This window comes from Hyperoodon ampullatus (genome assembly GCF_949752795.1).
Source record: "Hyperoodon ampullatus genome assembly, chromosome: 12".
Classification (NCBI taxonomy): domain Eukaryota; kingdom Metazoa; phylum Chordata; class Mammalia; order Artiodactyla; family Ziphiidae; genus Hyperoodon; species Hyperoodon ampullatus.
Window position 1 is genome coordinate 41,661,011 of NC_136925.1, and position 288,358 is coordinate 41,949,368.

A 288,358-nucleotide genomic window follows, 5' to 3' on the forward strand; every position below is an offset into this window, starting at 1 on the left:
ACTACTGAGCCTGCGCTCTAGAGCCTGTGTGCCTAGAGCCCATGCTCCACAAGAGAAGCCACCGCAATGAGAAGCCCGCGCAACGCAACGAAGAGTAGCCCCTGCTTGCCACAACTAGAGAAAAGCCCACAGGCAGCAACGAAGACCCAACGCAGCCAAAAATGAATAAATAAATAAATTTATTTTTTAAAAAATGGCTATACCTTGTATCTCCCAGTTGCTACAGTAGTAATGATGATACTCTAACAGTGATGACAGCAATAATGAAAATGATAGCAGCAAAAAAACAAAGGAGAAGCCCCTTTCCTCCTACAATGTCCCTCCAGTGCCCTTTACTGAGAATTTCAGCACTGTGCCCACTGTAAAAGAGAAATGCTTAATGGTCCAATCCATTATTGCACAGCAGTTACTTAAGGGTGAATATGGTGCTAAGAGGCAATCAATCAATAACCAGCTGACAGGACGCTAAAAGCTACCAATAATTGCTCATTTGAACCTTTCTGACCAGCAGGAAAAAAACTTCCTTTTATGATTCAACATTGAGAAACTGAGATGGTCAGTGCATGTTGTGGGTCACCCTTGATCTGACAGCTACAGATGCAACACACTCTAAGAATTTGTGGACAAAGTCAGAAAATGTCACCCCAAAAATGGAAGGGGGAAATTCACATTTTGAAACTAATAAGAACCAACTTTAAATGGACAGAGGTAGCTATCTGTGGAAATCTTCTGAGAAAATAACATACTAAAGTAATGATTTAAAGATACTGCTGATAATAAAAGTAGGTGCTATCTAAATCTTAGCACAGGCTAGGTCATCTCCCTAAAAGGAAAGACAGAAATTTAGAAATCATAACAATGAGAGATAAACTGATGGGAAGACTGTAATTCAGAAGTCAAGGATATTTTTAAAAAGAGCATTAGATGGTAAGCATTTGTCAGTATATGCCCAGCACTTCTAGGGTTCTGATTTTGCTAATATAGCCCCCAAATTCACCTGACAGTGGGAAAGGACAGTTTATCTGATTCTACAATTTTAAGGACATACATAATTCCTTCTGCTTAATTTTTTGCTTTAATAGAGAACCTTCAAATATAGTGGTCATGAAACTTTTTCTGTAAAGGGCCAGGCGGTAAATACTTCAGACTTTGCGGTCCATGAGGTCTCTGTCACAACTACTCAACTGTCACTGTAGTGCAAAATTAGCCATAGATAATGTGTAAATGAATATGCATGGCTGTGTTCTAATAAAACTTTATTTACAAAAACAGAATGTATCCAGATATGGCCTGTGGGCTTTAGTTTGCTGATCCTTGTTTAATCTATCCTTTGACTTCCAGACTGGTCCTGCTCACAGGGGAGGAGTGCCTAGATCTAGGGAATACTAGATACAGAGCAGATCGCTCTGTCTATAAATTATCAGCTTGTGGTCTGCTCATATCAGTCAGTTTTCTGGGACCTGATCAGTTCTAGATGAACTAATAATTGAGTTCCTAACCTTGGAAAGTTGAGCTCTGAAGAGACTTGACCTTGTAGCCTGAGTAGCTGATCTATCTCACTTATTCATCATTCTCTCTTTTCACCTTCTCTAAATGGCAGCATCAATATAATTTTAACAGGTTAATAGATACTATTAAACAAACAGGGCTTTTTTAGGGTTAATAATCACAGTCTACATTTAAAATAGTTGTGTATAAGAGAAAATATGCAGTTTTAAAGATTAACTCAGCTATTATCATGAAGAGTTTAATGCATGCCTGCATTAAAAACACAAAACAATACTGTGAAGGATTCTATCCTAGCTCAGGCTGCCATAACAAAATGCCTTAGAATGGGTGGCTTAAACAACAGGAATTTGCTTTTCACAGTCCTGGAGGCTGGGAAGTAAGATCAGAGTTCTGATTGATTCAGTTCCCTGGTGAGGGGTCTCTTCCTGGCTTTCAGATGCTTGCCCTCCTCTCTCTGTGACCTCACATGGCAGAAAGAGAGCGAGTGTGCTCTGGTGTCTGTTCCTCTTCTTAAAAGAACACTAATCCCATCATGTGGGCTCTACCCTCGTGACCTCATCTAAAGCTAATTACCTCCTAAAGGGTCTACCTCCAAATATGATCACACTGGGGGTTAGGGTGTCAACATATGAACTTTGGGAGAAACACAATTTAGTCCACAGCAGATTACTTTTACTTCTTTATGAAATTATCATCAAAGAAGCCAGGAATCATTTGAAAACCTAATCAGGGAGATCCAATAAACCATTATTGAGTAATTCTTTTGATTATACAGTTAATGATCCCTAATTGTCAAGAAACATAGTAATATAATAAACTATTTGTGGTAACTGACATTACATAAACCAGATATAAGTTTGGCTTGATGAACATGCCATTTTGGCATGCTAGGTCCATGTCCTTGCCTTAACTCCTCATCCTTGTGGCTTCTCAACCCCTTTATTTTAGCTCATTATTTCAGCTCCTATTCTTCACCAGGCCCCTTTGCTTAATGACTCAGTCTGACCCATTCTCATGGATTTTGACTACTTCAGCTCCCCTTCACTGAACTCCCAATAGGTCTAGCCACCACTGAGACAAGAGATAAGAATCATTTCTGTCTCAAGCTAATGGACAACTGAGCTGACCCTTGCCCAGCCTCCTCATAAAGAGCTGGGTTGGGTGAACATTTTCCGCTGTACATAATTTCTCTCTTTGAAGTGGCCTGAAAGCTAGATCTAAGTTCTTTTGGCCATATTCTTCACATCGTTTGAGCCTTTACTCAGGTGTGGCTTGTGGTGGGATAGGGGAGTGGTTTGGCCTACTCAAAATCTCCATTAGTTCCTTATGCTCAGCCACTCTAAATAAAGCTACAATCGAAGTAAAAATGATTTATCTTGAATACAAGTCCCCTAATTCTCCCCACATTCCAACCAGCTTGCAATCTTATGCCCTCTTACATAGAAATTCTGGTACTGCCATGGAACATGTACATACAGAAGAAAACAGACAAAAAAGAAAGGTCATGGGAATTATTGCCTCCCTACCCACCCTTCCATTCTCACCAAACCACTCTGGCACAAAGACAATTATCTCTTTGCTGAACTACGTAATAAAACTACTAAAGTCATTTCCCATTCTCTAGTTTTTTCCCCGGCTCCAATTCAACTGGCCAATACTGTCTGCTAATGTTCTTAATCCTCTGCTTTCATCTTGATACTCTTTACTACTCAAAAACCTGTAATAGCTTCCTAAATTCAAAAGATAGAGTCCTCAGTTTGGTTTTCCAGATTTACCTACTTGGAAAGTGAGGCTGAGGAAAATTACATAATTATTTAAGAACATGTGTGTGATTCTATAAATCCAGTGTATTCTCTGCCGATTACAGTTGATCACACGCCTTCTTGAATTTTGTTTACTTGGCCTCTAAAACCACACATTCTTGATTTCCTTATTATTTTAGTCTCCTTTGCAGGATAGTCCTCATCTTTCCTACCTTTACATGTGGGATGCCCTCAGGGCTTACTCCCTGGCCCTCTTCTGTCTATACTCACAATTTAGGTGATCTCACCCAGTTACACAGTATTAAATACCATCTACACGCTGATAACACCCAGTTTATATCTACTGTTCTGATCCTTTCACTGAACTGAATATCCAGCTGCCCACTTGATGCCTTCATTTAATTATCTAATAAATATCATAATCTTAACACATTCAACCTGAATTGTTGATTTCCTTCCATTTCCCAGCAGCTCACATGCTCCTTCCACAATCTTTTCCACCTGAATAAATAGGAGCACTATTTACCAGTTGCTTAGACAACAGTCTCTCCTGAATCCTTTTCCCAACAAGGCCTCAACTGTGGACTACCATTTGCATCATCCAGTTTCAGCAAGAATCCTGCTAAAGTGGTTTAGCCAGAGCCCCCACCCTAGATAGCTGAGCACTCTGATATCTGATTGGGTTGCTCATCCCCACCATCCCCCTGGTGATGCCGAATCAGCCTGGCCTGCCTTCAGCAAGACTCCTGCTAGGCTGGTTTAGCCAGAACCCCCCTTACTCTGTTCCCTCTTAATACTTTTCTATCCACTGATCTTTCCCCCCCGCCCTCAACCAGGATCCTTGGCTATAAATCCCCACTTTTCCTTGCTGTATTCAGAATTGAGTCCAGGTCTATACTGAGGTCTCTTTTCCTTTATTATAATAGTTCCTGAGTAAAATCTGTTTTTATAGCCTTAACTACTATCCAGCTGAGTTTCTTTGACATAAGTCAAAATACTTGAAGTCATTTTTTTTTTTTTTAAATTTTTTGGCTGCACTGCGTGGCATGTGGGATCTTAGTTCCCCAACCAGGGATTGAACCCGTGCCCCCTGCAGTGGAAGTGGGGAGTCCTAACCACTGGACCGCCAGGGAAGTCCCTGAAGTCATTTTTTATATTCCTTCTCTCATACACCCAGTTCATTGGCAAATACTATTATTTTTATCTTTAATATAGTTCCCAAATCTGAACACTCTCACCACCTACACAAATCTGACCTAATCAAATAACCTCCTAATTAGATCTCTGTTCTCTCTATACTCTCCATCCTGCCCCCCTCTAGTGTATTCTTCTAACATATCTAGAAAGTCCTTAACACAAGGCCTACCCAGTCAGGAACACTGCTTGATCTCAGCCTTGCTTATTTCTCCAACACACCAAGCTCACTCCTGTTAATGGATCCTTGCACCTGTTGTTCTCTCTGGACTGCTCTTCCTGCACTTCAGTTCCCTCATTTCAGTTAGGGTTCTGTTCAAACGTCACTCACAGAGCCCTCCCCAACACTATCTTAACTTAAAATAACCCCCTCCTATCACTCTTATCCCCCTTTCCTGCTTTATTTTTCTTTAGAGTATTTATCACAATCTGACATAAATTACAAATGTATATGTTCATTGTCTACCTTGTCTACCTTGTCTACAAGGGCAGGCATTTTTGTCTGTTTTTTCACTGTTAGAACAATGCCTGGCACATGCTAGGTGCTTAATAGCTATTTAATGACTAAATAAATGAACAGGTGGGATTTTATATAGTTTGCTCGCAACTTAAAAAGAAATACTGTTACTGGTATTTGTTCCTAGTTCAGCAACACAACAGTCCTTGTCATTGTGGGGATATCTGCAAAAGTTTTGGACTTTTTCCAAGCAGGTAGTATCAAGTGTGGTATCAGATGGCAGTGATTAAACAGGAATGCTAAAAGCCATCTGTAATTTCCAGTTTTTCCTTTGTTCCAGGGCAGAGCAGTGTACAGCTCTGGATAAGTGGCCTCTTCTTTGTACAGATGGAGATCATATCCCTTACAAAGTACATAAAGCCCTAAAGTGGCTTTCTTTTTTGATGCAGATGACCCTAATTGCTTCTGAAGCCCTTAGTACCTTAAGAAATGTTATTCTGTTTTTCTGTGCAGAGTCTACAGTAGCCATGCTCTCACTTTTGGTTGGTTTTTATTCTCTTGATATATTGATTTTGGCTAATAATGGTACAGTACAGCAAAGATTTTATCTGACCAATACAGCCTAGGAGACCATTATGATGGTAGATTCAGAGTTCTGCAGCCCTAAATGTTACAATGAATCCAGTTAAAGGAAATTTTAAGTTTATATTTTTAAAAGGAAATTTCATGAAAAACCAGTAATTTTTTATTTTTAATAAGATAAAAAGTGAATTCCATCAACCAGACACCAATGTTAGATACTTTCAATATTATTTCTCACTTTTCAGAATACATAGCACAAACATGAGAGTTATCTTACTGAAATTAAATCTTTGTGAGAGTTGGTTTTAATAGACTGGGCTTTTAGTGATGAGGTTAAAGAATGATCGTTTAGTATACTGATAGAAATAGTTATGATGGCACCTAGTTTTTCATGATGCACTTTAAGCACTAATGAGACATTTATTGATAAGTAAAAAGGATGGTCCCTCCAGAGAATAAAGATTAAATAGGTCCTAACAGTGATATGCAGTCCCTAAACATAATCCATCTAACTTCTCATTCTTGTCCAAAGTAAAATTTTAAGTTGAAAGATGAAAAACCTGCCTCCCTGTTGCCATTTCACAAATATGCCAAGGTAGTACCATATTAGCCACTAAGACCCAGATATTTTCTTCAAAGATAAATTGTCATATATGTTGTAAAATATCCATTTTTTTTCAAGGGAAGCAATAAAACTACATTTATTTAAAGAATGGCCCATCAACATTTTTATTTCTCTTGAATTGTCTCACACAAAAAGATTTATTCTCAAAAATGGTCTAAAGAGAAAGCTGCATGAAGCAATGCCCTATTTTAATCACCCCTTTTTAAAAAAAGGTGGTGAGTGACCTCTGGAGGCAAGCGGAAAAAGTATCCTGCTGCTTTCAGGAGTGAAGTGGGGAGAATCAGAAAGTACATCTTTCCACCTAGAGAAAAAAATTTTTTTGATGTTTAATCAGGGTGAATTAAAACATTTAACTTTAAAATTAGTTAACTGAACCTCAATTCAATTATGTAATATTTTAAGTATATAATACAATGCCACAGGGGAGATAGAGACATGAGATCCATAGTTTCCATCTCATTGAGCTTACAATCTCCTAGGGAACTAAAGAGAAGTGTTGAAATAACTATAACACAAGCTAGAATGTGTGAGAACATTTAGGAGTAGCATAGCTACATAGGAATTCAGATTTTTGGTTAGGTTGTTCAGAAAAAGTCTACTACATTCAACAAACATTTACTGAAGACAAACTGTGTGCCAGGCACTATGCTTGAGGATAAATAAGACACAGTACCTTCCTTCAGGCACTCTTGGTATAAAAGGGAAGCTGACACATAAATAGGAAAATTCTATATGTAGTAGCTGGTGGCCTATTAGAATTATGCACAAAGGAGGGAAACTAAAACAGTCCCGAGACTGAGAGGAGGGTCAGAAGAGGTTTCCTAGAGGAAGTAACACCTCAGCTGACTCTTCAAAGATAGGTAGGGTATAGTTCTGGTTCGGTGTTGTCATCATAAGCCTACTCCAGCCCCTCTCCCACTGATGACGACTAACAACTCATGACGAAATACAAAGAGCAAGTACCTGAGGGCTCTGAAAAGTCAACAAAGGAGGAGAGTCAAAACTTAGAAAAAAACCCTTCAAGGCAATGAGCTGCCTGGCCTGAGTAGCTAAAACTCTGGTAGAAACCCCATCTTCCTTGTTGAAGGAACTGAGAAATGGAGACGCTCTGGGTTGGAAAGTGAGTGGGGAGGTGGGTAGGGGAGAGCTAGAGAAGGTGATCACGAAAATTTTGTGTATGAACCACACAAGCCCCTTGGGTTTGCCCCTGTGTGTGACAGACACCCGAAGCAGCATAGCAACGACTTTGACAACTGATTTGAGCGTTAAACCATTGCCCAAGTCTCAGATGAACGCCTGAGTGGTGCATGTTCAGGACTGGCCCAGAGCAGCATAGCACAGGCTTACTGAACTGAGGTTGGAACCATCATCCACAGAAAGCGATACGAAACTTGCAGCCTGAACTCAATCAGGTTGATTGCCTGCTTAAACAAACATTCTCCAGAGGAGGATTTTTTAACAGGACCCAGAGTCTGCATAATGTAACTGTCACAATGTCCAGGATACAATAGAAAATTACCTGTCATACAAAGAAACAGGAAAATGTGACCAAATCCCAAGGGAAATGACAAGCAACAAACACCCTGAGATAACACAGATGTTGGCATTTTCCTAGAATTTAAAGCAGCTATTACATGCTCCAGGAGGTAAAGATAAATGTAAAGAAAGGCATCTTCAGCAGAGAAAAAGAAACAATGAAAAAGAACCAGGTGGAAATTTTGAACTGAAAAGTTACAATAACCGAAATAAACAAATTCAGTGGATACAGCAGAATGGAGATGAGGAAAGAGGCAGTGCACCTGAAGATAGAGACATCAACAGAGATTATCTAAACTGAAGAGCAGAGAGGGGAAAAAAACAACTAGAAAAAAAAAGAGACCATATGAGCATCAAGGATCTCTGCAATAATATCAAAAGGTCTAACATACAAGTCATCAGAGTCCCAGAAGGAGAGGAGAAAGAGATGGAGGCAGAATTATTTGCCCTTAACAATTTCGACCTAACTTATTTCTCCCATATCATATTCTATTCTCTTTAACATATGCATATGCCTTTTGTTTCAATCACATTATACTTTTCTCAAAGAGACATTCCCTGACTCTGAAAAACTAAAACAGGTTCTCTTAAATCATAACACCTGTACTTTCTGGGGTAAACTGGGAAGTGACTAATGACCAAATGGATGGGGCTGGAGAGATGGGTTGCAAGCGAAATGATGATGAGACTCAAGTGTGTATAATCTGGGAGCCTAAGTGGGTGAGCTGGAGAGTAATCAGGTGGAAAAGAACATTTCAGATAAACAAGAAAAAAATATTTACACATTTTGAGGCTGTGGTCTGTTTGGTCAAAGAGCAAAAGGAAACAAAAAGCTAGAGTAGGGTACACAAAACAAGGCCTTTCCTTCATCCACTGGCATAACTTTAAAAAATTAATTTATTAATTTTTATTTTTGGCTGTTTTGGGTCTTTGTTGCTGCGTGCGGGATTTCTCTAGCTGCGGCGAGGAGCTAGCGCGGGCTTCTCATCGCGGTGGCTTCTCTTGTTGTGGAGCACGGGCTCTAGGCGCGCCGGCTGATTCGTCGAGTCCCAGGCTGCGGCTTCAGCTCGCTCCGCCGCGCGGCGCCCGCCCACAGGGCCTCTGTGGGCTCAGCTAAGTGTGAGGCTGAGGCCCGAGCGCGGCGTCCAGTGTCCTGGGCAACCCTATCAACTTCCGGTTTGAGGCAAGGCCGCGGTTGGCTAGAGGCCATATTTCCGCCACGTGACCCGGGCAGGCGCTTTGCGTGTGCGAGGGCGCGCGTCCGCTGCCGGCGACACCCGGCGCGTTCCGAAGTTCTACTCCTCGGCCCGGACTAGGGCCTCCCCCGGGGAGGTGGCGCCAGCCGAGACAGCCGGCTCTGGAGGCGCGGGGCCGGGGCAGGGCTCGGAGTTCTCGAGGCTCCGCTGAGAAGCCGGACGGCAGCAAGACCGCTGTTCGCGAGCCTCCAAGCTGGAGCTGGAACTGGAACCCTGTGGGGCCGGGGCCCAGGCTGCCGGGCAGCGGCTCTTCCCGGCCGAGGCCTCAGCGGAGAATGAGCCGGAGGCGGTGGCGGGCTCCCGGCGGAGCGGCCGGGCTGGGAGCATGCTGCGCTGGTTCATCACCGTCCTCCTGTGTGCCGCCTTCCTGGGGCTGGTGAGAGCCGGGGCTGGAACCCTCCCAGGCCGAGGCGTGAGCAGAAGTCCTGTAGAGAACGCGGCCTTCCGAGCTCCTGTCTCGTTTCCGCCGCTTGCAGACTGGGTGTCCTTGGGCTCCTTAATCTGCCGGAGCCTCAGTTTCATAATCTGAAAAATGGGCACAGTTATAATCTTAGAGGGTTATTGTCAAGTGTGAAACCGATTTTCGTAAAATATTTTCCAGCTCCAGCAAACCTTTCTACCTCTCCTCCGTGGGGTCGGGGGGATGCAAGAGGGGTTGCCAGGTCTATAGCGTCCCCCGAAGTCCCCCCCCCACCTCCTGCGTTCACCCAACCCCCAAATTATTGCACAAAGTTGCTCTACTGGTTTTTACTCTTCCTCGTCTGACCAAATTCACCCCTTATTTTTGCAGGTGGGGAAATAGACCCAGAGAGGGAAAGTGACTTTCGTACCACACAGCTGGTTAAGTGGTTGAGCCAGGAATAATGTCTCTTATTCTGCCTACAATCTTTTGTAAAACAAAATTTCAGGTCCTTCAATGTTTTTCTAAGAACAAACTGCAAGGCTAGTTTGGCCTTTGGCCAACCCCTTTGGCCACCCTGTGGTCACTTGTCTTAAATATTGGGATCCTGGGGAGTTGGGAGGTGTGAGTCCTCTGAGCAGAGTCACTTCTGACCACTTAGTGTCTCTTCCTTTGAGCCACGCTTGATTCTTAGAGTTTTTGTATTTGAAGAAAAGTCGTTGCAGATGATGTGCCAGGTCCTTTTAAGTGCTTTGCAGGCAGGAACTAATTTGGTTACAGCTGGGGCGCAGCCTTCCCTTCCTGTACTAGGCACTTACTCTGCGCCTGTGCCCAAGCCTGCCCGTAGCTGGGGACTGCTCAGGCCTGGAGAGGGGCTACACCCAAGCGTTTAGAGCAAATTCGTGCAATTAGAATCACTTATTCTTGAAATGTAGACAGATTGGAAACATTTTTTGTGTGTCCAACGAATTTCCTGTGAAAGCCAACTGCAGCCCCTAATTTTTGCTGAAGTTACATGTCTTTGAGTAAAATTTTATTTTTAAAGTCATTGCATACACGCATATGTAATATTCTCTAAGAAAGCCTTACAGACGGTACTCCTGAGGCTTTGGTTTTCTTTGAAGAAAAATGTAGATTTAGAAACATTCAAATTGTTTATCTCTTGCATGTTTTATATGTGTAATTCAGAGGAAGGACCCCATGTACATCCAGAAATATTGCTGTTTTAACAACATCAAAAAATGGGGATAATATCTTGATGGTTTGTTAAATTTTTAACATCAAAATTCTGGTGTTATTTGTGCGTGCAGTATATTTCAGACTATTCAAAACTATTTCACAAATTTTTTAATGTTACATTTTACTGTTAATACAAATACTGTAGTTTTTTTCTGGTATTGTTCAAAAAGGAAACAGAATTGCAGCAAAGAGCCAAAAGAATTAAAGGATTTTGTAAAAATCTAGAGTTGTCAAAACTAGAAAAACACTAGGACTTGGCACACCAGAAATAGGAGTCTATAGCTCTACTAGTACTAGTATTTTCATTATGAATTTGTCTTTCCTGTGGGGCTTAATCTCCTACGTTACATTGAAATCCCCTCCTCCCTTTTTAATACTGAAAAAAAGCTGCCACCTAGATAGACATTATTTTAATGATTGTAAATGAAAACTTCTGTCTTTTTAAATTTTAGGGAATGAGTGTTGCTATACTGGGACCCACGTTTCAAGATTTGGCAGCAAATGTGAACCGCAATATCAGCAGTCTTTCTCTGATTTTTGTGGGCCGTGCCTTTGGATATTTGGGTGGCTCTGTGATTGGTGGAATTCTTTTTGACAATATGAATCATTTTCTTCTTTTGGGTAAGTAAACAACAATTTTCGCTTCTTTGTGACTTTTGAGGAATTTACAGTTTGTTTATAAATATGAAACATACTAGCTTGCAGAGTGGTTGACATCTTAAGGGTAGTGTTTAGGTATCCTCAGTGGAAGTCAGGTTTCCCTGGTGCCTGCTTTCATCTTGGCAGTTACTGGGAATCCGGTCTAAACCCCTCTGGAAGTTTAGATTAGCCCTGGAGTGTGTTAGCGATCCTTAGCCTTCCCGACCTTCATTGTAGTTTAGGCACCACCACTGGGTAACATACAAGTTGTCCAAAGAGCTCTGATTGTCAGGGTTTAGGGCAGACCTCCTGGGGCCATAGATCAGAATAAACTCCTTGAAACTCCCCAGATTAGACCCTGGACTGAGAATGAGGTGGGAGGGGATGGTGGGTGAAATGATGAAGGCTCAGTTTTTGTCCCAGCTGCCCCATGTTAATGATTACCCCAGGCCTCTGTACCTCACTCTCAAAATAGATGGCAAAGCTTTTAACTTACCCTTTTTTTGGATAAATTGACATGTTTAAAGAAAATCTGGATTAATGTGATAAAACTGCTTTGGACGTAAGGAGATAATTTACCATTGTTGATGAATGAGTAAATAATCTCTCTGATTTCCATAGTGTGTCGAAAGAATATACTTCTTATATTTCCCTCCCTATTCCCCAAATTTGTTTAATACATTTCTACTATGAACTACTATAGTAATTGCATTTAATTTTTGTCTTTTTTATTTTTTATCTCATATCTAAACATCTCTTTAGGTTGTTAAATGTGAAACATTTAAATGAATAGTTTTTGAGCTCTGTTTTGCTATAAAACTTTGCCTTGTGGTATAATGTATGGTTTGATTATTAGCAGTACTAGAAATGTATTTATAGTAGAATAACATATATTTTATAGTCCATAAAGATGATAAAAGCTTTTAAATGAAATAACTGTTAGTGGAAGCTGAACCTCTCATCTACTTGTTATTACTCAATTTTAATTTGACCTGTTTTACATTTTTGGGAGTTTTTATGATGTTGACTTGATCCATAACCCTTTCCCATAAATAGTGTTTTTTATAGCTGACTTTTACTTTTCTTCTCAGGGGTGTCAATGTTCGCTACCACAGTTGGTCTTTATCTTGTTCCATTTTGTAAGGCCGTGACGTTACTGATTGTCATGATGTCCATCTTTGGTGTTTCAGTTGGCATTCTGGATACAGGTCAGTGAACCCTTCATTGTCAGCTCTGGGAGTAGGGACTTTCTACTAGAAAAAGTAGAGCATATGATATTAAATTGTCACTTGCAGTGTCCCCTAAAATGACACTGACCTACTGAGTTGGTCATGGGGTCTCCAGGTCAGAACCACCTTTCCGGCAACTACTCTTCTTGCCAAGTAGGGTGCCCATTTTTGAGCAGCCAACCACAGAGTGAATTCAGAGAATTTTGTTCTTTGAGAGATTGTTGATTTACAGTGTCCAAACAGGGAAGGGGCCCCCATGTGGGTAATTACAGTGCAGATGAGCAGGTTTTCATTTCGGGATAGAACTTTATCATTGTAATATAGCAGGAATTGATGGGTTAATATAACAGACCGAGTTTGGAACCATTATTTGGCTGAGGAAACATAGAAGCAGCTCTCCAATTTAAAATGCACTCTGCCTTTTGAACTAAGAGAAACCTGTGCTGTGTATTATTTCCCTTTTTTTCCTATTCTCTCAAAAGTTCCTGCCCTCCTGCAGGAGATCCTCTCCATGTATCTTCATATCTTTTAAAACCTACTAAATAACATATGTGACATTTGTTCACCCCTGAAACCAGCGTTCCCCCCTCTTCCTGTTATTTGATAGGTTGGGGAAATATTTTTTTAATTTGGGCTTAATTTGGTTGTGAAATTACAGGATGGAATTGTATGGAATTGTATGTTTATCTGCAAATATATTAAAAAGAAAGAGAGAAAACACAAGACTTGAGGCTTCTTGCCTTTCACCATGTAGATACATAGACAGTGTAACTGAGAGTGTTAGAAGGTGTCCGTGTTCCTTGATTTCCTGCAATGGGCACAGCAGAATCCTGTAATGTTCAGGTTCCTGAACATGTGTTTTGCATCTGCCATATACATAAATAATTTTCTTCAAGTGGCTACTGATTGCAGGTACAGAAAAATTTGGTAGTTTGGCCACTATCTGATGATAATATATATTTAAAATGTTTTAAAATAACTATATAAATATCCTTTCCTAACCCCACCCCTCCTATTCCTGGTATTAGAACTGTATTATAAAAAGCCTTGGGCTAATGTACTTGGCTCTAGGAAATAGTGGTTTATTAGCTTGTAGAATCCCATTTGTGAGTGTGTGATGTTCCAGTGCTTAGAGTTCGCTGGTGGTATTGGTGAGTTAGAGTTTCTTAATCATAGAATTGACTTAGTTGCAACAGTTGATAACTTAGAATATTATAATCCTTGTGCCATGTAAAATAGACTCATCTATTTTGAACTTTTTTTTTTTACTAAGTTACTATGATTAAATCATTCTCCCCATCTTTCATTGGTAGGTGGTAACGTCCTAATCTTGGCTATTTGGGGGGACAAAGGAGCCCCCCATATGCAGGCCTTACACTTCAGTTTTGCCTTGGGTGCCTTTTTGGCTCCCCTGCTGGCTAAATTGGCATTGGGCAGGATGGTGTCTGCTGAAAACCACACAGAGGCTGACTTTAACCATTCTGCCTTCAACCAGTCATCTGAAGCTGACTCAGAATCTCTACTTGGAATACCTGATGATATGAATTTACTGTGGGCTTATGCTGTTATCGGTGCTTATATTTTTGTAGTTTCTCTCTTTTTTTTCGCTCTGTTTGTAAAGAAAAGCTCGAGGCAGGAAAAAGCAAAAGCATGTACTCAGAGGTTTCGAAGAGCTAAATATCACAATGCCCTTCTTTGTCTCCTTTTTCTGTTCTTCTTTTTTTATGTTGGAGCCGAGGTAACATATGGCTCTTACGTTTTCTCCTTTGCAACCACCCATGCTGGCATGAAAGAAAGTGAAGCAGCTGGGTTGAACTCCATCTTCTGGGGGACCTTTGCAGCCTGCAGGGGTATGGCAATCTTTTTTGCTACATGTTTACAACCTGGAACCATGATTGTGTTGAGCAACATTGGCAGCCTGGCTTCATCTTTATTTCTGGTGCTTTTCAACAAGAGCCGAGTTTGTCTCTGGATAGCAACTTCGGTGTATGGCGCCTCAATGGCAACCACATTTCCCAGTGGTGTGTCTTGGATTGAGCAGTACACGACCATCCATGGGAAAGCTGCAGCATTTTTTGTAGTCGGTGCTGCCCTGGGAGAAATGGCTGTTCCTGCAGTAATTGGAATTCTTCAAGGAAAATACCCTGATTTGCCTGTAGTTTTGTACACCTGTTTGGGGTCATCAATAGCCACTGCTGTTTTATTTCCTGTGCTGTATAAATTAGCCACCTTGCCTATCAGTCGTCAGCAAAAAGAACACAGTAAAAGCGAGGACCAGAAAGCTTTGCTCTCTAGCTCTGGGCTAAATGACTATGAGGAAGAGAATGAAGAAGAAGATGCAGAAAAATGGAATGAAATGGACTTTGAAGTGATCGAAATGAATGATACAATGAGGAATTCTGTAATAGAGACATCTAGATATATTTTGATGGAGCCCACAGCTGACGTCTCCAACCAATCCCACTCAAATGCGTTAATGTTTGAGTCCTCTGCAGTTAACATGGGCAAGTCCCCTGTGAATCACCTTGCAAGAAACCAGGACAAAAGGGACTAAGGCCTAGAGAAGATGAATTATTTACTGACTTCCCTGAATAATCACCAGTTCTAAAGAGGCCAGTCAGAGCAAAGCATAACAGATTTTCAACAAGCTTTGGGGGTCAAAATTTCTAGGTCCAAGTATAGCAAATGCTAAAAGGTTTTGAAATGTTTTGTCATTCCCAGAGCCTTTCATAAAGAACCAGTGATCTTATACAGCTGGATCCTGTTGTGAGGCTAGCGTTTGGTGGCATGTGGCTGATTAGGCAATATTTTCTGGCCTCAGAGTGTGCAGAGAAGGCATTTGTTTTTGAGAAGTTGGGTGCCATTCAGATAGAATGAAACTGTTTAGTGGTTGAATTGGTTAGCTGAACAAATTATCCGTCATCAGTATTCTGCCAGGGAAGTTGAGGAGAATCATTTCATAAAAGAGCATCTTTGAAAATGGACAGAGATTTTTATTGTTTCACTCTGTAGTGTTGGACCAGAAAATGCTAATTACTCATGATTTCTGATTTCTATGAAGAGAACACAGAACAGGCACAGACCTGGCCTCAGGCCTCCACTGCTGCTTACTAGTCTTCTGGCCCTGTACTCAGTCATTTAACTTATATAGGTCTCGTTTATCTCATCCCTAACCTGTGATTCTTTAATGAAAATGCGATGACTTTCAAACTGGGAATCCATAATTTTTAAAGTTTGTGCAAGATATCTGCTAGAAATCAATATAAGTGTCACCCCATTCTCCATTTCAAATGAGAAGTGAAAAAAATTGATAGCTTTAAGAATGTGCTACTGACTATGAATAGTGTCAATTTAAGAGACTCAGTGTTTAATACTTTATTTGAATAATTGTCTGAAGAATACATTTTTAGTACCGTATTTCATCGATTCTGAGATACACCTTTTTTCACATTTTTAACCTCTCTGAAATCAGAATGTGTTGAAATCAATGATCATTTAACATTGTGGCAAAACTTAATTGACAGTGTTTTCCTATATACTTCTATAAAGTAGTGTTGCATTTTACAATCAGTGTCTTCATTTCAGTGACTATCGTAATTCATTCAATTATGGAGATTATACTATTTTTACAGACATTTTAAAAAGAGTTATTTTTATATGCTTATTTTCTCTAATTATGTTCAAACAGGATTTGGAGATGCCTTGTTCCGATTTTTAAAGCTGTTTCAGGGTTACTGTGTTAGTAGTAGGGCTGTGGACAGGGTCTCTTGAGGTCCTTTGCCTAGCTCAGTGACACAGTCTGGGTATGAGCCTTGCTGTTCCAGGAATTGCTCCTCATTGAGTCTGGTTGGTAATCATGTACGTGCTGTAAATTAGGTTGCTAGTTTAATTTACAGTGAGACCCAGTCTTTTCCAATGATTGGAATACTTGTATCCCCCTCCACTTGGATCCTCTGGATACAAGTGGATACAATACTCTGGATACAATACTTGAAGCCCTCTGGGCTTCCTCTTTGCTGAGTTTGAAATACCTGGGAAACCAAAGTAATGATTAGAAAGGGGCTTGGGAGCCTAAGAGTCAGGGATCATGAGTATGGCAAAGGGGCTATCCTTTGATAAATGACTGGCATTGATGACAGATTTTTATTCACTTCTTTTTAGCACATTTTATGCTGAATAATATCTAATTTCTACTTGGTTGCAGTATGTCTACTTTTTATCTAATTTCTATAAATTTGCCTTTGTTTTAAGTGGAAAACTACCTTTCTTGACCACTGTCCATTATTGGTTCATATTAACAATCTGACAGTTTTGGAGAGGGCTGGTGAAGAAATTATCAGTGAAAAGCCTATTCTTGCTCTTTTTATACTGTATTTTTCTCTTAGCTAGAACTTGGAGATTATCTCTGCTCCATTTACTGCTTTTTCTCAGGTTGTTGGAATTTAGGCAGTAGCAGCTGTTTGGTATCTGCGCGGCTTGCTAGAATAGGGATTCTGCCTGCAGCATCTACATTTAAAGGATAAAAAGGCAACTCAGGGAAAGAAGGTAATAAGAACATGGCAGAAAATTTGGAAATCCATGAAAAATGCATTAGAATTCCACAAACCAAAATGTGAATGGCCAGATGAGATTATAGGCATTGTTAAAGTTTAATAATGTATTTCCATATTGGAAGGATAAGACTTATTACAATTCAGGAATTAGCATTCATCCTAATAATAAGTTCTTAGTTAAGTAAGTGTCTGCTGATACACAGATAACCAATACCGAAATTTTCTATTGCTGAGTAACAAATTACCACAAATTTAACAGCTTAAAACAGCAGAGTTTTTGTTTCTTTAACCTCATAGTTTCCTTGAGTCAGGAGTTTGGGCACGGTGTCACTGGGTTCTCTGCTCACGGTTTCACAGGGCTGCAGTCAGGCTGTTGGAAGGGTTGTGCTTCTTTGTGGAGCTTGGGCTTCCCTTCCAGGGCCGTGTAGTTTTTGACAGTATTCAGTTCCTTGATGTGGTGGATTGAGATCTCCGTTTTTTGCTGGCTGTCAGCAGGCACCATTCTCGATTGTTAGAACCTCCCACAGACCCTTGCTGTGTGGCCCTCTCTTAGATCCTCTCAGAAGTACGGCAGCTTGTTTCTTCAAAGCCAGTGGGAGAATCTCTTACCAGAGCCGGCTAAGCTGGTATCTTTTATAATATAATGTAATCACAGGAGTGACATCCTGTCACCTTTGCCATATCCTGTTGGCTAGAAGGAAGTCGCAGATCTGCCCAAACTCAAGGGGAGAAGCTAGTATAGAGATGTATCTGATTATTGGGGGTCACCCTGGAGTGTGTCTGCTATACTCAGGTACCTGCAAAACTCAAGAGAGCTAGAAAGTTTGAGCTGGGGGGAAGAAAGACCTTCAGCAGTCATTGAAAGTGATTATAGATACAGCCCACTGAACATACTAGTGAGGGGATGGAAAGTGCTCCATAGACCAGGCCAATAAACCTAACTCGGAGTTAGGCTTTTTTTCTTGAGATTTTATTTTGCGTCCTTTACCACTGTGCTTTTTAAAACCCGTTCAAATGCAGCATAATATGAGGGAAATAGGTAAGTTTCAGTTTAATTGTATTTTCATAGTAAAGTCCAAGAACACTTTGAGAGCGTTTTTCAATTACAATTATTTTTTAAAGGAAACTCTTTTTTAAAAACCAGTTTTTATTATACAAGTAATGAAGGTATAAAGAAAGGTCATGATAGAAGATTAGGGAAGTACCTAAAAATATAAGGGACAAATATAAGTAATCACAATCCTAAACACCTAGAAAGTTCTTACATTTCTAATCAACTTAATTTCCTAAGTCAAGGGTAAAGGGGTAAAAACAAGTTTCTTTCTACCAAATAAGGTATCAGAAACAACTTGAATTTTGTGTCCAGATTATATTGATACTACATTTGGTGGACTGGTTTTTAGTTTGAAGAATTGTAGTTTATTAAAAACAAAAACAGTGTAGCAGCACATTCCTGAAAAATGTGTGAGACCCAGATTACATGTAAAATGATTTTGTTTCAGGTAGATTTACTGAATAGACAGGATAGCTTTCTCATAACCAGAACTTTTGTTTTACCATAGCAATGTACCATTTTCAATCCTGCTGCTTAAAAAGTTATTACTAAAATAGAGCTTAAAATTCTTAGTGGAAGTAGATATATTCTTCTGGGATGCCCTGTATTTGTGTTTAAGTGCCCTTGTTTTGTTCATAGTGTTGTAAATGTGTGTGTTTGTATATGTGAACCCACCGATATTGTGTGTGTTTGATGTTTTTTATACTATGGGGATGCTGTGGAGGTAGAGGTGATAGGGAAGGGATACAGAAAAGCTTCTCGTATGATTCAAAGTTTGTTAGAAATGTTCTTTTAAAAAAAAAAAATTATTTATTTATTTTGGCTGTGCCGGCTCTTAGTTGTGGCACGTGGAACCTTTGTTGCAGTGTGCAGGATCTTTAGTTGCGGCATGCATGTGGGATCTAGTTCCCTGACTAGGGATTGAACCTGGCCGCCTTCATTGGGAGGGCAGAGTCTTTCCCATTGGACCACCAGGGAAGTCCCAGAAATGTTTTTTTTTTTAACTGAAATTTTTATGAAGATTGCTGTAGATTTACATGCAGCTGTATATAGTGTTTTTTTCAAATTTGCTGAGAGAGGATTACTTGCTCAATGTGGAAGGGTAGAGAACTAGACTAGTGCTTCTCATACTTTAATGGGCATTAGAATTGCTTGTTAAAATACAGCTTCTAATTCAGTTGGACTGGGGTAGGACTGAGATTCTACATTTCTAACAAGCTTCTAGGTGCTGTTGGCCCTTGGATTGACCACACTTTGGGTAGCAAGGTCCACTTTTTGGGAGTGTCAAGTTCTTTGCTACTTTTGGGAATTTCATTTGTTTTGTTTTAGCTTTTCTTTTCTTTTTTTTTTAAATGGATGACCACAACAAAAGCAACAATTATTGCAATTGCCAAACACAAAACACACTCATCCTATGTCATAATATTGACATTCAGTCCAGTAATCCTCCACTGTAACAGCTCCTTTACTTTGCATTGAAAATTGATTTGTATATTTTTTGCCTCTGAGTCCTCGTGGGATTTTTTTTTTATTCAAACAGAAAGTCACAAAAATTATAATCATCCTCATCAGTTCACTCAGTCCCATGTAATCAATTTTTTTTCATCTTGATCTTTTGTTAGCACTTTTTTGAATTCATCAGCTTTCCATTAGAGTTCTGAAAATGCTTAATTCATTCAGTTCAGCAGTATAGTCAGTTACCAGAAACCTGTACTTGTCAGTCTATTCCATGAATTCCTTGAAGTTGAAACCCTTTTGTAGGAATATTTTTGCAGAAGCATCAGAGTACACCCAGAACTTACTGTAAATGACAAAAGACTTAAAAGTGACCACAGTTAAAGATCTGATGAAAGTTCATAATAATGCAATTGACAAGAAAATGTAGTTATTTCTGAGATATACATTTTAAACTAATAACAAGAATTATGACTTATAACATTATACCAGAACGTATAAGATTTTTAGAAATTTCATGTAATGTCTGAAACATTTATATTAATATATTTCCATACAAATAACCCAAAGAAAGTTTAGTTGTTTTTTTGTTTGTTTTTTTTATACTGCAAATTCTTATTAGTCATCCATTTTATACACATCAGTGTATACATGTCAATCCCAATCGCCCAATTCAGCACACCACCATCCCCACCCCACTGCGGTTTTCCCCCCTTGGTGTCCGTACGTTTGTTCTCTACATCTGTGTCTCAACTTCTGCCCTGCAAACCGGTTCATCTGTACTATTTTTCTAGGTTCCACATACATGCGTTAATATATGATATTTGTTTTTCTCTTTGTGAGTTACTTCACTCTGTCTGACAGTCTCTAGATCCATCCACATCTCAACAAATGACTCAATTTTGTTCCTTTTTATGGCTGAGTAATATTCCATTGTATATATGTACCACAACTTCTCTATCCATTTGTCTGTCGATGGGCATTTAGGTTGCTTCCATGACCTGGCTATTGTAAACAGTGCTGCAATGAACATTGGGGTGCATGTGTCTTTTTGAATTATGGTTTTCTCTGGGTATATGCCCAGTAGTGGGATTGCTGGGTCATATGGTAATTCTATCTTTAGTTTTTTAAGGAACCTCCATACTGTTCTCCATAGTGGCTGTATCAATATACATTCCCACCAACAGTGCAGGAGGGTTACCATTTCTCCACACCCTCTCCAGCATTTGTTGTTTCTAGATTTTCTGATGATGCCCATTCTGACTGGTGTGAGGTGATACCTCATTGTAGTTTTTTGGTTTTTTTTTTTTTTTTTTTTTTTGCGGTACGTGGGCCTCTCACTGTTGTGGCCTCTCCCGTTGCGGAACACAGGCTCTGGACGCGCAGGCTCAGTGGCCATGGCTCACAGGCCCAGCCGCTCCGCGGCATGTGGGATCTTCCCGGACCAGGGCACAAACCCGTGTCCCCTGCATCACCAGGCGGACTCTCAACCACTGTGCCACCAGGGAAGCCCACCTCATTGTAGTTTTGATTTGCATTTCTCTAATAATTAGTGATGTTGAGCAGCTTTTCATGTGCTTCTTGGCCATCTGTATGTCTTCTTTAAAGAAATGTCTATTTAGGTCTTCTGCCCATTTTTGGATTGGGTTGTTCGTTTCTTTAATATGGAGCTGCATGAGCTGTTTATATATTTTGGAGATTAATCCTTTGTCCGTTGATTTGTTTGCAAATATTTTCTCCCATTCTGAGTGTTGTCTTTCCATCTTGTTCATGGTTTCCTTTGCTGTGCAAAAGCTTTTAAGTTTCATTAGGTCCCATTTGTTTATTTTTGTTTTTATTTCCATTACTCTAGGAGGTGGATCAAAAAAGATCTTGCTGTGATTTATGTCAAAGAGTGTTCTTCCTAGGTTTTCCTCTAAGAGTTTTATAGTGTCCAGTCTTACATTTAGGTCTCGATTCCATTTTGAGCTTATTTTTGTGTATGGTGTTAGGTAGTGTTCTAATTTCATTCTTTTACATGTAGCTGTCCAGTTTTCTCAGCACCACTTATTGAAGAGACTGTCTTTTCTCCACTGTATATCTTTGCCTCCTTTGTCATAGATTAGTTGACCATAGGTGCATGGGTATATCTCTGGGCTTTCTATCTTGTTCCATTGATCTATGTTTCTGTTTTTGTGCCAGTACCATATTGTCTTGATTACTGTAGCTTTGTAGTATAGTCTGAAGTCAGGGAATCTGACTCCTCCAGCTCCGTTTATTTCCCTCAAGACTGCTTTGGCTATTCGGGGTCTTTTGTGTCTCCATACAAATTTTAAGATTTTTTGTTCTAATTCCATTGGTAATTTGATAGGGATTGCATTGAATCTATAGATTGCTTTGGGTAGTATAGTCATTTTCACAATATTGATTCTTCCAATCCAAGAACATGGTATGTCTCTCCATCTTTTGGTATCATCTTTAATTTCTTTCATCAGTGTCTTATAGTTTTCTGCATACAGGTCTTTTGTCTCCCTAGGTAGGTTTATTCCTAGGTATTTTATTCTTTTTGTTGCAGTGGTAAATGGGAGTGTTTTCTTAATTTCTCTTTCAGATTTTTCATCATTAGTGTATAGGAATGCAAGAGCTTTGTGTGCGTTAATTTTGTACCCTGCAACTTTACCAAATTCATTGATTAGCTCTAGTAGTTTTCTGGTGGCATCTTTAGGATTCCCTATATATAGTATCATGTCATCTGCAAACAGTGACAGTTTTACTTCTTCTTTTCCAATTTGTATTCCTTTTATTTTTTTTCTTCTCTGATTGCCGTGGTAATAATGGTGAGAGTGGACATCCTTGTCTTATTTCTGATCTTAGAGGAAATACTTTCAGTTTTTCACCATTGAGAATGATGTTTGCTGTGGGTTTGTCGTATACGGCCTTTATTATGTTGAGGTAGGATCCCTCTATGCCCACTTTCTGGAGTGTTTTTATCATAAATGGGTGTTGAATTTTGTCAAAAGGTTTTTCTGCCTCTATTGAGATGATCATATGGTTTTTATTCTTCAGTTTGTTAATATGGTGTATCACATTGATTGATTTGCGTATATTGAAGAATCCTTGCATCCCTGGGATAAATCCCACTTGATCATGGTGTATGATCCTTTTAATGTGTTGTTGGATTCTGTTTGCTAGTATTTTGTTGAGGATTTTTGCATCTATATGCATCAGTGATATTGGTCTGTAATTATCATTTTTTTACATCTTTATTGGAGTATAATTGCTTTACAATGGTGTGTTAGTTTCTGCTTTATAACAAAGTGAATCAGTTATACATATACATATATCCCCATATCTCCTCCCTCTTGCATCTCCCTCTCTCCCACCCTCCCTATCCCACCCATCCAGGTGGTCACAAAGCACCGAGCTGATCTCCCTGTGCTGTGCGGCTCCTTCCCACTAGCTATCTGTTTTATGTTTGGTAGTGTATATATGTCCATGCCACTCTCTCACTTTGTCACAACTTCCCCTTCCCCATATCCTCAAGTCCATTCTCTAGTAGGTCTGTGTCTTTATCCCTGTCTTACCCCTAGGTTCTTCATGACATTTTTTTCTTCTTAAATTCCATATATATGTGTTAGCATATGGTATTTGTCTTCCTCTTTCTGACTTACTTCGCTCTGTATGACAGGCTCTAGGTCCATCCACCTCACTACAAATAACTCGATTTCGTTTCTTTTTATGGCTGAGTAATATTCCATTGTATATATGTGCCATATCTTCTTTATCCATTCATCCGATGATGGACACTTAGGTTCTTTCCGTCTCCTGGCTATTGTAAATAGAGCTGCAATGAACATTTTGGTACACGACTCTTTTTGAATTATGGTTTTCTCAGGGTATATGCCCAGTAGTGGGATTGCTGGGTCATATGGTAGTTCTATTTGTAGTTTTTTTTTTGTGTGTGTGTGCGGTATGCTGGCCTCTCACTGCTGTGGCCTCTCCCACTGCGGAGCACAGGCCCCGGATGCACAGACTCAGTGGCCATGGCTCATGGGCCAAGCCGCTCTGCGGCATGCGGGATCCTCCCGGACCGGGGCACTAACGCGCGTCCCCCGCACTGGCAGGTGGACTCTCAGCCACTGCGCCACCAGGGAAGCCCAATTTGTAGTTTTTAAAGGAACCTCCATACTGTTCTCCATAGTGGCTGTACCAATTCACATTCCCACCAGCAGTGCAAGAGTGTTCCCTTTTCTCCACACCCTCTCCAGCATTTATTGTTTCTAGATTTTTTGATGATGGCCATTCTGACTGGTGTGAGATGATATCTCATTGTAGTTTTGATTTGCATTTCTCTAATGATTAATGATGTTGAGCATTCTTTCATGTGTTTGTTGGCAATCTGTATATCTTCTTTGGAGAAATGTCTATTTAGATCTTCTGCCCTGTTTTGGATTGGGTTGTTTGTTTTTTTGTTATTGAGCTGCATGAGCTGCTTATAAATTTTGGAGATTAATCCTTTGTCAGTTGCTTCATTTGCAAACATTTTCTCCCATTCTGAGGGTTGTCTTTTCGTCTTGTTTATGGTTTTCTTTGCTGTGCAAAAGCTTTGAAGTTTCATTAGGTCCCATTTGTTTATTTTTGTTTTTATTTTCATTTCTCTAGGATGTGGGTCAAAAGGATCTTGCTGTGGTTTATGTCATAGAGTGTTCTGTCTGTGTTTTCCTCTAAGAGTTTGATAGTTTCTGGCCTTACATTTAGGTCTTTAATCCATTTTGAGCTTATTTTTGTGTATGGTGTTAGGGAGTGTTCTTTTTTTAAAAAAAAAATTAAGAATACTATTATTGAAATCAGGCAGACAAATGCTAGAGAGAATATGCAGAAATAATTCATTACATTTCATCAGAATAGGGTTATACGAGTGGGTATTTGGTATTTTGTTTTGTTTTCAATATACCTACATGTCACAATATAAAGTCAGCAAATCTCTAGCCCATTCTGTGAACTAGTACTACTTTTTTTTCTTACCTATGTTCAAACTTTTTCAAGCATGGTATCTCTGACATTAATTTTAACTGAAAATAGTTATGGGCTTAAATAATTTTAACAGTAAGTAATTTAGATCACTTTTTTTTGGTATTATGATGGAGAATGCAGGTTTTACACAACTTTAAGATATAATAGAAAATTCTATTTGCTGTGGGCCAATTTAGTTTATTCTTCCAGACTCCTCCAAGCATTCACTCACTTTCTTCTGCCATTAGGGATATTTTCTTTTTTTTAAAATTATTTTTATTATTTTATTTTTTTATTAGTTTTTGCTTTATAACAAAGTGAATCAGTTATACATATACATCTGTTCCCATATCCCTTCCTTCTTGCGTCTCCCTCCCTCCCACCCTCCCTATCCCACCCCTCCAGGCGGTCACAAAGCACCGAGCTGATCTCCCTGTGCTATGCGGCTGCTTCACACTAGGTATCTACTTTATGTTTGGTAGTATATATATGTCCTTGCCTCTCTCTCGCTTTGTCACAGCTTACCCTTCCCCCTCTCCATATCCTCAAGTTCATTCTCAAGTAGGTCTGTGTCTTTATTCCTGTTTTACCCCTAGGTTCTTCATGACATTTTTTTCCCTTAAATTCCATATATATGTGTTAGCATATGGTATTTGTCTTTCTCTTTCTGACTTACTTCACTCTGTGTGACAGACTCTAGGTCTATCCACCTAATTACAAATAGCTCAATTTCATTTCTTTTTATGGCTGAGTAATATTCCATTGTATATATGTGCCACATCTTCTTTATCCATTCATCCGATGATGGACACTTAGGTTTTTTCCATCTCTGGGCTATTGTAAATAGAGCTGCAATGAACATTTTGGTACATGTCTCTTTTTGAATTATGGTTTTCTCAGGGTATATGCCCAGTAGTGGGATTGCTGGGTCATATGGTAGTTCTATTTGTAGTTTTTTAAGGAACCTCCATACTGTTCTCCATAGTGGCTGTACCAATTTCACATTCCCACCAGCAGTGCAAGAGTGTTCCCTTTTCTCCACACCCTCTCCAGCACTTATTGTTTCTAGACTTTTTGATGATGGCCATTCTGACTGGTGTGAGATGATATCTCATTGTAGTTTTGATTTTCATTTCTCTAATGATTAAAGATGTTGAGCATTCTTTCATGTGTTTGTTGGCAGTCTGTATATCTTCTTTGGAGAAATGTCTATTTAGGTCTTCTGCCCATTTTTGGATTGGGTTGTTTTTTGCTATTGAGCTGCATGAGCTGCTTATAAATTTTGGAGATTAATCCTTTGTCAGTTGTTTCATTTGCAAATATTTTCTCCCATTCTGAGGGTTGTCTTTTGGTCTTGTTTATGGTTTCCTTTGCTGTGCGAAAGCTTTGAAGTTTTATTAGGTCCCATTTGTTTATTTTGTTTTTATTTCCATTTCTCTAGGATGTGGGTCAAAAAGGATCTTGCTGCGATTTATGTCATAGAGTGTTCTGCCTGTGTTTTCCTCTAAGAGTTTCATAGTTTCTGGCCTTACATTTAAGTCTTTAATCCATTTTGAGCTTATTTTTGTGTATGGTGTTAGAGAGTGATCTAATCTCTTACTTTTACATGTACCTGTTCAGTTTTCCCAGCACCACTTACTGAAGAGGCTGTCCTTTCTCCACTGTACATTCCTCCCTCCTTTATCAAAGATAAGGTGACCATATGTATATGGGTTTATATCTGAGCTTTCTATCCTGTTCCATTGATCTATATTTCTCTTTTTGTGCCAGTACCATACTGTCGTGATTACTGTAGCTTTGTAGTATAGTCTGAAGTCAGGGAGCCTGATTCCGCCAGCTCTGTTTTTCATTCTCAAGATTGCTTTGGCTATTTGTGGTCTTTTGTGTTTCCATACAAATTGTGATATTTTTTGTTCTAGTTCTGTGAAAATGCCAGTGGTAGTTTGATAGGGATTGCATTGAATCTGTAGATTGCTTTGAGTAGTAGAGTCATTTTCACAATGTTGATTCTTCCAATCCAAGAACATGGTATATTTCTCCATCTATTTGTATCATCTTTAATTTCTTTCATCAGTGTCTTATAATTTTCTGCATACAAGTCTTTTGTCTTCTTAGGTAGGTTTATTCCTAGATATTTTATTCTTTTTGTTGCAATGGTAAATGGGAGTGTTTCCTTAATTTCTCTTTCAGATTTTTCATCATTAGTATATAGGAATGCAAGAGATTTGTGCGCATTAATTTTGTACCCTGCAACTTTATCAAATTCATTGATTAGCTCTAGTAGTTTTCCGGTGGCATCTTTAGGATTCTCTATATATAGTATCATGTTATCTGCAAACAGTGACAGTTTTACTTCTTCTTTTCCAGTTTGTATTCCTTTTATTTTTTTTCTTCTCTGATTGCTGTGGCTAGGACTTCCAAAACTATGTTGAATAATAGTGGTGAGAGTGGACATCCTTGTCTCGTTCCTGATCTTAGAGGAAATGCTTTCATTTTTACACCATTGAGGACGATGTTTGCTGTGGGTTTGTCGTATACGGCCTTTATTATGTTGAGGTAGGTTCCCTCTGTGCCCACTTTCTGGAGAATTTTTATCATAAATGGGTGTTGAATTTTTTCAAAAGGTTTTTCTGCCTCTATTGAGATGATCATATGGTTTTTATTCTTCAGTTTGTTAATATGGTGTATCAGGTTGATTGATTTGCGTATATTGAAGAATGCTTGCATCCCTGGGATAAATCCCACTCGATCATGGTGTATGATCCTTTTAATGTGTTGTTGGATTCTGTTTTCTGGTATTTTGTTGAGGATTTTTGCATCTATATTCATCAGTGATATTGGTCTGTAATTTTCTTTTTTTGTAGTATCTTTGTCTGGTTTTGGTATCAGGATGATGGTGGCCTCATAGAATGAGTTTGGGAGTCTTCCTTCCTCTGAAATTTTTTGGAAGAGTTTGAGAAGGATGGATATTAGCTCTTCTCTAGATGTTTGATAGAATTCACCTGTGAAGCCATCTGGTCCTGGACTTTTGTTTGTTGGAAGATTTTTAATCACAGTTTCAATTTCATTACTTGTGATTGGTCTGTTCCTATTTTCTGTTTCTTCCTGGTTCAGTGTTGGAAGGTTATAACTTTCTAAGAATTTGTCCATTCCTTCCAGGTTGTCCATTTTATTGGCACAGAGTTGCTGGTAGTAGTCTCTTAGGATGCTTTGTATTTCTGGGGTGTCTGTGTAACTTCTCCTTTTTCATTTCTAATTTTATTGATTTGAGTCCACTCCCTCGTTTTCTTGATGAGTCTGGCTAATGGTTTATCAATTTTGTTTATCTTCTCAAAGAACCAGCTTTTTGTTTTATTTATCTTTGCTATTGTTTTCTTTGTTTCTATTTCATTTATTTCTGCTCTGATCTTTAGATTTCTCTCCTTCTTCTAGCTTTGGGTTTTGTTTTTTCTTCTTTCTCTAGTTCCTTTAGGTGTAAGGTTAGATTGTTCACTTCAGATGTTTCTTGTTTCTTCATGTAGGCTTGTATAGCTATAAACTTCCCTCTTAGAACTGCTTTTGCTGCATCCCATATGTTTTGGATCGTCATATTTTCATTGTCATTTGTCTGTAGGTATTTTTTGATTTCCTCTTTGACTTCTTTAGTGATATCTTGGTTACTTAGTAACGTATTGTTTAGCCTCCATGTGTTTGTGTTTTTTACGTTTTTTCCCCTGTAATTCATTTCTAATCTCATAGCGTTGTGGTCAGAAAAGATGCTTGAAAAAAAAAAAAAAGATGCTTGATATGATTTCAGTTTTCTTAAATTTACTGAGGCTTGATTTATGACCCAAGATGTGATCTATCCTGGAGAATGTTCCGTGCGCACTTGAGAAGAAAGTGTAATCTGCTGTTTTTGGACGGAATGTCTGATAAATATCAGTTAAATCTATCTGGTCTGTTGTGTCATTTAAAGCTTCTGTTTCCTTATTTATTTTCATTTTGGATGATCTGTCCATTGGTGTAAGTGAGGTGTTAAAGTCCCCCACTGTTATTGTGTTACTGTCGATTTCCTCTTTTATAGCTGTTAGCAGTTGCCTTATGTATTGAGGTGCTCCTATGTTGGTTGCCTATATATTTATAATTGTTATATCTTCTTCTTCGATTGATCCCTTGATCATTATGTAGTGTCCTTCCTTGTCTCTTGTAACATTCTTTATTTTAAAGTCTATTTTATCTGATATGAGTATTGCTACTCCAGCTTTCTTTTGATTTCCATTTGCATGGAATATCTTTTTCCATCTCCTCACTTTCAGTCTGTATGTCCTCTAGGTCTGAAGTGGGTCACTTGTAGACAGCATATATATGGGTCTTGTTTTTGTATCCATTCAGCAAGCCTGTGTCTTTTTGTTGGAGCATTTAATCCATTCACGTTTAAGGTAATTATCGATATGTATGTTCCTATGACCATTTTCTTAATTGTTTTGCATTTGTTTTTGTAGGTCCTTTTCTTCTCTTGTGTTTCCCACTTAGAGAAGTTCCTTTAGCATTTGTTGTAGAGCTGGTTTGGTGGTGCTGAATTCTCTTAGCTTTTGCTTGTCTGTAAAGCTTCTGATTTCTCCATCGAATCTGAATGACATCCTTGCTGGCTAGAGTAATCTTGGTTGTTGGTTTTTCCCTTTCATCTCTTTAAGTATATCATGCCACTCCCTTCTGGCTTGTAGAGTTTCTGCTGAGAAATCAGCTGTTGACCTTCTGGGAGTTCCCTTGTATGTTATTTGTCATTTTTCCCTTGCTGCTTTCAGTAATTTTTCTTTGTCTTTAATTTTTGCCAATTTGATTACTATGTGTCTCGGCATGTTTCTCCTTGGGTTTATCCTGTATGGAACTCGCTGCACTTCCTGGACTTGGGTGGCTATTTCTTTTCCCATGTGAGGGAAGTTTTCAGCTATAATCTCTTCAAATATTTTCTCTGGTCCTTTCTCTCTCTCTTCTCCTTCTGGGACCCCTATAATGCGAATGTTGTTGTGTTTAATGTTGTTCCAGAGGTCTCTTAGGCTATCTTCATTTGTTTTCATTCTTTTTTCTTTAGTCTGTTCCACAGCAATGAATTCCACCATTCTGTCTTCCAGGTCACTTATCCATTCTTCTGCCTTGGTTTTTCTGGTATTGATTCCTTCTAGTGTAGTTTTCATTTCAGTTATTGTATTGTTCATCTCTGTTTGTTTGTTCTTTAATTCTTCTAGGTCTTTGTTAAACATTTCTTGCATCTTCTCAATCTTTGCCTCCATTGTTTTTCTGAGGTTCTGGATCATCTTCACTATCATTATTCTGAATTCTTTTTCTGGAAGGTTGCCTATCTCCACTTCATTTAGTTGTTTTCCTGGGGTTTTATCTTGTTCCTTCATCTGGTATATAGCCCTCTGCCTTTTCATCTTGTCTATATTTCTGTGAATGTGGTTTTTGTTCCACAGGCTGCAGGATTGTAGTTCTTCTTGCTTCTGCTCTCTGCCCTCTGGTGGATGAGGCTATCTAAGAGGCTTGATGGGAGGGACTGGTGGTGGGTAGAGCTGACTGTTGTTCTGGTGGGCAGAGCTCAGTAAAACTTTAATCCACTTGACTGTTGATGGGTGGGGCTGGGTTCCCTCCTTGTTGGTTGTTTGGCCTGAGGCAACCCAACACTGGAGACTACCTGGGCTCTTTGGTGGGGCTAATGACAGACTCTGGGAGGGCTCATGCCAAGGAGTACTTCCCAGAGCTTCTGCTGCCAGTGTCCTTGTCCCCATGGTGAAACAGAGCCACCTCCCGCCTCTGCAGGAGACCCTCCAAGACTAGCAGGTAGGTCTGGTTCAGTCTCGCCCAGGGTCACTGCCCCTTACCCTGGGTCCCGATGCACACACTACTTTGTGTGTGCCCTCCAAGAGTGGAGTCTCTGTTTCCCCCAGTCCTGTTGAAGTCTTGCAGTCAAATGCCACTAGGCTTCAAAGTCTGATTCTCTAAGAATTCCTCCTCCCGTTGCCAGATCCCCAGGGTGGGAAGCCTGACGTGGGGCTCAGAACCTTCACTTCAGTGGGTGAACTTCTGTGGTATAAGTATTTGCCAGTCTGTGAGTCACTCACCCACCAGTTATGGGATTTGATTTTATTGTGATTGCGCCTCTCCTACCATCTCATTGTGGCTTCTCCTTTGTCTTTGGATGTGGGGTATCTTTTTTTGGTGAGTTCCAGTGTCTTCCTGTCGATGATCGTCCAGCAGCTAGTTGTGATTCTGGTGTTCTCACAAGAGGGAGTGAGAGCACATCCTTCTACTCCGCCATCTTGGTTCCTCCTCCTGTTTTAGCTTTTCTAAATCTGACCCGAAATCTCTGGGAGTCTCCAGTCCCCATGAACCCCCTCCTCTTACACACACAATTCTGAGTTCTCTTCAGTCCTCTCCATTTACCACATTAGCTGTTGAATATTTACTTCACATGTTTATTGAATGCCTCCTATTTGGCAGTTTCTGTGGGAGGTGCTAAGTGTGCACTGGTGAAAAGGTCAGAAGTTTCCTGCCTTCAGGGAACTTACCTCTAATGCAGTACTGTCCAGTATCTACTTGGGTTGGTGGCTGCCATATTGGATAGCACAGGTCCAGTTGGAGAAGCAAGGTATCAAACAAGTAATCACACAGATATTTCCAGGAAGTCTTTATTTCCTGTTGTACTAGAGATTAATTAACAACTATCTGGGGTCACAAAGTTTGTGATAGATACCTTGTCAAATGGCGTAGTATAAATTGTGGCATTTAAGAAAGACCTGGTGATCTAAAAGAGAAGGTTTTGGTTTTCATTGTTTATAAAAGAAGCAAACCAAGGCTGGTGACCTTGGTTATCAGAAGGAGTATTTAAGCTCTTTCCTTTAATGCACTTTGGCCAGTTGGTATTTGAGCTAGGTTGAACTTGAGTTGGATTTTTATTTAGGTTTAAATAGTTTCATATTTAATCATTTAAAATTGTATAGCACTGAATTTTTACAGTCAAAGAGAATTATTTTCAAACATTTTTCTGTGGTTATCATAATTTTGTCTTTTCTTGTCCTCTATTTCTGCCCTATTTATTTCTTTGAATTCTTTTAGAGAGGATCCCTTAGGTTCTTGCACTGTGGCTATTAATTCTTGCATATTGTTTCATGTCTTCCTTTTGACTTATATATATATACGTTTTAATTTATCTATTTTTCGCTGCGTTGGGTCTTCGTTGCTGCACATGGGCTTTCTCTAGTTGCAGTGAGTGGGGGCTGCTCTTCATTGCAGTGTGTGGACTTCTTATTGCAGTGGCTTCTCTTGTTGCAGAGCATGGGCTCTAGGTGCATGGGCTTCAGTAATTGTGGCTCACGGGCTCAGTAGTTGTGGCTCACAGGCTCTAAAGCGCAGGCTCAGTAGTTGTGGTGCACGGGCTTAGCTGCTCTGCGGCATGTGGGATCTTCCTGGACCAGGGATCGAACCCGTGTCCCCTGCATTGGCAGGTGCATTCTTAACCCCTGCACCACCAGGGAAGTCCCTTGACTTATATTTTTAATTGCAGAATGCCTTAGTTTCTGGCCTCTAAATTATTGCAGCTCACCTTTGATGCATTTGGTTATGTTAGTTAATGGATGGCCTGGAGAAATGTTTTTTTTTTTTATAAATTTATTTATTTTATTTACTTATCCTTGGCTGCGTTGGGTCTCCATTGCTGCGTGCGGGCTTTCTCTAGTTGTGGCGAGCGGGGGCTATTCTTCGTTGTGGTGCGTGGGCTTCTCATTGCGGTGGCTTCTCTTGTTGCGGAGCACAGGTTCCAGGCAAGCAGGCTTCAGTAGTTGTGGCACATGGGCTCAGTAGTTATGGCTCGTGGGCTCTAGAGCACAGGCTCAGTAGTTCTGGTGCATGGGCTTAGTTGCTCCGTGGCATGTGGGACCTTCCCGGACCAGGGCTCGAACCTGTGTCCCCTGCACTGGCAGGCAGACTCCCAACCACTGCGCCACCAGGGAAGTCCCTGGAGAAATGTTTTGAAGTTGTAAAATGACATGAGGCGCTTAAGAGGTTGGGCTTTCTAGCTTCTGAACCATTTGTTGAGATTAATAAGGTCCTTTCTTTTTTTAAAAAGAATTCTTTTTAGTCGTGATAAAATATACATAATAAAATTTATCATTTTAACCATTTGTAAGTTCAGTGGCATTAAGTACATTCTCATTATTGTGCTGCAGTCACTGCCATCATCTGCAGAACATTTGTCATCTTGCAAAACTGAAACTCTCAATCCATTGAACAATAACTCCCCATTCCGCCCTCCTTTCAGCCCCTGACAACCATCATTCTATTTTTGGTCTCTGTAAATTTGACTGCTCTTAAGTACCTCATATAAGTGGATTCAAACAGTATTTGTCCTTTCATGACCAGCTTATTTTACTTAGCATAACGTCTTCAGGGTTCATTTGTGTTGTAGCATGTGTCAGAATTAACTTTGTAAGAATAAATAATATTCCATTGTATGCATATGTTGTTTATCCATTTATCTGTTGATGGATATTTGCTTTGCTTCCACTTTTTGGCAGTTGTGATTAATGCTGCTATGAACGTTGATGTACAAATATCTTTTCGAATGTCTACTTTTCTAAAAAGTTTTTTTTTAATTGAAGTATAGTTGATTTAAAATGTGTTTCAGGTGCATGGCACAGTTATTCATATATATATGTGTATATATATATATGTTCTTTTTTAGATTCTTTTTCCTTATAGGTTATTACAAAATTTTGAGTACAGTTCCCTGTGCTATCCAGTAGGTCCTCGAGTCTCTGCTTTTAATTCTTTTAGGTATATCCCCACAAGTGAAATTGTTGAATCGTATGATGATTCTATTTTTTATTTTGGGGGGTGCTTTATTTTTATTTCTCTGCTTAGATATTATCCTAATGCACTTCTTCCAGAAGAGACCAGTTATAGGAAGAGGAGAAATACTTTCATTAGTATTGCTTCAAACTCTAGGCAGACTTTTGGCCCATTATAATCAGCTTAGTATCACCCACATACTGAATAAATGAACTCATATGTCAGGTATCTACCTCAAAGTTTTGTTATCTCTGCTTCCAATCTTTGTTCAGTCACTGAGCAAATGATTGAGAGCTTACTTTATGCTGGGCACTGTAGACTTAAGTATTAATGAACTTCCTCTCCTGTCCTTGGAGTACTAAGTATCGTTATCATGTGTTTTGGAGTTTTGATCCCAGTTTTCTCCTAAATGGCTGGTCTTGTGTCATGTTCTCCTTTGTTTATAAACACAGAGACCCCTCTGGCCACCTTGGAACCAGATGGTGGTGTGGTCAGGGAACCATGGGCTGGGGTGGGTCCAGGGCTGTGGCCAGGCTGCTTGCTCTCTGCTTGTTTCTCAAAGCAGCTCCGCCTCTCTGTGGAACCTCTCCCTGTTCCTCCTCCCTTTGGCCCATCCTCTGTATATCTCTAGTCCAGAAGGAACCTGTCTGAATGACTTGAGTAGCTGCCATTGCCCTTACTGGGCAGAGCCTGGCCTCAGGAGTTGCTGATCAGCCTGTTAATGGGCCCCCCTTGGATCAGTGCCTGTCGCCCCCATCCAGAGAATGGCCATCTCCACCTTCCTCCCCCTGCTGCTCTGAGTCAGGAGCTGTGACAACCAAAAAGGAAGTTCCCCTGTTTGCTCTGTACCTGGGGTGGTGCTGGGCTTAATGGATATTTGCTAGCAGATGCTTGAATGGAATTCAAATTGTTAGGCCCTGGGTATGATGGTCTTGTTCATGTTTTGAATCAAAAGTTGGAAAAACAAAGTCACACCGAATGGCAGATCTTTTTTGAAGAGCTTATTAGGCAAGGTTAGTAGTGAACTGTTTGATATCAATCAGGGAAAAAAGCTCTCTTTTTTTTTGCGGTACGCGGGCCTCTCACTGTTGCGGCCTCTCCCGTTGCGGAGCACAGGCTCCGGACGCGCAGGCTCAGCAGCCATGGCTCACGGGCCCAGCCGCTCTGCGGCATGTGGGATCCTCCCGGACCGGGGCACGAACCCGTGTCCCCTGCATCGGCAGGCGGACTCTCAACCACTGCGCCACCAGGGAAGCCCAAAAGCTCTCTCTTAATAAGGTAGCATTTGTACTTGAGTGAGATACAAGAGGATTTCCAGTTGTCACGAGATATTATTAAAGCTCTAATCTCTGTGAACCAGAAAGATTTCCAAGTCTAAACATTTCAGTCATTTAACAGATAATCTACTGAGCATTTACCATGCTCAGTGTCAGCCCCGGGAATATGGCAGAGGACAAGCCAGATGAGAGTCTTGCCTTCATCAAGCTTATACTTCACTATTTCAACTAAGATTTGACATGACAGTCTTTCTGTTAGCTGAAGAGTCAGTAAAGCCTATTGAAATAGGTTTTACCCAGTTCCAGAAAAGTCAGTAAAGTAACCAAGCTCTTGTTTCCTTGGTGCATGTTTGTGTCTGTTCATTTCCAGTATTTTTACATGTAATCTTTGGAGTGATTCTTGATTTAGTTTTATTAAAATTCTTTAGCACAGTGTAGTTGAGGTTAAATATAGTGAAAACCTGCTGAAGAAGGCTGCAGCAGAGGAGTCTGACACCAGCCCTGGCATTTGTTCAGAGCAGCCAAAGGAGGTATTTATGGTTGAATTGGATCTTGGGTCACACTTTGGCACACCTGTGGGTTAACTGAGCAGGTTCTCATTCCTCAGCTCTTTCACTTAATTGCAGAGAACTTTTTGCCCTTAAGAGGAGATACCCAGTTCTGGGTCCACATACTCTTTGGGCCTTTACCCTTGTTGAATAAACTCAGAGACAGAAGCATTTAGGAAAGGAAAAGATTACCTGCAAGAGAGCAAGAGAAGGACTGGCTTGCTAAACAGAAGCACAAGTATTTAAAGGAAAAAAGCAATACCTATCAAGGTTTCCAAGTTTGCGTTAGTCTGTTCATAATGGAAAAGCAGTAACTCTCCCACATGATTATCTTATTCACAAAGGTCATGACAAGTCTTCAGATATCAGCGCAGCAAAAACCAGGGATAGAATTGCTTTGTTAGGGAGTCAGGCTTATGGGGAGATGTTGAAGATGCTTGAAATTTATTGTTTTTGAGATCAGAACCAGTTAGATGACCCTGTTACCTTGGGTTTATCTCAGCGGCCGGAGGTGGGGGGCGGGGGGCGGGGGGGTGTCTCCTGACTGTGATATGAGAAGAGCTTAGTCATGGAGAAGCAGGGCCAAGTGACATTTTGCTGCTACACCCTCCAGAACCCATCAGCTCTAGGAGGAAAAACGGCCTGAGGGAAAAACGTGAATGCGGCATGTATTCTTGTCCCCTGGTCTAGTGATGAGTCTTTGCTCCAGTGGTTTTTAAACGTAACTGCTGTTAGAATCACCTAGGAGTGTTCAAAAACTACTGATGCCAGCATTTTCACTTAAATAAGAATTTAATTGCTTTGAAGTGGAGCCTGAGTATTGATGTTTTTGGAAGTACCCCCGGTAATGTAATGTGCAGTAGAGATTGAGAACCACTGCTTTTATCAATGCAAAGAACTGGAACTTCTGCTAGTTAACAGTGGTTTTTAAAGGCTAATTTGCAGCTTGGTTACGTCATGCTTCTTTTACGGATGCTTGAAATTCTGTGTGCTTTCTCTGAAGGAAAAACGGAGAAGAAGAACTCTCCTATTTCCTGTTACCTCTGCTGCTGCTTGGTCAGTTAAAGGGAGTAACCAATATTGTTTGAAATTCTGCCCAAAACAAAATCAAACCCGGACCTTTTGGAGGTTGCCCTTCTCGAGAGGTTTTTGCTAGTCAGTTTTGATGTGGGGGGCTTAATGGAGTAGGGGTGGTGATCTTGTAGATTTACTACTACATTACTGTTCACTGTTTACGTGGCTTTGTACAATGTAAAAGCTTGTATGAGTAAAATATTGATATAAGTAAATACTAATACTGCTTTAAGATAAGATTTGTGTCTCATTGCATTTCCTGGATGTTTAAAAGTGAGTTTGGCATCTCTCCAGAAATTAGTCAAGATTATTTCTAGATTTTGGCTTGTGAGTGCTCCAAAATGTATGTGATAGTGTATTGGTCCCTAAAATGTGAATAGTATTTTATTTTCACTTCACATAGATATTTTAGAAATGACGTCTAATATCTTTGATGACATCTAGCACTTTTGGTCCTTCAGTTCCTCTTAAGAAGTTTATGACCTAATTGTTAAACTTAAAAGTCTACCAAAGAAGCTATTACTAGCTGCATATTTTAGTTAATATTTTATTGGAATGATACTTCCCTAATTAAGAGGATTACAGATATATCTGTTTCAGAATGGAAAGGAGATTTTTAAAATTGCACATCAGGCAGAAACTGGGATGCCTCTCCTTGCTTCTCTTCTGTACAGCACCCAGCAGCTGAAAGACTGCCTATTTTTAAACTTGTTTACAACAACTATGGTGATAATTTGGTTAAATACTTCTAACTTGGATCATGATCCAGGTATACAGCAACTTCCCCACCCCCTTCATACTTCACTGGAGTCTTGGGAAAGGATATTTTTTAAGGTGGGATGTTTAAGCTGAGAGAAACTAAATGATCACATTCTCCCTTGTCTTTATGGGAGCAGTTATAAGTGACGTTCCTGGTGTCCTTATTTGACTACTACGATCTCTGCTTTCAGTGACCTAGTTTACAGCTGTGCACTTCACTCTGTGCAGGGATCCTCTTGTACCTTTGCCTCATGCCAGGGACTGTGGGCAAAGCTTGGCCTTTTCTGGCTCCTCATAAATAAAAACCTCTAGAAGCCTTGGCATTGGGCGAGATATGATAGGATTTCAGGCATAACTGACCGCAATGTCCAAGGGTCCCCAACGCTTTCCATGAAGAAGCAGGGGCTTGGTTTATTGTTAACGTGCCCATTTCATCTTCCATGAACTTGATTAGGCCCGAGAGTGGCATTATTTCATTCTTTTTTATGGCTGAGCAATAGTCCATCGTATATAAGTACCACATCTTCTTCATCCATTCCTCTGTTGATGGACATTTAGGTTGCTTCCATGTCTTGGCTATTGTAAATAGTGCTGCTATGAACATTGGGGTGCATGTATCTTTTCGAATTAGAATTTTCTCTGGATATATGCCCAGGAGTGGGATTGCTCAGTCATACGGTAGTTCTGTTTTTAGTTTTTAGGGAACCTCCATACTGTTCTTCACAGTGGTTTTACCAATTTACATTCCCACCAGCAGTATAGGAGGGTTCCCTTTTCTCCACACCCTCTCCAGCATTTATTGTTTGTAGATTTTTTGATGTTGGCCGTCCTGACTGGTGTGAGGTGATACCTCAGTGTAGTTCTAATTTGCATTTCTCTGATAACTGGTGATGTTGAGCATCTTTTCATGTGCTTTTTGGCCATCTGTATGTTGTCTTTGGAGAAATGTCTTTTTAGATCTTCTGCCCATTTTTTGATTGGGTTGTTTTCTTTTGACATAGAGCTGCCTGAGCTGTTTGTATATTTTGGAGATTAATCCTTTGTTGGTCCCTTTGTTTGCAAATATTTTCTCCCATTCTGTGAGTTGTCTTTTCCTTTTGTTTATGGTTTCCTTTGTTGTGCTCAGTACACTACTGTTAACTACAGTCCCCATGCTGTAGTTTATATCCCCAGGACTTATTTACTTTATAACTGGAAGTTTTTACCCTTCGACCCCCTTCACCCAGTTTGCCTACTCCTCATCCCCCACCTCTGGCAACCACCAATCTGTACTATGTATCTATGAGTTCAGCTTTTTTTTTTTTGTAGATTCCACATAAAAGTGATGTTATACAGTATTTGTCTTTCTCTGAGTTAGTTCACTTAGCATAATACTGTAAGGTCCATTCACGTAGTTGCAAATGGCAGGATTTTCTTTTTTATGATTGATATTCCACCATACACACACACACACACACACACACACACACACACATACACATACACATACATACATATCACATTTTCTTTATCCATTCATCTGTTGATAGACACTTAGGTTGTTTCCATGTCTTGGTTGTTGTATGTAATGCTGCAGTGAACATAGACATGCATATATCTTTTCAAGAAAGTGATTTAATTTTCTTTGAAAAATACCCAGAAGTGAAATTGATGGATCATATGATAGTTGTATTTTATTTGAAGACACTCCATACTGTTCACCATAGTGGCTGCACCAATTTACAATTCCATCAACAGTGCACAAGTGTTCCGTTTTCTCTACATCTTTGCTTATACTTGTTATTTCATACCTTTTTGATAATAGCCATTGTAACAGACGTGAGGTGATCTCTCTTTGATTTTGATTTGCATTTCCCTGATGAATAATGATGCTGAGCACCTTTTCAAATAACTATAGGCCATCTGTATGTCTTCTCTGGAAAAATGTCGATTCCGATCCCCTGCCTGTTTTTAGGTCAGATTGCCTTATTTTCCTATTTATTTATGTGAGTTCTGTATATATTTTGGATATTAAATATTTTCTCCCATTTGGTAGGTTGCCATTTTGTTTTGTTGATGGTTTCCTGTGCTGTGCAGAAACTTTTTAATATTGTCCCATTTGTTTATTTTTGCTTTTGTTGCCTTTGCTTTTGGTGTCAAATCCAGAAAACCAAGCCAAGACAGATGTCAGGATGCTTACTGCCTGTTTTCTTCTAGGATTTTTATGGTTTAACATTTTACATTCAAGTCTTTAATCCATATTGAGTTAATTTTTGTGTATGGTGTAAAACAGTGGTCCAGTTTCATTCTTTTGCAGGTAGCTATCCAGTTTTCCCAGCACCATTTATTGAAGAGACTATCCTTTCCCCATTGTATCCTCTTGACTCCTCTGTTGTAAATTAATTGATCATATATGTGTGGGTTTGTTTCTGGGCTCTCTATAGGTTTCATTGATCTATGTATCTCCCCCCCCCACACACACCATACTGTTTTGATTACTGTAGCTCTATAATATAGTTTGAAACCAGGGTGCATGATGCCTCCAGCTTTGTTCTTCTTTCTCAAAATGGCTTTGGCTACCTGGGGTTTTTGTGCTTCCATACAAATTTTTAAACTGTTTATTCTATTTCTGTGAAAAATACCATTGGAATTTTGATCAGGACTGCATTGAATCTGTAGATTTCTTTGAGTAGTATGGACATTCTAACAATGCTTTCAATCCATGAGCATGGAATATCTTTCCATTTATTTGTGTTTTCAATTTCTTTTATCAGTGTGTGTCTTACAGTTTTCACTGTATAGGGCTTTTACCTCCTTGGTTAAATTTATTATTTATTTATTTATTCTTTTTGATGCAATTGTAAATTATAAAAAGGACTGTTGTCTTAATTTCACTTTCTGCTTGTTTTTAGTGTCTAGAAACAGCAGTTTTTCTGTATATTGATTTTTGTATCCTGAAACTTTACTGAATTTATTGATGAGCTCTGGTAGTTTTCTGGTAGCATCTTTAGGATTTTCTATGTATAGTATCATGTCATCTACACACAGTGCAGTTTTTCCTTTCTGATTTAGATGTCTTTTATTTCTTTTTCTTCTCTGATTGCTGTGGTCAGGACTTCCAAAACTATGTTAAATAAAAGTGGCAACAGTGGATATCCTTGTCTTGTTCCTGACCTTAGAAGAAATGCTTTCAGCTTTTCCCCACGGCGTATGATGCTGGCTGTAGGTTTATCATATCTGGCCTTTATTATGTTGAGGTAGGTTCCCTCTATGCCCACTTTCTGGACAATTTTTATCATAAATGGGTGTTGAATTTTGTCAGCAGCTTTTTTTGCATCTGTTGAGATGGTCATATATTTTTTTAACTTTTTATTTTATGTTGGAGTATAGTTGATTAACAATATTGTGTTAGTTTCAGGTATACAGCAAAGTGATTCAGTTATATATATACATGTATCTATTCTTTGCAAATTCTTTTCTCATTTAGGTTGTTACATAATATCGAGCAGAGTTCCCTGTGCTATACAGTAGGTCCTTGTTGGTTATCCATTTTATTTTATTTTATTTTATTTTTTAACATCTTTATTGGAGTATAATTGCTTTACAATGGTGTGTTAGTTTCTGCTTTATAGCAAAGTGAATCAGTTATACATATACATATGTTCCCATATCTCTTCCCTCTTGCATCTCCCTCCCTCCCACCCTCCCTATCCCACCCCTCTAGGTGGTCACAAAGCACTGAGCTGATCTCCCTGTGCTATGCGGCTGCTTCCCACTAGCTATCTATTTTACGTTTGGTAGTGTATATATGTCCATGCCATTCACTCACTTTGTCACAGTTTACCCTTCCCCCTCCCTATATTCTCAAGTCCATTCTCTAGTAGGTCTGTGTCTTTATTCCTGTCTTGCCCCTAGGTTCTTCATGACATTTTTTTTTCTTAGATTCCATATATATGTGTAAGCATACAGTATTTGTTTTTCTCTTTCTGACTTACTTCACTCTGTATGACAGACTCTAGGTCCATCCACCTCACTACAAATAACTCAGTTTCGTTTCTTTTTATGGCTGAGTAATATTCCATTGTGTATATGTGCCACATCTTCTTTATCCATTCATCTGTTGATGGACACTTAGGTTGTTTCCATGTCCTGGCTATTGTAAATAGAGTTGCAATGAACATGACTCTTTTTGAATTATGGTTTTCTCAGGGTATATGCCCAGTAGTGGGATTGCTGGGTCGTATGGTAGTTCTATTTTTAGTTTTTTAAGGAACCTCCATACTGTTCTCCATAGTGGCTGTATCAATTTACATTCCCACCAACAGTGCAAGCGGGTTCCCTTTTCTCCACACCCTCTCCAGCATTTATTGTTTCTAGATTTTTGATGATGGCCATTCTGACCGGTGTGAGATGATATCTCATTGTAGTTTTGATTTGCATTTCTCTAATGATTAATGATGTTGAGCATTCTTTCATGTGTTTGTTGGCAATCTGTATATCTTCTTTGGAGAAATGTCTATTTAGGTCTTCTGCCCATTTCTGGATTGGGTTGTTTGTCTTTTTGATATTGAGCTGCATGAGCTGCTTGTAAATTTTGGAGATTAATCCTTTGTCAGTTGCTTAATTTGCAAATATTTTCTCCTGTTCTGAGGGTTGTCTTTTGGTCTTGTTTACGGTTTTCTTTGCTGTGCAAAAGCTTTGAAGTTTCATTAGATCCCACTTGTTTATTTTTGTTTTTATTTCCATTTCTCTAGGATGTGGGTCAAAAAGGATCTTGCTGTGATTTATGTCACAGAGTGTTCTGCCTGTGTTTTCCTCTAAGAGTTTGATAGGGTCTGGCCTTACATTTAGGTCTTTAATCCATTTTAACTTTATTTTTGTGTATGGTGTTAGGGAGTGTTCTAATTTCATACTTTTACATGTACCTGTCCAGTTTTCCCAGCACCACTTATTGAAGAGGCTGTCTTTTCTCCACTGTATATTCTTGCCTCCTTTATGGTTATCCATTTTAAATATAACAGTGTGTACATGTCAATCCCAAGCTCCCTAACTATCCCACGCCCCCACCCTTCCTCCCTGGTAACCAGAAGTTCATTCTTTAAGTCTGTGAGTCTGTTTCTGTTTTGTAAATAAGTTCATTTGTATCATTGTTTTTTAGATTCCTCATATAAGCGATATCACATGATATTTGTCTTCCTCTGTCTGACTTACTTCACTCAGTATGACAATCTCTAGGCCCATCCATGTTGCTGCAAATGGCATTATTTCATTCTTTTTAATGGCTGAGTAATATTCCATTGTATATATGTACCACATCATCTTTATCCATTCCTCTGTCGATGGACGTTTAGGTTGTTTCCTTGTCTTGGCTATTGTAAACAGTGCTGCAGTGAACACTGGGTTGCATGTATCCTTTCAGACCATGTTTTTCTCTGGATATATGCCTAGGAGTGGGATTGCAGAATCATATGGTAGCTCTATTTTTAGTTTTTCAAGGAACCTCCATACTGTTCTTCATAGTGGCTGTACCAATTTACATTCCCACCAACAGTATAGGAGAGTTCTCTTTTCTCCAGACCCTTTCCAGCATTTTTTGTTTGTAGATTTTTTGATGATGGCCATTCTGACCAGTGTGAGGTGATATCTCATTATAGTTTTGATTTGCATTTTTCTTATAATTAGTGATGTTGAACATCTTTTCATGTGCCTGTTGGTCATCTGTATGTCTTCTTTGGAGAAATGTCTATATAGGTCTTCTGCCCATTTTTTGATTGGATTGTTTGTTTTTATGATATTAAGCCACATGAGCTCTTTGTAAATTTTGGAGATTAATCCCTTGTTGGTTGCATTGCTTGCAAATATTTTCTCCCATTCTGTGTGTTGTCTTTTGATTTTGTTTATGGTTTCTTTTGCTGTGCAAAAGCTTTTGAGTTTAATTAGGTCCCATTTGTTTTTATTTCCATTACTCTGGGAGACAGATCAAAAAAGATATTGCTGCGATTTATGTCAGAGAGTGTTCTGCCTATGTTTTCCTCTAAGAGTTTTATAGTATCCGGTCTTACATTTAGGTTTTTAATCCGTTTTGAGTTTATTTTTGTGTACGGTGTTAAAGAGTGTTCTAATATCATTTTTTTAAATGTAGCTGTCCAGTTTTCCCAGCACCATTCATTGAAGAGTCTGTCTTTCCTCCATTGTATAGTCTTGCCTACTTTGTCATAGATTAATTGACCATAGGTGCATGGGTTTATTTCTGGGCTTTCTGCCCTGTTCTGTTGATCGATTTCTGTGTTTGTGCCAGTACCATACTGTTTTGATGACTATAGCTTTGTAGTAGAGTCTGAAGTCAGGGAGCCTGATGTCGCCAGCTCTGTTTTTCTTTTCAGGATTGCTTTGGCTATTTGGGGCCTTTTGTGTCTCCATACAAATAAAAATTTTTTTTTGTTCTAGTTCTTTGAAAAATGCCATTGGTAATTTGATAGGGATTGCATTGAATTAGATTGCCTTTGGAAGTATAGTCATTTTGACACTATTGATTCTTCCAATCCAAGAACATGATATATCTTTCCATCTGTTCGTGTCATCTTCAATTTCTTTTATCAGCATCTTACAGTTTTTGGAGTACAGGTCTTTTGCCTCCTTAGGTTTATTCCTAGGTGTCTTATTCTTTTTGCTGTGATGGTAAATGGGGTTGTTTCTTGAATTTCTGTTTCTGATCTTTCATTGTTAGTGTATATAAATGCAACAGATTTCTGTGTATTAGTTTTGTATCCTGCAACTTTACCAGATTCATTGATGAGCTCTAGTAGTTTTCTGGTAGTGTCTTTAGGATTTTCTATGTATAGTATTGTGTTATCTGCACACAGTGACAGTTTTACTTCTTCTTTTCCAATTTGGATTCCTTTTATTTCTTTCTCTTCTCTGCTGTGGTTAGGACTTCCAAAACTATGTTGAAAAAAGTGTCAAGACTGGACATCCTTGTCCTGTTTCTGATCTTAGAGGAAATGCTTTCAACTTTTTCCCATTGAATATGATGCTGGCTGTAGATTTGTCATATCTGACCTTTATTATGTTGAGGTATGTTCCCTCTATGCCCTCTTTCTGGAGGGTTTTTTTTTAAAATCATAAATGGGTGTTGAATTTTGTCAAAAGCTTTTTCTGCATCTGTTGAGGTGATCATATGGTTTTTTGGGTTTAAAAATTTTTTTTTGTTTTTGATGTGGACATTTTTAAAGTCTTTATTGAATTTGTTACAGTATTGCTTCTACAATGTTGGGGTTTTTTTTATGTTTTGGTTTTTTGGCCATGAGGCATGTGGGATCTTAGCTACCCAACCAGGGATCGAACCCACACCCCCTGCATTGGAAGGCGAAGTTTTTACCACTGGACTGCCAGGGAAGTCCCGATCATATGGTTTTTATCCTTCAATTTGTTGATATGGTTTATCACACTGATTGATTTGCAGATATTGAAAAATCCTTGCATCCCTGGGATAAATCCCACTTGTCATGGTGTATAATCATTTCAATGTATTGTTGAATTCAGTTTGCTCAGATTTTGTTGAGGATTTTTGCATTTTTAAATCAGTGACATTAGCCTGTAATTTTCTTTTTGTGTGATATCTTTGCCTGGTTTTGGTATCAGGGTGATGCTGGCCTCATAGAATGAGTTCGAAAGCACCCCTTCCTCTGAAATTTTTTGAAATAGTATGAGAAGGGTAGGTATTAACTCTTCTCTACATGTTTGGTAGAATTCACCAGTGAAGCCATCTGGTCCTGAACTTTTGTTTGTAGGGTTTTTCTTTTTTTTGTTAAATTACTGATTCAGTTTTTTTTGTGTGTGTGTGTGGTACGCGGGCCTCTCACTGTTGTGGCCTCTCCCGTTGCGGAGCACAGGCTCCGGATGCGCAGGCTCGGCAGCCATGGCTCACGGGCCCAGCCGCTCCGCGGCATATGGGATCCTCCCAGACCGGGGCACGAACCCGTATCCCCTGCATCGGCAGGCGGACTCTCAACCACTGCGCCACCAGGGAGGCCCCTGATTCAGTTTTGTTAGTGGTAATTTGTTCAATATTTTCTGTTTCTTCCTGGTGGTTCACTGTTGGCAGATTGTATGTTTCTAGGAATTTGTCCATTTATTGTAGGTTGCCCATTTTTTTGGCATATAGTTGTTTGTAGTAGTCTCTTAACGATCCTTTGTCCTTTTGTGGTGTCCATTGTAACTTCTCCTTTTTCATTTCTGATTTTATTGATTTGGGCCCTGTCTCTTTTTTTTCTTGATGAGTGTGGCTACAGGTTTATTAATTTTGTTTGCCTTTTCAAAGAACCAACTCTTAGTTTCATTGATTTTTTTTTGATTTTTTTTTTAGTCTCTATTTCATTTCTTTCTTTTTAAAAATTTTTTATTTTATGTTGGAGTATAGTTGATAACAATGCTGTGTTAGTTTCAGGTGTACAGCAAAGTGTTTCAGTTATACATATTCATGTATCCATTCTTTTTCAAGTTCTTTTCCCATTTGGGTTATTACAGAATATTGAGCAGAGTTCCCTATGCTATACAGTAGGTCCTTAGTTTCAGCTTTTAGTTTCATTAATTTTTTTCTATTGTTTTTTAGTCTCTATTTCATTTATTTCTGCTCTGATCTTTATGCTTTCTTTTCTTCTATCAATTTTGGGTATTTATTCTTCTTTTTCTAGTTCCTTTAGGTGTAAGTTTAGGTTGTTTATTTGAGATTTTTCTTGTTTCCTGAGGTAAGCTTGTATTGCTGTAAACTTCTCTTTTTGAACTGCTTTTGCTGTGTCCCATAGATTTTGGATCATTTTGTTTTTGTTTTCATTTGTCTCCAGGTATTTTTCTGTTTCCTGTTTGATTTCTTCAGTGGTTCATTTTTAGTAGCATATTGTTTAGCTTCTGCCTATTTGTGTGTTTTTTGTAGTTTTTTTCTTGTAGTTGTTTTTTTAGTCTCATAGTGTTGTGGTCACAAAAAATCCTTGATATGATTTCAGTTTTCTCAAATTTAGTAAGGTTTGTTCTGTGGCCTAGCATGTGATCTATCCTGGAGAATGTTCCATGTGCATTTGAAAAGAATGTGTAGTCTGCTGCTTTTGGATGGAATCTTCTATCTGTATCTGCTAAGCGTGCCTGATATAATGCGTCATTTGAGGCCAATGTTTCTTTAGTGATTTTTTGCCTGGATGATCTGTTCATTGATGTAAGTGGGGTATTAAAGTCCCCTACTACTATTGTGTTACTGTCAGTTTCTCCCCTTATGTCCATTAATATTTGCTTTATGTATTTAAGTGCTCCTATGTTGGGTGTGTGTATATATATATATATATATATGTGTATATATATATATATTTAAAAATAAATATATTTATTTTTTGGCTGTGTTGGGTCTTTGTTGCTCTGTGCGGGCTTTTCTCTAGTTGCAGCGAGTGGGGGCTACTCTTCGTTGTGGTGCATGGGCTTCTCATTGTGGTGGCTTCTCTGTTGCAGTGCATGGGCTCTAGGCACACGGGCTTCAGTAGTTGCAATGCGTGGGCTCAGTAGTAGTGGCACACAGGCTGTAGGGCATGCAGCCTTCACTAGTTGTGGCTCACAGGCTCTAGAGCGCAGGCTTAGTAGTTGTGGCCCATGGGCTTAGTTGCTCCGCAGCATGTGGGATCTTCCTGGACCAGGGCTCGAACCCGTGTTGCCTGCATTGGCAGGCGGATTCTTAACTACTGTGCCACCAGGGAAGTCGTGGGTGTATATATATTTACAATTGTTATATCTTCTTGAATTGATCCCTTAAAGTCCTTAATTGATCCCTTAAAGTCCTTGTCTCTTGTAGAAGTCTTTGTTTTAAAGTCTATTTTTTCTGATATAGATGTTGCTATTCAGGCTTTTTTTGGTTTCCATTTGCATAGAACACCTTTTTCTATCCCCTCACTTACAGTCTTTGTGTGTCTTTAAGATATGAAGTGAATCTTTTGTAGGCAGCATATACAGGTCTTGTTTTTGTTTAGCCACTCCGTGCCTTTTTATTTTTTTTATTATTTTTTATTTTTTTAATTTTATTTATTTATTTTTTTTGTGGTATGCGGGCCTCTCACTGTTGTGGCCTCTCCCGTTGTGGAGCACAGGCTCCGGATGTGCAAGCTCAGCGGCCATGGCTCACGGGCCCAGCCGCTCTGCGGCATGTGGGATCTTCCCGGACCGGGACACGAACCCGTGTCCCCTGCATCGGCAGGCGTACTCTCAACCATTGCGCCACCAGGGAAGCCCCGACTCTGTGTCTTTTGATTGGGGCATTTAGTCAATTTACATTTATGATGATTATTGGTTACGTTCTTGTTGCTATTTTGTTCATTGTTTTGGGGTTGTTTTGTAGGTCTTTATTTTTCTTTCTTCTTTTGTTCTTTCGTGATTTGATGACTATCTTTAGTGTTAGGTTTTGTTTCCTTTCTCTGTTTTGTGTATCTTTTATAGATTTTTTTGGTTTGTGGTTACCATGAGGTAAGTGTGTGTGTGTGTGTGTGTGTGTGTGTGTGAGAGAGAGAGAGAGAGAGAGTGAGTATGTATATGTGCATGATTGTGTTAAGTTGCTTATCTCTTAATTTGAAATGCGTTTTAACAACCATGCATTTGTACTCTCACAGTTACTGTTTTTGATGTCATTATTTTACATCTAATTATTTTGTGCATCCCTTAACTGCTCATTGTGGATATAGATGATTTTACTTTTGTGATTTAACCTTCCTAATAGCTTTGTATGTCGATGATTTACTACCTTTACTGTATATTTGGGTTTACTGATGAGCCTTTTCCTTTCATGAGTTCCAAGTTTTTAGTTGTGGTCATTTCTTTTTGCTTAGAGAAGTTCCTTTAATATTTCTTGTAGTGCTGGTGTGGTGGTGCTGAACTCTTTTAGCTTTTGCTTGTCTACAAAACTTGTGATTTATCTATCAAATCTGAACAAGAGCCTTGCTGGGTATTCTTGGTTGTAGGCTTTTCCCTTTCATCACTTTAAATATATCATGCCACTCCCTTCTGGCCTGCAGAGTTTTTGCTGAAAAGTCAGCTGATAGAGTTATGGGAGTTCCCAGTATTAACTTCTTGCTTTTCCCTTTCTGCTTTTAATATTCTCTCTTTATCTTTAATTTTTGCCATTTTTAATTACAGTGTGTCTTGGTGTGGTCCTCTTTGGGTTAATCCTGTTTGGGACTCTCTGTGCTTCCCGGACTTGAATGTCTTTTTCCTTTCCCAGGTTAGGCAAGTTTTCAGCTGTTGTGTCTTCAGATTTTTTCTCAGCTTCTTTCTCTCTCTGTTCTCCCTCTGGATTCTCCCTATAATGTGAATATTAGTGCCATGTAATGTTGTCTCAGAGGTCTCTTAAACTGTTCTCATTTCTTTTAATTATTTTTTCTTTTTTTCTGTTCAGCATCAGTGATTTCCACTACTCTGTCAGCTAGCTGATTCATTCCTCTGTGTCATTTAATCTACTGTTGATTCCTACTAGTGTTTTTCATTTTAGTTATTGTATTCTTCATCTCTGGTAGGTAGTTCTTTATATTTTCTAACTCTTTGTTGTAAACTTCTAACTTCTTGTTCTGTGCACCCATTCTTCTCCCAAGTTCTTTGATCATCTTTATGATTATTACCCTGAATTCTTTCTTGGATAGACTGCCTATATCCACTTCACTTAGTTCTTCTTCTGGAGTTTATCTTGTTCCTTCATTTGAAATATGTTCCTGTATCACCTCATTTTCCCTAACTTAAATTTCTATGTATCTGGTAGGTTGGTTACATTTCCTGACCTTGGAGAAGTGGCCTTTTGCAGGAGATGTCCTATGTATCCCAGCAGTGCACTCCCCTCATCACCAGATCTGTATGCTCTGGGGATGCCTCCTCTGTTGGCTGCGTGGCTCCTTCTGTTGTGGCAGGCTGACTGGTGTGGGCAGTCTAGTAGGCTTGGTTGGCCCCTGGTCCAGTTGGTTGCCAGGCCCTGCCTTATGCAGAGGCCTGTTAGTTGCCAGGGTTGGGTCATGAGGTGGCTGGCTGTGGAACCCCAGGGGGCCCCGGGGCTAGTGCTGTCTCAGGGGTCAGCGGAGTCAGGGTCCAGGAGACCCCAGGCAGGGCTGGTGCCTGCCCACTAGTGGGTGAAGCGTGGTCCTGGGGCTAGTGCTGGCCTACTAGACTAACCGCTCGCTTTAAATATTCAGTTCCCACCTGGGGTCTTACATTGCTAAGCCTTCCTGGAGTTCTCTAACAGTGATCAATTCTGGCATTCTCTTTTTTAGTTTTGGGTTTATCTGATGGAGGAGGAAGAGGCAAAAAATCTGTATCATCTTGAAACCAATGTCAATTATCTGTCTTTACTAATAGACTGTGATATACATGAGGACAGGGGATTTACCTTGGTTTCTCTGGATGAGCAAAATGTGGGGCATATCTTAAATGCTCATTAAATATTTATTGAATGACTAATACTTTACATTTGTGTAACTATTTTGCATTTGCCACATTCCCATTCATAAAGCCTCTATTAGGGCAGGTGGCATTATCCTCAGATTTCAAAAAATATGACTATTTTTAAACTTCTTAGTATCTGTGACCAAATGAGTTGCTTTTCCAAAGGGCTGCATTACCATGAACAATCATATGAAACCCCAGGGCACAGGGTTTCCTCACTCTTAACCTATTATTTACCCCCAGCCTCCCTGTCCTTCCCTCCAACAAGCAGTAAGTCAGTAAGAGACTCCCAGGCACTAAGATGGTATTTTGATTTGTCTCCCTGGTCACATTTTCTCCCCACATGTATATGGAAGCCTGATTTTACAAATCTGAAAGTTCCTCTACAAGATATTTTTCTTTGTAAGCCACTCTTGGAGCTGGCCAAAGTGACAAAACAGAGTTATGAGGGTGAGGAAATGAGACAGATGCTGTGGGTTTAGTGCTGTATCTTATGACTTCCTCCTCAGATCCCAAATGCTAGAAACAATCCATGACTATTTTCTTATATAAAACTACTTATTAAGCAGAACTCCGGAGCATTAATGGTATCAGAATTCATTCACTTGTATAAAACCAAAAATGTTTAAAGGTAACATGTCTCCTCACATCAGGGGAGAGATGGGTATTTAGGGGGGGTGACACTGAGTAGAGTGCAACTGGCAGACTGTCCTCCCAAGAGGTGCAGGTCTCATTGAGAGAGGTCAGGACACATCCAGCCTGAAAATAGCTGCTTGTGCACTGCTGCCTTCCCTTCTCTTCCCCCTTTTCTTGGCAGAGTGCTAGTAATGTCATTTATAGCCAGGTTTATTTTTACTTTATAAAATCAAATGTGTGTTTTAAGAAATACCATTCTGAAGCTGAGAAATCGATTTAAATCTTATTTGATAGGTGTTTAAGGAATATCCATGTGCTCAGCTATTTTTTTTGAATAAATTTATTTTTATTATTTTTGGCTGCGTTGGGTCTTCGTTGCTGCGCGTGGGCTTTTCTCTAGTTGCAGCGAGCAGGGGCTACTCTTCGTTGCGGTGCGCGGGCTTCTCATTGTGGTGGCTTCTCTCGTTGCAGAGCACGGGCTCTAGGTGCACGGGCTTCAGAAGCTGTGGCTCGCGGGCTCTACAGCACAGGCTCAGTAGTGGCGCATGGGCTTAGTTGCTCCATGGCATGTGGGATCTTCCTGGACCAGGGCTCGAACCCGTGTCCCCTGCATTGGCAGGCAGATTCTTAACCACCGCACCACCAGGGAAGCCCCTTGTGCTTCAGCTATTATGAAAACAATGGAGAGTAGATGGAAAGGTGAAGATGATTCAGCAGCAGGATTCTACTAGTATAAAATACAGCTCTGGAAGGGCAGCATTCTTGATGGTAGGGAACGTGCTTCTTCTGAGACTAGTGAGGGCACGTCCTGTGACAGTTGGCAGGGCTGAATACAGTCTACAAACTCTCCAGCCCTCTCAGGACTACCTCCTCTAAGCATTCTTTAACTGCTCTTCTGTTCACAGTTTCATGTTTTCCCCCAATGTTTTGGCCTTCTTCACAGACACTATTAGAAAACTGAAGTTCTTGTAGAATTAGTGTTACATGGCTCAGCATTTGCCTCTTTCCCACTGTTGACCGGGACCTCTGTGGGAGTCTTGAAGAGGGGAGCTAGGGTTGTAAGTAGTTTTTGTTAACACTTCACACCTAGGGAAACACGTTGGTGGGAAGTGGTCAGAATGAGAGAAAATGATGTTTTAACCTTAAGGGAATGTTTAATGAGATTATTTCTTTAGCATTACTCAGAAAATGAACTTTTTTTTTTTTTTCTGGTCTGGGTGAAACACAAAACTTTATTAATAGCTGTTCTAAAAGGGAGGGGAAATAATTATGAAAGTATACTGGAAGCTTCTTATAAAATATTTTTTGGTAAAATAGGTCCATGTTTCAGCACGCTCACTGGTGACAGTTACTGAAACAGCAGATGCATCTCATTAAAAGGCAGCTAGGCTACAGACTCTGAGGACAGAGTTAGAAGGGAGGCATTTCCCTGCACAAAAGGGAACCAGAGATATGCTACGTGCTTAAAACTAGTTTTGAGCTTGTTTTGGGCACTAGTATTGAATAACCATTTGCTAGTTTGGCTATGTCCAATTATAAAGAGGTTAAGAATGATTATTCTGTTGAGAATATTTTGTCTAGCTATATTGATGAGAAAGATGATATAAGTGAAAGTCCTGATAACACAGAACTTAGAAAAGGGAAAGTAATAGATAAGTTCATCAATGGCCACCCATACGAGGGTAAGAAAATCCTAATTCTAAGGACTAGCTCTAGACTCCCAAACAAAAAAAGATCCACAGAAGTGGCGATTTATGATGTCTCCACTGGGCTTAGGAGAAATATGTGCAGATATGAATTATATCTCTTTGATTACATATTTACCATATAATTTTCAGAAAACAAATCCCAATATTTGCAAGTACTGAATTTGGCAGTACCTAGACCTACTTCTGGTGCATAACCAGATGAGCTTTCTATCTTAATTTTTTTCTATTGAAAATACTGGCATTAAGTTTTTTCAAAATATAAATATTTATTTTTGGCTGCGTTGGGTCTTCGTTGCTGTGTGCAGGCTTTCTGTAGTTGCTGTGTGCGGGCTTCTCATTGTGGTGGCTTCTCTTGTTGCGGAGCACAGGCTCTAGGTGCGTGGGCTTCAGTAGTTGTGGGATGCAGGTTTAGTTGCTCCATAGCATGTGGGATCTTCCTGGACCAGGGCTCGAACCTGTGTCTCCTGCTTTGGCAGGCAGATTCTTAACCACTGTGCCACCAGGGAAGTCCTGGCATTAAGTACTAAGAAAATTTTTGCTTTCCTGTTGCAAAGTCTTGGCTTCAAAATTGATTATTATCTAAATGAATATGAACATGGATGAGAGCTAAACGTTTCCTAGACTACTTGCTCCCGTTTAAAAAAAAATCTTAAAGTTTTGGTTAGGGAATTGTAACATCAATTAGTATATAGCGAGTTAAATTTACCTCATTAAAATTCAGAGAGGGTAGGGAGGATGTAACTAATGTAGGCTTATAAAACAGATGAAGATCATTCTATTTATAGCAAGATAAAACCACACTGCTGTATTTCGTAGTTTATTCAATTTTAATATGGTTTCCATTATTAACTTTTAAAACAATGATTTCCAGTTTAGAAAACAATGCACTGACCACATAATTCCTTTTTTTATTTTATACAGTTATACAAATATTCTAAATACACATTTTGTGTTCAAGATGATGGCAAATAAGATTAACTGTACAGTACATAAGGAAAGAAAATATTTTAAGCATATTTAGAAGCAATAGAAATGTCTATACAAAACAAGCAAAAATGGAATAAAATTTTTTATTTTTAAAGTATTGCAACAGGCCCACAGGTTTGTAACAAAAAAGTCTTTCTTTGCACAGTTCCTCACAATGCCCCATTAATAGCTAAAGCAAGACAGCGGTTTTAGAAAATAATGTTTCAAAATGCTACACATGGTACTACTGTCTGCACAGTTTGATCAAAATAACAACTCTATTCTGAGTCAAGCAAAACCTAGAGGAAATATACCAAACAACTTGAAAATCATTTGTATAAAATTCATTGCACATTATTTTACTTAGTTTGAAAAGTAAAAAAGTGTATTTACAAAATATTTCGCAGTCAAAATTATAAAGTGAATGGATATAACACGTCTTGATACAGACAGTTCAAGGAAAACACGAATGTTTTTTTAAAGAGGTTTTCAGTGCTCCTTCCACAGGGAAGTAAACATGATCTACTCAAATGGATTTACAAGATGTTACGCATACCGTAGCAAATTCGACACCTGCATTATAAAACAATGTTGAAAAGGCGAAAGGATGAGGAGTTTATACACTGTAAGAAGTGAGCTATTCAGAGATCAACAAGTACAATTTTTAACTCAGCATAAAAGTCTTCATAGTCTTCAGATAATAGACAGACATGAACATACTTGACTCGATGAAAGTTGAAAAAGCACCATGCACAACAGTTTAGTGGTAAACACTGAAAAAAATAGCACCTGGAATTCTGTGATATTGACAATTTAAAACTGGTCTAGTAATTGCCGGAGATATGGTGCCTTGGATAATTCTCTGTTTACTCGGGAGAGTTTGTAAAGTACTGGGCAGTTCAGAGAAACACATGGGATATGTCGATCAAGGCAACCTGTACAGTTCTTGCATATCTGAAAGTACAAGAAGAGTACATCAAATGATAGGAAAGTTTCTATCTAGATGTATAAACAACAAACTTTTATAATCCCTCCTTTGTGACCCACCACAGATTACAGGCAGACATATGGCACATATTACAGAAAGTTGCATTAATTTTCATCTCTTCGAAGCATAGCCAACCCTAAGTTAACACATTTCTAAAGGATATTATTTCACAAACCACAGAGCACAAAATTCCCTAAGGATTCATTTCATCCCAAAGATAAACTTTCACTTATGGTAGAATCCTATTATATTAACATCTACATAATAGGCTACCCAATTACCATTCAAAGACTGTCTCTTAAATGCACTATGTACACTATTTTTTCAAGTTACTCATATTAAACATTTTGTATGCCAATCATAAAAAAGTTACCCACTTTCTTATTTCAGAAGAGAAAATGCTAGTATGGAAAAAAAAAAATCAAAGCATGTGAATTTGAAAGTAGTAGTGTAGACCAGTAGTTTCAACCCTGGCTATATACATGAGCCTAAAAATAGACTAATGCCTCACCCCCATCCCAGACCAATGAATCAGGATCTCTGGGCATAAGAGCCTAAGAATCTGTATATTTTAGGGCCCTCAGGTGATTCTGATGTATAATGAGATCTGATCTAAAGGAAAATAATAAATCATAAGGCAATTTTTAAAGAGAAGCATTATAATATCTTACCCAGTGATCAGATTTTAATATGTAAAGTCTCAAGTTATACATACAGTTTAAAAAATTGATAAAACATGAAAAACATTAAAGGCTACTAGTGAGGGCCCCAAGGGTCAAGAAATCTATGCTGATTTTTTATGTGAATAGTGTATCCAAGTGATTAAACAAAGGGATAGCAAACAGCAGCTACCGTACTAGTTATCTCGGAAGAGAGAAACCAGCTCTGCTCTACCGAATTCTCTGACCTGTGTCTAACAGCCTCTGTTTTAGAGGTCTCTCAGGGCAAAAAAAGTTTTGCTCTTTGTGCCAGTATCTTCCAGTCAATTGAAAGGCCCATGTTTCTGAGCACGCTGGTTACTGTATCCAGTATTATGGTACTGCCACAAGCAAACTACTGAGAGCCCTGTGCTTCAGCGTGCTCTCTTGAAGAGTAAGTGTGCCGCTGTTCTACTCTGATTAGACCTCTGCCAAGAGACTCAAACCTACTCCCAAATACAGAATGTCTGCACTGCAGCTCTATGTACTGCAGCTACGTTCAGGTGCCAGGACAAACTGATAAATATTTATGCACTTGCTGTGCTTGCCTGATAAATAAACCAGGATGGAATTACTTGCCTCACTAAATTTAACTCAATGTTTAGTTTCAAGTTCCTTTACTGGTGATTTAAACCCTGAGCAGCTTACGTTTAAAACTTTAAACACCACAACCTGGAAACTTACATTTTAGCAAACGTACAACAAAAACTGCTTTAGTATTTATTGATTCTTTCTTTTTGCTATCCTTTGGCTTACTTTCTTGTTTTTTAAAAAATTTTCAGTCAGATGCTTAAATTCATTTTTTAATGTTTATTATTAGAAGTGTTTAAGTTGATGAATTTTTCTTTGAGATCTGCTATGGTTGTCTAGAACTTATATGTGTTTGTTTAACAGGGAGTGTTAAAATTTCCAAGTAGAAGGATCATTTTGTTTTCTGAGTTTATAATTAACTTACTAGCTTTATAGAATTGTATTGATAAAATGTTTGTAATATTTCAACTTTCTGAAGTTTATTAAGGTTTTCTTTATAGAGTAAAATATGTTCAATTTTTTAACATTCCATAAACACTTGAAAAGAAGGTGTAGTCTCTAATGTTGGATTACAGAGTTTGATATATAATTAAAAGGTCTGTCTTATAATGTTTAGATCTTTAATAATTGTACTGATTTCTGATCACTTGACTGGTCTTGGGCTGAGAGGTGTATCAAATCTATTACTAATGTTTCTGACAACTTCTCATTTTATCTCCTGTAATTTCTGCTTTATGAAAATTCCTACAGATTATTTAGTGCATAGGAGACACACATTTTAATTCTCTTAGGAAAACAACAGTCCTTAAGTTAAAATATCTCTTTAAAGATGATGAACCATCCTTATTTTAAACAGTGTTACTTTTAAAACTGCATTTTTGTAAGAAGTAAGACCTAATATTGAAGGAAGGTTCTGGTTAAATTGATGGCACCAACTAGCGTAGTGCATGTTGCTGGGGGCAGAAGATAGTAAGGTTCAGGGAAGAGGCCACTCACAGCCTCTGACGTCAGTGGAGCTCTGGAGGTCCTGCCCATGTTTGCACCTTGTACTAGACGCCAACTAGGGAATTTTCTATGAGGGCTGGTTGCTGCCATTGGGGTAGTAACCTAAAAAAACAGAAGCTGGGGTCACCCAGTGACTAGTGGTTGTACTAACCAGAACCACTAGTACAAAGTGGTACAAAAACTGGGACAGAGTGGCTGAAAATTGGTTGGCAATCACTCCAGTGACTTACTGCTGCTTTAACTGTGCATTCAGCAAGAAGCTGTTTCTTCATTTAATACATATGTACGAATGGGCTGGACTCCATGCTAGGCACAGCCAACTCAGCAAGGGCAGGGCCTCTGCCCTCACTGGGCTCACTTTCTCTTCGGTGGGGAAGCTCGAGCTAGTGTTGAGAATGGACAGGATGGCAGGGGATCAGGGTAGGAGGCTGGGGAGAGATAATGGTGGTTGGACTAGGATGGTAACAGAAGGGAAGGAGAAAAGTGAGCGTGCTTAACAACTATTTAGGAGAGGGAAAAGTCACTTTATCATTTCAGTAAGCTAGGCTTCTGTGGTTGCATCAAAATAATCATACTTTGAGATCTTACTGTCCTGAATGAAATCTGTTTAATGCATTCTGGATGACTGGCTATACACTATACAACTTAAGAGTTTTCTGCCAGTGCAGAATAGCAGCTAGAATGGTGCAGAGGAAACAGTGTATACTTTACCAGTCCTTTATCATCCCTCTATTCTAAGAGCCTAGTCTCCCAAGAGATTATTTCTCTCCCTTTTCAACTGTGTGGCAGCTAGGTTGTCCTCCTAGGAGGTTGTGGATACTCTGACTTGGTTCAAAAGCCTTTTTACCCTGAGGGGCATGGTGTAGAACCTGGCCTTTACATAGGTGGTTGGATTACATTAGGCATGTGAGCAGACCCGAGCTGCCAGGAGTGATCGTTTAGGAGAATTCACAATGACAGAGCTAGATAGGACCTAGGAAAGAGCATCAACCCACATTCTGAGAAAACTGGGGCCAGAGGACATGGCCAGTACTATGAAGTCCAGACTGGAATCCTGATGTTCTTACTATCAGCTTAATTCATTTTCCACTGTATCACACTGCCTTTCAATTATTTGGTTGGTTTTAAAACACTCCAATAACCTTATATATTGCTCTTCTAAAGACAAAACAAACAAACTCCACCTCAAAATTGTTATTCTCTCACCTGAAAGCTAAAATTGTAACTTGAAACATGATGCTATAAGATATAATCAGTCCTTTAAGAAATATACTACTTAAAAAAATGTGCTATAATATTTTTTCTTTACATTTAATTTTCTAACTTATTTCAAGAGATTCCTATTGTTTATTTCTGCTGGAATTCCACATTTGAAAAACTGTCTCTGCATTTTATGTCTGTATCCCATCTCGGCTGCTTATTACCAGTGGAACATGGCACAAATTACTTAATCCCTCTGTGTCAGTTTACTCATCTGTAAGAGGGCCTAGAACAGCCAGCCTCTGGCAGATAGGAAGATTAAATCATGTTAACTGTTAATTCTCTATCTTGACTCTCAGAATTGCAAACCTTGCAAGTTTACTAGCAGTTCTTTAGGAAAACCAGATTTTTATGAGAATGGTAAGTAGATATGGTAGACAAAGCAATTAGTACTTTTCTTTCTTTTTTAGAAATACTATTATAAAAGAAATTGGGTGGCTGGACATTGTAGTTCTATGGTTCCAATAAACGTAATACACTATTCTATAAAGACAAAAACTAAATTATAAAACAAATTTAGCCGTTTTTAATAGTTTAGTTCAATTATGATATTTTTAGGATTTTAGGAAGTTTATTAACTTAGAATCCTTATTCCACTTTCACACCAGAGCTTCACACCTTACACTACACCTCCCTCAAGAGTTGACTACATTTCCCTGAAGAATCAGATTGCTTGGGATTCTGGGTCTTTTGAACAAGGTTGTACCTTTACAAGTTGCTCCTGCTGACGTTCCAACTCTCGAATTTCTTGGTTGAGGATGACTGCAACATGCTGAGGTTGGCTGCGACAGTTACTACAGATGCCGTGCTGAGTCAGGTCATCACACACAGGACAGTGTAAGGTAGTAAAATATTGTGAGATAGTGCCTTTCCGCCCTTCAGGTTCACTTCGAGAGGAGCTGGTGGCTTTCTGGATCTATAGAAACAACAGTTCAGAAAAATATCAATTCAGAAATAAGTCTGAGCCAGCTGCATAGCAGAGTGGCTATTCTCATGCTAATTACAGGTTCACTAAGGCATTATTTCATTTGTTCAACAAATACTGAATAGCTACTATATGTCAGGCACTGTTCTAGACAATGGGGCTATAGAAAAGAACAAAGTCCTTCCTTTACACCTTAATATCATCAGATAATATTGTTTTGTTTTCGTAATTTTTGGGAAAAAAATAGTCTCAAGAGGCACAAACTTCCAGTTATAAAATAAGTAAGTCATTGGGATATAATATACAGAATAGGAAATATAGTCAATAATATTATAATAAATTTAAATGGTAACAGATGATAACTAGACTTTATCATGGTGATCATCTCATAATGTATATAAATGTCAAACCACTATGTCATACACTTGAAACTAATACCAGATTGTATGTCAATTATACTTCAATAAAAAAGAAAAAGTCTCCTGTCACTCAGTTTTTTTTTTTTTTTTGGCTGCGTTGGGTCTTTGTTGCTGCGCACGGGCTTTCTCTAGTTGCGGCAAGCGGGGGCTACTCTTCGTTGCAGTGCGTGGGCTTCTTACTGCAGTGGCTTCTCTTGTTGTGGAGCACGGGCTCTAGGTGCTCAGGCTTCAGTAGTTGTGGCGCACAGGCTTAGTTGCTCCGCGGCGTGTGGGATCTTCCTGGACCAGGGATCGAACCCGTGTCCCGTGCATTGGCAGGCAGATTCTCAACCACTGCGCCACCAGAGAAATCCCTGTCACTCAGTTTTTTGGTTGAGATATGTAGATGTATGAGATCATATGGGGCAGTGGAGATCACAGAGGACAAAGGAAGAAATCCAGGTTGAGAGTAGATACTATTTAAGGCTGCACAATTTGGGCCATGGCAGCAAGGTAAGTGGAAGGTTAAAAATAACTTGTTAGGCAGTAAGGTGCAAAATTCAAGCAAAAGTAAACCTGGAACATTTCAAATGAAATTAGATACATGTTACCTAATCATTCCTCATTTGAAGTAATACTGGTTTCAGAGATGTCTTCTGATACTCTTTTTCACACTGAAATAACATTATCATCTTACAATCATACCCTTGGTGTACTCCCTTGCTGTCTTATAAGTCACTCTGCATAAAAGTTATTAGGTCAGCCTTTTATAAATGCCATTGTTTTAACATTCTTGCTGGTGATGAAATGAAAAATAGTAATAGCTTTGTGGCGTAGAGCCAGAACACAGCATTACAGATGTTGGCCAGCACAGATTCTCTGAAGCACAGCTTCAACCTCAGTTTCCCAGCTTATTCTTTTCCTTGAGGCCCTAAGTGCTCACTGAGAAAGTAAAAATAATTTAAGTATCAACTTTTATCAGTTTTCCTGCATACCCTCAGCCTTTCGTAGTCTGAGCAAATGAAAGCAGATCTAATTCTAAACATCAGATAACAACTGCTACTCTCCTAGAGTAAATGTATCCCAGATTATTACAGAACCACAAATCGTTCCTTCAGGCTTCTAATGGGTAAACTAAGAAAAAAAGAGTTCAAGCAAAACTCCCTTTGGTCAGATTCCACATTGCATGTTTTACTTTAGTAAACTGCTATTTTAACATTATTTCCTTAGTCTGGTTTCTGCAGGACTATGTCTAGCTACTACATCCTATACATTTCTTAAACACCCATTTTGAAGGGATTTTCTGCTCTCCTTTGTTTAATTTTTATTAGCTGCTTTGAGTTATTTTATAGTTAAGTGTTTACCATTGAAGTAGTTGTGGATTTGATCTTCTATAATTTGGCCAATCTGACAGAAGCTGGGAAGGTGTTTGTAGAAAACTAAACCAGAAAAATGTAGCACCTTTGTTGGTATAGGATAATAAAGCATTTGCTTTGCTCTGATAGCATATAAATAAAATCTTTAGTTCTACTGAAAATTGTAAGTGAATTCTCTCTCTAGAGTCATAGCACAAGTACTATTTAGTAGGCTTACCCTTGGTAATTCATGATACCAGTTGAAGACATCAATACCAATAAGTGAGAAGATTCTTGCCAGGGGTGGAAGGATTTGCTTGGTGATATAGTAAGTGGCATTCAGTCTCAGAGTCGGGTCCTGCAGGACTTCCACTGGGCGCCTTACCAGCTGGATAAGTGGTACTCCGGGGGTCCCATAAATGATGACATATGGCACTCGTTCCCCAACTCGAGGCTCAGAGCGCCGATCATAAGTAAGCATTTTCCTATTTAAATCCAAATAAAATAGTCACTCAAAGATGTCATGGAAGGCATCTTTCCAGAAAATTAAATGAGAATTAAACAATAATGAAACCATGAGAAATCGACAAGGGGAACCTTCAAGTAACTTTTTTGATAACCGTATACACTTCACTTAGTTGGCACCAAGTGGATATGCTGTAAGAGTTTAATAAAACTTACTTTGTAAATTACTGTTACATGGAGAACAATATGAGTTAGCAGATATCAACTACCTTAAATTGTTTTCTATCCCCTAAGAGTAAGAATTAACTATTGTAAATCTAATAATGGAAGATAAAATTTAGCTGATTAGATGATCTGATTTTAGAATGATACCATCTCTGTGCTTTGGTAGATCAAAATTAAGGACTAGTGATTCTGATATGGGAAAAACAATCAATTCCAGCTCTGTAACAGATTACAATTTCACTGAATTTAGTTTCTGCAGGGAAGGCCGGAATAGGAGCTCTTTCTTCTTCTTTAGAACTTGCAAGGTATGGGGGTCACCCACTCACTTTAGGAAGGCTTCACGTGGGCAGGGGACTAGACAATTGTGTATCTGTGCCTGCAGACTGGTTGTCTTTTCATCTACTCCAAACCATTCCAAATCCCAGGACTACACTTACTAGGTATTGGGGGTTGTGCTGTTGTGCACATCATTACCTTGTAAGTTCCAGGGCTGGCACACACGCGCCAGGTTTGTAAGAGGCACTTCCTCTGTATTCCTTTGCAAAGATAAAATCTTGTATGCTGGCCTTTCCTTCCAGAAGCTTCATACATTGTCGTTGAACATACTGTTTAATTAAACTTATATCTCGTGTTTCAAATAGCAGCTTCAGAGAACGCTCAAGTATCTTTAAAAAAAAACGGATATGTTCATAAGGATAAAATATCCCCCAATATATTTCATCATTGCTGTTATACTTTCAATTACGTTAATTACTGAAACTTGCTGATCTGTCTGAACAATCTGCTATTTACAATGACTAGATAATAAAAATTACTGAAACTGGAAAATATTTTGGAGACTTTATTTAACTTGCTATTCCTAAAAATAGAATATTATGTAGTTTGAGGAAAATCATATCGGGATGATATGCAGATGAAACATTTGCTGTGTGCGATGAGCGACATGGAACATTTAAGTTGTCTTAAATAGCCAAGAGCACTCCAGGCACAAAAAGCCAGACATCATTTCATGTATTATTTTTTATTTACCCTATTATAGAAAGGGCTGGATTCAGGTGGACAGAGAGAAGTTTAAACATCACCAAGCAGTGAAATACAGTCAGTCTTTTTGCCTTTTTATAGTGTCAATAAATATATACTAACTGTGATAGAATTTTCTGTGCTGGAGTATTTCTACTAGAAAATGACTGACATGCAGTAGATATATGCAGTGGAATGAATTTAAATTAGTTCCAGGTGAAAGCTCTGTATCTTATTCTGAGTACTGGAATCCATACATATTTACACAAGAAGTTGCTAACTTAGCCAAGGCACCATTCTTCCCTCAGAGGAAGAATGCACTGGATATCTTTTCCAGAAACTAGTATTAAAAAATATCTCAAATTTACATAATATTATATGTGACATAATAGGTTGCTATCAGTCAATCTATTACGCTTTTAATGCTCTCGTAAAACTCAGTGTATAGAGTGCTATTCCATTTATACCATTTATTTTTGATTTGTTATAGAAGGAATCTGGGCCTGAATAAAGAAAGAATAAATATAATATACTATGGTTGAGAAATTTAGGTAACTTATATTACCATTGTTAAGAAATCTCCCTAACTTGTATTTGGTAACCCAAGTAAACAGAATTTCAGTTAATCTAGGATGGATTATATTACTTATGAAATTTCTCTGTTCAGTTTCCCTTCTTTATCCTGCTCCATAGATTTTGGGTGTTGCCATATATCATCTCTAGGTGATTAGGCAGGAAATTTTTTATCAAGTTCAAGTGTTGTTTTTTAGCAACTGTGATAAAAGGTAAGGTGTGGGAGAAGTCAGAAACTAAGGACTTAAATAAGTTGTTTTCATTAGAAATGAAGTTCTCAAAAAATCATACAGTTTCTCTTATAGTTATACATAGTCATATAGGCTATATAGTTCCTCCACCTAGATACGTGCTTAAGGATTTGTACCAGATTCTTTAGCCACTTATTTCTTTTTTAAAATTATTATTATTATTATTTGGCTGCATTGGGTCTTCCTTGCTGCACGTGGGCTTTTCTCTAGTTGCGGCGAACAGGGGCTACTCTTCGTTGTGTGCGAGCTTCTCATTGCAGTGGCTTCTCTTGTTGCGGAGCATGGGCGGGCTTCAGCAGCTGCAGCACGCAGGCTTGGGAGTTGCGGCACACGGGGTCCTAGAGCATGCAGGCTCAGTAGTTGTGGCGCATGGGCTCTACGGAGCATGGGCTTCAGTAGTTGTGGCATGTGGACTCAGTAGTTGTGGCTCTCAGGCTCTAGAACGCAGGCTCAGTAGTTGTGGCGCACGGGCTTAGTTGCTCCGCAGCATGTGGGATCTTCCCAGACCAGGGATCGAATCGTGTCCCCTGCATTGGCAGGCAGATTCTTAACCACTGCGCCAGCAGGGAAGTCCTAGCCACTTATTTCTTAAAGATGACAACAAGATAGATAAAACTTACCTTAGAAACAGCAGGGCAGGAATCTCTTCTGACTGTTTCTATTCCTTTTGCATCAAATACTGGGTCCTTTTGATCCAGTGTTTCATACATGTAACCCACATACCTCTTTTTTGTTTGTAAGACACAGGGCAAATATACCTGTGACGAAATTAATAAAATATCTATCAATAACCATTTTTTCCCAACCATGAATATCTTATTTTTATATGCCTTTTTCTCTCTTTAACCAGATGTCAATTATAAAAAATTCTAAATGTGGCTTAGGGCCCAACGAATTCATGATACAAAATGAGACAACACTTGCAGGTAAAAGCACTCAAAGTGAGTTGTTCTACTTCCTCACCACACACTCACTCCTTTACTTGCACTATCAATTTTGCTCCTTCCTCAGCTGATACTGCTCTCTCAAAGTCTTCAATCATATCTTTTTAAACAATTTAAAAAATGACTTTAAGTAACACCTACTATATGGTACAAATTGAAAAGTTATAAGAGAATATACAATGAAAAGTCTACCTTTCCCTCCACAGAGGCATCCTGTTATTGATTTCCTGTATATTCTTCCAGAAATATTCTATCTAGGTACATGTACTTATATACATAAGGGTAGCTTACCTTCCACATCACTCTGCACTTTGCTTATTTCATTTAATAACTTATCTTGGAGAGCATTCCATCCTGTACAAGAAAGCTCATTTTGTTTTGTAGCTACATAGCAGTCCACTTTATGAGGGTATAATAATTTTTGTAACTAGCTACCTACTATGGGTTATTTAGGATGTTTCCAATCTTTTGGAGTTACAAATAGTGTTCCAGTGAACAACTGTGCATGGATAAATCCACAGGATAAATACCTTGAATTGGAATTCCTGGATGAATGGGTGTGTGTCCCCACACCTTTTTATGTTACCAGATTGGTCCTTTCCTCTGCCCCAAAGCTGTATCAGTAATCACACTAAACATAAGTGGTGTAAAAGTGGTGTAAAAAATGTAACTTGTAAAAGGCAGAAATGATCAGATTAGATCCCATCAAAAAGATACAACAATATGCTTTCTACTAGAAATCCACTTTAAATATAAGGACATAGAAAGGTTAGAAAAAAGATACACTTGTTACTAATCAAAACAACACTGTTGTGGCTATATTAATATCAGAAAAAGTAGATTTCCAGATAAGGAATATTATCAAAGATAAAAGTATCAATTTGTCAAGAAGATACATAACCATAAATGTATATGCACCTAATAAGAAAACTTCAAAATGCATGAAATAGAAGCTGGCAGAACTAAAAGGAGGAAACAGGCAAATCTATGATTATACTTGGAGACTTTAGCACCTCTCTTCTAGAAATTGACAGAGAATCAGTAAGATTGTTGTTGGCTTCAACAACACTATCAGTTAACCTAAGTGACATTATAGAACATTCCACCCAATAACCAGAATACACAGGGATTTTCAAGGTCATATGGGAACATTTACTAAGAGACCATATGCTAGACCAAACAACAAACTTTAACAAGCTTAAAAGCATTGAAATTATATAGACTATGTTCTTTGACCACAATGGAATAACAAAAAGATGTATGGAATATCCTTAAAAATTTGGAACTTAACACACGTCTAAATAACCTACAGGTCACTATCACTGAAGTAAATCAATAATAATAAAAGCACAAGATATCAAAATTTGAAACTAGTGTTTTGAGAGAAATTTGTTATTATTAAACGCTTATATTAAAAATTTTTGTTTAAAATCAATGATTCAAGTTTCTAAATTAAGACAGGAAAAGAGAAGCAAACTAAACCCAAAGTTAAGTGTAAGGAAGGAGATAATAAAGAGTGGAAATTAATGATACAGTTCTTCAGAAAGTTCTATAAATGGATAAACCACTAGCTAGAATTATCAAGGGGGAAAAAATGGAAAAACAAATTATCAAAAGTGAAAGGAGGGATGTTACTAAAGATTTTACAGATATCAGAATCACAATAAGGAAGTATAAACAGTTCATGCCAATAAATTTGACAACTTAGGAGAAATGGACAAACTCCTTGACAATCAAAAGTTTTAAAACTGACATGAGAAGAAAACCTGAATAATATATATTAAAGATATTTAATTTGTAATTGAAAATCCCTTCCCCCCCATAAAATTTCAGGACTAGACTGCTTCACTGATGAATTTTATCAATCATTTAAGAAAAAACTGTACCAATTTTACACACTTTTTCTCTCAGAAAGTAGAACAGGAAACACTTCCAACTTATTTTATGAGGTCAGATTTTTTTTCCTGTCCCCAAACCAGACAAAGACAATACAAGAAAAAAAACAAAAAAACTACAGACTGATATTCATGAACATATGCATCATGATTCTTAACAAATGTCTGTTTTCTTTGAGAAGTTTTGCAGTTTTTGCTTTTATGTTTAGGCCTGTGATCTATCTCAGGTAAAATTTCACATCTGGTGTTATTTTCTAAGGACACCATGCTCTTCACTTTGCCAGACAGGTTGAGTGTCCACAGCATCACACACATACTTCTAGAATAGCACTCATCATCGCTCTGTTTTCTAATTTTTCTTCCCTCTCTCCCTGCAATTAGAATGCTCACTCTTCAGGGCAGATACTGTATCCAAGTCCTCTCTGAATCTCTTCTAGCACAATTCTTGCTTCAGAGTAGGTGCATGATAAACATTTGGGAGTCATGTTTGATTCTCTTCTCCCTCTTTTGTCTTTTCCACACCTGCTCTCCTAAATCAAACACTTTTAACTCCTGCCCATCCTTCTTTCCATTTTCTCTTGAATTGTTTATTTTCGCTAGTTTATCTCACTACTTCAGGATATACAGGTTGCAAGAGGCATCCTGTCTTGAGATTCTCCTCTTTCCAATCCATCTCCACACCACTGTGAGGCCAGTCCTCCCCAAAAAGCTCTGTCATGCTTTTGTTTGAAAAACTTTCCTGAATAAAGTTTAAACACTTTAGCTTGGCATTCAAGACACTCTATAATCTGGTCTTAACTTTATTTTTCCAGTCTTCTCTCCCACTACTCTGTATTCCCATGTTGTGCATTTCCAACTTCCATATCCTTCTATATACCATTTTCTTCTGTGCAGAATGACTGCAGCACCGTGGCTGCCTATTGAAATTCTAACCATTTTCTGAGACAGAATGCAATGTATACCTCCTACATGGAGTCTCCCCATCCAGCCTAGGAGGACACAGTACCTTTTCTTTGCACTCTTACAGTGCTTAGGGAGACTGCTTCCTAAGTTTACAATGAAAGATCATTTACATACATTTCTATCTTTCCTTTTAGATTATTGGCTCTTAGAGGGCAGGACTGTGTCTCATGCTTCTTTGCATTCCACACCTCTCCTAGCTCCGTATCTTTTATATAGAAAGAACTAAATGCATATTTCATATCCAAAGTAAAGTGAAAATAGTCGAGGGTCCTGTGGCAGACTGCATTCTCCAAAGAAATAATATCTTCCATCCCACATAGCCTTCTCACAATGTGACTCTGACATTCTTCCCATTAAGAGATGGGGACCTATGTTCCCTCTCAAATCTAGACAGGCTATGATGCTATATGATTTTGAGACTAGGTCATAAAAAGCAAAATAGCTTTCATCTGGTTCACTTTGGGATGTTCATTCCTAGAACTCGGCTATCATGCTGTGAGGAAGAACAGGTAGCCCCAGGGAAAGGCCAAGTGTAGGTGTTCCAGCTCACAGCCCCATCTGGTGTCCCAAATGGCAGGCAGCATCAACCCCCGACATGAGAGTGAGCAAGCTTCAGGTGATTTCAGTCCTTAGCTGTCAGCTAAGGACCTAGACATTGTGGAGCAGAGACATGCCATCACAGCTGCACCCTTCATGAATTCCTGACCCATAAAAATCTGTAAGCTCAATAAAATGGTGCTTGTTTTATACCATTAAGTTTGGGGTTACACAGCGATAGTTAACTGGAATAGTCTTTTCAGTTCTTTATATAAGACATTACAGGGGCTTCCCTGGTGGCGCAGTGGTTGAGAGTCCGCCTGCCGATGCAGGGGACACGGGTTCGTGCCCCGGTCTGGGAGGATCCCACATGCCGCGGAGCGGCTGGGCCCGTGAGCCATGGCCGCTGAGCCTGTGCGTCCGGAGCCTGCGCTCTGCAGCGGGAGGGGCCACAGCAGTGAGAGGCCCGTGTACAGCAAAAAAAAAAAAAAAAAAAAGACATTACAAAAAAATTGAGAAAATTATACAAAAATAAGGGAAAAATACTTTAAATTTAACACTTTCACAGACCCATATACCATTACAAAATCTGAAAGTGTATTGAAAAAGTCAGAAATCTACAGAAGGTATGTGAATTTTATATGTGGTTAGTAGTATTACATTTCTCTTACCTTTTCAAACTTCAGTTTCACTGGTTTAGGATTGGTAGCAGTTACAGCTTCAGCAATTTCCTGACCAATCTTAAAAGACTGCTCCTTAGTGGCTCCTTTCAGTAGCACAAACATACTAAGAGGTTTAAAAATAAAGTAGGGTAATGAGGAAGGCATTGTAACAAAAAAAAATCTCATCAATAGTAACTTTCCTGGATAATACTCTAAAACCAAGGAGAACCTTTTTTTCCCCCTTACTCTTCCTTATTAAGTTGCTCCCTACCTGAATTTTCTTGTTTTGTCACACTTTTCCTGTGTGCTCACAGTATATCTTGTTACAGATCTTTAAGACATCTAATGTTTCTAGTTTAGCTACACACAGAACAGCTATCACAGCTGCCAAGAAGGTCCTGGGTCATTCCTATACATTTACAGCTTTCCATGACACACAATTATGTCAGTCACAAAATAAAAGATGATGACTATAAAGAAATGGAAAATTTACTTGTGATATGGGAGGGAATTTCCTTCCAGAACCACCCAACTTAGAAAAGAACACATGTATATTTTGTAAAATATGTTCATTGAAGAACAGTTAGAAAACACAAAAAGGCACAAAGAAAACAGCCATTTATAATCTCACCATTCAGAAAAAAGACACTACAAGCCTTTTGTGTACATCTGTAAATCTTTTCTCATTTGGGATCACAGATCATAGTTTGATAACTTTTTCCTTTCACTTAATGGTATATTGTGAACATTTTCCCGTGTCACTTAGTTCTTTTACATTATTTTAACAGTTGTACTGTATTTCAATGTATGGATATAGTATAATTTAACCAAACCCCTACCACTGGAAATCTTAAGTCATTAAATTTTTTTCCTAATATTTAATATATAATAATAACTTGGCAAGCTATGTCTTTAGAATAAATTCCTAGAAGAGGAATTTCTAGATAAGTGGTATATATTAAAAATAGTTTTTGAAAGATAATGTGAAACTGAAGTCCAGAAAGATATTTCTGACATACAATCCCACCATCAGTATATGCAGGTCAAGAGGGAAGGATTTCTAATACGGATAAAAAAAATTCTAATATGAAAAATACTAAAAAATAACTGATAAAAGTATTGGGCATTTTGTCCTAATATAATCCAGCTAACTCTGTAATAGCACTTTACACCTCAGTATATACCACAATCTGAGACCAAAAGAAGTAATGGCGAATAAATATACTTAAGAAATAGAGATTATAAAGCTGATCTTCATTTATAACTTTAGTGGAAAGACATTAAATAGTAGAAATGAATACTATCTTGAAACATGGACTTTAAGATTCTTGGAGCCACATAAACCAATCTTATTATTTCTTAAATGCTTTTATATTGGACTTTCAGTCTCATTTGGATGGTTTTTTTTGAAAAGCTCTTTGTCTGCCAATATTGCAGATAGTACTTGTGTTACAGTTTGATCTGAAAAGCTTAAGGAGTATTTATTTAATATTACTTAAGGCCTTGAAAATAAAAATTTATCAATCAATTAATTTTAACATAAGGCACAACAAATAGGCCTTAGATAGCTAATTATACTTTTAAGCTAGGCTATATTCTGAACCACCTAAAGCTGTTTATAATATTTTCTTTCTAAGCCCATCTGATGCTCATTATACGAGTATAGCCTTTAAAAAAATAGATTATTACAAAATTTCCTTTTGAAAGATTATTTAAAAAATCAACTTGAGATATAATTTGCATATAATAAAATGAATACATTCTAAGTGTACAGTTCCATGAATGTTGACAAACGTATAGGCTTGCTATGGGCTGAACTGTGCCCCTTAAATTCATACGCTGAAATCTTAACCCCCATTGTGAATGTGACTGTATTTGGAGATAGGGCCTTTAAAGAAATGATTAAGTTAAAATGACGCTCTAATTTAGGTGGTTAGGGTGAGCCTAATCTGGTATCTTTATAAGAGGAAATTACACAAAGAAACACCAAGAATGCACATGAACAGAGGAAAGATCATGTGAGGACAAAGTGAGGAGGTGGCTACCTGCAAGCCAAGGAGAGAGGCTTCAGGAGAAACCACAGCTACTGGCTAACGCCTTGATCTTGGACTTCAAACCTCCAGAACTGTGAGAAAATAAATTTCTGTGCTTAAGCCACCAAATCTGTGACAGCCCTAGAAAATTAATATATTTGTGTAACTACCACCAGAATCAAGATATAGGGACATTTTCATGACCCCATAAAGTTCCCTTGTACTCCTTTGCAGTAATTCTCCACTCCACTCCCAGCAACACATGACCAGCTTTCAATTACTATAGATTAGTTTTGTCTTTCAAGAATTTTATATAATATACAGTACATACTTATGTCTGGCTTCTTTCACTCAGCATATTTTTGAGATTCACCCATGTTGCTAAAGTAGCAGTAACTGGTTCCTTTTTATTGCTGAATAGTACTCCATTGTATGGATATGCTACATTTGTTCATCCATTCATCTGTTGATGAACATTTGGACTGTTTGCAGTTTTGGACTATCAAGAATAAAACTGCAGTGAAGAGGTGCATCAAGTCTTTGTGTGGACCTAAGTTTTCATTTCTCTTAGGTAAATGCCAAGGAGTAGGATTGTTGAGTCACGCTAAGGGGGTATGTTTAACTTTAGATGTAAATGCCAAACTTAAAAAAAAAAGATTATTATGCTTAAAATGTTCAGATGCAATAATGAATTGAAGTGTTTCTACACACATTGCTATAAAGCTCTAGAACAGAGAAACTAAGCTATGGTAATAGAAATCAGGTAAGTGGCTGCCTGGGGGTAGGGGATGAAAGTGAGGGACTGACTGCAAAGGAGCATGGCAGAACTCTCTACAGTGATAGAAATATTCTATATCTTGACTCGGGTGGCAGCTGATTACATGGGTCTATACATTTTGTATATTGAACTATGCACTTTTTTGTTCAAAATTATACCTTGATAAAGTTGATAAAAAATTAAAGGTACACATACTTTACATCTTAAAAGTTATTACAGGGTATATATTTGAGATTTTACCTAGTAGTGTTAGGGGTTTTACTTGAGTTCATCTGTGCTGTTTTGGCTAGTTTTAGTTGGAGCTAAGCTTCAAGAGAGCTGACCAGGATTAATGGAAGTTTTGGGTCACTTAACAGAATGTAGGTGACCAGCCTACAAAGAGAAAGACTGTTTTAAAATAAGTTTCTAGGGAATTCCCTCGTGGTCCAGTTGGTTAGGACTCCATGCTTTCACTGCCAAGGGAGTGGGTTCAGTCCCTGGTCGGGGAATTAAGATCCTGCAAGTTGTGTGGCACAGCCAAAAAAAAAAAAATTTCTATTTGTCTGTTACTGGTGCTTTTAATGTAGTTAAATAATGTTTATCTTTGGTTGATAGATCACATTTAAAGCAGTGATTTTCATTTCACATGGGGTGGGGAGTTAAACGGGGATATCACACCTAGGAGGCTTTTCTCAATCATACTCAGATGAATTTCCCAAGAGATTTTTGTTCTAGTTCCCCAGCACCCTTCTGCTGCCCCGGCAGTATGTGTGTTGTCAAATGTCCTTCCCTACCCTGCCTGAGAATCACTACTACAGAGAGCTTCAATAACTGATGGGAGTAGGTCTATCCCACTAGGGTGGGATAAATATTATTGATAACCACTATTATATAGAATAATTGTTTGAACCACTACAATATAAAGAAATTCAGGGTGTTTACATTTATACCGTCTAAATGGACAATAATGCATAACTGCTCTAGAGAGAGAAACACCCTTCTAACAGAGTAATTTTGATGCTTTGTTAACCAATCTCCCTTAGCTAGACTCCAAGATTCATAAAGTCAGCAGTCCTGAAACTGGAGGGAGGCTAAGTGACTTTTTGATGGCCATGCAATCAGCTAGGAGCACAGCTAGAAAGAGAATCCAGATCTCTCTCTTGGTTAAGAACTCTTTCCCTCCACCAAGCATACATTTATTATCCCTAGAGCAGTGCTTCTCAGTATGTTATCATTATTGTCCTCCCCCCCAAAAAAGTTAAAAGTAAATTTAACAAGAGAAAGTAATTACTAAGGATTAAAATGTTGTTGGGTAGGGTTGAGCTCTGTGGGGCCAAAAGCCACTGTACTTCTTTGCTCCTCGAGGACCAACTTGTACGCTGCTGGGCAGTATTATTACCATTGAGAATGCATGCCCTAGAGTGAACTGCCCTCATACAGTGTATTTCAGTAAACATTTGTTGAATGAATCAGATGGTGAATGGTAGTCAAAAGCTCTAATGATACTGCAGGGAATTCCCTGGCTGTCCAGTGGTTAGGACTCAGCACTCTCACCGCCCAGGGCCCAGGTTTGATCCCTGGCTGGGGAACTAAAATCCCACAAGTCGGGCAGTGTGGCCAAAAAAAAAAAAAAAAGATACTGCAAATACAATTTCTTTCTTTCTTTTCCTTCTTTTCTCTCTCTCCCTCCCTCCCTCCCTCCCTCCCTCCCTATCTATCTATCTATCTATCTGTCTATCTATCCTGTGCTGTGTGGCACATGGGATCTTAGCTCCCCAACCAGGGATCGAACCTGTGCCCCCTGCATTGGGAGTGCAGAGTCTTAACCACTGGACTGCCAGGGAAGTCCCTACACTTTTTTGATTAGAATAATAAAAACCGGGCCTCCCTGGTGGCGCAGTGGTTGAGAGTCCGCCTGCCGATGCAGGGGATACGGGTTCGTGCCCCGGTCTGGGAGGATCCCATATGCCGCGGAGCGGCTGGGCCCGTGAGCCATGGCCGCTGAGCCTGCGCATCCGGAGCCTGTGCTCCGCAACGGGAGAAACCACGGCAGTGAGAGGCCCGCGTACCGCAAAAAAAAAAAAAAAAAAAAAAAAAAAAAGAATAATAAAAACCTGTGATGTCTTATGTAGAGAGATACCAATTTATGGTTCCACTGTTAACTAGTTGGGCAATCTTAGACAAATTTCTTATTCCAGGGGAATCTGCTCTTAAGTAGCATCTGAGAATGTGCCCCCTAGGGTTTTCTCCCGACCCTTTTAGGTCATGAAAACTCCTGACCTAAAAGTCCTCTTCCAGCTCTGACATTCTAAGTCAGGGTTTTTTGGTTTGAATTCCTAAAAATCTTACAGTCAGAATCATGCCAACTTCTGCTTCTGGGTGCGTGTTGTCAACTACTGATGTGTTTGAACCCTGAATTAAACTCAACAATTTAAAGTTTAACTTTCTCCTCTTCCCTAAATATTTTGTGAGGAGCTCTGCTAACAAGGTGAAAAACTATGTTCCAGTAATTTTTATTTTGCTAGACTATTCAGCAGAAGTGGTTTTACAGGGCAGTGAAATACTCACAGTCAAAGTGAGGAGTGGCTTTTGACGGGGAACAGTAGAGACTATGGATAACTGGGGCCTGGATAACTTGAAACTATCCCCACCTGCTGATAATGAAACAGCTGCTATAGGAGGAAAGGTCTCATTCAGCATTAATATGATTATGCTGATTGTATGTGCATTAAAAAGCCGGAGAAGATTAAATGCTGTTTAAAGATTACCTAGAAGCTATTTTTAGTGATTAGAAGCATTATCTCTGCTTGCTCCACTGCACTGTAAAGTGATCAGAGCTCCTGAGGCAAGTGCTCTTAGAATGATCACACTGTAACTCTAAGCCTTCAATATGAAAAAAATTTCACTCTAAGAAATTTGCATAATACCTATATTCTAGAAAAACTTTTAAGTCATATAAATAAGATGTTACATAAATAACTGGGCCCTGAAAAATATCAAAGCAAGCAAGCAGGCTGAGGTTATTCAGGATTCAAAGGCAATTCTATCTTTTGGATAGAATGGGCTTCAGGATGATGGGCTTCAGGAAGTCTGTGAACCTCTGGAATCAAATGGAAAATGTGTCTGGAATCTGCACTGTTTATAGAAGAAGGTCAACAGATTTTGGGGCCCAGTGAAAAGTTAACCACTCACATCTTTGGCAACTGTGTTTCAAAAACAGTTTGATTATTTTAAGATATATATTTAAATTCAGAGAGCTGCAGCTATATCTGAGGGATTCTTCACATTAAAAGCTGTTTCTTTAAACAGATTAGACTCCTTCCTGTGTATACAGTTTTTACAGATCCCTATCTACTTGGCTACCTGGAGGGATGCCTTGGGAATTTTCGCACTCTGTGGCTCAGGTCATATACATTTTCTGTCTCTTAAGATCGTATCTGGTAAATCAGGACCTGTGTTAACTCCAATCACAAGATCATAAGGACTGAAAAGAACTTAGGTAGAACTCTATTTTTAGGAAGGATTACCCTTAAGCCATTTCAAACACTGAAATGAGTATCCAAGGAGATGCAAAAAGACAACTACAAAACAGAGAGTTCATTACCTGTCAGTATCACCATATACAACCCTAGCACCCCATTTCTTGGTATCATTCACCAGTTTAATAGCTTGTTCCAAGGTTTCTCTGGCTTTGTGAACAATACTATCACCAACCTGTTGGTACAAACACATTGAAAATAATTTCTTAATGTAGTTTAGTAATAAGACAACAGACTTTAATATATAATACTTAACTTTAATTATTAAATATTTCTAAAAATGAAACAAGGAGAAAAGAACATTAAAAAAAAAGTCACCAGTGCCATCATTCTTTCTACAAGTACTCAAGAAGAAAATGAGATGAATGAATAATTTAAAAGAAACCAATCAATATACAGACTTGCCTGTGAGTGTGTCAGTGAGTAAAATGGACTGCACTATATACATAGCTACATTTGATCCTAGAAGAGTAAGCCTTATTTATTCAAGGACTTTCTAAAATGCCTTTATAACCAACTAGGCAGGAAATTACATTATGTATGTGCATGTGTGTCTTTCAAAATTTTTCTGTTGGAGTGTTGGAGTGTTATGATAATTTCTTTCAGTATCAGTAAAGCTTATGCTGAACCTATATCTCAGTGATTGCTTATACATATTTTTTAGATGACGCTAAATATCGATACAAGGAAAAATGCATAATTATATGATAGAAAATATATTACAAGGGTTCAATTTAAATCAAGTAGGCAGATATATGTCTAAGTTCTTTCATTGGTGATTGAGTTTTAACAATGATCATGGCATAAGTTGACAAAACAAGATGATGGTGGATCTTGACAAATATGAGAAGCAGGCTAATTATATTTCATAGTTAAAGAACTTAAGGAGACTAGTATAGCACTGCTGCTTCATTTATCAAACTCATTAAAGCTAAGGGTTGGGGAAACTGCCATTCAGCATAAATGGAACATTACTTTTTAAAGTTTTAAAATAAGAATTATGCACTTTTTCTTTTGTGTTAAGATGCAAACAGTATTTATAATGATCTTTCCCCTTTTACTGTAAAGTTTGAATTATCTGAACTAAATGCAGGATTGAATAATACTTATTTTAAAAGGCTGTTTAAAGTTGTTTACACAGGAAATATTAAGTGTATGTATGAACAAAGGAATAAATAAAACACTGATAGCAGAAACTTAATTTGGGTTTTAAATTAAGATCATGAATCCTGTTGAGGCCTTTAGTGCATTAGAAAACCTTGAGAATATGAACTATAGCCTAATACATTAAAAAAAAATCATGTCACCTAATTGAAATTCAAGTTTGAATAAAATATTCAATCTGTCATCTTTTGCCACTTTCACACATGATAAAAATATGTGACAGCAAATAGCTAAATGGGTGAGCCATAGAGTGTTAGAGTCCAATATGCTTTTGGGATATACACATACAAATACACACATATACTGGTCCTAAATGTCTGCCTCCTGCTGTCTAGTCTGACCCATTTAAGCTATATCTGGAAGAGTCAGAACTCTTTCGCAGCTGGCCCTGAAGTCCATGCAGTGTGAAGGACATAGAGGCATGAGAGGGAGGGGCACGGCGGGGGGTGGGGCAGTGGGAGAGAAGAAAGGAGTGGCAATTACATTAAAACTGATTCTGCTATTTTGTGTCATAGTTCCTAATTTGAAAAACATTACAGGGCCAAGAGACTGGATTTAAAAAGAGGAAATTAATTGATTTCACAATTTAGGCAATGGTTGGGATCCTGAAAAGTCATAATAAGAAAAAGATTTAAAGTAAAAGTTCTCTGAAAAGAATGTTGGTGAGGATGTGGAGAGAAGGGAACCACTCCTGCACTGTTGGTGGTAATGTAAATTGGTGCAGCCACTATGGAGAACAGTATGGAGGTTCCTCAAAAAATTAAAAGTAGAACAACATATGATCCAGCAATTCCACTTCTGGGTATTTATCTGAAGGAAACAAAAACACTAACTGGAAAAGATATTTGTATCCCCATGTTCACTGCAGCATTATTTATAATAGCCAAGACATGGAAACAAGCTAAGTGTCCACTGATGGATGAATGGATAAAGAAAATGGAGTTTATATACAATGAAATATTATTTAGCCATACAAAAGAAGGTAGTAATCTTGCCATTTGCAACAACATGGATGGACGCTGAGAGTATTATGCTTAGTGAAATAAGACAGAGAAAGACAGATACTTTATGATCTCACTTATATGTGGAATCTAAAACAAAAAAAACCCCCACACCCCACTGAACTCATAGATACACAGAACAGACTGGTGGTTGCCAGAAGCAGGAGGTGGTGGTGGGGGGGCGGAAATGGGTGAAGGTGGTCAAAGGTACCAACTTCCAGTTATACAATAATAAGTCTTAGAGATGTAAGGTACAGCATGGTGACTATAGTTAATAATAATATTGTATATTTTAAAGTTGCTAAGAGAGTAGATCTTAAAAGCTCTCATCACAAGAAAAAAATTATAACTATATGTGGTGAGGGATGTTAACTAGACTTATTGTGGTCTAAATGATATTGATCATTTTGCAATATTACAAATATTGAATCATTATGTTGTATACTTGAAACTAATATAATGTGTTATATCAATTATATCTCACAAAAAAAGAAAGAAAAAGAGATAATGAACAGCCAGTTGAAAAAGTTGTCAGATATACATGTATGTGTATATACAGCTTTATCACGAACAGTAAACAGTTTAGGAGAAAAATGTGAAGACATAAAAATTTTAACTTATGAAATAAACAAACACATCAGTGACAGTGTTGAGCTGAGACAGAGACATTAACCTACAACTATTAGCTACATTACTCATTCTCTGCATTCTTATAGGAATTCTTGCTTACAAAGTCTTGTCTTTCTCTTTGATAGTCTAGATCTAGCATATTTTATGTGACCTTGGTGGTACTGTCAAATATTTTTGATTGTGTGTTCATTGAAGGAAAGCACACCGCCATAGTCAGTAGTCTATTTGCCTTTAAAGACAATAGCTTCCATTTTGACTCCACTGGAGCTAACTTTTGACATGTTCACAAGAGACCCTTTCTGTGATGTTGGCAGCTTTTTCCACTAATGACTTCATAAATAAGTTAACATTATTATCTAGATTTTTTTCATGTTATTCTAGGAGTTTTATAGTTTTGCATTATATATTTAGGTCTGCGATACAATTTGAGTTAATTTTTGTGAAAGGTGTAAGGTTAGTATCTAGATTCATTTTTTTTTGCATGTGGATGTCCAGTTATTCCAGCGCCATTTGCTGAAAACACTGTCTTTGCTCTACTGTATTGCCTTTGCTCCTCTGATAAAGATCAGTTGACTATATTTATGTGGGTCTCTTTTGGGAATCTCTATTCTGTTCCATTGATCTACTTGTCTATTCTTTTGCCAATACTACACTGCCTTGCCTACTGTGGCTTTACAGTAAGTCAGTCCTCTGACTTTATTCTTCTGTAATACTATGTTGGCTATTCTGAGTCTTTTACCTCTTCATGTAAACTTTTTTTTTTTTTCTTTTGGCCGAGTAGCTTGTGGGATCTCAGTTCCCCAACCAGGGATTGAACCCAGGCTACAGCAGTGAAAGCCCCAAATCCTAACCACTAGGCTACCAGGGAATTCCCCTTCATGTAAACTTTAGACTCAGTCTGTCAATATCAACAAAATAACTTGCTGGGATTTTGACTGTGATTGCATTGGATCTATATGTCAATTTGGGATGAACTAACATCTTGACAATACTGAGTCTTCTTAACCATGAATGTGGAATATCTTCCCATTTATTTAGTTCTTTGATTTCTTTCATTAGAGTTTTGGGATTTTCCTCATATAGATCTGGTACATATTTTGTTAGGTTTATACCAAAGTATTTCATTTTGGGGGGGTGCTAATATAAATGGTATTGTGTTTTTAATTTCGAATTCCACTTGTTCATTGCTGGTATACACTGTGTATTAACCTTGTATCCTGCAGCCCTGCTACATGATCGCTTATTAGTTCCAGGAGGTTTTTTTTGTGCATCATTTTTGGGGGATTTTCTACATAGAGGATTATGTCATCTGGAAACAAAGACAGTTTTACCTTCCTTTCCAATCTGCATACCTTTTTTTTTTTAAAGGTTTATTTTTTATCGTATTGGCCGCATGGCACGGCATGTGGGATCATAGTGCCCCAACCAAGGATCGAACCTGCACCCCCTACTTTGGAAGTGTGGAGTCTTAACCACTGGACTGCCAGGAAAGTCTCCCAATCTGCATACCTTTTATTTCCTCTTGCCTGTTTTATTGCATTAGCTAGGACTTCTAGTATGATAGTGAAAAACAGTGATGAGTTGGGACATCCTTATCTTGTTCTTGACCTTAGTGAGAAAGCTTCAAGTTTCTCATGGTTAAGTATAATATGAGCCATAGGTTTTTTGGTGGATATTCTCCATCAAACTGACAAAGTTCTCCTCTATTCCTAGTCGCCTGTGCGTTTGTATCATGAATGGGTATTGGGTTTTGTTAAGTGCCTTTTCTGTATGTTAACATGATCATGTGATTTTTCTTACTTAACCTGAATGTGATGTGATGGCTCTCAGCTGATTTTTCAATGTTGAACCAACCTTGCATAGTTGGAATAAATCTCACTTGATTGTGGTGTACAACTGTTTTTATACATTTTTGGATCTGATTTGCTAATATTCATTGAGGATTTTTACATCTGCATTCATGAGAGATATTGATCCGTTCATGAGAGATACTGATCTGTAGTTTTCTTAAAATGTCTTTGTCTGGTTTTGGTATTAAGGTAATTAGAATGACTTAGAAAGTACTCCTACTGCTTGCGTCTTCTGAAAGAGACTGTAGAGAAATGGTATAATTCTTCCATAAATGTTTGGTAGAATTTAGCAGTGAACCCATCTGGGTCTGGTGCTTTCTGTTTTAGAAGGTTATTAATTAATGATTCAATTTCTTTAATAGATATAGGCCTACACAGATTGCCTATTTCTTCTTGTACAAGTTTTGGCAGATTATGTCTTTCAAGTAATTGGTTCACTCCATCTAGGTTATCAAATGTGTGTGCATAATATTCTTTTATTATCCTTTTAATGCCCATGGAAACTGAAGTGATGTCCCCTCTTTTGTTTCTGATATTTGCAATTTGTGTACTCTTTTCTTTTCTTTTTTTTTTTTCTTAGTTAGGCTGGCTAGAGATTTATTGATTTTATTGATCTTTTCAAAAGACTAGCTTTGGGGTTCTTTGAAAACACAGAATCAATTGAGAAAATCAATTTCACTGATTTCTGCTGTAATTTTTATTACTTCTTTTCTTCTGCTTGCTTTGGATTTAATTTGTTCTTTTTCTGGTTTCCTAAGGTAAAAGCTTACTTGATGATTGCTTTTAGGTCTTTTTCCCACTAATATATGCATTCAATCTATAAATTTCCTAAGTACTGTTTTTGTTGACTTCCACATATTGTGATAAGCTATGTTTTCATTTTCATTTAGTTCAAAATATTTTAAAATTTCTCTTGAGATTTTTTTTTCTTTGACCCATGTGTTATTTAGAAATATGCTGCTTAATCTCTAAGTATTTGGGGGATTTTCCAGCGATCTTTCTTTTCTGTTACTGATTTCTAGTTTAATTCCATTGTGATCTGAAAGCAGACATTGTATGATTTATTCTTTTAAAGTTGTTAAAGTGCTTTATGGCCCAGAATGTGGTCTATCTTGGTGCATGTTCCATGTGAGCTTGAGAAGAATATGTATTCAGCTGTTGTTGGATGAAGTAATCTATAAATGTCCATTATATCCGGTTGATTATGTTGTTCAACTATGTCCTTCCTGATTTTATTTTCTATGTGTTGCCTTTGTTTTTGTTCCTATTTTTTATTTTCCACTCTTTTACTGCCTTTTGTGGTTTTGACTGTTTTATATGATTCCGCTTTCTCTCCTTCTTACACATTAGTTGTATTTTTTTTTTAACTTTCTATAGTGGTTGCCCCAAATTTTGCAATATTTATATTTACTTAAAATATACCACTTTCAAAACCACTATACCACTTCATAGGTAGTGTGGGTACTTTATAATAAAATAATCCTAATCCCTTCCTCCCATTCCTTGTACCATTTATTTGTTATTCATTTTACTTATATATACATGTATATAAACATACATAATCAAATACATTGTTGCTATTATTACTTTGAACAAATTGTTAGGTCAATTAAGAATAAGAAAAATAAAAGTGTTTATTTTACCTTTTCTTATTCCTTCTCTGATGCTCTTCCATTCTTTTGTATTGATCTAGGTTTCTGGCCTGTTATCATTTTCCTTCTCACTGAAGAGTTTCTTTTAGCATTTCTTTCAAGGCAGGTCTACTGCCAACAGATTCCCTCAATTTTTATTTGTCTGAGAAAAGTCTTAATTTCTCCTTCACTTTTGAATGATAATTTTGTAGGGTACAGATTTCTAGTTGAAGGGTTTTATCTCTTAACACTTTAAATAGTTTACTCCATTTTCTTCTTGCTTGCATGGTTTCTAAGGAAAAGTTGGATATAATTCTTATCTTTGCTTCTCTATAAGCAAGGTGTTCTTTCCCTCTGGCTTCTTTCAGGATTTTTAATTTAGTGTTGATTTTCTGCAGTATGAAAATGATGTCCCTAGGTTTAGTTTTTTGGGCATTTATTCTGTTTGGTGTTCTCTGAACTTCCTGGATCTGTGGTTTGGTGCCTGACATTAATTTGGGGAAATTCTCAGTCATTATTGTTTTAGTATTTCTTCTGTTCCTTTCTCTATTCTCCTACTGGAATTCCTATTACATGTATGTTACACCTTCTGTAGCTGACCCACAGTTTTAGGATATCTCTTTTCTTCAGTCTTTTTTTCTCTTTGTTTTTCAGTTTTAGCAGTTTCTACTAAGATTTCCTCAAGCTCCAAGATTCTTTTCTCAGCCATGTTCAGTGTAGTAGTCAGAGGCATTCTTCATTTCTGTTACAGGATTTTTGATTTCCAGCACTTCTTTTTGGTTCTTTCTTAGAATTTCCACCTCTCTGCTTACATTACCCATCTGTTCTTGCATGCTGTCTACTTTAGCTATTATTGGAGGGAGCTCTTAGCATCCTAATCATAGTTTTAGATTTGCAGTCTGATAATTCCAACATCCCTGCCTTATCTGAGTCTGGCTCTGATGCTTCCTCTGTCTCTTCAAACTGTGTTTTTTGGCTTTTAGTAAGTCTTGCAAATTTTTTTTGATAGCCAGACATGATGTATTGGGTAAAAGGAACTGCTATAAATAGGCCTTTAGTAATGTGGTGGTAAGGTGTCGGGGGAGGGGAAGGGCTCCTTAGTCCTACGAGTAGGTCTCAGTCTTTCAGTGAACTTGTGCCTCTGGACTGTAGACTTCACATGTGATTTTCAGTTTTTCACCCCACTTTGGTGGGACAGGATGACTAGAGTGGGCTGCAGTATTTTTCTTCCATGTAGAAGGCTAGAGCAGTTGGAGCTGGGTATTTCCCTTTCTCCAGGTCAGTTAGGCTCTGATAAAACTCCAGCAGGTTAAGCTCTGGTTAAATAGTTTCTCCTGAGGGCAGACTTTGTTAAAAACAGAATGCTCTGGTGTATTCAAAATGGTTCTTTTCCTCTCTCTGTGCCAGAAGCACAAGGGAATTTTTCTCTGATGTTCACTGTTAGAACCTGGTTGAGCTCCTAGAGGTAAAATTCATAAAAGTGTGGGGACCCTGACGACTGGGTCCTTTGGAGTTTTTATCGCTCAGATTTGTCCACCCTGAGCCTCCAGCGATTCATCAGTTATAGTTCAGTTTTCCCTACCATGGCACTGGTTCTCACAGAGATTTGTGCTCTTGATTTCTGCTCTGGTAAGTTGTGACTCTGTATACACTTGTTGGTCTCTTCAATTTTGGGGGCAGCAGGTTACCCTGTGACTTCACCTCTCTGACAGATCTAAGAAGAGCTGTTGATTTTTCTGTCTGTTCGGCTTACTTGGTGTGAGGACAGAGTAGAGACTTTCAGTTTCTTACATGTTGGACATGAAACCGGAAGTCCCTTGCACAGGTTTTTGGAGTTTACTTTGCCTACTGTGAGCTCTGTGGGAACTTGATTCTTCCACTGCTTTTCCCTTATTGAACTACTGCAAATATGGTATACCACAATGTTCTAGCCTTCATTTGGCATGAAAAGATCATCAAGCAAACAAGCCTACTCTGTTCCTTTCTCAACCATTAGTAAATTATTATATTACTCTGTCATACTATACTGTATTCATGTCAAATTAACACCCTAATTTAGTAAATAACAAGAAATCAGTCTTGTTTAATGCAAAGTGTCTTTTAATTGCTACTACCACTGCAAAAGAAAGGTTCTGCTTTATATCTACTGGTACACTAGTAAATATGGAATGATTGTTTTTATTCTGACATTTGGAGAAGACAACTGAACTATCATCAGACCTCTATCAATACATTAAAAGGAATTATTTAGTACCAGTGTTACTGTAAACAATGCTGTAAAGGCGGCACTGAAATCTCATGTCAGTAATTGGTTACAATAGGGTCATCCAGATTATGCAGAAATATGTGTATGTTAATTTCTAAAATTATCATTGAACAAAACACAGAGTTCTCATAGAGAAAATGCACAAATTCCTAAGAATATGTATATATCAATATATAAGTCCTGGTTTGAGAAAAACTGATCCTATGTTAATGGAAATGAAACCCTTTTGTCTAAAGTTTCAAAACAAAATGGTTTAATGAATAGGCATTCATTTAATGCTGCTTTAGTCTCTTTTTAAAAAAACTATAGACTTATATCACTTACCTCAATGCATGGCATTCTCCCAGAAAAATTAGCAGCTGTGTAGCCAAATGTGACATTTGCTATCAGCTTAAGTCCTAGCTGACGTGCATCGAGCATTCGTGAAAGGGCTCTGTCTTGCTTGTAAGCCTTCATCGACTGCTTCACCATCAGTCTAGTCTTCAGAATCTCTTCGAGCATTCTTGGTAGCACACCCTTTCTTACTGAAGGCTATCATAAAGGAAAAAAAGAATGTTTAAATCCCTTAAACATTATAGAGTTAGACAATTAAGAAGGAAGCACAAAGTATAACAATGGCCAACTGTCATGAATTGAAACATACGAACAATAGTGTGGCCACAGGACGAGTGGCCATCAATATAAAATCATCACATTTTCTTTCTTTTGAAGAGGACTTTTCTCCTAAAACGTTCCTGTAATGTTTATAAATCTAATGTAGCACTACTATGTGAGTTCAGAGACCTCCAGGGAGGAGGATGCCAACTAGTACATAAGAGACCATATAATGAGTTCAGAGGGAAATTTTGTCAAAACTCTGATCCAAACCCCCACTCTTTCAGAAAGACACACGGGATTTGTATCACTCATAACAAACCTCAGTTTTTAAAGATCTCATCCTAATGACCCCACACAGTAATCTGCATGGAACTCCATTTATCTACCTTGGAAGAATGAAGAGCTGGGTTGACTCTGCTGACATTCAAACCTGCAGTTCCAGGGACTCTAGGTATTTCAAATCTGATGCTTAGACCACTAAGCCATCCCCTCCGGCCTATATTTATTAGCAATCTGGAAGAGGGGATGAATAGTGAGGTGATAAAATTTGTTGATGCCAAAAAAATAAAATCATTTGTATTAATCAAGACTAGGGAGAATTTATGAGAACTCCACTAGGAATGAAAACCACAAAACAGTATTAACTCTGAAGATGATTCACAGACACGTGCAAGGTAATATGCATGTTGGACTGAACAATTAAAACCTCAGGAATAGGATAATCACACTCCTGAATATTAAAAAATCTAGTTTTCATTAAGCTTTACACATTGGGTCAAAATGTAGATGCAAGTTCTTAAAATGCTGTTAAAGGGAGATAAAATAATAAGCTGCTAGATATGTGACAATGAAAACATATTGTAACCTCTAATTCATTCTGTGTACCTTCTGAAGCATCCATAATGTTTATATTAAGACATAATATATGTTATTATGTTAAAATGTAATATTCTCCAAAATGGAATATATCATGAACTCACTTGGTAAAAATTTTCCTCGTATCTAAATGGCTAATTTTATAGTACTCTTTAAACACAGCATCCTCTTACTGGTAGAGAACGATGATACTTTTGCTAAGTACACCAGAATGAATTTGAGGGCTAGTGGGGTCCATGCTACCACCACCAACCACCCTACCATCCCACAATTCTAGTACAGACTCACTGCTAAGGAAATAGAAAAGAAAGGAATGAAGTTGGCATATGAGAGGCAATATAATCTTCTCCTAGATCTCTTCCTATTTGTCTTTATTCATTTATGAGGCTTTTTTAGTTTCTTTTGAGGGGAGACAAGGGAGAGAAAAAACGGACTCTGTTATTAGTTTGGGTATCTTCTTAAAGAATACAATCAATAAATACATTAGAAGATCATTATTTCTAAGACAGTCTTAATTTAAAATATATAAAACAATTAGTAAAGTATACACATTAAGGCAATTTTAATCTTTATAAGTTAACATTGTTGTGATCATCAAATAGCTAGTTAACATTGTTGTGATCATCAAATAGCTATTTAAGCCTGCCAGATTCTAATAGAGGGCAGAAGGTATATAGGCACATTTATTTCTTGCAATAGTTCATTAAAAACTAAAATCTAATAATTAAAAGATTTTAAACCTAAATTCATGCAAAACAAGATTACTATTTTTTTTAATGATTTAAAAATGTTCTTAGAAGATTCCCTATATCTTTGACTTTCTGAGATAAGACACTGAAGCAAACTTTTTTTTTTTTTTTTGGTATTATATGCCAACAACATCTAAACGATCAGCTCTCCAAAGGTTAAGCCACAGTTGATACCTTTCATTTATAAAAGAGTATTACCTTGACAAAAGCTATTCCATTGGGGGACACTGTGATATCATGCCTAATTTGGTAAAGTAAATCTGGAGGTACTCTTAGAGAGGTACAGCCAAATTTGAATTCATCATACCTGTTAAGAAAAAAAAAAATTAAGCAAATACTTTCTCAAATCACAGAACAGAGACTCTAGGCAATTTTAGGAATCTTTCTAATTCTATTGGAAACTCATTTTTAAACATCTAAACATGAATTAATATACTTAGTAATATGTTTATTTGTTTAGTTACCAAAAAGCAGTTCTTCAAATATTAGAAACATTTCTTAAATAGCACTATCCTAAAGTACATGGGAAAAATCTATACTAAAATACCAAATTTCAGCTCAACATATGACTATCTTACACTAAGTTCCCTAAAGAAAAATTTAAGCCTTAAGTAAAAAGACTGCAACTAACTTTTCCAAATTCCTGTTCTTACTAAAAAGACAGAATTACCAATACAATTGCCATAAAAGCTTTCTATAAGGCGTGAATATACTTCAGACTAAAACTATAACACTTGGTTTTAAATACACAGAAATCATTATAAAGGAAGACTGTGTATTTCTTATGAGAAAAAATTTGGTTGACATGAAAAAATAAAATCTAACATTTGGCAATTTAACTTTTTTTTTTTTAGAAAAACTATTTCTAAGAAAAGTCAAGAGGAGGTCATAGCTGAAGTTATAAGATCATAATCCTCAAACTGTTCCACTGAAAAGTGATTTATACCAACAAATTAAATATAACTCTTATTTAAAAGGAGACCATAGGGCTTCCCTGGTGGCACAGTGGTTGAGAGTCCACCTGCTGATGCAGGGGACATGGGTTTGTGCCCTGGTCTGGGAAGATCCCACATGCCGCAGAGCGGCTGGGCCCGTGAGCCATGGCCACTGGGCCTGCGCGTCCGGAGCCTGTGCTCCGCAGCGGGAGAGGCCACAACAGTAAGAGGCCCGCGAATCGCAAAAAATAAATAAAATAAAATAAAAAATAAAAAGAGACCATAGATATACACAAAAGATGGAACAGATAAACTGGTTGATCATATTCACAATCTTCTTCATATGAGTTATTCATCCATGATGCTCAGTCAGTCATACGGTGATCCATGTTAATTAATTAGTAAGGTAACTACTAAGAGCGGACTAGATGTGCTACAGCCCATTCATCTTGCTCCTAACGGCAGTCTCATGTGCAAAGAGGCACTCAAAAAGTCTAATTTTAGTAAGAAATACAAAGTACAACAAAGTAATTGTAAATATGAAAAAAAACTTACTTCCCCAAGTTTTCCACATGGCCAAGGCAGGTGGAGAAACAGTAGTTGTATGCAATCACAATAGAAGGATACAGTGACTGGAAATCCAAAACGAGAACAGAGTTGCTATAGAAACGAGATTCAGGCTCCATAATTAGAGGAACACACTGTGGAGCTCTCATCTGGGATCTCTGCTGTACACTAGGTGTCACAGGAATATAGTTCATTGGTTTAGCAATACGCAACATCATTGATTCCACACGGTACTGCAGGCAGAGAGGTAGAAGTAGAGAGAGAAGAAGAAACTTAAATACAAATATACTGGTCTTTTGAATATGTGAAAATCATTTGGGGGACGTTTTGCTCTTCAAAATATGGCTGTTAAGACTTTTCTTACAACACAATTACATAACGTTGGTTATTTAATCGGCTTTCAGGTATCAGAAGGGAACCCTTCGTAAGTCCTTTTTCTATTCCCATAACTTTTATAAAAACTGCAAAATATGTCAGATAACTTACACATTAAGTTATTTTTGAAAAGACAGACACAATTTCTTTTAATATTTAAAGATAGCAATATCATAATAAACAGATATAGAAGAGACAGTTGTACAATTTGACAATTTCATTAAAAAAGTTGGCCAATAATCTTTGACAAATTTATTTGGGAAAATTAGAGAATGGGGGTCCTGACACTTGAGATGGATAAATGTTATCTCAATTTCCCAAGAAGGAACACAGGATTCCAAAACTGAAAGGTAGTCAGGTTAATACTGGTTCCTCACAAAAATTAATCAAGCAATTACTGATTGTTTATAATAACTGCTATAAAGCAGAAGGTTTATAGTTTAGAAAAAGAAAGCACTCACAAGAACCAGCATGGGTTCACTGAAGTATTCTCATGTGGTTTTAAAGTATCTTTGCCTTTTATTATAAGCCAGATCAAATAGTTTTTAAAACTTGTGGGAGTATAAATAAGTAAAATAAATAGCTTTATAAGCTATTTAATAATAGCAATAAAATTGAATACAGCAACAGGTAATGCCAAAGTAGTTAGCACTCTAGTTTTGCTATATTTACTGAATTGGTAGATTGGGGGAATGTTATAGACATAATTAAAATAATTAAAAGATTTTATGAGGTCAAGGAAACTAAGCGATTTAATGTAGTATCCTGGATGGCTAGCACAGTGTTTATTTAACACACTAAAAGCATTCAAATAAACATTTGTGGAATAAAAGCATGAAACCATTTTCAGCAAGGCATTTAAACAAAAATCTTTCATTATATCCTTGGGAAACTAGTTAGAAAGAGATGAGTTAAATGGCTTCCAAGCTCCCATTTTTCTTTAACATTAAAAAAAAGTGATACAGCCCACTTATGTTGATTCCCAAATCCTCCTCCTTCTTTTTTTTTATATCTGCTGGGAGTTGGAACAGCCAAAAGTAGGAATGTAAAACAAAAGAGAGGTAGACTTTCTTTGCCGCATCCCCAGTTCTAAGCGGCCTTTCAAGTCATCCCTAATCACACTGACGGTATTCAGGAACATAATACCATCCTCAAGGGCATAGCCATTTATTTTCTTATTATCATGCAAAACTCAGCAGTGGCCAAAAAGTTGGTGTGGAGAAAAACTAAAAAGCGGAGCTGTAACAACAACAACAAAAAGTGGAGCTGTTAAGTGAATTAAAGCTTTTCCAGAAAATGAAATGACAAGATTTGATTAACTAGCTACATGTATATATTAGTTGGTACCAGACAAAGTTTAAAAAAAAAAAAATCAAATCACCTCAAACATCCCAAAAGTACGTATATCATTCACACAGAACTTTCAAGTGTGCAAGAAAATTGATTTCCTACCTGTGAACCCCTTGTCAGTACATGTAAAAACTGAATGCCAAAAAGTCTAGCCATTTCACTGGTTTTCCCAATCAGGTCCAGCTGTTCTAACATTTGGAGATTTCCACGGACACGGCTAATGTAATGATCAACCATTTTCCATCTGTTAAAAGAGAATCCATGCTATGAACGTTTGGGAAAAATTTGTATACTTGAAACTAGTATTGTTTTCATTATGTCAAAAACTACCTATTAAAAGTGAGGTTATTTACGGAGGGAGTCATGATCGAGCCTTTAGCAAAGTACATTAATGAGTTAAACATTAGAAAATTTCAGATATTTCAAGGGCATAAAACCTAGTGAAAACATGTAAAGTTTAAAATAATGCTTGTGATAAGGTGGTAAAACTAAGGATAATTATTTTCAACATTTTGCTTGATTTTACTCTATTTTTATTATAAAAAATTAACATTGTCTCTTAGATGCCACTGCTAATGATGCAATAATTATACAATTATAATTATGCTATCTATAGGCTTTTAAAAAACATGTAGGCTTTGGGTTATCACTGTTAATACCAGTCTAAAAAAAAGTATGCACTGGTGTCTTATGGAAAGAAACAGAGTAATTTGGTGAAGATTTAGAAAAATCAGGAAAATAATTTTAATGAGACCATACGTGGGGTAAATATATATGTCAAATCAGTATTTCCTGTGAAAATACAAATATTCTGTTGATTTAAACCTTGAAAACCTCTTTACCCTACTTTTTTTGTCAAGAAAATAAGCAAACAACAACAAAAACCTTCACCAAAGCTATGAAAGGAAGTTTTAATTTAATATTTGGTTATTAAAAGGTAAAAATTATCCAAAGGTATATGATAAAAATTTATTCATTTAAGGAATATCAAGATTCAAATATATTGCATCCTTTAACTATGTGGGTTTTAAAACAATATAGTCACATAATATGGTTCAATAAAAAGTTTAAAAACCTGTTCCTATGACACATGACTAATCCATACAGAAAAACTAGAAAATGAACATGAAAAGAAAAAAAAAATCACCCTATAATTAAAAACACTCCTTACAAGTGTTAGTGAGGATGCAGAGAAATTATATAACCCTTATACACTGCTGGTAGGAATGTAAAATAGTGCAGTTGCATTGGAAACAGTCTGACAATCCCTCAAATTGTTAAAAATAGAGTTACGATATAATTGACCAGTTCCACTCCTAAGTATATATCCGAGAGGTATAAAAATATTCATCTACACCAAAACTTGTATACAAATGTTCCTAACAGCATTTTTCAGGGTAGCCAAAATGTGGAAGTAACCCAAGTGTCCATCAACTCATGAGTAAATAAATAAAATGTGGTATATACCCACACAATGGAATATTATTTGGCAATGAAAGGAAATGAAGTATTGACACATGCTACAACATGAATGATTCTGGACAGTATATGCTAAAAGAGGCCAGTCACAAAATCATACAGTATGATTCCACTTATATGCAGTGTACACAACAGGCAAATCTATGGAGACATAAAGTAGATTAGTGGTTGCCTAAGGTGTGAACTGGGTCGGGGTGGGTGGTGGTGAAGAAGGGAGGATTGGAGGGTAATGGCTAAGAGATGCAGGGTTTCTTTTTGGGATAATGGAAATACTCTAAAATATACTGATAATGGTCACACAATTCTGTGAATACAATAAAAACCACTGAATTGTACACTTTATTTTCTTTTTTTTTGCGGTACGCGGGCCTCTCACTGTTGTGGCCTCTCCCGTTGCGGAGCACAGGCTCCAGACGCGCAGGCTCAGCGGCCATGGCTCACGGGCCTAGCTGCTCTGTGGCATGTGGGATCTTCCCAGACCGGGGCACGAACCCGTGTCCCCTGCATCGGCAGGCGGACTCTCAACCACTGCACCACCAGGGAAGCCCTACACTTTATTTTTTAAAAAAATAATTCCTTTACTGTCATCTTTTATGGATTTTTAAATATTTATTTTCTTTATTTTTTTGGCCGTGTCGGGTCTTCTTTGTGGTGCGCGGGCTCTGTAGTTTGCGGCACGTGGGCTGTCTCATTGAGGCACATGAGCTCAGTAGTTGTAGTGCACAGGCTTAGTTGCTCTGTGGCTTGTGGGAGCTTAGTTCCCCAACCAGGGATCAAACCCACGTCCCCTGCAGTGGACGCGTGGAGTCCTAACCACTGGACTGCCAGGGAATTCCTGTGATGAACATCTTTATAGCTAAGTCTATGTACAGATCCTTAAATATTTCCTTAAGATAAATTCCTAGATTTGGTCTTTTTAAAATGAAATGATACATTGCTTTTCAGATAATTTTAATAATTTATATTCATACTAGTAATGATAAAGTGTTTCCTTGCATCTTTGTCAACACTAGGGATTGCAATTTTAAAAGTTAGCTTGAGAGGCAAAAAATTGTATCATTTTAATATGTATTTTTTTTAGATCATGCATGTGATCCTTCAATAATACATATAGCCAAATGTAAAGCTAAGATAACGCATTATGTGTGGATTCAATCAGTTCCTTTAAATATGTTAAGTCCAATTCTCGATTTCACTTGGCAAAAACATACATATCCTAGATAATACCTAATTAGAGGTAGCAAAATATACATTTAGAGCATTCTAGGGTATATAAACAAACCACCAAATGTAGTTTTCAATGTTAAGTTTAATATCAAGTTTCATTTTATTTATTGGTATATAACTTCTCCTAAGCTTCTGTTTCTGTAAGGCTTTGATCATAAGCTCAGTGCTTTCTGTGATTTCACTTCACTTCCTTGAGATTCCTTAAAAGAGACTGGAGAATAAGTTGACATGCTCAGAAAGCAGTTTCCCCAAATATATCAAATTGTTTTTAAGGCTGCACCTTCCTATTCTCACCATCATATGGCCTTACAATTCAATAAGCAGAGCTTCATTCATTTCAAACATCAGATACATTAATTTTAGGACTATGTTCTTTATACAGCTATTTTCTAAGCTTATTACTATCCATTTTACTTTTAACCTAAGGAACAGTAGAGGTGGGAACTTTCAGTTCTGATTACAGTAGAGTAACTGGTACTAGACTAGCCCTCCTGGATAAAAGAGTCAAGGTAATTGTTTTTGGGCAATGAACAATAGGTAATGTAGGGCCATGCTCCTTGAGAGAAGGGAAACTCATGAGGTGAGCCCCAGTCTGCATGGAGATAATTTTCTAAACACGGTGCAATGCGCTAGTCTGAGCAGAGCTGGCTATACTGCTAAGCTGAGGAGGCAGCGATCAGAGTTCAGGCAGCTGCCGCTGGGGTCTGTGGGACAGGGCACTTGTGCAAGGGGCAGGGCTTAGCATTTAGAAGTAAGGTGGGGCCTCCCTGTGAGTAACTGGCCCAGGGCTATGCTGAAAATGAGCAGGAGGAAACCACATGAGGCTTACTAGAGAGTAGCTGCTGTGGGCTTGAGTTTGGAACAGAACTTGTTAGATAGTGTTGCAGTTGGGAGGTCTAGCCATGCCAGAGTGGAGAGACTTCATTACCCCCTTATTAACAACCTGGGCATCCGGCTGAGAGCTCAGAAAAACCACGCCTTAGGAAGGCAGAGTAAAGCCAACTGTAGACAAACCTAAAACCAAGCACTAACAATATGCACATGGGATAGAATCTGGAGACTGAGTCTTGTCAAGTTGGAGGGGCTTAGGAAACACTTTGGGCTTTTCAGAAATCCACCTTAACAAAGCACAAAAACCAGGTCTGCACAAGTTCAAGGTGATCAGCCAATAACTGAATTGCCTACTAGGCAAAAATAAACATGCTTCAGAGGAAGATAAAATCCAGAATCTGTACAACAGAACATGAGCAATATCCATTACATAATCATGCAAAGAAATAAAAAAATATGACCCACAGTTAAGAAAAAAAGCAGTCAATAGAAACTAATACAGAGATGGCCAGGTGTTGGATTTAGTAACAGATAACATATAGATATGTTCAAAAATCTAAAGAAAAGATATTCAAGAAGTTAAAAGAAAAATGTAATCTTAATGAGTTAACCAACAGGGAAATCCACCAAATATGGAAACTATCAAAAGAAAGAACCAAATGAGAATTCTGGGACTAAAAATAACTGAAATACAAAATTTATTGGTTATTCTTTTTTTTTTTGGCCTCACTGTGGGGCATGCGGGATCTTAGTTCCCTGACCAGGGATCAGACCTGTGCCCCCTGCAGAGGAAGTGCAGAGTCTTAACCAATGGACAGTCATGGAAGTCCCTATTGATTGTTCTTAACAGCAGGTTGTTGATGACAGAAGAAAGTTAGTAAACTTAAAGATAGGTCGTTAGAAAAAAGACTGAAGAAAAATGTACAGAGCCTCAAGGGTCTATGGGACACTGTCAAATAGAATAATATACATAGTGATTATTGAGGCCATCAGTAAGTTGAGGTTATAAAAAAATCAGGTGAACTAAATTTCATAGGTAACAAACCCTTAGAAGAACAGATAGGACATATAACCTAGTTCATCTTTGGCAGAGAACAGGAGGGAGATGCAACGGCCATAAAAGCAGGTAAGAATGAAATTGTTAACGTGTTAATAAATTCTTAAAGGTCATGTATGGGCTAGCATGACACTTTAGAATCACTGGAAGCCCTAGACACCAGGGAAATCTTTTCCCATGAGCCTCCACCAAGTGCTCACGAGAAAGACTGGGGGCAGGGCAGTGCACACAGGAATAAAACCCTGCAACTTCCTCCAACCCTTCTCTTATATGAAGCAAAGCCTTGAGCTGCTGTGGGACCAGCAGGAATTCTCCAGTCCTTAGGGTTTATGCAAAGATCCATTATCTCTGGGAAGAGAAGAGATGCAAAAGATGTTTATGGCTGGAAGGGGGTAGTAGTAAAAGCTGTACCCGAGGGAAGGCAGGAAACCTCCCCTGTTCCAACCACGGGCCTTGTACCAAGTAACAAACAGTAGCTGTCTACCACTGGGAAAGGGGCAGGAAACGTTCCCATCATAGATTCCAGGCAAAGAAACACCACTGCTGGGGAAGGAGTAGAAGCATAAGCCATGTTCCTCTGTGGAAGAGTCAGGAAACCTGCTCGGGCCAGGACCTGGCAGTGATACAAAGCAGAGGTCTATCACCACTGTGGGGAGAGCAGGAATGCTGAGAAAGCCTCATCTTCGAGGCCTGGGAGAGCAGGAACTCTCAAAGACTAACTCTGGACCAGGAAAAGTGAGTTAATTCCCCTGCCTCCACTATAAGCCTTACACAGAAAAACAACAGGAGCAGCCATCCAATCATTAAGCCTGACTTTGCCAAAAAAAAAAAAATATATATATATATATATATATATATATATTGCATACACTGGAAAAAGGAGAACGAATGTTGATTTCTCATCAGAAATAATGAAGGCCAGAAGAAAAGGGAATTTAAAGCAGTGAAAAAAATAATTCCCAACCCCAGAATTAGTGAAAATATCATTCAAAAATAAGGGTGAGATAAAGAAAGACATTTTCAGATAAATAAAGGCTGAGAGAATTTCTTGCCAGCAGTCTTCCCCTAGAAGAACTGCAAAGAAAACAATTTAGCACTTTCTTCAATGAAAATGTATGTTCACACAAAGCCCTGCATACAGTTTAATTCATAATAGCTTCAAACCAGAAACAACCCAACTGTCCATCAACAGGTGACTGGATAAATTGTAGTATACTCATACAATTGAATATTATTTAGTAATAAAAATAGGAACAAACTCTGGTTCATGCAACAACATGGTTGCATCTCAAAAAACATGCTGACTTTCTTGAAAGAAGATAGACACAAAGCAGCAGACTGTAAATAATTCTAATAATACAAAGTTCTAAAACTGACAAAACTAATCTATAGTAATAGAAATTCAATTCATACTTACCTGGGTGGTTAAGGAATAGGTAGATTAACTACAAAGCTATAGACGGGAATTTTCTGGGTGTTAGAAATGTTCTTTATCTTGATTGGGGTAGTGATTACAGGGTGTATACATTTTTCAAAGTCATTGCACAATATACTTTATACGTGTGCATTTTATTGTATATAAATTATACTCCAACAATACTGATTTTTAAAAAGAGATATTATCCTCTTCAAAGTTATAAAACATTACCTGTATAGATCTGTCTTGTTATCAAACCAATCTGATAAGACTCGAAAAGTAAAGAGGGGAAAACGCTGATGAAGAACATGAAAGCTCACATTTTCAAAGGTGTAGTTAGTTAGAGCCACCTAAGGAAAGAAAAGGAAAACTCCATTATAATAGTGCTCATACTTACATGCAAATTGGGTTCTAAAAATCCTAAATATTATTTCTAACTTTTCAGAGTAGATATGAAAGCTATTGTAAAAATGATTCGTGTTACAACTGAATCATAATTAATTTAAAACTATGTATATATAGCCTACTGGACAGAAATGTTTGTAATAAATTAATATTTAATTAGAAAAATAATCAGACCTGAAGAGATTCAACTTGGTCATATAATACTTACTTTAGAGATCCCAGTTCTTATCACTTCTGTTTATACTCTATGCCAATACAAATACTGACAAACAGAAGCATTGTCAAGCAAGTTAATTTTTTGTTCTTTCCGTACTTACTTTTTGATCCTGATGACATGCTGATTAACAGGCTCCCACAGATTCGAGGATGAGTTATCTAGTTAAAGGCAGGCATTCATCCTGCTCTCAAGAATTACATCAGTACTAAGACCCAATATATGGACATTATAGAGTCAATTTCATTTCGAAAGCAAAAGATTAAAAAGAAATGACAGAAATGTTTCCCATCTTCAAAATATGTAGGTGAAAGCTGTGTTACTGGGAGAAGAATACTGAAAAAGTGTCCAAATTCATAAAACATACCTCTAGCTAGATGATCTCTCAGAAATACCTACAAGACACAAGCAATCTAAACAATGGCAGGTATTTCAGTATAAAATGGAAATTAAGGAACCAGCAGTCACCATTCTTAGTTCAGCTCGAGGTTCTAAGGAATAGTTCAAACAGCACTTCACATTTCTATATTACAATTTTAAAATATATTCTTTTTCACTTCTACAATCCAGCGAGTACAAAACAGGGACTGAATGTTAAGCTCATCTCAGTGCAGTGACCCCAAAAAAACTGGTCTTCTTTACCTATAATTTCTATCAATCTCCAGAATGACAGCATCAGAATGTGGCATACTTCGGAGTATGTGTATATACTTACATTGAGAGACACACACACACAGACTTTTAAACTTTGGAATGAACCTATCTATTCTAAAGTCACCAGTATAAAGCAGGTACTAACCCATTATGGGGGTAAATGGAAGTAAATTACCATTTCTTTTACAAAAATCAGTATTGCCCTGGAGTACTTCTCTCAAAAATAAATAACTCATTTTATTATAAAATTCCCATATTTGAATGACTCTTCTACATGCTAGTGAATATTTTAATTTAGTTTAAATTTTTTTTCTATTTAGTTTCATAGAAAATGGAACAAAATATCTGATCTCAGGTAGTTACATGATTACCTAATAAAGAGTATAGCACTTTAGACCAAACCTAAACTTCTGCTAGAGTATATATCGTCATTAAAACAATCAAAAAAATCTCTACAGAAAAGATCACCATGTTGTCCTGCATCTCTCTCATTATGGGAAAACTTGAAGTTTGCCATGTAAGTTGACCTATAAGGATTAACTAGGGGATTCTGTGATCTCAAACTAAACTTAAATTTTAGAAATTGGTCCCCAGTATCTCAGGCAGATGGCAGACCTATGTTCTGAGTTGATTTTATTTCAAATAGAACTATGTCATAAATTGGATTAAGACTAAAATATTATAACCTTATAGCACCCACTCTACTTTGGGTCTTCTTAGTGTCACAGAAGCGTAAAAATGGTCACCTATAATCCCAGCTGTGAGTAAAATTAAAGGAAGGAAACATGAAGTCTAAAATTAAGATGATCCACCTTTAGAATGTTCCAGTCTTTAGAGTGATTTACTCCATAAGTTGTCAATGAATCTAAAACTATGAATTAGGAGTTTGTTACTTGTTTTAGAAGGCAATCTGAGTAAGTTAAACATTGAAAAAATGTACTATGTAGATCAAAGTCAGAATTGATAGAGGAAGAAAGTATTGTAGTCCTTGACCATTTATTTTACTGATAAAGGAATCAGTGGATAGAGGTATGGTTACACTTTTCCATTCACAGAGTCAATGTGCAGTACCCAGTGGTTAGTAACTTCAGAAACAAATTATTCAGAATGGGGAGGGGCAATCAGAGAATTAGTGCAAGGAAACTGAGAAAATAAAGAGGAAAGTGGAAGGAGACCATAAGGAAGCACCTGTGCCCTATTATCCTCTATCACCTTATTCCTGCAGTTGTTCCTCATTTCCCCAGAGTCTTCAGTTAAAACTTTTGGTTGACATAAACTTTTTACAGAAACATACACAAATGTAAAGTGAACAACTTATGACTTTTTGTGTATACATCCATGTAACCACCATGCATATGAAGAAAGTTTTAGGACACTGGAAGGCTCCCTTGTGCCCTTTCCCACTCAATACTCACTCAAGTTATAGTCTTGCCTATTTTTAAACTTCATATAAATGGAAACATTTAATATGTACTATTATTTATCTGGTTTCTTTTGGTCAACATTATGTTTGACATTCAGCTATTGTTCAACGTGGCAGGACTTCATTCTTTTTCATTGCCGTGTGGTATTTTTTGTTTCAGCTGCTTACTCTGCACCCTAATGCACACCAATTATTGGTGACAAGTCTATCTCCTTTTCTAAAGTGTTCTTTGACAGCAAGAACATCTCTGTACTTCCTTCCCACTCCCTCCTCACTCTGCACCGACTCAACAGTCTTTCCTCTAAATGTATATATCATTTATGTCTCATCTGGCTCTTACATGCCTATGGGGTCAGTGATAGATGCCCTATCAAAGCCATATAATATATATGGGATATGTGTGTATATACATACACAGACACATACTCATTTTAAACAAGCTCTCTGTTCTCAGAGAGCTTATTTTATATATTTTATTTTACACGTTTTTCTTATATATACTTAAAATAAAATATACAAAATAAGACAGAGAGCATGCCCACAATCCTGATTCTTAACCCCATACTAGCTATGACGCTTTTTAGGCAAGTCACTTCTGTGAATGTCAGTTTTCTCATCTTGAATAATACCTCACTACTTTCTTGTCTTACTTATCCTGCAAGTTTGTGAGTATCAGAAGTCAAAAATGACAAGTCTATAAAAGTGCCTTATAAATAAGACAATATATGAATACAAGGGAGCATATTATTTTACCTAACAGATGCTTATTGACAGACTGATGCTGTAATAGGGAATATTAGAACCAGATTCCAATGTTCCAAACTGAGATGCAGGCCTACATGCTTGTGTGGAAGCATCTGACCTTCCTAGTGACTCTGTTGGGAGTGTTCTTCACTATCTTATCTGACAACTCCTTCGTAGCATCTGATTCCTCTGTCTGCTCCTCAAAATGTTTTCATTCACAAAATTGTGCTTGGCTCAATCCTGATCGCTCTCTCCATTCGCTTCTTGGTGAGCTCACCCACACTCTCATGTGACTTCCAAGGCTGTACCTCTAATCCAGACTCTACCCCATATTTGAGACTTTCCTATTGAAATGTCTGTTGAGTATCTTTCACCTGGATATCTGACTGATACCTCATGCTCTATATCCTTAATCTTCATTTTCCCACCTAAACATGATCTTAAATCATCTATGCCAGAACCCTGATAATCATTCTTTTTTTGTTGTTTGTTTGTTTGTTTGTTTGTTTTTTGCGGTACGCGGGCCTCTCACTGTTGTGGCCTCTCCCGTTGCGGAGCACAGGCTCCGGATGTGCAGGCTCAGTGGCCATGGCTCACGGGCCCAGCCGCTCCGCGGCATGTGGGATCCTCCCAGACCGGGGCACAAACCCGTGTCCCCTGCATCGGCAGGCGGACTCTCAACCACTGCGCCACCAGGGGAGCCCTGATAATCATTCTTGACACCTCTTCCTCTTCATCTTTTTGTACATCCAATTCTTGTGGATTTACTCTCTAAATTGTTTTGTGAATCGCTATATCACTGTCAACTTTCATTTGAGCTACTACAATAATGTTCTCACTGGTTTCCTACCTCTGGTCTTGCCCCCTTCCACACTGCTACCAGAAGACAAGTCTCAGAGGTAATTCACATCAGTGCCTCCATATCACCTTAGGTACTCCAACGATCATACTCCAAGACCTGTGATTACCTGTAATTGTACCCTCTCCATAATCTCATGTAACCCATCCTCCGACTGCTGTCTCCTTCCGGGTTACTCCCCCTGGTGCCCTGACCTCTTTGCTCCTAACCTAGCTCAAATTCCACAGTCAGTCATTATAATCCCAAACTTGCATTAACATTCAGTTCTCTGACCCCTCTTGCTTCCTTTTAATTAATTAAATTTTAGTAAAGCCATAACCCTTTGCTTGTGAGCTGTGCTCAAATCAACCCTCTGTTACTCTGCACTTATAGCTGTGAATTTGAACACAGCTGGCACGTATCTCTTTAATTTGCTGATGCAAATCTCAAATGGGCTGTCAATGCCTAGCTTCTATATTTTCTTAATTAATCACTCTCAAATTCTCCTAAATAACTCTTCTCTCCTCAAACCCAAAAAGCCCCTCCCCAGCTGAGAACAGTGGTTCCTATTTCACTGAGGAAACTGAAGCAACCAAAAGAGAACTTCTCATCCTCACGTCTACCTACCTAACAACATCTGCACCCAGATAATCTGCCTGCTAAAATGGAGGAACCAGCTATACCCTTAATCTTAATTTGATCTAAACCGAGGCCCAAATCTGTGCATTAGAGATGGCATTCCGTAATATTTGTTGAATTGAATCAGATCTATTTCCAACCTAGTTTGCAAATTCTTGTAAGGCCTGGATTAAGTTTGATATCCAGAAGGCCTCTAAATATAATCCTCTGGGGAAGAGTCATTTATTCTTTCATTCAAGCAGTCAAGTATATCATGAGCACTATTTCAGAGGCACTTTGTTTGTTACTGAGGATTCAAAGTCTGGAGGGAACAGCAGTAATTCTATGTTAAGCAGGAGAGTGAAAACTAGTATATTAAAAAACAAATTTAAAAAATTTAAAAATCCAAAGTAGCATTAAAAAAAAAGGTATCCGGGCTTCCCTGGTGGCGCAGTGGTTGAGAGTCTGCCTGCCGATGCAGGGGACGCGGGTTCGTGCCCCGGTCTGGGAGGATCCCACATGCCGCGTAGCGGCTGGGCCCGTGAGCCATGGCCGCTGAGCCTGCGCGTCCGGAGCCTGTGCTCCGCAACGGGAGAGGCCACAGCAGTGAGAGGCCCGCGTACCGCAAAAAAAAAAAAAAAAAAAAAAGTATCCATTCAACTGTAAATTGTATCTGGGGGGGTGCAACTGTTGTGGAGATGTTGGATTTCACTTTCATTTTACATACTCTTCTGCATTTTTTTATAGTGAATATAAATTATTTTAAATAAGGAACATTAAAAACAAACTATAAATATTTAAGAAAACAAAGAGCTAGAAACAGCTAAGTGTCATGAGGGAGATTCAGATAAAAGAAATAAAGATAAAAAAGGAGTTTCTGGAACTGTTTAAATTCAGAAAAAATAGTTTGAGGGCCTCTAATATGAAGAAACTCTTAGGGCCAAAGTCATAACCCTTAAAATCCTATAACAACTAGAGATACAAGACAGTACTTCCCACAAGTTCATTCAGGATTTCACGGTAATTTCCAAATTGCCAGGAGTACTTAGGGTTAGGAAAAAAGTGATAATCTAATTTGGTACATCTAGGAAGTGGGGGGGGGTGTAAATTACCCGACTCATAACTTTTTCACAGTTGTTCCGCACAGATACAAATAAAGAGCAGAGATGGTATACAGGTAGCCTGGAATTAGAGAGAGCCTTTGACCCTGAATTTTCAGTAAGGACTAAAGAAAGTCCTAAACTCTGAAAAAATATTTACTCTCTAATTTGTGATTTTTAAGCTAACAGTTGATAATTGCTACAGTTGCCCTTTGGATCTTCAGGAATGAAAAGACCCCTAAAACTAAGTAAGACTCAATAATTTAATTTTGTGTTTATATACTTAATTTATGTGTTCATTCAGGCAATATCGGAGACTGAAGTTTGAAATACATAATGGAATATACAAACCAAATACATCACAATCTCTGTACCTTCCATATCCTATGCCATGTCACTAGGAATTACAGTGGACGCTTGAACAACAAAGGGGTTAGGGCACCAACCCCCATGCAGTTGAAAATCTGTGTATAACTTTACAGTTAGCTCTTTGTATCTGCAAATCTGCATTGCAGATTCAACCAACCCGTGGATCATGTAGTACTGTAGTATGTAGTTATCGGAGGAAAAAAAATCCACCAATAAGTGGATCTGTGTAGTTCAAACCCATGTTGTTTGAGGGTCAACTGTATTTTTGAAGTCACTGGAAGATTCTTGTGCTGACAATATTTTAAGAAGAAACAACACGATAAAAATTATCCTCAAGCAGATACATGTATGGTACATTTTCAAATTAGATAAAATGTGAGCATAACTTTAAGCTCATGGTGCAGAGAGAAAATAAAAATGAGAATACCTAAATTTTATAAAGAGCATATTTTCTTATCTGGAAGAATTACTCCATGATTGGTCCCAAAAGAATTGCAGAGGGCATGCTTGGAAACTCAAATTTTTATATAAATCTAGAAGAGCCAGAAAAGATCACAGCGGATAATGAGTGTATAATAGAAAGAGGAAGTATTTTCAAAGGGAAGTAGTTGAAGAATAGAGTTCTCTCTTAAAGTTAAACATTTTATCTGATATTACAAGTCCAAAATCTGAGAATAGAGCAATTTATTGTAGGTATCTTTTTTCTTACATTTTTGGTGACAGAATTATTTCTCTTGAGTGATTGCATATTAATAAGATAATTTCATACTACCAAAAATCCTTACCTGGGCCCCCAAAGACTCAACTGGATGCTGCTATTAACTATTTCCAAGTAATGTGTTTCCAATTGACCCAGGTTTTAAATATCCTTAGTTCAAAAAGTTCTTTCCTATATCTAGACTAAATCTTTCTTACTGTAATAAATCAAAAAGGTCAAGCTGAGTTTATCTGGCCTTGAGTGTAAAAATGATTTAAGAGCAAACAATGATGAAATTATACAACATTCCATACATACAAGATAACATTTTATGATAGCTGTAGACTTTTATAGCCACTGCTATTTGTGCTTAGACACAAACAGGGGAAAAAAAATCATCAATAACAAAGTTAAATACTTCTATAGCTTTGCATTTTAGAAAGTATTTATTTTTGAAACTCTACTTAAGTATAATAAAAATAATTCACAAATAAGCGTAAGCTATATAGGAAGCTATACTAATATTCTATAATGATTAAAATCACTATATATTGATCTAATCTCTTATTTCCAAACCAAATTTCAGATAAAGTACCTTACCTCATTTCTCATGATTCTCCAAAGATTTAGTGTAATTCGGCCAACAATATTTATCTCACTCATTGTATCCAACCCATAGTCATCTCTTTCGGCTGCAAATCTATTCTCAACTTTGTCATCTATAGAAATAAATATAGGTTGCATCAGGACTCACAGAAACCAAATTTCCAAGCAAACCATGCAAAAGAAAATGAGAATAATAAAAATTCAAGATGAAGATTAAAGATTAAATGTAATTCACAGTTTATTTTGTATTAGACTTAAGAGAATAATCATTATTTTGACTAATAAAAGTTTTTCTTTCCTCTTTAAGTTATAAAAGAATTTTGTGAAATAAATGTATCCAAAAACTGTGTATGTTTTTAACAATAAAAACACATATATACACACTTTTTAAAAAAATAAATGCTTTTCTATTTAAATATGATAATTACTGGTGCTATTTGTTTTTTAAATAAATTTATTTATTTTATTTATTTTTGGCTGCATTGGGTCTTCATTGCTGCACACAGTCTTTCTCTAGTTGTGGTGAGTGGGGGCTACTCTTTGTTGTGGTACGCGGGCTTCTCATTGTGGTGGCTTCTCGTGCTGTGGAGCATGGGCTCTAGGCACGTGGGCTCAGTAGTTGTGGCTCGTGGGGTCTAGAGCGCAGGCTCAGTAGTTGTGGCACACGGGTTTAGTTGCTCCACGGCATGTGGGATCTTCCCGGACCAGGGCTCGAACCCGTGTCCCCTGCATTGGCAGGAGGATTCTTAACCACTGTGCCACCAGGGAAGCCCTGGTGCTATTTTTATGAATACCTAACACCACATCATTTCTTTGGTGTTTGGATGAAAAATATTTATTATTAAACTGGTCATTTCTTGGGGAAAAAAATGGTAGAATTTTTAACCTAAACAATTCTCTGAAAATTTGACATTAATTAATGATTTTCATATTCAGGGTGAAATTCTATTAACTACATATGGAGAATAGATGAAGAGTTCCTCTTACAGTGAACAGAGTTCTGAGTCTAGTTTCTAAGTGATGATTTTATCTAGAATTAGAAATTAAAATTTGTTTTTCCTGTGTAACACTGGGTATACATGAATGTTGTTGATAGAGGCTCTAGAATAATAAATATATTTACCATATTTGAATGTCTGTTATGTTCTAAGAACTTTACTAACATTATTTATTTTAATACAGCCACTTTATTATGTTAGTATAATTTTTATTTTGCACTATAGTACATTCTACTCAGAAATGTTTTATCTTGTCCCAGGCCATATAGTAACAAAACCAGTATTCTAAACCTGGGTTACCTGATTCCAAAGACCATGTACACAAACCTACTGCTCTTCTTTATTTTAAAAACATAATGTTTACAAGATTTTTTTCAAGTGTACACCATAGTGATTCAGTATTTTTGCAGATTATATTCCATTATAGGTTATTACAAGATAATGGATATAATTCCCTGTGCTATACTGTATGAAACTAACACAATATTGTAAATCAATTAAAAAAAAGTTTTAAAAAGTGTTGTTTTTTTCCTTTCATTTTTTCATTTAACAAACACATAATGTTTACTATGTTCTCAGGCACTGTTCTAAGTATTTTATTATAGTCCTATGAGATAAGTTCTATTACGTCCCTGTTTTACAGATGAACAAATTGAGGTATCGATAAGTTAAGAAACCTATCCTGTTGGATGTCTGAATCCTGCTGGCCAGGATTTGAACCCAGGTGGGGTCTTTCTCCAGAATGTGTGCTCTTTACCACTGGTGCTCTTTACTATGCCTCCCTAAGCATGCCCTTTCTACTGCACCATGTTGCCTCATAAAAGTGGTTTCAGCACTGTTCTAAAAGGACAGGAGCTTTCATTCATTATTCTGAAGTCAAATACCTTACTCATTACAATTAACTAATTAATAAGTGCACTGAACACCCATGCTATCTATCCTGAATGTTCAGAAACCTATCCCCAATGAAATGTTGAAAAAATTGAGATGTATCACTATTCCTATCACTCAAGGGACAGAGAAGCTAAAAACAATTAATGCAATGAAAAACTAAAAGCAGCTCTGCCTTTTTTTCTAAACTTTTGCAAAGCTCAAAATATTTACTGTCCTTGAATCTTCTAGCTTCAACTTTTCCCTTTCCATTTACCAACACTTTAGATATTTTACTGACTTCATAACCCCTTTCAGGAGGTATCTTGATTGGTTTTACTAACTTTGTATTTGATCTTTATGCCTCCCAAAGTATATGCTACTTTGTCCTAGTCCGACTTGGGGTGGGGGGACTTTAAAACAAAGTTATTAAAAATTCAGTAACTATAAACAAAACATAATTTTAAAAATGCTTTAAAAACTAATTTTGATATGAATATTATTACTTCCCCTCTCTTCAATTAGAATCACACTATTGGGGAACAGCCTTCAAAATTCATGTAATTTTTTAGCCTGACACCCAAATAAAAAAACATTAGTGTTCCTCCACCATCTCCTCCTTCCTCACCAAATGGATAAAACATAGAACCAGACAAATAAAATAAAATTATGGTATATCAAGTCAAAGAAATGTTATGTGCTTCATAATGATTATAAAGACTGTGTCATAATGCAGAAAAATATTTATGTTAAAATGCTGGATAAAAATGGGATATATGTATGATTAAAGTTTATAATGGAGTTATGATATATCTAGAACTTACACAATTTAGTATTAAAACTCAGGCTAAAACAATAATCTTGTCTTTATTTGTAATTTGCCCTGTAGTTAACAATAAAACATTCATGGTGCTTCCTACCTGGCACCCGAGAGATCATCTGGCATAAGTCAACACTCAGTGCAGCAGCCCTCTGTAAGAGGTAACCCCAGGAATGCATCTGAATCTCATACCCTAGCAGAATATCAGGATCATACCTAAAGAAGGAATGAAAAAATTAAACAAGGACCACACATTTGAACCTTTAACCAGAAGAACTACTTCTTTATGATATAAATCACAAAATTAAAAGTCTATATTTTATAATGTTTCTCAGGTGGAAAAGGGTGATATAGTGGTGTCTATAGAATTTCTATAGAGCAAGGGGTGGGGTGGTTAGAGTTCTTAGTTCAAAGCTACTTTTGTGAAAGCAAAAGTAGTTTTTACTTAGATTATGTATTTACTTGATATGCCTTGGCAAAGAGGCTGCTAAAAATTGGGGTGGGAGGCAGGCATTACCAGTAAAGTGTATGAGTGAGGGTATAATTAAGATATAATGTGGGTAGGGGCAGGGTGAAGTATGAGGGCACGTGTGGATACTGTATTTTGAAAATGATCCCCCAGGTCATTATGTTGTCACTTCTCTACCCCTCTACCCTCTACTGTCCTTAAACAGTTGTAATGCTGAGAAAGAAAATGAAAATTTCTTCCTTTTCCCTCTTAGTAAAGAGGGAAAGATAGTTTGATAAGTTTGTCCGTAATGATAAGTTTGTCCTCTAAACTTAAGAGGAAGGTGACTCAGTTTAATGGAAGAATTAAATATTAATAGGGGTGAGATTAATGTGGGGAAGCTAAACATCAGAAACTAGGTGAAAAATATGCTCACTGTGGTCACACAGTTGCACTGGTAGAACTGAACTGACAATCTGCATCCACCTTAGAAGGAGCTGCTTTGTGCTTCTTCTGAGGACTTCCACAGTGACCACCATAAAAAAATGTCTGATTATAGTACAAAGGAAAATAAGCATAAGGATTTACTTCAATGGGAAAATTGTGTGGGTAAGAGAAGAACTGATTACAGTCTTAGGTGGAGAACAAAAACTTTTGAGAGTGAAAACTACTGTAATGCTATCAAATTAGAAGTTCCAAATTACTCTGATTATTGTACCATTATTCATAAAAGCCAAAAAAGCAGAGTGAAAGATCACAAAAATTTATAAAGTTGGGTTTTACATACCTGCTTATAAAGTCACTCTGAATTATGGGATGTGCAGCCTGTCCATATTACATCACTTAACACTTTTAAGTTTCACCAATGTCTACAGTTATAGATTACCCCAGTTTACTAATGTAAGCAATATATGGCTACTCTGCAAGTCTCTGGTAACAATGGATCGTGGGCAGACCAGATCTATTTTTAGAACTGGTTTGCTAATATTTTATCATACTTTCATAGCTAATTTCTTTAAATGGGTATTGAATGACATTAGTTTTTACTTAGATAACAAAAATAAGAATGTCACAAAACTGTCTCCTTACTTAAGTGGCTAATGTCAAAAGAACTAGGCTCAAACTTCTGCAATAATATTCTTTTCATTTTTCCTATTCCTTAAAGGCCCTATAAAATACATTCCCTAACGTAAATTTCAATATCTGGTGATCTGCTTGTGATCCATTGTTATACTACAGACTTACAAAGTAGCCTTCAAACTTGTCAGGAGAAAAACATAACATATATACATGTGCTTTCCTCTATATAAAAAGGACTGAAATTTCTGAGAAAACCACTTAATTTAATAAAAATGATTAATAAAACAGCCAAATGGATCTTTTCACCGACCTATAAAAGTGTTTTCTTGGTACAAAGTGCCACGTGGCTGGTAATTCTGGAACAAAGAGCAGGATTATAACACAAGAGAGCGGGGTGGGGGCGGGGGAGCAAAAGAAAGCAAGGCAATATGCAACAATGAGGCAAAGGCTCAGTCTCAGAGATCAGAGGTTAAAAGGGTAGATTAATTCTTAAAAAGGGAAGTCCAGAAAAGTCCTAGGCCTTCAAGAAAAGAGAAGTCTCCCAACACCCTTCCTGCTCATTAGTCTTCTAAAATAACATCCAATATCTCAACACACCTTTGTTGATGGCAACTTCATCAACTCTTCCATTAAAGTTAAACTCTTCTCAGAGCAGTCAAAGATGATCTGCATGACAAGTGCATCTCCCTATAAAACTAACTATGTAATGTCTAAATTTGCGAAACTGGGGCAGAAGTGTTAAGTGACTCTAAGGACCGTCAGGGAAAGGAGACGTGAAGGATTCCCATACACACGTGAAAGAACCCATGCAGCTGACTGCATTAATACTAAGAATATTTAGAACAGGCATTACAATTTGGTCACAGTTAACCTTGATCTTAAGACTTTGGAAGATTCCTGGAGTACCTATCACATACATTTCTAAACATGGGTACAACATGAAGAAGATGCCAAATGATTACAGAGCCCTTCTGTTATAACTCTTACATAGTTCTTCCACCTTCTTCATCTGAATTTTTTTGATTCATGAAACATCTACTTATTATAACAATTATTATTCCAATCAGCTGCTTGCTCTGTTGTGGTAACTGACTAATAGAGTGATTAAGTACACTTATTTTCTGATAATGTTTTGAAAGTATTTTTTTCTCAATTAACAAGTACCTATTTTATAAACTACTACTGCTCAGAGATGACCACTGAAAAAACAAAAAGCTACCCTTAATACTTCTCTTAATGGATTTATTAAATAGATTTTGTTCTTTTAGAAAAACTGTCATTTCAGTATTTTTCAGATCTATTATGTATATTTATTTTTTGACCTAGAGGCTGTTTAGTTTTACAAGACTCTCAAAGCTGATAAAACATCTTTTTCAAGTTCAAAGTCCCAAGGATTCCATATTTCTTCTATGAAAACATTCAGTGACAATAACAAAATCTTGGTGACTTGTTCTGCAATTTTTGTAAATTTTATTCACTCTACCAGGTTTCTAAAAGTTATAGAAAGAACAAGGTTGGGTAGATAGGATTAGTAGTGAAGAACAAAACTGTGCTTCTGATGAAGCATCAAAAAAGCAGTAAATATGAAAATATTTGCTTACACAGAAAAAAGCTGCTTTACAATTAATATTTTAGATAACCCAATAACGTGTACAGATGAGAGGTGAGGGGGCTCTAACTAGGGGAGTGGCAATGGGCATGGGGAGGGGGAGGGGAGAAGGAATGATCTTGAAAGATAATTCTGAGGTTAAATGGACAGGATGTAATGCATGGATTAGAGAAGAAAAAAAGGTGGGACTCAAAACTTAAATTATTTAAGTTAGGGAGTCTGGGGAAATGTGAAATTAATAGTTCAAGGAGATACAGAAAGAGAAAAATGTTTGTGACAAGAAGATAATGGATTTGGTTTTACTTGTGTAATATCGCTTTGCACTATTTTATGTGTTTGCCACCTGAGCAGGTAAATATTAAGAACAGAAAAATAAAGACAATAAAACTCTTTGAAAATATGCATCTATATCTTATTCAGTCTTATATTCAGCACTTAAGAACTGTACCTTACACATAGAGTTAACATTTAAGTACTGACCAGGTTAAGAGTTTTATATGCTTTATCTCACTTAATTCTCGTATCTATTACCCCTTTTACAAATGAGGAAACCAAAGTTTAGAGAGATAAGTAACTTGCTCAAGACAAAAAGACAGAGCTGGCTGACTCCCAAGCCTACGCTCTTAGCAAAACCTGTGTAGAGTAGGTACTCAACAAATGAGGTGTAAGAAGGAAATAATCTTTTAGGGAGTTGTTTGGACTAATATATAAAGGACATTACAGAATTGAAATGTTGATATTTAAGCATTTTTCTTCTTTTTCTAATAGCCACATGATCTTTTGAGTAAGAACCATAAGTTAGTTTTATTTTGTTTACTGCATTTTTCTTAACAACCAGTATAATTCATGTTATGGACATTTAAGAAAGTTACTACACTTGCAAATGATTGACAAGATTCTCAATGTTCGCAGGTAATCCTATTGCTGGGAATAAACCTAACAAGGAGAAGACAAGCCTACAAAGCCCAGGGACATTACTGGATATGTGCTGGCCCATAAAATGGTATCTGCCTAAAACTCTTACATGTTCCTTTTGCTAAGCTGCTTGCAGTGGGGGCACTGAAAGTACCTGACATGTTGATATCTCTATGAGAAGATAAAAGATAGGACTGACAATGGCAAGACTCAAATGGATGGGAATCCATCCAGTCACCAGTGTCATAAATAGTAAAAATACATTCCTCTTTTTTCCTCCCTGGAGTGGTGGGTAGCAGCATATCATTTTTTTTTAATGCTTTGACATTTAATCTAATTTTGTTTCACTGAAAACGTTTTCTGGTTTTCTAATTTTCAAAATGGTTTATATTAACCCATCTGGAATGCAATCAGATGTTGAATCAGTAAAACATCACCTTGATCTTTTTTTTTTTTTTTTTTTTTTTTTTTGCATCACCTTGATCTTTTTTTTTTTTTTTTTTTTTTTTTTGCAGTACATGGGCCTCTCACTGTTGTGGCCTCTCCCGTTGTGGAGCACAGGCTCCGGACATGCAGGCTCAGTGGCCATGGCTCACGGGCCCAGCCGCTCCGTGGCATGTGGGATCCTCCCAGACCGGGGCACGAACCGGTATCCCCTGCATCGGCAGGCGGACTGTCAACCACTGCGCCACCAGGGAAGCCCCACCTTGATCTTTAATGCAGGATATCGTCTCAGTTTTATAGGAAAAAGTTCAACTACAAAAGCAGAACAGAAAGGCTTGAGTGTAACAACACGCTCAAGGACAGCTTTCATCCATACATCAGGATCCAAAGAGTATTTTCCAGCCTGCTTTAGGCATTTAAAAACCTAAATCTAGCAATGGGCAATGGCTACTAGGAGTTATACTCTTGAGAAAATGGAAAAGAGATCCACTTAATTGTTTAATTTTTAAATTAAAATTTTTTTGGTTAAAAACTCTTTTTCATAAATTTTGACAAGATTCTACTATCAAGCATCAAAGCCAACTATTAAATGGTCAAAAGAGATTTTCAAGAAACTATGTGCACAAGAGTATGTACCAGATAGTCCTAAATTTATGAACAAATTACATTCCAAAGCTTTTTGGAAATACTGATTTGTTTAAAACTCAGAAAACCTTTTCTCAAAAAAAAAAAGAAAAAGAAAAAGAAAAAAGGTACTGAAATGGTGGCTGGCTCCCAAGGTAGAAGACTATTTAATGAATAATACAATTTAACTTTAGTACAGTTCCCCATTATTTCATCACCATAGAAAAATGCTAAAATCCAACTGGGAAAGCTAGAGGCTAAGCTAATACTTCTCTTTCACTGGCCCCAAATCCTGAGAATAGAATACTCTTTTTCTTATCCCTAATCTGCTGGAAATGGTGATGGTGGTTGGAGGTGAGGGCAAAATCCTTTCCGGGCTAACTTTTCTTTCAAGGGCCATAGGAAGGGATTCGCTTCCTATTTTTAAAATTTTTTAACAAAATTTTTTTCTTTTTTATTTATTTATTTGTGGCTAAGTTGGGTCTTTGTTGCTGCACGTGGGCTTCCTCTAGTTGCGGCGAGTGGAGGCTACTCTTCGTCGCAGTGCGTGGGCTTCTCCTTGCGGTGGCTTCTCGTTGCGGAGCACAGGATCTAGGTGTGTGGGCTTCAGTAGTTGTGGCACACGGGCTTTAGTAGTTGTGGCTCGCAGGTTCTAGAGCGCAGGCTCAGTAGTTGTGGCGCACGGGCTTAGTTGCTCCACAGCATCATGTGGGATCTTCCCAGACCAGGGCTTGAACCCGTGTCCCCTGCACTGGCAGGTGGATTCCTAACCACCACACCACCAGGGAAGCCCATCACTTCCTATTTTTAACTTTCACCTATATTAATCAACAGTAGCACAAAAGGACTCTGAACAAAAACTGGAAAAAAAAAATCAGAAAATACAAAACAATACCTCTTTATTATATGTGCAATTTCTTGAAAAAGTGCCTTCTCATCAGCAGCATAGGTAACTTCTAGTCCTGTAATTCCAGATCTAATAAGTAATGGGGTCTGATATCTGATATCTAAAAATAAACAAAATATTTATTATATATAATTGTTTAAGTAATATTATCCCTTACTTTTGAGTAAGACTATGCAACTAAAATACTTTAAAATGAGACAGGATTCCCCAAAATAAATATATAATTAGCTCAGTTTCTTGAAAATTTTCTTAAAGGTTTTCTAGTACATCATGTAACTGAAAATTCAAATTTCATATTTTCAATTATTTTCCTGAAAAGTCTACATTCACAGAATTCCCCAGATAACGTGTCACCCAAAAAGAAATATTACTACTTTGTTTCTTCCTACAGGAAGAGGCTTGCTTAGTGGAGAATATTTTACTCAGTGGTATGCTGGAGAATGCTTATGAGCACCTCTCCAGGAAAAAAAAAAAAAAAAAGCCCTGATTTGTACTGCTTGCCTATATCCAAGATGTGAAAACTTCCCACCATGGCTAATTTGAAACTACCAATGTGACATCAACTAGTTCAAAAAATTCATGAAAATTTAGCAATTGGCTTGTGAACTGGTACAAGCCAGCTCAAGCACATCACTGATTAAACTGCAAATTCCTGTACAGTTTTGTTATATGTTAAGACTTCCTCCTCAATTGACTGAATTCACATATTACTATTTAAAATTGCAGAGGAACACCTGTTATTTTATAAACTGCCTTACGTGGTATCCTATATGAAGAACCTCTGAACCAAAAGTGTATGTATTTAGGAAGAGATATCAACAAAATTAGAATATATCTTAAGTCTTTTATAAACCATTAACTTACAGTAGTAACTTAACTTCTTAAAGAGAAACTCTGTATTAGCAGCAAAATACTTCAGCATGCATATATAAGGAAGGCTGTCCACCCAACCTAGAGATACACAATCATTTGACTTCAGTATTAACAATTAGTATTTTATATAATAATATTTAGATCAAATTAGATATGCTAATTGGAAATTTTATTAAGCTCGTTATATTGTATTGTTTCTGACTTCTAACAATAATTCAAAAATAATGAATTTAGGACAAAGCTATAGACAACACTTCCTACTCCCACCTCAGCAAACATTTGAGAGAGGAGTTCCTTATGCTTGCTTGGTTTAGATCATGAGCACAGAAACTGTGCCATTAAAAGGTTCATCCTAGTGTAGGTAGGTATAAAATTAATAAAAATGAACAATACCTTGACTAGAGACTGTCTTGTCTTTATCAATCACTATTACACCTGTGAGTTCTGTTTTGTCTGTATCCAGTAGTGGAGTGTCAGATGAGATGCAGTAGAACAGAGCACAGATTGGGTCAAATTCAGGATCTGGTTCTAAGTCTCGTCTAGTTCGAGCATGTAATTCCACACTGATTAGAGTAAGATTTTGTATCTATAAAAGGAAATAAAAATCATGCTTTTAAACATTTTTCTTGAGACATGCCGAAAGAAGTATGTTTCACTAAGACTCTAAGGAAATACACGTGTAAATTACAGAAAAAAATGGTTATAAAGGACACATTCACAATTTAACACTCCACAAATTAAAACTAGATTTTTACTTCTAAGATTAGGTTAAATCAGTTCACGTTTTTCTTTCAGAAAATCTGCTTACGCTGTAATTTCTTAATGACAACACACACTTAAAACTATCTGTCTAGAGTACATGCAGTGCCTCTCAATTTTCGCAATTTCTATTTGAGAAAGAGAATGACTAGTCCAGGTGGTCGTACATTCAAACCAAAGTCTGTTGATTTTACTTTTTACTTTCTACCCAGTTAATTAAATTATAGCTTTACCTATATTTTAAACTGAAAACACAGATATTTTTTAGTTTGAAACTCCTACCTGTTAATCCTCTGAGGGCTACTTAAATTTAGACTTTTGTATATAATAAGCAGATTTTTAATTACAGTTTTTCCTGAAAAAAAAAATCATAAGAATTGTATGGTGTCAACTACACAATAGCCAGATTTTTGCCCATGCACATTTTCTCTTTGACATATAATGCAAAAAATGTAATATTTTGCTTTTTACACTTATTTTCCTATGCTAATAAAAACTCTTCTTAACTGTAATCCTTTGTTCTCTTTCTAAGAGTAAGAATAAACTCTGGGTAAGAAAAACAAGATATATGTTGGATGATTAATGATTACAGCTAGAATTATAGCCATCATTGTACCAGTAATATACATATACCTGGCAATGAAAAATTAGTAGACTACTGGTAATTACTCAGATTATATAAATTTAATAAAGGATTTATATTTTGTATTTATCTTGCATGCCATCTGTTGAAGAAATGTAAATGCAAGGCTCTCCTTAGTGATGGGAGTAGAATTTGGTAGATATCTTTGGAGGACAACTTAGAAATATCTACCAAAATTTTAAAAGGACAGAACAAATTAGGGGTTACCAGTGGGAAGAGAGAAGGGGAGAAGGTCAAGATAGGGGCAGGGGATTAAGAGATAAAAAACACTATGTATAAAATAAATAAGCAGCAAGGATATTTTATACAGTACAGGGAAATACAGCCATTATTTTATAATAACTTGTTTTTTTGTTGTGTTTTTTTTGTGGTACGCAGGCCTCTCACTGTTGTGGCCTCTCCCGTTGCGGAGACAGGCTCCGGACGCGCAGGCTCAGCGGCCATGGCTCACGGGCCTACCTGCTCCGTGGCATGTGGGATCTTCCTGGACCGGGGCACGAACCCGTGTCCCCTGCATCGCCAGGTGGACTCTCAACCACTGCACCACCAGGGAAGCCCTATAATAACTTTAAATGGAGTATCATCTATAAAAATATTGAATCACTATGTTGTACACCTGAAACTAATATAACGTTGTAAATCAACTATACTTCAATTAAAAAAAAAAGACATATCCTTTGATCTAGCATTTCTCCTCTTGAGAATAGCCTGTAGATATATTCATATATGTAGCCAAAATTTCTGCACAAAGATGTTCACTAAAGATGATAATATTTTCAGTTTTTTATAAGTTAAAAAGACTAAAAACATAAATGTCTATCAGTTGGGAACTGGTTACATAAATTATGTGGCTTCCATAAAAACTACAGAATGGAAAACTCTGTAGCCTTTAAAATTTTCAAAAGAATGAGCCAGATCTACATGTCCTAAAATGGAAAGACCACCATAATACACTGATAAATGGAACGAGTGTAGTATGCTCCCATGTATGTTAAAAATGTTAAGTACATGCATAGAAAATGTCTGCAAAGAGACAAAACACATAAACTGTTTATTGCTTTTGGGGAAGTGGATTACTTAGGTGGGAGAGAAGCTTACTTATCAATGGAAATCTTTTTGTCTTTTTTTTTTTTTAACATCTTTATTGGAGTATAATTGCTTTACAATGGTGTGTTAGTTTCTGCTTTATAACAAAGTGAATCAGCTATACATATACATATAACCCCATATCTCCTCCCTCTTGCGTCTCCCTCCCATCCTCCCTTTCCCACCCCTCTAGGTGGTCACAAAGCACCGAGCTGATCTCCCTGTGCTATGCAGCTGCTTCCCACTAGCTATCTATCTATTTTACATTTGGTAGTGTATATATGTCCATGCCACCCTCTCACTTCGGCCCAGCTTACCCTTCCCCCTCCCCATGTCCTCAAGTCCATTCTCTATGTCTGCGTCTTTATGCCTGTCCTGCCCTAGGTTCTTCAGAACAATTTTTTCCTGTTTTTTTTTTTTTTAGATTCCTTATATATGTTAGCATACAGTATTTGTTTTTCTCTTTCTGACTTACTTCACTCTGTATGACAGACTCTAGGTCCATCCACCTCACTACAAATAACTCAATTTCATTTCTTTTTATGGCTGAGTAATATTCCATTGTATATATGTGCCACATCTTCTTTATCCATTCATCTGTTGATAGACACTTAGGTTGCTTCCATGTCCTGGCTATTGTAAACAGAGCTGCAATGAACATTGTGGTAATCTTTTTGTCATGATGTGAAATTTTTTTACCATGTACATGTATGTTATAGTGCAAGCATTCATTAGTAACTTTGTTATTAAGTACTTTTTAAAATATAAGAACATTAATTATGCATGTATAAGGAATATGGAATAATAAAACAAATTTCCAAAAATCCACCACTTTCCTTAAGAAATAAATATTGCTGTTTCTATTTTTTAAAAAAACAAGTAATATTAAAAAAAATCAAACCAAGTAAAATGGGGAGCTAATGAAAAGGACTTTTACCTTTAAATATATACTCTTCAGGATTTATTCTTTTAAACAATAAGCATGTAGAAAAATGTGAAATGGAAAACCTCTCTCCAAACCCAAACAAAACAAAACAAAAAAACCCACTTTAATTAGAAAACAGTGAACACGTGGAAAGACTATGGAGAAGACTGAAGACAATTTCAGGTCAAAAAGAGTCTGGAGGTTGACTTATTTATATACCAGGCCAAATTGTACACTCAAATTTTGCCTTTTTATTCCTTGACATAAAATGCATTAGTGTTCGTAACGGCATTTTTTTCTAAGCCAACATATGGAATGAAGAGATGGAGAGAGAGATTTACTGAGTGTTATCAGTAAAGAGGTGGGTAAGCAAGGGACAAGGGGGGCAGAGTCAAGATGGCATAATAGGAGAACGTGGATTCACATCTCCTCAAAACTAGGGCACCTACCAGACACCAGTGGGGGACCATAGACACCCAGGGGATGGGAGGAACCCCCAGCGACTGGGTAGGACATGGGGCATGGGGGGAGTGAAGGGGGAGGAGAAATGGAGGTGGCCCAGGACTGCCGGCCCTGAGGGGCAGCTGGGGAGGGGAAAGGATCCCACGACCGAAGGGGGAAATTGGGGGATCACTGGAAGGGCAGAGGATCAAAAGGGAGTATGGCCAGGCTTCCCCTGCCCACGTGGACCCACAGGAACCTGATGAGATCCCAGGCCTGATCCTCTGCCCACCTAGGTGCCCTCCAACCGTGCGGGTCCTGAAGGAATGGGAGGGAGGAAAGGGGGAGCAAAAGTAAAGGCTGGACCTCTGGGACCGGCTGAGGGGTGGCTGGGGGAGGGGAGGAGTTTCTATACCCAGTGGGACCCACCCATGGTTAGGGGTCCAGCAGTGATGGGGGAGACCCTGGGGGAGACAGTGGGGGAGTGGTGTTGGGCTGTTGGGCTCCCGGGCCTAATCCTGTGCCCTCTGAGCCTCCCTCCTGCAGAGTAGAGCCCAAGCCCCACCCCTACACCCCCACCCAGGGCCCCACCTCTACACTCAGAGACCCACCCCAAGCGCTGGGCCTAAACCCCACCCACACACCCTCACTCAGGGCCCTACCTCCAAACTCTGGAACTCCACCTCCAGAGGCCCTCCTTTCCACGTGCTGCCTCTCCCCGCTAAGGAGAGGCCCCACCCCACACTTGAACACCCCTGCCCCACCAACCACCTAGGTCCTGCCCCACCCTAAACCCTGCCTCTGCCTAAGTTACACCCCCCATCTAAACTCCACCCACAAAGCCAAGGCTTTTTTTTTTCTTTGCTTTTTTCCTCTTTTAGATTGGGGTTCTGTTTTCCTTTGTTGATTCAATGTTGATTCTTTAATATTTTTATTTTTCCTAATAAATATTTTATTTTTCTAATTTTATTTTATTCTTTATACTTTGTTATTGTTCTCTCCTTTTGGCTTGTTCTCCCCTCCTTTCTTTTTTCTGTTGTGGTTTTATTTTACCTTGTTGCAGTACTTTCAATTATAGTTTTATTTTTCATATTATATTTTCTATCTTTCTAATTTTATTTTTTTATTCTTTGATATTGTACTGCTCCTTTCTCTCTCTCTCTTTTTTTTAACCGTCCCAGGAAGCTTGCGAGATCTTGGTTCCCAGGCCAGAGGTCGGGCCCGAGTTACTGTGGTGGGAACTACAAGTCCAAACTGCTGGACTAACAGAGAACCTCAGACCCCAGGGAATATCAATCAGAGTGAGGCCTCCCGGAGGTCCTCATCTCAGCACCAAAACCCAACTCTATCTAACTGTCTGCAAACTCCAGTGCTGGACGTCTCAGGTCAAACAACCAGTGAGACAGAAATACAGCACCACCCATCAAAAAACAACTACAAAAAAATACGTTACAGACGAAGGAGCAAGGTAAAACCCACAAGACCAAATACATGAAGACAAAATAGGCAAACTACCTGAAAAAGAATGCAGAGTAATGATAGTAAAGATGATCCAAAATCTCGAAAACAGAATGCAGAAAATACAAGAAACATTTCACAAGGATCTAGAAGAACTAAAGAGCAAACAGAGTGATGAGCAACACAATTACTGAAATTAAAAATACTGTAGAAGGAATCAACAGCAGAATAACTGAGGCAGAAGAATGGATAAGTGTCCTGAAAGATAAAATAGTGGAAATAACTACTGCAGAACAGAATACAGAAAAAACGATGAAAAGAATTGAGGACAATCTCAGAGACCTCTGGGACAACATTAAATGCACCAACATTCGAATTATAGGGGTCCCAGAAGAAGAAGAGAAAAAGAAAGAGACAGAAAATATTCGAAGAGATTATAGTCGAAAACTTCCCTAACATGGGAAAGGAAATAGTCAAGTCCAGGAAGCACAGAGAGTACCATATAGGATAAATCCAAAGAGAAACATGCCAAGACACATATTAATCAAACTATCAAAAATTAAATACAAAGAAAAATTATTAAAAGCAGAAAGGGAAAAGTAACAAATAACATACAAGGGACTCCCCATAAGGTTAATAGCTGATTTTTCAGCAGAAACACTGCAAGCCAGAAGGGAGTAGCAGGACATATTTAAAGTGATGAAAGGGAAAAACCTACAACCAAGATTACTCTACCCAGCAAGGATCTCATTCAGATTCAATGGAGAAATTAAAACCTTTAAAGATAAAGCAAAAGTTAAGAGAATTCACCACCAAACCAGCTTTACAACAAATGCTAAAGGAACTTCTCTGGGCACGAAACACAAGAGAAGGAAAAGACCTATAAAAACAAACCCAAAACAATTAAGAAAATGGTAATAGGAACATACATATCAATAATCACCTTAAATGTAAATGAATTAAATGCTACAACCAAAAGACACAGACTGGCTGACTGGATACAGAAACAAGACCTGTACATATGCTGTCTACAAGAGACCACTTCAGACCTAGGGACACATATAGACTGAAAGTGAGGGGATGGAAAAAGATATTCCATGCAAATAGAAATCAAAAGAAAGCTGGAGTAGCAATTCTCATATCAGACAAAATAGACTTTAAAATAAAGACTACTACAAGAGACAAAGAAGGACACTACATAATGATCAAGGGATCAGTCCAAGAAGAAGATATAACAATTGTAAATTCTTATGCACCCAACATAGGAGCACCTCAGTACACATGGCAAGTGCTAACAGCCATAAAAGGGGAAATCAACAGTAACACCGTAATAGTAGGGGACTTTTAACACTCCACTTTCACCAACTGACAGATCATCCAAAATGAAAATGAATAAGGAAACACAAGCTTTAAATGACACATTAAGATGGACTTAACTGATATTTGCAGGACATTCCATCCAAAAACAACAGAATACACTTTCTTATCAAGTGCTCATGGAACATTCTCCAGGATAGACCATATCTTGGGTCACAAATCAAGCCTAGGTAAATTTAAGAAAACTGAAACTGTATCAAGTATCTTTTCTGACCACAGTGCTATGAGACTAGATATCAATTACAGGAAAAAAACTGTAAAAAAATACAAACACATGGAGGCTAAACAATACACTACTAAATAACCAAGAGATCACTGAAGAAATCAAAGAGGAAATCAAAAAATACCTAGAAACAAATGACAATGAAAGCACAATGACCCAAAACCTATGGGATGAAGCAAAAGCAGTTCTAAGAGGGAAGTTTATAGCATACAATGCTACCTCAAGAAACAAGAAAAATCTCAAACAATCTAAACTTACACCTAGAGTAATTAGAGAAAGAAGAACAAAAAACCCCCAAAGTTAGCAGAAGGAAAGAAATCACAAAGATCAGATCAGAAATAAGAAATAAATGAAAAAGAAATGAAGGAAACAACAGCAAAGAGCAATAAAACTAACAGCTGGTTCTTTGAGAAGATAAACAAAGTTGATAAATCATTAGCCACACTCATCCAGAAAAAAAAGGAGAAGACTCAGATCAGTAGAATTAGAAATGAAAAAGGAGGGCTTCCCTGGTGGCGCAGTGGTTGAGAGTCCGCCTGCCGATGCAGGGGACACGGGTTCGTGCCCCAGTCTGGGAGGATCCCACGTGCCGCGGAGCAGCTGGGCCCGTGAGCCATGGCCGCTGAGCCTGCACGTCCGGAGCCTGTGCTCCGCAACGGGAGAGGCCACAACAGTGAGAGGCCCGCATACAGCAAAAAAAAAAAAAAAAAAAAAAAAAAGAAATGAAAAAGGAGAGGTAACAAATTACACTGCAGAAATACAAAGGATCATGAGAGACTTCTACAAGCAACTATATGCCAATAAAATGGACAAACTGGAAGAAATGGAAAAATTCGTAGAAAAGCACAACCTTCCGAGACTGAACTGGGAAGAAATAGAAAATATAAACAAATGACAAGCACTGAAATTGAAACTGTATGATTAAAAATCTTCCAACAAACAAAAGCCCAGGACCAGATGGCTTCACAGGTGAATTCTATCAAACATTTAGAGAAGAGCTAACACCCATCCTTCTCAAACTCTTCCAAAATATAGCAGAGGGAGGAACATTCCCAGGCCCATTCTACGAGGCCACCTTCACCCTGATACCAAAACCAGACAAAGATGTCACAGAAAAAGAAAACTATAGGCCAATATCTCTGATGAACATAGATGCAAAAATCCTCAACAAAATACTAGCAAACAGAATCCAACAGCACATTAAAAGGATCATACACCAGGACCAATGGGGTTTATCCCAGGAATGAAGGATTCTTCAATATATGCAAATCAATCAATGTGATACACCATATTAACAAATTGAAGGAGAAAAACCATATGACCATCTCAATCGATGCAGAAAAAGCTTCTGACAAAATTCAACACCCATTTATGATAAAAACTCTCCAGAAAGTAGGCATAGAGGGAAACTACCGCAACATAATAAAGGCCATACATGACAAACCCGCAGCCAACATCGTTCTCAATGGTGAAAAACTGAAACCATTTCCTCTAAGATCAGGAACAAGGCAAGGTTGCTCACTCTCATGACTATTATTCAACATAGTTTTGGAAGTTTTAGCCGCAGCAATCAGAGAAGAAAAAGAAATAAAAGGAATACAAGTTGGAAAAGAAGTAAAGCTGTCACTGTTTGCAGATGACATGATACTACACACAGAGAATCCTAAAGATGCTACCAGAAAACTACTAAAGCTAACCAATGAATTTGGTAGAATAGCGGGATACAAAATTAATGCACAGAAATCTCTTGCATTCCTATACACTAATGATGAAAAATATGAAAGAGAAATTAAGGAAATACTCCCATTTACCACTGCAACAAAAAGAATAAAATACCTAGGAATAAACCTACCTAAGGAGACAAAAGACCTGTATGCAGAAAATTATAAGACACTGATGAGAGAAATTAAAGATGATACAAACAGATGGAGAGATATACTGTGTTCCTGGATTGGAAGAATCAACATTGTGAAAATGACTATATTACCCAAAGCAATCTACAGATTCAGTGCAATCTCTATCAAACTACCACTGGCATTTTTCACAGAACTAGAACAAAAAATTTCACAATTTGTATGGAAACACAAAAGACCCCAAATAGCCAAAGCAATCTTGAGAAAGAAAAATGGAGCTGGAGGAATCAGGCTCCAGGACTTCAGACTATACTACAAAGCTACAGTAATCAAGACAGTATGGTACTGGCACAAAAACAGAAAGATAGATCAATGGAACAGGATAGCAAGCCCAGAGATAAACCCACGCACATATGATCATCTGATCTTTGATAAAGAAGGCAAGAGTATACAATGGAGAAAAGACAGCCTCTTCAATAAGTGCTTCTGGGAAAACTGGACAGCTACGTGTAAAAGAATGAAATTAGAACACTTCCTAACACCATACACGAAAATAAACTCAAAATGGATTAAAGACCTAAATGTAAGGCCAGACACTATAAAACTCTTAGAGGAAAACACAGGCAGAACACTCTATCACATAAATCACAGCAAGATCCTTTTTGACCCAGCTCCTAGAGAAATGGAAATAAAAATAAACAAATGGGACCTAATGAAACTAAAAGCTTTTGCATAGCAAAGGAAACGATAAAAAAGACGAAAAGACAACCCTCACAATGGGAGAAAATATTTGCAAATGAAGCAACTGACAAAGGATTAATCTCCAAAGCATACAAGCAGCTTATGCAGCTCAATATCAAAGAAACAAACAACCCAATCCAAAAATGGGCAGAAGGCCTAAATAGACATTTCTCCAAAGAAGATATACAGATTGCCAACAAACACATGAAAGAACGCTCAACATCACTAACCATTAGAGAAATGCAAATCAGAACTACAGTGAGGTATCACCACACAAGGTCAGAATGGCCATCATCAAAAATTCTACAAACAGGGCTTCCCTGGTGGCGCAGTCGTTGGGAGTCCGCCTGCCGATGCAGGGGGCGTGGGTTTGTGCCCCGGTCCGGGAGGATCCCACGTGCCGCGGAGTGGCTGGGCCCGTGAGCCATGGCCGCTGGGCCTGCGCGTCTGGAGCCGTGCTCCGCGGTGGGAGGGGCCACAGTGGTGAGAGGCCCATGTACCGCAAAAAAAAAAAAAAAAAAAAAATTCTACAAACAATACATGCTGGAGAGGGTGTGGAGAAAAGGGAACCCTCTTGCACTGTTGGTGGGAACATAAACTGATACAGCCACTATGGAGAACGGTATGGAGGTTCCTTAAAAAACTAAAAACAGGGCTTCCCTGGTGGCGCAGTGGTTGAGAGTCCGTCTTCCGATGCAGGGGACACGGGTTCATGCCCCAGTCCAGGAAGATCCCACATGCCGTGGAGCGGCTGGGCCCATGAGCCATGGCCGCTGAGCCTGTGCGTCCGGAGCCTGTGCTCCACAATGGGAGAGGCCACAACAGTGAGAGGCCTGTGTACCACAAAAAACAAAAAACAAAAAACTAAAAAAACTAAAAATAGAACTACCATATGACCCAGCAATCCCACTATTGGGCATATACCTTGAGAAAACCATAATTCAAAAAGAGTCACGTACCACAATGTTCACTGCAGCACTATTTACAACAGCCAGGACATGGAAGCAACCTAAGTGTCCCTCGACAGATGAATGGATAAAGAAGATGTGGCACATATATACAATGGAATATTACTCAGCCATAAAAAGAAACAAAACTGAGTCATTTGTAATGAGGTGGATGGACCTAAAGTCTGTCACACAGAGTGAAGTCAGAAAGAGAAAAATAAATACTGTATGTTTACACATATATATGGAATAAAAAAAAAATGGTTCTGAAGAACCAAGGAGCAGGACAGGAATAAAGACACAGACGTAGAGAATGGACTTCAGAACACAAGGAGGGGGAAGGGTAAGCTGGGGCGAAGTGAGAGAGTAACAAAGACATCTATAAACTACCAAATGTAAAATAGATAACTAGTGGGAAGCAGATGCATAGCACAGGGAGATCAGCTCGTGCTTTGCGACCACCTAGAGGGGTGGGATAAGGAGAGTGGGAGGGTAACACAAGAAGGAGGGGATATGGGGATATACGTATGCATATAGCTGATTCACTTTGTTATACAGCAGAAACTAACACAACATTGTAAAGCAATTATACTCCAATAAAGACGTTAAAAAAAAAAAAAGGGCAACGATTGCAAATTTTCTCTTCTGAATTGAGTATTTATATGCAGAAGAGAGAGAGAGATTAGCCCAGGGTAACGGGAAACAGGAAAAAATGCTGTGAGCGCAACTTTGTAGAAAACAGAATAGAGTATAGTAGATATTTTTTTGGTTCATTCCCTATTTGACCACCAGGTGGCTATTTGGAGTGTGCCTTGAGATGAAGGAAGCATGTGATGGGAAGCTACGAGCAACCTGCTGGACCCCCAAAGTGATTTTAACTTCAAGAAGGCCCAGGATTCTGAAACAGGGTTACACAGAATAAAATAACAGTACTGGAAGAAAAATACGTTTTTCAAATAGTAACAGAAAAATCAAATGTAACAAGTCTTTTTGTTAAGGTCTATCAAATTTGCTTTAATAAATATTTTTTAACAAAGTATTTTAAATTTCGAATTTTGGGTGTGTACTTGATAAGATAAATATTCCTGAGTTTGTTACTTAATTTATCTGGGCTTCAGGGGAGAGTACAAGGCCAGGTATAAAACAGGAACTAAAAACAAAAAACAAACAAAAAAGGAACTAAATGAATGCTGTTGAATGAAAAAATGTACAAATAAACAATTAGAGAGTTAGACTATGTTCCAATCTAATTCTCAAAAGTACAATTCTTAGTTCAAATTTAGGGTAAAAATGAGGACAATATTTAAATTTTCCTCTTAGTCTACTCATCCAATTCTTAGAAGACAGAACTGACTTGAGACCAAAAAACCAACAAAAGAATCAGATTCTCTGCTATAAGGGCAAAAACATAAAACGACTGTATAAACCAGCACTGACCAAAAGAAATATCATGAAAGTCACATACATAATTTTAAATTTTCTAGTTGTCACATTAAAAAAAGGTAAAAATAGGTTAAATTAATTTTAAAATATTTTCATTTAATCCAATACATCAAAAACTACCCTTTCAACATGTAATCAATATAAAAAATTACTGATAAGGTACTTTATATTCTATTTTTCTATTAAGTCTTTGAAAGCAGAATGCATTTTACATTTATAGCACATCTCAATGAGGTTGCAAAATTTTTAATGGAAACAAATTAGTTAAAATTAAACGAAATTTAAAATTCCATTCCTAGATGTATAAGCCCAATTTAAAATTCTCAATAGCCATGTAGCTAGTGGCTACCATACTGACAGGACAGGTATAAACAATTAAAATATATTCTAATTTTCACCTCATTGCCAGTCACGTATGTTACTGTTGTGTTTTCTTTAATACACATAAATTTACAGTGAACCATTCATACATATTCTCCAGTGAGAATGTACATTTTTACAAGATAGCTTCCTAGTCTTTTGCATAGAGTCTGTGCTGTGAAGCTAACTGGGTTATAAAGATTATGTGAACAAGTGAACTGTAGCAAGCACTAATCCACTGAGCCAACCAAATAGAAAACACAAGTAGACATCACATTTGGGATGGGATATAATATAATCCCAGAGTAACATACAGAGTTTCCAATAGCTAAAAAACCTTTTCTAATTTTAGCTTCTTTTTAAATTTCAGGTATAAGCTTTGTGAAAATTGTGAGACCATAAAGCAGTCTCAATAACTGATGACTAGTTTTAAAGTTTCTCTGTTTTATATAAATATATAAAATAGAAAGGATAATAAGAACAAAATAAAGATTAACAGGTATAGAATTCAATGTATTCCTCTGTCAGTAAAAAATTTCTGTACTTGTACCATAGAATAAAATGTAAGAGTTAAAGTGCATGTGTCCTTACTGTTACCGTTTTACCTCATGTAAAGCTTTTGCCTCCTGTAAGTTTTGTATGCTGACTTTGAAACCATAAGTATTGTTTAAAGATGGTCCATCAATCTGGAAAGTGTCTTTCTTTGGAGTATTTACTGCTGCACATTGATTCTATTAAAAAAAACACAGAGCCAGAAAAAGATAAATGAGCAATTATTTCCTTTCTTTTGATTACTTATTTCTGCTTAGACAACATACTTTATGTACTTAGTAATACATGATAAACTAGCATCATCTCTTTAGATCCAAGAAGAAACTTAAGTATTTTATTAGCATTGTTTTTCAGGCTAGTAATTCAAGCTACCAGAACTGTATATATGAAGAAATATCTGATATAATCTGTAAGCCAACCATAAATTGATTTTTGAATTTACAAACCCAAAATATTGAAAATAATAGTCTTGTAGAGAGTTGACATTTTACCACATGGACATTTATCTTGAACTTTCTTGGAAGTATGACAAGCAAGCAAGCAAGCAATGTATTTGTGACTAGTTTGGCTAAAGTTTAAAGAAGATTTGAAATTGTGGGTTTTTATTTTACCCTAATACAACATGTATCTGAAAGATAAACTAAAGCATAAATAATTTTCAAGGGGTTAGATAGAATAGAATCTATTTTTTTTTAATATTTTTTTCTGATTTCCACATCCATTAACGAGTTTCCCCAAAGTGTTGATTTATGTTCACAATACACTCGTACTTATTTTTAATATATGACTTGTAATTCAATAATACTGATTTAAAAATGAAAGTTTTAAAAAGCATTTGTAATCTCAAAATAAAAATACTAAAATATATTTTATGTAGTTAATGATATTTATGAGAGGTGACCAATACAGAAGTGATCACTATCATATATTTCTAAGGATACATGTCTAAGGTATATTTTTTTCACATAACCATATATTTCTAGGTTAAGTATTACCACAATTTTTAGTATTTGAATAAAGACATTTATGATTTTTCAGAGTTTCAGTAGTAAATAATGTTGCTTTCCTTTGCTACTTAGTAAAATGAACTGAAAAATCAATAATGTTATATTTGAGAAAAAAGTAATAAACCAAGAAAAAGGATATATTTTTGGTGGGATCAAAAATCACTTACTTGAGCTCTGCTGTCATTGGATTGTTCTGATTTTGCCAGTAATCAGTTAATGTATTTGTATCCTCATAATCCACATTTTGGCTATCATATTCACTTTCTCTGTAATATTTGTATTTACATATAAGAATCTTTTAGATCCCAACAACAAAAAAAACTTTAAAAAAATTAGGCAATTTCTTGTTGTCTCAAAGATATGTAAATAAAATGATGCAAAAATATAATAAAATTATTTAAAAAATTGAGACACAAAGTTATCAATTATCTAACTGAAATCTAAGAATAAGAATGGATCTTATCCACTGATCTTTAAATATGTTTAGCATAGTTACCTTTGCTTGTGTTAAGAGTACTCTTCTAAAAGCGTCAGTGTTACTTCCTTTCTTATGACTCAATTTCTGGGTTTTTGGTTCTGTAGAAAGAAATTTTATATTTAACATGCACATCAAAATTGCCTGCTTCTGTGGGGTTTGTTTTCTTGTTGTTGTTGTTGTTTTTCCAAACTCTTAGGTACCATTCATGAGTATTGTCCTATAAATTCCTCCCAAAGACCTCATAATTTAAAAATGAAACTAATTCAAACCTGGGTTCCCCATACTAACTCTTAAAATTTGTATTATTAAATAATAACATTTAGATTTTAATTACTGATTTTTATACCTAAGTTATTATCCTGGGGAATCACTTAATCCATTTATTCACTGATTTATCAAGTATTTATGATGATGAGGAAAAGACTATCTACCCTTGTGGGGTCTAGAGAGAAAATCAGACATTCATCAAATATCAATACACACAGAAAAATAAAATTATAACTGGGGTAAGTACAACAAAGGGGAATATAATTGGGAATTTTTAGCCAGGGAGATTAGGAAGGTTTTTTTGAGCTAAAATCATAAGAAAGAGTAGGAATTAACTAGGAACAGAGTGTGGATTTTCCCTGATTACTGAGCAAAAAAACCTGGAGATTGGTAAGGGTGAATAGAAAGCTAGGGTAGAAGCCCAGGTGAGAGATGAGGGCTTGGTAGGGGCAGAGACAGAGGTAGAGAGATCTGGGTAATTTAGGAAACAAAGAAGTGTGGAAACCACAGGATGGGCAGTGGGGCAATCAGGTATTATAAATAAGTCCCTTGTTTCTGACCTGGGTAACTCAGTGACAGAGAAATGGTGGTACTATTCATTGAAATAAGGAAAAATGAAAGAGGACCAATGGTTTTCAATGTGCGGGCATGTATGTGTGTGCATAAAGTGTGCTATGTGGTTGGTGGTGAATGAATGCAGTGAGATCACAAATTAAGTTTAAAAAATACTGACCTTGTGGTGGCTTTGAGCATTCAAGTAGAAATGCCAAAGGCAGCTGGATATAGTGTTCTGGAGCTTAAAAGAGGGTTCTGAACTGGAAATTTAAATTTGTGTTATCTATAGTAATCCTGTGGGCAGGAATTAGGTCATTGAGGGAGAGAACATAGAGAGAGAAAGCTTAAGGCTAAGCCTTAATAAACTCCAACATTCAGATAATAACTGAGAATGTGAGATCAGCTTCAAAGGAAAGCAAGTAGGAAGAAACAGAGGAGCAGGGGAAAAGCTAAGGGGAGAAGCAGCTCAAAGAAGGCAGGTGTGGTCAGCAGGACAATGGCTGCTTAGAGGGCATGTGATAGGAAGACTGAAAAACATCCATTAGCTTTAGCTACCTGGAGGTTATAAAGAATCTTTACAAGAGCCATACTGGTGGGATGATGGGGGCACAGTCCAGTTTGGAGTGGGTTAAGAAATGAGTAGAAGGTAAAGAAATAGAGTTGTCAAATTGGAGAAATCTTTTAAGAAATTTGGCTTTAAAGGAGAGAAGCAGAGAAAAAAGAGCAGAAGCCGGCAGATGTAAGGTCAAGGCAGGTGTTTGGCTTTTTTCTATTTCAAAGGGTGGGAGAGATTTGGGTATATATCAAAGCCAATGGGAAAAATCAAGTTGAGAAGAAGGTAAGGTTTCTGAGAGGGCTCCTATATTTTACTGAGAAGGCAAGAAGTAGGACGGAAGTAGATGTAAGTATATTTCACAGGAGAAAGATTAAAAAGTTTCCAGGTGATGATGTCTTTCCAAGACATGATAAAATAACAATAATCTCTCATTAGCTGAGCTAAATTTTCCTTTAAAAAGCTCTGATTTTCATTACATAGTCTAATGCTGCTTTCATTTCTAAAATTTGAAAAGCTTTATGGAGGCTTTCTGTTACTTGTAAAACTTACCTGTTGACAAAGGGCTAAGGCCAGTTGCCTCAGGAAGCCTTTCCACAAGTTTTCTCTGTATGATTGGTGTACTATGAAGGCAAAGTGATTCACATATCCCAGTTCTTGTCCTAACATTAATTGGGGATATCACTAGAGGTTCCTGAGGCTCACTGCAGGGGCTTTTCTGTATACCATCTTTTACAGGCTTTAAGAAGTTCTCAATAGTCAGAGAATGTAGGTCCTCTACTAGTGATAAGGGTCTGTCACCTCCATTTAATGTTTTGGAATCTGGTGATATTGCTTCTTGCCAAGGGGGAATCACTGGAGAATCAGGGGAGCTATAACCAACACAATAGTCATCATCATCATCCTCTTCTTTCTCAGCATGATCTGCAGAAGCAACTGGTGGCAGCATCTGACTTTCACTTGCAGTTCGACTGCATTCTGTGGTTGGTGCTTGTAAAGCAATCTGAGAATTATCAACATCTTCCTTGGTATGTGCTGTAGTGGGGAGTATGTGTGCAGTTGTATCCATTTTTGGAGGCACTACAGGTTTGTCATCTGCATTAACTGAGGAGCTGAAGTTGTCATCAGATTTTACAACTCCCGTTGGCTCCTTTTTAGACAGTTTCTTGGAACGTTCATATTCTTCTTTGGCTTGAAGCCATGCTTGAACCAGTTGTCGACTTGGGGCACATTTGCAAGGCATAATCACAATTTTTTTATCTTCAACCATTTTATGGCTATTACTTGACCCTTTATTGACAATTGGTTGGCCATTGTGAGGGGGTGACCCAGGTCTTGGATTTTGAGTCATTGCTGAGAATGCTGTTTTCCATAGACGAAGTCCTTCCAAGGAAAAGTCTCCCTCAAACTCAGCCAGATCATTTGGAAGTCGTGTTTCTACCATGAGAAGCCGTCCACCGATCTCCCTATAAACAACATATTTTAGAACAACTGTTTTGCCTCAAAGAGCAATTACCAAAATATTTAGCTCCTTAACCTAGAAATTTTTAAAAGTTCCTTTTGGAGTCTTAAAAATGCCCACCTCTTTCTTCCCTTTCCACACCCTACCCACCCCCTCCAACACACACATTTTATGCAGGTACACTCTATCTTTAGTCTCAATATGCTTTTCCTCACAGGTATATGACTACTAAATTAATTTCCTTTGGAAGGTATCATCAATACCGGGGAAAGAAGGTATTTTTTTTGTCTGAAGTGTCCAATGAAGCCTTCTTTTCTTCAAGGAGATGGTACAAACTCATCAGATTCCTTTCCTCTACTGATCTTAAATAATTTTCCACTGTCACCACATAAGGATAAAAACAATGGAAGAGTTTATCATCTGAGACTATATCCCTGGATTTTATCTATAGCCTCTTTCTACATTCTCTACTCTCTGTACATAGTAGTTCAGCAAAGCCAGTCAGTTCAAACAAATCTTTGTACCCTATCAAATTCCCTTAAATATTACAAAAAATTATATACAGTTGAGGTAAACTACCATAATTCTTTCTTCCCTTTACATGACAAGGTTTAATACTAACATAAGAACTTAGGAGTTGGCAGAGCCCACATAATTTAAGTGCTACTAATGTATGTGTATGTGAGGAATCACTAATTAAAAGGTAACCTGGTTTAGTTTCCAACAGTTATCATAAATATTAAGCTAAACCTCTCTCCTTCTCTAACATATCCATTGGTTCTATTTCTGCCTTCTGCAGCGACATAAAATAACTCTACTTTTTCTTCTTCATGGTATCTCTTTCATAGATATGAAGATAGTTCTTAGTTTCTTCAGTTACTCCTCATAGGGCATGATTTCCCAAATGACCTGGTCATTCTCTAGATAAAACTCAATGAACTGAATTCTTGTTTTCTGACTGAAGCTGAAGGAGCAGCACCAGAGTTACCACATTTCCTTTTCCCCTTTACATGGAAAGATTTTGGCCCCTACTATTTAACTCCATAATCAGGATCTAACACCTTGCCAATACCCACCTTGAAGCTTTATGAAAAATTAGAAGCAGGATTATTGCTATTGAAGGAAATGAGTACACATGTCATGTGACTATACCCAACTCTAATATTAATAATACAGAGATCATAATGAAGTAAAAAACAGCAAAAATTGCTGAGGTGTGGTAAGTTCAGCTTTCTTGAATACTGTCAGCAGCACGCTAATTGGTACAGCTCATGTTGTAATTAATATATATGAAGAGCCTTAAATTTTTCAGTAATCCTACTTCAAGAGCTGTAAGTAAAAATACCAAAATAGAAGAAATGCTTTATGAAGAAGATACTAATCACATAATTATGTATAGTAGCAAAACAGAGAACAACCTTTCTGTCCAGTAATAATCACATGATAGAATATTATGCAGCCATTAAAATGATGCTTCAACAGACTCAAATTTAGAAAATGTTTACATTATAATGGTAAGTGAATCAATTTCAATGCAATACTGTGACTACAGTAAGAACATTTCATAAAACAAAATAAAAGCTATACTTTAAAAAAGAAAACACATTAAAATATTAATAGTGGTTGTTACTAGATAGAGAAATGGTGTAATTTTTATTTCTTTTTTTATACTTCCTAAATTTTCTACAGTGAATACACAGTTTTTAATTTAAAAAAAAAGATTGTATTTCAAATATCATGACTATCATCCTTTTATTTCAGCTGCAGAACAAGTGTCAAAGTTGGACAACAACTAATAGCAACACAGAGTAAATGACTAGCACATGATAAATTAACTGGGAATTAAAAAGATGTGTAAAGCTGAGGAAGAAAATATAGATCAATGAAAAAATATACCATAATCACTACTGGTAAAGTCAAAGCCTCCAAAATAATGGAAACTAATGTCTAAGGATTATATATTCATATTTTCCGGCAGTGAAATAAAGAGTTCCATTCATGTTAAAAGGCCACATGTGGGTACTGGGCAAAACAGAACAGCAAAACTATGTTTTAGGAAGCACGGGGGTAAGGTAGGGGGAGGTATTTTCTGCCCTTCACTTCAAGTCCTCAGAGGAGGGAACTTCTTCTACTCTGTATTTCTGATGACTTTTTCTCACCCCTTTCTTAAATGGACTCCTGCAGAAATTACTGCCAATCTTCGGGTAAAAAGCCCAGCACTCACTGTCTCTTTCACTAGGGTCAGGAGCATGGTGGTGCTCAAGGTCAGTGCACCTTGCCTTAGTTGGCACTTGCCTTAGTTGGTGGCCTCTTGCCTTAGTTGGCACTTCATATCTCTTTCCATCATTTAGACTAAGCAGGGTCTGCCTCAGCAGTCCTAGCCATTCTTCTCTGATTCTGACTGGATGTCTGAAATGAACTGCCTCTCTCTGCAACTGATTAGGAAAAGGGATCAAAGACACGGGGGCAGGACCAAAAGCCATCACTTAAACTTCCTGGATTAAGCTATGTTCCCCAACGTAGCTCTTATCAGATATGTTCTATCTTGATGAAGCAGGCAGGACAGGATACCTACTTAACTACTGGTTTACAAATAGGCCAGTGCTGTGATTCCTTCAGATTTTACTATTGGCCGTGTGTGTGTGTGTGTGTGTGTGTGTGTGCATCTGTCTCTCTGTTTACCACTTCTCTGAAAAGATTCTTGAAAGAAGAGATAAGGGGAACCAAAATCCATATTGCACCCCTAATAACTATACAAACTAACAATAGTAACAATATGATTGAAGATATTGGCAACATGAAAAGAGAGTGGTATGTAATAGAAACAACTTAAAATAATCTTCATTTAGAGATATATTGTAAGAGTATTTAAAACATATGTATGCTTATTTTCAAACACTTAAAAAATGAAGTTTTTAAAATTATGAAAGTTTACCATTTTAGAAATAAATACCATCTTTAAAATGATAATTATAATACTTTTTTAAGCATTATGTATTAAGTATTATGACATCCTTCTTAATTTGGCATTATGTCATAGTGAGCCTCTAATCCTTAATGTTGACGCAGTGCAAAATAATAGTAGATCCAAGACCAACACTGATCAACTTAAATAAATTTCTCTAGGTGCAACCATCCAGCTAGTTAGTGAATTTTCTTAATATGTCCATAATTATAAATTGTTTTCACAATGATATACTTACAAACACAGTATCACAGCCAAAAAAGTAGTAGTCAGGTACCAAATGTTGTTACATACATTATAATTATTCAGAGTGACCCAAGGGGAAAAAATAATTCTGATTACCTGGGCTTTTCTGGTACATCAGAAGGATTACTGCAAAATGGTTCCTGGTAAATAGTTTCTGAAAGGTCATGATCCAACAAAGTTGCCATAATTTCTTCCCTACTTGGTGGGGACATAAGTGGTTTCAGAATGTGAGCAGTTCGAGGGGTGAAACTGCCATTTTTAGATTGTGAGGGAGAGCTGGTAGACCTTGGTGAACTATCAGGAGTTGGTGTCAACATATCATTGTTTCTTGAAACATACAATTCCAAATCTTCAGAGCCTGCATCTACAAGTTCACCATCAGGGGAGGATAGTACTGTAGTAAAAGAGGTATTGACTGCATCAAGAGACTGTCCCATTTCTTTTCTGGTATGACTTTGAATCCAGTCTGAATTGCCTGGCTGTGAGAGGCTAAGAAACACTTCTTTGCTTACTGAACTCCTATTCAATCTAGATTTTTCATTTAGACAGTCCTCTGACTGCTGGACACAGAAAGACTCCATTATTGAATTAGGCCGAGTTGTTAGAGGATGAAAGGTATTTTTCCATTGATTGTGGCGATGATTCTCATTGCTATCTATGGATGATTTCTCAAATAATTCAGGACTTAGAGTACCAGATCTAATCCATGAGGTTGAGTCTGAGGCATGATGTTTGTCTTCATCACACTTCTGGTTATCATGACTTAAAAATTCAGTTTTTTCTACAGTTTGTCCTGGGAAAAGATCCTGAACTGCATCACTTAGGAACTTTTGAGGTAAATTCTGATCAGCTGGGACAAACTGACTTCCAGAATAAAAGCTACAAAATCCAGTTTGACCTATTGTATTAATATCAAAATTATAATTATGTTCAGGAGACAAGCTATCTTCAAGTGAATAACAACTTTCAAATCCTGGATCTGAAAAAAAGATGGGACTATCATCCGATACAGAGTTATCCAACTGGCCAGAGGTTGGTAAATTTAGAGAGTCTACTTTAAGAAGTTTGGGAATTTTTTCTTTAGGTTTTGTACTTCTGGGAGTTCGAGGTTTTCTTGGAGATGTTACTGATCGTGTTCGTTTAATTGATTTGTTATGCTCAAGGGAACGAGAGATATTTTTGTTTGGTTGCTGTTTATTAGATAATGGGTCTTGCATACTATTTGCATTCTGTGCTTTCTGCTGTCTTTTCTGTAACAATTCTTTTAGAACTGCCAGTCCAGACTGTCCTTCACCAAACGTTGAAGGTGTTGACACATTTCGATTTCTACACTGCGAAAGTGCTTTGGTTTGTGAAATTGCTTCTGACAATGACCTTTGCTTTACCCTTTCAGGTTTAAAATTTGACATATCTAAAATAAAGCCCCTTTGTTTTTGCTCCCATGTTATTTGCTTGATTGGGCTTCTCAAGGAAGTTACAAAGCAATTATTAGGCATCTGACTTTCCTCTGAAGCTGCATTTCCTGGAGAACAAATTTCACTGTGCTTTGACTGTTCTGCCATGCACACAATCTGCTGCTGACTGTCTTTGCAATGCAAAAAATTAGGGGCATACGTCTGGTCTGGCTTTGATTCTATGGAATTACGATATTCATTTAACTTTCCAAGAGACGACAAATAGTTTTTTTGTACATTTGCATTCTCTTCTACCTTTGGAGACATGATACCAGAAGACATCTGTGTATTCTGTGCTACCTGAGACAAATGGTTTGAAAGGTCAAATATATTTTTTTGAATCAAGGTTGATTCTTTTAGAGTAAACATAGCATTTTGATTATGAGACCGTTGAACATTAATTTTTGAGATTCCAGGTCCCAAAGAACTACAAACAACTGATGAATGCAAATCATCTTGTGGACTGGGGAATGCTTGCAAATCTACAGGCTTCTTGCTTTCTAGGAAAGAAGAAAAGCAGCCAGATAAATTCTGTTGTGCATGAATTCCAGTGGGGAGAGGAGCAGAAAGGGGATGATCTATAGCAGAGCCCATTAGTGACACATCTTTCTGTTTAAAAAGTAGTTGAGAGCCTCCAGAACTATTTGAGGTCTCAGACACATTCTGATGTTTCAGCACAAACTTAACTTCAGCACCAGCTTGAGATTTTAGTTTTTCATCTTTTAGTGTTATGTGCTTTCTTGGTGTAGGTTTCTCATTTACTTTTTGTTTCTGTTTTGCTCTTGGTTTCTTTTTTCCATCATCTACTAGTTTATTTGTCTGATTTCGTTTGTTCCTTTTCTTAGTAGCTACAGAAGGATTAACAAGCTTTGTTTTTGATTTCTTAACCTGCGTTCTTGCTCGACTATTTTTTCCTATACAGGAATTAACAGTCTTGCTATTATATGCATTAGGACCCTTAAAAAGCATTGCTTCTTTATTGGCAGCAGCCATAATTTCTTCAGCTCTTGGATCTGTGGGAGACCAGCAGCGAGGTGGAGAAGAGTTTATGGGACTTGTGCTTCTCTCAGAAAGAAAACCTAGTTTAGACATAACATCACTATAATTTAAGTCACAGTCTTCGGTTTCAGCATTATAAGATGGTGAGGGAGGAGAAAGAATAGCATGTGACCGTTTTTTCCTGAAAGACAAAGTTCTTTTAATATTTTCACTATTTGTCCTTTGTTGCTTACCAGTTTTTTTCTTAGCAGACTTATGTTTTGATTTTCTTCTGTGACTTTTCTTTGGTGTTAGTGGATAAATAGGATATTTGGTTGCAGGGGAGTCAGGAACTTTTGGCCAAAAATCCTTCAAAGGTGCAAGCTTTTTATACAGTTCCATTTTTTCTTCTGTTAATATTACTTGTTTTTCTTTAGAGTCTATTTTTCCTAGCTTTACAAGCATATTTTTCCTCCCTCTAAATCTATTAATGATAATATACTTTATGATGACAGGGGGCAGCTTTTTAGACATTTTTCTGCGTTTTCGAGATTTGAGAGTTCCATCTAAACTTTCACCAATTTCCATGGGATGAGGTAGGCTAATTTTTGAGTTGTGTGTTATAAAACTTGACTCACTATCTTCATTCTCATAATTTACCTTGCGTTTGGCTCTAAGTGTGTATTTATTTCCATACAATCCAAAGGACTGCTCAGTTTCTAAGGCTCCTTCTCCAAAGTGAGAGTCTACGAAACTGTCTGTAGATGTTTTATTTTCAAAAGCTCCACGGCTGGCCTTAATTAAATCACTGGCCAATAAGTTATCCTTCTCAGAATTACTATTACAAGGATTATTTTGTATACAATTATCTTTTGAGGATCCAGTCTCAGTAGTTCCAGCAGAATTCTCTCGATGACCTACAAGCTTCTTTTTATTCATTTTTAACCGGGACTGTTTATTGCTAGGATGTAGTTTATATGTGACAGGAGAGAGTTTTTGTGGCCTACTGAGACAATTAGAAAGAACAACACTGGGAAAAAACATATAATGTGCTGCTTGCTGGCTGAAGCTTGGTTTTTCTGGTTTATGTTCTTGAAATTCTTCATATCTAATTTTAAGTTTATTTAGTCCACTTTCATCAGCAATGCTATCAAGAGAATGTACCATAGTTCTATTCTCCCCTGAGCATGATAGCAATTCACAATTTTCAGTTAATGATGAAGGGAATAAACTATTCAGAGCTGTGCTGTTTCCTTTTTCATTTCCTTCAGAGGATAATTTACTTTTTGAATGACTTAAGTCAGAAAAGTTGAAAGAATTTTTGCCCAATGTATTTTCGTTAGTGTGACGGTTCACATGTATAAACGGGGCATCCTTATCAATTTTTCTAATGTTTGTATACTTTCTACTTGGTACTTGTCTTGTAACAGATGGAATATCTTCTTCATAATCAAAAATACTACTTTCACAGGAAGATACTGGGAGGACATCTTTCTTACTACTCTCTTTATGAGAGTTTTCTGAATGGACAGTACTGCTTAAAGACCCAGGGTATTTCACAGAGTAAGTGCTTTCATTTGTAAAAGAAGCAACTGAATGATCTAGACTTTTCTCTAGGTTGTTTGGCTGTGAAAGGTCTTCAATTAAATCTTCCTTGTTCAAAACATGGGAAGAAAGGGCACTTGTGTGTTTACACTGAAAGGTAATCTTAGCGGAAGATGGGGGTTCTAATGTAGCAGCATCTTTGTGAAAGATGGAAGGTTTTACTGATAGCTTGCTTGTTGCAATCACAGAAGAGTGGGTTCTAGAATTTTCATTGTTCAGTGGATTGTCTGAAATGAGGGAAAAAAGAATTTACTTCACTTCCACCCTTTTAATTTTTAAAATATTTTCCCATACCATGATACTATCACCATGAAAGAAATTATATGAAATTAAATTTGTATGTTTAAAACAGTTATCTCAACAAAAAGGTCATTCCTATCATTAGGATAATACCATAATCTAAAAAATCAAGAGTCAGTTACATTTGATTAGTAGTCATTATTTTAAACACATATTTCTTTGATCAGAAATAGATGATATCAATAGTCATGCCTTTTGGGAGAATAAGGGGAAAAATACTGTCATCTTCAAAATTTTCCATAAAATAACATGTCTTTGCATTATCACTTCAAATAAGCTGAGCATATTTCTTATAGTTTCCTATGCTACTTAAATGTTATGATGATAAACTGATTAAAGTTTATAAAGCTCTAAATCAGTGATTAATAAACATTATACTCTTAGAAATGAGAAAAAATCATATATCTACATTCTCTCAAAAGAAATCATCCTGCAGAAGGACAAAATCTAACAGTATTGTCATAGCCTCACTTAGCCAACTATGTAGAGAGTGTGATTATATTTTTCAAAATCAAATATATTTTCTGCCCCTAAATAATGAAATAACAGTAGACTACTTTACTTACCACTATTTTCATCCGCAGTTCCATCTAACTGAGGTATAGAAAGATTGGCTAGAAGCAAACTGTTATTACTCCATTCCATTTCTTCTTCTGAAGATGAATCATCTTCTTCTGTTGAGCTTCTATGGGTATTTCTGCACAGTGATCTAGAGAATATTAAGATTCACCAGTGAGTATGAGCATTAGAAAAAAGCACGTCAGACTCAATTTGCCTAATTTGATCCTATAATAGTAAAACTGAATAAACAGGATCTGAAAATTATAACTTAAAAAAGAAAAGCAGATTTACTTTGCTTTGGTATCATGCCCTACCAAAAGTTATTGTAAATAGACTCTATAATCCATTTCATGTGAGCTAGAAGACACCATCATTCCTGTATTCATAGGTCCACAATATCCTGGATTATCATATCTAATTATGTTCTTTCTTATATTTTCCCCCTCAGCTTATCATTAGATATACACATAACAGCTTGGGTGAGAACCCAGTAATTTCTAAAAAGGTGGCATCTTAGCATATTTTAAGAAGTCTATAAATACACAATAACTACATTAATTGGAAAAATTAAACAAAAATATAGGCAAAGGGGTATTCAGGTCAGGGCTGAAAGAGAAAATAAAAGGGATCAGAGACAGGATAGGAAGCAGTACAGGTGTTGAGTCAATCCCAGCAGTGGCTATAAAGTAGGGTTGCTGAGGAATGCAGATGGACTGTGAAACCCAGATGGATACTCTCCTTAAGTTTCATCTCATATTGATTTAAATTTTTCACTAGATCCTAGCTTGATACTTTCCCTTCTATCTGGATGGGCAAACTTACTTTCTATCCATACCTATTTTTTTCTTTCACTTGTCTTGAAAATTTGAAAATATTGCTTTATTATACATGGAACAGTTTTTCCATTAAGCCTTCCCCAAATCACAATTTGTCCTAAAATCACTCTTAAGAGATGAAAGAGTTATTAGAGGTCATCTAGTCTAGCTTTCTACCCAATGCGAAAATCTTATTTTTAACAGACCCTACAATCTCCACTTTTATATTCTCAGTATAAAGGGCTTGCTGTCTCACAGGGTAATCTTTTCTGTTATTAATGGCTCTAATTGTTAGTAATTTTCTTCCTATATTACACAAAAATCTTTCATTCCTGCCTTTGTCCTATGTAGCCATATGTAGCAGGTCTATGCCATGTTCCCCATGATAACCTTTAAAATATTTGAAGGCATTATCATTTGTCCCATAATTCCTCTTTAATTAGACCAAACATTATCTATTCTTTCTACTGTTCTTTAAAAGTGACAGTGTTAACAAATCCTTCTAGTTTTCTTCCTCTTCTTTCCCTTTCCTTTCCTTTTTCAGTATTCTTAAAATATGGTACTCAGGCAGAATATAATATTCAATATACAAGTATCAATAGAATTAAATGACTCCTCTTCTAGACAATATCCTTCTATTATTCAATCTCTCTTTAATATACATTTATAAAATGTTCAGGATTGTTTTTCCAAGGTTAACCCGGGGGTGGTTTTCACAGAATTGGTCCAGTCAATGAACACACAAGCATTAATTAATCATGGGATAAACCAGGCCTATTATTTTAAACATGCTGGCACCACTGGAAACAAGGAGATGGTGATTTTATAAGAATATTACATATTTGAATGTGTATCTACTTAAAATGGGCATGAAAGTATAAATAGCTAAACCAGGTATAATCTAAGAAACTGTAAAGAAATGCTAACAATAGGTTGAAGGTAAAAATCAAATGGACAATATCAAAACAAAACAATGAAAGAACAAGAAAAAGAAAAACAAATGGAAGTAAGAAAAATGCATCATAAAATGCCACATGATCAAATAAAAATATCAGTCAACAAATTTAGCTAAAATATAAAAGAAGCAATCCTATTTATTACAACAAGATTTAAATACATCAATAAATACTATAATTATTTTACTAATAAAATCCAGAATCTGTCAGAATAATAAATGTTAACCCAGGTACAGCTGGTAGACAATAATTAAATTCATTATTTTGGCAACCATACAACACTACAGATTTATTGTGTTCTTAATAAAGTAAAATTTATGACCTTCCCACAGAAACTGTTAAGCCCAGAATGAATCATAGGTCTATCTAGTCTATATTTGTGAAGCTGACTGATTGAACATAAAACCTATGACTTTACACTTTATTAGGCATCATCTTTTTAGTTTCAAGATATTTTCGAATCTATATTTTGTCATTCAATGAATTACCAATCTCCAATGTTTCTGACAATCTGAATTCAATCTAGCATGAAACTTGGCACAGAGCAGCATTTAAGTGGTTTTTGAATGCAAAATCATGCAAGTTCTCTGTGAACCCACCTAATCAGTCACTATTACCATGTATACTCCTTATCCACAAGGATGCTATGTAAGACGTTGTTAAATATCTGGCTGAAATTAAGACTCAATATGATTATTACATTTCTCTAAGTAACCATATTTAAAATGGATATAAAGGCAGTAGAGCACGACTTGAACCCATGAAGGGTCTTGATATTCTCTGCTTCTCTAAGTGCCCACAAAGTGTTTATTTAATAATCATAAGTATCACCCCTATTATAGGGGAGCAGAACTAGAAGCAAGCAGACCAGTTAAAAAGTGATTTCATAGTAGTCCAGATAAATAATAATGAAGGCTTAAACTAGATAGGCTTAACAACAAATAGAGGTGTAAAGGAGAGCAAATTAAATAAGACACTGAAGTTATAAACTTGCAGAAGTTGAAGGCAACGTGGTGTTATTACAGAAATAAGAACCAGACACAAGAACAAAAGCCATTTTATACCACTGTCTATTATCATTTAGGATTGCTTATGCTCCAGAAGATGTTGATGTGGTTGAGGCATTTCTGAACAGGATATTTCATAAAAAGATTTATAAAGTTTATACAGAAAAAAACTGACAAAAAAATTTATAGAATAGCTACAAGAAACTGTATGTCTTTCACCCCCCCCTTTGTTTTAACAGATTAGGAAATATCAGCAAAAGGAATTTTTATGACACTGTTGAGGGTCAAATCTATCAGGAAATAGAACATTGATTCTGTCTGGCTCATGTAAAATTAGGTCTTCAAAGGTCAAGGAGCTGAGTCTTTGACCGATTTAACACTGTGACAGCAAAGGGAACCCAGTATGTGAAACTAGGAAGGAAGTATGAAATAATATTTCACAGGTTTGGAATTTCCTACTCACAGAATAAAACTGGAATTCTTTGTAGGAGCATACTGTGAAAATATAGAAGAGAGGGTTCTGATATAAACTCAGATAACAGGAGATGGTATGAGAAAATTTATATCAGGTTATGTTGAGAAACTAGAGCTACATCACTTATATACTTATAATACTATATATGTATATATGTAATACATATGTGTGTAAATATGATATATAGGTTAATCTCATTCATCTTTCAAAAACAGACTTTAGAAGTTTTAGTACTGCCTACAGAAGTTTGAAGTAGAGGCACACTCAGTGTTTTAAGCTCAGAGGCCCAATTTTTTTCCACACACAGAGCATACAGCTCAGGGGCAGACTCAAACCAATCAAGCTCACAAGAAACTGATTTAGAAAAACACACTGCCAAGGACAGTGGCCAAGATGGCAGAGTAGAAGAATACTAAGCTCACCTCCTCTCACGAGCATATCAAAATCACAACTAACTGCAGAACAATCATTGATGAAAAAGATAGGAACCCACCAGAAAAGATCTTCTACAACTAAAGACATAAAGAAGGAACCACAGTGAGTTGCATATGAGGGGCAGACTTGCAGTATAATCAAATCCCACACCCCTTGGGTGGGGGACCCACAAACTGGAGAATAATTATATTAGAGAGGTTTGAGCCCCATGTCAGCTCCCCCAGCCTAGAGGTCTGGCTTGGATTGGTTTTGAAGGCCAGCAGGGCTTGATTGCAGAAACTCCGCAGGATTGGGGGAAACAGAGACTTCAGCCTTAAACAATGCACACAAAATCTCACACACACTGGGACCAAGAGCAAAAATAGTAATTTGATAGGAGCCTGGGCCAGACCTACCTGCTGGTCTGGGAGGGTCTCCTGGGGAAGCAGGGGGTAGCTGTGGCTCACCCTGGGACACAGGCACTGGTGGCAGACATATCGGGGAGCATTCATCTGTGTGAACTCTTCTGGAGGTTGACATCTTGGCACCAAGACCTAGGCCCACCCAATAGCCTTTCGGTTCCAGTGCTGGGACGCCTCAGGCTGAACAACAAACTGGGTGGGGACATAGCCCCATCCATCAGCAGACAGCATAAGGACTTCCTGAGCCCACAGCCACCTCTAGATAAGCCATTAAACACAGCCCTGCCCACCAGAGGGTCAAGATCCAGCTCCAACCACCAGTGGGCAGGCACTGGCCCCTCCCAACAGGAAGCCTGTACAAGCCTCCAGACCAGCCTCACACACCAGGAGGCAGACACCAGAAGCAAGAAAACTTCAAGCAAGATCAAGTCCGCAAATGCAGACTAGACACTACCCTGGGACCACCTGGACCTGGGCCCTTGAGTGATGAGAGGGGAGTGCACTGCTGGGATGCATACAACATCTCCTAAATGGGCCACTTCTCCAAAGTCGAGAAACGTAACTAACCTACCACATACATCAAAATACAAATGGCAATTTAGACAAAAGGAGAAGACAGAGGAATATGTTTCACATGAAGGAAAAAGATAAAACCCCAGAAGAAGAACTAAGTGACATGGAGATAGGCAATCCACCTGAGGAAGAGTTCAGAGTAATGATCATAAAGATGACCAAAGAACTCAGGAGAAGAATGGATGCAGATAATGAGAAATTAGAAGGTTTTAAAAAAGAATTAGAAAATATAAAGAGCAATCAAACAATTGAAGAATATAATAACTGAAAAGAAAAATACACAAGAAGGAATCAACAGTGGACTAAATGAGGAAGAAAAATGGATCACTGAACTGGAAGACAAAGTACTGGAAATCACTGCTGCTGAACAGAAAAAAAAAAGACATGAGGACAGTTTAAGAGACCTCTAGGACAACATCAAGAGCGCTAATTTTTGCATTATAGGGGTCCAGAAGGAGAAGACAGACAGCAAGAGCATGAGAGAATTTTGAAGAGAACAGGATTAACCCAAGGAGGAACACACTGAGACACACAGTAATCAAACTGACAAAAATTAAAGATAAAGAGAGAATATTAAAAACAACAAGGGAAAAGCAACAAATAACATACAAGGGTACTCCCATAAGGCTATCAGCTGATTTTTCAGCAGGAACTCTGCAGGCCAGAAGGAAGTGGCACAATATACTTAAAAGCGATGAAAGAGAAAAACCTACACCCAAGAATACTCTACCCAGCAAAGTTCCTTGATTTGATGGAGAAATCAAAAGCTGTATAGACAAGCAAAAGCCAGAAGAATTCAGCACCACCAAACCAACTTTACAACAAATGCTAAAGGAACTTCTCTAGGCAGAGAAGGCCACAACTGGAAAAAAGAAAATGACAAAATGGAAAAGCTCACTGGTAAAGGTAAACATACAATAAAGGTAGGAAATCATCCACACTCAAAGCTAGTAGGGAGGTTAAAAGACAAAAGTAGTAAAATCATCTGTAACCACAATAAGCAGTTAAGGTATACATGAAACAATTATATGTAAAATATAATATCAAAAATAGTAATCATGACAGGAGGAGAGTACAAATACAGAGTGTATCTAAAATGCATTTGAAATTAAGAGATCAGCAACTCAAAATAAGCATGTATGTATACAGACTGCTATACAAAAACCTCATGGTAACTACAAAACAAAAAAACTATAATATACACACAAAAAAGAAAAAGGAATCCAAACGTAACACTAAAGAGAGTCATCAAATCACAAGAGAACAAAAGAAAGGGGAAAAAAAGGCCTACAAAAACAAATCCAAAACAATTAACAAAATGGCAATCAGAACATATATATCAATGAATAACTTAAATGAAAGCGGACTAAATGCTCTAACCAAAGACACAGACTGGCTGAATGGATACAAAAACAGGACCTGTATATATGATGCCTACAAGAGACTTACTTCAGATCCAGAGACACATACAGACTGAAAGTGAGGGTATGGAAAAAGGTATTCCACACAAACGGAAATCAAAGGAAAGCCAGAGTCACAATACTTGTATCAGACAAAATAGACTTTAAAATAAAGATGTTATAAGAGACAAAGAAGGACACTACATAATGATCAAAGGATCAATCCAAGAAGATACAACAATTACCAATATATATGCACCCAACATAGGAGCACCTCAAAATATAAAGCAAATGTTAACAGGCATAAAAGGAGAAATTGACAGGAACAGAAATAATAGTGGGGGACTTTAACACCCCACTTTCATCAATGGACAGATCATCCAGACAGAAAACCAGTAAGGAAACACAGGCCTTAAATGACATATTAGACCAGATGGACTTAATTGATATATATAGGGCACTCCATCCAAAAGCAACAGAATACACATTCTTCTCAAGTGCACATAGAACATTTTCAAGGATATATCACATAATGGACCACAAAGCAAGCCTCGGTAAATCTGAGAAAACTGAAATCATATCCAGCATCTTTCCCAACCACAACACTATGAGGCTAGAAATCAACTACAAGAAAAAAACTGCAAAAACCACAAACATACAGAGGCAAAAAAATATGCTACTAAACAACTAATGAATCACTGAATAAGTCAAAGAGGAAATCAAAAAATATCTAGAGTCAAATGCAAATACTACGATCCAAAACTTATGGGATGCAGCAAAAGCAGTTCTAAGATAGAAGTTTATAACGATAACGATACAAGCTTACCCCAGGAAACAAGAAAAATCTCAAATAAACAACCAAATCTTCCACCTAAATTAACTAGAGAAAGAAGAACAAACAAAACCCAAAGTTAGTAGAGGGAAAGAAATCATAAGGATCAGAGCAGAAATAAAGGAAATAGAAACTAAAAAAACAAGAGAAAAGATCAATGAAACTAAGAAGCTGGTTCTTTGAGAAGATAAACAAAATCGATAAACCTTCAGCCAGACTCATCAAGAGAAAACGGGAGAGGGCCCAAGTCAATAAACTCACAAGTGAAAAAGGAGAAGGTACAACTGACACCACAGAAATACAAAGGATCAGAAGAGACTACAAGAAACCACACGCCAATAAAATGGACAACTGAAAAGAAATGGAAAGACTTCCCTGGTGGTCCAGTGGCTGGGACTCCACACTCCCAACGCAGGGAGCCCAGGTTCAATCCCTGGTCATGGAACTAGATCCCGCATGCAGCAACTAAGACTTGACACAGCTAAATAAATAAATAAATAATTTTAAAAAAAGAAATGGAAACAGAAAATATGAGCAGACCAATTACCAGTATTGAAATTGAGTCAGTAATTTAAAAACTCCCAAGAAACAGAAGTCCAGGACCAGATGGCTTCACTGGTGAATTCTACCTAATATTTAGAGAAGAGTTAACACCCACCCTTCTGAAACTACTCCAAAAAACTGCAGAGGAAGGAATGCTTTCACACTTGTTCTATGAGGCCACCATCCCCGATACAAAAACCAGACTAAGATATCACATAAAAAGAAAACTACAGGGCTTCCCTGGTGGCACAGTGATTGAGAGTCCGCCTGCCGATGCAGGGGACACGGGTTCATGCCCCGGTCTGGGAAGATCCTACATGCCAGAGCGGCTAGGCCCGTGAGCCATGGCCGCTGGGCCTGCGTGTCTGGAGCCTGTGCTCCACAACGGGAGGCCCGTGTACCGCAAAAAGAAAAAAAAAAAGAAAGAAAGAAAATTACGGGCCAATATTACTGATGAACATAGGTGCAAAAATCCTCAATAAAATACTTGCAAGCTGACTCCAACAATACATTAAATACCATACACCATGATCAAGTGGGATTTACCCCAGGGATGCAAGGATTTTTCAATATACGCAAATCAATCAATGTAATACACCACATTAACCAACTGCAGAATAAAAATCATATGATCATCTCAATAGATGCAGAAAAAGCTTTTGATAAAATTCAACATCCATTTATGATAAAAACTCTCCAGAAAGTTGGCATAGAGGGAACACACCTCAACAAAATAAAGGCCATATATAACAAACCCACACCTAACATCATACTAAATGGTTAAAAGCTGAAAGCACTTCCTCTAAGATCAGGAAGAAGACAAGGATACTCACTCTTGCCACTTTCATTCAACATAGTTTTGGAAGTCCCAGCACAGCAATCAGAGAAGAAAAAGAAAAAAAGGGATTCAAATTGGAAAAGAAGTAAAACTGTCACTGTTTGCAGATGACATGATGCTATACATAGAAAATCCAAAAGATGCCACCAAAAAACTACTAGAGCTCAACTATGAATTTGGTAAAGTTGCAGGATACAAAATACCAGAAATCTGTTGCATTTCTATATGCTTACAATGAAAGATCAGAAAGAGAGGAATTCCCTGGTGGTGCAGTGGTTAAGAATCTGCCTGCCAATGCAAGGGACACGGGTTTGATCCCTGGTCTGGGAAGATCCACATGCTGCAGAGCAACTAAGCTCATGCACCACAACTACTAAGCCTGTGCTCTGGAGCCTGTGAGCCACAACTACTGAAGCCCACATGCCTAGAGTCTGTGCTGCACAACAAGAGAAGCCACCGCAATGAGAAGCCTGCGCACTGCAACAAAGAGTAGACCCTGCTTGCCACAACTAGAGAAAGCCCACTCACAGCAACGAAGACCCAAAAATAAATAAATAAATTTATATATTAAAAAAAAAAGATCAGAAAAAGAAATTAAAGAAACAACCCCATTTACCAGCACAGCAAAAAGAATAAAATACCTAGGAATAAACCTACCTAAGGAGGCAAAAGACCTGTACTCCAAAAAATATGATGCTGATGAAAGAAATTGAAGATGACACAAACAGCTGGAAAAATACACTGTGTTCTTGGATTGACAGAACCAATGTTGTTAAAAATGACCATACTACCCAAAGCAATCTACAGATTTAATACAATCCCTACCAAATTACCAATAACATTTTTCACAGAACTGGAACAAAAAATTTTTAAATTTGTATGGAAACACAAAGGACCCCAAATAGCCAAACAATCTTGAGAAGGAAGAACAGAGCTGGAGGAATCAGGCTCCCTGACTTCAGAGTATACTACAAAACTACAGTAATCAAGACAGTATGGTACTGGAACAAAAACACACACACAGATCAAGAGAACTGGACAGAAAGTCCAGAAATAAACTCATGCACTTAAGGTCAATTAATCTACAACATAGGAGGCAAGAATATACAACAGAGGGCTTCCCTGGTGGCGCAGTGGTTCAGAGTCCGCCTGCCGATGCAGGGGACACGGGTTCGTGCCCCAGTCCGGGAAGATCCCACATGCTGTGGAGCAGCTGGGCCCATGAGCCATGGCCGCTGAGCCTGCGCGTCCAGAGACTGCTCCGCTATGGGAGAGGCCACAACAGTGAGAGGCCCGCGTACCGCAAAAAAAAAAAAAAAAAAAAAAAAGAATATACAACAGAGAAAAAGACAGTCTCTTCAACAAGTGGTGCTGGGAAAACTGGACAGCTACATGCAAAAGAATGAAATTAGAACATTCTCTACACCATTTACAAAAATAAACTCAAAATGGATCAAAGACCTGAATGTGAGACTGGATACTATAAAACTCCTAGAGGAAAACACAGACAGCACAGTCTTTGACATAAATTGCAGCAAAATTTTTTTGGATCCATCTCCTAGAGTAATGGAAATAAAAACAAAAATAAACAAATGGGACCTAACTAAACTTAAAAGCTTTTGCACAGCAAAGGAAACCACAAACAAAATGAAAAGACCACCTACGGAATGGGAGAAAATATCTGCAAATGATGTGACCAAAAAGGGCTAATTTCCAAAATATACAAACAGCTCACGCAGCTTAATATATTAAAAAAAAAACAAAACAGGGCTTCCCTGGTGGTGCGGGGGGTTAAGAGTCTGCCGGCCAATGCAGGGGACACAGGTTCGAGCCCTGGTTCAAGAACATCCCACATGCCATGGAGCAACTAAGCCCACACCACAACTACTGAGCCTGCATTCTAGAGCCCGTGAGCTACAACTACTGAAGACTGCGCGTCTAGAGCCCGTGCTCTGCAACAAGAAAAGCCACCACAATGAGAAGCCTACGCACCAAAACAAACAGTAGCCCTCACTCACCGCAACTAGAGAAAGCCCACGTGCAGCAACGAGGACCCAACACAGCCATAAATAAATAAATTTAAAATAAAATAAAAGGAATAAACATTTTAAAAGAAATTTAAAAAACCAAACAATCCAATCAAACAATCGGCAGAAGACCTAAACAGACATTTCTCCAAAGAAGACATACAGATGGCCAACAGGCACATGAAAAGATGCTCAATATCACTAATTGCTAGAGAAATCCAAATCGAAACTACAATGAGGTATCACTTCACAGCAGTCAGAACTTCCATCATTAAAAAGTCTGCAGGGTTTCCCTGGTGGCGCAGTGGTTGAGGGTCCACCTGCCGAAGCAGGGGACACGGGTTCGTGCCCTGGTCCGGGAGGATCCCACATGCTGCGGAGCGGCTGCGCCCGTGAGCCATGGCCGCTGAGCCTGCGCGTCCGGAGCCTGTGCTCTGTAACAGGAGAGGCCGCAACACTGAGAGGCCCACGTACCGCAAAAGAAAAAAAAAAAGTCTGTGAATAACAAATGCTGAAGAGGGTGTGGAGAAAAAGGAACCCTCCTACACTGTTGGTAGGAATGTAGATTGGTGCAGTCACTATGGAGAACAGTATGGAGGTGGTTTAAAATACTAAAAATAGAGCTACAATATGATTCTGCAATCCCACTCCTGGACATATATCTGGAGAAAACTCTACTTCAAAAAGATACATGCACCCCAATGTTCACAGCAGCACTATTCAGAATAGCCAAGACACTGAAGCCACCTAAGTGTCAATCGACAGATGAATGGAGAAAGAAGATGTGGGATATATATATATATACACACACACGTGTATACATATATATGAATATTACTCAGCCATAAAAAAGAATGAAATAATGCCATCTGCAGCAGCATGGATGGACTAAGTCAGACAGAGAAAGACAAATATCATATAATATCACTTATATGTGGAATCTAAAATATGATACAAATGGGGACTTCCCTGGTGGTCCAGTGGGTAAGACGCCACACTCCAAATGCAGGGGGCCCAGGTTTGATCCCTGGTCAGGGAGCTAGATCCTGCATGCCATAACTAAGAACTCTGCATGCCACAACTAAGACCCCGCATGCTGCAACTAAAGATCCTGCATGCCACAACGAAGATCCTGCGTGCTGCAACTAACACCCAGCACAGCCAAAATAAATAAATAAGTATTTTTAAAAATATGATACGAATGAATTTATTTACAAAACAGAAAGACTCACAGACATAGAAAACAAACTTATGGTTACCGAAGGGGACAGTGGGGGGGAGGGAAGATAAATTAGGAATTTCGGATTAACATATATGCACTACTTTATGTAAAATAGATAAACAATAAGGGCCTACTGTATAGCACAGGGAACTATATTCAATATCTTATAATAATCTATAATGGAAAACAATCTGAAAAGAATACATATATAAAAAACTGAATCACTCTGCTATACACCTGAAACTAACACATTGTAAATTAACTATACTTTAAAAAAAAAGTTAAAATATAAAAAGAAGGAAAGAAAAAAAAGAACAAAAAGAAAACCACACTGCCATCTTACTCATTTTCTTTGAGAAATGGAACAGAGTATCAATTACTGCTTCTGACATTCATTCATTCATTAATATTTAACTCCTTGGGGCTTCCCCGGTGGCACAGTGGTTGACATTCATTCATTCATTAATATTTAATTCCTTGGGGCTTCCCCAGTGGCGCAGTGGTTGAGAGTCCGCCTGCCAATGCAGGGGACACAGGTTCGTGCCCTGGTCCGGGAAGATCCCACATGCCGCAGAGTGGCTAGGCCCGTTAGCCATGGCCGCTGAGGCTGCGCGTCTGGAGCCTGTGCTCCGCAACGGGAGAGGCCACAGCAGGGAGAGGCCCGCATACCGCAAAAAATAAAAAAAAAAATTTAACTCCTTCTATCTAATCAGACCTAGAAGCGATTCCTTGTCTTCAAGCTGACTCTATATTTGTTGCTCTGACCCATAAGAGTTTAAGTCTCAAAAGGCATTCCTTTTTCCTCAAGTTCTGAGATAAGGAGGCATTTCTATTTTGCCCCATTTATGACCCACATATTACTACTGTATATATAGACAGATGATTTCTAAGTTAGGTTTATGAGGAGAGCACAAATTGGAGCAAGGTAATGAAAAGACACAAACTTTGTTATAAGACAAATAAGTACTAGGGATATAATGTACAACACGGTGACTACAGTTACCACTGCTGTATGATACCTATGTACGTATGTATATATATGCTGTATGTATGATATATATGAAAGTTCTCATTACAAGGAGACAAAAATTTTCCCCATTTCTTTTTATCGTAATTATATGAGATGATGGATGTTAACTAAACCTGTTGTAGTAATTATTTCATAATATATGCAAATCAAACTATTATGCTGTACATTAAAAATTCATACTGTTGTGTATATCAATTATATCTTGTTAATAATAGAAAAAAATAAAGTTAGGTTTAATCTTTTTAAATGTACTGAAATTTTATTTTGCTTGGAATATAAAGTTTACACACTATTTAAAATAGATTTCAAAGAAGTCAATTTAGTTTATTAGGTATTTTTTATTATGAGTAATAGTAAGAAATAATTTCTGATTAAAGAGCAATGATAATGACCAAAGGAAGTTATTAAAGCAACTGAAATAACTAAAAAGTTACCTCTTTTTGGCACAATGTTCTTCAATATTGCTGTCCCATCTCTGAGACATTACTAAACTAAGTTCCATTTCTTCTTTTTCAATCTGTGGTTCATTTTCTTCATCATCACTATTTTGAGGATTTTTACTGTTTCCAAAGGAACGACATGATGATGGCATCCTATTTCTTCCCCCCTGATATCCGTCATTTTCCAAACCAGCAAGAAGATGTACCAGAGCCTCATCAGGACTACTGTCCACTATAAAACAAGTGAAGCATCACCAACAAACAACTTAAATTTTCTAAATAATTCAATAATTCAGATCAATTATATATAAAACAAGAACCACAGATGCTGGCACATGCTGAAAGGATACAGCTGGTACAAAGATTTATGTATTGATGTAGTTCTTCCATTAAAGTGTAATCTTTGGACCACCTGCATTACAAATGATTTTGTGTCCTTAAAAAGAAAATTCCCAGACACCATCTCACACCTACTGAATTAGAATTTCTGAGGTAGGGCCCAGGAATTTGCATGTTAACAAGCTGCTCAATCTTTTACTGCACAAGCAAGGTTGAGGAGCACTAAACCAAATATAATCACAAGTGATCAAACTAAATATAAAATATATAATAAATATATGAATTAATGCTAAGGAAGTGCCTTAAAAATGATAATGTGAACACCTTATCCCTCTCTTAAGCTGTATTTAGCTCACAGGACAGTCAAACAAAACCTGTAGTTGCAAAACACAAGAGAGCTTTAAAAGTGATTAATAACATTACTTAAAAACCTTGAAGACCACCACTGAAATATCACCATCATATGCACTAGGGTTGCTAAAATCAAAGACAGATAATAACAAGTGTTGACAAGGATGTGAAGAAATTGGAGCCCTCATACACTGCTGGTCGAATTGTACAATGGTGCAGTTGCTTTGGGGAAAAAAAGTTTGGCAGTTCCTCAAAATGTTAAACACAGAGTTACCAGAGGACCCAGTAATTCCATTCCTAGGTATGTATCCAAGAGAAGTGAAAACATATGTCCACATGAAAACCTATACATGAATAATCACAGCTGCATTACCCCAATGGCCAAAAAAGTGGAAACAACCCAAATATCCATCAACTGAAAGACAGAAAAATGAAATATGGTATATATCCATATGGTGCAACATTATTCAATAGTAAAAAGGAATGCAATACTGATATATACCTCAACATGAATGAATCTTGAAAACATTATGCTAAGTGAAAGAATACAGAAACAAAAGGTTATATAATTCTGTTTATATGAAATGATGAAAATAGGTAAATCAGCAAAAGAGAAAATAGATTAGAGGTTGCCAGAGGCTGAGAGGAAGGAAAAATGGGAAGTGACTACAAACGGGTATTGGGTTTCTTTTTAGGGTGATAAAAATGTTCTGGAAAAAAAAAAAAAAGTCCTGGAATTAGATAGTGGAAATGGTTGCAAAAATACTTGAAATGCTAAAAACCACTGAACTGTACATGTTAGAAGGTGAGTTTTACAATATGTGAATTATATCCCAATGAAAGCTATTATTTTAAAAAAAAAAGATCATGAAGATGGAGGTTTGTTCTAATCTAGTACACAACCTTTTTCTCTGTAAAATGAGATAATATATTCCCCATTTACTAAACTACTAAGTTTCAGGTTTTCTTTGTTGACATTAAACAAACTGGTTCAATCATGCTACCAACTGTAAGGCTACCAACTGTAAGGCAAAATTGAAGATATTTGCTTATAAGAGCCATTTTGGCAAAAATCCATTTCTTAAACCTAGAATTGTAGTTAATTTTTCCTGCCTCATACTTTAAAAATGGTTAATATTGGCAAATGATTTATAGATATTTGACTCTCAGATCTCTAACACTGAGACTGCATTTTTTGTAACCTTATGCAAGGTGGAATTATATCAGCTGGTGATACATTATATTTGCCTAATATAACGAAATAAGGATATGTCTCTCCTTCTCTTTTTCAATTTCTTTCTTTGTTTTTTTATAACTAAAATATAATTTAGGTATATACATATTTATTTACTTAGAGAAATAAAACATTTTAGATTATAAACTTCAAATTAATTTTTAAATGTGGTCTTTGGATCACTTCTTTCTACATATGTCATGTCATTCATTTAAAAAAGAAAAAAGCTACCTACCTCCATAGAAAATGTTCTTGAAATATGACTGTGTACAATAATTTTGGTACTGTCCCTAGTCATTCAATTAATCTTCCACTCAAATGAAAATGTAAATAACAGAGAGAGGACACTGTAGAGAGGTAGGATAACATTTGATGCTATACCTCATTTGATACAGTAAGAATGGAAAAACAGAAAGTGAGCAAGAAACATAAAATCACTATACCAAGCAAAGCAAGAGGCATGAAGTTCAATGATATCTCACTTTTTGCAATGAAAATCTAAATAAATTCCTGAAAAATGTCAGCAATTTAGACTAAATTATTGAAATGAAATCTAGCAAATGATTTACCATATTAATGAAAATGTATTTATGGAGATGCAAAGATACTCAGAAATAACTGTCATGTTCTACATGCTAGTCAAAAATTAACAGCTCGAAAGGAATTGTCCAGGGAAATTCCTAATACTTACCAAGAAAGAATCAATTATGGCATTTTATTAATGTTCTTAACTTTGGGGAATTTTAATTCAAAATAAGCATATTTCCCCTTAAAGCAATATGGTTCTCTTCCAAACAAAGTCAAGTTAAAAAAAAAAAAAGAATTATTTTCTTTCACAACTATTTTTCAGAAAAAGCTGTGTAGAAAACAAAAAAGAAGCTACTACATCTCGCAATGCAAGATTTCATTTTTATACTGAGTAAGAATTTATCAAACATGCAATATTAACCTCTTCAAATCAAAGAAAAACATACCGCCTGACATACGCACTTTTGTTGATATAAGACACTGAAAATTTATGGCACACTTTTACTTACAGAAAGCTGGTGACTCACTCAGTCTTTGGGTCAAAGGCTGAAAAGTCTGACTGTTTTCCATGAGGTTCAAAATTGCTTCTTCATTAATAAGAGCTTCCTCCACTTTGCGTCTAATATGACCTTAAGAGGACAAAGAATACAAAAACATTAAAGTAAATGACCTAAATCTGAAATTTACTGTTTAGAATTTGTGTAAATTAGGAAACATTACAATGTAAACCTATTTAAAATTTTGAAGTGTTGCTGACATATGCTAAATAAAACCATAATAAAACTTAATGAAAGCCACAGGAATATCTAACCAGCCACACAGAGTAATTAAAAAAAAAAAAAAAAAAAACCCTGAAACTGTGAATCACTAAATATTTACAATCTCTTTAGCCTCTAAATCCTACCTAGTATGTACAGACAGTTATATTACTCTGATAAAAATCAATGTACATTAAAATTTGTAAAACGAGTTCTTAGAGGGAAGTTCATAGTGATACAGGCCTTCTTTAAGAAAAAAGAAAAACTCAAATAAACAATCTAACACATCACCTAGAAGAATTAGAAAAAGAAGAACAAACAAAACCTAAAGTCAGCAGAAGGAAGGAGATAATAAAGATCAGAGAGGAAATAAATAAAACAGAGATTTAAAAAAATAGAAAAAAATAAATAAAACCAATAGTTGATTCTTTGAAAGCATAAACAAAACTGACAAACCTCTGGCCAGGCTTAGCAAGAAAAAAGAGAGAAGACCCAAATAAACAAAATAAGAAATCAAAGAGGAGAAATCACAACTGATACTGCAGAAATACAAAAAACCATAAGACAACACTATGAACAATTACACAACCTAGAAGAAATGGACAACCTTCTAGAAACATACAGCCCTGCAAAACTGAAACAAGAAGAAATAGATAAATTGAACAGATCATCTGATCACTAGAAGTGAAACAGAATCTGTAATAAAAAAAACTCTCTGCAAACAAAAGTCCAGAACCAGATGTTTCACAGGTGAATTCTACCAAACACACAAAGAAGAACTTATACCAATCGTTCTCAAACTCTTCCAAAAGATTTAAGAGGAAGGAATACTCCCAAAGACATTCTATGAAGCCACCATCACCCTGATACCAGAGGTATCAAAGACAGACAAAGACAGTACCCAATAAAGAAAATTACAGGCCAATATCTTTGATGAATATGGATGCAAAAATTCTCAATAAAATATTAGCAAACTGCATCCAACAACACGTAAAAAAGATCATACACCATGACCAAGTTGGATTCATCCCAAGGTCAAAAGGATGGTTCGACATATGCAAATCAATCAATGTGATATACCACATCAACAAAAGAAAAGACAAAACAACATAATCATCTCAATAGATGCAGAAAAAGTATCTGATAAAATTCAACATCCATTCATGATAAAAACCCTTACAAAAGTGGGTATAGAGGGAACATACCTCAACACAACAAAAGCTATTTATGACAAACCTACAGCCAATATAACACTCAATGATGAAAATCTGAAAGCCTTCCTGCTAAAATCTGGAACAAGACAAGGATGCCCACTCTCAACATTTCTATTCAACATAGTATTGGAAGCCCTAGCAACAGCAATCATAAAAGAAAAAGAAATAAAAGGTATTCAAATTGGTAGGGAAGAGGTAAAATTGTCATTATATGCAGATGACATGATAGTATATATAAAAAACCCTAAAGACTCCACACAAAAACTACTAGAACTGATAAATGAATACAAGGTAGCAGGATACAAGATTAACATACAGAAATTGGTTGCATTTCTTTACACTAACAATGAAATACCGGAAAGGGAATGTAAACAAACAATCCCTTTTAAAATCACATCAAAAAAAATTAAAATACTTAGGAATAAGCCTCACCAAGGAGGTGAAAGACTTATATGCTGAGAACTATTGATACAAAACATTAATAGAGGAAACTGAAGATGACTCAAAGAAATGGAAAGATATCCCATGCTCCTGGATTGGAAAAATTAATATTGTTAAAATGGCTATACTACCCAAAGCAATATACAGATTTAAGGCAATACCCATCAAAATACCCATGACAATAAATATTCTTAAAATTTATATGTAATCATAAGAGACCCAGAATTGCCAAAACAATCCTGAGGAAAAAGAACAAAGCAGGAGGCATAACCCTTCCAGACTTCTGACAATACTACAAAACTACAGTAATCAAAACAGCATAGTATTGGCACAAAAACAGACACATAGATCAATGGAACAGAATAGAGAGCCCAGAAATAAACCCACACATGTACTGACAATTAATCTTCAACAAAGGAGGCAAGAATATACAATGGGGAAAAGACAGTCTCTTCAGCAAGTGGTGTTGGGAAAGTTGGATAGCTGCATGTAAATCAATGAAACTAGAACACACCCTCATACCATGCACAAAAATAAACTCAAAATGGCTTAAAGACTTAAATATAAGACATCATAAAACTCCTAGAAGAGAACATAGGTAAAACATTCTGACATAAACTGTACCAATGTTTTAGTAGGACAGCCTCCCAAGGCAACAGAAATAAAAACAAAAATAAACAAATGAGTCCTAATCAAATGTATAAGCTTTTGCACAGCAAAGGAAACTGTAAACAAACCCACAGAATGGGAGAAAATATTTGCAAATCATGCGACCAACAAGGGCTTAATTTCCAAAATATATAAACAGCTCCTACAATTCAATAACAAAAAAACAAAAATCCCAATTGAAAAATGGGCAGAAGACCTAAACAGACATTTCTCCAAAGAATACATATAGATGGCCATTAGGCACATGAAAGATGCTCATCATTGCTAATTATTAGAGAAATGCAAATCAAAACTACAATGAGGTATAACCTCACACCAGTGAGAATGGCCGTCATTAAAGAGACTACAAATAACAAATGCTGGAGAGGGTGCATAGAAAAGGGAACCCTCCTACACTGTTGGTGGGAATGTAAGTTGGTACAGCCACTATAGAGAACAGTGTGAAGGTCCTCAAAAAACTAAAAACAGAGTTGCCCTATGATCCAGCAATGCCATTCTTGGGCATACACCCAGACAAAACTATAATTCAAAAAGATACATGCACCCCTATGTTCATAGAAGCACTATTCACAACAGACAAGACATGGAAACAACCTAAATATCCACTGATAGATGAATGGATAAAGAAGATGTGGTACATTTATACAATGGAATATTACTCAGCCATTAAAAAGAATGAAATAAGGCCATTTTCAGCAACATGGATGGACATAGAGATTACCATACTGAGCAAAGTCAGAAAGAGAAAGACAAATACCATATGTTATCACTTATATGTGGAATCTAAAATATGACACACATGAACTTCTCTACGAAACAGAAACAGACTCACAGAGACTTGTGGTTGCCAAAGGGGAGGGGAGTGGAGAGGGGAAGAACTGAGAGTTTGGGATTAGCAGATGCAAACTATTATATATAGGACAGATAAACAACAAGGTCCAACTATATGGCACAGGGAACTATATTCAATATCCTGTAATAAAACAAAATGGAAAAGAATATGAAAAAAAAATATATATATATATATATATGTATAATGGAGTCATTTTGCTGTACAGCAGAAATTGAACACAACAGTGAATCACGATACTTCAAAAAAAATTTTTTTCAATATAAAAATTTTACCACTTACAAAAAATAAAATAAAATTTATAAAACGAACAGAAAAGACAAGTCCGATTTGAATAATAAAATTCTCTATAGTTTAAAATTTTCAAATAATTCATTTTACATTAACTTTATATTTCTCCATATCTTTTAATTCATGATTTTAAAATGTAAGTCTTTTGCCATGTGATTTTTATAGAAGGTCTAATGTACAGAGGGATTAAATAAGTTTTAGAAGATAAAATGAATCTCATAATCTAACCAAAGGGAGAGGGAGAATAAAAAGCACAAAATAGTAGGGGAAGAGAAGACTACATAGGACTTCCCTGGTGGCGCAGTGGTGAAGAATCCGCCTGCCAATGCAGAGGACATGGGTTTGAGCCCTGGTCTGGGAAGATCCCACATGCCGCGGAACAACTAAGCCCATGTGCCACAACTACTGAGCTGTGCTCTAGAACCCACAAGCCACAACTACTGAGCCCACGTGCCACAACTACTGAAGCCCGCGCGCCTAGAGCCCGTGCCCCACAATAAGAGAAGCCACCGCAATAAGAAGCCCGTGCACTGCAACAAAGAGTAGCCCCCACTTGACACAACTAGAGAAAGCCCGCGTGCAGCAACAAAGACCCAATGCAGCTAAAAATTAATTAATTTAAAAAACCCAATAATCTTAAAAAAAAAGACTATATAGCAAAATATGGCAAGCAGTTATAAGAAAGCTAATTGGAAACAGTTCTATTTTTCTGCTTCTGATATTCAGACTTAAAACTAAGTGTTTTTCAAGTTTTTAAAAGAGAGTTAGAAGCTTCAGGAAGAAATATTTTTAACACATCCTAGAAATATTTTAACACACACAGCTAGCCTAATAGTGTTTAGTCAAAATGAAAGAACAAAAAAAGCACAGAAAATAGGTCATCCCAAAACAACAAAAAAAATGAGATGAGTGAAAACAAAAGCTGGTTCTCAAACTAATAACAAAATAGATAAGATTGGCAAGAATGATCACAACAAAATAGAGAGAAGGCATAAACAATGTCAGAAATACAAGCGGAAGTGCCAAAGGTAAAAGAGGCACGTTCAAGTAATACTATGAACAACTTTATACCACAAATATGGAAAAATCAGATTAAATGAATAATTTCTTAGGAAAAATATGATATAAACTCTGATTCAAACAGAATCAGAAAACGTGAGTAGACCTGTAACAATTAAGGAAGTTGAATTAATAGCTTAAAATCCACTCCCTTTACTTCCCCCCCCCCACCCCTGCCACATAAAATCAACCCACAAAAATCTATATAAGTCTGGATGGTTTTACAGATGAGATCTATCAAACCTCTAAGATATAGATTATATCTAATAAAAATTCTTGAAAGGAGAGTTGCAAAATATGAAAAGCTCCACAATGCATTTAATGGGGGCAAAGTATGGATCTTTCTCAATTACTGAAAAAAAAAAAAAAGTTAAAATTCTAAACAAAATATTACCAAAGTAGATATAGCAACATTTAAAAAAACACACTACATTATGACAATGAAGGATTTATTTCAGGAGTGCAGGGATAGTTTAACATTAGATACATTAACATTATTAACGTAACTACCATATTAACAGAGTAAAAGAGAAAAACTGATTATGTCAATATTTTCAAAAAAAAACAATTGGTAAAATTTAATATCCATTCATAATTTCAAAAAACCCAAACTTCGGGCTTCCCTGGTGGCACAGTGGTTGAGAGTCCGCCTGCCGATGCAGGGGACACAGGTTCATGTCCCGGTCCGGGAAGATACCACATGCCGCGGAGCAGCTAGGCCCGTGAGCCGTGGCCGCTAAGCCTGCACGTCCGGAGCCTGTGCTCCGCAACGGGAGAGGCCACAACAGTGAGAGGCCCGCGTACCGCAAAAAAAAAAAAAAAAGATCAAGAGTAAATACGACAATTTTGTAGATGGCTAGTGGGAAGCTGCTGCATAGCACAGGGAGATCATCTTGGTGATTTGTGATGACCTAAAGGGGTGGGATAGGGAAGGTGGGAGGGAGGCTTAAGAGGGAGGGGTTATGGGGATGTATGTATACATATAACTGATTCACTTTGTTGTACAGCAGAAACTAACATAACATGGTAAAGCAATTATACTCCAATAAAGATGTATTTTAAAAAAAGAGTAAATAAGATAATTTTGAAGCTAAATAGGGAAGATCTGCTCCTGATATATATCATTACTTACAAAGCCAACAGTAATTACAACAGTATGATATTAACATGGGAGAACACAACCGAGGTTGGGGAATTCAGTGGAAAAAAATAACTTTTCAATAAATATGTTGGAACCACTAGCTCTTTATATCTAGAAAAATAAATAACAATAAGATCCTTACTATATACACAAGTAAAATGTCATATAAACTGAAGACCTATATGTGAAAAACCAATCTGTAAGCACACATAAACCTTAAGGATGAAAACTTTCATTACATCCGGATAGGGAAGGAAAAAGCTAAAAAAAATTTTATGGAGACTTTGAAGTGTAATTCTAGATGAGGAGAAAATATCTCTACAATAAATATAACTGACAAAGCCTTGATATCCAGAAAATATGAGGAATTCCTACAAATTACTAAGAAAAAGAGTACAGATCCAATAGAAAATGAGCAAAGAACATGAATAAGCAATTCTCAGATAAAGAGATCCAAATGCTCAAACTTATTAGTAATCAGGAAATGAAGATTAAACTAAGGAGATTTAGATTTCAAAGAATGAGAATGGCAAAAAATTTTTACATCTTACACTATCAAATATTGTTGAGGATGTAGGGAAGTATAAGCTCTAACACATCCTGGGAATATAAACTTAGGTACATTTTATAGAGCAACTTTGAAATACTGGCTTTACTACCAAATGTGATAGTTTTATTGTTAACATACCTCAAAATCTGAAAACTTAAGCACTAAAATTGATCTTATAAGGAAAATAAAAGGCTAAGACAAAACTTATGCAACTCTGTAATGAGAACACTAACAAAATCAATAATTGGTACCCGAGGAAATAAACTGCTCAGTCAGGCAGGCAGCTCAGTGTGGCTGGAGGCTGTCATAGGAGATATTTAAAATGCACAGAAAATAATAGTATGGAAATTCTGGGTACATTTTGATTAGGATGGGGCTGGCAGATGCTAAGACAAAGCAAATGGAAGTAGAGCTCTGAGCCAGAAGGCTGCCATTAAAGTACTGAGGAGAGGGTGAATCCTGCCATGAGTCACAGAGGGCACAATGCTAGGATGCAACTCTAGGGAAGGAGGAAGCCCTGGGTGGGTGTAGGTGCTCATTTCTAGCTGTTGTTTAATACAGTCAAAAGAGCCCCTGCTGCCAATGCAGCAGTGAAAAGAGGGCTTTTCCTTTCCTACTGAAGGCTGCAATTCTACTCCTCCTGTTCTGGCTCCTCTGGCTTAGAAAAATTTTATGCGAAACAACATGACTTCTAAGTAAAACTTTCATTATTCTCTTATTTACCAATCACGTATAAGGTAACTGTATTACAAAAACCCTGTTAGAATAGATGCTATCTAGGTAGAGTATAATACATACACCCTAAGACCTGGCAAATTACACTTCTCTATGTCTTCTGTAGAGAAACTCTTGCACATGGCCACAAGGTGACAGACCTAACACTGTTAACAACAGTGCAAAAGTGAAAACCATCTAATAGCTGTAGAGAACAGAAACACTTGTTTAGTCTTACAAAAGAATGCTAATCAGCAGCTAAAATGAATGACCTAGAAACATGTAAGAACAAGGATAGATTTCAAAGTTATTATTGCTGACACAAAAGATACTGAACATCATTATTAATGAGGGATATGATGATTAAACCATAATGAGATGCCGTTTCACACATACTAGGATGGCTATATAAAAAAGCACAGATAATAACAAGTGTTAGTGAGAACGTGGGGTTTCTGAAACCCTCATATACTGCTGGTGGGAATGTAAAACAGTGCAGTCACTTTGGAGAACAGTTTGGCAATTTATTAAAAATTAAACACAAATTTATCAAACGATCCAGCAATTCTCTTCCTTGGTATCTACTCAAGAAAAATGAAAATATATACCCATACAAAGACATAAATGTTCAGAGCAGCCTTATTCTTAAGGGCCAAAAAGTGAAAACAACTCAAATTTTCATCAACTGATGAATTAGTCAATAAAATATATCAGTAGAATGCAATACTACTAGGCAATAAAATGGAATGAAATACTGATAGAGATACTCCAATATGGATGAGCCTGAAAACATTATGCTAAGTGAAAGAAGCAAGGCACAAAAGATCACATTTTGCATGATTTCATTTACATGACATATCCAGAAAAGGCACATCTTCAGAGACAAGGAAGTAGATGAGTGGTTACTTGGGGTTGGAGGTGTGACTGCAAATGGACACAAAGAATCTTTTGAGAAGGAGCTATTCTAAAATTGAATTATGGAGATATTAGTACAACTCTGTAAACTTACTATAAATCACTGAATTACACACTTAAAATGAGTGAATTTTATGTTACATAAATTATACCCCAATTAAGTTGTTAAAAAACATAATGTTGAATGAAAAAGCAAGTTGCTTAATCTACGCAAAGTAGGAACACCATTTATGTAAAATCTAAAACCTAAAATAATAGTATATGGGCTTCCCTGGTGGCGCAGTGGTTGAGAGTCCGCCTGCTGACGCAGGGGACACAGGTTCGTGCCCCAGTCTGGGAAGATCCCACATGCCGCGGGCTGGCTGGGCCCGTGAGCCATGGCCACTGAGCCTGCGCGTCCGGAGCCTGTGCTCCGCAACGGGAGAGGCCACAACAGTGAGAGGCCCACGTACCGCAAAAAAAAAAAAAAAAAAAAATAGTATATGCTTTGGACAAACATATATAAGAAAACACAAAATCATATATTGTAACAGTTTGTACCAACTTCAGAATAGTGCTTACCTCTAGAGATGAAGAAAAGGTAAAAGAATGGGAGAGAGGTCTTTGCTACATCAATGATGTTTACTTCTTAGGAAAATAAAAAATTAGCTAACTCAACCAAATACTAATATCTCAGTGCTAGATACACAGGATGTCTGTTATGGTATTTTCTGTACACTTGAAAGAAAACCTCACCTTTGCTCAACTCTGTGTCTTTGTGGACTTCTACCATATTAGCCGGTGTACAGTGAGGAATTTCAGGAGACAGAACCTCAGAGTGCAATGTTAATTCAGCAGGGAACTCCTGGGATCCATCGCTGTAGTCCACAGATCCTGATAATGTTCTGCTTAATTAAAACATATCCTTTATAACAAACTATATATCAAAGCAATAAAATTAGTTCTGAGATCTATAATAAATAACCACTTACACAGAGAAATCATTCTGTTTGAGAATTTCCTGAAGTCTCTTCTGAAATTTTTTTTCACTTTCTGTTGCTGGCACAAACCTGCGATCTTTGAATTTTAAAAGTGCATTAAAAAATGTAGATAGCAAATGAATGAAATATTTTCCTTTTTCCTAGAAGAGCTTTTAAAATGATAGCTATTTCCTATCCCTGACACATATACCACCACCTAAAAGTAGTCCTATTATAAATCAAACAAAAGAGAAATGGTTGTTACTGAAGCTATGAAATTAAGCACTTAAAGTCAGTCTAAGATTAAGTTCTATAACTTAAATCTAAAAGAGAAAAACATTATTTTCTACCTATAAATGTATCATACACCCTGAACCCAGAAATTTTCCCTTTATAAAATATTTCTATTTTAAAAGGCATTAAAGGCATTCAAAACTTATCAAAGGATTTTTAGTGTCCAAGAGATTATAATACAAATTTTAACTGGACTTCAGTATAGGCTTACTACTGTATTTCAAATACATTTGCCTTTTGAATTATGTCTTCTATTTTTTTACCTTTATTTAAAAATTTTTGTTGTATCCATGGCATTACTTAAGCCCCTTCAAATTCTTTTTGAATATAGCAGGGTTTAGTAAAAAATAAAATGAGTATTTTCTTCAGAGATGTACAAGGTAATCAAAGTCAGAATTTATATGACATACCCAGAAAATAACAAGGGGGCAGAATTTCATGGGTGACATTTTCAAAGTGTAATGAATTAAACGAAGTGTTTCTAAGTCGGGATTCATGCTCTTCTGTAAGTATTCTATAGCTCATTTGGAAATACAAGAGGTTAAAACATACCACAGAATGAAAAAGGAGAAAAAGGTACTACCAGTGAAAACCAAGGCCAATGAAGATGTCAGTTTCTCATGCGAAGAGAAACAATGAGTGACACTTTGGAGGTACAGAATTATGGTTCAGAGCAATGAGAATAGGGAAAATATATATAGAAAATTTAAAGGTAGTTTGAAAAGCAAAATCTAATGTCAAGGTAAAAACTCAATGGCTTAAACTTTTCCATTAAAATATCCAGTTAAAAGAAAATCATTTATACCTTGTGATTCGGGTTGACTAATTTGAGAAGTTTCATTTTTGTTTCTTCGCCGTTGCTTTTCATCTTCCCATATGGCCTGTAGACCAGGGTTTCCACCAATTTGAGCTGTAATCATAATAATACTTCAATATTACAAGGGTCAAAGTGAAAAATACTTGCTTAAAAAAAAGAAATCCATACTTAAAAAAAATAGTCTTTTAAGAAAAACAATTACCTACTTTGTGTAATAAAACAGACAAATTATCCCAACCTATATTTACTATATTACTCCTTTTTTAGTTTTCCTACTAGTTCCCAAAAACACAGCAAGTGAGTAAGATTCAAACATTTGATGATAGCCAGCAGACCTAAAAGTCTCCTCCCTGCTATATAACCTGGAAATAAAAAAATTAAAAGGCAGAGCGTAGTAAATTCTTTTATAATGGCTAATTTATTTAGTGTCACACTTACTTTAGGTTCATGTCTATGCAAACAAACTCATATGAATGAAAGCATAAATGAAAAAATAATGACTATCTCATCAGAGGTACAGAAAAAAATCTTCATAACATTTTACATCCTCCTTCTTTAAATAATTTCACTTCCCTAGTAATGTTTTCTTCCCTCCTTTTTCCATCCTTTGGTCATGGATTTTTAAAAATAAAAACATAATATTAAGAATAACTGTGCATATACCTTCAATGTCCAACCGATTTAAGATATCAGCAGCTACAGCATCCACTTCTAATTCACAAGTACTCTGTGGTTCAACACCTTCCAGTATTAAAGAGCTATATTAAAGAAGTATCAAAAGACACAATAATTATATAAGAGAAAATTTTCTTAAGATTTTTATTACTTAACAATTTTTCATGTTTACGTGGTAACCAGAAAAGCCAGTGATATTGTATTAATCCACAATTATTCATGACATAATTGATACTCTGTGTGTATATACAAAGAAATGAAAAACAGGAAGAGAAACACAAAATTGACAACTCCACTGAGAAACTTTTGGAGTCTATTTTACATATTTTGGTTCATTATATTTTATAGAAAAGGAATGTACAATGTTTCAGCATGTGGGTCACATCCAGGGCAGGATGGGATAAGATAACAGAGGGACAACAGAGGGGATGCATCAAAAACCATACACACATGCAATTATTTGCCCAGAGGCATCTATCTCAGTAATCATAGATGGTTTTTACAAATGAGGAGGGAATATATATATAAAACAAGAGATGAGGGGAGGTGAACATACTGAAAAGTGGGCAAATGATACTGTTCTCCCTGCCCTCAACTACTGCTGAGCTGGGGAATGTTTAAAAATTTTCCATAACTATAGAATTGAGAAACCACATGAGTCCAATAGTGGGATCATAGCTAGGAAAAGAGGTGACACCATGAGGTCATTACTTTTTATGAGAACTACAGAGAACTATTCCCCACTAATGCTCTTTGACTCAAAAGCATTTTTGTTTTTCATCAGAGCCACATGAAAGATTTCAGATGACACCATATAAATGTCCCTGCTTGACAGAATAAACAAAAGACAACTAGTATGGATCCCAGTTTATCCATTCCAAAATTCAGATCTCCTACCAATAGGGACACCAAATGAAAAGGAGAGAACTTTTACTAGAAAGTGGGTGATAGAAGATTTCATTAATATTTGAAACATTTAAAAATGTTTTATGAGAAACATTAACAAAACCTCATTTTCCATTGTCTATACCTAAGGAATGGGTGTTTGAATAGAAATTTTGATGGAATATTAGAGATTAATTTGTTAAACCACAGAACTTTTACTATTTATATATATGTATAGACACAACACACACATATATCTTTTCACCATTGACAGAGAAGGGACATATTAGTCAACCTATCACAATATATCCATCCCTTTAACTTTCAGAAAAAGTAATTCTCAATATAGCTTGTCTTCTTTACCCATATAATTTACCAACATCAGTTATGCCATGAATTAAAGTACCAGGTAAAATAGTTTTTGGCCAAGTTTTCTCCTTTATACTAAAAAGTCTCACACTTTTGGAAGCGTTGTATTATACATTTCAAGGGTAAATTTTCCAGGAGTAGAACATTTGTGACAAAGGAGGGAAACAATAACATTAAAAAATGCAAAAAAAAAAAAAAACAATCTCTTGGGCTTCCCTGGTGGCGCAGTGGTTGGGAGTCTGCCTGCCGACGCAGGGGACGCAGGTTCATGCCCTGGTCCGGGAAGATCCCGCATGCCACGGAGCGGCTGGGCCTGTGAGCCATGGCTGCTGGGCCTGCACGTCCAGAGCCTGTGCTCCGCAATGGGAGAGACCACGGCAGTGAGAGACCCGTGTACCGCAAAAAAAAAAAAAAAAGCAATCTCATAGTAGAAATTTACAACTATTTCTTGCCTACTTCAGACATTCAGTATCGGAGGAGTTCCTAGGGAAAGGAAGTAGTTTTCAGAATTAAAAATTTGTTTCCAGTAAACAGAAGAAGTGTGAGTAAAAAAACTGAGGCAGCAAATACATGTAGACCATTCATTTTAGTCATGAAAGGTAGATAAGCAATACAATGGTATTTAGAAAGCCATGCCTCTCTGAACATTTCTGTTCATAGCTTAACACAACAGACAATTACAGTCAGTAATTACAATCACTGAGGGCGGAGCTCAGACGTCTACAGTTTTTTTGTTTTTTTGTGTGTGCTACGCGGGCCTCTCACTGTTGTGGCCTCTCCCATTGCGGAGCACAGGCTCCGGACGCGCGGGCCCAGAGGCCATGGCTCACGGGCCCAGCCACTCCGCGGCATGTGGGATCTTCCCGGACCGGAGCACGAACGCGTGTCCCCTGCATCGGCAGGCGGACTCTCAATCACTGCGCTACCAGGGAAGCCCTCCCCACAAATATTCAATATTTGGAAATATTTAGGGGTTATTTTTATTAAAAATATTCACCATTTAGGTTTTTTTTTTGGCTGTGTTGGGGTCTTTTTTGCTATGCGCGGGCTTTCTCTAGTTGCAGCGAGTGGAGGCTACTCTTCACTGTGGTGTGTGGGCTTCTCACTGCGGTGGCTTCTCTTCTTGCAGAGCACAGGCTCTAGGCATGCGGGCTCAGAAGTCGTGGCTCATGGGCTCTAGAGCACAGGCTCAGTAGTTGTGGCACATGGGCTTAGCTGCTACACGGCATGTGGGATCTTCCCGGACCAGGGATCGAACCCGTGTCCCCTACACTGGCAGATGGATTCTTAACCACTGCGCCACCAGGGAAGTCCCTCCATTTAGGTTTTAAATTATTATTTTATTATGCGATTTTTACTTGACAAGTTATAGGATGTCAATTTAGAATGTACATAGAAGATGGATGTTGGAGAGAAGTATAAACACATCCAGATTTCTTTTATTAATTAGGTAATAACTAGGTATATTTTCATGGTCTGTTCTTGAAATCTATGATCCATGTAATACACTAATGTTGAGATTTGCTTTTTTGATAAACTTATAAATAAAAAACAATTACAATAAAGGTTAAAATTAAATTATGCTAACCACTGATTTCTGAATAGAGTAGGATATATGTAAATAACCTTTCCTTTCCTTTACAACATAAACTAACCTTGGTATTTCGTCTTCTTCCCACCGAAATAAAGTACCAGTAAGAGAATTTCTTCCTGGTAGCTGATTCTTGCAAGATCCACTTGCACGTAATGGATCACCTAGAAATAAAAAGGTAAAAGGGGTAAGTTCCACTTTTAACTTACATATAATTACCCTTTAAGTATATTAGTAAACAACCCTTATGACCAGTTCCTAAAATTGTATCCTAAAAATTCATAAACATACCGGAATGCATATGCACAGTGGAGAGTAATGATTCCAAACCGACATGGGGAAAAGTATTTGCAATATATGGATATGAAAGAGAAATGGTCACAATACTTTCATACTACAAGTATGATACATTTAAATGCGCTACTGTGATAGGTATGCTTCAAATCTCATTTTAAAAATAACTAAGAATTTTTGTAGACTTTAAATTCTTAGGGTATTCTATATGAGCCTCAACTAAAATTCTAGTGGAAATCAGATTCCAGATAAAATTCAAAACATACTTTAATGCTAATCCCTGAATAAAAAGAAAATACACAATGCATTTCAAAAGTAATGGCAGTAACAATGAGTGGAAACCTGGGGCAAATGCAAATACAATTTGACGAGCAGTTGGAGGGAACTATGCATTTGCTTAGTTGTCCCAGCTGCAGAAACTGAGTCCTGGGGCCATGCTTTGGAAGTAGTCTCTAAATTTTAGCAATTTTTTTGTGATCTCTTATGGGAATTTAAATTTTCAGATAAAGAAAGCTTGAGTGAGTGGCATAGAAGGAATCCTAACATTAAGAAAGATATTAAATTTGCAATCCTCTCCAACTAAATTTGATACTTTTTCTTATTTGGTTAGCTTGATCACAAAATTATGTAATTAATTAGACTTACCATCTTTGCTATTTTAACAAAACACATAACAAACCATGTAACTGATTATATATACCTTCAGAAGCTTTTGAAGGCTTTGCTGTTATGTGGCTAGGGCATTTATATGAAATTACTTTGCAAGTTGTAAATTAAAACACAAATATTATTTTCTAAGAAATTTATATGAGTGAAAAATCTATACAAGTTTACTAATTCAAAGTTATCTATCACAGTATAAAAATTGACACTTTACCTCCACTTTATGTATTACTTTATTTTATAAATACATATATAATTCTTTTCACCTCTGGATGTTAAAAATGTAATATAAAGCCACTATGGAGAACTGTAAAAAAATCCCTCTGTGATGCTAAAAATATTTACTCTAAGTACTTCTATATACTTCACCTTAACAACAGTAATTAGCAACATCTCCATTTCATTTGGCAACTGAGTATATAACTGAATAATAAGACAAAATGGTATATGCATATGTAGTATTAAAATTTCTAAATATTTTTCACTTCTGAATTTACTTTCAAAAGACTACATTATGTACTAAATTAACTTGTCTTACAAGATTAAAATGTTAAGTTGTGCATATATATGCAACATATTTACAATAAGAAGTTTACTGTCCATTTAATTATGCATCTGATATTACATGACAAAATATAATACAAAAAAATTCACCTATTCTTTTCATGATTTCATTATAATCTTTTATCTATTTTTTTAAACAAAACAAAAACCTAAAATAAACATTTCACCATACTTGAAATTTCCCTGCTTTTAACTTACCCCAATGAAATTTCATATATTTCTGCCTTCAAATTGTAAAAATTTTCCGTATTTTGAAAAAAAATCCCTTCCAATATTCATCTAACTTTTATAACTAAAATAAATGGCTTACATATATTTGCTAATTCAAACTTTCCTCATGCTTTTTCACCTACTGGAAACAAACTTTTGTAAAACTGAGCTCCTTTTCCTATAAATACCTCCCGTACACTCTCTAGAACCTTTTCCATTCATCAGTTCTTCTTGAACTCCCAGCTATGTTTGACACTAATAACCAAACTGTTATTCTTTTTTCCCCCAATAACCTTTATATTTTGGAATAATTTTAGATACAGGAAAGTTACAAGGATAGTACATTTTCTGAATCTGCTTACCACACCCCTCCCATTGTTACCATTTTACATTATCAAAGCACATCTGTCAAAACAAAAAAACTGACACAGATACCTTCCTATTAACTACACTATACACTTTATTTGAATTTCAGCAGTTTATCCACTACTGTCCATTTTCTGTTTCAGGATCCAATGTAGGGTACCACATTGTAGTTAGTTATCATGTCTCCCTAGTCTCCTCTGGTCTATTTCTCAGTCTTTCCTTGTTTTTCATGACCTTGACAGTCATGAGTACTGGTCAGTTCACCTATAGGACGTCCTCCAATCTGGGTCTGTTGATGTTTTCCTCATGATTAGATTGTTATTATGGGTTTCCATGAAGAATACCACAGAGGTGAAGCATCCTCATCATATCATATGAGAGGGGACACGATATCCATATGCCATCACTGGAGACGTTAACCATCAATACTTGGTTAAGGTACAATTTCATGGGTTTCAAGAATGCATAGAATCATACCACCATGCCAGTAACATACAGAATAATTCCTTCATCTTAAAAGTTCCCCTATATATTGGCTTTGTAGTCAACATTCTCCTCTTCTCCAACTCCTGGCAACCACTAATATGTTTTACATTTCTATAGTTTTGCCTTTACCAGAATGTTGTATGAATAAAATCAAACAGCTTGTAGCCTTTTGGGTCTGGCTTCTTTCACTTAGTAAAATGTATTAAAGATTCATTGATGTTGTATGAATCAAGAGCTTGATGTGTTTTACTGATAAATAACATTCCACTGTATTGGTATATAACAGTTTATCCATTGCCCCATTGAGTGGACATCTTGGTTACTTTAGATTTTTAGCAATTATGAAATAAAGTTGCTATATACATTTGCATACAGGTTTTTAGGTGGACATGAGTTTTAAATCACTTGGTAAACATACAGGAGTGTAACTGCTGGGTCATATGGTAAGTCTATATTTAACATTACAAGAAACTGCCAAACTGTCTTCCAAAGTGACTACACCATTTTGCCTTCCCACAAGCAATAAATGAGAGTTGATGTTGTTCCCATCCTTACCAGCATTTGTTTATTGCTAGTTTTTTTTGGATTTTAACCATTCTAATAGGTGTGTAATGGTTGCTCTTTCTGGTTTTAAAATGCATTTCCCTAATGATATATACTGTTGAGAATCATCTATTCCTGTTTGCCATCCTTATATCTTCTTCTTTGTTCAAGTGTCTGTTCAGGTCTTTTGACCATTTTTAATGGGGTTGTTTGCTTTCCTGTTATTGAGTTTTAGGAAATTCTTTATATATTCAAGATATAAGTACTTTATCAGATATGTAGTTTGAAAATATTCTCTCCCAGTCTGTGACTTATCTTTTTATTCTCTTAATATTATTTTTTACAGAGAAAAAGTTTTTAACTTTGACAAAATCAACTTGTCAGGAGATTTTCTCATTGTTTTCTTCTAGAAGTCTGATAGATTTACATTTTACATTTAAGTCTATGATCCATTTTGAGTTAATTTTTATACCAGGTATGAAGTATCTGTCTGGTCTCTTTTATTTTTATTTTCTGGCATATGGATATCCAATGATTCCACCACCTAAGACGAAGTTCTAGATTTGGGAATCTCTTTTAGTCCCAGGAGATTCAAACTGAAATGTCTCAAAGTTGTTCCACTTCCTAGTTTGGGTATATCTCTTTGAAACCCTACCTTATTCTGGAGGGTTCCATCCTGTCCAGCAGGCCCTGAGTTGTTTCTGGCTCCCTCACCTAGTAAGGCTGTCTCAATGGAGGCAGCCAGGATTAGCAAACCCCTCAGGGCAAAGGCTGTTTTCAGCATTCTATTTCCTCTTTTGGCCAGTACTTCTTTATTGTTTATAATCTCTGTGATAGATTAAAATTTAAAAAAAAATCTTACCTAGTTATTAAATTGGTTTTAGTAGGAGGGTGGATCCCAATAACCTAACCCACCATTCAGAGGGAATAAGTCCTCCCTGGTTACTTTTCAGAGCACAGTTTGGGTATGGTAGGAGAAACCCAAGGAGTTAAAACAGAAAAGAATAGCTGGTAAACAACAAGAGAAAAAAAAGCTAACTTTTGCTTTTAAAAGTTTGTCAGTGAAAAAGAAGAAAATAATTATAACTTAAAGGACAGCAGGGTTGGAGGGAAAATGTTGGTTTCACTTTGTTTTAAGTAGAGGAGAAGGAATCCAACAATAAAATGCAAAAGATGTTACAGCATTTTAACCAGAAATTCTATTCCTAGGTATATGCCCAAGAGAAATGAAAACATATGGCTACACGAATACTTGCACATGAATGTTCACAGCAGACCTGTTCATAATAGCCAAAAGGAGGAAACCCAAACATCCGTCAATTGATGACTCAATAAATGATGTAGCATATTCATAGCAGAATATTACCTGGCCATAAAAAGGAATGAAATACTGATATATGCTACAACATGGATGAACCATGAAAACATTAGGCTAAGTGAAAACAAATAAACATGATTCCATTTATATGAGATGTGCAGAATGGGCAAACAGAGAGACAAAAAGAAGATTCATGGTTGCTAAGGGAGGACTGGGGGTGATTGATAAAGATTTCCTTTAGAGGTGTTGAAAATGTTCTAAATTTGATTGTGGTGATGGATGCACAGCTCTGTGAATATATTAAAAACCACAGAGGTGTCCATTTAAATGAATGAATTGTAAGGCGTGTGAATTGTATCTCAATAAAGCTATTACCAAAAACTTTAATTCTGAGATTCTTTTCTTGATAAACTCTAAGACATTTTTGCATATTTCTTTTTATTCCTTATCCACTCAGCATTTATTTTCTAAATATATATTATTTTATAAATCATAAATTACATAATACTTGTTTCAAAGCTTTAATTTGAACTTGCAAAATTAACCTTACTTTTCCTCCTTGCTTTTCGGAACTTGACAGCAGCCAGATTTATTAAATTCATTCCATACAGATTGTAGTCAATGAAGAGCTGTAGGAGGTAGGGAATATGCGCTTCATGAGGCTGATAAAATTTATTCATTATGGCTCCACTTTGCAAAAGTTCACATATCCTAAATTAGAAAAAAAAAGTTATATAAAATTATGTTTCCTAAAATGTTAAGTCAAACGGTGATTATACAAATATAGAGAATAAAACACATTATACTAACACACAAAATTTTGATTTCAATTACACTGCAAATTTGTATTTTGTTGGAAATTGAAAGTTTATAATCAAGTTTTAAAGTAAGCTGCATGCTCTGAAAGAAAATGACAAAAAATGCCTTGAATGAAGAATATTTTGACTTCTAAAACTAATTTAATGCTAACTATACTGAAAAACCTAAAATGTCAAAAGGATTTTTAAAATATTAGCTTTTTTAAAAAGTTCAGAAAAAAAATTGAAAAGATTATACAAAAATTCTAAAAAGGACATATGACTCAATCAACCACACAGAGATGTTACCACTTTTGATATTTTTATTCTCTGAGTTATTTTTCCTTCATGATGGGGAATACAAACAATAGGCAATTATAAATAGTGCAAGTGCTATGCAGGGGAAGTATATGAAACATCTAGAAGGGATATTAACCAGACTGTAGCTTCTGCAAAGCCTTCTTGAAGAGAAGTCTCTAAAGCAGGAGACTAAACAATGAGCTGGAAATACTTTTCTCAGAGAGAAGAGTATTTCATGCGAATAAAATTGCACATGTAAAGGGTCACAAGAAAATGTGGTTTATTCAAGGACTGAAACCACTGAGTGAGGCTTAGAGACAGAGGCTATGGTGGTGGTGGGGGGGAGGGTAGAGAGGTAATGAGAAGTCAGATCATGCAGAGCCTATTAAAGACATCTGAAAAGGTGGTGGAATTTGCCTGTGAAGTGAAGAGCAGGAAAATGAAATGACCAGGTTAGCTAGAGAATGCAGAACACTAGAGACAGAGAGTGAGAGATTACTGTGGAAAAACTAAGATGATGGTGGCTTTAACAAGGATCATGGAAATGTGTTGACTCAGGAGACATATAAGGAATAAAATGGTCAGGACTTGATGACTAACTAGATATGGAGGGTGAGACAATATGAGTTGAGGATAATGCCTAGATATTGGTTAAGCAGCTAGTTGGTGGTGCTACATTACTGGAAGAAAACAGGTTTGTTTGGGGATTTTATTTGGAGAGGAACTGAAGACAAACTCAGTTTTAGACATACTGGAGTTTAGGTATACTGGAGTATTCAGGGAGATTTCTATAAAAATATTAGAAATAAATGATAATAAAGATGAGGATAAGGATAATTTTATTAACAGAGTAGAGGAAGCAAACATATTTTGGGGCACTATGTACTGGACACTGTGTTAGGTGCTCTAAATGCTTAATCTCAAGTAATTCTTACTACAAACCTATGGTACTACTATCTCCATTTTATAAAGAGAGAAACTGGGTCTTAGATCAAAATGTTGTCCAAAATCACACAAATAAAAAGTGGAAGAGCTAAAATTCAACCCAAATTTTCTCTGACTTGACCCCTCACTCTTAACTATAGTGCTATTCTATTTATCCAGTAGATAGATGGTTTGATATACTGGTCAGGAGCTCTGGAGGAAAATTCAAGCTACTGATATATATTTGGAAGCCAAATGCATAAAGATTTTTAAAAATGGGAAAATATAAGACTGTAAAGTGAAGGGAACACATAGAGAGAAAAAAAATCAATGCCTAAGACAAAAGTCCAAGAAACAGCCACAATGTTAAAAGAGGAATCACAAAATGTTGTAAATATGAATGACTAGAAAGGTATGAGGAAAACCAGAAAAGGTTTACATCAAAGCAGCCTTATTTTAAGGTACCTAAGCACTGACAAGTGGTCAAAAGGTAAGGACAAAGAGGTGTTAATTGGGTTTAACAACACTGAGGTCACTAATGAAGGCAATTTGAGTGAAATGGTTGAAGTAGAGCCTATATTGGAGTAAGTTAAAGAGTGAATGGGAGGTAAGACACTGAACACACAAAGTATAGATAAATTCTTCTGGGAGGGGACTTCCCTGGTGGCGCAGTGGTTGAGAATCCACCTGCCAATGCAGGGGACACGGGTTTGATCCCTGCTTGGGGAAGATCCCACATGTTGTGGAGCAACTAAGCCCATGTGACACAACTACTGAGCCTGCGCTCTAGAGCCTGCGAGCCACAACTACTCAGCCTGCGCGCCACAACTACTGAAGCCTGCATGCCTAGAGCTCATGCTCTGCAACAAGAGAAGCCACCGCAATGAGAAGCCCATGCACTGCAAGTAAGAGTAGCCCCCACTCGCTACAACTAGAGAAAAGCCCACACGCAGCAACAAAGACCCAACACAGGCCAAAAAAAAAAAAAAAAAAACTTCTGGGAGAATAGCTGTAAGTATGAATGTCTTTGAGTATGAATGTGTGTATGTGTAAAATTAACAGAGTCTTATTAATATTTAAATGGTGTGGAAAGGCAGATGGGGATAACTGCAGATGGAAGCAAAGGTCAAAGAGGGTAGAACATGAGCTTTAGAGGTAAGGGGGTAAATCTCTTCCACTGTAATAGGCAGTGAGAAGGACAGAATGGCTGTAAACAGATTTTAAGAATCTTTGGTAGAAAATTAAGAGAGCTTTATTTTGATGGTTCTCAAACTTTTGGCCCCAGGACCCCTTTTCATTCTTAAAAATTACTGACAGCGTCAAAGAGCTTTTGTTTGTGTGGCTTATATCCACTGACACTTACCAAATCAGGTTAAAACAGAAAATTTTAACAAACTTATTTACTAATTTTAAAATAACAACAATAAACCCATTATATGTTAACATAAATAAGTGTTTTATATATTAAAAAATCCTGTATTTTCCAAAACAAAAACAATTTAGTGGGAAAAGAGGAATTGTTTTACATCTTTGCAAACCTCTGTTTTAATAGAAGACAGTTGGATTCTCACATCTGCTTCAGCTCAGTCTGTTCTGATATATTGTTTGGTTGAAGCATATAAAGAAAATCCAGACTTACACAGATAAATAATTGGAAAAAGGAAGAGTAACTGAATAGCCTTTTCAGGTAAACGTTGATCTTTGTTTCTACTACATGGAAATGCAATGGAGTGGTAGTTTCTTAAAGGTCAGCAATAATGTGGAATTTGAAACCATACCAATGAACTTTTTGCACTCTGTTATATTAAAATCTATTGGTCTACCTAACACTTGGAGTATTTTTACCCATGCATAATTTTCTAACATCATGCACTGGTCATTTGGAAAATATAGATCCACTAAGTTATATAAATCTTCTAAATGGTGATACATTTCATTAAACAATATGGAAAAAATGTTAATAACATCACCTATCTCATCAGAAAAATCTTTTAAGTACTGAAAAGTGGTTAAGTTCCCAGTAGAAAGCTCTCCCACTCTGGCCTCACTCTCACATATTTCTCCTTGCTTTGAAACTGAAGAACGAATTTCTCTTGGTATTGAACATTTGGTCTGGCTAGCAGGGCACTAGGATTATTATACAAGGCAGCCAATCATCTCTCTTTATATACTTCTACAAACTCTCTAAATCTAAGACAGAAAAGAAGCAGTTGGGTGTAAAACAAGGTCCCTTCCCCTTAAAATATCCTTCCTAGAGTCCAAGCTATGACTCTCTCTCTTTACACATATATGTACGTATTATGGTCTCTTTCTTTAATAATGCTACAAACTATACAGGCCTTTCTTCTAGATTTTTCTTTTTATTATTAAAATACTTAAGTGATAGTTATTCATTTTTTATTTCATTTAGCTTTGTACCTTTTCACCATTGCAGGGTTGTAAAGATAGATCTTCATAAAGTGTCTTTCCTTCTCATGATAACCATAAAAAGGCCTGAAATAAAAGAAAAAGACATTTCAATTTATTTTCATCAGAGATGAAATGCAACTTATTGCCCTAAATGGACTCAGCTGGCCTAATTCAGTCTTACTTACATTGAATATTACCAACTGCCCCCCACAAAACAAAAGAACCTCCACGACTTTTCAATTAAACCTACCACAAGGTTAACATATGACATTATAAAATCTTGTTACTTCTTTTAAAAAAGTTTAAAAATACCACTTAAAAAAAAAACTAGGGACAAAAAGGAGCAGCAAACTATTTATATCTTAATTTCAATCATCATGGCTCTATTAAAAAGTGGTTCTTTACTCAGACCATGTATGAGAAGAACAGAGACCTTTCTGATACCTTTTCCCATTTCCCATTTTTTCTGTCAAAAACTAAAGCTGTTCATCAACAAAGTCCTTTAATTGACAGAATTTGTATCACTTTCCTTACTTGTCTCTGTTATTAATTTTACAAGTTCACTAAGCAGAGACAATTTACCTGTTATACATATGTACATATGTGTATGTGTGTGTAAAACACACACTCAAATCAAAGGAAACCTGTGAAAACTGTGTAGACAGGAACTTAAGAGATTGAAAAGACGACGGCTTTACTAAGGACGCTATTTATGTTGAGGCTCGGTTCTTCTCAGGGTATCAGCTAGAGGGGGGAAAGGGAGAAGCAAAAATCTATGTAATAGGGAGAGAAACAAGTCCTCAATGCAAGAAGGAATAAGTTGGGCTATCATGTTATATCATTTCAGGAGGATCTGAAACTCTGATATACAGACTACCATTTTCAAAGATGATGTAATTAGAAACAATATATAAATAGGTCTGAATTTATAGACAAAATAAAAAGTATTTGCCTAGAGTTTGTCTGTAAATAGTGGTTGGTTGAATCTTTAGGTGGATAAACTCAATTTCTTTTCATTAAAAAAAATATTTTCCCCTTATGATGGGCACTAGATACAACTTACCCTCATTAGGACACCATTTCTCTCTATCATGTCTGACAGTGTAGTAGACCTCAAATACGGGAGTAAGTTGGCAACAGAGTCATTATTTGAGGTATATTTAAACAACTTTTTTTTATATAAGCTATTTCAAGCCTTTAGGTCAGAACCATCTGTATGATAGCTGTAAAGCAATTTCTATTTTTTTTTTTAAAAAAAGGTCTAAAATGTTCTTTGTCTCATCCTTATCACTCACTCCAATCTTATCTCACACCCACTCTTCCTTTTTCCTCCAGCCATTCTAAACATTTCAGCCCCTTCTAACTTGATCCACTCTCAAGTAATTTACCATTCCCTCTGCCTGGAAAGTTCTGCCCTGAACCTTTGTATGGCTTACTTTCAATCTTCATTCAGGTCTCTGCTTAAACTCACCTCCTCAGAAAGACCTACTCTGACATCACTCCCTATCCCCTACCCTTTACCTTTTTTTTTTTAAAATAACACTTACCCTTTCCTGTCTAGTTTGATGCTGCTCACCCCATTTTTGTTGCCATGAAGGAAGGGGTGAAACACACATTATATGAATGATCTCATTCTCTCTCACCAGCAAAATTCAATTCTTTATTCCTCCTGCTTTGGTATCTTTTTCATATACATAAATATAGCTCTCTGTCTAAAGATAGGAGTTATACCTTTAGCCAGATAAATGGGAAAAAAAGAGAATTAAATCTGCACTGGTGTGGTCCACATTATCTTTGCTTTGTTTTTGCTAAAAATCTTTAGGTTTTTACAATTAGAATCTTATAAATTTCAAAAACTGAATACAAGACTATCAAATCCCTACAATTCTTTGTAAATCTAGGATTCTGCTTTTGTATCTATTGCCCCAAAATATAGCCTGGAAGTTCTATAAATTCAGTTTTCTGCTTCTTCTGGCCAAGGAAGTCTCTGTATAATTTAACCTGCAATCCTTACTTTCTGCTGTTGACTTTAGTTGATTTTGCCAAAAGAATTTCTCCACAGGGAGACTCTCTGGGAGAAAGAAAGTAGAATGGAACAGAGTTCGAGAGTAGATATGTTTATATTTAAAAAATTATATCTGATAATTGGAGTTAGTTTTTTAATATAACAATGAGAAGAAAAATGAGCACAGATAGTGAAAAAAAACCCTCAGTTAATTAATTTAGATGGATTAAGAATCTTTTCATAGAATATTTTCTAGAATCATGATAGCTAAGTGACAAGGAACCCCTGAAATGAGCCTAAGATCATGGTCCTCTCTCTTAGCCCAGCTTCAGTATAGTACACAGTCTAGGAGGACTGGAATTAAATTTGTTCAAGTTTTAATTTGATAGCTAGATGCAACTTGCCTACTTAAAGAAGTAGGTAATACTGAAGGAGTAAAGGAATCATAGAAGCTACAATGCATGGTAAGGGAAAAGGGGACCTATATAAGAAAAAAAACAGAAAACATTAGAATGGGAGAAAAAAGAGAATGGCAGCCATAAATTAGACTGAACAGCTCATCTTTTGCTTCCAGGTCTCTAGATTTGTAACTCAACTAACTCTTAAAAATATGGCTATGCTTTTAACAAATGCCCACCAAACATATAGAAAGACTGGTGACTCATTATTCATTCCACTAGGCTGTTTGGAGATTCAACTTTGAAATGAGAATATGTATAGGAAAGTTCTGAGGAATCATTAAACATAAAAAAAATCAGAATATAAAGCTGATGATTATCTTTAACCTAACTGTTGCTATCATGGGATGGGTGTGAACTTTTACCTCATTCATTTATTCAAACAAATAGTTATTGAGCCTTGTCTACTAAGTGCCCAACACCATACAAGGTGCAAGGGATATAATGATGGACAGACAAACATGGTCCTTTTTCTCATGGAACTTACAGGCTGGTGGGAGAAACACATAAGAGCTAATAAACAAAAAATTAAAATAATTGCAAACTATAGTAAAGTACTAAAGGAAACAAAGAATGGGCTAAGAGACAGAGTAATCACAACCTATTTTAAGGAGGGAAGTCAGAGAAAACGTCTCTGGAGAGGTGAAGGACTTGAAGGACCGGAGAGCGGTGGAGCACTCAAGGGAAGGAAACTGCATGTACAAAGGTGGGAAAGAGCTCAGCACAGCCGAGGGACTGAAGGAAGACCAGTGTTTGTGGATGGAACACAGTGAGCAACGTTACAGAGGCAGGCAGGGGTCAGAAACTTAAAGTTTAATCTATAAACAACAGGAAGCCACTCAAGGATTTTAAATGATTTTAAAAGGATCCAATTTACAGTACAAGACAGGTACTTCTGCAGCTCTGGAGTGAGATAAGAACAGAAGAAGGAAATTCAATTAAAAGGATACTGTGGTGGTCCAGAAGAAAACCTGGATTAAGGTGGAAGAAGTAGACAGATTTAAGATGGATTTCATACAGATGTATTCAACTCATATGTTCCAGTACGAGCTCTAAATCTTTCCTGCCAGCCTGCTCTATCTGCACAGACTCAAAATTTTGTAGTCATCCCTGACTCCTCTCACAAACCTCATCCAATCAGACAGCAAATCTTGGGGACTCAACCCTCAGAATAGATCTAGAAGCTGACCACTTCTCACTACTCCCCTGCTACTACCCTAGTTCAAGCCACCATATTTTCTCACCCAGATTAATGAAACAAGAGTCCTAATGTTCTCCCTGTTTCAACTCTTATGCCTCTATGATCTGTTCTTCCCACAGTTGCTAAAGGAACCCTTTCAAGTTTAAGTTAGATCCTGGCTGCTCAAAATCATGCAATAGCTCGGAGTAAAAGCCAAAGTCCTTAGAATAGCCTACTGCGGTGGTTTCTCAAACTTCAGTATGCATCAGGATCAGCAGAAAGGCTCACAAATTTCTGGGTCCCACCACCACAGTATCTGATTCATTAGATGTGGGGTGAGACCAAAGAATGTATTTTGACTAAGTTCTCAAGTGTGTTAGTCTGAGTCCTCCAAGAAGTAGATGTCAAAATGTGCAAGAAATTTGTTAGTGGGAACACCTGTGAGAGAATATGAGGATGAACTCTGGAGAGGGTGGGACAGCCACAAGACTTAGATACAGGTCTGATCTAAGTGAAGGCGAGAGGGACAGAGGGAAGATGAGTGGAAGTGTCTTTTATTGCAGTGTGATTCTAGTGAAAGTTCAGAAAGGCTGTCCCAGAGTTCCCAAGTGTCTCCCAGAAACAGGCCTGCCTTAGTAGCCTTGCTCTGCTTAGCCACTGGCTGGGAGTAGCCTACGGAAAGCAGCTTCAGTTTACACAGAATGACAGATGGATTTTAGTGCAGTAGCTGGGACCACTGTTCAATTATGCTCTTTGTATTTGGAGATCTGAGAGGTGCATTCTCATGGCTGTCAAACCAGGTAAAAGTGAGTTTGGCGATCCGCTGGCCAACATGATCTCCTTCTCTCATATCTCTCTAACCTCATTTTGTCCACTCTCCTTTCCCTCCACTCCAGACACCTGGCCTCCATTTTGTTCCCACCCCCTCACCTTCAAGTCTTTGCTCAAATATCATTTACCGTGTCAATGACACCTTCCCTGATTACCCTATATAAAACTGCCACCAGTCTACTTCCCCACCCCATACTACTGATCCTTCTTACCTGTTCTATGTATTTTGTTCTATAGCATTAATTATCATGTAATAAATAAATAAGTTTATTTCATGTTCTATCTGTTGGTTATTTTCTGTTTTCCATTACTAGAATGTAACCTCCATGGGGGCAGGGACCTTTGTTTTGTTCACCAATATAAAAGGTGCTCAATAAATACTTGATGAATAAATTACATGAATTTCTACAGTTCTAGGAAGCAGAGAAATGGAAAAAGTTAAAACAAAAATTACTGTTAACCATCTATCTTTCATTGCAATAAAAATGGACTTAAAAAAGTTACAGTAAGAAATTCACCCTGGTTCCATTAGATTAGAAATAAAAGAAAAATGAATAGAGTATATTTGAATTGGATATGTTTTCTTTTAACTAGAACAGTAATATAAATACAGATAAATAGAAATTTAAAAAAATGTTATCATATACTTACATTCCTGATACTAATGACACTTTGAACACGTGCTGAGCAGTGGAAGATGGATTGCCTAAAGCCACATTAAGTGCTCTGTCGATACTGAATGCCATCTGAGAAAGATAGCTTTCTGGCTGCTGTCCATAACCATCATATGGCACATAGAGGTAAGGAAAGATGCCATGTAGATGAAGACATGTCTTCTGACCTAAAATGTAACACATTGTAAAGTTTAGACTTGAGATGCATTTTAAAACCTTAACATTACAAAGCTCAGAATACAAGTCATTTAAATGGTCTAATGACAACTCAGCTTATCTGAGGGAAGGGTTGAAGAAACTAACCCATAGTTAAAGCCACCTGTATTGACTACATTTTACAACAGAACATTTAGAAGCATTTTATAAATATAAGCATTATAGTTTGATTTAAATAGTAGTTTTGGTGAAAATACGTTTGAATATTTCACCCTCACAATCTAACTACTTTTATGTACTTCACTGAACTGCCCTATAACAGCGGTCCCCAATCTTTTTGGCACCAGGGACCGGTTTCATGGAAGACAACTTTTCCACGGAATTGGCGGGGGGTGGGGGGGAATGGTTCAGGCAGTAATTCGAGCGATGGGGAGCAGCAGATTAAGCTTTGCTTGCTCACCTGCCACTCACCTCCAGCTATGCAGCCCGGTTCCTAACAGGCCACTGATCGGTAACCGGCCCACAGTCCAGGGGTTGGGGACCCTTGCCCTATAATACCACTTAACTCAGTGTTATGAAGCTTACAAAAGTTCACTGAAAGTTTACTAAATAAATGAACGAATGTGTCTGTCTTGGCATCCAGTGTGTGGAGTTTTGCTATGGGGGGGCGGGGTGGGGGCGTGGGTTGGGAACGGTAAAAATGAAGTTTTGCTATTAGGGAAGAAAAATTGAAACAGACAAAAACAAATCAAAAGAAAACCCCTACAAATCAATTGTCTGTAATGGACTTCTGGATACTTAAATTGCACATTTGATGGAGTGGGATAGGGGAGACACAAAGAGGGAAAAAAACAGCATGCACACTTTCCAGGAAGCCATTACATCAGGCAAGGTGCAGAAGGGGTAAATGGTGCTGATTTGCCAACAGACAATCCCGTATAGCCATGATAGAGAAAGTAATATCAGTAAGACCCCACAAAATAAGTGCTACAGAAACAGTAATGTATCCATGACAAGGTTAAGTAACAGCAGCAACAAAAAGCAGATGCATCATTATTCTCATGAATCTGGCAGAGCTGTATAAAGTGGTTCCTTTCCTCTGAACATTGTCCCTCATTCCCCTTGGGCACATGTCATTTGTCTAATTCAAACAGAGAGGAGAACAGCAGTGATGGAAGAACACATGCATTTTTCTCATGCTGTCACTTACTACTGCCCTGCCAACACAATCCTAGGGCTTCTCTCCCACCTCTTATCCCACTCTGTTCCACTGGCTTTTTCTTTTGGTAGAAAAGTATTTGTTTGATCACTATCCTATTTATAATTTAGGGTGATTTATGTAAAATACATAGAAAATAGTTCTATGTTCTGTTGATACTTGTATTTACACTTTTTACAGTGAATAACATCAGCTTGTCTTATTTTTAAGGTACAGCTATAACAGAATTAACAAATAAATCTGGAATAGTTATTACATAAAGTACAGCAAAACTGGAAAGGTCACATAATGGAATAAGATCTATGCCCTCCCAAGTACAGTATTCTCATTTGAGCTACCAACTCTGACGTTTTTGAAGAATTACAAATTGTGTTGCTGTTAGACCAATTTTAGTTTCTAATTTTATGTTACTTAATTTCAAAGGAATGAAAAAAATATTTTCAGTTAAAAGCAAATTCTTTAACCATTCAGTTTTATTTCTAAATACGGCATGATACTACTTCCTGAATATTGCAGCTTTCAATTCTTCAAATAGAAAAAATTCAAATTGTAATGATGAGTGAGTCTTAAGAAAATATATTGCTATTTTATCAATTTACTGATGATCTATTTGAATGCTTTTTAAACATCTCATGAAAAAAGGTTATAACCATCACACTTCTGGATATAAACCACAATTTGGTTAAAAGTAACTGGCATGCTAAACTACAGGGTGAGGGAGGTGGGGAGACAGAAAAGTATCCCCTTTTTAAGTTGACAAATAAAATATAAGATCAGTGATTACAAAATTACTAGCATATTTCACAAGAAATATTGTAAGTTCTTAAGATATGAGTTTTACAGTCCATATCTTAAAAATGGAAATCTGGGTAAGCTTTATAAGAAATAATTATAAAGTTTGATTTCTAATAGTTTCTTTATAGGCAGGATGTTCACAAAGTTCATAAAAAATTTTACCCTATCCTCTTTTCACATCTCCTATGAAGTAGGGGCCAGAGAAATGATCTTTCTATTTATAGGCTTTGGAACAATAATTTGCGGTGTATGATTTAGAAAAAAAAAGCAGAAATTATTTATTCAGCAGGCACTGGACTAAGTGCTTTATATATATTTATTTCTAAAACTTAGAACAACTTTGCAAGTATCACAAAGGTTAACTTTCCCAAAGTCACATACCTATTAAGTAATTGAATCAGGATTTAAAAGCAGATCAACAAAATCTAAAACCAATGCTCTTTCCATTTAACCATTCTGGTTAAATGTTTTTAAGAAAGTAAATATTGGCTTCCTTTATCCTTAATTCCTCAGTTCTTATTTTGTACTATAAACCCTGTTTTCTTACCGGGCTCTCCCATTTGACTGCAAATTCTTGGGAGCTGGTGCTGTGTTTGAATGATAGTAATATCCCCAGGATCCAGCACAAAACACATTAATATGTGTTTAACAGATATTTATTGAACCACCAGCAAAACAGAATAGTTGCTTAAGGAGAAGGAATGGTGTGAAAGCCTAGAATATCTGAAAAAACAAATCTATGAAAACAGAGGGACTCTGATACAACTAAGGCACCACCATCAGGGTTACAGAAGGACATAAAGGATCTCCAGCTTATTGCACTTTCCTACCCTGAATGACCCGACATCCCATGCAAAGCTGTAGTCACTAAATCAAGACAGATGCACCTCCATCTAGTTCTCCAGCAGATGGGATAGCTCAGTGCTTTACTCACCACCCTCACTGAAGAACAATCTCCTGAAGAACAACCACAGCCTAAGGAATTCTTGGCAGAACCATAACAGCTCTAATACAGAATAAGTGTCACAGAAATTATGAGAAACAAGATAAAAAAAGGAAACTCAAAAGTTAAAGAAAGAGAAATGTGTAAAAATGAACGAGAGTCAATTTCTTGTCTTTTGTCATTATAAAATTTGTGGTTCTGTCAGAGCGTTGCTTTATCTTGACAAGATACAGACCACTTTTATTTTTTCCCCTCCAACAACTCTATCCCACACAAATATGTGGAGCCATATAGACGCAAAGTCCCTCAGAGATAAACTAGTCTACCCTGACACCCCTCACTCAGGATTATTTTCGGCTGTGAGAAAACACCCTAAAATCAGTGCTTGTAAGCATTAAATTAGTAGCTTCTCTCTCATAAAAGAAGTCCAGGTAGCTGGTTACGGATTCAGGTTTTTTCAACATCTATTTAGCGGCCTAGTGAAGAGGAACGCTTGACTTCAGCCTAGAGGCTTTTCTACTATACTCCAAAGAGTTCCACACACAGGATTCTTTTAAGAAACTTCTTATAAAATTAATAATAGCTATGCTGTTTCGAAACCTTACTAAATGATTTGGGATCCTGGATATTACCTATTTCCAGGTAACGTGGATCCAAAGAAAGAAAATATCCCTACTTTCTGAATGTCCCCTATTATTGCCATGTGAAACTGAATTAAGGTAACAAATCCAGTAGGGATAAAGACTGTCATTGGGGGAATAAGCCTATGTACACAGGTTTCAAAAAATTTTTAAGAGTGTGAATTTTCCAATTTGACTGATGTCCTCTCATTCAGAAACTGCAACAAGGTTGTTTCACGAAAAATGCCACAGAACTTGTCACAGTATAACTGCTCGCTTTTAAAGACACTATAGCAAAACTGTGGAATTGGCTATTTTCCAACTGTGTGTGAGAAGGGCTTTTGTAACTAAGGTAGGTGCCTCTGTAACAGCCAGTACTTGGGTGCTCTAAATCTAATCTTTCACATAACTTAGAATTACACTACATATTAAGTCCTCTGTATTCCAACATTTCTTATATTGTTTTCTCACGTGTTCTTCTACATTTTAAGTGCCCAGATTTGGGCTCTGAATTAATTGTGCTTCTAAAACCTTGTTAGTTTATCTGTAGCAAAATTACTTTTGCTTTTGTGGATCCATTTTCAATGAACAGACTAACATGTGCCATTCCTCTAATTCCGGGGTCTGCAAATTTTCTTCTGTAAAGTGGCAGATAATACTTTAGGCTTTCTGGACTATACTGTCTCTGACAACTACTTAACTCTGTTGTTGTAGTCTAAAAGCAGTCATAGACAGTACTTAAGTGAATAGGCATGGCTGTGTTCCAATAAAACTTCACTTTCAAAAACAGGCAACAGGAGGGATTTTGTCCATGGATAGTAATTTGCCAAACCCTGATCTAACTGATTAGACTTCCTTGTCAACCAGAACAGGAAAATTTAACGGCGTCTTCTTTTTTCTTTCTTTTTTTTAAAAAAACAAGCTGATTTGTAATCATAATCAAAATCATGCTGACCTAAGAGTATCTTAGGAGACTGAATAAGAAACGCTCATTTTGTAATTTGCAAACCCCATCTCCCAAATCTCAATCTACACAAGATTTTAAACAAAACTCTACAGAGCTATCAAACAAACAAACAAACAAACAAACAAAAAAACTTGGTTATGTGAACAGGAATATCTGTACTTATGAAATTTTTCATATTTTCTTCTTCATGGAACATCTTTTTAAGTTTTATATTACTATCGTTAACTCAATGTTTCCCTCCAGTTTTTCTTTTTCCATCCCCACAAAACCCACAAAATGAATCAAGCAAAACTCCTCATAGTCACAGTTTGAAAGCAAGTGTTATGTCACCTATTCTCGTTTAAAAAAGTCTTAAAGATGTACTCTTAGCCCTAGAAATTACATTTTTTCAGAATTTACGCTAAGGAAAAAATTAAGAATGTACATACAGGTTTAGATATTAAGATGCTAAGAGAGTATAACTAATAATAGTAAAAAATTAAAGATAATAAACTTCCCCAAGATTAAGTAATTATGGCATATCTGTATCTCAGAACAAATCTATGGCTCTCATACCAAATCCTGCTAGCCACTTGTTTTTGTAAGTCAAGTTTTATTGGAATACACCCATTTGGAATGGTCTATGGCTGCTTTTGCTACAGGAAGAGTTGAATAGCTGTGACAGAGACCTTCTAGCACCTCAAAGCTTCAAAAATGTACTATGTGGCCCTATAGAGAAAAAGTCTGCTAACCTCAGCAATAGGTGGTATTGACGTATATTTCCTAGCATAAGATGTTTATGACATATCTATTTCTGGTGATGTTCAGATTTAATTCAGTTATGAAACTATATATAATACATTAAATCAGATAATGGGTGATTTCATTTTGTTGTTGTTGCTTATATATATTTTCTAAATATTATACAATTTGTGTAAAAGAAAGGCAGGAGGGAAGAAGTCACCTACTTCTCAATGACCCAGAAATTAAAAACAAAATAAAACAAAAACTAAGTATAAACACTAACTTTATAAAGGGCACATGTATATAACTTCCTGTTGAATAGTTTCTCTTCATTTTCTCCTTTCATTCATAAATAATGTTTTGGGGTCTCACATACATTCATGCCATTTTATTTCTTCAACTAAGGTATACAGAACTTTATTTAGAATCATTGGCTTTAAGTTACTAATCCTACATTACTAACAGCTATATCCCTCAAACACCAGATGTTTCAAAGGCCTATTTTATTTATACGTCTGCCTAATATATCTTTGTATTCTCAGTGCTGAACATGGTTGGTTCTGTCGTTCATACACGTAGGCATAAATTCTCTATTCATCAAATAATTTGTGGAAGCCCAATGTTCGGTGCTAGGCCACAGGCTGCTCATAATCACAGCCCTGGATCTCATGGACTTGACATTCTACTTGGCGATAAAGATGAGTAAATAGGCCATTACGGTATGGTAATTCTATATCCAGAAGTATCTAACTCAGTTTGTGAGAATATAAGGCTTCCCTGAGGAAGCAATAAAAGAGCAAAGTGAGAAAGAATACTGCAGTATGTACAGATATCTGAAAGCAAACAAGAACATGACATGGTCTGGAAATAGGAAAAAGGCAATTAGGACAGAGCAAGGAATGCAATGGAGAGAAGGGCAAAGTGTGTGTGTGTGTGTCTGTGTGTCTGTGTGGACTCTGTGACCTATCTGGATTTGCATTTTATAAAGTTCCCTTTTGGACACATTGTGGAGAAGCTGGGGACAGAACTATAATGGGAAGATCTGTTTTGGAGGCTGTTGGAATAATTCAGGCAGGAGATGTCAGTAGAGATACAGAAAACCTAAACCGAAAGATTTAGGGCACAGAACTGAAAGGTAACTTACTGTAATTTGAAGATAGGGTAAAGGAGAAAAAATTAAAAATGACCCACATTTTTGGTTTAGGCAACTAGATAAATGGGAATGTCATTCAAAGAAAACTGAGAAAGAAGAATATGTTGATTTCTGTTTTGAACTTGAGGAATTTTACATGTCTGTAGAAATTCCAAATGAAGATTTATGTTAAGCAAAATTAGATACAGATGAGGAGCTTAAGACAGAGATCTGGACTACAGAAGAAGACAGATTTGAGAGTATGAGCAACAACTGGGTAAGAATGTTCAGGGAAAACAGACAAGAGAAGGAGTGTAAGCCAGAAACTTGAGGAATACTAATATTTAAGGGAGGAATAGAGGATTTTGATTTATGTGGGATGTGAGAGAATCAGCCCCTGAAAGGGCTGCCTGGCAAAAAAGGGAGGTAATAGTCAGTGAATAGTTGAGAATGTAACTATGTTAGCCGTGGAACCAGAGTTCCAAAGGTCCAGTACAAATGTATAAGAGAAAGGCAAGCAATGAGAGGCTGGGTCAGAGACTGGAAGCAGAATGCTGATAAAAATATACAAGAATGGGAAGAGGCACTTCCAGAATGGCAGAGGAAGGACCTTGGAAAACCAGCTCGTCCATAAAAGCAACAAGAATACTGGCAAATACTGTCAAAGGAAAAGACAACCTACTCAATGGGAGAAAATATTTGCAAATGATATGACAGATAAGGGGTTAATGTCCAAAATATATAAATAGCTCATACAACTCAACATCAAAAACACAAACAACCCAATTTAAAAATGGGCAGAAGACCTGAACAGACATTTTTCCAAAGAGGAAGTGCAGATGGCCAACAGGAACATGAAAAGATGCTCAACACTGCATCTTTTAGCTCAACACTGCTAATCATTCACACCTGTCAGAATGGCTATCATAAAAAGAACACAAATAACAAATGTTGGTGAGGATGTGGAGAAAAGGAAACCCTCATACACTGTTGGTGGAAATGTAAATTGGTACAGCCACTGAGGAAAACAGTATGGAAGTTTCTCAAAAAAACTGAAAACAGAACTACCATATGACCCAGCAATTCCACTCCTGGGTATATATCCAAAGAAAATGAAAACACTGATTCAAAAAGATATATGCACCCCAATGTTCAGAGCAGCATTATTTATAACTGCCAAAATACAGAAGCATCCTAAGTGTTCATCAACAGATGAATGGATAAAGAAGCTGTGCAATATGCATACACACACACACAGAATACTACTCAGCCATAAAAAAGAATGAAATTTTGCCATTTGCAACAACAGGGATGGACTTGGAGGGTATTATGCTAAGTGAAATAAGTCAGACAGAGAAAGACAAATATTTTATGATGATCACTTATATGTGGAATCTAAAAAAATTCAACAAACTAGTGAATACAACAAAAAAGAAAGACTCACAGATATAGAGAACAAACTAGTAGTTACCAGTAGGGAGAGGGAAGGGAGGAGGGGCAATATAGGGGTAGAGGATTAAGAGATACAAACTATTATGTATAAAAGAAGCTACAAGGATATATTTTACAACACAGGGAATATAGCCAATATTTTATTTTTTTTATTTTTTTTTTATTTTTTTTTTGTGGTATGCGGGCCTCTCACTGTTGTGGCCTCTCCCGTTGCGGAGCACAGGCTCCGGATGCGCAGGCTCAGCAGCCATGGCTCACGGGCCCAGCCGCTCCGCGGCATATGGGATCCTCCCAGACCGGGGCACGAACCCGTATCCCCTGCATCGGCAGGCGGACTCTCAACCACTGCGCCACCAGGGAGGCCCAGCCAATATTTTATAATAACTATAAATGGAGTACAACATTTAAAAATTATAAACCACTATATTGTACACCTGTAACATATAATATTGTACATCAACTGTACTTCAAGAAAAAAATTTTTTTACAGAATACTGCAGGGCTTCCCTGGTGGCGCAGTGGTTGAGAGTCCGCCTGCCGATGCAGGGGACACGGGTTCGTGCCCCGGTCCGGGAAGATCCCACATGCCGCAGAGCGGCTGGGCCCGTGAGCCATGGCCACTGAGCCTGCGCGTCCAGAGCCTGTGCTCTGCGACGGAAGAGGCCACAACAGTGAGAGGCCCGTGTACCGCAAAAAAAAATTGAGTCTACTAGAAAATTTGCCTGCTTTTATTTTTTCTCCCTATAAATATTGCTTTTCAAATGCTAATGAAGATTCATAATGTCCTCCTATCTCCTCCTATTTGCAAGGGGCTAGAAGGGACTGAATTAAGGACCACCTTTCCATATTAAACAGCAGTAAAATAACCAACAGCAAAATATAACATATAAATACTTTTATGATTAACATGTCAAAAAACTGATGAAATGACGTGCCCAAAGTTCATATGTAATTTAGTTTGCAATTGTTATTATAGAAAGGAAATGAGTAATTACCTTTACTTTCACTGCGATTGTGAGCCTCAGTTTGGATACTATTTCACACACCATGGTATACCATCAAACTTTTAGCCTTAAAAAATTAAACTGTTAACAGTGGTTTCAAGCTAGAATCTCCAAGAAAATGTGTACCTTGCAGACTAAATTTCATTTAAAAAACTAGTGCTTATTAACCTTTGCTAAAAATAAAATTCTGACTTGTAAAACAAACGTTGTTTTAGTTTCGGACGTTTTAGCCACAATGGTCACACATATTAATCTTTGTGGTATTTTGACTAAAAGTTTAAGTAATCCAAGGTCTTGCAGTAAAATTAATAATCTGATTACAATTTGAAAATTCAACTCAGATGATTTAAAGCAATATTAATAGCTAATCAAAATAAACTTAAACCGTCCAGTCAAATTTGTATATAAATGCCTGAATTTTGTTTCAAAGGCACATAAATAAAATGTTACAAATAATTAAATTATGCAAATCTAGTAAGTTGCTCAACCATACTTTATGGTAGCTAAACAATCAAGGACCTTAAAAGTTTACCTATCTAAAAGAAAGTAAAAAGACAACTTAAGAAATAAAAGAAAGTATTTAGAAATCATATTTTATAAGGGACTTGTAACTAGAATAAACACTCTTACAATGAGAAAAAAGACAAATAACACAGTTTTTAAATGGGCGAAGGATCTGAATAGACATTTCTACAAGAAAACATAAAAATGGCCAATAAGTACATATAAGATGCTCAACATCAGTAGCCATCAGTGAAATGCAAATCAAAACCACAATTAAATATGACTTTACACCCACTAGGATGGCTACAATCAAAAAGTCAGACAATAACAAGTGTTATGGAGAAACTGGAAACCTCATACACTGTTGGTGGAAATGTTAAATGCTGTGGTTGGTTTGGAAAGTAGACTGGCGTTCTTCAAAAGTTTAAACACAGAGTTACCATATGACCAGCAATTCCACTCCTATACACATGCCCAAGATAAATGAAAATACACATCCACACAAAAATCTGCACATAAATGCTCATAGCAGCATTATTCGTAACAGCCAGAAGGTAGTAATAACCCAAATGTTCATCAACTGATGAATGAATAAATATAGTGTGGCATCTATACAATGGAATATTTATTCAGCCATAAAAACGAATGAACTGATAAATGCTACAACATGGATGAAACTTAAAAACCTTATACTAAGTTAAAGAAGCCAAACACACAAAAAATCAAATATTGTATGATTCCGTTTACATGAAATGTCTAAAATACATAAACTTACAGGAACAGAAAGGTTACTAGAGGTTTTAAGGACTGATGGTGCTGGGTGGAGTAATGACTGCTACTGGATATGGTGTCTCTTTTTAGAGTGACAGAAATGTTCTAAAACGGATTGTGGTGATGGTTACAGTTACACAACTCTGTGAATATACTCAAAAACACTGAATTGTACACTTTAAATAGGTAAACTGTATGGTATGTGAACATCTGAATAAAGCTATTATATATAATTATATATATAATTGAAGTACAGTTGATTTACAAAATTGTGTTATTATATATATTTTTAAACCTATCCATACTCATTGTTTTCTTTAGAGGTCTCTAATGAGAAGACTTAATTTTTAATATACCATTAGAGTCAATGCATTCATTAAAATGAATTAGTGGATTTGTATCACAGAAATAAATTATGAATAAAATGAGAAATACAAACATTAGCCACTAAAACCACTTATACATCTTTATCTCCATATAATGATGCACTAAGTATAGTATTGAATCCAGAATCACATTAAGATATTTTGTCAAATTATAGAGAGATGTTCCACTTAAAGTGATCATTACCCAAACAGATAAAGAAATTAAGGTTCCACTTAAACTGATCATTACCCAAACAGATAAAGAAATTAAGGATCAAGAAAGAGCTGTCAATGTAAGAAAGTTTTTTATCAGACAACAAAAACTAAATGACAACAAAACTGAACTACTACACTGTATTTTTTTTTCTTTTTCATCTTTATTGGAGTATAATTGTTTTACAATGGTGTGTTGGTTTCTGCTTTATAACAAAGTGAATCAGCTATACATATACATATATCCCCATATCCCCTCCTTCTTGCGTCTCCCTCCCAGCCTCCCTATCCCAGCCCTCTAGGTGGTCACAAAGCACCGAGCTGAACTCCTGGTGCTATGTGGCTGCTTCCCACTAGCTATCTATTTTACATTTGGTAGTATATATAAGTCCATGCCACTCTTTCACTTCATCCCAGCTTACCCCTCCCCCTCCCCGTGTCCTCTAGTCCATTCTCTACATCTGCATCTTTATTCCTGTCCTGACCCTAGGTTCTTCAGAACCATTTTTTTTTTTTAGATTCCATATATATGTGTTAGCATACAGTATTTGTTTTTCTCTTTCTGACTTACTTCACTCTGTATGACAGACTCTAGGTCCATCCACCTCACTACAAATAACTCAATTTTGTTTCATTTTATGGCTGAGTAATATTCCATTGTATATATGTGCCACATCTTCTTTATCCATTCATCTGTCAGTGGACACTTATGTTGCTTCCATGTCCTGGTTATCGTAAATAGAGCTGCAGTGAACACTGTGGTACATGACTCTATTTGAATTATGGTTTTCTCAGCGTATATGCCCAGTAGTGGGATTGCTGGGTCATAGAGTAGTTCTATTTTAAGTTTTTTAAGGAACCTCCATACTGTTCTCCATAGTGGCTGTATCAATTTACATTCCCACCAACACTGCAAGAGGGTTCCCTTTTCTCCACACCCTCTCCAGCATTTATTGTTTCTAGATTTTTTGATGGTGGCCATTCTGACTGGTGTGAGGTGATACCTCATTGTAGTTTTGACTTGCATTTCTCTAATGATTAATGATGTTGAGCACTCTTTCATGTGTTTGTTGGCAATCTGTATATCTTCTTTGGAGAAATGTCTATTTAGGTCTTCTGCCCATTTTTGGATTGGGTTGTTTGTTTTTTTGATATTGAGCTGCATGAGCTGCCTGTAAATTTTGCAGATTAATCCTTTGCCAGTTGCTTCATTTGAAAATATTTTCTCCCATTCTGAGAGCTGTCTTTTCGTCTTATTTATGGTTTCCTTTGCTGTGCAAAAGCTTTTAAGTTTCATTAGGTCCCATTGGTTTGTTTTTATTTCCATTACTCTAGGATGTGGGTCAAAAAGGATCTTGCTGTGAGGTATGTCATAGAGTGTTCTGCCTATATTTTCCTCTAAGAGTTTGATAGTGTCTGGCCTTACATTTAGGTCTTTAATCCATTTTGAGTTTCTGTATGGTGTTAGGGAGTGTCCTAATTTCATTCTTTTACATGTAGCTGTCCAGTTTTCCCAGCACCACTATTGAAGAGGCTGTCTTTTCTCCACTGTATATTCTTGACTCCTTTATCAAAAATAAGGTGACCATATGTGCGTGGGTTTATCTCTGGGCTTTCTATCTTGTTCCATTGATCTATATTTCTGCTTTTGTACCAGTACCATACTGTCTTGATGACTGTAGCTTTGTAGTATAGTCTGAAGTCAGGGAGCTTGATTCCTCCAGCTCCATTTTTCTTTCTCAAGATTGCTTTGGCTACTCAGAGTCTTTCGTGTTTCCATACAAATTGTGAAATTTTTTGTCCAGTTCTGTGAAAAATGCCATTGGTAGTTTGATAGGAATTGCACTGAACCTGTAGATTGCTTTGGGTAGTATAGTCATTTTCACAATGTTGATTCTTCCAATCCAAGAACATGGTATATCTCTCCATCTGTTTGTATCGTCTTTAATTTCTTTCATTAGTGTCTTATAGTTTTCTGCATACAGGTCTTTTGTCTCCTTAGGTAGGCTTATTCCTGGGTATTTTATTCTTTTTGTTGCAATGGTAAATGGGAGTGTTTCCTTAATTTCTCTTTCAGATTTTTCATCTTTAGTGTACAGGAATGCAAGAGATTTCTGTGCATTAATTTTGTACCCTGCTACTTTACCAAATTCATTGATTAGCTCTAGTAGTTTTCTGGTACTACACTGTATTTAATATTTGCTCTCTCAAAAGGCAGAAGCAGCATAGCCTTCTCCCACTCCTCAACCCCTGCTCCCCCAAATACCCTACAACTTTTGTATATGAATTAAAAGGAAGTTTTCTTAGGACTATGTTTAGTTATTTAAGAGTACCGAACTGATATGGCCAGTTAGTTCTACTAAGCATACAGTTGGTCACACGGGGGCCCGAATTAAGCAGAGTTATAAATCATGAAAATTGGGAGTCCAAAATTTTGGGCAGAAACATATTGCCAAACCTATCAAAAACAATGCAAACCAGAGTCAGTGGAGTGACATCTTCAAAGTATTAAAAGGAAAAACTGAATTTGTGGTTGCTTTAGAGTTTGCAGCATACATTTAAATCTAATCTACATCCACTGTCAAATAACACTATACGGACTGCACTTCACAGGTAGTACAAGTACTTTATAACGGTATTCCAAGTTTTTAATAATAGTATTCCAGATTCTTCCCTTTTCCCTTATAACATTGCTATCATTCATTTCACTTCTCCAAAACCTGTAATTACTCAATACATTGCTTCTATTATTATTTTGAACAGATCTATTATGTCAATTAAGAATAAGAAAAAAAAATAAGAAAACAAAAGTTTAATTTTACTTTCACTTGGTCTTCTCTGATGCTCTTCCTTTCTAAACATTTCACTCTACTCTCTTCTTGCTTGCATGGTTTGTGAAGAAGTCCAATGTAATTCTTCACAATTTGAAAATGTTATGCCTAAGACTAGATTTGGCATTTATCATATTTGGTGTCTTCTGAGCTTCCTGGACTGGTGGTTTGGTCTCTGTCATTAATTTTGGAAAATTCTCAGCCCATTACTTCAAATATTTCTTTTGTTCCTTCCTCTATTTTCCTTCTGATGAGTCCATCAAAGGCATTCTTCATTTCCATTACAGTGCTTTTGATTTCTAGTATTTCCCTTTGATGCTTTCTTAGAGTTTCCATCTCTCTGCTTGCATTATGAATCTGTTTTTACGTGTTATCCACTTTTCCAATTAGAGCCCCTAGTATATTAATCAGTTTAATTTTAAATTCCCAGTCTGACAATTCTAAAATCCCTGCCAAATTTGACTAGGAGTTAGCCTATATTTACTGTAGCTACAGGTATCAGAGGCTAAAATTTCCTCTAATGTCCTTATATTTGTCTCTCCTGTTGTCTTGAGTTTCCCAAGAAACTCCTTACATAAAGTGCAAGCCTTGTAGTTTTTCCATCTGTAATCCTCTGTTACTATACAGGAACCCCGTTAACGTGGTGGTAAGATATAAGGGGAAGGAAAAATGTTCTGTAACCTTATGGTTAGGTCTGAGTCTTTTAGTGGCCCTGTGTTCCTCGCTGTGGCCTTCGCAAGTGTCTCTCGGCCTTTTCTCCCCTCTTAGATGAGGCAACAAGGCTAGAGGGAGCTGAAGCTGGGTATTTCCCTTTCCCCAAGTTGATTAGGCTCTGCTAGTTTCCCCCTTTGAGCAGGGGGAGAACAGAATGCTCTGAGCATATTTCAAAATGGTTACTATTCCACTCCCTCTGCCAGAAGCATAAAGGGATTTTCCCCCCAGTCTCTGCTGTGAGACCTGGTAGAGCTCGTAGAAGAAAAACTCATAGAAGTGTGGGACCCCTTCCCTAAAACTGAGCACCCAGGAATTTTTAACTCTCAAGCTAATCCACACTCACCTTCTGGAAGTTCATCAGTTACAGTTTAAGTTTTCCTACCAGTTCCTGGCTCCATCAGCTTCTGCTCCTGGTAAGCTGTGATTCTCTGTATTTGTCTCTCTAGTTTCCAGGGTATTGGTTTGCTCTGTGACCTCAACTCTCTTATGGATCTAAGCAGAGTTACTGATTTTTAGATCGTTCAATTTTGTTCTTGTGAGGACAAGAGTGACAACTTCTAATTGTTCAATCTCTGGTCAGGGAACTAAGATCCCACATGCTGCAGGGCAATTAAACCCGCGTGTCACAACTACTGAGCCCACGCACCTCAAACAGAGAGCCCAGTGCCACAAACTGCAGAGCCCACACGCTCTGGAGCCCGCGCGCCTCAACTAGAGAGCCCACACGCTGCAACTAGAGAGAAGCCCGTGTGCTGCAACGAAGAGTCCGTGTGCCTCAACGAAAGATCCCACAGGCCACAACGAAAGATCCTACATGCCGCAACGAAGATCCGGCATGCCGCAACGAAGATCCGGCATGCCGCAACTAAGACCTGACACAGCCCAAAATAAAATAAAGTACATAAAAATTTTGAAAAAATCCAACCTCTAGAAAACAAAACAAAAAAAGAAATGCTCATTTAAATAAATAAACATATCATAAAAGACAGTTCTTCAATCCATAATCTTTAAGCTCCTTCTCAGACCACAATTAACTTTGTTATTCTGATTTAAGAATGAGTATCTTTCTGTACTATCAAATGCTACTACTTTCCCCTCTTGATGAAGGTCTATGGTGACACAATTCAAGGTGGCCCTAAGTCATCACCGTAGACTGAAGGGCCAAACACTGAGAATGAGATTGCCATTTGGTTGGACTGTCCCACCACCTCCCCCACTGCCCCAAACATACATAACCTGCCTCCTAGCCCAATCGAGATGAATTTCCAGAAGTGGAAGTAACTGGAAGAATTTGATGTCTCTTCCTTAAAGTCTATGAAAGAATCTACTGGTCCATTATATCTGATGTTAACCCCACTGTAAGGTTCCCCCTAATAGGTTTCCAAAGCTCTCAGGTATTTCAAACCAACATCCACCTCACGAGAACATGGTGAAATATAAAGTGTACCTTTAAGTGCTGAGCAGCTGAAGATACTATATTAATTTGAAATGCTCCAATGAGTCAGTGGTGTTATAATCCTAATTCTCCTAACATGAGAACAGATTAACTTTAGACTTAATTTATCTATCACATACCTGATGACCCAAGAACATAGTCTATAACACAAATGAGGTAGATGAGACCAACTGACTTATCCTATTTCATTTATAAGCCACAATCCTCAGTTCGTAAGTTATGCGAGATAAAAAGCTAATTATTATTCTGAGTGAAGAAAATGAGAAGTTTAAGATACGATCAGAGTACTGATTAGAATTCTATGACAAAACTTCCCAATTGACATTCACTAGATCAAGGACAAATGATGGTTTGATTATTAACAGTTATGGCACAAAAACAGACAAATGGATCAATGGAACAGGACAGAGAGCCCAGAAATAGACACACCTACTGTCAATTAAATTCATCAAAGGAGGCAAGAATATACAATGGGAAAAAGGCAGTTTCTTCAGCAAGTGGTGTTGGGAGAGTTGGACAGCTGCATGTAAATCAATGAAGCTAGAACACACCCTCACACCATACACAAAAATAAACTCAACATGGCTTAAAGACTTAAATATAAGACAAGACATCATAAAACTCCTAGAAGAGAACATAGGCAAAACATTCTCTGACGTAACTGTCTCAATGTTTTCTTAGGTCAGTCTCCCAAGGCAACAGAAATAAAAGCAAAAAACCCAAATGGGATCTAATCAAACTTACAAGCTTTTGCACAGCAAAGGAAACCATAAACAAAAAGACAACCTATGGAATGGGAGAAAATATTTGCAAACAATGCAACGGACAAGGGCTTAAATTTCCAAAATATACAAACAGCTCACACAACTCAAAAATCAAAAAACAAATAACCCAATCAAAAAACGGGCAGAAGACCTAAATAGACATTTCTCCAAAGACACACAGATGGCCAACAGGCACATGAAAAGATGTTCAACATTGCTAATTATTAGAGAAATGCAAATCAAAACTACAATGAGATACAACCTCACACCAGTCAGAATGGCCATCATTAAATAAGCCTACAAGTAACAAATGCTGGAGAAAAAGAACCCTCCTAAATGGTTGGTGGGAATGTAAGTTGGTGCAGCCACTATGGAACACAGTAGGGAGGTTCCTCAAGAAACTAAAAAATAGAGTTGCCATATGATCCAGCAATCCCACTCCTGGGCATATACCCAGACTAAACTATAATTCAAAAAGATACACACACCCCTATGTTCATAACAGCACTACTGACAAAAGCCAAGACATAGAAACAACATAAATGTCCATCAACAGTTGAATGGATAGGAGATATGGGGTGTGTGTGTGTGTGTGTGTGTATGTGTGTACACACACATACACACACACACACACACAATGGAATACTAGTTGGCCATAAAAAAAGAATGAAGTAATGCCATTTGCAGCAACATGGATGGACTTAGAGATTATCATATTAAGTGAAGAAAGTCAGAAAAAGACAAATACTGTATGATATCACTTATATGTGGAATCTAAAATATGACACAAATGAACTTATCTACGAAACAGAAACAGACTCGCAGACACAGAGAACAGACTTGTGGTTGCCAAGGGGGCGGGGGGTGGGGAAGGGATGGAGTGGGAGTTTGGGGTTAGCAGATGCAAACTAGTATATATAGAATGGACAAACAACAAGGTCCTACTGTATAGCACAGGGTACTATATTTAATATCCTGTGATAAACCATAACAGAAAAGAATATAAAAAAGAATGGATGTGTGTATATATATATATCTAAATCACTTTGCTGTACAGCAGAAATTAACACAACATTGTAAATCAACTATACTTCAATTAAAAAAAAGAATGCAGGTAGAACAAAGAAACAATAATTAAAAGCATTAAATAAATTTAGAAATTGGCATATTAAAGTTACCCTTACAAAGTTCACAAAGAAAATCTCTTTTTAAAATATTTCCTGTATCTCTTAAAATATCTCTTTACCTCTAGTAATGCTATTGCCTTAAAATTTACTTTGTCTTATATTGGAATAGTAAGCTTTCTTTTGGTCAGTGTTGCATGATACACTTTTTCCATATTTTTACCTGTGCTTTATATTTAAACGTTGTATCATGTAAGGAGCATATATATGGATTTTGTTTAGTTGTATACACTCTAGCAACCTCTGTGTCTTCACCGGAGTATTTACCTCATTTACATTTAATGTATTTACTAATAAATTTAGGTACAAATCTACTAAAAAAATTTTTTTAATAAAATATTTTCTAGCCTAGTTGTTCTAAAGAAATTAGAGCAATACACGAACAACTGACCATACATTTTTTCTGAACACCTAGTATCCAAAAGGCTTTGTATATGCATTGTGGATTTTAAAATGAATTAAATACAGTCTCTTGCCTTTAAAGAGCTAGGGACAGAGGTGGGGCACCAAGTTACATGATAAGACATAACAGAGACAGAAACAAAATGCTTAGGGAACCTAAAGAAAAGAGAATTTAATTAGAACGGGGGTGTGGCAAAAAAAGCTTCGTGGAAGTAATATCTGCATCGCACTTTAAAAGATGGGTAGGAATTTAACAGACATAGATAGGAGAAGGAGACTGGGAAACGTAGAGCAGGAAAAAATTAAAAGGAACAATATAAGAAAGGTATGAAAATTAGAAAAGGCATAGAATATATTCAGGAAAATCCAACTATATGAGTGAGGCTGAAATATGGGTTCATGGGAAAGGGAAAGAAAAATAGGAAAAGAAAAACCTAGAAAAGAAGATGGGAGATTGAGAAAGTCCCTAGACACTACAAAAAAAGTTCACTGTTAGCAGTGATTCAAAGAGGATTCAAAGGATTTTGAGCTGTAGAAACCCACATAATCTAGATGAGCCTATGTATGAGTTAAGTTTCACTTTAACAACTGTATTGTCTTGCAGCCATCAATCTACCAACTCGCCTGTGAGAATTAGGATCAGAATAAATGGTGAGGCTGGTTAAATGCTAAAGTTTAAAGCAGGTTCAGCTGCTCGGTGGTCAACATGATTATAGATAAAGAGGATGACCATATGTCACCCAAACTAGGATTTTTGACAATAAAGGGGGACACTATTAATAATTATGTTAGGGTTAATTAGGAACATCCCAAGGAAACTGCGATGTATGGTTATCTTAGTTATAAAACTCCCCCAATCACAGGGACTCTTTACTTTTTCTTTCTTAGATTCTCTACAGCAGCAATCTCCGGTCGAGCAGTAGGAGAATCTAGCGTCTGATACTGAGATTAGTGGCTATTGCATTTAAAAGAGATAAGCACATATTAAAAATGAATAACATCTATTCTTTTCATAGTAGCAGAGACTTGAAGGGTGAATAACTTCATGCAAATCTGTATAAGACTTCTTTACCTTAACTAATCATACCGTGAACAGAGAGGAACTACATACTAAACTCACAAGCACATTTAGACTCAGATGGTATTTCCTGAGGTTCTGTGTTTAATTTTTACATTTGAAAACAAGTTAATTTTCAACTATACTTACCATCTCAAAGCATATTACTTTTTTGTTTTAACATACTGCAGGGAAAAAAATCTGGTTTTATTTCTAAAATTACAGAAAGCATTTGATGGTTTGCAAAAGACTGTTACGTGGGTGGTTGCAACACTTGGCCTTTAGCCTCTTGCCAAATACCACACCACATGTGTTCTGAATCACCAGTAAACCCAGATGCCCTCATGTGAGATATCTCAAATCCAACCAGAAATTAACTAAGAGACAAAACAATCCTATGGTCTTAATTAATGAAACCGAGAACTTCTAATCTAATGTCAGGACTTTAGGAAAGAAATTTAACCTCTTTATAAATATTCATTTTGGTCAAAGTCTAAGACCTGATTAAAGAAGGTCCCTAACACTGCAAAAAAAAGTCAAATTTATTTATTTATTTATTTATTTTTGCGGTACGCGGGCCTCTCACTGTTGTGGCCTCTCCCGTTGCGGAGCGCAGGCTCCAGACGCGCAGGCTCAAACCTGTGCGTTTGGAAAGTTTGGAAGTCCCAAACTTTTTATATTTAAAAAAATGTATATAATCACCCTATGCCAAGGGTCGGCAACTTCCGTAACATGACAAATAGTAAAATTTTAGGCTTTGTGGGCCATAGTCTCTGTTGCAACTACTCAGATCCTGTTGAAGCATGAAAGCGGCCACAGATAACACAAAAATGAATGAAAGGGGCTGTGATCCAATAAAACTTTACTTATAAAAATAGGTGGTGAGGCTGGATTTGGATCTCAGGGCTGTAGTTTGCCAACCCCTTTTCTGGAGTATAAACTTGTTTGAATCACTAGTGCCTTGGACAGTGTCTGGTATATAATATATGCTCGGTGAATGTTTTCAGATGAACTGCGGTACTTATTAATCAAAAAACATCAGCAGGGCTTCCCTGGTGGCGCAGTGGTTGAGAATCCACCTGCCAAAGCAGGGGACGTGGGTTCGAGCCCTGGTCCAGGAAGATCCCACATGCCGCGGAGCAACTAAGCCCGTGAGCCACAGCTGCTGAGCCTGCACTCTTAGAGCCTGCTCACCACAACTACTGAGCCCATGTGCCACAACTACTGAAGCCTGCACGCCTAGAGCCCGTGCTCTGCAACAAGAGAAGCCACCGCAATGAGAAGCCCGCACACCATAACGAAGAGTAGCACCCACTCGCCACAACTAGAGAAAGCCCATGCTCAGCAACGAACACCCAACGCAGGCAAAAATCAGTCAATCAATCAATCAATTTCTTAAGAAAAACAAAAAAAATCAGCAAAATGTCTGAGCTACCTCGGTACAAACATTGTGTTTATTGAGTATTATCTGAGACTTTAACTTCCCAGTTGGAATTTACAGGTTGGTATTTCTCAGGCAAGATACTTGTTTTAAAATGCTTATTAATTAAAAATTTTTACTTTTATTTAATATTAATCATGGTCATGTCACTACTGAACCCTGCTAACCCAAGATTAATATTAACTTTCTGACTCCTAAGGGCTATTCCCATAAATAGGTAATCTGATTACATAGTATAAGGACTAGAGCTGAAAGGTCATATTAAATTAAAGCCAGAGTTAACACCCTGGCAAAGGAGAGTCAAAGGCAAGTGGAAAGAATTCTGCCGAGGAAACTGGTGTGCAAAGAAGAGAATGGAAAAAAAGACCATGCAATGAAGATTTGATAGATTTCTCTGTATTATAATAATAAATCTCCTTTTTGTTAGAGCTTCTTTGAAAGGGCTTCTGTTCTTTGCAACTAAATGATTCCTGACTAAAAAATGGATTATGAAACATTTTGGAGGAGCGCTAATACTTGAGTTGAACCTATAACAAATGAATTGACAGGACTTCCAAGTCTAGATGGAGTAACAGGGAACAGATTTACCCTCCTACCTGAAACAACGAAAAAAATAGAAAAGTATATGAAACAATGGTTTTCAGATACTGGACAAAGGCTAGTATATGAGAGTAAGTCCGAGAGAAGGGAAACAAAGTGAGCTCCTTCCAATAGCTCCCTGCTTAGAGTTTCCAGGGAGCAGAGGGAGAAGGAACCTAGGTGGAGCCCAGCAATACCCGAGTTGAGGAAATTGCTAGGATTTGTCTGGTAGAGTACCAGAGAGGAGAAAGTTGGGGTTGATCTGCAGAGGGTCCCCCTCAAGTCTTTCTAGAGCAATAATACCACATTCTTGTGAGGAATCTACCCCAAGCAGGAAAAGAACCAACTAAAAGGAGCAGAGGGAACACTCCCAGGGGCTCAGACAGTGGCAGGAATAATCTGTGTTTCATTCAGAAAGGGAAAAAAATCTCATACCTCACAGGACATCAGGTGGAAGAATCATAAGTTATTCCCTCAGTAGTGGAGCAAAATGAGTCCTAGATAAATTTTGCTCTGGTCCCACCTAACCAAGCATAAAAATAAGCACTGAAAGTATCAAACTACTTCCAAATCACTCAACAGTGTCCCAGAATAAAACTCAAGAATATTTCTAGAAATACAAAAATAACCAGGACACAAGGTAAAATTCATGTCTGGCATCCAATAAAAAAGTATCAGGCATGAAAAGAAACAGGAAAATATGACCTATGAGAAGAAAAAGCAGCAATAGAAATAGGCCAAGAAATGACAGATATTAATTAGCAAAGATATTAAGATAGTTATTATAACTGCAATCCACATGTTAAGGAAAGTAGAAAAATGCTTAAACATGTTAAGCAGAGACATGGACAATATAGAAAGAACACAAATCAAAATTTTCATCTCATTAGAGAAGAAAAATAAATGTTGGAGAGGAAAAATACAATGGTTGAATAAATAGCACATTATAAATGCCAGAATTAAAAATTAATAAACTTGAAGGTACAGCAATAGAAACTGTCCAAAATAAAGCACAAAGAAATAAGTCTGAAAAAAAAAAAGAACATCAGTAACCCATGTGACTTTATACAGACTCATATACATGGAATTTGAGTCCCCAAAGTGGAGGATAAGTGCTATACACAACTACCAAAAAAAAAAAAAAGATAGGAAAATATAGACTTAAAGTAGTACACAAGAGCAAGCTATTATAGATTATGGATAGGAGGGAAAGAATGAGAAAAGCTGTACATCTGGACAATTAATTTGACAATAACAGAGAAGGAGCACAAATAGAAGTTGTCGCCTCTAAGAATGAAGAAGCAGTAAGGACCCGGACTAGAATGTGACAACAGGAAAACAGAGAAATGAAAATATTTTAAACGAAGAAATAACAGGAACTAGTGATTAACTGTATACTGGGAAGAAGAATGCAAGAGGTTAAAATTTTGAAAAGGACCAACTGAGTTTAAATCCCAGCTTCTCTACTTACTAACTATACGAACTAGGAGAGGTTACTTAATCCCTCTCTGCCTCAATTTCCTCATTAGTAAACTGGAGATAATAAAACCTACGTAATAGTACTGTTTTAAGAATTAAATAAGTAAAAACATGTAATAAGTCCTCAATAAACCCTAGCTATTGCAGTTCTGAAAACTTTTGGTCTCAGGACTGCTTTTCACTCTTGAAAGTTATGGAGGACCCCAAAGAATTTTGTTTATGTGGGTTATACCAATACTAACCATATTAGAAACCATATTAAAACTGAGAAATACATAAAGTACTGACATTTTCATTCATTAAAAATAATAGGGCTTCCCTGGTGGCACAGTGGTTGAGAGTCCGCCTGCCGATGCAGGGGACGTGGGTGCGTGCCCTGGTCCGGGAAGATCCCACATGCCGCGGAGCGGCTGGGCCCGTGGGCCATGGTCGCTGAGCCTGCACGTCCGGAGCCTGTGCTCCGCAACGGGAGAGGCCGCAGCAGTGAGAAGCCCACGTACCACAAATAATAATAATAATAATAATAATAAACCTATTACACATTAACACGAATAACATTTCACTTTGTTTTCCAAAAGAAAAAAATTAGTGCAAAGACAAATTGCTTTACATTTTTGTAAATCTCTCTTATGTCTGGCTTACTAAGAGAAAGCTGCGTTCTCATATCTGCTTCTCAATCTGTTGCTTATGCTGTTTTGGCTGGGAAAGACAACCAACCAATCTGTGTTATGTGGAAGCTGATACACCCAAGAAACCTAAGATACCACCTCCTGAGCGGAATGACTAAGTATAAAAAGGGGGAAAGGATAGTATTGGTTCTGTAAATCTTAAAAGAGTACTCAAGAGTGGAATGAGGAGCTTCCCTGGTGGCGCAGTGGTTGAGAGTCCACCTGCCGATGCAGAGGACACGGGTTCGTGCCCTGGTCCGGGAAGATCCCACATGCCGCGGAACGGCTGGGCCCGTGAGCCATGGCCACTGAGCCTGCGCGTCCGGAGCCTGTGCTCCGCGACGGGAGAGGCCACAACAGTGAGAGGACCGTGTACTGCAAAAAAAAAAAAAAAAAAAGAGTGGAATGAGGTATTAAACATCCTAGTCATCTCACAAGAGTAAGAGCCAGAAAAGTGATTTGTTCATTAAATTTATCCCACATGGGTTACAGGAGAACTTCAGAAAGGAGATAGACTCATGAAGAGTTCCCATATAAAATAATATAGATTCACAACTCTACATGAAGAGTACAGAAATGCCTTGGGCCTGAGCTGGGAGTTTGGGAAGTTCTAAGTGTAAGAAACCATTCTCCAAAGGACACAGAGAAAAGGGGAGCAGGGCCAAGTAATGGAATAATGGGGCAGGGGGACCAGAGCAGAAGGAAAACAATATTTTTAATGGGCAAAGGATTTGAATAGATACTTCACCAAAGAAGATATGTCAAGGGCAAATAAGCATATTAAAAGATGTTCAGTACCCTTAGTCCTTAGAAATGAAAACTGAAATGACACCGAGATATCATTATACTCCCACTAGAATGAACTCAATTTTAAAAAGACTAAACCGGAACCAAATGTTGATGAGAGTATGGAGAAAATGGACCTCCCAAACGCTGCTGGAGGTAATGCAAAACGATACAGCTACTTTGGAAAAGAGTTTGGTGGTTTCTTATGAAGTAAACTTATGACCCAGCAATCCCACTCCTAAGTATTTATAAGAGAAATGAAAATATATATTCATACAAAGACTTGTACATGAGTGTTCACAGCATCTTTATTCATAATAGACCAACCTGGAAACAACCTCCACTTGTCCAGCTCCCAGTGAATGGTATATCCACAGAATCGAATATGACTCAGCAATATAAAGGAACACACTACTGATACATGCAACAATGTGGATGGAGACACAAATGACTACATACTGTATGACTGCATTTATACGAACGAAATTCTAGAAAAGGCAAAACTATAGTAATTAGACCAGTGGTTGCTGGAGGTGGGGAGGGGAGTTTGACTGAAGGGGCAGAAGGGAACTTTCTAGGGAGATAGAAATGCCCTAAACATCATGATTCTGGTGATGGCTATTATTACATGACCACACACATTTGTCGAAACTTACCTAACTGTATACTTAAAATTGGTCAATTCTGTTGTATGTAAATTATACCTCAATAAAACTGATTAAAGAAAAAGAACAGAGAAATGAACATATCTTCCCTTCATCATACCTGTCACTCACCAGGATTTATCAATACCTGACAGACAATGGCAAAAGGTAGGAAAGTAGAGATGTAAAGATCATTGACAAGAAAGAACAGGGAGTTGATAGGAATCATATAGTCATAAGGAGAAATAATAATATGCCTTTCTTATTACATTTTAACCATTCCAATAATGAGAATAATATGCTTCTAAAAGAGACCCTGACCAGTCCAAAATTTCATGTTTCATCAAAACAGTATTTCTTATATAATGTTCTAAGGGCTACCTAAATCAGAAGCATCTCAGACCCTCTCCATCAGACATTCTAGGTGAAAAGTCCCCAAATCTACCTTTTGAACTGCTCCCAAAGAAATAATTTTGCAAACTGAGTCTGAGAGAACCACTGTATTGGAAGGAATGTACACATGTGCATGCACACACACATACAACAACTAGGTTTGCAATGGTTCCAGGTCAATAGTATTTAACAGCACATATGCTTTTCTTACAGGAGCATAGAATCGTCTCTACTTCATGGAGCTACAAGGGGCTCAAACGAGATCCTCTATAAAAATCACTTAGGGGGCTTCCCTGGTGGCGCAGTGGTTGAGAGTCCGCCTGCCGATGCAGGGGACACGGGTTCATGCCCCAGTCCGGGAAGATCCCACATGCCGTGGAGCGGCTGGGCCCGTGAGCCATGGCCGCTGAGTCTGCATGTCCCGAGCCTGTGCTCCGCAACGGGAGAGGCCACAACAGTGAGAGGCCTGCGTACCGCAAAAAAACAAACCAACCAACAAACAAAAAAACACTTAGGATACTGCCAAGGTACTCAATGTGTCACTTGACAATCATCCTGGACTTGAGCAGGAAAACAATTCCAAGTAGAGGAAAAAAAATTCTTTGACCTTACCAAGTCTGAAATTCCACAATGCAATACTACTCCTGTTTCACCAATAAATACTGGTTAGTAGTAGGTGACAGCCACTTCAATTTTAATTTCTATTTGTAATATCATAATAATATTTTCTTTAAATATGTGATTTTTTAAAGGTAGGTACTATGTTTCCCCCCTTTACTTTATAAATTATGTTGATTTGTTATAGATTTTCCTATGGGCTTTCTCTGTACATCAATTTCAAACATATTTAAAATCAAGTACTACCACGTCAAAAGAAAACAATTAACAATGAAACTAAACAACATTAGAAACAGCAGAGAAGAAAGTTGAGTAAATAGGTCAAGGCCTTTACCTTCATGAGGTGGTTTTGTTTTTTTGTTTGTTTTTGGTGCCACAACATATACAAAATTTACCATTTTAATCCTTTCTGAGTATACAATTCAATGGTATGAAGTACATTCACACTGTTGTGTAACCATTACCACCATCCATCACCAGAACATTTCTTTCCATCATCCCAAACCGAAACTCTGCACCCATTAAACAACAAATTCCCATTTCCCATTTTCTCCCAGCCCCTGGTAACCACTAATCTACTTTCTTTCTCTATGAATTTGACTATTCTAGATACCCCATATAAGTGGAATCATACAATATTTGTCCTTCCACTATGAGTTTTTTCTACTAATTTTTACTGCATGTCTAGGCAACAAGCACTAAGGACACAAAGACTGGCAGCATACTGCTGTACCCTCATGAAACGTACACTCTAAATAGGGAAGCCAGACAAGTCAATATGATAACTGCTCTAACAGAGATACAAGTACAATGGCAGCACAAAGGAGCAATCAACTCTGAGTTGACTCAAGTCAAGAGGGCTTCACAATAGAGGTGATATCTCAGGACAGTTTTTTTTTTTTTTTTGCTTTTACGCGGGCCCCTCACTGTTGTGGCCTCTCCCGTTGCGGAGCACAGGCTCCGGACGCGCAGGCTCAGCGGCCATGGCTCACGGACCCAGACGCTCCGCAGCATGTGGGATCCTCCCGGATCGGGGCACGAACCCGCGTCCCCTGCATCGGCAGGCGGACTCTCAACCACTGCGCCACCAGGGAAGCCCCTCAGGACAGTTTTGAAATATGAAGAATTCACTGAATGGACATGGTCATTCCAGTCATCAAAAACATTCCATGGGCTTCCCTGGTGGCGCAGTGGTTGAGAGTCCGTCTGCCGATGCAGGGGACGTGGGTTTGTGCCCCGGTCCAGGAAGATCCCACATGCCGCGGAGCAGCTGGGCCCGTAAGCCATGGCTGCTGAGCCTGCACGTCCGGAGCTTGTGCTCCGCAACGGGAGAGGCCACAGCAGTGAGAGGCCCGCGTAGCGCAAAAAAAAAAAAAAAAGAAAGAAAGAAAAAAACATTCCATGAGGGACAAAATTATGCCAGGCACTCCACACCCGGAACAGCCAGAGTTCCTGCTTTCCTTAAGGTAAAAGCAAATGCAGAGCCATGAAATATGCATCTGAGCAAGGGCCAGCAGTTCAAACTGAAGAGCAAAGTGCTTGGGGAGGAAGAGGAGGCTGCAAAGGCACTCAGGTGTCAGATCATGGAAAAGTTTTATGTCATCCAGAGTTTTACTGAATACTGCAGGCCAATTTGACAACTTCAGAGTATATAACAATCAGAGGTGGCTCTTGCTAGTACACATTCCTAGGATAACCCCAAAGGTTTTTATTTCATATGCCTGGGGTGGACCCCAGAAACTTACTTTTAATAAGTACACCAGGTGATTCTAAAGCAGTTATATCCATGGACTACTTTTGGGGAAATACCTCTGTAGAATATGGGAAGCTAGTGATGGCTTCAAACAGGAGAATAATGTGAATATATGTTTGGATTTATTAATTTTCTCCCTAACTATAAAGTGCTTTTATTCAAAACATATAAAAAAACACAAAAAAGAAAAACATTACTCAATTCTACCACCTGGAGATAAACAGTTCATACTCTGGTGTTATTTGTTTTCTCTCTTACAGTATTTTTTAAGACTTTATTTGTTACAATATTGCTTCTGTCTCATGTTTTGGTATTTCGGCCACAGGCACATGGGATCTTAGCTCCCTGACCCGGGATCAAACCCACACCCCCTGCATTGGAAGGCAAAGTCTTAATCACAGGACCGCCAGGGAAGTCCCTACATTATATACATTTTTAAACAGAAGGATCATACTGTACAAACTACTTTGAAGACTATTTTCTTCACTTAGTCATGCAAGTGGACATTTCTCCCTTCTATTCTTTCTTAGTAAGATTTTTGATGACTGCATAGCAGACCATAGGTACAATATAGGTGTAACTATCCCATATTTTTAAACATTTAGGTTATTAGCTGTTTTTCACCTATTTTCCTGTACCATTGTCAATGTCAACATTTGGATGGTATCTGGGTTTAAGAAAGGTCACGTTAGTAACCTTATTAGGACTAGATGTGAAAAAAGGTGAAGTTAGGGGACTTCCCTGGTGGCGCAGTGGTTAAGAATCCACCTGCCAATGCAGGGGACACAGGTTCGATCCCTGGTTCAGGAAGATCTCACATGCTGCGGAGCAACTAAGCCCGTGCGCCACAACTACTGAACCTGCGCTCTAGAGCCCGCAAGCCACAACTACTGAGCCCGCATGCTGCAACTAACTACTGGAGCCCGTGCACTCTAGGGCCTGCGTGCCGCAACCACTGAAGCCCACGCACCTAGAGCCCGTGCTCTGCAACAAGAGAAGCCACCGCAATGAGAAGCCCACGCACCTCAATGAAGAAAAGCCCCCGCTCACCGCAACTAGAGAAAGCCCGCGCACAGCAATGCAGACCCAATGCAGCCAAAAAATTAAAATAAATAAATAAAGGTGAAGTTAAAGGCAAGGTGAGAGGCTATTATGATGGTCCAAGCAAAAATAATGAGTCCTCAATTAAAGTAGTAACAACAGAAATGGACAGAGAATGGATTTGAAAGTCCATAATCTACAATACATGTAAGGGTTTGTCACCTGTTTAATATACAGAGAATTCTTCTGTCCTTCAATAAATATTTACCAAAGCCCTATAATGTAATAATTATGGAGAAAAAAAGTATTAGGATTAAAAAAAAAATCACCATACATATTTCACTTTTCTTTTCTGTGTGTGTACATATATCAATATGCATAGGATCAGACTTCCAATTGCATTTAAGTAATTCAGAGTATTCCTTTTTATCAGAGGAAAAACAATACCATGTTCCAGTTCTACAACTGCAAAAGTAGAGCCAGGAAAGATCACAGTTGTCAGCAAAAGCCTAACCCTCTGTTATTGAGTCTATGGTGGGGCTACAGTGGGAATTTAACATACTAAACAAGAAACTGCCCATGATGAAGTTTACTCAACTTTTTAAAAGAATCTGTATATACTGGGGCTTTCTGCCAAAAAAGAAAATTCTTCCTGCATTTGGCTCCTTGTCCTTTTATGTGACTATTCTCCAATATCAACTTAGAGATACCCTCATTTCAAAATCTGCCAGCTACTGGAACATGGGTCAAACAAAACACTTTTCCTCTCTGTGAAAAAGTAAAATTTATCAATGACAAGAAATCTTATTAGGTAAAGCTGAGATCACACAAAAATGCTTACAATGAACTAGTTCATTTGCCCCAGACAACTTTTGTAAAGATACTAATACCCATTCCACACTATTAAGCTCCAGATTTCAAATGTAAGGTTTTTTTATGATTAAACTTTTAGACGCTTGAAGCAGACATATCCAAAGACTCTTTTTTTTTTTTTTTTTTTTGGTAAGTCTGACACACCTCAGTGGATGTAAAGGAAAAAATCAGAAGCATCTCTTGCTTTCTTCTAAGATAGTATTCCTTTTTATTCATCTACCTTATAATATAAAAACAAACTAGATAAGTCTCATTTATTACTTTTGATAAGCATCTTGATCTACTCAAAAAAAAATTTTTTTACTCTTTGAAATTTCCAAGCTTTAAATTTGTTTTACTTATACTAATTGTTTTATTAATTTTTAATGATCTTGAAAAATCTCTCCTTTAAAAGGTATCCCATTTATACATCCAAACCACTTTCTCAAATAACAGGTTAAAAAAAAACAAAAAATAATGCTGAATTCTTACTTATACTGTAACTAATTCTACATAATTCTATACAGTCCTAGGAGAGTAAAATAAACATATCTGGGTCTAGCTACTTGGTAATATGTAATATTATTTTCTTATTCCAGATTAAATATGTAAAGTTATAATAACAACTGAAGCATACTTCAGAATGAAAATCCAATGAATTTCAAGTGATTAACATAGAAAAATAAGAATATGTTTCGGCATATAAAACTAAAACATACCTTACTTCATAAGTTACTGGAATTATTACATTATATTCTATCTTCACAATAGCAACAATTCTGGGCCATATCTCATAGTACACAAATCTAATAAGACTGGTTTTAGTTGGGACAAAAATTATTACAAGTTTATATTTTACTAATAATCTGAAAGATCTCAGGACATGACAAAAAGTATATGCCTCTATAGCCTAACTTCACATTCTGACATATCAATACTTAAGGAATATCAACAACAACTATTATCATCAAGGAAATCTCCCTAAAGATAAATTTCATCATATGGCGGGGGTGGGGAAGAGTGGGAAAAAAAACAGAAAAAACCCAGAACAAGTCACACAAGAGCTATGAGACAGTATCTTATGATGCAACATACATATAATTGAAATCACACACAAAAGAGACAGAGAACAGGTTAAAAAAAAAAAAAAAAAAAGATAATGGCTGAGATTTTCCAAATTAAATAAAAGATAGAAAACCACAGCACCAAGAAGTTCAGAGAACACCAAACAAAACAAGACACATCATGCTCAAAGGTAAAGACACATCATATCCAAAGACAGAGAAAATCTTAAAGACAGGCCAAGAAAAAGAAAAAAGAAGACATTTATTATACAGAGAATCAAAGAATTACAGCAAAACCACACAAGCCAGACAACACACTGACATCTTTTTCTGTTGTTTTTTGCTGCACCACAAGGCTTGAGGGGATTTTAATTCCCCAACCAGGGATCGAACCCAGGCTCTGGCAGTGAAAGTGCCAAGTCCTACCTACTTAAATGCCAGGGAATTTCCTAGAGTGACATCTTTTAAGGGCTAAAAGAAAAGAAAATGGCAATCTACAATTCTATACCCAGCAAAAGTATTTTATAAAAATGAAGGAAGGGCTTCCCTTGTGGCACAGTTGTTGAGAGTCCTCCTGCCGATGCAGGGGGCATGGGTTCGTGCCCCGGTCCAGGAGGACCCCACACGCTGACATGCCGCGGAGTGGCTGGGCCCGTGAGCCATGGCCGCTGAGCCTGCACGTCCGGAGCCTGTGCTCCGCAATGGGAGAGGCCACAACAGTGAGAGGCCCGTGCAAAAAAAAAAAAAAAAAAAAGAAGGAAAAATAAAGTCTCTTTCAGAAAATAAAACAACTGAGTAATTCATTACCGCCAGACTTGTCCTACAATAATAAAGGAAGTTCTTCAGGCAGATGGAATATGATAGCAGACAGAAACTTGGATCCATAAAGAAATCAACAGCACTAGAAATGACATAAATGAAAGTAAATATAAAACCTCATTTTTATCTTATTTGTAACTTCTCTAAAAGATGACTGTCTAAAGCAAAAAATACAAGTAATCTACTGTGTGCTAATAGCACATATAAAAGTGAAATGTATGACAACAAATGCACAAATGATGAGCATGAAGAATTTGGAGGAAACAGCTGTAAAGTACTTATAGTATATATAGAATTATGTACTAGTATACAATGGAAGACTTGATTAGTTACAAATACATATTACAAACCCTAAGACTACCACTTAATTTCAAAAAGAGATATAAATAAATGAGCAGGTAGTAGAGAGAAACGGAATAATAAAAACTATCCAGGTAATCCAAAAGCAGAAAAAAGCAAAGAACAGATAGAATAACAGAAAACAGCTAGCACGAGAAGAAGAACTACAACCCTGCAGCCTGTGGAACAAAAACCACATTCACAGAAAGATAGACAAGAGGACTACTAGAGCTAATCAATGAATTTGGTAAAGTAGCAGTATACAAAATTAATGCACAGAAATCTCTGGCATTCCTATACAATAATGATGAAAAATCTGAAAGTGAAATCAAGAAAACACTCCATTTACCACTGCAACAAAAAGAATAAAATATCTAGGAATAAACATACCTAAGGAGACAAAAGACCTGTATGCAGAAAATTATAAGACACTGATGAAAGAAATTAAAGTGATACAAATAGATGGAGAGATATACCATGCTCTTGGATTGGAAGAATCAACATTGTGAAAATGACTATACTACCCAAAGCAATCTACAGATTCAATGCATTCCCTATCAAACTACCAATGGCATTTTTCACAGAACTAGAAAAGAAATTTCACAATTTGTATGGAAACACAGACGACCCCGAATAGCCAAAGCAATCTTGATAACGAAAAACGGAGCTGGAGGAATCAGGCTCCCTGACTTCAGACTATACTACAAAGCTACAGTAATCAAGACAGTATGGTACTGGAACAAAAACAGAAATATAGATCAATGGAACAGGATAGAAAGCCCAGAGATAAACCCATGCACATATGGTCACCTTATCTTTGATAAAGGAGGCAGGAATGTAAAGAAGAGAAAGGACAGACTCTTTAATAAGTGGTGCTGGGAAAACTGGACAGGCACATGTAAAAGTATGAAATTAGTAAAACACTCCCTAATACCATACACAAAAATAAGCTCAAAATGGATTAAAGACCTAAATGTACGGCCAGAAACGATCGAACTCCTAGAGGAAAACATAGGCAGAACACTCTATGACATAAATCACAGCAAGATCCTTTTTGACCCACCTCCTAGAGAAATGGAAATAAAAACAAAAATAAACAAATGGGACCTAATGAAACTTCAAAGCTTTTGCACAGCAAAGGAAACCATAAACAAGACCAAAAGACAACCCTCAGAATGGGAGAAAATATTTGCAAATGAAGCAACTGACAAAGGATTAATCTCCAATATTTATTAGCAGCTCATGCAGCTCAATAACAAAAAAACAAACAACCCAATCCAAAAATGGGCAGAAGACCTAAATAGACATTTCTCCAAAGAAGATATACAGACTGCCAACAAACACATGAAAGAATGCTCAACATCATTAATCATTAGAGAAATGCAAATCAAAACTACAATGAGATACCATCTCACACCAGTCAGAATGGCCATCAACAAAAAATCTAGAAACAATAAATGATGGAGAGGGTGTGGAGAAAAGGGAACACTCTTGCACTGCTGGTGGGAATGTGAACTGGTACAGCCACTATGGAGAACAGTATGGAGGTTCCTTAAAAAACTACAAATAGAACTACCATAGGACCCAGCAATCCCACTACTGGGCATATACCCTGAGAAAACCATAATTCAAAAAGAGTCATGTACCAAAATGTTCATTGCAGCTCTATTTAAAATAGCCCGGAGATGGAAACAGCCTAGTGTCCATCATCAGATGAATGGATAAAGAAGATGTGGCACATATATACAATGGAATATTACTCAGCCATAAAAGGAAACGAATGGGCTTCCCTGGTGGCGCAGTGGTTGAGAGTCCGCCTGCCGATGCAGGGTATATGGGTTCATGCCCCGGTCCAGAAGGATCCCACATGCCGCGGAGCGGCTGGGCCCGTGAGCCATGGCCGCTGAGCCTGCGCTCCGCAACGGGAGAGGCCACGGCAGTGGGAGGCCCGTACCGCAAAAAAAAAAAAAAAGAAAGAAACAAAATTGAGCTATTTGTAATGAGGTGGATAGACCTAGAGTCTGTCATACAGACTGAAGTAAGTCAGAAAGAGGAAGACAAATACCGTATGCTAACATATATATATATGGAATTTAAGAAAAAAAGAAAAATGTCATGAAGAATCTAGGGGTAAGACTGGAATAAAGACACAGGCCTACTAGAGAATGGACTTCAGGATATGGGGAGGGGGAAGGGTAAGCTGTGACAAAGCGAGAGAGTGGCATGGACATATATACACCACCAAACGTAAAATAGACAGCTAGTGGGAAGCAGCTGCATAGCACAGGGAGATCAGCTCGGTGCTTTGTGACCACCTAGAGGGGTGGGATAGGGAGGGTGGGAGGGAGGGAGACACAAGAGGGAAGAGATATGGGGACATATGTATACGTATAACTGATTCACTTTGTTATAAAGCAGAAACTAACACACCATTGTAAAGCAATTATACTCCAATAAAGATGTTAAAAAAAAAAAAAAAGATAGACAAAAGGAAAAGGCAGAGGGCTATGTACCAGATGAAAAAACAAGATAAAACCTCAGGAAAACAGCTAAATGAAGTGGAGATAGGCAACCTTCCAGAAAAAGAATTCAGAATAATGATAGTGAAGATGATGCAGGACCTTGGAAAAAGAATGTAGGCTAAGATCAAGAAGATGCAAGGCATGTTTAACAAAGACCTAAAAGAATTAAATAACAAACAAACAGAGATGAACAATACAATAACTGAAATGAAAACTACACTAGAAGGAACAATAGCAGAATAACAGAGGCAGAAGAACAGATAAGTGACCTCGAAGACAGAATGGTGGAATTCACTGCCGCAGAACAGAATAAAGAAAAAAGAATGAAAAGAAATGAAGACAGCCTAGGAGACCTCTGGAACAACATTAAACGCAAAAATATTCGCATTATAGGGGTCCCAGAAGGAGAAGAGAGAGAGAGAAAGGACCCAAGAAAATATTTGAAGAGATTATAGTCGAAAACTTCCCTAACATGGGAAAGGAAATAGCCACCCAACTCCAGGAAGCGCTGCGAGTCCCATACAGGATAAATCCAAGCAGAAACACGCCAAGACACATAGTAATCAAACTGGCAAAAATTAAAGACAAAGAAAAATTATTGAAAGCAGCAAGGGGAAAACAACAAATAATATACAAGGAAACTCCCATAAGGTTAACAGCTGATTTCTCAACAGAAACTCTACAAGCCAGAAGGGAGTGGCATGACATATTTAAAGTGATGAAAGGGAAGAATCTACAACCAAGATTACTCAACCTGGCAAGGATCTCATTCAGATTCAATGGAGAAATCAAATGCTTTACAGACAAGCAAAGGCTAAGAGAATTCAGCACCACCAAACCATCTCTACAACAAATGCTAAAGGAACTTCTCTAAGTGGAAAACAAGAGAAGAAAAGGACCTTCAAAAACAAACCAAAACAATTAAGAAAATGGTCATAGGAACATACATATCGATAATTACCTTAAAGGTGAATGGATTAAATGCTCCAACCAAAAGACACAGGCTTGCTGAATGGATACAAAAACAAGACCCATATATATGCTGTCTACAAGAGATCCACTTCAGACCTAGAGGACATACAGACTGAAAGTGAGGGGATGGAAAAAGATATTCCATGAAAATGGAAATCAAAAGAAAGCAGGAGTAGCAATACTCATATCAGATAAAATAGACTTTAAAATAAAGAATGTTACAAGAGACAAGGAAGGACACTACATAATGATCAAAGGATCAATCCAAGAAGAACATATAACAATTATAAACATATATGCACCCAACATAGGAACACCTCATACATAAGGCAACTGCCAACAGCTGTAAAAGAGAAAATTGACAGTAACACAATAATAGTGGGGGACTTTAACACCTCACTTACACCAATGGACAGATCATCTAAACAGAAAATTAATAAGGAAACACAAGCTTTAAATGACACAACAGACCAGATAGATTTAATTGATATTTATGGGACTTTCCATCCAAAAACAGCAGATAACACTTTCTTCTCAAGTGCACATGGAACATTCTCCAGGATAGATCACATCTTGGGTCACAAATCAAGCCTCAGTAAATTTAAGAAAATTGAAATCATATCAAGTATCTTTTCTGACCACAATGCTATGAGGTTAGAAATCAATTACATGGAAAAAAACGTAAAAAACACAAACACATGGATGCTAAACAATACGTTACTAAATAACCAAGAGATGACTGAAGAAATCAAAGAGGATATTTAAAAATACCTAGAGACAGATGACAATGAAAACACGATGATCCAAAACCTATTGGATGGGCTTCCCTGGTGGCGCAGTAGTTGAGCGTCCGCCTGCCGATGCAGGGGACGTGGGTTCATGCCCCGGCCCGGGAGGATCCCACATGCCGCGGAGCGGCTGGTCCCGTGGGCCATGGCCGCTCAGCCTGCGCGTCCGGAGCCTGTGCTCCACAACGGGAGAGGCCACAACAGTGAGAGGCCCGCGTACCACAAAAAAAAAAAAAAAAAAAAAAAAAAAAACCTATTGGATGCTGCAAAAGCAGTTCTTTTTTTTTTTTTTTGGCGGTACGCGGGCCTCTCACTGCTGTGGCCTCTCCCGTTGCGGAGCACAGGCTCCGGACGCACTGGCCCAGTGGCCATGGCCCACGGGCCCAGCTGCCCTGCGGCATGTGGGATCTTCCCGGATCAGGGCACGAACCCGTGTCCCCTGCATCGGCAGGCGGACTCTCAACCACTGCGCCACCAGGGAAGCCCAAAAGCAGTTCTAAAAGGGAAGTTTTATAGCAATACAAGCCTACCTCAAGAAACAAGAAACATCTCAAATAAAAAATCTAACCTTACACCTAAAGGAACTAGAGAAAGAAGAACAAAAAAAACCAAAGTTAGCAGAAGGAAAGAAATCATAAAGATCAGAGCAGAAATAAATGAAATAGAAACAAAGAAAACGATAGAAAAGATCAATAAAACTAAAAGCTGGTTCTTTGAGAAGATAAACAAAATTGATAAACCATTAGCCAGACTCATTAAGAAAAAGAGGGAGAGGACTCAAATCAATAAAATTAGAAATGAAAAAGGAGAAGTTACAACAGACACCGCAGAAATATAAAGCATCCTAAGAGACTACTACCAGACACTCTATGCCAATAAAATGGACAAGCTGGAAGAAACTGACAAATTCTTAGAAAGGTATAATCTTCCAAGACTGAACCAGGAAGAAACAGAAAATATGAACAGACTAATAACAAGTAATGAAATTGAAACTGTGATTAAAAATCTTCCAACAAACCAAAGTCCAGGACCAGATGGCTTCACAGGTGAATTCTATCAAACATCTAGAGAAGAGCTAACACCCATCTTTCTCAAACTCTTCCAAAAAATTGCAGAGGAAGGAACACTCCCAAACTCATTCTGAGGCCACCATCATCCTGATATCAAAAACAAAGATACTACAGAAAAGGAAAATTACAGACCAATATCACTGATGAATATAGATGCAAAAATCCTCAACAAAATACTAGCAAACAGAATCCAACAACACATTAAAAGGATCATACACCATGGGATTTATCCCAGGGATGCAAGGAATCTTCAATATATGTAAATCAATCAATGTGATACACCATATTAACAAATTGAAGAATAAAAACCATATGACCATCTCAATAGAGGCAGAAAAAGCTTTTGACAAAATTCAACACCCATTTATGATAAAAACTCCCCAAAGTGGGCACAGAGGGAACCTACCTCAACAAAATAAAGGCCATATATGACAAACCCACAGCAAACATCATTCTCAATGGTGAAAAACTGAAAGCATTTCCTCTAAGATCAGGAACGAGACAAGGATGTCCACTCTCACCACTATCATTCAACACAGTTTTGGAAGTCCTAGCCATGGCAATCAGAGAAGAAAAAGAAATAAAAGGAATACAAATTGGAAAAGAAAAAGTAAAACTGTCACTGTTTGCAGATGACATGATACTATACATAGAGAACCCTAAAGATGCCACCAGAAAACTACTACAGCTTATCAATGAATTTGATAAAGTTGCAGGGTACAAAATTAATGCACAGAAATCTCTTGCATTCCTATACACTAATGATGAAAATCTGAAAGAGAAATTAAGGAAACACTCCCATTTACCACTGCAACAAAAAGAATAAATACCTAGGAATAAACCTACCTAGGGAGACAAAAGACCTGTATGCAGAAAACTATAAGACGCTGATGAAAGAAATTAAAAAGATGATACCAACAGATGGAGAGATATACCATGTTCTTGGATTGGAACAATCAAATATAGTGAAAATGACTCTACTACCCAAAGCAATCTACAGATTCAATGCAATCCCTATCAAATTACCAATGGCATTTTTTACAGAACTAGAACAAAAAATCTTAAAATTTGTATGGAGACACAAAAGATCCCGAATAGCCAAAGCAGTCTTGAGGGAAAAAAGCGGAGCTGGGGGAATCAGACTCCCTGACTTCAGACTATACTACAAAGCTACAGTAATCAAGACAATATGGTGCTGGCACTAAAAAAGAAACATAGATCAATGGAACAAGATAGAAAGCCCAGAGATAAACCGACGCACCCATGGTCAACTAATCTATGGTAAAGGAGTCAATGATATACAATGGAGAAAAGACAGTCTCTTCAATAAGTGGTGCTGGGAAAACTGGACAGCTACATGTAAAAGAATGAAATTAGAACACTCCCTAACACCATACACAAAAATAAACTCAAAATGGATTTGAGACCTAAATGTAAGACCAGACACTATAAAACTCTTAGAGGAAAACATAGAAAGAACACTCTTTGACATAAATCACTGCAAGATCTTTTTTGATCCACCTCCTAGAGTAATGGAAATAAAAATGAAAATAAACAAACGGGACCTAATGAAACTTCAAAGCTTTTGCACAGCAAAGGAAACCATAAAGAAGACGAAAATACGCCCCTCAGAATGGGAGAAAATATTTGCAAACGAATGAACGGACAAAGGATTAATCTCCAAAATATATGAACAGCTCATGCAGCTCAATATTAAAAAAACAAACAACCCAATCCAAAAATGGGCATAAGACCTAAATAGACATATCTCTAAAGAAGACATACAGATGGCCAACAAGCACATGAAACACTACTCAACATCATTAATCATTAGAGAAATGCAAATCAAAACTACAGTGAGGTATCACCTCACACCAGTTAGAATGGGCATCATCAGAAAATCTACAAACAACATATGCTGGAGAGGGTGTGGAGAAAAGGGAACCCTCTTGCACTGTTGGTGGGAATGTAAATTGATACAGCCACTATGGAAAACAGTATAGAGGTTCCTTAAAAAACTAAAAATAGAATTACCATATGACACAGCAATCCCACTACTGGGCATATACCTAGAGAAAACCATAATTCAAAAAGACATAATGCACCCCAATGTTCACTGCAGCACTATTTACAATAGCCAGGTCATGGAAGCAACCTAAATGCCCATTGACAGACAAATGGATAAAGAAGATGTGGTACATATATACAATGGAATGTTACTCAGCCATAAAAAGGAACGAAATTGGGTCATTTGTAGAGACGTGGATGGATCTAGAGACTGTCATACAGAGTGAAGTAAGTCAGAAAGAGAATAACAAATATCGTATATTAACGCATATATGTGGAACCTAGAAAAACGGTACAGATGAACCAGTTTGCAGGGCAGAAACTGAGACACCGACGTAGAGAACAAATGTATGGACACCAAGGGGGGAAAGTGGCGGGGGGTGTGGGTGATGGTGTGATGATTTGGGAGACTGGGATTGACATGTATACAATGATGTGTATAAAATGGATGACTAATAAGAATTAAAAATAAAAAGAAAACAGCTGGCACAGTGATAGAGTTTAGTCCAACCATATTATTAATTACATTAAATGTAAAAAACCTAAACACATCAATTAAAAGACAGAGGCTGTCAGACTAGGTAAACAAGTAAGCCCAACTATATACTATCTACAAGAAACCCATTTTAAATATAAAACCAGAAGTAGGTTGAAAGTAAAAGGATGGAAAAAGATATGCTAGGAGACAATTCTCCATGTGTCTGTACTGTGGTAGCTGTCTTTGAATCTACTTCTCAGTACTTGACCTGCAACTATCTCCCAACTGCAATTCCTCCTTATTAGTAGTCAATAAAGTGGAAAGTCAGGAATCTGTCTAATGCCAGCATCTATGAAATTTGTGGCAAGTTAACTTGTTAGCTTGTAAGAACGTAAAAATCTCAGACCCTTCACAATTCTTGACATGATATACCATGTTAAAAGCTAATTAAAAGAAAGCTGGAGTGGCTATATTAATAACGGACAAGGAAGACTTTCAGAATAAGGAATATTACCAGGGATTAAGAAGCCATTTCACCAAGAAGATATAATAATCCTAAATATGTAAGAACCCAACAAAAGCTTCAAAATACTTGAAGCAAAAACTGATAGAACTGAAAGAGAAACAGGCAAATCCACAAGTTGGAGACTTTAAAATTCCTCTCAATATTTGATAGGACAAGCAGATGATAAACATACAGAAAAATTCAACCTTACTAGTGAGAGAAAATATACAAACTCACAATGAGGGAGATCATTTACACCTAAAAGAATTCATTTAAAACTTAAGTTTGACAAATCTAAGTGTTGGTGAAGATGGGGAACATCAGAAACTCTCATACACTGCTGGTGGGCATATAAGTTGATAGAACCACTCTGGAAAACAATTTGGCATTACCCAATAAAATAGAGATGTACACATCATACCACAGCATTCCACCCCTAGTACGGCCATGATAAATTCTTATACACATGCTCTAAAGACATGTACAACAGTTTTCATAACAGCATCGTTAGTAATTGGGGATTAAAAAAAAAAAAAAGACCAGGAAACAACTCAGATGTTCACAGATAGGAGAATGAATAAATAAAATTGTGATATACTCATATAACACAATACTATACAGCAGTAAAAAGGAATGAACTACAGCTATATAATTCAACATAGGTGATTCCCTAAAACATAATGTTGGGTTGGGGCAGGGGGAAATCACAGAAGAACAGACACAAATAAATAACTCTAAAAAGATAAAACCAAATAATATATTGTTTAGGGATATTTACAAATGAGGTAAAACGATAAAGAAAAACAAGGAAATGATTAACCAAAAGTAGATAAGAGAGGAGGAGGCAATCAGAGACTTCAAAGATATTTGTAATGTTTATTCTGGGTAGTAAACAGATGTTTTTTATATTCCTTACCCTATACATATTACAGATATTCTCATATTTATTATATATTTATAATTTAAAATTCTTACTAAGAATAAGTAATAAATACAGCTTCACTCAGCAAATACTGAAAAAAAAAAAAGTTAAATAAAATCACCAAATACAAGAACAACATCCCTGTTGTTCCTAGATACTGAGATGCACATGAACCAAAGAGGATACACTAGATACTGGTTATACTTAGCAAGATATAAAACATGAAACAACATGCCATTAAGGCAGTGTCAGGTAGTTATTCTTCAGTAGGAGTCTTCACAGCAATTCAGGGAGTATTCTCTTTGGCCCCCCAGGTGGCAGGTCAGGTAAAAGAGAACGAGATCACAAGGACCGGTGTAGTAACTACCCTAGCTTGGAAGTACCGAATAGTAACCACCAACTCCAGTCCTAAAGACATAGATTCCCAGCCTCACAATAGACTTGCCCAACTATAAGAGTTATCACACCCAGGAAAGCCCAAAGCTGTTGCCTCCCACTGGTATTTACAGTTTATTCACAGTCCTCCCAGTCCATATGTACTTTACTAATCATGATTCATTATTATCAAAAGCAAAGGTGCTTGGTTACACAACTGACATTCTATCTCTATCAGGTTTCTAGGTGAATAAAGCTGGAGAGTTAACCCAAGACCAAAACAGTCCAGGGGAAAAAAAGCTATTAATTCTTTACTCACAAGAAGTGAGGAGATTAAATTTAGAATGGCACTAAGCTAAACATCTATTTATATATTTCACTGAATCTAAAATGCCAATGATTATAAGACATCATTTTTTTGTACTACTAAGAAAGAATATGCTTCCAATTAAATATGGTGCATCACTGATTTTAAGACCCATCCCATTACTGAGATGTAAAAATGGTGGTGGGGGGGCGGGATAAACATCTTATAATCTATGAAATACAAAATAACTCTTCCAATTTTTCACTAAAATATTTAAGATATACAGCACTATTCTCTACCTTGGAGATATAATCTGCCCCAACAGAAACCAGTTCCCTACTAAAATCTTTCTAAAATATGTAAGGTTGTATTTTCTCACTCAATACCAAGGTTATATTTTCTCACTCAATACCTCTCTTTCTTCATCTATTCTAAAAACACAACTCCTAGTATCAACAAAACTGATGGAGCATAGCTCTCTCCATTCTGGATGTTAAATGAGCTTCCCTCACTGATAAAAACCACCAGAAGTCCTAAGGGCCTTTACGACCTGGAGACTTTCATGTAATGCTCTGGAGAAAAGAAAGATAGAAAGACAGAGACAGAAAGAGAAGACAAAAAAACAGACAGAAAGAAAGATCCTCAGGTTATCCGGGAATAACTTTGCTCCCACATGACAGAGACTGTGCAGTCAGAATGGGGAAAAACTCTTAAACCTCAATCCAGTAGGGGCATACTAAATGAATGTTTTCATCTAAGTGGGCTGTGCTCAATTATTAGCTCTGTATATCTGGGAAGGCAATTCTATCAGTTTATAAGCAAAAATGAAGATAATCAATTGGACTTTCCATACTCTGCCTACTTGCAAACATCAGGAGTGGATAAATAGCCTCTTGTTCATAGAAGGATAAACTTGGGACCTATACAAACCTTCAGCACATCTTCTTAAAATGCCAAAGAAAAGAATCTGAGATAATTTACATTAGGAAACAGAAGAAATGTAGACAGTATCTGCTGTGTTCTCGATAAGACACAAGAAAATACAGTTTCTGTGAAACATCTTTTATAAGGAAAGATGATCAGTTAAAAAAGGAAGGAATAGGGGCTTCCCTGGTGGCACAGTGGTTGAGAATCTGCCTGCTAATGCAGGGGACACAGGTTCGAGACCTGGTCTGGGAGGATCCCACATGCTGCAGAGCAACTGGGCCCGTGAGCCACAACTGCTGAGCCTGCACGTCTGGAGCCTGTGCTCCACGACGAGAGGCCGCTAGTGAGAGGCCCGCGAACCGCGATGAAGAGTGGCCCCTGCTTGCCACAACTAGAGAAAGCCCTCGCACAGAAACGAAGACCCAACACAGCAAAAATAAATAAAATAAATTAATAAACTCCTACCCCCAACATATTCTTTAAAAAAAAAAAAAAGGAAGGAATAAAAACACAATAGAGATACTCAGACTAAGATATAAACGGCACTCTAAGAGATAAGGAAAAGGAAAGAAATATAAACAACAAAATTAAAATCCATACTGGAGATGAGAAAGAATAGAATCTGTATTATAGGAAAATATATCAGTAATGTAAGAAGATGAAAACAAAAAGGATCACCAAGAATGTGAAAGGACAAAGTTAAAAATAAGAGGGAAGACAGGTATAAAAAAGAAATATGAACCAATCCACAAATAACAGATATTTCATTAATTTAAAAACAAAAAAAGCATAACAAATGGAATGAAAGCAATAATCAAAGGCATAATAGAAGAACTATCCCAAAATAAAAAACACCAGCATCTCTACATCAAAAGGACTTTCTTATCTCAGTCAAAATTCAAAGACACCAGAATAATGTTTAGAGAATTTTAAAGGAAAAGCCTGTGACACAAGAATACCATTTTGAGCCATGCTCTCATTAACATGTACACACAAAAAAAGCCATTTTCAGATATTCAAGGATTCAGAAAAGTAAACCACTTGGATATCTCCTGAAAAATAGTACGTGGAAATGTATTTGAGGCAACCAAAAAAAAATTAAACCTGGAACTCAAGAATGGGTATAAATGGTGTGGTATAAATAGATGAGTGGTGGTGCTCCGTACAAAATTAATACATAGAGGTAAGTCTAAATTGTTCTACTGAAATTTAACACATAAGCTAAAAATTTTTTTAAAGAGAAGATATACTGTTTAAAACATTCAACATTTATAAGTTAAAGACTCAGAAGCTGAGAGTATAAAAATTAAAATAAATTAAATTCCTTGTATTACATAAAAGAAAATATTTTTTATTTGTTCCCAAATTTTATCATTAAAACTACACTTCTGTATATATGCTTTTAAAAATTACTGTATGTTTAATAAAGCATATAAAAGAGTTTATGCTGCAAAAAACAGAAAGCAAAGAGTAAAACAGAATTATTAAAAAGTATAAAATTATAGGAGTAAAAATCAAATACATCAATTACAGCAAATTTTTATAGTTTAAAACCTCTACTGGAGGGCTTTCCTGGTGGCACAGTGGTTGAGAGTCTGCCTGCCGATGCAGGGGACACGGGTTCATGCCCCGGTCTGGGAAGATCCCACATGCCGCGGAGCGGCTGGGCCCGTGAGCCATGGCCGCTGAGCCTGCGCGTCCGGAGCCTGTGCTCTGCAACGCGAGAGGCCACAACAGTGAGAGGCCCGCGTAACACACACACACACACACACCAAAAAAAAACCTCTACTGGAAAGGTCCTCAGATGGAGTTAGAAAAATGAAATGACTTAAGAAGGATTAAAAATAGTGGCAGGCAATTATACAACATGGAAATAGTCAAACTAAAAGGAAATGGTTAATAATTTTGATGTGGAACAAGAAACAGGACTCAAGAAGAAAATTAAAAGGTCTCTTTAGACTAATTAAAAAAAGATATCTACAGTGCTACTCAAATGCAGTCTATGACAGAGTTGTTTGTTATAGGTTTGCAACAAGACAAGTATCAAACTAGAAACTCTTACAGCAATTTGACAGGAATTCTATACCTGTTTAATAATATAATAATAAAAAAAGGGAGCTTGTTGGGTTTTCTTTCTCATTTCATTTTTCTAGTAATTCACTTTTTTTTTTTAAGAGGTGGATTTTATTTTTAATTTATTTATTATTTATTTATGGCTGCATCGGGTCTTTGTTGCTGCGCGTGGGCTTTCTCTAGTTGCGGCGAGCGGGGGCTACTCTTCATTGCAGTGTGTGGCCTTCTCAATGTGGTGGCTTCTCTTGTTGCGGAGCAAGGGTTATAGGCACGCGGGCTTCAGTAGTTGTGGCACGTGGGCTCAGCAGTTGTGGCTTGCGGGCTCTAAAGCACAGGCTCAGTAGTTGTGGTGCATGGGCTTAGCTGCCCCGCAGCATGTGGGATCCTCCGGGACCAGGGATCAAACCCGTGTCCCCTGCACTGGCAGGCAGATTCTTAACCACTGCACCACCAGGAAGTCCCTAGTAATTCATTTTTAATGTATTTTAAAGAGTTATCAGAAAAAATTGATTCATCACCACAATTAGTTTGAAAAGTACTGCTACAAAAGACCTATCAGTTATAAAGCTTTATGTGCCAATAACACATCAAAATATACAAAAGCTAAAACAATTAGAGATGCAAAGCGAAAATGAAGAACAAAATAAAGTGGGAAAGTCTCATTCCATGACAGATTAGATTAAAAATAAGTAGAGAATGAAAACAAATGATGAAAAAAAAAAAAGAAGAAAACAAATTATGAAATGTCACATTTCCTTCAGGAAGTCATCTATTATAAGATGTACCAACTGTTTAATACTAGCTTTTCAGGAGAAAAAATTACTGTGTTAAATGTACACATTGTGAGATGTATTACAACCTCAGAAATATTAGAATTTTTTTTTTTTTTTTTTTTTTTTTTTTTTGGTGGTATGCGGGCCTCTCACTGTTGTGGCCTCTCCCGTTGCGGAGCACAGGCTCCGGACGCTCAGGCTCAGCGGCCATGGCTCACGGGCCCAGCCGCTCCGCGGCACGTGGGATCTTCCCGGACGGGAGCACGAACCCGTGTCCCCTGCATCGGCAGGCGGACTCTCAACCACTGCGCCACCAGGGAAGCCCTAGAATTTTTTTAAAAGAATCAATCAAGGAAATAATAGTATGTCAACAATTTGGTAACAAATAAATAGAAAAATTTAATTGTCAATGAAACATTTATAAAGATACTGATGATATAACAGACCCTAAAGAATACCTTGACAACTCTGAAAAATTAAAAACCATGTAAAGCATGGCAAAAAAGGGTTTTCTACTATTCCTCACTATAAATCACTTAAGGATTCCTGTTTGGTTTTGCTTTTTTTGATGCTGCTGGGTAAAATGATTATGAAGAAAGGGTTTGCCAACTTTAAAAACTTTTGAGAACTACATTAAATGACTTAAAACATGCTAATCTCTTTAGCCTTGCAGTTTTCTAATCCACTTTTATATAGAACTCAAGGGAGGAAGTCAAAGTATTTCATAATGTCAGATGCTGCATATATCATAGATGCCTCTGCTATCCTCTTCCTACCTCGTTACAATCTTATTAAAAATGTAGGATATTATATGGGTAATGGGTAGCATTATTGCTTTCTCAAAAAAGGTCACAGTCTGTTTGTCTTTCTTCTTTGTGGCCCACTGGAAAAACAACAGCCAAATGTAGCCACACTAATATAGCTATATGGTTGATTAGGTAAAGGCTGGCTAAAGAGATAAAGGGTTATACGAGAGCATTGCTTGAAACACTACCACTATATATATATGTGTATATACTGTACACATTACACACACACACAAACACATATACACAATGCACACTGAACTAGATAACACTCAAAGCAACATTATTAACAATTTATTCTAAGTAACACAAATGTATTTTCCACCTATGCTCTACAGTCAATCATCTACCTACAAAGGATGATCCTATTTATTGGACTGGTCTGTCAAAAGGAGTGGTCTCATGATAGTACCAAACTTAGAAGAGAAAAAAGTACATCAAAGATAGGATCCTTTTGAAACTTTTCATTTTAAGTCAGGGTTTTGAAAGGTAAGTTCTCTAAATAAGTGTTCTTCCATTCCCAAAGCTAATACTTAAACGTAACCTCAACTAAATGTGTTCTAAAAGCGTCATTTAAGACACAAACTTTGTTATAAAATGAAAAAAAATTATTTAAATAAAATATATTTACCACAAAAATAAACAAACTAGAAAAAATATTTGCAGCTCAATTCACAGATAGAGACCAATTTTCCTAATATATGAAGAGCTCCTTGGAATCAGTAAGCAAAAGACCAAGACTCACAACAGAAAAGTGGGTAAAAGATAAATGAGTGGTATCCTGAAAAAAAAATACAAATGGCTCTCAAGTATCTGGAAGGACATTCAATCTCACTCATAATAAAAGAATGCAAATTAAAACTACACTGAGATCCATAATTTTTATCTATTAGATTGGTGAAGATCAAAACATTTGAGACCATAACCTTGCTGAAAATATGGAAAAAGTCCCATTACTGCTGGTGGGAGTACAGATTGAAACAACCTCTGTATTATAGTTCTTCTTACTGGAAGAAATCCTTGTAAGACATTTAAAAAATGTAGTACATAAGATATGTTCAGGCTGGTGTGAGCTGTTGGTCATTTAAAAAAAATTTGTTGGTAATTGTCTGCTTTTATAGAATACTGTTCATATAATGAAGCAGACAGGTGGACAAGTTTAAGAAACTTTGATGATGAACACAGTAGTATTGCTCCATCTGCTCCTCACCTCATGATGGCCTATTGTGCACTTAGTGGGTGATCAATTAAATCTGCTGGGTGAATGGGACCAGGAATGATGCTGAAGGATGATGAGAATGGAATAAAACAACTGAGAACAAGAAATTGACTAAATTTATCTGAATTGGTAAATAAATTGCTTAAACACTATACTTTTTCAAGAGCAGGGCACTGTACACTGACAAATGTTTCCTGAAAAATGAGTCGGCCAGCAACAGAGGTACAGCAGATTGTTGCAGTAATGGCCCCCTAATGAGTCACACACTTTTAGGAAATTCCTCCCACACAGACTCTGGGCTTGGCCATGTGATTTGCTTTGGCCCATCAGACAAGACAAAATATATGGGGCTTGCCTTCACTTGCTGCTCCTACAAACCCTACTACTGCCTCCACATGAAGGCTAGCCTTCTGGAGACACATGGCTGTCCGCCACCCCAGCACCAATATCCAGACATAGGAGTGAAGCCATTGTAGGCCAACTGGCTTCTAGACGACCTCTCAGCTGATTGCAGCCGCATAAGCAAGCCCAGCCAGAAGCAGGAGCAGAAATGCTGAACTGACCCCTTGCCAGAATCGTGGGCTAACAAATGGCCATTGGTTTTTTTTTGTTTTTTTTTTTTGAGGTATGCGGGCCTCTCACTGCTGCGGCCTCTCCCACTGCGGAGCACAGGCTCCGGACATGCAGGCCCAGCGGCCACGGCCCACGGGCCCAGCCACTCCGCGGCACGCAGGACCCTCCCGGACCGGGGCACGAACCCGCGTCCCCTGCATCGGCAGGCGGACCCTCAACCACTGCGCCACCAGGGAAGCCCATGGCTTTTGTTTTATACACTAAGTTTTGGGGCAGGTTTGTTATACAAAAATTGATACAAGTGGGGAGGTGAATAGGATTAGTGGCCAAGGAAAATTTTTGTTTTACCTGTTTCTGCTTTTTTAAATTTCACAATGAGAATATATTCATATATTATTTAATTAACTTATAAACATGTTTTTATCAGATTGATATTATAGTAAAGCCCTATCATCACCTTATAAACACATACACATAAAAACAAAATAATTCAGTTCAAATGGGAACATGAATTTGAGAGGAAACATTAATATTGCTCAGGAAAAAAAGGATCAGTACAGAGTAGCAGGGTATATTTATTACAAAAAAAATTAATGAATAAGAATACATTCAGGTTCACTGTCATGTCTCAATAATGGCTATTATCAGATTCTGGAAGTGTTAGGAGACATACGTCTCAGATTTTGCTTCTCTGCTTCTTCTGTTTAGGCAGGTAATGGCCTAATACATGTTCCCTCATTTTAATTCTCACATGCTATGAGGTAAACATATGCTGAATAACTTCGGGCAAAAGTTAATTAACCTCTTCATGCCTCATTTCCTCAACTGTAAAACGGGGATAGTAGTAACTATTTTATAGAGTTGTGAAAATTAAAACACTTAGAATAAGGCACACAGTAAGGGCTCAATAAATGGTCTATAACCTCTGTTAGTAAAATGATGTAACCTTAAAGTCTTTTGACTAACTTGGCTTCTATTTTATAATCACTAAGCAACATCAACCAAAGTGTGATTCATCAAAATTAATTTGAAAATATTTCTAATAACTTTGTGAAAAAAACCAGAAGACAATGCTATTTAAAAACAAAACAAAACAAAACCTGGGAATGTATGTAGAAAAAATATGGTGAAGAAAATTGAAACTCTAGGCAATAATGAATTCTTCTGGTCCACATTCCACAATACTAAATGGGTTTAAAAACCAAAGGCTTCAATTTTTGTGTGTGTGTTACTAATTCACAAAAGACAAAACAAGAAGAGAGCGATAGTTCCCACTGTCACCTTTACTATGATCTCTGGTGCACACACACTTCCAACTCATTCTACCATCATTTTAAAAAAAGAAGGCACTGTTAATGGCTTTGGAAAATAAGGCTCTTTCACAAGAAATACACTTAACCTAAACGGCAGTACTGGAAAACTGTAGTTACTCCTTGATCAATGGCTTAACACTGCTCTTTTTCAAGGCAAGATCAGGCTTGGATAGTTTTCTGTCTATATATATATATATATATATACACACACATATATACACATATATGTATATATGTATATGTATACATACACACACATACACACACACACACATCAACAGTTTAAAAAGAAAAATCAGGCCTAGGTAGGGTACTTATAAAAAATAGCCAATTTTTAAAAAGTGTTTTAAACCAGTAATTACCTAGACTTTAGACATATGAGTCAGTGACCAACTGTAAAGAGCCTTACACCCCAATGTACAGGTATTTTAGTTTGTCCTATTCTGAGGAATGAATAAATGCTACAAAAATTCCATTTTTCATTTCAATTCAACTCAAACATTTTAAAGAGTGCTTGGTATATAGCAGTAATGTGGCAGATTCTGGAGTTAGAAGGGTTAGAAAGAAAGTAACAGTTATGTTACTATATACGCCAGATATGTGCTGCTTACCATGTTTAATCATACTAATCCAGTGAGGTAGAAATTATTAAAACTCACTTTACAAAGGAGGAAATTAAGGCTCACAGAAATAAAATAACGTATCCAGGGTTTCTTAGCAGCAGAAGGCAGTGTAGAGGGTCCTGGGGTAGGAGTGAGGGGCAGGAGGCACACGAGGGTAGTGCCATGTGACTAGTCCTACAGACAAACACAACACGCAGTGTAGTCAGTCCTTTATCAGCCACGTGAAAAGAGGCTAGGACTGTGGAAGACCAAAGAGATAATCTTCTGGGAATGGGCAAAGGAGTCACAGAAGGCTTTAAAGTGGTTAATATTTGAGTTGTTACTTTAAGGATGAGTAGATTTATCAACTTCAATGCCAAGGTTCACCCCCACCTCCCCTCATCCCCAATATATTAACCAAAATAAATTACTTACTTGAAATTGAGAAAAACAATTTTGAGAGAAATCTTCCTCAGATATATTATTCCATAGTTTTAAAACAAATAATATGATGACAGTTTAATTTTTAGGTTGCTTTTATGTGGCTTGTCTTGGTTTTTACTCTGAAATGAAATTTAGATTAGTCATTTTCTTGTTCTGAGAAACTAGGAGTATGCCAACATGTTTTAACTTCACATTTTTTTCACATATCAACATGTATTCTTACTTACAAACTCTCATTTCACCATCTCAAACAAAACCTAATTTAATGTATAAATTACTTTGAAGTATAAATATATATGCAAAATAAGATATTCTTTTAATCCTTGTTGTACTTCCTTGGTAGTTGTAATAAATGGAAGAAAAATAGAAAACTCTTGTTAAACTGTTATATACTACAAAAGCATTTTTGAGGTAACGTGCTTTCTTTTCTTTGAATCATATATATAGTAAATGCTCTCTTAACCCAAAGAAAATTAAATAACTGTCCCCAAGGAAACTGACCTCAAAATCTTAGTACTTCCCACAGCTATCATCTAAAAAGAAAACAGAATTGGACAAAAAAAACCTAAGTTTTCCGAAGACAATTACTGCCCTTTTTTCTCCGAACTTACTTTGCTAGGCATATATTCAATTTCTGCTGCAGAAAACAGTCCAGTTTGCCAATACTAATTAAGCAACAAAATATTTTTCACTTAAAAAAATGAAATACTTAAAAATCTACAGAGAACTGGAAGAAACACAGAAGATCATCTGGAAAACTTAAAAGAAATGACAAAAAAAAAAAAAAAACCAAAAACAAACAAACAAAAAAACCCACCCAACCACACACCAAGAGGTTACATAGCTGTCATTAAGAGGGTTTTACTTATAATTTGTTTTGGTCTCAAAATGCATCTACTTTATGTCTAGACAGTGAAGTGTTTTTCTTTAAATTGCCTAAGACACCTACTCCTGCCTTATCTGTACCTTATCTGGAAACTATAAGTTAACACAATTTTACCCAAAGTTTACTGTACCTTAACTCCCATTATTTATTTCCTCTCTTATTTAGCATCACTGTGGTGTTAAAATGGCAGCCAGGTACCAAAGTGACATACACCATCCCATATCCCATATATTAATAAGTTTCTAAGTATTTCTCTGAAATATCTAAGGCTAATGGCAACATTCTTTGAAGCCTATTTAACCCCAACCTACTTAAACCCCAATCATTTTTCACTCATTTTTAATTGAACAAATTCTAATCCAATCAAAAGCAAGACCAGAAAAGGTTTAATTACAGCACCAGAGGAACTTGAAAGGTCTCCTGATTCATTCCCCTTTTCTTTGGACAACTATATACATACAATTCTAGTATCAATTTTTGTTTGTATCTGTCCTAAATTCCTCTTGTTATAGTCTAATCTTTATATTATTCTTTAAAAGGAGATAGCTACAGTCATCACAAAACAAATCCTACTATAAACTAGTCTACAGGAAGAGCCTAAGCACTATCAGACACAGCAGGCCCTCAAAGATTTCTAACCTGTGTATGTGCATGTTTTTTTCCTCTAAACGTCTGTATGTCCGTCTTTCAATTGTAACCAATGCCTTTCCAATTTTCCCTCAGGTCTGGGGAGCCAGTGTGAGGCACTAAGGGCCGAGAGTCAATATCCCCAGTTTTCAGACCCAGCCCCACACCAACCAACTGTAAAGTGGACAAATCCCTGAGCTTATCTATCTAGATATCAGTTTTCTTTAAATAAAAAGAGAGAATTTCACCAGAACAGTGTTTTCCAACCCCTTTCATACTGTAAATAATATTTGTTCAGCACACTGGCCAACAAGAGGGCATTTGGAGGCATCGACATGGTGCTTGACGAAAAATATGTATCACATTTTCTTTATATAATTATGGGAGAAAATTTTTAATTTAAATAAAATTTGTAACAATATGAATGAATTTCAAATCCAACCTTTTCCACATCAGGAGCAATATTTCAAAATAACGATGATTTATTTTTTCAGAACATACATGCACTATTAGGCAGTCACCTTGCAACAAGCTAAATGGCACATCAGACAAACAGTTAAGAGCATCCAATACAGGCGAAATTCAGGCATAGAGCTAGGCCCCCCCAGTGCAACATCCCTGCTACCCAGTCCTCTCATCATCAGTGGCTGCACCTTGCACTGGATGACATGCTCCTCAAGCACCCAGAATACAAACTCCAATAACAGCTCCACGATCCTTTCTTGACAAGAGGCAGGTGCATACTCTTGCTGGCTGAAGTAGATTCCAAGTAGTAAAGCACCTTCTTTAATGTACTTAAAATATCAAACACAGCAATACCTGCTAGTTATGCTCATCATGCTCTCTGCTTACAGGAACCACACACCCTACCTTCAGATCCCACTCCACTAGCGCCCAGAGCCACATAACATCAACTGGAAGCTCTGAATTAGAAGACCTCAAATTAAACAGTAAAATTAAAACCTAAAATTAAACAGTACTGCAGTAATCATTTGACAACTATTTAGGACTACTATGCCCTTTTATCTTTGTTCTTCCTTACCAATTCTTGCAAGCACAACATAACCTAAAAAAATTAACTTTGAACAGGTTTCACATGCACATGGCAAAAAACATCCCAAAGTTACCAAACAGTAAACTATAAAGAAATTAGACTCCCACCTTTGTCCTCTAGGCCACCAGTTACCCTCACTGGAGGCAACCACTGTTACAAAACTCTCATGTATCCTTCCAGATATATGTGTACAATATATACACTTATAAATATATATTTATATTTTTATTTACATATATTTATTTATATTTATATATTTTATACATACATATATATTTTTAAGCCACACAAATGGCAGCATACCACACATGGAGTCTTGCATCTTGTTTTTTTTCCTCTTAATATATCAGACATGGCACCACAGCAGTACACATACTGTTGCCTCAATATTTTAAGGACTGCCTAGTATTCCACTGAATAGATATGCCATAATAGTACTTAACTACTCCCCTACTGGTTTACGTTTAGGTTGTTTCCAACCTTTTGCAATGACAAACAATGCTGCCACAAATATTCTTATATGCTCATTTGACACATATATAAAATCTTTTAGAGGATAAAATCCTTGAATGAAGTTGCTAGACCAAAATATACGTGAAAAAGAAAAAAAAGGACTAAAAAAAAAGGGGGAATTCCCTGGCGATCCAGTGGTTAGGACTCTGAGCTTTCACTGCCAGGGGCCCGGGTTCAATCTTTAGTAGGGTAAGTTCCCACAAGCTGCGCGACACGGCCAAAAAAAAAAAAACACCACTAAAATATACGTGCATTTTTAAATTCTGTAAATGATTTACAAATTGCTTTCCATAGAAAATGAACATTTTATACTCCCACCAGCAATATAAGAGAATGCCCATTTCCCCTTCCTCTCACACTCCCCAAGTTATACTATGTAATCAATCTTTCCTAATTAGATAGGTGATAAATGGTATGCTGTAGCTTTAATTTACATCTTCGTTATAATAAAATTGCACATCTTTTCATATGAATTCTTTGATCACTTTTTCTTCTGGATTGTTTTCTAGTAGCTCTTTGTATATTAAGAGGAAATTAGTCCTTTGTGAAAAGTGTACAAATAATTTTTACTAGTCTACTTCTCTTTTAACTTTATGATTTTTGTCATTATACAGAATTTTATTTTTACGGTGTAAAATTCAGCAATCTGGCTTCAGTTCTGTTTCATACTTTGAAAGGCCTTCACCATTCCTAGATTAAATTAAAATAATTATCCTACGTTTTTGTTTGTTTTCACATTTCAATCTCCTGACTTATCTGGAAGCCAACACTTTACTAAAGAATTCTTTCCACTACTGACAGGAAAGGTAGCATCCATTATCATACACTAAGTTCTTACATATATAAGAGTCTCTGCTCTGTTTCATTGCTGTCATGTGCCAAAGCCATCCCACTCTGCAAAACATTTTAAAATTAAAATCAGTTTACATATAAATGAGCATAATAAAACTAGAAATTACTGGCTTTCTTTAATATAAGAATCATTTTGCAGTTCCTAAACTGAATTTATATAATCAAGTTTAACACTATCATTATGCAATCATGCATTTTAGTTGATACTTATTTGGGAGCCCAATATCAACCTCAAGTCTTTTCCCCATATTTCTGATAGCTTTTCCTTAATTTTGTAGTTTCTTTTTCCAAATTATAAAATCAATACATGTTCTCTGAAGAAAATCTGAAAAATACAAAATACACCTCCCAGAGATAACCAACCTTTATATTCTGGTGCATTTTTTCTGCATAAATGACTATTTTGCAAACTGATTTTTTTCATATAATATACTGATAGCATTTTCCCATATTATTATATATTATATTTATATTATAATCGTGAAAACATGACTTTAATGACATAAATTCTACTAAATGAATATGCCCAATTTATGTAACCATTTCTCAGTTGTTGAACATTTGGGGCTGTTCCCTGTTATGCCTATCATCTATTGATTTATTCTTGCAACAAATGCTTGGGTTTCAAGCACTGTGGTCAGCATTGGCTGTATAATGGTGAGCAAAAATGAACGCATTACCAGCATTTATGGAGGTTACTGGGAAAAACAAACATTAATCTCCAATGTATATAAAAATTACAACTATAGCAAGTGTTATGAAGGAGAGTTTATGGAGCTTTGAGAGTCTATGGAAGGCTTCCCTGAGGAATGACAAATTGGAGTTTAGGTGAAGGAAAAGGAAAAACATTCTAGGCAGAGGGAACAGCAGGTACAAAGGCCTGATTGAGGGAGGAGCATGGCAAGAATAAGGGACTGAAATAAGGTCAATATGGCTGGAACATAAAGAGCAAGGCAAGAAGGACATGGCTCAAGCCATGACTGGATATAGAGGTAGGGACCAGACTGTGCAAGACCTTGTAAGACATGTAGATGCCACCACATAAGACATGTAGCTTTGTCCTTATCCTAAATGCAATGGAAAGCTACTGAAGCGTACCAAATAGTATGGTGATATAATCAGGTTTGCATTTTGAAAAGATCCCTCTGATTATACAGTGTAGAAAACAGATTAGAAGGGAACAGAATAGATTGGGGTAGGCCAAGATTAGGAGGCTATTTGTTGTAAATGCATCCAAAAATGCTAGTAGTTTAGACTAGGGTGGTGATGGGTAATGAAAGAAGTAGATGGATTCAAAAGATAATCAGATTTTGCCAAAGATTTACATTCATAGGTTAAAATCCCTAAAACTGGAATTACTGGGTCAAAAAACAACATTTCAAGGATTCTGACATGCATTGCCAAGCTGCCCAGCCAAGAGCAGTTTTCTCTCCATTTGTGAATTACCTTGTATCTGTTCCTCCATCAGAATTTTTATATTCTTTTGAAATCGCTTTAAAATGACTTAATCCATACTTCCTTCATGAAGCCTTCCCTCACTCCCCTTTTTGCCTGCTAGGTGGTCGATGAACATATCCTCCTTTGAGTCCTCACTTTGTCTTACACACATTTCTTTTATATTCCAATTAAACTATGCTTGACTTATGTTTACATGTCTATCATCCCTCCTACATTGTGAGCTTCTGGAGGGTAAAAGTTGTTCATAACGACGGCACTTAAAAAATAGTTCAATATATATGCAGTAGGTTCTCATTAAGTGTTCACTGAATGAACTGAATCACGTATTACAAGATTCCACTGTGTCCACAGATTTAAGAGGACTCCTGCTTAATAAGCTTCTGATTAACTGATGGTTATTTTAAGTCAAACACAATACAGCAAACTAATAAAATTTGCCAACTCAAGCTTCAAATACCTACTAAATAAAGTGACTAATTTTGTTTGTGGTAAATCACTAAATCTCAGTAGTGCTCCTGAAAAATCCTTCTAATATTTATATCAAATAGGCATTATGTGATGTTAAAATATTTTTAAATGGTTTAGGAAAAAAAAGCCTATGAACAAGACTTTTTTTAGAGAAATTATCCGTCATCTGAGTTGTTGATAAATGCTTTAGCTTTCAAAATTGTACTCATCTCAAATTTATTTAATAATCCACCAAAATACCAAAAAAGTGAGGTTACTATGCAACTACATAACTTTATATAGCATTTCAGAATTATCAATTTCTTATGTTGAATAACCTGATTTCATAGCATCTAGAACAATCTACTAAAATTTTCACTAGCTGGAGGAAGACTTGGTGGGGGGGATGGCAGAGTTCCTTACAGTAATCTTAAAGTCAAGCAGCTCCCTCTATAGTCTGTTTGTCCTACTTTGTTTAATTACTTGCTTTGTGAACATCTCACTCACACTCTTCTATTTACTCCTACTCTGCATCTCAGCAGGGAAGCTTTTTGAAAGGATAATTCTGTTTAAATTGATGTTGAGAAAACTGAGAAAGCTAAGCTCAACATGAAATGAGTTACATCAGGCAACTAATAAGCAAGAGTTAGTATGTGGTAACTGGGCAGCTTCCCAGATCCACCTGAGTCAGGTCCTTACAATAAAGCCTTAGGATTTTATTTGAAGTGAATTCCCAGAGCACTCATACCCATATTCAAATCTAAGTGAAAAAACGCTGTCCTGTACTTTAGTTATTTATAACCTTGCTTCCCACCACTAAAACAAGTTACCAAAAAATTGTTATATTGCTAAGTACATTGTATGTCAAAACAATATTCAAGACATTTTTAAATGAGTGAAAGAAAAGCAGAAGAGGTTTTTGGTTTTTAAAAAATAATTCCATCACTTATATATAGAAAATTTAATTGATTCTCTCAGGAACCAATATCCTCAACCACCAAGGGATTAAATCAGTTAGTTAGGATTTATCATTCAAATTTGAACGTACCACTTTTTAAAATACCTTTTCAAATTTCACCAACTTAAGATATGAGAGCTTTTAAACCTAAAACAATTTATTTCTTAAATTACTCAAATATGCCCTCAAAACACAGGACAATCAGAAGTCAACTGGACTGTTTTCTAAAGCAGAAAAATACTTTTCATGCAATAATAGGAAAACTGAACTAGTAAAAATGTAATAAACCAATCAGTTCAAAATTTATAATATAAGTCTGAAATGGTCACTTTATTTGGGAGAAAATTTCTTCTGCTGCTATTTTTCACAACTTCGTTTGAAAAGCAAACTCAGTTTAAAAACATATTTTCTCCAAACCAAGGTAAAGAATTGAGGATTTCCAAAACTTCCTATGTATGAAAGACTTAAGTTTATGACACTCTAACATAGATTTATCATGTATTACAATTTTCCATTAATTTTACTAATTATTAGATATATATAGTTTGTGCTTTCAAACAATAAATCTGTCTCCATTAAAAATTCTAGCATTCAGACTTTTACTAAGCCAAATTGACTTCTTTTTTATATTAATTATTTTCAAATTTTATTTTACTAGGTGGACTGGACTACTTTTCTTTGGGGAGGGAATTCAGAAGCAGATAATTGTACAGTTTTTATTTATGTTCAATTAATATTAATTTTACTGGGAGTTTCTGACATGCTAAAAATGCTGGCTTGATTCTGAAAGCTGTAAACTCTAAATGTATGCCAGTGATGTCAAAATTTTTCACCTTTTGAGGAAACACAAAAATTTTTATGTTTGTGAACTATATTTATAGCAAACTCAATTCAATTATCCTTAACAACTTGAAGTTTAGATTTCTCTGTATCAGGTTTTATATCTTTCAATGTATGTACAAAAAAGTCTAACTTTTATATTGATTTACATTATACATTTCAAAGTGATTTTTTAATCCAGTTTTTTTTTTAAGGGGTGGGAGGGGGAGATGCTGGTAATCTATTGTAAGATGTCCAAGAGGAAGAAACACGTATTTCTTTTTATAGACTAGTTCACATGTCTATTTTTTTATACTGAAAAACACAAAAGTACACCATACTCTTTATTTTTTAAAGAATATTTTTTCACATAATAAAATTCCTCCGAGCTCACTCTGAAATTCACTTTTTTTCCACAAACAAAACTTCCCTATAAAACAGAGCTTGCAAATCACTCAGGGATACATATTTATGACTTGTGCAGAGGAAAAAAAAAAAAAACTGTGTGTAGAAAAGTAACCCAAACCATACAAACTGTAATACACAGCAATGCCACAGTATATCCTATTAGCATGTCCCTTTAAAATTTCAAAATCTGGCTGAACAGAGCTATATCAACATCCCTATCTTATTCCTTCTCTGCACCTGAAGTGAAAAAAAAAAAAGTGTATTACACTGAAATTCCAATTAGAAACAAAGACAGCACCACTATATTTAAAAGGGCAGAAAATCTATCCTTCAGAACTCTTTATCGCCTCTGTTCTCCAGCCTCCGAAGTTTCAGGTGTTACACTTTCAACAAATTGTTAACAGCACCCAAATGCCCCATCTTAAAAAGTCCGTATCATCAAAATCTTTTTCACTATTTTAAAAAGAACCATTCTGTCAAATCTCACTAACAACACTGAAATTTTTAACAAAGAGAATTCACATTAAAAGATAACTGCTTAGAATGAGTGCTTGTGTTTGGGAAAGTGCTATTATCTTGATAGCCCACAGGAAAACTGACTGCAGTAATAAGATGGATGGTGATTAGGGCAAGGAGCATCAAGTGGGAAACGCTATCTAAAATCCCAAAGGGCAGTACATAGTATCTCTTTCTAGGAGGCAGCTCCATTATTTCACGTAGGCAGTTCAAAGCATGTAGAAAAGCAAAACAATTAAAAACCTTGTAAATTTAGCCACTATCCTACTTACATTATCATAAATCCCCAAGAGCTTTTGAAAAGTAGCTTGTCTCCCCACCCCACTGGTTCTTCAAAATAGTTTATGTCTTAAATGTACGTGTATTTAAAATGCAATGCTACACCCCAGCACAGGGGCATTTTTTTTTTTTAATGTTTGCGTTGCTGGGCTTAGCTGTGGTTCCTATGAAATTCACGCTAGTAAGTGGGATGTTGTACGTTGGGCAACATAAACACGCATTTCCTACTTCCGTGGATACACATTTCCCTGAAAGCAATGCACCTGGGGACGCAGCCCTGTCCCCCAGACTCTGAGGCTTTTACTTTAAACTCTAAGGAGTTACAACCTGCACTCACAGCAGAACCACATGGTCACTTCAACAAGAAAGATTATCTGGCCCCAGGCACCACTCTTCAGCCCACAGCATCTCCAGAAGGGGCAGAGGAGAGCGCTGGTGAGGAGAGGCGACGAGAAGCGACTGACAACAGAGCTGACACTTCCCCACTCCTCTGAAAGCCATTTCCAGCAAAGGGAACTTGGGAGACGCAGAGGGTGTCCGCGGTCCCACCAGCGACCGACCTCAGAGCGGGGCCCCACGCACCCGTTCACGGACGACATGGCGCGGCCACCTGACCTATCCTCCGGGGCGAGAGCGGTGCCCGCTCCGCCTGCCCGCGACCCCGAGCGCGGACCCGGCTCCCGACCGCCACACGCAGTGTAAACACTCGGCGCCCGCCGCCTCCCCGCCTGGGGTGGGATGCGGGGGGCGGCGCGCAACGCTCGCGCGGACCCTCATTTTTGCGCCTCTCGTCAGGCTCGGGAGGAAAGGCGAGGAGGGCCAAGGAGAGGGAAGACGCGGCAGCGATCTGCGGAGAGGGCCGGCGTCGTGCGTGCGAGTGCGCGGCGGGGAGGGCTGCCCGGGCGTCCGCCGCTCCCGCCCGCGTCCGCTTACCTGCCGGGGTCGCTCCGAAGACTCGCACCACCGGCACCTTCTTGACAGGGGCCTGGGTGAGGGGGGATTGGCAGATATCCAGCCCCTGCAGCGGGTTGGCCATGTAGTAGTCGGCAGTCACTATCCTCACTGAAAACATGTTCGCCGCCGCCGCCACTACCTCCTCTTCACTAGAGACCTGGCAGCGGCAGCAGCAGCGGCGGCTCCTTCCGCAGCGGCGGCCCCACAGCCGCGGTGGCGGCGGCGCCCCCTCCTCTCCGCGGTTCGGCCCCCTCCCCTCACACTCAGACTCGGCGAGCAGCGGCGGCGGGCGGGGCACTGCTGCCGCCGCCTCCTCAGGAGCACCCGGCGAGGGGCGACAGGAAAGAAGCCCTCGCGCTTTCGTCGGTGCTGGTGCTGCTGCTGCTGCTGCCGCCACTGCCGCCGCCGCCGCCGGGAATCACACGGACTCCTCCGTCCCAGGCTGCAGCTCTTGTTGCCATGATGATGATGTCACGGACGCAACCACTGGGGGAGGGAAGAAGGGGGGTTGTGTGTGCGGCAAACAGAGGGCTGTGAGTAGTTGGGGGAGGGGAAGCGGCGGGAAAGGGAGGGAAGCGGGCCGGCGCCCCAGCGGGACATCCAGGCGGGGGCCGAGTAAGTGTTTTCTCCCCCGCCCCCGGGCACGCAGCGAGAGCGGAGGCTGCCGGAAAGCTCGGCCAGCGCCGGGCGCGGGGGATCGATGACTCGGCCGGTGGGCACGGCCACCTGGGTGGGGGGCAGCGGAGGGAAGGGGCGGCGGAGCGCCGATGTCATGGATGGGCTCGGAGGGCCTGGCGGGAGGGGGGCGCCAGTGTTCAGGGCCGTTTTGGTGGCTAGGCGGGATTGGCCGGAGCCGCGGTGATCGCGCTCGCCTCGCCGACCGCCATTTCACATCCTGCAGAGTAGGCGGGGGCAGCCGCGGAAACGGCTTTTTACAAGGTAAGAAAACCCGCCCGCGGGGAGGCGAGGCGCAGCCCTCGTGCCGCCGCAGCCTCGCGGGAGGGCGGGCGGCGGACGCAGCCGGCCCTTCTCAGGTAACGCCGCGGCCTCGCGCGTGGCCCAGGGGCGGTGCGAGGGGCGGGGGCGCGCGAGCGCGGGCTTTGGCCTATAAAAGGGCCGCCCCGCCGTTCGTTCCCCCACATGCGGCGCGAGCCACCGCGCCCCCTCTTCGGCGGCTGCTCCGCAGTGTCTGCGCCCGGCCGCTTAATGAGTTTTATTCACGCTCAGCTGTGCTTAGGTTTGCCAGGGCTTGGCAGATGCTGTGCACAGGGATTTCCCACCGTGGTGTCTTTCTCCCGCCCCTTTCCTCCCCTCTCGCCCTAGTATGTCCTTCCTTGGTTTCCTCCTAGGGCCCACAGGCTGCGTCCCGGGCGCGCGCCGGGACATGTAAGGACTTGTCAGTTCCCAGTGACCTCCCTCCTCCCCTTCCTCTCCTCCCTTCCCCGTGGAACGTAGGATTAAGAGCCTTCCGGCGAAATTTTCGGCCGAAGAAGAAGGCCCAAGAAAGTCACCACGTCAGATGTGGACTCCCAGTGTTATTCATTAACAGTGTGTGTAAGGTTTTACTATCCTAAGGCATAAAAGCAAAAGGAGGTGGGGAAGGACCGTTAGACAAAACAACTTTATCCAAAAGAGGGGGGAAGGGGGGAATAGGGGTGCAGTTGTGAAACGGAGAGCAAAAAAAGGGTAGTAACAGATGCAGCTGGCTTGGCCATTATATTGGAACCGTTGGGTTTTTGTCCGACTTGGTCACTAATATTGGGCGTGACCTTGGACAAATAATTTGGTTTCTTCGGGCCTCAGTTTGCTCATCCGTGCAACGAGAGTTTCACTTAAAAATCCATTAGGGTTTCTTCCCATCAAAAAGATTGAAGCAGTAGAAGGCAGAAACCGTGGTTTCAAGTTTGAAATATGCCACAGAATTAGGACTTTTGACAGTCATTTTCAATCTACTCAAATTAGAGATCATTCTTTCACACGTGTATGATACAGGTGTTATTTTAATGGTTAGTAGGTTGCCGTATATTTGAAGTGGTGTGAGAGATCCTCATTTGGAACAATTGTGGTTCTTAAAGTAGGAAAATCAAAAGGCCCGGAGGGACAGATCGCTGGTAAGCTGTCTATAAATCCCATAACATATAATGCTAATAAGAGTTTACGTTGGGACTTCTCTGGTGGCGCAGTGGTTAAGAATCCACCTGCCAAGGCAGGGGACATGGGTTTGAGCCCTGGTCCGGGAAGACCCCACATGTCGCGGAGCAACTAAGCCCATGAGCCACAACTACTGAGCCTGCGCTCTAGAGTCCACGAGCCGCAACTACTGAAGCCTGCACACCTAGAGCCTGTGCTCTGCAACAAGAGAAGACACCACAATGAGAAGCCCGCGCACTGCAACGAAGAGTAGCCCCCGCTCGCCACAACAAGAAAAAGCCCGCGCGTAGCAACAAAGACCCAATGCAGCCAAAACTAAATAAATAAATAAACTTAAAAAAAAAAAAAAAAAAAAGAGTTTATGTTCCGAGGGATTCGAGACTGATTACCACCACAAATTAGCCTGCAGTTTTCAACCTGAGAGCATGATTGTAAACATAGGTGGCAAGATTTCTACTACTATACAGGACCTTACCTAATATTTTAAGAGGCAAAATCTAAGTTGATTTTAGTTTTAGAAAGGTATAGAAGTGGCATAAAAATAGGACTACCATACTAAATGCGTTTTCTGGTAAAATATTTTGTACAAGCTGAATATCAGATGCACAGTACCAGTGATTCTCACAGTATTTCATGGCACTAGTGTGTTCTTTAAATTTTAATATTTTGGCACTTACTAAATCACATTTTTGGGGGATGGGGCCTAGACCACCCACCACTGTCATGATTCTTAAGTAATATAAAATCGAGAATCCCTGTACTATATATTATAATCAAGTACATCCATAATATTTAAATTATATTATTCCTAACTAGAAAAAGGTAAAAGTATGAGATTCACAGGTTAGCTATTTCTAGAAAAGGGTTTCTTTCCTCCTACCTCTTGAATCAACTCATTTACTTTAGGAAAAGGCAGTTGCAACCATCATTCAAATCCTTCTAGAACTCCAAGGAAAGAATGTTCACTCTTGAAGAAAAACATTTGCAGCATGAAATTAGGATATTGTGTCCATTGCATGTAATCAAATTTAAGTTAATGTTCAAATTGAAAACCTGACAATACTCCCCTAATTAATCATTATCAAATGTGTTTTATAGTTATTATTCTCCTGAGGTAAGAAAGGGCTCTGGAATTTTGAGTCAGAGAATGAAAAATTAAACCATCAGTTACTAGGTAAATGAGTTTGGAAAGATAACTGTATTTTGGGGGTTTTTTTCCTCATCTATGAAATGGAGAGTAATTCCTGTTTTAACTTTTCAGGGATATTGTAAGGCTTAATCAAATGAGATAATGTATGTGAAAGTATCATAATAAACTTTGACATCCAGAAATTTAACTCATCTGAAAACAGTAAAATCATTTGGAACTGTTATCTACATACAATATGAGAAATGCCAAAATTGAACTCTATACTAACAAACTTAAAGCATCTCTTTTTGTTATTGCTGTTAATGTTGAGTGACTATTTGCCAGGTGATTTGAGATATAGCGAGAAACAAAACAGACATGGTTCCTGCCCTTAGAGAGTTTATAGTCCCGCATCATAGAAATATATTTCAGTCATATCAAGTGACATTTTATCATCTCTTCTAGTTCACTAACCTATACTCATCATGTCATGCCTTTAGTAAAAGCCTGCTCAGCCTTCTGTACCAATACTGTTCAATGTCTGTTAGCAATTTATAATCTAGAACAAGGCAATGGATACCATAATTTTTTGGCAGATATTATAAGATGGCTTATTCAACACTTATCCAACCCCCTTCTAGCTTGCTTTTCTGTACTTTAGAAGCTAGAAGATTAAAAAATACTAGAGTACTGGCATGGATGAGTGGTGCTAGTAAATCATTAACAATGGCTGGAGGAGGGGAAAGACCCTGATTTGTAGCATTGACCCATTTTCATGGTGTGAATACTCCCGAGCTACCAAAGGGACTTCACTGAATGGGGAGTTAGTTGGAGAAGATGCTAACAATTATATGTTGGCTTCAGTGTTTCACTACATGTAACCTAGTTTCCAGCAATCAGATGCACCCATTCAAGACGTAGATCTGAAAATGAGCAACGTGATGCCTCAGTTGCACTCAGGGAGATGGGATTTTCTGGCAAACACCGTGGTGGAGGTGTCTGGTTCTTCTGGGTAGCTGGGGAGGAGTTCTGGCATCCATTTTGAGAGTCATAGGTGCTGACTGGCAAGTGGTGCTAGGATGGCTTTCTGCTAAATAGCGGACGTGATGTGGGATGAGTGTTCTTCCCGGTTTGGTTTTTCCTGGATGTTGTTTCTAGCCATGTATTATCCAAGCCTGGTTCTCTGGTCCTCTCAGAGATCTATGGGCTAAATACTATCCTTTAATCCCTTTCTGCTTAAACTAGCTCAGTCACAGTCAGCTACACAATTTGTTGAGCCCAGAGCAAAATGAAAAATGTAAGGCCCCTGTTCAAAAAGCAGGGAAAAAGTGGCATTATATGTACTAAAATACAAAGCTTTTTCTTTCTTCCGTCATCTCTCCCTCAACTTGTCATGCTGTTTTTTAATTTGCTTTTTAATGTCATTCTAAGAAAAATTAGAATTTTAAATTATTAGAATGAATTTTACCATTTCTCTTTATATTGTGCAGTGCCATTTATAAACGCAAATATAAAAGCATTTAACTCATACATGGAATCACCAGAATGACACAATTCATATTTCGTAGTTTGTACATGCCACGAGGATGTATTTTTGCTTATCAGAACAGTGTAAATGCAGCATGAAACTAACTCAGCTGTTTTTCTTTCCCTTCTTGATATGCACATATCCTACCAACCTGAGCAAGGAAGGACTGAAGAGAAAGGAACTATGGGTTGCCCTGCCTTTCCCCTTCCTTCTATGTCATCATTTTCAGTGTAGATGGTCATACAGGGAAGTAACACACACAAGTAAGGCTACGATAGAGTTCTTTGGTCACTTGTGTTTCTTAGGATGCCATTACCTTCTTTCTGCACCTGAAGCAAGTTCTGGTTGAAATGGAAAGCATAGCCTCTTGGAACTGTCAGCGCCTCCACTAAATCAGTCATAGATATAACATGTTTGCCTTGTAGTCACTTTGTAACTCCCAGAGTTCCTGTATGCTTAGGTTCACCAGCATCCTGTGCTTGTGAGGCATTATGCAGACTGTGTGCAAACTGGGTAGTAAGCAAGAAGACAAACAGATTGCCTCCTCTGCTTGCAGGTATGATCCATTGTACCACTTCTTTTATAAAACAGACATTCAAACATAAAAGTATTAAGATTTTCAGAATGGTAACTGCAGACCATTAAAGCAAGCAGTGGGCCCTGTATGACTGCACAGTTTGCATGCCCATGAAGTTGACCCTGAGCTCAGTGTTTCTCAAGGGGGCTTCTCCTGATATTTTGGATGAAACAATTCTTTATTGTGCAGGATATTTAACATCCCTGGCCCCTGGGCACTACATGCCACTGTGATAAAAATGCCCTCATACATTTCTAAGTGCCCCCCTAAGAGGAGTTACTTCTCTCTACTGAACTCCTTTAGTTGACTCCACTGTCTGCAGCTAGGAACCATGATCATTGCAGATCCTGGAAAGGTCATGTGCAATTTTTGCTATGGATTCTCAAGCAGAGCAAAATACAGAGTTGAGTTAAAAAGATTTCAAAATTCTCATACCTGGGAGAGCAGAATTATGGTGACCTTTTCTCCATTGTCGGAAAAATAATACCACCTACCTTGGTGATGAAACAAACATTTGGGATGAAAGTTTTAAGGGGATCAGTGGGTTTTAGGTGTCACATGCATATAAATGGTAGTTGATCTTTTCTAAGGGAAATTTTTACCCAATCCTTCATACAGTGTCTGGCCTCTATGAAACCATGATGGTAAAGAAACTCATTTCCTCCCAGAAGGGATTTGGAAGACCTAATTAAGTATGGCAAACTCTGGAGGCAATTGCCATCAGCTCTCCTCTCACTCTCAAAAGACTTCATGCAGGTTTTCCCCAATTTATTCATAGCAGCTGTCTGGGTATAAGGTAGACACATAAATATGTATTGCCTGAATGATAAAATATTTTTTGACTAAAAGAATGGGGTTTTATGTCTCTTTTTAAAAGAAACTAAAGGAAAGTCAAATTAATCATTGTGGTGAGAGCTGAATTTCTCTCTGTTCTTATCTTTTTAACCAATTAATCTACTCAGTTACAGGGAGAAGCAACACTTTGAAAAAACAACTCTCAACTCTTCCACTTCCATAAATTAGCAGTAATAGTTTTAAGGGAGAGACCATTGAGCCTATAAATTAAAGATGATGTTTGAGAAACAAAAAAGAAGCTTTCAGAATAGAGTAATATTAGAATTGATGATTGAGCTTTCCAGGACCCTCATTTAAATTACATGTCCAGAACTGTTATTGGGGCATTTCTGATGGATCATGACTAGGCAGGAAGAAACCAAACACACATAGAGTAAGATTAGATTAAGTTCTCAGTTTAAATAATCAAGATTCAAAATCTCAGAAGCAGTGTGTCTGTAGAGCAGCATATCTCAGGCTGGTTTTCCCTGGCCCCAAAGTCCCCACTGCACTTACATATTCACAGCTTAAATCACATTCCAGGAAAACGTCCACTAATAATTTTTGTTATTGACAGTGAGCTCCCCTGGGTTTTGATCCTAATTTTACATCCCTCCAGGGACCAGGAAAGACTATTTACTGTCAGATGTGTAGGTCACAGACCAACACTTATATTTCCTTATTTTCTCAATAAAATGTATTTTTCCAATCTTAAAGGTTTGAAATGCATAGGAAAGAAATTATGGAAAACCATAAAGAAAATATAGGACACTCAATCCCACCCAAAGGCAGTCATGATTAACATTTTAGCCCGTTTTTTCCTCGAAAATTTTTCTATAAATATATTACACAGTGGAAATAATCCCCTGGTTTTTTTCACTTTACATTGTAGCAGAAACATTTCTCATGCAAATTAGAATTTTTCGTATAAATTATTCTAATGGATACATAATATGCTGTGCCGTGGACATACAACAGTTTTCCATTTTCCTACTGTCGGCCAATAACAGAATGTTTCAAATTTTACACTGTTATAAATATCCCACTGATTAGCTCCATTTTGGATCCTACTCTTAACTTTGAAGGAATTTACTTTATTGTTCATTATTTGACAAGAACATCAGTTTCAAGTACATGCCATGTTCTTTCTCTCCAAAGAAGAGAGAATTGTATGTGATATTCTTTCTGCCTGGTTTGCTCTTCCTCTCTCCACCTCTTTTTGCACAGTTAGTTCATTCTTTAAATTTCAAGTCGGGACTTTCCTGGTGGTCCAGTGGTAAAGAATCTGCCTTCCAATGCAGGGAACATGGGCTTGATCCCTGGTTGGGGAACTAAGATCCCACATGCCTCGGGGAAACTAAGCCCATGCACCACAACTACTGAGCCCACGCACCTCAACTAGAGAGCCCGCGTGCTGAAACTACAGAGCCCACGTGCTCTGGAGCCCAGGTGCCACAACTAGAGAGAAGCCCATGCGCCGCAGCAGAAAGATCCTGCATGCCACAATGAAGAAAGATCCCGCATGCCACAAAGGCCTGACGCAGCCAAAAATAAAATAATTAATTAATTTTTTTTTTTAAAGAGAGATCTTTAAAAAATAAATAAAAAATAACTTTCAGGTCAAAGGTCACTTCCTCAGGGAAGCCTTCCCAAGCTATATATTTGATTATGGTTCTCTGTTACACACTCTAATTGTACTGTGTTTCTTTTTTTCCAGAGCACTTACCTGTGGTTGCAATAATCCAGTGCTGGGAACACAGAAGTGAGAATGACAGGCATGATTTCAGCCTTCATGCTAATAGTCTAGTGCAGGGTTTGGCAAACATTTCCTGTAAAGGGACAGATAAATTGTAGGCTTATCAGGCCATATGGTCTCTCTCACAACTACTCAACTTTGCCATTGAAACACAAAAGCAATCATCAACAATACATATAGGAAAGAGTGTCTGGGTTCCAATAAAACTTTATTTAAAAAACAGGCGGGGGCCTCCCTGGTGGCGCAGTGGTTGAGAGTCCGCCTGCCAATGCAGGGGATACGGGTTCGTGCCCCGGTCCGGGAGGATCCCATATGCCGCGGAGCGGCTGGGCCCGTGAGCCATGGCCGCTGGGCCTGCGCGTCCGGAGCCTGTGCTCCGCAGCGGGAGAGGCCACAGCAGTGAGAGGCCCGCGTACCGAAAAATAAAAAAAAAAAAAAAAAAAAAAAACAGGCGGGGGGTACTGGGTTTGATCCATGGACTATTGTTTACTGACCCCTGGTCTAGTGGACAAGACAGCCATTAAACAGATCATTTGAGATGACAAATACTTCAAAAGAAAAGGACAGGGTGACATAAAGTCACATGGCAGAGCTGTCCAACTTAGCCTAGAGAGAAGAATAAAGACTTTCTTGAAGAATATGACTTTAAGCTAATATTTAAAGAGGAAGAGGAGTTACTGGATAAAAGTAAGGGCAACAGGCTTGATGAAGACCTAAAGCATGGAAAGAGCGAGAACAGAAATAAATTCATTCTTAAACTTGGCGATTGACGGAGAGGGAGATGAAATTGTGTAAGGATACAGTACAGAGTGAAAAGACAAAGAGTGTTGAAAAAATTTCAGAACCTAGTACTTCCCTAGAGGAAGAGATGCCAGCAGGAAAGACTTAGAAGGAATGATCAGTGAGGTGTAGCAGTAGCAGGATGTTTAAGACCTTCCACCTTGTGACCTAAATGGGAAGGAAATCCAAAAAAGGGGATATATGTATATGTACAGCTGATTCACTTTGCTGTGCAGTAGAAACTAAGACAACATTGTAAAGCAACTATACTCCAATAAAAAATTAAAAATAAATAAAAGGTGAATAGTTTGTATAAAAAAAAAAGACCTTCCATCTTGTGTGTTGGATATGTAAGTTGGGAGATATCAGCCTAAAGGCTGGGAACCTCAGAGAACTGGTACACTTTCTGAAGGACTAGATAGGTAGGTAGGTAGATAGATAGATATAAAAGAATAGACCTGAGGACTGAGAAAGTGTGAGTGGCAGGGTAGAAAATGAAGAGGTAGTGAAGGAATCAGAAATAATAGATAGGAACACATCACTGGTATATAGTAGGTGCTCAATAATTTTTTGATAAGTGAATGGAAGGATAACAATATAATGTAAAATCAAAGAACCCAAGAGGGAAAGGGTTTCAATAACAGGTTGACCTATAGTTTTGCATGCTTAAAAGAGCTATTGCTCAAGGCTGGTTTCATTGACTATCTGAGAAAGGTTGCGGGTAAGGACTTAGTTACTTTTGATGCCCTATTGCAGGATAAGCCTGACCTCCAATTCCTTCCTCTAAGGAAAGCTGACCTGGCTCTTTTCTTCCCTGAAGATTTCAATGAGTAGGAATAGGGACCTTCCTGTGTCAGTACATGTTCAAAGTAAAAATATAAAATTAGGAGCAAGATTTTTCATAGATTGCAATGACACAAGCTCAACTGTTACCTCTTATCTTGGTCATTTATATTAAACATGTATTTTATTACTTAATTCTAAACATTTTGTATTGCTGTTTTAACTTTTTATTAACTTCTTGTTGATATCTGTAAAGTCCTGTGTTAGATGCTGTGAGTGATTCAAAAAAATGTAAGACATAGCTCTGGGCTAAAGTATTACGTAACTGACAAGTAAATTGTAAGTTTCTTGACATTAGGAATCATATTTGACATTTCCTATTTTTCCTTGCACAGTATCAGACTTATAGTTGGTACTGCAGAAATAATTTTCCCCTGCCCTCTGCCTTGCACCATTTGGTGACCAAATGGTGTCCATAATATAGCCACTTCTGTATGACTTGGACAAAACATAATGCTTTCTGAAGAAGACAATATTCTGAAGGCATCAGTAACAGTAATTTCAGCTTGTTGAAGGTTGGGGTTCTTTGTGTAAAGTTCAGCCTGTCAGTAAATAGCATGCCACCCTGTTCTTTCAAGATTTTAAGAAACCTTTGTATGTGTGTTTTTATACCTAAAGAAAAAAAAAGGGGGGTAGTGGGAAACTGTACCCAGTGGTCTCACCAGATGTTTTCAAACCAGAACTAGGGCAACTGAGTTGTAATTTGTTTTTAAAACATTTATTTTCACAAATTTATGAGTAGGGAGCTGAGATTTTTCTTGCCTGAATTAGCAGGTAATTTCATTTTCCATTCGACTTTAGCAGAGAAGACCTCTCCTTAAGATGAAACTGTGAAGCAGAGGTTCTTGCCAAATCCAAAAAGTAGAGCAAAGATTAGTCTTAAGAAAACTCATAGATAAGGGGGAAGGATACCTTTTTCGAATACCCAGTCCCCTGTACTAAGCATATCCAGAGCCTTGCAAGACTTAATTTATTAATGACTATGACACGTGGCTTACATCTTCCTCTTTACCTGCATTCCTCCCGTCATCCTGAGTGAATTCATCACCCAAGTAGACAGCTCACCCAGCACCAGCCTCAGAGTTCCTTGATGTGATCTTCACCCACTCGCTTCTATTGCCACATCCTGGATTTGTCATACACCCAATCTGTTTCACCTCTAACCTCATAAATGCAGACTTGACTGTGGCCAGAACTTTCATCCTAGCTCTGTCACTCAATTACTCCCAGTACAGCCATTGTCAGTTCCCTAACATCTCATTTCCAGTACTCTTCCTCACTCCGCTGCAGCCTGTCACCCTTCTCAGGTTTCTCTGACTTGGGACCTCCAGTCCATAGACTTCTTTCTCCCTATCAGCCTTCTCCTGCCTTCACTTCTTTCATCTCCTGCTGCGTTCTATTTTAAATTACCACTCTCTTGCCAGGAACCACATCTCCTTTGCCCTGTTGCCCTGATATCACTTACCTGACAAAACAACAGCTCTAACTGGATGTCTGCTCCCAGATTGCTGAGTGCACCCAGACAGAAAAAATCACTGCTATGCAGATTGGCATTTAACACTGTAATTCAGGACCACCAACCTCGGCTAGATTATTCTTTATCTGTACTGTTGGGAAGAGAAGGTTATCCTTATAATGTATTAGTCTCTACCATCTGAACCTCATACTTCATAAGCCAAGGTATAGTGTTATAAATTCTTTGTATACCAAAAATTAGTATTAGGCTGGATCATTTCAATTATTACCCTCTCTCTGACTCTCTAACTCGGCTTTTGTACTTACTTTCCTGTTTTACTTTATGGTTTTGGGTCTAGTCCATCCAATAAGGTAAATTTCTAATGTTTTTAAAATTAATATTTGATCAGTCAAAAAGAACATGTCTTAAACATTATGGAATGAAATGATAATGGAAGGGAAATCATTCCTACACGTATTTAACGTTTTTAGAGGCCTTTGTGAATCCAAGTTGTCTCTAGTTGTTGTCACTCAGGACAGGGGTCTTAGGCTCAGCTCACTTAAGTCATTTCATTCTTGCCTTTCCCAGCTTCCCCTTTCCATCATTTCTGATCCCACAAATTTCTAAAAACACACCCTTTTCCTCCCAAAAGCAGCAGGGAAGGGAGTGCTATGTGTATGGGGAACAGGGATGGGTATGTTTTTACGTATAGTTCATTTATTGAATGGCAGCGTAGCATACTGGTTAAGAGTTCAGGCTCTCCAGCCCAATTTCCCTAGTTACCTGCTCTGTGATTTTGGGCAAATTACTTTCTGTACCTCAGTTCTCCCATCTGTAATATACAGATAATACTAGTTCCTACCTCACAGTGTGATTGTGAGGATTAAGTTACATATTTTAAATGAGTTAATACCTTAGAACTGGTAAGCACTCTGTAAGCTATTCATAATTTAGAATAAATTATTATTAATAATAATTATAGCTTCTCTCTTTCCTAAAATACACTTATTCATTAAGAAGAGAATAATGATGAAAGCTAGGAGCTGTTAAAAGTCCATTGATTGGATGTAAAAAGTAGAGTTTTATAATCGCAAAGGACCCAAGAAATTATTTAGACCATTGGTTCTTAGCCAGTAATATGCATCAGAATCACTTATGAAATATTATAAAGTCACAGTTACCCAGGCCTTCCCTTCTCACATCTACCAAGTCAGAAATGTCCACAGGCAGTTCCAATTCATCTTCCTTGCAAGAACCACTGAACTAATTCAAGTCTTTAGATTTTTTTTTTTTTTTTTTTGCGGTACGCGGGCCTCTCACTGTTGTAGCCTCTCCTGTTGTGGAGCACAGGCTCCAGACACACAAGCTCAGCGGCCATGGCTCACGGGGCCAGCCGCTCCGCGGCATGTGGGATCTTCCCGGACCGGGGCATGAACACGTGTCCCCTGCATCGGCAGGCAGACTCTCAACCACTGCGCCACCAGGGAAGCCCAAGTCTTTAGATTTTATGATGAGGAAATTGAGACTTAGAATAAATAACTTGCCTAAGACCCCAAGTGTAAGTGGGACCCAGGTAATGTAGCTCCTTGGTAAGTGATCTTCCTACTCTTCTATGTTGCTTGCCAAATATTAAATTTTAAAGGAATTAATATGGGAGTTTATCCTTCTCTCAGTAATATCAGGAAGAAGAATATAGGTTTTAAAAGTATACTTTATTCAGCATTTATTTCAAAATAAAACTTACAATAAAAATAAATGCATATTTACAGTAGGATTTAAAGTGAATTTTGCTGTGCTTTTCATGTGGACGTTAGTTTTTGCCACAGTGCTTGCTGCTAATTAGTACAAGGAAACACTGTGCATTTTTGCTTCTAACCCCAACCTCACAGATTGACAGGCAAACAAAACAAATGGTTTATAGGGCAAGGTAGGTTGTAGGAATTAAATTCTTCAGAGCTCTCAATAATAAAATATGCATTTCTTATAATTAGGATTGTTTTTTGATTTACATTAAAAAAATTTTTTTAAACCTTTGTGAAATATTCTTGGAATTTTCCAGTCCATGAACAGTCAGTGCAGGAAAATCAGTGGTTATTAGGTACAGTTTTCTTATTGTAGCTTTACTGATTGGTAGATTAAAAGTCTAAAAACTATAGCAAAAATTTTTTTCTGAATTTTTCTATTTGGTATTGAGTACTATGATACTATATCTCTTAAAATATGTTTTTCTTTAGCCATAATATAAAGGAATCAAAAAATACATTAGAACTTGGATGTGAACTTGTGCAAAGGTGTGAAATAACTTAAGATGACAGGGCAGAAGCAAGAAAATGGAGCTCAGATTAAATCTGCCCCTCAAAGCAGCCCTGTTTATATTTTACTGTGTTTGCTATTATAAATTTATTTCCATGTATGTGTTTCTTTGCTAGAAATGATAAATAGCTGCCAGCCCAACTTCTGATTCTTAGGCAACTCCATTTTACCAACAAACCACTCATTTTGATTTGGTAAGTGCTATGAAGTCCACTATCCCAGATCCCCATCAACCTGTTTTAAACTGTTGTTGTTTCTACTGTCTTTGCCTGATTCCATACCCTTTGCTCTACATTTCATCTCAGGTTTGACCTTTGGATCTTTTTACCTGATGCATGTGTCTGGCCTCCTGGCATTTGACTACAGCCTGATCATCTTTGGTTTAGACTCCCCTTCTAATTCCAAGCTACCAAGATTTATACCCCGATTCCAGCAGTTCAGAAATTCCCGGCACAGCCACTGGCTGCTATCTAAAGGGGATCAACTTCAAACACTAGCCCTATATTATAAACATCCATTTTTTCATATGTTCAACAGATTATACTCATCACTACTATGTGTAAGGCACTAGAGTAATTTCTGGGAAATACAGAAAATTAATTAGTAATAGAAAGCTCCTTAATGCTCTTAAAATCTGGTAAAACAAATAATACAAGTATATAATGATAGTTTAAGATAGTATGTGTTCAACTCTTATGAAGTATTTATACAAACAAGACATTAATTTTAAAAATCTTCAAATAGAAAATCCTTAACCTGGAATTAAGGGGTATGGGGTACAAGAAGACATGACCAAAAGAACCTAGGATGTGATTCATGGATTAAAAGATTAGGAGGGGCTTCCCTGGTGGCGCAGTGGTTGAGAGTCCGCCTGCCGATGCAGGGGACACGGGTTCATGCCCTGGTCCGGGAAGATCCCACATGCTGCGGAGCGGCTAGGCCCGTGAGCCATGGCCGCTGAGCCTGCGCATCCGGAGCCTGTGCTCCGCAACGGCAGAGGCCCCAACAATGAGAGGCCCGCGTACCACAAAAAAAAAAAAAAAAGATTAGGAACACTGACAGGTGTTTAACTAGACTTTGGAGGTAGGGTAGGATAGACACATGCAGCAAACGCATTCCAAAAAGTGGAACCAAACCAACAAGAGCAGAAAAGGTTAAGTTAAAGAAATTTTATTCGTATAGACTGGTTGACAGTATATGTAAGGAGTGGAAGAAAGCCTAGAAAAGTTGGTTGGAACCAGATTATGGAAGGGTTTGAATACTGAGGAGTTTAAAGTTGGCAAGTATGTTTTGGGGAGTCAGAAAGTTTTGAGCAGGAAATGATGATTGGCTTGATTTAGCAGTGCTATACAGGAAGGATTTGGTAGTGAGGGATAGGCAGGCAGAGACTGCAAACCAGGGAATCAGGAGGCTAATACACACAGTAAAGTAAGGAGGGCCTGGAGACGATTCCTTTTTTTTTTTTTTTTTTTTTTTTGCGGTACGCGGCCTCTCACTGTTGTGGCCTCTCCCGTTGCAGAGCACAGGCTCCGGACGCGCAGGCTCAGCGGCCATGGCTCACGGGCCCAGCCGCTCTGCGGCATGTGGGATCTTCCCGGACCGGGCACGAACCCGTGTCCCCTGCATCGGCAGGCAGAATCTCAACCACTGCGCCACCAGGGAAGCCCTGGAAGAAGAGTTTTAAGAGGGCAAGCAGAAACATACAAGGCTTCTTGAGGCCTAGACTCCAAACTGACACACTGGCACTTCTGCCTCATATTGGACAGAGCAGGTTGTGTGACCAAGCCCAGATTCAAGGGGGCGGGAAATAGAATTCACCTTTTAGAGAAACTGCAAAGTGACATGGCAAAGGGCATGAGTTCACACAGGGGTGGAGAATTGGGACCATTAATACCATGGTAGGAATGACCGGAGCATGCTTGAAAGTAGAAAGGAAGGGATATGTAGGATACAGAAGAAAGTGAAGTAAGGAGGAAAGATCAATACCATAGTTCAGAGAATTAACCTTTGAAAAAAGGAAGGGTACTTCTGGGAATGGAAAGAGGGGGATTCGATTGAATTAGATTTAACAAATTAAAATACAGGATGCCCAGTAAAATTTTTTTTTTTTTTTTTTTTTTTTTTGCATTACGTGGGCTTCTCACTGCTGTGGCCTCTCCCGTTGCGGAGCACAGGCTCTGGACGCGCAGGCCCAGCAGCCATGGCTCACGGGCCTAGCCGCTCCGCGGCATGTGGGATCTTCCCAGACCGGGGCACGAACCCGTGTCCCCTGCATCGGCAGGCGGACTCTCAACCACTGCGCCACCAGGGAAGCCCCCCAGTAAAATTTTAACTTCAGGTAAACAGTGAATAACTTCTGAGTATTAAGTATGTTCTATGCAATATTTGGTAGGCTCTCGGTACACAGTTTGCTATTTTTATTAGTTTAAATACCATTTAAATATTTCTATAATGCAGTACTTGGGACACATTTATCCTAAAATATGTTTCCTTATTTATTTGAAACTCAAATATCACCAGGCAACCTGTATTTTGACAACCCTACTTTGGATGAATTTTAAATAAAGCCATGGTAAGATAATCTACAAAGGGCTAGATGGGTGCATTTGGGGATTTAATCCTGGGAGAAGTTTGGAACAGCTGCTATGGATGCTGTGCAGTGTCAGTGAAAGGACTGCTGATCAGTAGTGAGGCCCACTTACCAACAGGCAGCACGACTTTTTCTTGGATCAGCAGTAATGCTTCACTGCTGGAGAGCAGTGGTAGGAACCGAGACAGCCGGTGCAGGCGACCACCTTGGTTTGACTGCGTAGGAGAGGCCTGGGGAGGAGTTTGGGGCATAGTTGAAGTGACTAGGGGTCCAGATTGTACACGGAAGCAGGTGAAACCAGAAGGTGAACTGGGAGGCAGAAGATGAACAATTATTCATTTTCATTGGAAGAGGTGGAAGTTCACAGAGAAGAAACAGAATTTATAGTCTTGGAAGAATAGTTCTGTGATAGTGGGGTTAAACATCCAATTTCATGAGACAGAACTGGAGCTAAATTTAAAGCAAGAGCTCTGGAGACAAGGTACCTAGTTTTGCATTCTGGTTATGTGATCTTGGTCAAATAATTAAATTTCTGTATGACTTAGATTTTTTTTTTGGTAAAACATGAATAATAATTGTTCTTACCTCATAGGGTTACTGTGAGGATTAAGTGAAAAAAACTGTATGAAGTACCTAGCACAGTATGTCTGGTGTTTACTATGTTTTATTATTTTAAATACCACTTACATGTATCTATAATCAATAAATGTGAATACTTTAGAGAATATTATTTGAAAGACAGTGGCAAGTATACATTGTGTGTTCTGCCTTAGCTAACAAATGCTGTGTCTGGAAAATACATACACAGTTAGCTACCTGTTGAAGTTGGAACTCATGCAGCCTTTACCACTTAAGGTTGTTTTCTTTACTGTTACTACAAGAAAATAATTATCATGCTCAAGTCATATCTGTCTCCTCATTTCCCCCTAGGTGACCATGCTTTGGGATTTTCATACTTTGAGTAATTCCTCTGGGCTCTACCACCCAGCAAGTTAAAGAGGACAAGATTCCTCCCTGGGGATTGTGGTTCTGGGAATGTGAGCAGTTTATTTTCATGAGAGCTGCACCCTGATGGGGCCTACGGTTAGGAGCTGTTGTGTGGGTGGCTGTGTTGTTTTTAGTTGTTTATTCCATCCTACACTGTTGTTTATATATAAAGATTTTTGAAAAGTGAATGTTTTACGGGGCTGTTTTGCTTATACAAAGAAAATTAAAACAATTTCAAAGTAATTACTTGTGTTTTATATTTTTCTCTTTTAAAATAAATGAAAGTATTAATTGATATTGCCTGGAAACAAAATGAAGACCAAAGAAATGGCTACACTCTTAACGTTTTAAAATAAGGTAATGTTATTCTCTGTTTGAATGGAGCCTTCTAAGGAATGACCACAGTCTCATACACAATCGACTTAAATGCATTCTTTATCTTTAAAAGGAAGCAGAATAGGATCATTGAATAAATCACATGTGTTCACAGCCTTGTCTGATGAAATCATATACTACACAAACACATTATTCTCTAGTCAGGAGGGTAAGGGGACATTTGAAGTGGGGCTTGCCCTGGCGGAAACCTTTTTTTGTTTAAAAAATAGTGCAGTGAAAGACCACACAGTAGATGATAACAGAAAATATCTTCCATGCCTTCCTCTACCTTTATACTTTCTCATTCTCCTTTGTTCTCTAAGGACATCTGTTGTAATGATTATTTGGTATAACTCATAGGTACATATCATATTTCATTTATTATTTTGTCTATTATAATTATTGCTCTCTTTTACATCATGACATTGTAGGTTTTTAAAATATTTTGTTTATAAAAGATACGAAAGATGTTATACGAAATTTATTAGTTGGCTGTAGATATCTAAAGAGTAAATGTTTTAACTCTGAATTTAATAAAATTATATTTTAGGAAGTCTAGTAGACTTTTATCAAGCTACATCTTAAAGAGATAAATATACTGAAAGATGAATTTCATTTTCCTTTTTTACATCAATTGCAATGTTTTTTCTTTTTTTACTTAGGCATTTGAAAGATTCTTAATTATAAACAACATTGATAGGAGATTTGGAGGCTTGAAAATAGGTCCATTATTTCAAATGTTTTCAACATTTTGATAGCTGATTTGCTGTCTATATTATGGATTCAATTCAAAATTCAAGTTTTTACTTCTTATTAGGTGTTCTTATATTGCCTCACAATTTTGCCCTAGGTTGATCCCCTGAGGATTTTTGAAATTTATGTTTGAAAGGGTTTTTTTTTAATGAAATGCAGTATTTTTATTTGAAAGAATTTCAAATAAATGTTATTTTTATTACAAAAATGTCAAACATACACAAAAGTAGAGCAAATAGTATGACAAACCCTCAAGTTATGTCTGAACTTTCAGTGATATGTTAGTACAGGTACTATACTACATTTGTTAATGCAACATGTTCAGGGACTCAAGAAATGCTGTGGCTTACTGCACACTTGAAAAAAGTTGTATAAATCAATTTTTAAAAATATTCAGTCATTTCCCATCTATAACGGATTGTGTTTCAAATGTTTGTTGGTCGTTAGCCAATTTTTGGACCTACAAATCTGTTTCTCATAGAAACAATCTTGAAATGGCTATTAGCTTTTCAGGCTAGCTCTCAGTAATTTATCTAGTTCACAGTTAAGGGAACCCAAACACCATTTTTAACATCATTTCAGTGAGAAAATGCTTCCTTTGAAGCATTTGAAGTCCTAGGGAACAGCACCACCCATCTTCCCTTCCACTAAGTATGGGAGATCCGGGAGCAGAGTCAGAAGACTGTAATGAAGATTCACATCCATGAAGCGTCTTCAACAAAAGTAGCAGGAACTCAGAGAGGACAGCAGGAGTGTGGGGATGGGAGTGCACTCTGTACATTCCATTCTGAAATGATTTCCTGTTTCCTCTGCCAGTGGAGTTTGTTTTTATCCTTTTTTTTTTTTAAGGACTTTTTATTTAAAAAAAAAAAACACCTTCACAAATACTCTGTTGTATCCAAAGTTTTCATTTTACAGACTTTTTAAAAAGCAGGCTTCTGGTTATTTTATTCTTTGAGTAAGTTTCTGACATGGGGGGAAATTATTTTCACTGGCTGAGATATGCCTAAGACAACAGGAAAAGATTCCTGACTAGTAAAACATAAAATTGGAATATAAACGTAGGTACTAAACTGCAAATAAGTCAGGTTGTTGGAATAATGTATATAGTGAACTTACAAGTAGTATTAACCTTTTAGAGTATCTGGGAATGACAAATGAAAGCACGGTTTTGTCATGCCAACCTATACTCTCATTCTTCCAAATTGACCTTACATTCCTACTCTTCCAGGCTCTTATCCTGGCAGCTATTATAGGCTCCAGTCTTACCTCCTCTCTAGAGAACTTGTATGCTTGTGAGTGACTTGACAGCAGGCCCCCAGTGCTAGCTAGACTCATTTTCCAGAGGTAGTAATGCCAGTACCCTTATATACAGAGAAAATCAAACATCCTTTGTGATGAGTCCGCTGATGGTCCCACAGCATGATGTGCCACAGCTTCACTCTGACCCACGCTCCCAGAAGATAAAGAGGGTCCTGCTGTGTGTCGAGTACTAAGCTAACAAGGTGCTTTACATATGTTACTGTATTAGTCCTCATAGTAACTCTGAGGGAAGGGGGTGCTGTCCTCATTTTACAGATGAGGAAAATTTCCAAGAACTAGTTAGCAATGGAGTTAGTGAGTGGCTGGATTCAAACTGGGTTGAAACCACTATGAGGGGGTGGGGGCTTCCCTGGTGGCGCAGCGGTTGAGAATCTTCCTGCTAATGCAGGGGACATGGGTTCGAGCCCTGGTCTGGGAGGATCCCACGTGCTGTAGAGCAACTAGGCCCGTGAGCCACAACTACTGAGCCTGCGCGTCTGGAGCCTGTGCTCTGCAACAAGAGAGGCCGCGATAGTGAGAGGCCCACACACCACAATGAAGAGTGGCCCCCACTTGCCACAACTAGAGAAAGCCCTCGCACAGAAACGAAGACCGAACACAGCAAAAATAAATAAATTAATAAACTCCTACCCCCAATGTCTTAAAACAAACAAAAAAAACAAAAAACAAAAACCTTAAGACTCAGTTAAAACTTAAAAAAAAAAAAAAACCACTATGAGGGGAATGAACCCACATATCCCTCATTTGAACTTGCCCACCAAACCAGCTAAGGGAAGAAAACCAAAAAGCCTTCTCTGAGTTAGCTTTACACTTACCAGAAACTCTTAGAACTGTGGTTCCTCTGCCTGGGGGACCTGGGCCCTGCAGCTCCCAGAGCTAGCTCATATCCTCAAGATCCCCCAAAATCCAGGGTAAGCATGTCTCGTCTCAGCCCTTCTGAAGTCTCAGGTAAATGCCTTGCCATTATCACTAGGCTCCTGCAGCTAGAAACCCAGTCATCTCTAACCCAGATGAGGAAACTCTGGAGCTTGATATTAAGGCACGGCTCCAGAAGAACCCTTCAAATGAAGTCCCTTCCTGCCTACTGATGGGGCTGAGTGCGCCAGAGAACAGGCTCCCCTGCCAACGAGCATAACTCGGGAAAATCTGCGTGAAGATATAGTAGTCAAGAGGAAAAGAAATGAAATTCAAGGAATTGGAGTTGTCAGGTGATCCTATAAAGGAGCCTCTAGGCCCACAGACATTTCGTCTGCATTAATAACTTCTCCAGTAACTTCAAAGATAGCTACTTCTAGATCTCTGAATTCCTAACCACTGATGGAGAGTCCAAATTTAAGATATCAGGCTCAGAAACTCCCAGAAATAGCCTAGGGCAGTCTCAAAATATGTCCCTGGGAACTTGTTAAAAATGCAAATTAATGAGCCCATCTCAGACTTACTGAATCAAAAGTGGGGTCCAGGAATCTCTGTTTTAACAAGCCCTCCAGGTGATCCTGGTATTCACTAAGGTTTGAAAACCACTGGCCTAGGAAGATGAAGGATGATCCCAGGTTCTCCACATTAACCTAGAATTAACCTGCAACAGCTACCTGAGGTTAGATTCTACCCTCCCACCTCCCACCCACCTCTAACCAGTGCTGTAGTTAGAGTCACGTGACTCTCTCAACCAAGACTAACTGCCTAGTTGCTCATTTTTTCCCTTGAAAACTCCAAGGAAAATTTTGGGTAGACAGCAGATGACTGAATTGAAATTTTAAAACTCATTGTTCATGATAGGGGAATTGGAAATAACTTAAATGTCTATTAATAGGGATTTGATTAAAAACAAATTCTATGAGGATTGGGACCAATGCTGACCAACACTACGTTCGCTATATTCTCATTGCCTAATATGGCATAAGTATTCAATATTCATTAATTGAACGAATAAGTGAACATATATTCATATACCTTCAAATTCTGAAATGCAGCCTTTAAAGAAGTTTTCTAATAGCAATCTCATTCCCACGTATTTACCCCAAAACCTGAAAGCCAATGTTTATAGCAACTTTATAATCGCCAAAAACTGGAAACAACCCAAATGTCCTTCACCTTGTGAATGGGTCAGGAGGGGACTGCATTTGAGGAAGTAGTTGAGGGCAACTCATTTTACATGTTATTGTTTTAATTATAAGAATTTATTTGTGTATTATATAATTAAGAAATAAACAACATTTTATAGACTGGCAGGATAAACACCCAAAATGTCAACAGTAGTTATCTCTGGTTGGTAGGATGACAAGTGTTTTTTTTTATAGAAAAAGTTTATTTTATAGAAAAATTAATTTCTAATTTTTCTATATAAACAGGTTATGCTTTTATAACTAGAATAAAAAGCAAGTTATTTTAAAAATGGGGAGTGGGAAACCCAGGAAGCATGACACGTGAAAAATTTATACAAATTAGAAACGTGGGGAACTTCCCTGGCAGTCCAGTAGTGAAGACACACACTTCCATTGCAAGGGGCATGGGTTCCTGCTCGGGGAACTAGATCCCTCATGCCACACAGTGTGGCACAAAACAAAAAAAGAAAAGAGAAAGTTATAAAAATATCCAAAACAAAGTCTCACTGGAAAAAGAATTTGTATACTCCCTCCTCAAATTTAATGTCCATACAGATTACCTGGAGTACTTGTTAAGATGCAGATTCTGATTCCAAGGATTTGAATTTCTAACAAGCTCCTGGTCCATAGAGCACTTGAACAACAGGCTGTAACACTGTGTTGTCAAAAGAACAGCCACTAACTAGCCACATATGCACTTGAAATGTGACTAGTCCAAATTGAGGTGTACAAGTGTAAAATACACACTGGATTTTGAAGACTTAACACACACACCAAAAATGTAAAATATCTTAATTATATTAATTACATGTTGAAACAATATTTTTGGACATACGGCGTTAAACAATATATTAAAATTAATTTAAGCCTGTTTCTTTTCATTGTTTTAAAATGGCTACCAGAATATTTTAAATTACATTTGTGGTTTGTATTTTTTGGCTTGTATTTTATTTTTATTGGACAGCACTGATCTAGAATAACTATTAACAGGATTTTGCTTCACTCTGGGTCTTAAATCACTAAAATAATGCAGGAAAAGGATTAACACCTCATTAATGACCAATTGACAACTTCTGTATATTACTCATTAAGTAAACATCCTTAGGATTTCTTAAAATCTATAGGTAGAGGTTGAGACAAATGGAAATCGTAGAATTTTAGATCAGAAAAGAAACTTTAAGGTCGTCAAGTTCAGACACCTTGTCTTATGGAATTATTTATCAGTTTGACAAAGATGTATTCAGTATTTAAGATCTGTAAGTACTGAATAGGTACTTACATGATGGGCAAGTAAGTAAGGTGAGCGCCTACCCTGGAGAAGCTGAGAGTGATGGTAGTGGTCTGTAATGGCACCCCATTAGGCATGTGGACAGAGTGCTCTCAGACACAGAGGCAGAGGCCAACACAGACTCCATTTTCCTGAGGAAGATCTAACAAGCTCCAAACAAAGAGGGTTTACTTGGGCTGGCTCTAAGTTTCCCTAGGTTTTATAGCTTCTGTTTGATATCAATGATGCACATAAGGCTTTAGGATTAGACGTGTATTTAAATAATCAACATAAGGCATGCTCTCTCCTCTTTCACACAAAATAGATGCACTATTATCAGAAAGCAAGGAAATTTAAACCTGAGAAACTTTGGAAGTCTGAACATGGTTGATGGAAGCAGAATGAAATTTGGAGTGTAGCACAGCCAACCTTCAATTATGTGTGCAAATGAGGGGCAAGAATTGCTGAGATGATTAAAAGCTATGAATAAAACAAGATGCTCAGTTCAGCAATTATTTTTTAAAACTTATTTATGAGGAATTTTTATATCGGGGCATTATGACTGAAATTTTTTCTTATTTGTTACATTTCCTTTCTGTGAAGGAATGAAAAGACAAATTTAGGATAAATAATAAAGCACTTCAGTGAGCTATAAAAATTCTTGTTACTTCAAGTGGTAACATGGGCTGAAAATATGAATAGCCCTTTCCAATTTTTTTATGTTAAAATCTGGGTCCCTCCCCCCCATAATATTTCAAGCATTAATAATGTAGTGCTTCTTTAAATCAGGTTGCTTTGGTATGCATTCTTAACCTACAGAGAAGCAGCTTCAGAGGACAAGCTTCCCTCAGTACATCCACAGAACCAAAGGCCCTCGTGATCATGGGTTGGATCTAATCTGAACATTTGTATTACTCATTTTCAACCAATATTTTTAAAACTGCCCATCTGGAAAAAGTCAAACCTACCTGAGAATGGCTGGACAGCCCTTGCCCAAGAGTGAAAAACTGCCTAAAGACATTTAAAACCAAAACTTGAACTAAGCAGAATAAATAGTTCTGCCGAGGAATTGTAACTACATTCCCCTGTCTTTGAGAGTAATTGGAGGGACTTCCCTGGTGGCGAAGTGGTTAAGAATCCACCTGCCAATGCAGGGGACACAGGTTCGAGCCCTGGTCCAGGAAGATACCACATGCCAGGGAGCAACTAAGCCTATGCGCCACAACTACTAAGCCTGCTCTCTAGAGCCTGTGAGCCACAACTACTCAGCTCGCATGCCACAATTGCTGAAGCCTGCGCGCCTAGAGCCCGAGCTCCGCATCAAGAGAAGCCACCGCAATAAGAAGCCTGCGCACCACCGCAATGAAGAGTTGCCCCCGCTCTCAGCAACTAGAGAAAGCTGGCGTGCAGCAACGAAGACCCAAGGCAGCCAAAAATTTAAAAAACAAAAGAGTAATTGGAACAGCATATTTAGAACCCAGAATGTTTGCTTAAGAACCAGCAAGTTGGGCTTCCCTGGTGGCGCAGTGGTTGGGGGGTCCGCCTGCCGATGCAGGGGACGCGGGTTCGTGTCCCGGTCTGGGAGGATCCCACATGCTGCAGAGCGGCTGGGCCCGTGGGTCATGGCCGCTGAGCCTGCGCGTCTGGAGCCTGTGCTCCGCAACGGGAAGGGCCACAACAGTGAGAGGCCCGCATACCGCAAAAAAAAAAAAAAAAGAACCAGCAAGTTAATTTGGTTAATTTTGCCTCATTCACACCAAAAGGTAGAGTGTATTGAGTCTTCAGTTGGCTTTAAATATTCCTAATGATTTTTTAAAAATCTTATTCGCACACATGAGCAGCAATTATTACAGGAGGTGGCCTAATCTTCTTAAATAATAATCTGCCATCCCCCCACATAAAAAGGGAAAACCCATTACAACATCATTTAAAAATGTATCTGTTGTAAAGACACCTGTTCTTTGGATCAACATGCTGGGGGTGCAGGAGGTACCCATCTTGGAATATCGACACGTAGAGATTCCGAATTAGGGGCATTTGGGATGATGAGACATTTACAAAAGGTTTAGATTCTGGAAAAATATATGTAAGTGTAGTCCAATAATGTGGTAATTTAGGTATGAATTCTTTTTTTCTCAAATACAGAGTTTTAGGAGAAGATGTCTTAGGAGAACCAACACACTGCTCATGTCTTGTATAATACCAAGCTTGCTTTGCTATTTTCCTGAGTTGCATCAATAGAAGAAATATAAAATGATAATTAGTCTCCTTGCCACCTCATCAGAGGTTTTATAAATTTATAATTTTGGCATGTTTATGACACAACTTGCACCCTTATTTATTTCAGATGATTTTATTAGCTGGTATCTGCAGGCTATGAAAAAAATTCACTTATCTTTTCTAAGCTTTCCATATCAGTTGGTCATTAGAAAATTCATGGTCTTTTTCGAAAAAATTCTAACATTCCAGCCTCTTAAATAAGTATATTTTCCCTCTATGACATTAACCTTAAGTTTTTACTTCAGCTATAATTTTAGAGTACAGGTAAATGGGAAATACACATAATAATAACTGCATTTAAATTTATAATGTGCTGAATCTCTTTTGAAGGTAGTCTTGTAATAAAGAAGGAATTCAAAACAGAGAACCTCAATCTAGTTTCTGCAAAAACATAAGAAAGCTACAAATCTGCCAACATTTCATTCACACTGAGCTATACATTTCCTAGGCACATCTACCCTTCCTAGCAGGCAGAATTTTCTTTCTCTCTCCAGAATAGAATATGGATAATAAAGATAGATAGACATTGGTAATTACTTGGCTTCAAAATTATGCTTTCTTCATGTACATAGATTCAGGAGCAAAATGTTTAGAGAACTGTTTCAAATGTATCGTGGGTTGTGAAGACCAACCACGGCAAATCCAAACTTCATTCTCTTACTCTCCTAATCCACTGTTTCATACCTTCTCCTCCTCAAGCCACCAATACCTCCTTCCCTCTTTCCTTTTCAGCCCTTGTGTCCTATTTCACTGAGAAATAGGAGTAATCAGAGAAGAATATCCACAGATCCCCTGGCCACCAGCACAGTCACCTGCCAGTATCTGTGCATATTCTCTGCCTTCGTTCCTTGGAATGAAACTTATCAAGCTCTGTATCTCTGCGGCTTGTGCACTAGATCCTATCCCTTCCCCCCTACTCACAGACAGTGAACCCGGAACCTTCCCCTCTCTCCTGCATCATCATTCCCACCTTCTCTACTGGCTCATTCGCATTCGCATGAACTGCTACCACTTTGGTGGAAGCAGCTCTCAGCGCTCTTCCTGGATTCTTGCAGTAGCCTCCTGAGTGGTCTCCTTTCAGCCCTTGCTCCCCTTCAATCTGTACTCACCTCAACAGCCAGAATGCTTCTGTGAACATCCAAAATCTTGCTGCTCCTTTGCACAAAACCCTCCAGAGGCTTCACATCTCACTGAGGGTAAAAGCTAAAGTCCCTTCCAAGGCTTTCAAGGCCCTACTTGGTCTTCCCTGCCCTCGGCCTCCCCTTACCCTCTAACTCAATCTTCTGCTTTTCTCCCTGGGCTCTTCCTGCACGAGCCGCAGGGACCTCTTCATCTTCCCTCCAACACCAGGCACACTCATACCACTTGTACCAGATTGTTCCATGGTTCGTTCCCTTACTTTCTTTTGATCTTTCCTCAAACACCACCTTCTCAATAAGGCCTTTCCTGTCCACTCTTTAAAATGACAGCTGCCCCTCCCCCACCCCACCTTCCTTGCTCTATTTTTCACTTATTCCATGTGGTGAAATACTATGTATTTTCACCTGTTAATTGTTGTTTATAGTCTGTCTGCCCCCATCCCAAGCAAAATCCATGAGTGGATGAGACTTTTTTTCCTTTTTACTTCCCTCCCATATTCCTGGTATATTCCTGAAACATAGTAAATGCTCAATAAATATTTGCTGAAAGTATGACTACGTCTTTATGAGAACGTAACTGGAAAATGACGTGGGAGTATTAGTCATGCTGACTAAAACTTTAAAATCTATTTCATCAATTCTATTTTACAGACATAATTTAAAATATACTTTTAGCTTCAGTTGGGTCTCTATAGGCATTTCTTTTCATTTAGAGGTATTGTGGGACTCTCGTATACTTTAAGAGAAATATACTGTGGGAAAACAAAGGTGTGTATCAATTCCTTTTGAACTCTCATATCTTTCAATAGCTTGCTATTTAAATTTTTTTTTAATTCAATTCAGACATTCAAGTATTTATACTTATTTTTTTATGGTCACTAATCAAAAATGATCTGCTATAAATTTCACTCTAAGCACTGCTTTATGTGCATTGTACAAATTTTGATATGTTGTATTTTCATTATTATTCAGTTCAAAATACTTTCTTGTAATTTCCCTTGTAATTTCTTCTTTGACCTATGGCCTATTTAAAAATATGTTAACTTCTAGATATTTAGGGATTTTGCACATGTTTATATTGACTTCTAATTTAATTCTATTTTATGGTCAGAAACCATATTTTTATAATTTCATTTTAATTTTTTTGAGACTTGCTCTACGGCCCAGCAAATAATCTTTCTTGGTGAATGTTCTGTGTGCACTTGAAAAGAAATGCGTATCCTGAAGTTTTCAGATAGGGCATTCTACATATGTTAATTAGACTAAGTTGGTTGATTGTATTATAAAAGTCATGTTTATCTTTTCAGATTTTCTATTTGTTCTATCAATTATTTTGTCAGTCAAACAGGAGTAGAAATCTCTGTTAGTGTGAATTTGTCTATATCTCCCTTTGGTTTTGTTAGTTTTTACTTCTTGTATTTTGAAGCTCTATTATTAAGTGAATGCATATTTAGAATTGTTATATATCTTTCTGATGATTGACTCTTTTATTATTATGAAACATCCCTCTTTATTTTTGGTAATATTCTTTGACCTAAAGTACACTTTAATATTAATATAGCCATTTCAGTTTTCTTATAATTAGTGTTTATATTGTCTATATTTTTCAATCCTTTTACTTTTAATCTATATGTTTAAAATGTATTTCTCATAGACAGTATACAGTTAGGTCTTGCTTTATTTTCCAGTGAGATTTCTCTGCCTTTTTTTTTTTTTTTTTTTGCGGTACCCGGGCCTCTCGCTGTTGTGACCTCTCCCGTTGCGGAGCACAGGCTCTGGATGCACAGGCTTAGCGGCCATGGCTCACGGGCCTAGCCGCTCCGCGGCATGTGAGATCTTCGCGGACCGGGGCACGAACCCGTGTTCCCTGCATCGGCAGGCAGACTCTCAACCACTGCGCCACCAGGGAAGCCCTTCTCTGCCTTTTAATTGATGTGCTTAGTCCATTTACAGCTACTATAATTATTGATATGGTTGATTTAAGTCCGCTCTCTTGCTCTTTGTTTTCTATTTATCCCATCTGTTTTAAGTTCTTTTTTCTTCTTTTCCTGACTTCTTTTGGGATATTTGAGTATTTTTAAATCATTCTATCTTCTCTATTGTTTATTAGTTATGCCTCTGTTTTAGCTTTTTAAGGGTTACTTTAGGGTAAAACACATGTCTTTAACTTACCACAGTCTACCTTCAAATAATATTATATCAATACTATTCACCTTACAATAGTATACTTCCATTTCTTCCTTCCAGTCCTCTGTGTTTTTGTTGTCATTTTACTTCTGCATATGTTTTATACACCCACAGTACATTGTGATTATTTTTGTTTTAAATAGTTAATAATCTTTTTAAAATTTATTTAATTTTTGGCTGCACCACACACCTTGTGGGCTCTTAGTTCCCTGACCAGGGATTGAACCCAGCCCCCAGCAGTGAAAGCACAGAGTCCTAACCACTGGACCACCAGGGAATTCCCTAAAATTTATTTTATATTTATCCATATGTATACCATTTCCAATGTTCATTCCTTTGTGTGTATTCAATTTTCCATCTGGTATTATTTTCTTCAGACTGAAGAATTTTCTTTACCATTTTTTGTAGTCCAGGTCTGTTGGTGACATATACTCTCACTTTTGTTTGTCAGAAAGGGTCTTTTTTTTTTCAGTTTTTAAATTCTTTAATTTGTTTCAAAGTTAAACCCAAGACACATTGACTTCATAGGAAATCCACTGAGAAATGTTTTTCTAGGCTGAACACCTCTTTTCCTTTAGTCTCCCCCAACAGAGCATGTACATGTTAGTTACTTTCATTTTATAATTACTGCTGTCCCACCACTACACCAAGATCACCTAAACTGTGTGTGTAGTATCCTGAATGTTCTTAGTTATACCCTAATTTCACTAACTGCAAAAGATTTTCTGGGATAGCCTGTCACTTGAATTCTTTGGCTACTTTTGAAGATGAAGTCCAAAGAACTCTTAAATGATTCTCCTTTGTGGGGGGGGTGCTGGTGGTAGTATTTTATAGGCATTAGCAACTGGCACCTGGGGCTGTGCTGATCCCATCGGGCATCACTGGGAGGCAACCTATAAAACCAAAGAATCACTTGATGCAGCAGCCAACTAAGTGACTCAAAACTGAAGGTTAAATTTAAAGAAAAAACTAATTTAGAGAAAAAATGGTAATCCTAGAGGAACTCATTCTAAGCAATCAATCATTATGTGTGTGTGTGTGTGTGTGTGTGTGTCTAAGGCACAACCAGAATGGTAATCCTAGAGGAACTCATTCTAAGCAATCAGTCATTATGCCTATGTGTATGTGTGTATGTGTGTGTGTGTGTGTGTGTGTGTGTGTAAGGCACAACCAGATCAATTCAGTGCAGCCTGGTAGGTCCCAGATGACTCTTCTTTTCAGAAGACTGTGATCTGAGGGAGCAGAATCTGGCAAGTGGCCAGTACCAGTAAAGAGCAGCCATGAAGTGCTGGCAACATTTATATTCAACCCCCTTCTGCAGTCAAACCTACAGGTTCTGGAATTCCCTGGTGGTCCAGTGGTTAGGACTCATCACCCTCACTGCCAAGGGCCAGGGTTCAATCCCTGGTAGAGGAACTAAGATCCCACAAGCTGTGCGGCACAGCTTAAAAATAAAAAGCAGAGGGACTTCCCTGGTGCCGCAGTGGTTAAGAATCCACCTGCCAATGCAGGGCACACGGGTTCGAGCCCTGGTCCGGGAAGATCCCACATGCCATGGAGCAACTAGGCCTGTGCGCCGCAACTACTGAGCCTGCGCTCTGGAGCCCGCGAGCCACAACTACTGAGCCTGTGTGCCTAGAGCCCGTGCTCCGCCAAGAAGAAGCCCACGCACGGCAAGGAAGAGTAGCCCCCGCTCGCTGCAACTAGAGAAAGCCTGCGCACAGCAACGAAGACCCAACGCAGCCAAAAATAAAATAAAATAATTAATTAATTTTAAAAAAAAAACAGAAACAAACCTACAGATTCACTTGGGTCCCACAGAGCAGTCAAGTCCACTCAGAAGCAGACTATAACACAGCAGGTAGACTTTCCCACTTGCTAACACGTCCAGAAAGGGTCTTTCTTTTGTTTTCATTTTCAAGGTTACATTTTCTGTATAAAGAATTCTAAGTTGATGATGTTTATTTGCATGTTTGTTTGCTTTCAACACTTGTCTTCTGGCTTGCTTTGTTTCTGATGAAAAATTGGTAATCATTCTTATTTCTGTTCCCCTCTATGTAATATATCTTTTTTTCCTCTGGCTGCTTTTAAGATTTTCTCTTTATCATTGGTTTATGGCAACTTAATTATGATGTTCCTTGGTGTGATGATCTTGTGTTTATCCCTCTCGGGGTTTATTGAATTTCTTCAATCTATGGCTTAATGGTTCTCATCTACTGTGGGAACATTTCAATCATCATTTCTTCAAATATTTTTTTCCTGCCACACTCTTCCTTCTACTTCTGAATTACACTCCTTGATGTTGTTCCACACTTCACTAGGGCTCTGTCCTTCTTTTATTTCTCCCCAGTGCTTCAGGTTGTATAATTCCCATTGTCCATTTTTCAGGTTCACTGATCTTCCACAGTGTATAATCTGCTGCTGTAATGCCCTTCTAAAGAAATTTAAAAATTTTTATTTCAAATAATGCATTTTCAGCTCTAGAAGTTATATATGATTTTTAAAACTTCTTAGTTTCTACTTTACTTGTTTCCAAATTATTTCATGTTTTCTATTACATCCTTGAACATATTTATAAGAGATATTTTAAAGTCCTTTTCTATTAATTGTAATAGACTGAGTTTATCCTAGTTATGAGTTACATTTCCTTGCTTCTTTATGCATCTACTAATTTTCTTTGCTGCTGGACACTGTACTCACCATACTGTTGAGCTTCTAGACTTTCTAGTCTTCCTTTTGAGAGTATTTTGTTCCAGCAGGCAGTTAATTTACTTCCAGATCAGCTTGGTCCTTTCAAGTCTTGTTTTAAAGCTTTGTTAAGATGGGTTTTTTGTTGTTGTTGTTGTTGTTGTTTTTTGCGGTACGCGGGCCTCTCACTGTTGTGGCCCTTCCCGTTGTGGAACGCAGGCTCTGGACGCGCAGGGTCAGCGGCCATGGCTCACGGGCCCAGCCGCTCCAGAGCATGTGGGATCTTCCCGGACCGGGGCACGAACCCGTGTCCCCTGCATCGGCAGGCAGACTCTCAACCACTGCGCCACCAGGGAAGCCCTGTTAAGATGGTTTTAAAGCAGATGGAGTCAAAATTTTTCTTTAAAGGGCCAGGTAGTAAGTATTTTAGGCTCTACAGGCTATATATAGTCTCTTTTGCATCTTCTTTTGTTTTTTGTTAAACAACACTTTAAATCGTAAAAAACATTCTTTTCTCAAAAGGCATTCTAAACCAGTTGGATTTGTTCTGTAGGCTGGATTTGCCAACGCCTGTTTTAAAGAACTCTTTAGGGCTACTTTAGCTTTACGTTTATAGTATGGCCTTTCTGAGGTCTCTATTAAATGCTGTCAGTCAGGGACTATTCAGTGTCTGAGATTTTACCCTACTTGCAAGCCTACAACAGTAGCCTAGGTGCCGGCAGAAAACAGGAGACTCCTAGGTCAGAGACAAAGGACTTTATTACAGCACAACAGGCATCCTGACCTTCATATTCTCCTTGGTTTCCCTTGGTCCCTGTACATCATGGGGGCATTGCAGAGTGGATCCAAGTGGATGTTACACACACAGTGGATCTGTATCACAGCTGAGGAACCCTGAGCTTAGGAAACCTCTCATTTTATAAGATAGCTGCTAGCAAACCTGTCCAAACTTTGCCCTGGAAGGAGCCATTCTCTTTATTACCCTGGTCAGGAAACAAATTTGCCCTTTGTCCTGGAGGGTGACACTATAGCATCAAAAGGCTATTGGGGGCTTCCCTGGTGGCGCAGTGGTTGAGAATCTGCCTGCCAACGCAGGGGACACGGGTTCAAGCCCTGGTTTGGGAAGATCCCACATGCCGCGGAGCAACTAGGCCCGTGAGCCACAATTACTGAGCCTGCGTGGCTGGAGCCTGTGCTCCGCAACAAGAGAGGCCTCAATAGTGAGAGGCCCGTGCACCGCGATGAAGAGTGGCCCCCCACTTGCCGCAACTAGAGAAATCCCTCTCACAGAAACGAAGACCCAACACAGCCAAAAATAAATAAATAAATAAAAAACAAACAAACAAAAAACTATTAAAAAAAAAAAAGATTCTTGTTCTTTTTTTTTTTTTTTTTTTTTGCGGTACGCGGGCCTCTCACTGTTGTGGCTTCTCCCGTTGCGGAGCACAGGCTCCGGACGCGCAGGCTCAGCGGCCATGGCTCACGGGCCTAGCTGCTCCGCGACACGTGGGATCTTCCCAGACCAGGACACGAACCCATGTCCCCTGCATCGGCGGGCGGATTCTCAACCACTGCACCACCAGGGAAGCCCCTCTTGTTCTTTATTTTTTTAAAAAAAGGCTATTGGATATACAAATATCCTTGGAAAGGTAATCTGGGACAAAATTGTCACAAGACATGGAAAAATGCCATGGAAGATTGTCTCTTAGCACCCGCATGTTCAAGAGGTCTCTCTACCGGTTGGAACTCAAATGCTTCCCATCTCTGTTAAAGTGTTGCTTAAGTCTCAGATCCCCAGTAGTTCTTTCTCTGAGAGTTGTTCTTCTCCCAGTAGTTTTGCCTGGCCTTATGGGGTCCTATCTTATGCATGTGCATCTTAATATTCAAACAAACACTCAAGATGACCCTTACGCAGATTTCTGGAACTCTGTCTCTGCACGTCTTTCTCCTCTCTGCTACTCTGTTCCTCAAACTGCAGTTACTTCCTGAGCTCCAATCTCTTAAACTCAGCAAAACCACCATCCTCTGCTTAAGTTTTCCTTCTTTGTGAACTCACAGAGAACCTCCAGGCAGAAAGCTGGGGCATTTGTGGAACTCAACTCATTTGTTTTCTTTTCCCAGGAAACAAAGTCCCATACAGCCCATTGTTCAACTTCTGAAAATGGTTGTTTTATGTATTGTTTTATTTTTATAACTTTTTATAGCAGGAGATCTAGTCTGGTACTGCTTACTCTATCATTGCACAACTGTCTTTTTAGCATTAACTTCTTTGTGTTTTGGAATGTTGATTTGCACAGTCACTGAGTGGGAGTTATTTCTGTTATTCTTTCTTACCCCATCTCCAATTTAATGAATATTTTCATCTGCCCTTATCCCCATTCCAGGCTCCAGTCCAGAAACAAGATCTTAAAATGGCTTTAGAGGACTCCAGTTCCGTATCGATATTAGGAATATGTCTAATCTAGTAACTGAGCCAGCTGGTATCTCAGTTCACTTGCTGTAATGATGTTTTTTGTCCTTTTCCTTTCCTGGGTCCACTGCTTCTGATAAACCCACAGCTCCAGGAAGTATATTGGCAGTAATTTTGTCCAGCCTCCTTTTGTGAGGCTGGGAAAAGTCAGGTGACCAATCATCACTGGTTACCCGGAACTGTGGATTTCCGGAAACTCAGGAGTTTCACTGGTAAAGCAGAGAGTGTCCTAGGGAAACCAGGAAGTTAGGTCTGCACCAGTTCCTGGCTTTCAGAACAATGCTGGCTTTGGTCTCCATCTTGACTAGAGCATTTTAGCCTTGGTATTCCACCAGAGCTAAATTTCCAGTTGCCACTAGCTGTTTCAAGACCCAGGCCCTGATAGGCTGAAGCTTTAGTCCAGCTCACTGTTTTGCATTTCTGTTGTGTTTCTAGTGCACAAAGATGTTTATCTTGTTTTTTTGAGCCCAGCAATGACCTTTTGGTTTTCTCTTTTTCTACTTTATCTGCCTTACCATGTGTTTAGAGCATATAGGATGAATTGAAGCATGAATTCACTGTGCCACCTGACTGGAAATTCTACCGATTCTTTTTCAATTTGATATTGACTTAGTTTAGGAAATAATGCAATTTAATAGCCTGCTTTGTTTAGAAACCCTCCAAGCCCTTCCAGTCATTTTGAGGGACTTCAAATTACAGAAATTCAGGTGAATAGTCTCTGTCCATGCAGTGGCTGAATTCTCTGTTTGAGGGCATTGTAACTCAGTACTTGAGTTAGCATAGAACAAAGGAGAAACAGCATCCTAACTGTCCTCCATTCCACAACTTTCATCAACTTGGTTGATGAAAATGACATCAAATACTGCTTTACCATCATCTCCACTTCCACTTACAGCTACTCTCCTTTTCTTATTCATCCCTTCCTGAAGACGCAGAAGGAAGAAAGTCAAAGGGAGGCTTGGGGCAGTGGTTTCCAACCTCTTTCTTATGCAACCCTCAAACTGTTTTTGGAGAATATGTGGATTTTCAGACCCTTTGACATAACTATGGAGCCCTCCCACATAGTTACTACCCTTGAAATTGAGCAAAAGGAGCAGGATAAGCCTTTCTGCTTCCTTGTTTGCCTCAAATTATGCTGTCTATATTCTTTTAGGTGGAAGATTTTTTAAAAGTGTTCAGCCTTTTGCTGTTGCATTCTGTTGACAGTAACAATCCAGTTATTTGTCTTGCAGACTTGCACTGTGATCTACAGTAAGCATTCAAACTATTTCTACTGGATTAAAGAGTTTTTGAACATAGGGGTTTTCACATTTCAAATCCAAGTACCTAATATCATGTAAACCAAGCTTCTATCATAATACAAAACTAGTGAAGTAGCAAAAATACTTTCTAGAACAAAGTAGTTCACATAACCATCTTAGCTCTACTTAGAAAAATAGTCCCATCACCCAGCTTTGGACTTCTGTTTTTAGCTGAAGTGGTGGAAATGTGTACGTGGCCATTCACACTGAGACATTTAAAAGTTGGTATCTTTAAGAGCTAGTCTATTTTTAACAAAAATAAAACAAATATGTGAGTTAACTGCTCAAGTGATGGAATTAAATATTTTCTGGGAAGTAATTTAGTAAAAACCAAATGATTCAAGAAATGATTACCGGGCTTCCCTGGTGGCGCAGTGGTTGAGAGTCCGCCTGCCGATGCAGGGGACACGGGTTCATGCCCCGGTCCGGGAAGATCCCACATGCCGTGGAGCAGCTGGGCCCGTGAGCCATGGCCACCAAGCCTGCGCATCCGGAGCCTGTGCTCCGCAACGGGAGAGGCCACAACGGTGAGAGGCCCATGTACCGCAAAAAAAAAAAAAAAAAAAAAAAAAAAAGAAATGATTACCTTATTGTTTTGTTAAAGAAACTAGTTGGAAAACGCCTTGTTGGGTATCTTAAAATAACTCCATAGGTAGCTGGTCTGTGACTCCAGACCCGGGTTGGAGGTGTGTGCGGAAAAGTTACAAAATGAAATAGAGAGCCATTAGCAATTGAGAACACACTTATTTAACTGGGACTAAATATTGCCAGACCAAGTTTTGTGCTAAAATTAGACATTGGGGTTGGTCCAATAGCAGCACAAGTTATAATCCTTTAGAAATCATAGTCTGTTGGTTCAAATCAGGACACCACAACATGAGAATATAAATCACTTACGTCTCCATTGCAGGACAGTAGAGTTACCAAAGCTAGAATTACTTCTACTTAAAGGTTGGATTTTATTTTATTTTTTTATTTATTGCTTTTCTTTCATATATGAAAAGACCCTTTGAAAATGATATTTAGCTACCTAGTGCTCTGGCCCCATGCATCCAATGTGTATATATATATGCATTTAGGTAGGTACTGGGAACGGCATACTAGAACCTAAGAAAATTAATGGGAAAGGTAATGTGGTAGAGTGGAAAGAGAGTATATCTTGGAGTCACACCCACCTGCCTGTGAATCCCAGCTCCACCACACTCTCTAAAACCTTGGAGAAATCACATCATTTCTATGGACCTCGGCTTTCCTACCTGGTTTTTTAAAAAAGCAGAAAATGTCAGGCGCTGAGAAAATGCCTTCCCCTTCCCCCTCTGCACCACCATCAGAAGACATTTAGATAGACAGCAGATAGACAGAATTTCATTAACTTAATAATTATTGTGTGCCAGGCATTGTGCTACGTATTATCTCATTTAGTCTTGACGCACCCATGAAGTAGCGGGGCTTAAACAGTCCTTATGTATGTCTTTAGGCTTTGCTTGCCTAAAGGTACATGGCTAGAAAGTGACAGAACCAAGACTAGAGCTCAGCGCTCTTAACCACTATGATTTCAGACTCACAAAAAATCTAAACTTAAAGATATCCTACCAATTAAATGCTGCGAGAAATGTAATGACAAACCATTAGTTTCTCACCAGATTTAACTTTTTTTTTACCAAATTTAATTTTGATACATGTATTAGTTAGGGCTGCCATACAAAATACCACAGACTGGGTGGCTTAAACAACAGATTTTTTTTTCACAATTCTGGAGGTTAGAAGTCAAAGGTCAAGGTGTGGTAGGTTTGGTTTCTTCTCAGGCCTCCCTCCTTGGGTTGCAGATGGCTGCCTTCTCTGTGTCCTCACATGATCATCCCTCTGTCTATTTGTCTGTGTTCTAATCTCCTCTTCTTATGAGGACACTAGTCATTTTGGAGTAATGACCCCATTTTAACTTAATTACTGCTTTAAAGGCCCTGCCTCTAATAGAGACAATCACATTCAGAGGTCTTTGGGGTTAGGGCTTCAATATATGAATTTGAAGGGACACAATTCAGCCCATAACAATGCATATATAGCATAAACCATGTGATACCAAATAAAGAAAACAACTAAACCCCCCCAGAGTGTTCTCTATGTATCAAACACTGTTCAAAACACTTTACATGTATTTATTTAATCCATATGAGCTAGGTACTATTCTTAGCCCCATTTGTTACTGAGAGGTTAAGTAGTTTATCAAGTCACATAGCTAGTAAGTAATAGGATAGGATTTGAATCCACACAGTCTGACGCTAGAGTCTGTATTCATCCACTACATTATACTGCCCCTCTCAACAAGAAGCATCCCATTTGGGCCAAAGAAACAGAAAACACAGTAATATCTATTTGAAGTAAAATTATGATTAAACTTCAGAAGTCTGTATATGTTTAATTAGCAATTACTATGCTGTCCTACATGAAAAATAATGAAGCAGCTTTCGTTTATTCCTTGGTTATGGCTGAAGTAATAAATCAGAGTCACTTAGAAAATGGGAAAGAAAAATTCTAAGTAAATTTCTAGCATTCTACTCTATGTAATGAAGAATTAATATAAAGCATTTCTCTTCTAAATCTTCAAAGGCAAATAGTACCCACAGTGAAGCATTAATATTTGAAGACCTAGGACACATATGCCTCACTTCTGATTTTTCTCGTTAAGTGGGCATCATTCCTGCTTCAGCCCATTTACTGAAACAAGAAAAGGAGCTGAGTTGCATGTCTGGAGATGGTGGTCTCGGGGATAGCAATACGCTCCTTCCAGCTACTGAAGTCTGCAGGTCTACAGAAGCAAGAACTTGGAGCCAGACGTGACTAGAAAGAGAAATTGTAAACTACCCCCACCCCCTTCCAGAATCCCCCAAACAGTTAGGAAGGAATGTAGGGTTCCCACTGCACAAAGGAACAGGACTTGAGCTAATTTAGTTGAGTCTCAAAGGACAGCGTTCATCAGCTCACATCTGGTTTAAATCCAAAGTGAGCACAAGAATAGATTTGGGGTTAGGAATAAAATCACTGCTGTGGTACTCTTTGCCAGTCATTTTAGTTTGTCAGCAGAGCCTCTGCCTTCAAGATGCTTACAATTTGATCACGGTGGGAATTTACAAAGATGTGATAACGAGAGTTTACAGAGCGCTCACAGTCAAGTTCTAACTTGAACATAATCAATATGAAAATGAAGAGTGGATATACTTGTTACTGCTGGTCAGGAGTTTAGAGGCCGCTGCTGACTGACTGGAGTTAAAGGCACACTCACTGGAGAAAAGCTGGGTGTTGAGATGGGCCTTGAAACATGGTGTAGGATGGGTGAGGGGAAGTGAAGGCATGTCAGAGGATTCAGTAGCAGCTGGGGCACGAAGGCAGGAGTGAGGCAGCCATGCAGGAACAACAAAGAGACCTCGTCTCTGGAACGGACAGATTTGGGGGAGTCATGGGAGGTACTTTAGGATTAGACAGAGTGGGGTCAGATGATGAATATGGCTCAAGCTGGAGGTCAGAATAATTCTGTTAGTTGAATTGCTCATTGCAATCATCTCAATTCTCTAAACATGTTGGTGAGAACATGTCTCAATAGAACTAAGTGCTTTGCCACTACTATATATAAAAGGATAACTAGTAAGAACCTACTGTACAGCACAGGGAACTCTAGTCAATACTCTATAATGACCTATATGGAAAAGGATCTAAAAAGGAGTGGACATATGTATATGTATAATTGATTCACTTTGCTGTACCACAGAAACTAACAACATTGTAAATCAACTATACTCCAATAAAAATAATAAAAAAAGAACTAAGTGCTTTGCATTCAGTGGCATGTTTGTTATCCTTAAGGCTGCTCAGACTACAACATACACTGTGGACCGCTGGCCCTGCAGATTTGTGTCGTGCTTAATTGAGCTGGGGGATCATGCACCTGTTAGGCGTAGGCTTCCATAGACTCAGGCCTGGCAGGAGGCCTTGGAGCAAACTCACGTGGTTTCTAAGTGCCCTGCTGGAGTTGAGAGGAGGGTGCCACTGCCCCGCGAAGGCATATAGCCTCAGAAATGACTTCAACTTTTTTGAATCAATGAAGTACACATTCTCTGTCTGCATTTTATAACCCTTCAGAAGGGAGAGCTCTAGGGAGTTCTGAGACGCCCCACCCGCTCACCACAGCGCCATGCTGTCTTGTAGTAGAAAGTTTTAGAGTCTCACACACCTTTGACTTCTGACCCTCCTGTGTGACGTTAGACAAGTTACTAAAGTTTTTGAGCCTGTTATATTTTTTAAATCTGTAAAACAGCCCAGTAACTATGCAGTTACTGTTCACTCTCTTCCTCCTCTTCTGTGACTTCTCTCAGTTGCTGACATTTTTGAAGAACATCTTTTTCTAATCATAAATGCTCTCTGCTATCAAGGAGGCGAAAACCTTACCATTTAGGAGGCCTATGGATCCTGAAGGAAACATGGGGGTGGGTAGAGTTGGTCTGCCCCTCCCCCGCTACCCAATCATGTATTTATCTCCTCAGGCTAGGATTTCAAGTCAACCAGAGCCACTCCTCAGGATAGCACTGAGCTCATAGGGTCCAGAGTTCTTGGAAATCATGTCAGAGTAGAGGGATCAACTAGCCTTCTTCGTATTGCGTTTAAAAGAAGAAATAATGGCTTAAAGCCAGTATGTGGCCTAAAGCATATAAAAATTAAGGTTACATGTGACAAAGCATTTTATGAGTTCAGAAACAGTTGGGCAAGGCCATAAACTATCATATTACTAAATTGCTACCATTTCTAATGTTCAAGGCTCCAACTACAAGTTTGTCCTTAGAAATTGCAATGTGCTCTCAGTAATTTGGGTGTACCCAGTTGCGCTTCCAGCTAAGAAGCACATAGGGTTTGCTGGTTAGTATTTTGCCTATATTTGAATCCTAAAAATAACCACCTCATGAGAACAAGATGAGCTTTGTGAAGATTATATTCCAGTTGGTTAGAAATGGAAGGTACATTTTTCCCATGGCCTCTTGCCTTTCATTTCTAAACACATTTGTCTCTACTCTGAAGCAGAGAAGACTATTAGAGCAGCTGCAGTGAGCAGCTGTAGAATCTTCTGTCATCTGCTCTCTGGCTTTGCAGACTTTGTCCCATCCTCTGCTCCCAGTTGTCCTTTTCTTTCTCTTTAAAATCACCTGCCCTCCTCAGGTCCTGTCTCTGTCCCTGCAGTGATTTTAGGGCATTTTGCCTGGTGTCCCCCCACCCCGGCTTTTACCATTCTTTATAGTAAACAAACAAACAAAAAATCAATAGTGAAAACATTTTTATCTTATGAGCAACAGCTGGAAGGGGGAAAAAAGCCTATCAGCCAATATAGAGCTGCTTGCTGCTGCCCCTGCAAGTTCTGTTTGTCATTTTGGGTGGGGCTCTTTTCCACGTGTTGCCATTTCAGTACAACAGAACGCTCTATTTCTACATTTGCAAGCAGAGGCCAGATGATTACGACTCTTTGAGGGGAAGCCCGCCACAGATTACCTTGAGAGAAATGATTTATTCATCCTGTGCACAGTCAACAGCTCTCCCAGAGGCCCTAACCCACAACTTCGCGCCGAGTGCTTAGGGACTGTCTGAGCCACTCCCAGCATCCCTCTCAGCACACAATAAGCTGTTACGAACCAGCAGCTGTGGAATGCTTATTTTTTCCTAATGCGTAGTTGAGCATAAACCCCTCTCTAAGGCAGCTTATGGGAGCTAGTGCAGGACAAGTTCCTCTGCAGAGTATGTTAAAGTAATTTATGTTCCATGGCTTTTAGGGAAGAGCCAGCTCATTTTGACAGGTCCTTTTCATGTTGTTTGATTTTGAACACTTAGAAAATAAGCTTGCATTCTTTTTCTCCTTTTGAAAAGCTATTATGTGGTTTTGAAACATACATATTTTAGATCCCACATAATATATTATCCAAATACTAATTTAAAACAAGGTATTATTTAATATATCTGATTTATAACACATTACATGCACCAAGCATAGAAATCAGGTAAAAACATATTATAAGTCTTATTCTACTATGTTGGCAACAGAGAATTCTGCCTTAAAAAACAATATAAATCATCTTTTGCCACTGCTCTCTGAAAATAATTTGTGGTTAACAAAATCAAAATTGCACCTGCAAGAACTGCCAGTAGTATCTTCAATTTTCACTGACTACACTCTCCCTTCTCTCCCCCCACATCTTCAGACTCAGGGAACAGCAGCACAGTGTCCACAATAAAAAACAAAAGTGAAAGAAAGGAAAGGAAGCATTTGTAAAATTTCTTTGGGTGTGAAAGAGGATGGATCCTAGCATGAACAGCATATAAGTACACAGACAAAGTATACCTAAAATAAGGCAGTACACACACACCAGACTACATATGTGGATATGTTTGCACGTGTGCGTGTGCCACCGCCCATTTTCTCACAGAAGTATAGCAGCTTCACTACCTAGAGGTAAATATCGATATATCAATGCTATATGTGAAAAAGAAAGCCCAACACTAAATTGCCTTTTTAAATATTACAAAAAAACAATGAGTATCTTTGCTTAGAAATGTAAAAATAATGTGATTGCAAATGCTAATTAATTAGAACTGAGAGTAAATACTTTGTGAAGAGTAGATAAGAAACTAGAACAGTTAGACCTCAGTTGGCCTGGGCCAAGTGTGAAAATATAGAATCACAGAAGCTTGGAGCCAGAAGGATTTGATTAGGCTTCTATACATCACATCTTAGAGGCATGAATCCCCTTGGTAACATCCCAGTCAAGTGGTCATTCTGCCCTGGTTTTAAATACTTCTGCTGTAAAGATACTCATTACTTCCAATGCAACCAGCCTCAACCTCCCTTATTTAGGGAAGATGAACTTACCTGTACCTGTGCACATCCAGTTGGTTCTTCTTCTCCTTCAACCCACAAAGACTAGATCTAACCCCTCCTTCAACCCTTCAAATATTTGAAGACAACCATGATGCCTTATAACTGTCCTGTAACTGAGCCGTCACTAACCTGGATTGTCTCCGAAACCAGTCAGCCAGGCTCTTTATCCATCCACACCGCTCAGCAGCTGAAAATCTTCATTCCTGGAGTAGACTGGTGGTGGTGCTTCTCAGGTGATGGGCCTGTGATGTGACTGTACTGTGTTGATGAGTTACTGCTGAAGACACTGGAGCCAGAGAGGGGAGATCCTAAACCGAGAGAGCCCAGGGAAGAGCTTGAGTCTTAATTAAGGTGATGGCAACAAAGGCAGGCACTGTGATGTTTCACCTGTGCCGAAAAAAAAAAAACAAAACCTATTACTTCATGTCACTGACATTCAACCAAGCCTGTAACTTTAGAGTTAGCACCTTGAGCTCTAGTTGTACCACCAGTTCTGCCACTGGCCAGTTGCATGCCCTGGGGAAATATTCCCCACCTTCCCAGAGTTGCCTCTGTGATATTCAAAGGTATATGCTGCTTTTCTACCTAGAAATATGGCCCCTCTCCCGGTCTCAGTTTAGATGTCATTTCTCCAGGAACCCTTCCCTGACTCCCACCCCTACCTCACCCTGAGACTGGCCTCTGTCTTCCATTGCACCCTACGTTCACCTCTATTGTAGTCTCACTCCACTGTGTTTTAATCAGCTGTTCACTTGTCTGTGTCCACTGTACTGGAAGTTCTTTAAGGCTAAGAACTCAGTTTTGGTCTCCAGCACTTAGCTCAGTGCCTGGTGTATACCAGAACTCAGAAAATATTTGTTGAAAAAAGAAGAAAGGAAAGAAAAGATTAAGAGGGAGAAGATAAGATGAGGAAGTTGGGGCCTATTATCTATCTAGCTTCTTACAGCTAAAACTCTGCAATTCCTTGTTCTTAAGTTCCATCTTTAATATCAACCACAGACTTTTAGCAATCCATATTTTTCTCTAGTAAGAAGATAAGTTTCAAGTGGTTACACCAATTATAAAAGCTATAAATATTTATACATGTAATACAATTTTAGGACTGAGATTTAGAGTTCATTTAACGAGCTCGAAGTTTATTTTATATATAAGGAAACTGAGGCAAAATGAGATTAAGTTATTTGCCCAAACCCACCTGGTTAGCGGGAAAACCAGGTTTCAGACACTGATTTCTTTGTCCCTGTTGGGCTATACCCCCCAGCCCTTCAAGCTCTGCAGTTGCCCAGCCTCAGAGACTGAAGAGCCCGGAGATAGCAACAGAGCCATCAATGGTTTATTGGATAGGGGGAGCTTACACAAAGGATCCTGAAGGGAAACCCCACCACGTGTGGCAGACAACAGGCAGGACGTGACAGCAGTCTTCACTACTGGGGCGGCGGAGAAGGAGGCTACCATTCACAGGGGGAAGCCAGGTCAGGTGGGCTCATCAGTTACCAGGGGCTAATTAAGCCCTATAATTAAGAGGATTGGATAGTCATGTGAGTGAAGCAGGCACTGGTCAAGTAGGGGATGTATAGAGAGCAAGGAAACAGCCATCTTGAATGGCCTAACCATACAGCCCCCAAACCAGGATAGCTGGTCTCTAGCCTTCCTTTTTGAAAGAGCTGCTACAAACACGGCTACAAATGAAAGTGACAGATGTTTCTCCTTTTATGTGATGGTTATATCAATCCACAAGTTTCTGGCTGTAAATTAAACTTTGATAAACACCCTTCTCTGCTCCCAGAGAAACTAATGAAAATTACTTCTCTTTTCTCCCAGAAATGTGGGAGGGTGATACCGTGCTTCACCAGGTGGCTTCCATAAGTTGTTTGCGAAACAGAGTTGCAGTCATATGAATTGCTTTCAGCCAGGTTCGCTATCAAGGCTCAGTGTTCTGGTATTAAGCCATAGGGTAGTGCTGCCATGAGACCAGCTTCTTGGCGAGTAGCCCTGAGGTGCAGCTGTAAGGTGACCCTGTGCAGGCTTGAGGCCAGAGCTCAGTGCCAGAAACCTGAGCCAAACATTGAAACTAATTCCCAGGGCACTGAATTGGTCTAAAGTAAAATTTTAGATGAAAAGATTTTTTTGTTTACTCTGAAGAACCACTTCATTTGTTTAAGCTCATAGGAAAGTTAGATGTTTTGCCATTATACTTGAAATATTTTCCAGAGGCCAAACCTTTAAAAAAGAAGATGAGGAAGAAGGAGAAGAGGAAGAAGAAGAGGAGGAGGAGAATGAGAGGCTTTAGATTATTTAAGAAGTCATGAAAAGATTTCCTGAAAGCAACATCTTTCATAAGATATGCTAACTGGAGAACTTTTATTTCTCTGTCTTGGAATATGCTGTGAAAGTTGTAAGGTGGTATTGGGGTGAAAGTGGTAGAGTACTGGTCAAGGTGATGATAATGACTGAACCAAACTCTGAACCCACACAGATTTGAATTCAGCACACAGCCCCACCGCTTCCTAGCAGCTGACCTTGGGTAGTATACTTAAGAATGGAGACTATGTTATATATTGGGGTTTTCAATAGTTATATGTTATATATTGGGGCTGTGGTAGAATCACCTGGATGCTTTCAAAAAGCATCCTTGCCTGGGGCCCAGCCCAGGCCAATTAAGTCAGACTCTCTGGGGTGAGACCCAGACAAGGATAGTTTTAGAATGCTCTCTGGTGATTCTAAGGTTGCAGACCAATGGCATAGTGATCATAACTTTGGTGCTAGAGTCAAATTGCTTGGGCTCAAATGACAGATATGCCCTTTCATGATATTTGACCTTGGCCAATTTACTTAACCTGTGTGACCCTCAATGTTCTCATCTGTAAAAATGGGTTAATAGGAGTTTAGAGTTGTTAGAGGATTAAGTTAAGTAAGTCATGTAAAAGCACAGTGTTGTGCTTGTATAAAAGCATGTGTTGTAAGCACAGCGCTTACAACATAGTAAGTATTCAATCATAGCTGCTATTGTAATTTTTATTATCCATAATTCCTTTAATTCACATTGGGTGTAAAGCCCAGTTGGATCCTGTTCACAGTCCTGCAGAGAACACTGAAAAATGAAGGATAGCTTACTAATGAACATGAAAATAAGTGAAAAATTTTTATAGGGATAAATAGTTGTGTGCAACCTTCTTGTTAGATTTTGAGTGAAAGGATAAAGTTGAGTGAAAGGAGTCTGCACTGACTCAAGCGCCCATGGGAACTTCATTTTATCATTTCTCCACCTCATGGTCTCATTTTTAAAAACATGAAAATATGTAAACACAGAGGGAATCAAGGGGATACTTTTTGGAAGGAGGGAAATAGAGGCTGGAGGCCTCTAGGTAGGAAGATATTTCTTAGTTCAACAGTGTATCTCAGTAGTTCTCAAACTTTAATAAACATCAGAGAATCATCTGGGTGCTTGTGAAAACACAGATTGTTGGGCTGTGCCCCTGGAGATTCTGGGAGTCAGTCTGGAATGGGACGTAAGAATTTGCATTTCTGACAAGTTCCTAGGTGATGCTGATACTGCTACTTTAGGAACCACACTTTGAGAACCACTAGTAGCTAGACATGGAGCACTTGGTAATCTGGATGTTCTTAGACCCTTTTGGCTGTTCAGGTTGCTTTCCCATCTGTGCCCATACAGAGTTGGTATGCACTCCCAAAATCTCTCTCTCTTCTGATGACTTAGGTACTGCCATCGAACAGTGTTGGTTTTCTATTCATTGGTCTTTTCTCAGCCTGGAGTCTCAAACTGCACTTGAAGTTTCCTTATTGTACAGTCTTAAGTTCCAACAGTAGAGTTTCATAGTTCATTCCAGAGAATGGTTGGGTATTCATTTTTGCCCACTGACCAACCCTACACCACCTTATTCCCAATTCTGCCAGGGTTGTTGTATATCAAGACAGAGCCCAGAACCAGCAGTGTCCTTCCACAGAGGCCTCATACTCCTACCTAGCATAGTTCAAACTCAAGAACCTGGGATTTTTGGTACAGTCCCAACCTCTTTGTTTAAAGGACATCAGGGCACATAGGCAAATCCAGACTACCGTTCCCCAAATCCAAGACCAAACTCTGTAACAATCCTGGGCCACATATGTTATTAGAAACTTGGGATGATAAAGGACTATAACTCAATACACCCACACTGAATCTTACTTGAAGATCATCTTATCCTTCCAACTTCACAGTTTCTGTTAACATCACTTTTATCATAGCTACCCAGACTCAAAACTTAGGCATAATGTTCCCTAATATTTGTTGAGTACTTAATCCTCACAACAGTATGAATGGATGTTATTCTTTCCATTTTATGCATGAGGATACTGAGACTTAGCAAGGTTAAGACATAGCTGGAACCCAGAATCTTTGTCAGTTTTATTCTCTGATCTAGCCCAAGTGCCTAGAACAATGTCTGGCCCATACTGGTGTTCAATATATATTCATTGAATGAAGGGAGAGCAGGGTCATACAACAAACACGTGGAACCTGGGATTTGAAACCAGACCTGTGTTAACCACTATGCCACACTTGCTCTTGCTTCAGCTTTGGCTCTCCTTTTGTAATCCCATAAACTCATTCCCCCAAATCCGTTGTGAGTCCTAGCAAGCATATTATCATGATATTTCTTGAATTTGGCCCTTCCCCTCCCCATTTCTGCTGCCACCAACCTAGTTAAAGTGCTTGCTTTTTATTTCCTGAACTATTGCTAATTTTTTCCCCCAAACATGCAGTCTTTGCAGACCCCTGTGTTATCTGCACAACTTTTACCAGATGGTTTTTCACAAGCACATTCGATACGCATCATAACTCTCCTCAAAGACAAGGGAAGTCATGTGGTATAATGAAATATTAAGGAACTAAGGATAAGAAAACCAGGGTTCTGGTCTCAATTCTGTGACCTTGGACAAGCTGTGTGTCCTTCTTAGACTTCAGTGGCCCATTAATAACATTAGGAAGTAGGACTGGGTGATCTCTTCCCACCCCAGCATTGTCTGGTGGTTAGATGCACCCTGCCTGTAGAATCCTACCTGGAATCCTACCTTGTGCCTCCAAGGGATTTAGAATGAGATGAATACATACATTCTTATCAAACAAGGCAGAGCAGTGTAAGTGCCCTCAAAGAAGTAAAGTGAGGAGCTATGGCTGTTGGGGAAGGGAGAGATCACATCTGGTTACTAACGGGGAGTATGGATGGGGCCCAGATGCTGCTCTTCCTCTCATGTCAGCCCATCCCTAGCGTGCAGGTCCTTACCTCACTGATGAGAAGAGGAGAAGCTGCTGAGATCCCAATAGTTTTAAGCCACCAGCTTTAAGCTGGGGCAGAAATCCATCAGGAGCACTAACTCTCTAATTCAGAAGTTGTTGGCTCAAGACACACAAATGGGTCTAATGCTTAGGAAAGTGCTTATAGGGGCAAAGAGGAAAGAGAAAACAAAAGTGGTTGACATGTTCCTGATAAACGCTCCATGTCTTGCTCTGCCACTTAATAGTCAGGCAGCCTTGGACAGGCCACTTGTCCTCTCCGAGCCTTGGTCTCACCTCAGTTCCCCATCTAGAGATTGGGGATGATAATATCAACCATGCAGGATGGTTGTGAGGAGATGTAGTATGTGAAGCCACGCTGGGAACACAGTAGATGTTCAGGGACTTTTATCCTCCATGTTACCTCCTGCCCCTGTAACATGTCCGTGTTTAGAAATGCCCTTTAAATAACCCCTGGGGGCAGAGAGAGAGAGAGAGAGAGAGAGAGAGAGATCCTCCCACATTGGTAACTCAATAGTATTCTATATACTCTGCCCCTGCATACATTCAGGTATTGGAAATCATGTGCCATATTTACTTAAGAAGCTTCCCTACCCCTTTGTAGGTATTAAAAGAACAGGGTAGCAAGGGAACATCAGAAGTTGTCCCTGATTTATCTGTGGCTGAAGAAGGAACTAGGGAGGTGCAGTGAGCAGCATTATTTCTTCCTCCAGGTGAACTAATGGAGGCTTAGAAGAAACAGCTGCATCATAGCCAGGGTGGCCTAACCTTGTCCTTTCACTTTCATTATAGGCTTATCCGGCCTTCAGGGAACCGTTGTTGCTGTATCAATGGTTGACAATCATCACTGCAACCAGGGAAAATGTATGTGACAAAAAAACTACATTTCATTAAACTTTGGATGGAGGAAGTATATGTATAGGATATAATTATTGTTTTTTAGAAAGTAAGGAAAATCATCCACTCATTCAGCCTTCAAATATTTATTGACAGCTACTGTTGTAACAAACACCCTTCTGGGCACTGAGGATACAACAGCAACTAAAACAAAAATCCCTGCCTTTTGCAATTTCTATTCTAGTGGAAGATGTAGACAGTAAAAAAGATAAATTAGTAAGATATATAGTATGTTAGGAAGTAGTTAGTGCTAAGTGGAAAAATAAGGTAGAAAAGGGGACTGTAA

The 288,358-nt window shown here is 37.8% G+C and overlaps 2 protein-coding genes across 2 annotated transcripts; one reads left to right on the forward strand and one right to left on the reverse strand.

Annotated features, from left to right (window-relative positions):
- Nucleotides 1–9,208: 9,208 nt before the first annotated feature.
- Nucleotides 9,209–14,990, forward strand: MFSD4B (major facilitator superfamily domain containing 4B; the record flags this gene model as incomplete). The annotated part of the gene is given in 5 exon segments (XM_079716721.1): nt 9,209–9,298; nt 11,014–11,182; nt 12,292–12,408; nt 13,743–14,953; nt 14,955–14,990. Coding segments are annotated over 5 exon segments (1,584 nt in total). The 5' UTR covers nt 9,209–9,247.
- Nucleotides 14,991–53,439: 38,449 nt separating this feature from the next.
- Nucleotides 53,440–240,261, reverse strand: REV3L (REV3 like, DNA directed polymerase zeta catalytic subunit; the record flags this gene model as incomplete). Its single annotated transcript, XM_079716335.1, has 32 exons — nt 53,440–53,661; nt 57,896–58,105; nt 60,106–60,352; nt 61,032–61,222; nt 63,022–63,159; nt 67,412–67,526; nt 73,797–73,906; nt 82,598–82,804; nt 84,694–84,802; nt 85,986–86,230; nt 87,825–87,966; nt 93,965–94,083; nt 101,396–101,514; nt 104,190–104,305; nt 110,105–110,216; nt 111,383–111,575; nt 123,851–123,976; nt 125,301–125,380; nt 127,210–128,123; nt 131,427–135,594; nt 136,234–136,376; nt 149,217–149,454; nt 152,184–152,303; nt 161,012–161,160; nt 161,248–161,332; nt 162,335–162,439; nt 163,010–163,104; nt 165,931–166,030; nt 170,861–171,021; nt 174,750–174,824; nt 179,866–180,055; nt 240,123–240,261. The coding sequence occupies 32 exons, from the start codon at nt 240,259–240,261 to the stop codon at nt 53,521–53,523; spliced, it is 9,402 nt and encodes a 3,133-aa protein (XP_079572461.1). The 3' UTR covers nt 53,440–53,520.
- Between the last annotated feature and the right edge of the window lie 48,097 nt (nt 240,262–288,358).